Genomic DNA, 243,793 nt, shown 5'->3' with positions numbered 1-243,793 from the left:
GTTATCTTTTTCATCAATTTTGCTGCAGTCTGGCTGGGAACAATTCAAGAGCCACTTGTCAAAAGAAACGAACTTTATTTTTAGGACCACACACACCAAACAAAACAGCTCCTCAGGAAAACCTTCAGCGCCCAACTGCCACCACCAACTTCCCACAAGCCTCTCCACCTCCCCCACTCCTCCTGCTCTTGAGGCCGATTGGCTGGGTCGTGTGGGCGGAGCCAAAAAAGTCCCCCAATGAGCAGCTCCGTGGTCTGAAAGGGCAGGGAAACAGCCCAATGAGCATCACCTCAGAGGAGCCAATCAGTTGGCAGCTAGAAATTGCTGGGGCCGCTGTGAGCCAATCATCAGCTGGCAGCTGGAAGTTTGCTGGCAGCTGGAAGTTTGCTGGGGCCCCTTCGGCTGTGGCTCTCAACAAATTTGAAGGAGCTATTTGTAAAATATTGAAACTATTTGTCATATTGTGGAACAAATGTTTTCTGCCAGTCTCTATTTTTTTTTAATTTTAATATTTATTATTTTTTAGTTATCAGCCGACACAACATCTTTATATGTGATGCTGAGGATCGAACCCGGGCCACATGCATGCCAGGCGAGCTCACTACAGCTTGAGCCACATCCCCAGCCCCCTGCCAGTTTCTAATGTTTTAATTTGTTTTAGGGTATTGTTGGACATACATAAATTTGTAAATTTTCTATGTGATCAATCTTGTCATCCATGTTTCCCATTTTGCCAATAAGATACTTCTTTGCCCATATGGTTATCCAAATACACTAAAATTCTTTTTGCTTTAATATCCTTGATACATTTGAAATTTATTTTTCTATAATTAACATAGGAAAACCAGCTTTGTGTCCTTTAGGGGGAAAGCTAGTTAAATATCATTTCTTTTTCCACTGATTTGTAATGTAACCTTTATCTTATATTCAATATAATATTTATATTTGTATATATTTCTAGATTTCTCTTCCATATACTTATTGGACTCTGCCTTAGTACTTTTCTATTGCTTTAACAGAACATCTGATAATGGTTAATTTATAAAGGAAAGAAGTTTATTTAACTCATGGTTCTGAAGGCTGGAAGTCCAAGACCAGGCAGAAGCATCTGGTGAGGGCCTTGTGTGGTATCATAAACATCGCAGAAAAGCAGAAATGTTCAAAATGGCGATATTACCAAAAGTTCTCTATAGGTTTAATGCAATACCAATCAAAATCCCAACGGCATTTCTTGTAGAAATAGATAAAGCAATCATGAAATTCATATGGAAAAATAAAAGACCCGGAATAGCAAAAGCAATTCTAAACAGGAAGTGTGAATCAGGCGGTATAGCGATACCAGATTTCAAACTATATTACAGAGCAATAGTGACAAAAACAGCATGGTACTGGTACCAAAACAGGCGGGTGGACCAATGGTATAGAATAGAGGACACAGAGACTAATCCACAAAGTTACAACTATCTTATATTTGATAAAGGGGCTAAAAGCATGCAATGGAGGAAGGATAGCATCTTCAACAAATGGTGTTGGGAAAACTGGAAATCCATATGCAACAAAATGAAACTGAATCCCTTTCTCTCGCCATGCACAAAAGTTAACTCAAAATGGATCAAGGAGCTTGATATCAAATCAGAGACTCTGCGTCTGATAGAAGAAAAAGTTGGCTCCGATCTACATATTGTGGGGTCGGGCTCCAAATTCCTTAATAGGACACCCATAGCACAAGAGTTAATAACAAGAATCAACAAATGGGACTTACTTAAACTGAAAAGTTTTTTCTCAGCAAGAGAAACAATAAGAGAGGTAAATAGGGAGCCTACATCCTGGGAACAAATTTTTACTCCTCACACTTCAGATAGAGCCCTAATATCCAGAGTATACAAAGAACTCAAAAAATTAGACAATAAGATAACAAATAACCCAATCAACAAATGGGCCAAGGACCTGAACAGACACTTCTCAGAGAAGGATATATAATCAATCAACAAGTACATGAAAAAATGCTCACCATCTCTAGCAGTCAGAGAAATGCAAATCAAAACCACCCTAAGATACCATCTCACCCCAGTAAGATTGGCAGCCACTATGAAGTCAAACAACAACAAGTGCTGGCGAGGATGTGGAGAAAAGGGTACACTTGTACATTGCTGGTGGGACTGCAAATTGGTGCGGCCAATTTGGAAAGCAGTATGGAGATTCCTGGGAAAGATGGGAATGGAACCACCATTTGACCCTGCTATTGCCCTGAAGACCTTAAAAGAGCATGCTACAGGGATACTGCCACATCGATGTTCATAGCAGCACAATTCACAATAGCTAGACTGTGGAACCAACCCAGATGCCCTTCAATAGATGAATGGATAAAAAAAAATGTGGCATTTATACACAATGGAGTACTATGCAGCAATAAAAAATGACCAAATCATAGAATTTGCAGGGAAATGGATGGCTCTAGAGCAGATTATGCTTAGTGAAGCTAGCCAATCCCTAAAAAACAAATACCAAATGTCTTCTTTGATATAATGAGAGCAACTATGAACAGAGCAGGGAGGAAGAGCAGGAAGAAAAGATTAACATTAAACAGAGACATGAGATGGGAGGGAAAGGGAGAGAAAAGGGTAATTGCATGGAAATGGAGGGAGACCCTCATTGCTATACAAAATTACATATAAGAGGTTGTGAGGGGAATGGGAAAATAAACAAGGAGAGAAATGAATTACAGTAGATGGGGTAGAGAGGGAAGATGGGAGGGGAGGGGAGGGGGGATAGTAGGGGATAGGAAAGGTAGCAGAATACAACAACTACTAATAGGGCATTATGTAAAATTGTGGATGTGTAACCGACGTGATTCTGCAATCTGCATTTGGGGTAAAATTGGAGGTTCATAACCCACTTCAATCTAATGTATGAAATATGATATGTCAAGAGCTTTGCAATGTTGTGAACAACCAATAAAAAAAAATAAAAAAAGAAAAAGAAAAGCAGAAATGTTAATGGGTATGTGCAGAAGAGCAAAACATGAGGAGTGGCCTTGCTTTTAAACAACCTGCTCTGGAAGTGGTTAATCTAGTCTCTCATGACCCAAACACCTCTTAAAGGTTCTACCACCTCTCAACACTGTTATATTGGGGAACAAATTCCAACATGAACTTTTTTGGGAACAAATCACAGTCAAACTATAGCAATCTCCTACTTTTTGTCATTTGAAAAAAAAATGATGTTTGTTTTAATCAAGCAATGCTGTAATATAAGGAAATGCCAACATAAACTAACTTTTTAAAAATCATGATAATTATAATGGACTCCAAATACTAAAGGTAGTCTTAAGTTATGTGCCTCTTTTCTGGTAGAAAAAAATAAATTTCATTAATCTTTATTAATAGTGGTAGTATAATATATCAAGGGGAAAGGGACTAGTGTAGGTACCTAAAGAGTTTTCTACTAGAAATAAATTCTATCCTGCATTCATCATGAATTGACTCCTATGCTAGATTATGGGGACACTCAGGAAAAGGTATTGTTATTTATTCTTTCCAGAAAGAAAGTGATAAGTTGAAACGAGCTAGATAATAACAAATTACAGCAAAATGTTGGCAATAGAACTACACTGAATGTTTTCCCTTTGTGAAGTCACTATGTAAATAATAATTTTATTTAAAAAGCACGAATTTATGTAGGTAGATGTGCTTGAGTAAACTGTCCTGACAAAAAAGCAATCACTTGTGATTGGAGGCAAGAAGGACCTAAAACTTTATCATGAAGAAAAGCATTCTCTAAAATTCAGATCTCTTACAGACATGCAATATTCAAGTACAAAAAAAAAAAAAAAAAAAAAGAAAGAAAAAGAAAAAGAAAATCGGTGTCTTTTCATTTACTGCTCCATCTTCTTCCAGAAGAATTTTTTAGCATTAAGCTAGATTCCTGAAAGTCTACTCTAACCTTATGTAGTTTAAACTAACAATTAACTATGTACTTGGGACTGTAGCCACCTTTTGAATTTCTGGATCTTAATCAGCTAGGCCGAGCTCAATATGCAAAGATAAAATATTAGGCCCTGGCATCCGGGCCCAGGCCCAGAGTAGGCGCCCTTTGAGCAGCCTCGGGATGAGCCCCCCACGCCCAGCGCCCTGAGCCCACAGTCCAGTGCCTGGGACCCTAGCAGCTCGCAATGGTAGGTCCCCCAGGAGGCCTAGCGCCCCCTGGAGCAGGGTCTGAGCGTCTACTGGGAACTGCTTGACTTCTACAGGAGCCCGCAGTGTGAGGGCCACCACATCATGGTGCCACACTGCGACCCCGAGGTCCCGATCAGCTATTCCCCTTCTCCCCACCAGCCCCGCCCCCACCCCAACGGCTTGGGCTCCGGTTTCTATCCAAAGCTGGGGCCCTACAGCTTCTGAATCCCCGACCAACGTGCTACTGGAGCACATGACCCAACTCAAGGCAAGCCACTGTTGGTGTCTTGGTTCTCTTCTGCTATCCACCTGGCATGGCTGATGATATCACAGAACCCTCAGATGACCTTGTACCTGCTCTTCTGGACCTGTCCCATGGTATAACATCCAATATGGCTCTCGTAGTGCATTTTACAGGTATAAGAACATGGGCAAGAGCCTCCCACTTTTTCATATCTGGGACTCACACCTGAAGGCCCTGGAGGCCTGGACATATCTCCTCACACCTACCAGAAACACCTCCTAGATAGGTCTTCCCTCTCTCCTGGTGGAGGATGGCCACACCCAACACCTCCAGGCTGCAGAATTCAAGGGTATGTTGCATTTGCTTTCCCTCCAGCCCTTTCTCCTTTGGCTCCTCCCATCAGACTGTAAGCTGTGAGGAACTTTTGTGACAACAACCCTGCTGTCCATTCCTAGCATGGCATCTGGCTACATTGACAGGGCCCCTACATTCCATCAGGGTCCTGGAACACACAGTACTTGGAACAGACTAAATGGTAAGTATTATGAGACAGCCCTGAGGGAGCCCTGACTGTGGGGCCCTAGATCATCTCCATCACTTCTTTCAATGAGTGGCAACTTGATGGGGGCCATTCCCAAGAAAAGGCCAGCCAACTTTGTCTGCACCTGGATTATCTGCCTCATCAGCCCAGACTGTACCTAGAGATGACCCAAGACTGGGCAGAAAACTTCTTTAAGAAGGAGACTGGTTGATGTGAGGGACCTATGAAGAAGAGCATGAAGTGCGAGTGTCCAAACCTGGCTTGAAGGTGTAAACCATGTGGCTCAGCTGAGGTTATAGACACTCATTGGTCCCCAAGTCAGCAGTGGGGTGCTTCTGGGTCGGCCATTAAGCAAAGACGCCTTTCCTCAGGCAAGTAATGTTAAGGTGCTCAGTTGTGATGGGAAGCAAAGTAGTATTTCGGAGGACAGAGTAGAAGCTGGCAGGTGACTGCACTTAGTCTTGGCAGCTCTATGTTCTAAGCGTACACTCTCATATAACCTCTGGCTTTGAACTCTGCTGCATGTGGTGGTTGTATAGTGGACTTACCCAGTCACTGCTCTTGAAAGTGTTTTTGCCCTCAAGACCTCACAGTTTCTGATCTTAGATTCTGTGAAAAACTGACACATGGGCTGGGCTGGCAATAGGTTTAGCACAGTGAAGAGTGGGTTTTCTTAAGAACTTACTAGTATACCTAAGGTTTCTAGAGGGACTAGTGAACTGGTGCTTATTTACAAATAAAATAATATGCTAATTGTGTTAAAGCAGTACCCAGGAACATGAAAACAAAACAAAAAAAGTTGGTTCTTGAGTTTCTTGCTTTCTGGGTCACCTGCAAGGGCTCACAGTGAGGAGAGTTAGCTAGCTGGAGAGGGTGATCATACTATATTTCTAGTAAGAATAAAATGAAATGCTGAATCTTTACCTGTGCAGAATATGAGAAAGGAATCACTGTGTGAGAATGTTTTGAATATGTGAATCTCCACCTGAGGCTCAGGAAGGATTTTATAGAGAAGAATCACATGGAACTGGAAAACTGTTTGCCATGTCAAAGGCCTCCAATATAAACAGGAATGCAAAGCTATTCTACATACCTTGATATTATCTTTGTGAAAAAGAGAAAGGACAAGAAAAAAAAAAGGTCATTATTCAACTATTTCCCTGGAGCTGGTAGAATCTGGAGACAAATCTAGATTAGAACTTCGATACTATTTCATTGATAGTCTTTTTTGTTTGCTTGTTATTATTTTAACCAGGTCTATGTTGCCCAACTAGCCCCAAACTCCTAGGCTTAAGTGAAAAAGAAGCCAAAAACTTTCAATTTGCCTCCAGGATTACAGGCACATGCCACCTCATTTGGCTATTAAGAGTCTCTTTATCCTTTTTATTCCCTTTTCCAAGTGTATGACACATAAGCAGTAAAAGTTCTTGTTTTGAAACAATTCACAAATATATGAGGCAGATTTATGCCTTGCTTGTTTCTCTCGTTTTCTGTTGAAATTTTAAAAAATGTATTGTTATTAAAGGAAATAATCCCATCTCTTGTTTTTTCACTTGAAAAGTTCAGAGAAGTTTGACTGGGTCCTATAAGTAAGAATCTAGGAGACACTGAGATATGATTTCCAGTGCTCTTTTGGACTTTTTTTTTTTTTTTTTTTTTTTTGCCTGTTCTAAGAAATCCAACCCACCATTTCCAGAACAGAATTACTGACAAGAGGGTAAGGTTTAACCCACTTTCCCTCACTGGTCATGTCCACCATTCATTTTTCTCTTTATCTGCTAGGTTACCAGCAACACAACTAAACAAGTTATCCTAGATCTGGTTGAAATTGCTAAACTCTTACTACTATGAGTTAAATCTTTTTCTTCTTTTTCTCTTCCTTGAGGTCTTAAGGATTTGGTTGATTGGGGGGTTGCACATGGGGAGTAATCAGGGAGGAGTAAAGCTAATTTGAATACTGGTTGAGTTTTTCTTATTATTGCTTAAGGTCAGTCCTAACAACAACAACAACAACAAAAGCCCCTGTGACTTAAAGTAGAAGAAACTGACTTATTTGGATAATTTATTTTGCTATATCTTCAAATACTTCCTGTATACTGAGGGCTTATAAAAATATATATTAAAGTTGGGCACTGTGGTGCACACCTATAATTCCAGCAACTCAGGAGGCTAGGGCAGGAGAATCGTTAAGTTCAAGGCCAGTGGCAGCAATTTAGTGAGACTCTGTCTCCAAATAAAAAATAAAAATGGCAAAGGGCTGGAGATGTAGCTCAGTGCTAGAATTTCCTGGGTTCAATTCCCCAATACCCAAGCCAAATAAAACAGAATTTTTGGGAAGGGGGCTTAAGCAAAGATATTTTTTTGAAACTCCCTAAAGGGTTCTGATGCAAAGTGAAGATTGGAACTTCTAGTGTGATGATTCTGTACACCAGAAAGTATGCATTTTAAAACAAGTTCTTAGAGGTGAATAAAGTGTGCATACTATTAATAGTTTTACAGCAAACCAAGTATACAAGTAGACTTGTTTTTGTCCACATAAAAGTTACTTTGGGATAATCCACCAGTAGGAACTAACACTACTGTAAAAGAATTCTTTTTCATCTTTATAGAAAGCAGATGATTGACTGACTGACTACTGTCTATTGTAATCAAAATCTAGGTGATTCTTTCCAAAATTAGGCTACATATCTACAATGAGAAAAGAAAACATAAAACATCTGCAACTCTCTTGTGAAAAATTTCACTGTTTAGAAAAATTTTTGCTTGATTTCCCACATTTTCTAAAAAGAAGCTAAGAAATTTACCTAACACTGTTTAAAATGAAAGAAAATTATGCTTCTATAGTATGATGGTTTCACAATTCTACCTTAATATAAGTCATAAAAGCAATCATAAGCAGCTTGACTGCATTGTGAACACACCCACCACCACCGTGGGCACTATGCTAGCTTTGAAGCCCCGGCCATGTTTGAAAATACACAACATCCCCCATCTCCCCACCCCGGCAAAAAGGATGGAAAAAACTCACTTGTTAAAACAGACAAGTTGCTAACCTATGATAAAAATTTGATAGAGAATATGTATGTGAATATAGAAAATTTGTAAAGACTAAGACATACATAATATTAACAAGATACTTCTACAAAAAGCAGTTGGTATTAAGTATTATATATATATATTCATAACATTAATTATAGATAAGCCACTCAACATTCACAGATCTTAATTCTGCCACCCAGCGGTGGTACGTATACTGCTCAAGAAGTGCAAAGCCTGCACCAGCTCACCAAAGTGGCTACACTTTTGTAGCCTAGGCGTTCTTCCCCCTGTAGCTTTTTGCCCTGCATGGGAATATAGCTCCTTGAGCACGAGAAGCAGGCAAACTGAATTCTGTGACAGAATATAATTGTAAACAGAAATAATTCAGATTATATATTTCTCCACAATAATTTTCAAGCGTTAGTTTTGAAAGTGCGTATTGCTAAATTTAGGTTATCAGTTTTCCTCCCGTGCATGTTGGGTGCATAATCAGCGACGACGACATGTAAGGCGAGAGGACACTGGTGCATTACTCCGTCTGCGACCTAGAGGCACATATATTTGGTACAGGTCTAAATTCCAAGGCCCACATCTCTTGATCTGTTTGAGAACTAGAGCTCGTTGACGGCTGCTCTGGCTTTTCCCTGCTGCGCCCAGGGCTCTGTGGTGTCCCACGCGCTGCTCCCGGGCATTGTGGTCTCTCGCCGGAGTGGAATGCGAGTTTGCAATGACACCACAGTGAAGCGCATCGGCAGCCTTTTGAAAATGCCTCCCGCTGGAGGCCTCCTCCGGTCCTTTACCGAGGTCACCGTAGGGGCAAGCAAGAATGCGTGAGTGACGTGAGGTGATCGCTGAGCCAGGGCTTCGCAGCCAGCTCGCCCACTCCTCCTCCTCCCCGCGACCCAGCCCCAGCCCGCCCACTGTTCCCACACCGCCCAATAGGCGCCCACGAGGCTCCGCGAGTGGCCTGAGGAGGAGGTGTAGGGGCGGCTGGACGCTGAACGGCCGTCACGTCAACGCGGTGACGTCACGCGTCGACGCCGGGGACGTACCTGTCGGGCTCCGGACTCTTGCGGCTTCTCTTCCCCTTCCGTGGGTCAGGGGCGGTCCGGTCCGGAACCTGCAGCCCCTTTCTCACAGTCCTAGTTCGTCCGCGGCCTGGAATTGGGCTGGATGATGAGGAAGGAGGGTGTGGTGGCTTGAAAGCTATTCTATTTTACCCCTGGATTGGAGCATGGATTCAATTTTCGTCTTTTAAGAGGGGAGTGTGGTTGGAGGTTTTAATTTTAATCTTGGACAGAAGCAGGTTGACTCTAGGGCCTTGCAAAGCAAGAGGATTTAACTTAATGCTGCTCCCGTGTTTGAAGGAGGACAAAAAAAAGTCCCACCTGGCAAAATTTACGTAATCTCTTCAGTACAAAACACCAGGTACCTTTTAAATCGCGATAGCGATTTCGTTGTGTCAGGGTTTCTGCAGGTGAAGCTCCCTGGGTAGCTAGGTTTTAGGTTTGAAACAGATGCAGAATCCAAAGGCAGCCCAAAACACAGCCACCGATTTTGCTATGCCTCTGAGCTGCGAGGTGAGTTGAATTGTACCAACGAAGATTCGTTAGCTGTCATGTTCACGGATTTGGGGTCAACTGTGAGGCTAGGACTCTCATGATGGTTTATTTTACAACAGATATACCTAAGTGATGTTAAACTCATCCTGGTTACGGATGTACCCTCATTCATACTTGAAATTTCACCCTTTTTCTTCAGGACGTCGAAGAACTTGAATAGAATGGAAGTATGACCCAAGAAAATATTAATTTTGAACTTAGTGGATTTTACTTTCGCTAAATTTGCCCAAATTTAAGCATTATATTCAGTTTTTCTATTTTAGATTTATTTGTGTATATAAAAACTTATGTGTGTGTGTGTGTTTTGATGTTAAAACTTGTTGAACCACAGAAGCCAATGCCATGTGGTTCTGTGGTATTCTTTATTTGTATGCCATTTTAAAACTGTGGAGCACATAGAAAATAATTACATATACATGATGCATATCAAAGGCTGACATTTGTTTTCCTTTGAAAAGAAATTCCTGTTTATAAATAAAGCAGTAGTGACCATGTATAAACACATATATGAGATTCAGAAGTTCACTTCTACAAGCAAACTTTTTGAGCCATGCAGCTCAGTTCCTGCAGCATCATTGTGGCTTATATAATTGTTTGTTGACTCGAATGCTTTTCCTTTTATGCATAAAGAATTAATTTAGAAGTTTATTTTCTAGATGATGAAGTCAGTATGGAAATAATTTAACTGTCAGTTCTACATGCCTTTTTAAGTCACTACAACATAATAGTATTTGTTTAGTTCAAGAGTACTTATGGGAGTTTAAATGCTTGTGTGTGTCTTGTTGACTTTCATCTTAAAAGGTGCTACTGCTGCTACTATTATAGGAGTATGGCTTAAAAACCATGGGTGTGACCTATAGAGAGGTATTTTCTTAAATTGAATATACTTATATGACCTTTGGTTATTAGACACAGTTACTGTTGGCAGAATCTATTAAAGTTTGCATTCTTCTTCCACCTCTTCCTCCCTATTTCCTATCTAAAAGACTGATTGTTTACTTGAACTATGGGTCAAATTATTTGAAGAGGTCACTATGAATGTATTGTATTTATCTTTATGTGAAAATTGTGCTTTAATGTGTGTTGTCAATCATATGTAACTCATTAGGAATATAAATATTTAACTCATTTTGGATACATACAGTTCAAGGGAACAGATTTGTTGAGGTTTTGGGTTTATGTTAGAAAATTGGCAATTGTCCAGGTCATGTTGGTGATAGGCTTTCCATTTCCTGTTGTGACATGTTGGGAATAATTTTCAGACCACTAAGCCAGATTTGATCTCTGTGGTGGGTCATATATCAAAGCAGTATCCTGTGGGGTTTGGCAACTATCACTGCTTTGTAGAACCTCCAGCTTAGTTTGTAGTCAGACTTGTCAGCAGGCATCTCAAATATATAATATAATACAATATAATAAGTATTAATAATTGAGCACATTCTATGGTTCATGCTCTTTTCTAAGTGTTTTTGTGGGTTATCTCAATTTTTACACCAAAGCCAAGAATGATGTAGGTGCTTTTCACTATCCCCATTTTACAGATGTTGGAAACTAAGGCACCAAGGATTTAATTAACTTGCCCAAGGCCCCACAATAATAAATCAGGATTGAGACTGAAGCTCAGCAGTATGATTTCAGAACTCACTGTACTCTACAGCAGGAATGACTGCATTGTACTGCAGTTTCTGCTGGTCAAAATTTCAGAGAAGAAGAATGAGAGACATGACAGAATAGGGCCATTTATTTTTATTTATTAAGGAAAAGACATTGTAGTGGTTTTAAAAGAAAAACACTCTGCTTTCCTTTTGAGTTTGACCTACTACTTTAATAAACTCTTTTGTGAGCTGGGTATGGTGGTGCATGCCTATAATCCTAGCTATTCAGGAAACAAACAGTATGGTCTTAAGTTCCAGGTCAGCCTGGGCAACTTAATAAACCCTGTCTCAAAAATTAAAAAGGTCTGAAGATGTAGCTCAGTGGTAGAATGTTCCTAGATTCAGCTCCCAGTACCACAAAAAAGAAAAAAAAATGACCCCCCCATTTTTTGTATTTTTTAATGTGCACATTCACATCTGTACATAAACATTATACCTATGATTATTTTGATTCTTAAAAAAATATTCTATTAAATGTGAATATAGCATGACCATCACTGCTTCACTTGCATTGATGAAATATGGAGAGATTTGATCAGCAACTTTGAATGGAACCAAGTTAAGTAAATATATTTCTCATTATCCTCATAGTTGAACAATTTCTTCTTTTTTAAAAGTCATGAAAACTAGTTTTCAAAGTCTCAGTCTTCCCTAGCATCTTTTTATTGGAGTATTGTTTTACATTTCTTCCTTTTTCTAATCTGACCTTTATATTCGTGTTTCCTTTGCCCTTTTAAAATTATCAAGCATTTAACTGCCCCTCCTTGAATTTGTTTCTCTTTATGTATTTTTAATTGACAAATCATTATATGTATGTATTTATGGAATATAATGTGATGTTTTGATAAGTCTATACAGTTGTAGAAAGATCAAGCTAACATCACCTCACCTGCTTGTCATTTACGTGTGTGGGTGTGGCCCTGAGAACACTTAAAATAGCAATTTTGAGATACATAGATCACCAAAACTTATCCTCTTGTCTAACTGAAACTTTGTATCCTTTGAACAACCTCTCCCCCTTTGCTTATCTACACTTCTTCAGCTTCTGGTAACCACCTTTCTACAGTACTTTTGAGTTTAACTCTTAGAGTCCACATGTGAGATCAGGCAGTATTTGTTTTTCTGTGTCTGTTTTATTCATCTGTTGCTAGACACTCAGGTTGTTTCCATATCTTGGCTGTTGTGAATAATAGCATTTAATTTAAAAGTTTTTTTTTCTTTTTTTTGGTACTGGGGGCTTGAACTCAGGGACACTTTGTCAAGCTACATTCTCAGCCTTTTTTATTTTTATTTTGAAACAGGGTCTTGCTAAGTTGCTTAGGGTTTTGCTAAATTGCTGAGACTGACCTTGAACTTGCAATTCTCCTGTCTCAGCCTCCCAAGTTGCTGGGATTACAGGTATATGCCACCATGTCTGGTCAATTTAAAAGGTTTTATAAGTCTTAAGAGATTTTCTCTAGATAGCTAATTCATTTAACAAGTTGTTCATTTATGTTTGAAGAAAATATGTAAGATACAATTTGAAGTATACCTAACTAAAGGAACACAAAGGATAAAATATCAAATAATATTTTTGGGGGAAAATCAGTTTGATTATTTTATATCTTGTTAACATTTTATCAAAATGTATTTTTTGTTTTAATACCCTATGAATTTAATTAACAAACATTTCTACTCTTTCGTCAGTATCTTATTCTTTTACATCCCACCCTTTTTTTTTAAATGTCTTATTTTGTGTCTTTTATTGTGTTGCTTTACATGGTTCATGTATGTAGATGAATTTGATAATTTGCTTAAACATATTTCTACAAAGAACGCAGTTTTTCTATTTTTTGTTTTCTATTTCTAAAATGAGAGACTATTCATGGCTTTATCATGTTTCTGATAGAAATTAGTGACACTAATATATAATGAATTCTTTCAAGTATCTCTGTTGTCTACATAAATGCAGTGGAAGATCTATTATATCTCAAGAAAAAAATTATAAAAACAATTATCAGATCAGTGTAGCAAGGATTAGCTATGTTGACTTTACTTTTAGTACTTTGAAAGTTTGTTTTAAATTGAGTCTGGTCAATGATCATACTTAAATTCTGTGATATAGTAGTTGCCCTTATGACCTGTCTTTTCTGATGTTTTTAGATCTGAATTTTCTTCAAAAAATTGTATTATTAGACCATCACTGAGATATTTGAACTATTGCATTAAATTTCTTTAGATCTATATACATACTTAAAAAATGGTTTCTTTTACTATATAAATACTATCCTTAATGTCTCATCAGTCTTATACATCTCAAATTAATTATCTGGGATGTTCAAAATATGTGTATTTTATAATTAATTTTCATTTTACAGTGATTTTAAAATAAAGTTATGATTGTTCTGTGTATAATTAATTTGTATTAGTTAATAACTGTTTCTGCATGATTTTAATATACTACTTTCTTTCTCATTTTGTTTTGTAATTACTTGGTTAGGTAAAGGAGAAAAGAAAAGATCTCTTCCTCAGTATGAAATCAGATGGGAAAAAGAATATGGCACAAACTCCCAGTGGGAATTCAGTGGATTCACCTGCCCACTAAATAGATATTTCTATCCAGATATCCTGATCATCACATATGCAGTGTGTTCCCCAACTTTTCTCTCTGTTTTCTTCTCCAATTACTTTATACTTTTCACTTTTCAATTTCTAGAAAGACATAAGTCTTTTCATTAAAAATAGAGGAGCTGGTCATGGTGGAGCAGGCCTGTAATCCCAGCGGCTCTGGAGGCTTAGTCAGAAGGATCTGGAGTTCAAAGCCAGCCTCAGCAATGGTGAGATGCTTAGCAACTCAATGAGACCCTGTCTTTTAAAAAAATACAAACCAGGGCTGGATATGTGGCTCAGTGGTTGAGTGCCCTGAGTTTAATCCCCAGTATCCCCTCCCCCCCCCAAAAAAAAAAGAGGAAAAACATAAACTTGTGAGCCATTCTGCCTACCTCTCCCTAGTTCCCATTTGAGTCCAGATTTTCTGATTTTATTTATTTATTTATTTTTGTGACACTTGAATATAAGTTCTTTTCTGTTTTCATTGTGGCTTTAGATTCTTGATGATGATGATTTTTGTGGTTCTGGAGATCAAACCCAGGGGCTCCTGTATGTTGGGAAGGTATTCTACCTCTGAGTTCACTCCCACTTCATTTATTATTTTTTATTAGAATGGTTCTGAAACATCTTAAGTGTATACCTGCCTTCAGTCTCCACTTGCTGGTACATTACTTACACAAATGCCATTTAATTCTTCAGAGAAACCAGTTATGGATCATTCCTTTGTTTAGCTCTTCTACCTCCATTTAATCTGGCATTCTAATTCTATTATACTTAAGCTTTGATTTCTTTTTCTAGGATTTCCCCTTTTTCCATCCCTACATGAACTTTAGTACCTTGTGTATAAGACCACCATTCCATTCCCAAAGTACATATATTGTGAGGAATACCTTTTGTGGTGTGACTTTGAACCTGCAATCTTCCTGCCACAGCCTCTTGGGTAGCTGGGATTACAGGAGTGTGCTGGTACCTGGCTTTAAGAACTTTTCTTATGCTTTTAGCCATTACAATTTTAGATGGGAGTAAGGAAACCTTTTATAGGACTAGTACTCTGTAAACATACTCACTTATTTACAAGTGTTTTTGTTTCTTTCTCCGTAACTTGACTCATGTCACTCATTTTGTTTCAGATAATTTCTCTCATCTCTGCACCATAAAATTCCTGCTTACTTTTAAAGGTCTGATTCAGGTGTGTCTCTTCCAATAAAGGTTTCTTATTATTAATCACAATGAAATTTGGTTTTCTGGGTTTGATAACAATTCTGTGTCTTCTGTGACATCTACCATGTACTGCTTTTGATTATTGGAATGTATACTAATGTATAGGAAAATATAGCAACATCCCCCTCAAGGATAGTATATAGTGTAGTTTACACTGAAGTGTGCTGAAAGCTGTAAGGCCAATACAAAATACAGTTATTAAGAAGATAAAAATTGTGTTTTAGTTTGTTGTAATTTCTGCTACTTTGATAACTCTTCTATAAACATTAGCCAACGAGTGATTATTTTGAAATTCATAATAGTTGTCACACTTTAATGTGTGACCAGTGCCTCACACAGAGTTTTTAAAAATTTAAAATGAGAATATTTCTTATATACAAATGGCTTGATCAAGGTTTTTATAAAAGCTTCCTGCCCCATCGCTGATCTTGAGATTTTTGTTCCATCTTTCTAGTTGCTGACATTGAGGATTTTCACTAATTCTTTCACCCAGATTGTGACCTACTTTTCTGTTTAGTTGACAGACATACCTTTGGTACTTAGCCATGATCCTCAGCTCTGCCCATTCTACTTCATGGGAGAGACAGAACTTTGTGGGGAGCCACAAAACTGTGATTATCTTAGGTTTTGGGCCCCTTAAGACACCTGTTTCTAGGATCTTCCTATCGCTGCTTCCCCCACCACCCAAATTCAGGTGGTATGCTACTTAGTATTTGCCGTTTGGGAGCTAGATTGTTGTACTGAAGGTAACCATACTTCATTTAATCTGACCTTAAGCAGAAAATAAAGCTTGGATTGTATAATACTAAAGTTGGTTAGAACTCTGTAGACTTGAGTCCTGTGATTTAGAGAAGGCTGAAATTTATTTATGTCACCTGGTTTAAAATTAGTTACTCAAGTCAGAAACTTAGTCAATATCTTAGATTTCTTCTTCTTTACCATTCCATACTCTTTATTATTTAACAACTCCTCTTAAAATATTAAAACTTTTTCTGCTTCTCTATATTGCTGGCTTAGTTCAGTTATACCCTATCTCATGTTTAGAGCTATTTGAAGGTCTGTTCTCATCTGATTCCTGTCTGTATGCCATCAATCTTTTGCCCTTCTAATTTGTCTTCCACACTGCTGCTAGTATTGACTTGATAAAATTTATATCTGATCATGTGGTTTTTCCTTTTTTTTAAAAAAAAAGAGAGATAATTTTTTAATATTTAATTTTGAGTTTTCGGTGGACACAACATCTTTTTTTTTTTTAATTTGTATGTGGTGTTGAGGATTGAACCCAGCGCCCCACGCATGCCAGGCAAGCGCGCTACCTCTTGAGCCTCACCCCAGCCCAGTGGTTTTTCTTTTTAAAACTTGTAATGGTTTCCTATGTGTGTAGATGAGTACGAAGGTTTCTTAGCATAAATTATGAGCCCCTCCCTTCATGGTCTGGCATCTGTCTATCTCTCTAGTTACTCTCCAGTCTCTTACCTCTTAATTTAACCCAAACTGGCTTCATTATTATACTTCTGTGTTGTTGACCTGTGTTGAGTTTTCACCTTATAGTTAATCTATCCTAGTCTTTCAGTACTCTGCATAAAACATTTTCCTAGTTAAAGTATTCACACACTCTTTCCCAGCTAGCATGCTTACTTCTCAGTGTTATAAGATATCTTTTCCATGATGCTTGTTATACCATAGGGTAGTTATCTGACTTCCCAGTGACTTGGGAATAGGAACTGTATCTTATTGATTACCTCAGCACCTGATTTCGTTCCTGGATGTATTAGGTGCTCAGTAACTTGTTGGGAAAAATTAATAAATAATTCTGTAAGCTGGCTTTAGCTACTAAATAAATGTTATCCTGCAAACTAAGAGAGGGAAAGTAGGAGGACAAGCAAGTTTAGGGCAAATATTTATTCAGTTTAGGTCTTGTTGATTTTGAGTTATTGTACAACCATCAGAGATGTATTATTCATTATGTACTTGTTCATTAATGCTATATATATATATTAATTGAGCCAATGAAATTTTTTGTTTGATATATACAAGACTATTCTAAAATTTACATGGAAAGGCAAAAAAGTTAGAAATCTATTACCCAATTTTAGGATTTATATAGCTTCAGTTATTAAGACTGTGTGTTATGGGTATACCTATAGACACATAGATCAGTGAGATAGTAGAGAACTCTGAAACTCGCACAAATATGCTTAGCTAATTTTTTAAAATATATATATATTTTTATTTGTATACAATACCTTTATTTTTTTGTTTATTTATTTTTATGTGGTGCTGAACCCAGGGCCTCGAACGTGCTAGGCAAGCACTCTATTGCTGAGCCACAACTCCAGCCCTTAGCTAATTTTTTTTTTTATTTTATTGTTGGTTGTTCAAAACATTACATAGTTCTTAATATACCATTTTTCACAGATTGATTCAAGTGGGTTATGAACTCCCATTTTTACCCCGAATACAGATTGCTGTGTCACATCAGTTACATTTCCATTGATTTACAAATTGCCTTTCTAGTGACTGATGTATTCTGCTGTCTATCCCATTCTCCACTATCCCCCCTCCCCTCCCCTCCCCTCCCCTCCCCTTCTCTCTCTCCACCCCCTCTACTATAAATCGTTTCTCCCACTTATATAATTTTTCTCCTACCCCTCCTTTCCTCTTATATGTAATTGTGTATAACCCAGAGGCTCACCTTCCAATTCTATGCAATTTCCCTTCTCTCTCCCTTTCCCTCCCGCCTATCATCCCTGTTTAATGTTAATCTTCTTCTCAAGCTCTTCATCTCTACCCTGTCCTTGGTTACTCCCCTTATATCAAAGAAGACATTTGGCATTTGTTTTTTAAGGATTGGCTAGCTTCGCTTAGCATAATCTGCTCTAATGCCATCCATTTCCCTCCAAATTCTATGATTTTGTCATTTCTTATTGCAGAGTAATACTCCATTGTGTATAAATGCCACATTTTTTTAATCCATTCATCTATTGAAGGGCTTCTAGGTTGGTTCCACAATCTTGCTATCGTGAATTGTGCTGCTATGAACATTGATGTAGCAGTGTCCCTGTAGCATGCTCTTGTTAGGTCTTTAGGGAATAGACCGAGAAGGGGAATAGCTGGGTCAAATAGTGGTTCCATTCCCAGCTTTCCAAGAAATCTCCATACTGCTTTCCAAATTGGCTGCACCATTTTGCAGTCCCACCAACAATGAACAAGTGTACCCATTTCCCCGCATCCTCGCCAGCACTTGTTGTTGTTGGACTTCTTAATGGCTGCCAATCTTACTGGAGTGAGATGGTATCTTAGGGTGGTTTTGATTTGCATTTCTCTGACTGCTAGCGATGTTGAGCATTTTTTCATGTACTTGTTAATTGATTGTATGTCCTCCTCTGAGAAGTGTCTGTTCAGGTCCTTGGCCCATTTGTTGATTGGGTTATTTGTTATCTTATTATCTAATTTTTTGAGTTCTTTGTATACTCTGGATATTAGGGCTCTATCTGAAGTGTGTGGAGTAAAGATTTGTTCCCAGGATGTAGGCTCCCTGTTTATCTCTCTTATTGTTTCTTTTGTTGAGAAAAAAACTTTTTAGTTTGAGTAAGTCCCATTTGTTGATTCTAGTTGTTAACTCTTGTGCTATGGGTGTCCTATTGAGGAATTTGGAGCCCGACCCCACAGTATGTAGATCATAGCCGACTTTTTCTTCTATCAGACACCGTGTCTCTGATTTAATATCGAGCTCCTTGATCCATTTTGAGTTAACTTTTGTGCATGGTGAGAGAAAGGGATTCAGTTTCATTTTGATGCAAATGGATTTCCAGTTTTCCCAGCACCATTTGTTGAAGATGCTATCCTTCCTCCATTGCATGCTTTTAGTCCCTTTATCAAATATAAGATAGTTGTATTTTTGTGGATTGGTTACTGTGTCTTCTATTCTGTACCATTGGTCCACTCGCCTGTTTTGGTACCAGTACCATGCTGTTTTTGTTACTATTGCTCTGTAGTATAGTTTGAAGTCTGGTATCGCTATACCGCCTGATTCACACTTCCTGCTTAGCATTGTTTTTGCTATTCTGGGTCTTTTATTATTCCATATGAATTTCCTGATTGTTTTATCTATTTCTACAAGAAATGCTGTTGGGATTTTGATTGGGATAGCATTGAACTTATAGAGAACTTTTGGTAATATCGCCATTTTGATGATGTTAGTTCTGCCTATCCATGAACAGGGTATATTTTTCCAACTTCTGAGGTCTTCTTCTATATCTCTCTTTAGGGTTCTGTAGTTTTCATTGTATAGGTCTTTCACCTCTTTTTTTAGGTTGATTCCCAAGTATTTTATTTTTTGGGGGGATATTGTGAATGGAGTAGTTGTCCTCATTTCCGTTTCAGAGGATTTGTCGCTGATATACAGGAATGCATTTGATTTATGCGTGTTGATTTTATATCCCGCCACTTTGCTGAATTCATTTATTAACTCTAATAGTTTCTTTATAGACCCTTTTGGGTCTGTTAGGTATAGAATCATATCGTCTGCAAATAGTGATAATTTAAGTTCTTCTTTTCCTATTTTTATGCCTTTAATTTCTTTCGTCTAATTGCTCTGGCCAGTGTTTCGAGGACTATGTTGAACAGAAGTGGTGAGAGAGGGCATCCCTGTCTTGTACCAGATCTTAGAGGGAATGCCTTCAATTTTTCTCCATTCAGAATGATGCTGGCCTGTGGCTTATCATAGATTGCTTTTACAATGTTGAGGTATGATCCTGTTATCCCTAATTTTTCTAGAGTTTTGAACATAAAGGGATGCTGTACTTTGTCGAATGCTTTTTCTGCATCTATCGAGATGATCATATGGTTCTTATTTTTAAGTCTATTGATGTGGTGAATAACATTTATTGATTTCCGTATATTGAACCAGCCTTGCATCCCAGGGATGAATCTTACTTGATCATGGTGTATAATTTTTTTGATATGATTTTGAGTCCGATTCGCCAGAATTTTATTGAGGATTTTTGCATCTAGGTTCATTAGAGATATTGGTCTGTAGTTTTCTTTCTTTGAAGTGTCTCTGTCTGGTTTAGGTATCAGGGTGATGTTGGCCTCGTAGAATGTCTTTGGAAGTTCTCCCTCTTTTTCTATTTCCTGAAATAGCTTGAAAAGTATTGGTGTTAGTTCCTCTTTAAAGGCTTTGTAAAACTCAGCTGTATACCCATCCGGTCCTGGGCTTTTCTTAGTTGATAGTCTTTTGATGGTTTCTTCTATTTCCTCTATTGTTATTGGTCTGTTTAGGCTGTCTGTATCTTCCTGACTCAATCTGGGCAGATCATATGACTTAAGAAATTTATCGATATCTTCACTATCTTCTATTTTATTGGAGTATAAGGATTCAAAGTAATTTCTGATTATCTTCTGTATTTCTGAAGTGTCTGTTGTGATATTGCCTTTTTCATCCCGTATGCTAGTAATTTGCGTTTTCTCTCTTCTTCTCTTCGTTAGCATGGCTAAGGGTCTGTCAATTTTATTTATTTTTTCAAAGAACCAACTTTTGGTTTTGTCAATTTTTTCAATTGTTTCTTTTGTTTCGATTTCATTAATTTCAGCTCTGATTTTAATTATTTCTTGCCTTCTACTTCTTTTGCTGTTGTTTTGCTCTTCTTTTTCTAGGATTTTGAGATGATATATGAGATCGTTTATTTGTTGGTTTTTTCTTTTTTTAAGGAATGCGCTCCAAGCAATGAATTTTCCTCTTAAAACTGCTTTCAATGTGTCCCATAGATTCCGATATGTTGTGTCTGTGATTTCATTTAACTCTAAGAAGTTTTTAATTTCCTCCTTAATGTCTTCTATAACCCATTGATCATTCAGTAACCTATTGTTCATTCTCCAAGTGATGCATGATTTTTCCTTCCTTCTTTTATCGTTGATTTTCAGTTTCATTCCATTATGATCAGATAAGATGCACGGTATTATTTCTACTCCTTTATATTGTCTAAGAGTTGCCCTGTGACATAATATATGATCTATTTTTGTGAAGGATCCATGTGCTGCTGAGAAAAAAGTGTAACTACTTGATGTTGAGTGGTATATTCTATATATGTCAATTAAGTCTAGGTTGTTAATTGTGTTGTTGAGTTCTATAGCTTCCTTATTTAACTTTTGTTTGGAAGATCTGTCCAGTGGTGAGAGAGGTGTGTTGAAGTCTCCCATGATTGTTGTATGGTGGTCTATTAGACTCTTGTACTTGAGAAGAGTTTGCTTGATGAACGTAGCTGCACCATTGTTTGGGGCATATATATTTATGATTGTTATGTCTTGTTGGTGTATGGTTCCCTTGAGCAGTATGCAGTGTCCCTTTTTATCCTTTTTGATTAACTTTGGCTTGAAATCTATTTTGTTTGATATGAGTATGGACACTCCTGCTTGTTTCCGCAGTCCATATGAGTGGAATGATTTTTCCCAGCCTTTCACCTTCAGTCTATGTATATCTTTTCCTATCAAATGCGTCTCCTGTAAGCAACATATTGTTGGATCTTGTTTTGTGATCCATTCGACTAGCCTGTGTCTCTTAATTGGTGAGTTTAAGCCATTAACATTTAGGGTTATTATTGAGATTTGGTTTGTTCCTCCAGTCATATTTGTTTATTTATGTTACTAAATCTGATTAGTTTTCCTCTTTGATTACTTTCCCCCCTTTACTGTCCTACCTCCCACTGATGGTTTTCAATGTTATTTTCAGTTTCCTCTTCCTGTAATGTTTTGCCAAGGATTTTTTGAAGAGATGGTTTTCTAGCTGCGAATTCTTTTAACTTTTGTTTATCGTGAAAGGTTTTAATTTCATCTTCCATCCTGAAGCTTAATTTCGCCGGATACACGATTCTTGGTTGGAACCCATTTTCTTTCAGTGTTTGAAAAATGTTATTCCAGGATCTTTTAGCTTTCAGAGTCTGTGTTGAGAGATCAGCTGTTATCCTGATTGGTTTGCCCCTAAATGTAATCTGCTTTCTTTCTCTTGTAGCTTTTAAAATTCTCTCCTTATTCTGTATGTTGGGCATCTTCATTATAATGTGTCTAGGTGTGGATCTCTAATGATTTTGCACTTTCGGCCTCCTGTAGGCTTCTAGGATATGGGATTCTGTTTCATTCTTCAAGTCTGGGAAGTTTTCTCGTATTATTTCATTGAATAGATTGTTTATTCCTTTGGTTTGGAGCTCTGTGCCTTCCTGTATCCCAATGACTCTTAAGTTTGGTCTTTTAATGTTATCCCATAATTCTTGAATGTTCTGTTCATGGTTTCTTAGCAGTCTTGCTGAGCTGTCTATGTTCTTTTCAAGTTGAAATACTTTGTCTTCATTGTCTGATGTTCTATCTTCTAAGTGATCTATTCTGCTGGTAGTATTGTCAATTGAGGTTTTAAGTTGGTTTATTGCTTCCTGCATTTCTAGGATTTCTATTTGTTTGTTTTTTATTACTTCTAACTCCCTGTGAAATTGATCTTTTACTTCCTGGATTTGTTTCTGTAGTTCCTTGTCAATGTGATCTTTCATTGTCTGATTTTGCTGTCTCATGTCTTCCTTGAGACTCCAGATCATCTGAAGCATGTATATCCTGAATTCTTTATCTGACATTCCATCTGTTGCAGCTATTACCTCTTCTAGAGTTGAGTTGACCTGCATTGCTTGTGGTCCTTTCTTTCCTTGTCTTTTCATATTGCTTGCGTTTCTTTCTGCTTGGTGAAACTGTTGTGTTTTTGAAATTTTCCCCCTATTTATTTATATTGCTCTTGTATAGTTGGGATATCTCTCTTGTAGGGCGGGTAGTGGCTGTGCTCCTCCTCTAATTAGAGTGATCTATCTACCACGCTGGTTGGTCGTAGGTCTGCCCACCCTGCGGGCACGGGTGGCTGCTCTACTCTGCCCCCACTCCAATTGTGGTGACGTTCCTACCACGTCCTCGGATCGTTGGTCCTGATCCGGATGTGGGCGGCAGCTCTGCTCCACCCCTACTCCAATTGGTGTGTCGTGTCTACCACGCTGGTCGGCCTCTAAGCCTGTTCCGCCGGTGGGTCTCAGATCTGCCTACCTTGCGGGCTTGGGCGGCAGTTCTGCTCAACCCCCACTCCCAGTGGGGGTACCTAACTGCCTCTCCAACGGGTCGCTGGGCCTTTTCCGGACACTGGCGGCGGCTCTGTTCGACCCCCACTCCAACCAGTGTGACGTGACTGCCTCGATGCTACTTGTCCACCACACTGGCAGGCTGCCGAGCCTGTCCTGCCAGTGGGACGCAGGTCTGCCTACCTTGCAGGATCAGACGGCGGCTCTTCACAGCCTCCACTCCAAGTGGGGTGACTTGGCTACCCTGCCGTCGAGTCGCTGGTCCTGTTCCAGGCGTGGGCGGCTACTCTCCTCGGCCCTAGCTGCAGTTGGGGTGTCATGATACCACACCGGCGAGTCCCTTAGCCTGCTCTGGGCGCAGGTGGCAGCTCCACTCTGCCCCCCAGGCCCCCGCAGCCCCCGACGCACCCAGCAGGACCCGGACCAAGAAGCAGTCCCTGTAGGATCCCCAACCCTGAGCCAGAGCAGCTTCGGGAGCCAGGAGCCGGCCTCTCCGGTCCCTGCCACGTTCTGCTAGGAGCAGGCTCCACAGAGCAACCGCCGCGGGTTCTCCAACCCCAGGCCAAAGCAGCCCCGGGAGCCCAAGCCTGGCCGCACCAGACTCTCCCTGCTCGGTGCACTCTCCGCTGGGAGCAGAGTCAAAGACGCAGTTCCCGCGGGCTCCCCAGCCCCGGGCCAAAACTGTTCCGGGAGACAGAGTCCCGCTGCCCCTCGTTGCAAGTTTCACTTGTAGCTGGCCTCAGCTCGCGGTCCCCGCAGGTTCCCCGGCCCTGGGCTCAAGCAGCTACAGGAGCCAGAACCCAGCCTCTCCTATCCCTGCCACACTCTTCTAGGAGCAGGCTCCACAGAGGTACCCCAGCCTCAGGCCCCAGCAGCCCCGGGAGCCCGAGCCTGGCCGCTCCAACCTCTCCCAGCTCAGTGTACGCTCCGCCAGGGGCAGGGTCAAAGACGCAGTCCCCGCGGGCTCCCTAGCCCCGGGCCAAAACTGTTCCGGGAGTCCGAGCCACGCCACCCCTCAGCGCACAATCCACTTGTAACTGGCCTCAGCCCGGGGTCCCCGAAGGATCCCCCGCCCTGGGCCAAAGCAACCCGGGGAGCTAGAATCTGGCCGCTCAAAGTCCGGCGCCCGCCTTGCCAGGGGTGAGCCCCGAAGAGTATTCTCCTCAGGTTCTCCGGTCCCGAGCCTGAGCGATCTGTCTGCGAGACGCAGGCAAATACCAGCCTGGAATCACCTGTTCCGTAGTTGAATGAGCTGAGATCAGTAGAAAACAGGGATGATTGCATCAGCTCTCCATGATGGCGGCTGCTGTCCTCCTCCATGTTCCGACCGGTGTCGGCAATCGAACTGGACCGGTTCTCTCCGCTGTCTCAAAGCCGGAACTCAGCACTCAGTACGGCCAGTGCGCCGCTGGCAGGAGCCTCCAGCATCCGCTTCACTGTAATCCCACTCTGGTACCTCGCCGCTAACTAACTAGCGCGCGCCCCAGACTCCATCTGCGGGGCGGTCCGCCGACCAGGTACAGCTACCCTCCGTGCGGAGAAATCGCCCGCGACTAAGCCCCTGCAGCGGAATCCCACGCGCTGGAAATCTGTCCTCTAGATTCTGGAGCACCTCAATTTCACTGGAAATTCCCACCAAGGTAGCCTTCAGCCGTTTCACCTCGTCTTTCTCCCGCACAGTGACGCGGCGCACTGGGGTGCTGCTCTCCCATCGCCGCCATCTTCCCAAGCCTCTCCTTAGCTAATTTTTTTAAAAAATTTTTTTTAGTTGTAGATGGACACAATACCTTTATTTTGTTTATTTTTATATGGTACTAAGGATCGAACCCAGTGCCTCACATGTGCTAGGCAAGCATTCTACTACTAAGGCACAACCCTAGGGATTGAACCCAGGGCCTCACATTGCTAATAAGTGCTCTGCCACTGAGCTGCATTCTCAGCCGAAACCAACTAATTTTTGACAAAGGCAGAAAACAGTTCAGTGGAGGGAAGATACCTTTTTCAACAGATGGTGATGGAGCAATTGGATATCCTATGCAAACAACAACAAAAACCCCAAACCTTCGAACTATGTCTCACACCTTATACAAAAATTAAAATGGATACAATGAATTGCATACTGAAGTATAAAAAAAATCCAGATATTTGTTATTTGTCAGACGTTGTTTGCAAATATTTCCTCCTATTCTGTACACCGTCTTTCCATCCTTGAAAGAGCTCTAATACAGAACAAAGTATTTAACTCAATTTATCATTTTTCCCTCTGTAGACTTTGCTTTAGTTGCAAGTCAAATAAATCTTTGCCTATTCCTACCTCCAAAGACTGCCTTCTATATTTTGTTCTAAAATCTTATGGTTTTCCATTTTTTACTTCCTCCACTGAAGATTATTCCATTATATAAGAATAATACCAAATATGTTCCAGATATGTGCTAACCATTGAATATGCAGTGTTGAGCAAAAATTGACAGTGTGTCAGATCTCATGACACATGGGAAGGGAAAACAGACATATTAATAAGATAATCACATTAACAAGTAAAATAATACAATCATAGTTAAGTGCTATAAAGGAGAGCTGTAAGAACTAATTATGAGAAAATTTGTCGTGGTCAGGGAAGATCCAGGTAGTAAGTAGGTCAGAAAGGCTCTTTTGTACTAGCTTCATGACTTTGTTCAAGTGTTAAACTTTTTGTGTCTCTATTTCTTCGTTGCTTATGTGGGGATAATAATAGCACCTAAGCTTTAGAGTTGTGATTATATTCAATATAAAGATTAAATGTGAATATTTAAATATTTAATATAAATATTGAATTATTTATAAAGTGTACAGGACAGTGCTAGCATAGTAAGCTTGATAAAGGGATATTTGATCTGAGATCTGAAGATTGAGTAGGAGAGTTAATTAGATGAAGAGGAGAGGGTATTAATCAAAGTCAGGTAAAGGGGGTATCAAAGGCAGTTGGGCAGGTGGCAGAAAAGATCCTGGTAGGATGGAGATGGAAAGAGCAACGAGTCTATAGAGTACTGCAAGAAATATACTCTGCAAAATGAAGCTGGGAGTGGTGGTGCCAGTTTGTAATCTCAGCAGCTGAAGAGGCTGAGGCAGGTCAATAGCATGTTTGAGGCCAGCCTGGGCAACTTGAGAAATAGTGCAGAAATAGTGCAGCACTGGTGTAGCATGTGTGAGGCCCTGGATTCCATCCCCAGTACCAAACAAACAAACAAACAAACAAACAAACAAAAAACCTGGGGAACTGGGCATTGGCCAGGCAGCATAGGACTTTGCTGTTAAGGACTCGATTTCCTAAGAGTGCTGGGAAATGATGAAAAGATTTGAATCCATGGAGTAGGGACAGAATACTGATCAGACTTACTGTTTGAAAAAAAACTGCTGGCTTCAGTGTGGAAATTAAATTAGACAGGGGCAATGTATTGTATATAGATGATTAAGGGATTATTATAGTAAATTTAGCTTAATCCCTGGGGATTTTTCACAGGTTATCACTAATCTTCATATAATCAAAGAATATGTTTGCAAGTTACTGTGTATTTAATACAGTGTTGTCAAATTTATTTTAAATATATTTTTTACAAAAGAGAAAGTGACTTTGCATTATTTTTCATTTTTTAATATGCAAAAATTCAACTGGTTATCATTTATATAGCTTTTTGTGATTATATCTGGAAACTGAGTTAGAACCTAAAAAGATTTAATGCTGGTATCCAGACTTTCTTCTATTTCCTTTATGCTGTCATAGAAATTTAAATATTTTATAGAAGTATCCTTCAGTAAAAATATTTGTGCTGCTAGCGTGAACCACATGCATAACTTAAAATTTTTTGATAGCCATTTAAAAAGGTAGAAAGTTAATAATATTAAGTTTAATGTGTTTTATTAACCCAGTATGTCTAAGACATTATTTTAATCTGTAATCAAATATAAAAATTAGTAATAAGATTCATGGCTTTTTTCTATTGTCTTTGAAACCTGGTAGGTATTTTATACTTAGAGTTGATCTCTGTTTGAACTAGCCATGTTTCAAGGGCTCACTAATCAGGTGTGGCTTATCCTTGCTTCATCGGACAATACAGTTCTGGGTTAATAAGAGGAATGTTATTTTTTTTTTAAAGTTATCAAGTTTATAGAAATAGGTTTCTACTCAGGTCTGAGTTTAATTAGTTTATCTGGAATTGAATTGAATTCTCTTTTTATAAAGAAAAGTCTGGAGTCTTGAATGCCTCAAAGGTATTATGAAAATATATTTTTTTAAGTTTAAAATAATAAAGTTTCCGATTATTACTTAGCAGTTTTTAAGGGACTTTTAGGGGTGATATAGGAGGAGTATGTTGGAACTTTCTGATTGAAGCCCCACTACAAAGAAAAGTTTGTTTATTTTAAAAGATTTCCTGATGTTGTGGAGCCTCTAGTATTCACTGAAATATGTTATTACAAAAGCCCCTTTCCTCTGTCACGTAAAGAAGTGAAGAATAGAATTTCTGTATTATTTGAAAAATCTTAGCATACTTGCTTTGATACATCAAAACTAAAATGATTCTTGAGGTATTAATGTGTTTTTTTTAAAGCCTTTTGGTTATTTATGCAGAAGCCATAATGTTTAATTTGGTTGTCTTGCAGGAACTACAAAATTCTTAGCATGAGCAGTTATTTTCCTATTTTAATATTTAACTATAAAACTTGCCTTAATTAACACATTCTTATAATCTCAGTGTAATAGGCCATCTTTGGTAGAAGTAGCTAAAGACATTCATAAAGCTGCAAAGTAGCAAATATTTAAGTTTTTCTTTTAATTTATGTGCTAGTTTTTTATTATTCCTCCAAGACCAGTTTAATACAGTTGCAGAGATTTGTTTATTGAAAACTGAATACATTTCTCTTTTGGACTTCATTGACTGAGTGAATAAACAATTTGACATTAATTGCCCATATATTGTGCCAGTCATTAGTTTATTTGGAACTAAGTGGGATGCTCTTGTTACAAAGAAGGATCTAGAGTCTTTATGACTCAAAGGTGTTAGGAAATTCATTTTTTAATGCTGTGACTAGAGTCATACTCTCAAGATCTCAAGGAGCTCTCAATATGTTACTTTCTTTAAAGTGATCTATAAGGTAGGGGATTTATATCTCATATCTCATTAAAAGATGGATGTTGGGGCCGGGGTTTTGGCTCAGTAGTAGAGCACTTGCCTAGCATGTGTGAGGCACTGGGTTTGATTCCTGGCACCACATAAAAATAAAAAAAAAAAAAAAAGAAAGAAAGGTATTGTGTTCATCTACAACCAATATATATATTTTTGGTTATATATATGACTTTGGCTTAAAAAAGGGTGTTATTAGTGATATTTTCCTAAAGAGAGCTGTACTTTGTAATATAAATGCTTTATTATTAAAACTCTTTGAGGTTAATTATTTTTCCATGAACAGAAAGAAAACTTACTGAAAATGAGTTTGCCTTTTTTTTTTTTAAGAGAGAGAGAGAGAATTTTTTAATATTTATTTTTTAGTTTTCAGTGGACACAACATCTTTATTTTACTTTTATGTGGTGCTGAGGATCGAACCCAGTGCCCCATGCAGTGCCAGGCGAGTGTGCTTCCCCTTGAGCCACATCCCCAGCCCACTTGTCTGTTTTTTTAAAAAAATATTTTTAGTTGTAGATGGACACAAAATCTTTATTTTGTTTATTTAGTTTTTTTTAAGTGGTGTTGGAGATCGAACCCAGTGCCTCACGCATGCTAGGCAAGTTCTTTACCACTGAGCCACAACCCCAGACCAAACTTGGGTCTTTAGGATTAGAATTCAGTACTAGAATTTAGTGCTAGATATTTACTTTCATTTGTTATCTTTCATCTTTTGTACCCTTACTATGACCTTATCTAACCAATCATGTTTTACAAACCTTACTGGTTTGACTGCTTTTATGATTGTCTTTCGAGTGCCACATATGTACTTTTCAAGTTTATTACTAATGTCAGTACAATTGTGTTGAAGTCTTATTATGATGTTGAGCAAGAATACAAATATATTTTGGACTGGGGATGTGGCTCAAGCGGTAGCGCGCTCGCCTGCCATGCATGAGGCCCGGGTTGGATCCTCAGCCCCACATACAAACAAAGATGTTGTGTCTGCCGAAAACTAAAAAAAATAAATATTAAAAAATTCCCTCTCTCTCTCTTAAAAAAAAAAGAATACAAATATATTTAAAAAATTAATTATGTACCAGCAATGTTATTTCTGGAACATAACAATAAAAATATTGTTATAGTGAATAAACTTAATATTTAATATTTTTAATACAAGTATCATTTTTTTTGTGTGTGTGATGTTAAACTAGGTATTTGTATTATATGTTGGGAAAATGGAAAAACTATTTCATCCCCCTTTTTTTTTTTTCCTAGATAATCAGACAGCTAAATGGAGTCTGAGCAGCTGTTCCATAGAGGCTATTATAGAAACAGCTACAACAGTATAACAAGTGCAAGTAGTGATGAGGAGCTCTTAGATGGAGCAGGTGTTATTATGGACTTTCAAACTTCTGAAGATGACAATTTGTTAGATGGTGACACAGCAGTTGGTAAGTTCAGCATTAATACTCAGTATTTACGTTCATGAGTATCTACCAATAAATATATTCATTGTTTTATTGAGACTGACTTTTTGGATAACTTTTGAAAATTGAGGTGAATACAGGTAACGTAAACAACCATTTCAAAGTATACATTTAAGTGGCATTCAGCACATTCACTGTGTTGTACAACTACCAATACTATCTAGTCCCAAAATATTTTTCTTTACCCTAAAACAAAACCCTGTGTTTGGGTAAATTTTTAAATTTAAATATAATGTAAATGCAAAGAGAGGTATACAATCATTAAGTCATAGGTATATCTGTAAAGTGAATACAATTCATGTAACTATCCCTCAATCAAGAAAAAAAATTTTTACCAATACTCCCAGGATCCTCTTTTGGTCCCTTTTAAATTTCTAAGGTAACTATTATTTTGATTTCTGTTTAGATTAGCTTTGTAGGTATTTAAATTTGACATAAATGAAGGGGTTAAGAGGTGTAGCTCAGGGTTAGAGCACTGGCCAATCATGCATAAGGCACTGGGTTCAATCCCACTGAAAAGAAACAAAGAGTTGTTGGTGGGGTTGCAGAGTCCCTGACCCCAAGGGTCTCTTATAAGTCACCTTATCCATTTGTTCAATATATATTGTATGCTTGGTATAGCTAGGTGTTCTATATAATGCAGAAAACAAAAGGGATAATATTCAACTTTGTATAAACAGAATCATATGTATTCTTTTGTGTCTGATTTCTTTTACTTGTGTTTTGAGATCATCTATGTTGTTTGCATATAGTGGTAATTTATTTTCTTTTCCATGTGATATCCCATTGTGTAAATATACTGCAGATTTTTCATATTTTGTGATAGTTGTATATACATATGAAATGTTTTGGGCATGGGATCAAAGTTGACACATGAAATTAATTTATATACATAGCTAGGAGGTGGTATACAGTATTTTTAGTGTGTCTGGCACATGAAGCTAGGTATAGAATTTTCCACTTCTGGTGTCATGTCAGTGCTGAATGAGTTTCACATTTGGGAATATTTTAGATTTTGGATTTTTAGATTAGTGCTGCTCAAGCTGTGTAATACTTCCTGAGCTTCAGAACTCAGAAACCACAGAGTATAAAGACTCAGAGGTAGATTGTTCTGCCTAAGGTCTTGTGACTCTACCATTTATGCTAAAACTTATTTTCTGAGCTTCTAGCATTTGCATTCAAATATCTATTATCAGATTTAGTTTTATTCATGATGTTTATGATTTTATTTAAATCATATCCTTTCTGTGTGGGATATTCATAAGTACTGTCTCTCTGAGAAGTATTTCAGAAGAAAAGAACTGGCAAAGTAGATACAGAGTGACTATTCCAAAAGCTGGCTGGTCTTAACACGACACCTGTTAGGATGAAAACACATCACAGTCTGGGATCAAGCTTTTGGTCCTACAGACACAGAACGATGGTACCACTATCATGAAACTTGAGTTCTAAGAAGTGAATTTGTATTAACTTCTTAATATAAATTTAATATACTAATATTCTATTTTATTTTAAAAAGGATATAAACCTTTTTATAAAGATTTTACAAAATTCCATTTTTAATGTATTTGACAATGATGGAGTAAAAGGAAAACAACTTGAGATGACATAAAATATAGAGATGAGACTGATTTTTTTTTTTTAAAGATAGAGTGAGAGAGAGAGGGGGGGGAGAGAGAGAGAGAGAGAATTTTAATATTTATTTTTTAGTTCTCAGCGGACACAACATCTTTGTTGGTATGTGGTGCTGAGGATCGAACCTGGGCCGCACGCATGCCAGGCGAGCGCGCTACCGCTTGAGCCACATCCCCAGCCCGAGATGACACTGATTTAAAAATGTTATTAAGCCAGGCATGGTGGCAATGTCTGTAATACTAGTGACTTGGGAGGGTGATTCAGAAGGATCACAAGTTCAAGGTTAACCTCAACAATTTAGTGAGACCCTGACTCAAAATAAAAAATACAAAGGGCTGGGGATGTAGCTTAACAGTGGAATTCACTTGGGTTCAATCCCCATTATCACAAAAAATAAAAATATGTTACCAATATACTTTCTAAGAAGAGACTACAAATTTGTTTTATAGCAACAAATGAATAGGAGAATCTGTTTGGTTCAATGATTCATAATGTTTATAAGAAAAAACACTGGGGCTGGGGTTGTGGCTCAGCGGTAGAGCACTCGCCTCGCATGTGGGAGACCCTGGGTTTGATCCTCAGCACCACATAAAAATAAATAAGTGAAATAAAGGTATTGTGTCCAACTACAATTCAAAATAAATATTAAAAAAAGAAAAAAAATGCTAACCAGTAGCTCAGCAGACACCCTATTTATTACTGAGTGACCTTCTTTCTCTTTTTCTGGTGACATTTTAAAGTGGTTACTGCCTAATGCATTAAACAGTGATTTTTTTTTTAAAGGAATATGTTTGGAGTAAATAGTAGTGATTTTCACAGGGCTTTTGTAATAATATCCATCGATATCTCCTAATTCTATCTCAGGATCTAATTGTAAGGGCACCAGTTGAGCATTCCCTCATCCAAAAATCTGAAATTCAAATGCTCCAAAATCTGAAACTCTTGTGAGCTCAGAAATGATGCCACAAGTAAAAAATTCCACACACTAAAACTTTTTCATCCACAAAATTATTTCAAATGTTGATTAAAATCACTTCCAGGCTTTGTATGTTTAAAACATACTTGAACTTTTTGTTTAGAATTGGGTCTCACCCCCAAGATTTTTCATTATATATATGAAAATATTCCAAAATCTGAAATATTCCAAAATCTGAAATTTAAAGCACTCTGGTCCCAAGCATTTTGGATAATGGATATTTAGCCTATATAGCATTGATTAGTTGTCATGGTATGGCAGGATTTGTAAATATATTTTAGAGTATCTTGTAGTATCTTGTAATAGATGGACTATATAGAATTTTAGGAGGTTATCCATATGTATTTTGTTTTTTTTGCTGAGATTTGAAAGGGATTTTAGAATGATATCAAAGTATTTATCTTGCTAGATTTCCTTATGAAAGAGAATAGGCCAGGCACAGTGTGGTGCATGCTTCTAATCCCAGCTATTTAGGAGATTGAGATAGGAGGATTGCAAGTTCTAGGCTAACCTGTGCAATTTAGTGAGGCCCTGTCTCAAAATAAAATAAAGGGCTGGGGATTATAGCTCAGTGGTAGAGTACTTGTTTAACATGTGGAAAGTCCTGGATTCAATTTTATTAGAAGTCGTCTTAATGAAGTAAAAACTGTCCATGGGCCAGTTTTTACCCAAATCCTCACCAGCATTTATTTTTGTTTGTATTCTTGATCATTAACATTCTGCCTGGAGTGAGATAAAATCTTATTATAATTTTGATTTGCATTTCCCTGATTGTTAAAGATGTTGAACATTTTTTTCATATATTTGTTGGCCATTTGTATTTCTTCTTTTGAGAATTATCTGTTTAATTCATTTGCACACTTATTAGTTGGGTTTTTTTGCATGTGTGTATTGAGATCTTTACATATTGTGGATATTAATCCCCTATTAGAGGAGAAGCAGGCAAAGGTTTTCTCCCATTCTGTAGGCTCTCCTCTCACTCTTTTTTTGGTTTTTAATCTTTATTTTGTTTATTTATTTTTACATGGTGCTGAGGATCGAACCTAGTGCCTCACATGTGTGAGGTAAGCGCTGTGCCACTGAGCCACTGAGCCACAACCCCAGCCCTCTCCTCTCACTCTTAATCATTTGCTTTGCTGTATAGAGCTTTTTAATTTGATGGCAACTCATTTATTGATTCTTGGTTTTATTTCTTGAGTTTTAGGAGTCTTGTTGAGGAAGTTAGTGCCAACACCAAATGATGGAGTGTTGATCCTATGATTTCTTATAGCATTTGTAAGATTTCTGGTCTAATTCCTAAATCTTTGATCCATTTAGCTTTTTAAAAAAATTTTGGCTGTAGATGGACACAGTACCTTTATTTTTTTGTGATACTGAGGATTGAATCCAGTGCCTCATATGTGCTAGGTAAGCACTCTACCAGTGACTACAACCCCAGGCCTCTATTTTGAGTTTTGTACAGAGGGAGAGATAGGGATCTAATTTCATTCTTTTACATATGAATGTTCAATTTTCCTAGCATCATTTATTACAAAGGCTGTCTTTTCTCCCACATATATTTTTGGCGCCTTTGTCAAGTATCAGATGGCTGTTAGCCTGTATTACAAACATTTAAAAAAGTAAAACAAAGCTAAGTATTCTCCAGTGTTATTCACAAAATAAGAGGCTTTGAGGAACATTTCTTCTTTTAGGCAGCAGTTCCCTAGCTTTTTATTCCCAAACTCCCTTTCTACTATTGAGGTCCCCTAACAGCTTTTTAAAAGTGTAGGTTATAATGATCAGTGTTTACCATATTAGAAACTAAAACAGAAGAATTTAAAAACATTTAATTCAATTAAAAATAACAGTAGGGGGCTGGGGTTGTGGCTTAGTGGTAGAGCGCTTGCTTAGCACTTTCGAGGCCTTGGGTTCGAATCTCAGCACCACATAAAAATAAATAAAATAAAGATATTAAAAAAATAATAATAACAGCAGGGCTGGGGATATAACTCAGTGTAAGTTCTTGCCTAGCCTGCATGGGGCCCCAGGAAACCCTTCAACAAACAAACACAACAAGCAAATCCCCACAAAAAGCAATAATAAACTAATTGCATTTTAACATTAATAAGGTTTAAATAGAAAACATATTTTCCAAAATAAAAATAAACTTAGTGGAAAGAATGGCATTGTTTTACCTCTTGCAAAGTGTGCCCAGGACTGGGAAGGACTGGGGAGCAGCTCTGTGATTGAGTTCCTGTCTAGCCTATGTGAGGCCCTGGGTTCCATCACTAGTACCTGGTACTTATGGGGTTAATCTCTAATGTTTGGTTTAATAGAAGATAGCTAGATATGTTCTTTAATCTCTTTATAATGTTTTGGTTGAAATTACAAAAAAGGATAATAAAATCCAACCTTTTGTAAATATAAAGTTGGAAGAAATAATTTAATAGCTTTTTCAGACTGTTGTGAATATTCTTCTTTGAAATGATACCAGAACTTGACAAGTGAAAATTTCTTAAAGGTTAATTGCAATGTGGAAAACCCCATTAATGAACATTTTGTGTTCTGTTAAATTAAAATCCATTGGCTCATCTTGCACTTTTAAAGTATCTATTACCCATTCATGACTTTATAATATGCATTAGTCATTTGGAAAAGTGATTCATTGATATATTAGCTTCTCTAAGGCTTATATAACAAAGAACCACAGGCTGAGTAGCTTTAACTGCGTATTTATTTTCTTTTATTTAAATCACATATTTATTCTCTTTTCTGGAGTTGGCAGGGGTTGGTTTCTTCTGAGGCCTTTCCTTAGTTTGTAGATAACCATCTACTCTGTATGTCTTCACATGGTTTTTCATATGTGTGTATCTGTATCCTAATCTTTTTTTCTAAAGAAGCTAATCATATTGGATTTGTACCCACCATAATGATCTTATTTACCTTAATTATCTCTTTAAAGAGTTCATTTAGACCTTATCCCCAAGTACAGTCACTTCCTGAGACATGGGGGCTAGGACTTTAATATACGAATTTTGGGGGAACACAAGTCAAACTTCGATGACTGATCTATGTAGATCTTGCTAGTGTTCACTGTTTCATTTCACAAAATCAAGAAGTCCCTTCCTTCCTTCCTTCCTTCCTTCCTTCCTTCCTTCCTTCCTTCCTTCCTTCCTTCCTTCCTTCCTTTCTTTTTTATTATCACCACCAATCCCATCAGAAAAGTCTTTAACTATTGGGAAGATGTTTGACTTACAGTGGTGAATGTAAGTTTCTAAAATTAAATTTTTGCTTGAAAGCTTGAATTTTGTTATTGACAACAAATACTGTCAGATATTTTACTTGAAGAGACAGGCTCATTTTATATGTGCTGAGAAAATGTCTGCCAGATCTCTAGGTCTAAACAGCTATAGTTAGCATTCTTTCAATGAAAATGGTAAACTGGGACACACACCTATAATTCCAGCTGTTTGGGAGACTAAGGCAGGAGGATTTCAATTTTGAGGCCAGCCTGGACAACAGAGGAAGACACTGTCTCAAACAAAACAAAACAAGACACGGAACAAACAAAAACTGGTGTTCCCTGAAAAAAGTTTAGCTCACAACTCAAACATTCACACAAGTGCTTTTCGTTAACATGGAATCTTTATACAACAGTATGAACGAAAGTGCTATATGTATTCTTTCCATTTTGTCACATAGACTAATATTAAAAAGATAGTATCCTTAAGAGTTATGACTTAAAATAAAATGAATATTATTTATAATTTTACCCAGGTCATTTGGAAGATAAACTGACTTTTGCTTTTTTTTTTGGGGGGGCAAGTACATCATGGTGAAAAATATGACTTCTAGTACATTCTGATGCCTTTGCTTTGAGTTGTGCTAGATGACAGCTGTTTTAGCCACTATTGTTTTTGTACCATAATTGCAAAGGTCATGAAAAAGACAAAGAATATTGTAGTTGGCTGAATAATGACTCCTTCCACACCCTAATTCCTGGCACCTCTAAATATGTTACTGTACGAGATAAAAAGCACTTCCTTGTGATTAAATCAAAGTTTTGAGATGGGGAGATTATATGGATATATGGGTAGAACTAATGTAATCAAACAGGCCTTCAAAGAGAAAGGCAGGAGGATCAGTGTTAGTGGTAGACATGGTGAAGGAAGTGAGTGATTAAAGTGATTTCAGGAAGATACAGTGAGTCAAACCTCTGGTAGCTGGAAAAAGCAAGGAAACCATTTTTTCTTGAGGCTTCCAGAAAGAATGCAGCCTGTAAAAACATCAAAGACCAAGGAGTTTAGGAAGACATGATAGCTAAGTACATTGTGGCATCCTGGATAGAGCCTGGAAGACAAGGATCATTAAGAGAAATGCTGCTAGGGGTAGGAAAGACAGTGGAATGCAGTGGTCATCGTTACCCTAAATATATGTATGAAGACACGAAGGATGTGACTCTACTTTGTATACAACCAGAGATATGAAAAATTGTGCTCTATATGTGTAATATGAATTGTAATGCATTCTATTGTCATATATAACAAATTAAAATTAAAAAAAGAGAAAAGCTGCTGAAATCCAGGTAAAGTCTAGAGTTTACATAATAATAATATTCCACCATTAGTATTTTGCAATGTGCGATGGAAATATAAGATGTTAATCAATTGGGGAAAATCAGTGAGGTATTCAGGATCTTTCTGTACTACCTGTGCAACTTTTTGAAATCTAAAGTTCATTTTAAAAATGGAGTTCACTTTTATATAATAAGAGCAAAATGTGCTTATTATAGAAAATATTGGTGATAAAGAAAAATAAGGTAGAAGACAATCCTGCCCCAGGGGTTACCAGTTTTTTTTTTTAACTTTATTCTATGCATATTCCAGTCAACAGTAATTATTAGGTTACTTTGTGGGCCAGACAACAGGATAAATGCTTGGGAGAGAACAGTGAAGAAGAATGATATGGGTCTTTGTCTTAGGGAGCTTACACTGTAATGAGACAAAACCATTAAAATATATAAATAATCCCACCCCTCGCCCCCCAAAATTATAATATCACAATTATTGTGATATAGTAAGATATTTAATGTGAGAACAAGTAAGTGGGGGAACCTAAGATATGATTATTTAAGGTGAGGACTTAAAAATGAGTACAATTCAGACAGGTGAACGAGGGAGGCAGTGAATGGAGGCGCTGGGACCTGGATCTACAGAGTGCAGTTTGCAGGCACAGGGAGCAGCTTGAGAGAAGGCACTCAGGTACCAACAAGTTTGAAACTTGAGAGAAAAGTGGCTGGAGTGCAGAGAATGGGAATTAGAAAGGAAAGGATTGAGGCTGAAGAGGGAATTAAACAAGGTCCAGATCATGTAAATTAAAGTTTTGGACTTTTTTTTCTGAGAGTAATGAAGAATCGCTGAGACTATGGAGGTAAAAGTAATAATTATGAAGAGAGACAGTGATGTACAATGTTTTGAAAATTGGTGGTAGAATTATTGCTAAAGATAAAAGTTGAAATGTTCCTAAGACTACTGGAGTTGATTGCTTGCTATGAATAAGGAAGCTCTTTGATATCATTTCAGTTTAAAGCGCTAATAAAATAATCCAAGAGTAGCTTTTTAGTAAACATACTATCCTTGATATGGATTTATAAGCAAAAAAAAAAATATCTGATAGTATAAAGTTATGGTATCCAAGAAAGGGATTCTGAGTTAGAGTAATTTGATTTTGCCTCCAGTGTTTTAAAGATTATGTTTGTGTGGTTTTGTCTTCAGTAGATGACAAGATGATTTTAGTTGCATTGTTTTATCTGGCATCTATTGATGACATTGGTTGTATGTTCTAATGAATGAGATATTTGGCAACATGTCAGATTTTAAACTCGAATTTGACAACATAAACTCTTTTAGAAAGTATGAAATCAATACACTGTGAATCTTCAGTAAAGGGTGTTTTAGAAATTCATAAAATGAAGTTAACAAACACCACTGCTACCATTTAATGGCTGGCTGTTGGGAAAAGGTCAAAACTATTTCAAATGGTTTACCCAGGGTTATTTTTAGAAATAATTCCAAAGTTCATCTGATACTTGTTCTAAGCAAGGCTATGTTCTTAGTACATTTGATACCCTTCACATTCTATTGCCAACTACCTTATAAACATTTCCTGCACCTGCATCTCCAAACTGCTTCAGCGAGCAGCCTACTTAACCTGCTTAATATATGTGGAAGTAGGGGACTGCTCAAAGTTGTGTGCTTATATGAGTAAGGTAATGCATTTAGGGAAAATTAACCCATACTAAGCTTATGAAATGTTGTGATTCAGGATGTTTCAAAAGCACTAGAAAAAAGATAATGAGACTTAATATTGATAAACTGGTGCTTTCATAAAATCAGCCAAAGATTGCAGTGGTAAGCTAATCAAGTACTGTGTATCATTTGAAGTCATCGGAAAGAAGTGAGCTTAATTTTTATTAAGACCTGATGATTTGTACCTCACATATTATCTGCAGTTATTGCCATTACTCTGGAAACAAATTAAAAAGGTCCAAAGAAAGCTAACTAAAATTAAGTAAATGAAGATAGTGTGTGTGTGTGTGTGTGTCTGTCTGTCTGTTTGTGTGTTTTGTACACTCTGCCTGTCTCCCTTGAATGTCATGATATAATGAATTAACTTCTTTTTTTGGTGCGTGTACGCTATTACATAAGACAGTACAAGAACTGTCCTTGAAAAAGTTACCACTTAGAGGAAATTTCTTAGAAGCAGTGTTTAGAAGAAATTTGAAGTCAGCGTAGATACTCGATGAATCTTGTTACCTGCAACTGATTGAGACTTAGATTACATATGCTGTTTAAAAATAAGATTATTACTGGCTCCAAAATAAAAGATTAAGCTAAAGGAAAAATTAAAAGAGGACAGGGAGAAGTTTCTAACTCTAAGACTTGAATTGTGACATAGCACACATCAGAAAATCCATAAAACACAATTTTACAGTTTCATAAAACAAGCATCTCTGCAGCCCTCCCAGGTAATAAAGCATAGCCATATTCCAAAAGTTTCCTGCATGTGCCTCCTTGATCATGATACCTTCCTTTTCTTCTAGAGGTAGTTTTCTCTTTGTAAATCACTTTATTGCTTTACTTTATGATTTGATCATCTGTGCATCTTAAAGAATGTAATTTAATATTACCAGGTTTTGAAGCTTAAATAGATGGAATCATTTGATGTATATGCCTTTGTTTCTTGCTTTTATGCAATGTGGTTTTTAAGAATCATACTTGTTGCAAGTATTGCCATCTATGATTTTGTTCTAAATTGTATCATTTTTAAATGAATATGCTACATTTTTTCATTCATTTTATTTTTGATATATCTTCAAGTTCTTAACAGTTTTTGGTAGTTACAAACAATGCTACTTTGTAAATTATGCATGTATCCTGGAGTATAAGTACAAACATTAAAAAGGTCCAAAGAAAACTAACTAAAATTAAGTAAATGAAGATTGTGTGTGTGTGTGTGTGTGTGTGTGTGTGTGTGTGTGTGTGTGTTAGGGTTTCATTTGTCCTAGGTGAGATCTAATTGGGTCATAGATTGTTTTCCATAGTCTATTCTAGTTTACACTTAGAATGTATGAAAGTATTTATTGCTCTATATTCACCAACTACTCAATATTGTCAGATGCCTAATTTATCATGGATTCTAATTGTGGTTTTAATTTGCATGTTCTTGGTAGCCAAAGAAGTTGAACATCTTTGCTTACTAGCTATTTGGAAATCCTCTCTAAGAGGACATTTGCCCATTTTCTGTTGAAATGTGTATCTTTAAAGATTTGTACTTCTTTGTTTTATAGACCCAGACTTTTTATTGAGTAATGGTGCTGTAAATGATCTTCTGTGTTGTGGATTGCACTTTACCCTGATAATGAACAGATGTTCTTAATTGTAATGTGGTCTTATGTATTAATCACTTGCTTTGTGGTTTTTGTTTTTGTTGTTGGTTTTTGGTACCTGGGGTTGAACACAGGAATGATTTATTGCTGAGCTACCTCACAAGTCCTTTTTATTATTTTTTTCATTTTGATATGGGGTCTTGCTGAGGCTGTCCTTGAACTTGTGATCCTTCTGCCTCAGCCTCCCAAATCATGGGGATTACAAGCATGTGACCCTCTGCCCACCACTTGTGTTTTAATTAAGAAAAAGATATTCATATCCTAAAGTCATGAAGATGTTTTCCTGTATTATTTTGTAAGAGCTTTATTTGCATTGTACGTTTAGGTCAATAATCATCTGAATGTATTTGTGTGTGGGGTGTGTGTGTGTGTGTGTGAGGGTGTATTTAATTTTTTTTGGTATATATATATATGGACAGTTATCCTTTTATCAATTACTGAGAAAATAATTTTTTTCCAGTCTTGTACAGTGTTACCTCTGATCTATATGAAGGACCTGAATATAGGATGATCTATTTCTATACTCCATATTCTGTACTATTAGTTTATTTTTTTGTCCCAATAATTATTATTTATGTCTTCTTGTACTGCTGATTCTAATTCCTCCCTTCTCCCTTCTTCCTCCACCACCCCTCCTTTCTCTTTTCCCTCTTCCTTTTCCTTCCCATCTCTCTATTCTCTTCCTTCCCTTATTCATCTGTCACTGTAGATTTTTCATTAGTCTTTTCAATAAATCAGTTTGCCTTTATTTTTCTATTATATACCTGTTTGGTTCATTAATTTCTAATCTTATTTTGTTCTACTTTCTTTGGGTTTATTTTGATATTTTTTTTCTAACTTCTTGGCTAGCTTCTTAGTTTTAAGCATTCTTTTATTTTTTTTAAGAGAGAGTGAGAGAGAGAGAGGGAGAGAGAATTTTTTTTAATATTTATTTTTTAGTTTTCGGCGGATACAACATCTTTGTTTGTATATGGTGCTGAGGATCGAACCCAAGCCGCACGCATGCCAGGCGAACACGCTACCGCTTGAGCCACATCCCCAGCCCTAAGCATTATTTTCTGGTAAATTTATTAAAGCTATAAGTTGCCCTCTAGATACTGTTTTATTTTTTATGGCATAAACCTTTATTATCATTATCACTAATTAAAAAAACATTTCAAATTTGTATAACAATATATATTTTGACCTATCGATGACTTATAAGTGCAGTTCATAATTTCCAAACTTATGAAGAGTTTCTGGTTATTTGTATAGATTGAACCCAGGGCCTTGAGCATGCTAAGCAATCTTCCACCAACCTATTTCCCCAGCTCTTTTAAAAATTTAATTTTATTTTTAATACATGGTTTCACTAAGTTACCCAGGCTGTCCTTGAACTTGAAATCTTTCTTCCTTGACCTCCCACGTAGCTGGAATTACAAGGAGTGGGCCACTGCAGCTGGCTAGTTAAGTTTTTAATTGATTTATAATATTATTATGCTGTGGTGAGAGAATATACATTGTATAATTTCAATAAGTTGAATTTTTTTTTCAGCTTGCATGGTGGCTCAGGAAAAAGGCCAATTTTTATAAATGTTTCCTATCTGCTATGAGAAAGAGAATGAATGTGTATGGTTTTTTTTTGATTATGGTGTTCTCTAATGCCCACTGGGTAAAGTTTGTAACAGTCTTTTGAAATCATCTGTTTTTCCTTTCTGATTTTTCTCCTTGTTTCAAAATTTAGTATTTGCTAATGAGGTGTTGAGAATTTTCACTGTATTTGTAGATTTGCCTACTAATACTTGTCATTTTGTCTGTTTTTACTTTATATACTTTGAGCTCATGATAGTAAGTTATATCCTCTTGGTGAATGGGATGACTTTTTTTTTTTTAAATGATTTTTTAAATTTCCACTTACACTTTCCCCCTTAATGTTTACTTTGATATTACTCCCTGAGTTTCTTTGAATTAGTGTTTGCATGTTATACTTTTTTAGAAATCCTTTTACTTTTTTTTTTAAAGAGAGAGTGAGAGAGAGAGGGGGACAGAGAGAGAGAGAGAGAGAATTTTTTTTTAATATTTATTTTTTCTTAGTTCTCGGCGGACACAACATCTTCGTTTGTATGTGGTGCTGAGGATCGAACCCGGGCCGCACGCACGTTAGGCGAGCGCGCTACTGCTTGAGCCACATCCCCAGCCCAGAAATCCTTTTACTTTTAGCTTACATGTTTTAGTTGAGACATAATCACATAGTTGGATTTTAAAACTCCGGTTAAATGGTATTTATCATTTAATTGGAGCATTTATTTCATTTACACTTAATGTAAATATTGGTATGTGGGTTTAAATATTTCTAAAAATTAGAATTCTTCATTCTTCTTTTGCTTAGTCCTTAAACCAGCTTGAGTTTATGTGTGAGTATATTTGACAAATTCCTTGAAAATGAATTGTTTAGGTATAAAAAAATAACTATTTATTTTGGTTCTAATTTTGAAAAAGTGATTTTTATGTGATGTTTGTGAAAGAAAACTTTGTTTTTAATCCTCTGATACCAGAGAGCCATGTTAAGAATTAAAATCATTTATGTGTATGAGGTATGAATATTGCAAAACTTTTTTCTTTTTGATGCTGGAATTGAACCTCGGTCCTTGTGCATATGCTTTACCACCGAGCTATATCTCCAGTTCCTAAAACTATGTTTTATTTTTAAAAATTTATTTTTTGGTTTGTCTATTTTCCGGATTCTTAACTGTTCTTTCTTTCATGCTATAATAACTTTGTAGCTACATGTGTAGTTTGCATTGATTTTCTTCCTTAAAGGTTTTGCTTTGTCTCTCCCCCCAACCACCAACTTTTTTAGTTTTCAGATCTTTTTCTTAGGAAAGAGGACTTGACAACGCAGGTTAAAGTATAATGCCACATTATGTGTGCAGATGTAAGTCTGCAGCACCCACTTACCATTGTGATCTGTGGTTTTTCACCTGCTGCTTCCAGTGAAGATTTTAGTTTGAGAAGTGAAAGATATAATTTTTTAAAATTAACATTTATCTCATATAAGTGCTTTTAATTTATAAAACCATTTAAATATTTTTACTATAGAAAATCTTAAAGCATAGAGATGAGTAGTGTTGTACCTTCTTATCTTCATTACTTAGCTTAAATAATAATTCATGCCAATTTTGCTTCATCTCTCTTCTCCTTATTTTTAAATAAATCTGAAGTATTTCATATAAGTGGATATATGCACATATATATTTCATTATGTGCTTCTAAAAGATCAAGGTTCGGGGCTGGCGATGTGGCTCAAGCGGTAGCGCGCTCGTCTGGCATGCGTGCGGCCCGGGTTCGATCCTCAGCGCCACACACCAACAAAGATGTTGTGTCCGCCGAGAACTAAGAAAAAATAAATAAATGTTAAAATTCTCTATCTCTCTGTCCCCCTCTCTCTCACTCTGTCTTTAAAATAAATAAATAAATAAATAAATAAATAAATAAAAGATCAAGGTTCTTTTTAAAACTATTATCTAAAATAGAAATGGTTCCTTAAAATCAAATGTTTCACATTTCTCCAATTGTTGCACTAAAAATTATACATTAAAATTGATATATCTTTCAGTCTTTTTTTTTGTTTGTTTTATTTCTAAACTTTATAAGTTCCCTACCCGTTTCTCTCACTACTTATTTGTTACTACGTTCAATTTTCCTGATTGCATTTTTTGGGCTGTCATTTAATATGTTTCTCTGTCCCTGTATTTTCTGCAAATTGGTAGTTAAATCTAAAAGGAAAGAGAAGGGCTAGGGTTGTGGCTCCGTGGTAGAGCACTTGCCTAGCATGTGTGAGGCATTGGGTTCAATTGTCAGCACCGCATATAAATAAATGAATAAAATAAAGGTTCATCAACATCTAAAAAAAATTTAAAAAATAAAAGGAAAACATATTTTTAAATATAAATATCTCTTAAAACTAAGTGGTATATTTCTTGAATCTTTAGAATTATAAGGAACTTAAAGCATTATGATGCTCTTGTCATCTATCCTTACCCCCTGGTTTTCAGATAATGGTAACACATCCTGAAGAGGTTGTGGTTTATGCAGAATCCCATGTCTAGTTGAGGTTAGAATCTAGGGTCTTTTGAAGATAGAAATATCCTTTCTTAAAATCTTTTTAAATATTTTGTTTTAGTTGTACTTGGACACAATACCTTTATTTTATTTTTCTGGGGTGCTGAGGATGGAACCCAGTGACCCGCACGCACTAGGTGAGCACTCTACCACTGAGCCACAACCTCAGTCCCTTCTGAATTTTTAAGTCCTACATGTGCTACCACTTCAGTGTTTTGGATTTTTCAGTATTAATCCTGAGCATTTCCCCCAAGCTAGCACAAAACTTCATGAATTTGTCATCTGCTCTCCTGCTTTAACCTCACTTTATTGTAATTCTGTTATCCTGGTCATATCTACTCTGTATCAGAGTCCTGTTTGCCACACCTTCCAGTGTACCTTGTACTTTTCTAAAGTGTGACTGGAACACATTTTAACCTAAGTCATGATTCTTTTACTCTGAGAGAAAGTGGTATTATGGACCCCATAAGCATGGGAAATTTGCTAACTCATGGAATTTTAAAAAATTTCACACTTACTGTTACAAAGTAATATATTTTGTTTTACAAAATTAAAGTGATGTGAAATTATTTAAACACTGAATGCAACCCCACCTGCCTACTTCTTCCTCATTCCTCATGATAACAATTATGAGGTTTGCTTGACTCATTAAAAAATTAACTCTGGGGGCTGGGGTTGTGGCTCAGGGCTAGAGCCTAGCACGTGTAAGGTGCTGGATTTGATCCTCAGCACCACATAAAAATAAATAAAATAAAGGTATTGTGTCCAACTACAACTAAAAAAAAATTTTTAAATTAACCATACAAATACAGGTACAATTATCTATATCACACGTACACATGATTTTTTTATCTTTAAAAATAAATAGATTTGCAAAACTTGTACTTATATATCATTGTCAATAGTTTTTACAGGAAGAATATTCTCTTTTTAGTTAGTACTAGCTGTCATTTCCATTCTTTATGACCAAGTTGTAGATCAGGAAAAACAAGTTTGGATAGTACCTACCAATACCAGGAAAACTTGTAGGTAGGTTTTCCATTTTATGTAAAGTCATGTAAGAATGTAAATAATGTCATAAAAAAAGAAATCATTTACAGATGTCCATAGAATATCTTTTTAGAAATTTTTATGGTAAAAAAACACACACCAAAGAACCACAAATGACCAAATTTATATTGTGGTAATTTAGTAAAATTAACTCTGTCAAAGATTTCCCTGTCCAAACAAAACAAAAAACTGTTTCCAAGAAAATTTGAAAAACATAGGGGATTCTATCACTTTATTTCCTGTCATAAATGTGAATAGTTAGCATCAGGATTAAATGGAATGTTCCTGTGGCAATAATTCTAGTCTATATTCCTTTCCTGGAACCATGTCTCCCGATCTCTAGTGGGATTTTTCAAGAAGTTCTATTTATCTGAAGGTTCATATTTGGAATTCAGAAGCCTGTTTCATTTATAAAATTGAAAGAAAAATTTTAAAAAGACCCCAAATAACTAAAATGTACTAGAAAGGTCAGATAGAACTTTCCTCTTTTACTGCTTTCTAAAGTCTGTCTTTCCTTCTCTTACCTGCAATTTTCATATATTCATGTTGAGTTGGAATGGTTGTCTCATTCAATACTAAAGAAAACAAAATTTTTTAGAAATTTCCTGAGTTCTATGAAATTCTTTCTATGGACAATCCTTTTAATTTAGTGGCACTATATAAACATAGGCATTTCAGAAGGAGAATACTCCATTTTAAAGAAATCATCTTAGAGGTAGCTATAAATTTTTGAACTGCGATTGAAAATGAGCATCAGTTTTGTTTGGATTAGTTTTAAATAAAACTTTATTTCTTATTTTGTGATGTTATAAAATTTTCTAGCAGAGAGGCAATTGGAGTACTTTGAAACATTTTCTACTACAAGCCTTTTAAGAAGCACAAAGTCTTTGTGAGATAGGAACAAAATGGGTAAGTAGGAGAGAGAGGAAAATCTCCTGCTTAGTAAATCCTTTTTTTTTTTTTTTTTTTTTTTTTTGCATACTTTCCACACACAATAGTTAAGTTACTTAGTATGTTGATAAGAAGTTTCTCCTTTCTCCTCCAAAGATAGAATGTCTTACTGGTTAGTTCCTTGAAGGAAACCAGAAGCTGCTGGAGAGGATTAGTAAATGAGATAAATCCCTCAATTTACAGTTATTCAGTCTTTTAAATCTTAAGTTGAAGACTGTGGTACATTTTAGCCAATCAAGAATACAATTAAAACTAAGTTTTAAGTGAAAAACCTTTGGTATGTTTTAGTTTTTTCATTGTTTTATGACTCTTATGACATTACTGAACAAAATTAGTACATTTATATTATAAAAGTGTACAATATTATTGCAGTGTCGCTTTCATCTGCATTAGAAATAAAAAGGGTCATTGTCTTCATCTATAATCTCCTTTTTATGTCTATTAAATATTTTGTTCTCCTTATGTTTATCTTAAAAAGAAAGAATGTTTATATTGTCTTACTCCAGTTGCAACCGAAGCTATTGAAGTTATATTGTGAGTGCTTTCAAATTCTCGGACCAGTTTTGTCTGTTATAGTTGGCGCTTAGTCATCATCACACGTAGCAGGACCTGATTAAGAAGGCTGTTCTGCCTCTAAGCCTTGCTAGATTGTAGCCACTAGCAACCAGGCTGCAATAATTTCCCTTTGATGACATCATCCACTGTGGAAGAACCCAGTTGCTTCAGCCAGTCGAACTACAGTTCTAAACCCTCATCAAATATGGCATCTCCCTTCCCTGCTGCAACAGGGGTGGGAAAAATGCCACTGTCTTTTTAAGCTAGCAGCGTTTTTTTTCTTTTTCCTTTTTCTTTTCTTTTTAAAAATTCTAATCATGGATGCTTCTTCTGATCCCTATTTGCCTTATGACGGGGGAGGAGACAATATTCCCCTGAGGGAATTACATAAAAGAGGTAATACCATCCCCTTGCTATGAATCCTCTGTTGGTATGTTTTGCATGCTGCTGGGCGGTTCTCTAGCTTAAACAGGTTCTCTCGTTTGTCCTTTAAATGCTGCAGTATGTTGTTTAGTTGCCCAGGCTTGTTGGGGGGAAATGCAGTCTCCGAACGGTTCTGTTGTCGTCCGGATTGTTTTCTCTGTGCAGATTAGTACTGCTTCAGATCACATTGGGCTCCGACTCCATCTTCTGAGTGAAAATCCTCTTTCTGTTTAACTATGAAAATGAATTAAGCTGCTTTTACAGCTAAAGTCGTATTGGTTGCCACCTAAAAGTAATGTTTTTCTTCTTTCAGAAAACTTATGTTTCCTTTAATTTACACAGAGAAATAAAGTGTATGTGTACTACTAAATTTCAGCTGCTGCCAATTGCCATGTAGATTTACTGCAAAGTAAAATTATAGTAAAAGCTCTTAGTTACATTTTAGAACATTTAGAAATGGCAATAAAGATGAACAAATTTTTATATTAACATTTTTCATTTAATATGGATTTAGGTAACTTGCATGTACTACATTGTTTTCCACAGGTATCTTATAAAATTTGGTATGAATAAAACACATTTAGGGTGATTTTTGTACATCTGAAAAAAACACATCTGGGAGTTACTAAAGAGGTCCATGTTTACTTTACTGCTGTCCTTTGCAATTTTAACAGCATTTGTATAAAATAGAAAAGCACCCGGTGATTGTGTAAATCTTTTGGCAGGCACTGCCGCTGTCTCCTTAAAACTAATTGCATGTTAATTAAATTCTTCTTTTATTCATTTTTTTAAATTGATAATTTAAAAAATTGATTGACATTTGTTCTAGAAGAAAAATCTCTTACCTAGGTAACTTTGTTTATGAGACCTATTAGTTTGAATTACAGCATGACATTATAAACTTATTTCATGGTTTAACCCAAACTTTTATTTATGAAGAAATAAGGAAGTCATGATTTTCTTGTGTATATTAGCCTGCTTTATTTAAAATATACTTTGTATCTTTATAACAGTTTTAAATCCTACTAGAATTTATGATATTTTCCACAAATATTTATTGATTGCATTGTGTGTACTAGACACTATTTTAGGCTCTGAACAGTTGCAGCATTATTTATCCTGAGGAATTCTGTAGTTAATAAGAGATTGCTATTTTATATTTTGAGAAAAATTCTGTAGAGATCACTTTACATGTATTGTGCTTTCTCCTCTGAGTTGCCTTTATAAAATTTCAATATATATGTAAATATGTTAATACACTTGAGGAAATACCTTCAGGTATAAAGAAGAAAATAATTTCTGCTAATCTCACCACCAGGGATACTTTTTTCTGTTATAATTCATAATGAGGTGATGATATGTTTTTCTTTACCCTATATTTCCATGCTCTGTTCCCACTTGTGTTAAGAATTTCTTTGAACAGGAAGCAAGGTGAATGAATAATGATTGTTTAAATGTCACATTATTTGCTAATCAGTAATTCAACTGTAAAAGCAGACAGGCAAGTTTTCTCTGTGCTGTTACAACATCCGCTTGTTAATGTTGATAAACTAGAAGGCTTGAGCTTGAGAAATTTAAATTCCATGTGTGAACCCTGATGGGCATTAATAGAACTTACTAATAAACTCTGTAAAATATATAATTAACGAAAAACAAGTCAAAACATTAGTGAGAGAAAGCATGGTCATCGACATAATAAAAGTTTTTTATTTCTATTATATTTTCATAAATAATTCTCTTAAGAATCATGCTTAGGGCCTAATTTGACCCCACTCTAGGCAGCTCACATAGGTTCCTCATTCTTTGATGAGATGTGCTCTATCAATATAAAGTAAATTTTCTTCTTTGTTTTGGGAAAACAACATGTACTTGTGGATCAGTCAGTTATGAGTTTTGTTTGACTGTACTGTATTACCTAGAGCATACTATGGTGTCCTAGTTTCTATGGGTAAGAGGTGGTAGTCTACAATATATGATTCATTGAAGCCATGGGTCAACACAAAGGAACTGGTAATGTGTAGTTTGGCAGCTAACATGAATCAAGAAAATGAATCAATGACTGGGGTTGTGGCTCAGTAGTAGAGTGCTTGCCTAGCATGTATGAGGTACTGGGTTCAATCCCTAGCAACACACACACACACACACACCCAAAAAAAACCCCAAAGAAACAAAATAAAGCTATTATGTCAATCTACAACTAAAAATATTTAAAAAAATGAATCAACTTCCCTATGAGGACAAAACTGCAATGATTAAAAACAGATCTTCAGGCTGATGAAGAGTGAAGAGACAGATAATCAAAGTATAAATTTGCAAAGATTATCAATAAATTAAACATGGATTTGTTTTCTAAAAACCTGCATGCTAAAGCTGAGGCTTACCTTTATTGGGTAAACTAGTACTGTACCAGTTTTTTCTTTTCTTGTCTTTTTTCTTTTCTTGTCATCCCTGGGAATTGAGCCAGGATGCTTTGCCACTGAGCAAACTCTTTTTATTTTTTATTTTGAGACAGGGTCCCACTAAATTGCTTAGGGCCTCACCAAGTTGCTGAGGCTGGCCTTGAACTTGTGATCTTCCTGCCTCAGCCTCCCAAGTCACGGAGATTACAGGTTTGTGCCACTGTGCCCAGCCTATACCAGTTTTCAAGGTGAGATGGTAAATAATGAAACTTCTATCCAAGTGAATGATACATATATATATATATATATATATATATATATATATATATATATGCTAGATGTATAAGTAGTTTCAAACTATGATTGCTATTGATAGATTAGAAATTAACATTACATTTTAGAAATAGTCATCTTTGGGGGTAGTAGATTTCCTATACAGAACCAATCAAGCTACCTCATACACTTTCTCTTCCTTTTTTGTCAGGGGACTAACCAAACCAAAAAAAAAATTGATTGGTTTGGACTGTTGTTAGTTTTATTTAGTACTCTTGACTTTCTTCTTTTGTTCATTAAGTTTAAAGTAGTTTTGGGGATTGAATTCCTTTCTTTTACCAAATCCTTATAATGGATCTTTGGGCCTTGAGCCTCCATTTACTCCATGAAGAGTTGTTTTTTTGGTGGTCTTAAGAATTGAACTTGGCCTAACACATGCTAGACAATACTATAATACTGAGATAAACCCCCAGGCCCATACAAATCCTTTAAAACTTAATTTGAATCGTTTTTTTGTTTTTTTTTTTTTTTACTTTTTTTCTTATTTATTTACATAAATAGTTTTACAAATGAATGCCAGATTTGTTACTACACATTTGGTTGAAAAAACCTTTTCTCATTGACTTGCCTTTGCATTTTTGTTGAAAATTTATTGACTACATATATATGGACCTTTTTTCTTTTATTGATAACAGGGATTGTACTCAGGGACACTCAACCACATCCCCAGTCCTATTTTGCATTTAAAAAATTTTTTTTATTGATATTATTATTTTTTTAAATACATGACAACAGTGGAATGCATTATAATCCTTATTATACATATAGAGCACAATTTTTCATACCTGTATATAAAGCATGTTCACATCAATTTATGCCTTGAATATTTTTTATTCATAGTATTTATTAAACTCTTGTGTATATATAAAGCTTAACCAGTTGCTGTGGAGAATGATGGTGGTAATACTAGCAATATTAATGATAGCTAATGCTTATGGAATTACTGCTTGCCATATGCTGTTCTATGTGCTTTACATTTATCAAGTAATTTTAATCCTTATCACAACTTTTCGAAGTAGGTATTATTATAGTCTCTATTTTCCAGGTGATAAACTGAGGTAAAGAAATGTCAGGATTTGATGCAGATATTTGGCTCATCCTCTAATCCTAAGGATATATGCTGCTCACTGTATATATCTGTAATGACCTGCCTGGGAAGGCTGGTTAGGGGCATAAGAAGGCTTCCTAAATTGAAAACAAAAAAAACTTCCCCAAGGAAGTTAATAACATTTCTAGTGAATAGTATAGACAGCATTTTCTGTGGGACTTAGTGGGGGAAGAGATAAGTCTCCTTTTAACAAGTGTTATTTAAGTAGACGTCTTCCAAGTATGAAGGAAATTTGACAGGATATATCTTGGCAGAGAAAACAATAAGTAAATGCTACGACAAGAGTAAATGCCTAGTATGTTGGTACCTGATTGGTTTGTTGTATCAAAACTAATATACTTACTTTTTTTGTTGAGTCAGCAGAAGGAGTAATAAAGACAGGTAGATGTAAATATAGCCTTTTTTCCCCCTGTTACAGTAGATGATTTTGTTCTTTTTTCCCCCTCCTGAAAGTATTAGTAGTTAGCATTTTTTGCACATCATTTTTAAATCCCAAAAAGATATGCTTATTGCCAAAGGGACATTGTTTAGGCTCCTTGTAAAATGATTTTAGGATTCAAGTGCTTGTTGCCTTTTTATTACCCCTAAGTTTTTATTCAACCAGAAAATTAAACTTCTTAAAAATTAATTCATCTGCATGTCTGTAAATTGTTCTAAAAAAGAACAAAGAGTCTCTATTTGGTGTTCAAAACTCTTTGTTTTATACTATGGTTTTAGAATAGTCTTAAATTTTATTGTGTCTATAGTATTTGAATTTTAAATCTTCAATAAAATCTTGACTATTTTACTACCTATTTTACTGCTCTATTTTCTAAAAATAACTGACACTTTACTGTGATTAATTTTATATCATCCTATGGCTTGTCATACATCAGAAATAATTTTTTTATTAAGATTTCAAAATGTTGCTGAACATGGTGACTGGGGAAGCTAACGCTGGAGGATTGCAAGTTTCAAGCCAGTCTCAGTAACTTATCAAGACTCTGTCTCAAAAATAAAGACTGGGGATGTAGTTCATTGGTCGAGTGCCCCTGGGTTCAATCCCCAGTACTAAAACAAACAAAAAATGTAAGCAGATTTTTTTTGCCATTTTTGTTCTTTATAACATTTAATTTGTAGTTTTTGTAGTCCTTTACCACTTAAATTAGGTCAAAAATAAGTCTACTTTCGTTTCTTTTGTAAATTCATAAAATTTTTATCATGTAATATTCAGGTCACTCTAATATGTAGAGATATTTTATAAACATGGAATTTGCTTCCAAATGTGCATATGTCCTAATATCCACTCTACCTAAGGATATTGCTTTTTATTTTGAGCTGGTGGCAAAACAGAGAAGAAAGTAGTGAATTGAATTGTGAAATGAGCTCAACTTTGCTACTGACTGGTTGTATATATTTGGTCAGCTTTATTGATGTTGGCTATAGTCTTTGCAGTTTAGTTATATATGACTGTGGGTGACTGTACAGATTCTAAAGAGCATTCTCTTTATTTATACTGCTCATTTATCCATCCAACATTTAATTGACCACCTACTAAGTGCAGGACACTATACTATTACATTTTAGTCCTTGATTTGAGAGTCTATTATTCTATTACCAATAACTTTCTAAAGCTTCTATTATCAACTTAAAACACTACTTTTCCCTCCCTTACCAGGGTGCCCATTTCTTATCAGTAAGGTTACAGAGGGAGAGGGAAAAAGCACATTTCATGTATATCGAGAGGCAGGGTCAGTTGGGAGAGGAGACTAGACTTTCTGCTAATACAGAAGTAATTCCATTGTCAGGGAACATATGGAATGTTGGATTTCTGCTTCTTTCTTCAGTATTTTTTAAAGTGTATGTTTTCTGATACAATAATAATCTACATTATGAGTTTAAATGGCAAGTCTTATTATTCTTACATCTTTGGAGATGGACCTCAGAGGTAGTCTAAGATATTGGGATCTAGGTCACTTGGAACTCCCTTTTCAAGGAAGCCTGTTTGAGTGTTCCTCTTTAGGAAGAATCTTAGGCTGCTGTTGATGTAACTGTGAACTTTACTATTGAACTCAGTATAAGATGCAGCAGCTTGTGTGTGTGTGTGTGTGTGTGTGTGTCTGTGTGTGTGTGTGAGTGAGAGAGAGACAGAGAGAGACAGAGAGACAGAGCGCGAGCGAGCAAGCGCAGATAATTTCAATTAATGCTTGTTTCTCTCTAGTTTAGCATTCATTATAGTACAGGTTAACATGTTGGGCACAAAATTGATTGGATTGTACCTGGTATTTAAAAAAAGAATGAAAATAGAAAATGAAATATCACTATATGTAAGAGTAAACATTCATTACTAACCTTTGGTTTTACTTGAGTACATATCTGTTAAAGTTGGAGAATTAGTTTCTAAGTATTTACTTGAAGGATAGTTACCTCTGCCAGGAGTAAAGCCTTCTTGTGGTGTAAGATGAATCTAGAACAACCTGATGATAAAAAGGGGTGCCTTAGTGTCAAAGATTTCTGCTGAAGCATGGGAATATGAATACTGGGAACAAAGCATCCTCATGGCTATTATTGCAACATTTGAAGTGCTATAGGAAAAAGTGGGTTGGAACCTGGAACCAAAGGCCAAGGAGGAATAGTGGTGGTAAAAGGTAGGGTTATATCACTCATCCAGAGACTAAGTGCATTGGCACGTGTGTTTGGGGAGAGGGCAGTAGCTAACAGTTCTTAACCTACTGCAAGGGAAGAGAGTATACACATATCTTAAAATATACAAGTGAACCATTTTCTTAGGCACCATTGGATGGTGCTAATGACTTAGGAAACAAACTGAGTTTGAATCCCTGTTCACTACTTATTAGTAGTATGACCTTGAGCTTATTTTCTAATATTCTCTGTCTTGTTTTTCAAATAGAAAAATAGAGATAATAATACCTACCTTGCATGTTGTAGTAAATGAACTATTATATGTAAATACTAGTACTCAATGAATGCTAGTTGTTTTTTATTGTTATTTTAATACACAAGCTAGTTAACAATGTCAACCTCTGCATGGGAGAACTTATGTAATTCTGATTTACTCTCTTTTATCTGTCTTTTCCTTCATCATTTGTGGGGTTTATTGTTGTTGTTTGTTTTAGTGGTATGGAGAATTTCACTCAGGACCAAAAAATTAATTGTTTTGTTTTTGGTATTGGGGGGTGAACTCAGGGCCTTATGTATGCCAGGCAGGCACTGAGTTATACCCCCAGCCCTTTTCAAAATTTGAGACAGAATCTAAGTTGGCCAGGCTGGTTTCAATTTTATAATCCTCCCATCTTGCTTGTTGAGTAGCTGGGATTACAGGTATGCAACATTATGCCTGGCTGTCATTTGTACTTTGGTGATATATCTGAGGCCATTACCTAACCAAAATCATAAAAATCTGCTCTTGCATTTTCTTTTAAGGGTTTATAGTTTTGGCTCTTATTTTTAGATCTAGCATCCATTTTGAATTATTGTTTATGTATTTGTGTAAGGAAGGGTTCTACTTTCATTCTTTAGCATGGGTATAGTCTATTGTCCCAGCATCATTTGTTCTTTCCACATTAGCAAATTATTGTTACAAAGAATAATGAATATTTTTTTAATATTTATTTTTCAGTTTTTGGTAGACACAACATCTTTATTTTATTTTTATGTGGTGCTGAGGATCGAACCCAGCACCCCACGCATGCCAATAATGAATAATTTTAAACTTTTTAAAAATAATTTACATTCTTTTGTTTAAATTACAAATGGTTGTATATAATGGATTGTGAAGTCTTCTTGGTACAATTTTTTTTTTTTTTGCAGGTAAATTGCAAGCCTGTTATAGTTCATTCATTGGATAATTTTTCCTATTGCTAAAATATTTCGGTCTTTTTAATATTTAAACTATGAAAATGTCTACTATTAATGGAAAACTTGATCATTGATCATGCATTTTAAGAAATTATTTCTGTGTTCATATGACAAAAAATTAAATTATCAGAAATTATGGAACATAAAGAATTAAATTATCAGAAATTATGGAACTTTTGCTTAATGTAAAGCTGAAGAACTTATAGTCCAAATTCATGAGAATGTTTTCTGTCATATTGTCAAATTTTCAGTTAAGATTAGTATCATGAGTAATATAATGCAGCCTAGTGAAATTTTAAACATCGAAGTATTTGAGCAGAAATAATAGCTTGTGTTAATTGATCTCCTATTTTCTGTCAAATGTGATGTTAAATATTTTACCATATAGATCCATATACTAAAGATTTGTTTAGTAAATTATAGTGTGTCAAAACAATTGAATATGTTATACGTGTGTGTATACACACATGCACACACATATATGGATCTAGTCTGCACACTACAGAAATGGATGACAAAGTGAAAGTATGTCAAAGAAGTTAATAAGTAATTGGTACTGGTTTACAGAGATGGAATTTGACTCTTGATCTTTCCAACCTCAAAGTGCATTAAAGTCATGGAGTTTCTCTACTAGGCCACTCAGAAGGAAAAGTGATCTTTTTTTTATAGCCTTTTTTTGTCATGTTTTTCAGCCAGTAGGAAGTAAAATTAGATAGTATGATGGCAGTTACTGGCATCTGGAAGTCAGCTCTTGAGGAAATTTTTGGATTATTATATTTTTAATTTTTTTCTTAAGTTTAGAAGTGAATTTGCCCAAGAACAGACTTTCTTATAGTCTAAGATATTGGGATCTAGGTAACTTGAACTATCCTATATCCATTTTTTTCTCCCTCATGGAGTGATAATAGCTTTAGTCTTGATCATTTTTATTTTTGGACCTCTTTAGGAAGAAGTCAATGCTTAGAACAAAGTTATAAATCCTAGAAGAGACTTAGGCATCAGGTAGGAGGATGGGGACATAAATGGAAGGAGTGAGCAATATATATTTTGGTAGATGGTCCTTTCTAATAGGGCACTTAACTATTAGGACCTATATATTTTGGTTCTAGGTTTATTCTAGGAAAAAGCAAAATTATGTTGATCCCAGAGGCAAGATAAACAGCAGGATCATGTCTAATAACAGGAACTAACAAATGCCCAAGTTTTTGAGTGTGTATGAATCTAAAAGATGGTATTAGTATTAGCCCTATTTAACAGACTAGAAAATTGAGGCTCAGTTAACCAAGATTAAGTAACTTGACCAAAGTCACACACAAATAATGAGTTATAGAAAATAAACATAGAATAACTGCTTGTATCCTTTTGAAGGTTAAATTGTTAAAATTAATTGGCTCTAAATGCCTTATGTCACTCTATCTTAGGATTTATATATTCAGGAACTAGAGTTTTAATTGGTCTAACTTGAGTCATGTGTGTTTTCCTTAGATGTCTAGGGTATCTTGATTGATCCTTTCACCAAAACTGCTTTTAGTGAGGGGTAGAAATTTCTTTGAAATAATTGAGTTCTGTTATATAAAGAAGGGCTGTAGAGAAACCAGGTAGGCAAGAAAATAAGGGCCTATTAGACAAATAATAACTCTATGTGAAGATGATTACTTATTGGATACTGTGCTTGTTTGGAGATATACCTAATTATTAATATTGAATATCTGATAGTGGGGTTGGTAAAAACTATTAAGAACAATTGCAAAAAGACTTAATATGTTAAACATGAATTGGAAAAGAGGATGACTAGGGGCTGGGGTTGTGGCTCAGCAGTAGAGCGCTCGCTTAGCATGTGTGAGGCGCTAGAATTGATCCTCAGCACCACATATAAATAAATAAATAAAATAAAGGTATACCAAAAAAATTGTAGATGGCAAATGCATAAACATTTTTTAAAAAGAGGATGACTAAGCAGATACAAACATTTCAGGTATTGTTTGTAATGACATACTAATCCTAAAGATTTGTTTAGTAAATTATAGTGTGTCAAAACAATTGAATATAGTAATTTGAAATCACAAAAAAATGATGTGCATGTGCATTTAATGAAGCATGGCATAGTGGTGCACACCTGTAATCCCAGGGACTCAGGAGGATGAAGGGGGAGGATAACAAGTTCAAGGCTAGCCTCAGTGAGTTAAGGAGATCATCAACAACTTAAAATAGATAAAAGGATGTAGTTCAGTGATAAAACACCCTTCTGTTCAATCCCCAGTACCCCCCCCCCAAAAAAAAAAAAGTATGAGTGGAAAAAATAAAACAATTTATAAACAACTGCGGCTAATAATATATTGTGGTCTCATGTATTTTACTTATGGAAAATGTAGAAGACTGAAGCCAATTTCCAGTTAAATGATTGTATCTCTCTTGTTTACTCGATTTTCTCTTTTTCCCTCCCCAGCAGACCTTATGTAGTTGCATAAAATTGTTTCTTCATCTGATTTATTTTAGAAACTTTAAGCCTTTTACTTAAAGCCTTTTGAAAACCAGAAACCCATCTCCTACAACTCAAAAGTATATTTGCTTTGACGATTTTTGTCTTTTGTATGGGTTTCAGAGGCCTTAATTTGGAATGTGGAAATGATAATATTAAATCTTGTTCTCTATAGCCTGCATTGAACTTTACCTATGATAGTGGGTGTCTTGGACTGAATTGGTTGGGGGATGTGGACAGAATCAGGAAATACTGTGGGCTAAGGAACCTTTAATCTTTATTTCCAAAAGGTATTCTACTACATCCTCCATTAATGTCATCAGAGGTAAGTAAGTGTGAGCTATATATGTATCAAAAAATGGGCAATCCCCTGCAAATCCTGTCATTTATGTTAATAAAATTCAACTGTAAGAAGAGCTTTTACTGAGGACAAAGAAAGCCATCATCAGGGAAGCAGTGATCTCAAAACCTGTGTATTCTCTTGAAGACCTCTTGCCAGAGCTCCCTTCCATGTATCAGTTTTAGTAAAGCCATATCATTTCCTAATTAACCAAATCTTGGAATATTGTTTTAGGAAAGAAGGAAAGGTGCATGTTACATGAGAGAGAATTTCAATTTGTGCATATGGACTACCTAAAAGATATGCTTCATGCATATTGAAGTTGAGAAGTTAAGTTGGGTAATTTGTATCTTACACTGTTATTTATTTCCAGCACCTTAGGATGCTGAGTCAGGAGGGTTTGAGTTTAAAGCCAGCCTCAGCAAAAGTAAGGTGCTAAGTAACTCAGTGAGACCCTGTCTTTAAGTAAAATACAAAATAGGTCAGGGGATATGTCTCAGTGGTTGAGTGGCCCTGAATTCAATCCCTGGTACCACCCCCTTCCCCCCAAAATTGCTTATTTTAACATTTGTGTATAATTTGGCCATGTATTGTGGCTATGTATTGAGGAGTATAGAAGTTTTTAGTTTTTGCATGGAAAACTAAAAAGATCAGAAGTTTGAGAAATGTTGAAATTTGCAAAACATTTCATGAGAGTCCCTTTAAGAAAGTAATTTCAGGGTTTGGAATATAGTTCAATAGTAGAGCATTTGTTAAGCATGGACAATCCCCAACATTGAAAAAAGAAAGGCATTTTCAGACTTACAAGGACTGAAAAATAATAGTGTTTTCATGTGTCCTTCACCCCGATTCCAAAATGTTAACATTTTACCACATTTGTTTATTCTCTTTTGTTCTTTCTTTCAGTATTATATATGCTACCATATATAACATATAGCATTTTATATAGATAATAGTGCATCTACAGCTATGTATTTTTTCACTACATTATTTTTTTCAGAATAATGTAAAGAGTAAAATGAAAAGATAATACACATTTACCTTAAAATATTTAAGTGTATATTTCCTCAAGGAAGGAAAATCTCTTGTAGATAGCCATCAAACAGTTTTCAAAGTCAGAAAATTGAGTGTATTTGATCTAAGGAATTTTTCCAATATTTCCATTGTACTACCATGTCCTTTAGTTTGAAAGGAAAGACATGTTTTTTTTCCAGGATCTAATTCTGGAACACGTGTTACAGTTACTTGTCATGTCTCTTTTAGTCTTTAGTCAGTTATTCTTTATCTTTCTTAACTTTGACATTTTTGAAGACTACCAGCCACTTATTTTGTAGAATTTTCTTCAGTTTGGGCATACCCATTTTTTTCCTTATAAGATTGAGTTTATGCATATTTTGACCAGAGTACTGCAGAAAGAAATACTTTATATCCTAAAAGAAAACTGTAAAAGGCTCTTGACTCTTTCTTCCAAAAATATTTTTAAGTTCTATATTATCATATGGAAAACAGATTCTTAGATTTGTTGGTATATTACGAGTCTTCCTATTATATTTATTTTCCAATTGCTTTTGCTTAAGAAAATTTATAGCCTTTAAAGTGGCTTTTACAAAGTAAAAATTATTGAATGAAATCAGGATGGGATAGAGGTGGGGAAGAGTTTTAAGCTTTAAGTATAGGTTTGAATGTATGTTTTAGGTAATGAACATGGGCATTGCAGTGCAGGGATTGGGCCTTTAAACCTTTAGCCAAGATTGGTAAATTATTTATTCCTGGAGTACTTCTGCCAGAACACTGAAATCAATATACTCTTTTCCTTTTAGAAGTTTTACACCTTCCCAAGGCAAACATTCAAATGTGTTAAATAAGGAGATAAGAGAGAACACTGTTAGATAAAAGCAAATACACATTTAAGTTTACTAGTGCACTATTCACTTTCAGTGAAATGTTAAGTCTTTGTGCACTTGTTTAATCAATTCCTAGAAGTAGGAATCTTGTGTTTCGATAAGCACTTTCTAATTGCCCCTACAAATGATCATATCCATCTTTTTTTACAGTCAAATCCAATAATTTTCACTCTTATATTATAATATTTCTTACCCTGTTTTTATCTTCAAATTCTTTTTCTAACAGTAATATTTAACTATCTCTCATAGACCATATTCACATCATGTGTTTCTTTTCAGAAATAGGATTAAAAGTATCTAACTTAAAATGTATATTTATAATTCTCATTGTGAAACCAAAGCCTAATAACTTCATATTACCATTTAAAATTCATATTCTTTAGGACATTTTCTTAAATGAATCCCACTTAGTTTGAGATACTATAGTGTCCCCTATTTTTAATAACAAAATAAATATAAGTAATAAGATTAAAATTTGCTTTATAATTCTTCAATATTGGAACTTTATAAATTAGATTGTGCCTTAAAATAAGGACTTTTGCCCAGTATCTTTGTATCTGCCAAGCTAGATACAAAGAAGAGTGCCATTTATATAAATAATTAATAAATGTCTTCAGTTGAGTTTGGTTTGTGCTGTATAAATTTTAGATCAGGGGTTGACAAACTATAGCCCATATGTCCCATCTTACCCTTCAAAAACATTTTATTGGAACACATTCATACATACTCATTGACATATTTCTGATATCTTTTGTGTTTCCATTGTAGAGTTGAGTAGTTGCAACTGTGTGGACTTTAGAACCTAACATATTTATTCCCAGAGTCCTGGCTGACCTCTGTATCAGATTATAAGCAATTTAACATTAATGTATTTTTTTATTTTTATAGTGCATAGTACAATATTCTACCCATACCATGCATAATTTATGGATTTATTTAAGAATTTTGTGAGTATAACTGTGGGAAAATTTTATAGGAGTGAGTTTGCTATCTGTGTATATTAAATTTGGGTAGCTTTTCCCTTCTCAAAGGGGTTCTAACAGTCTATACTTAAATTACCAATTTTGTGACTAGTTATATTTAAATTACTAAAGGCCTCTTCATAACTTTGCTGATTCCGTGCATTCACACACTTTCTTTTTATTTTTTACCAGTCTCATGGTTAAAAAATGATATAGTGTATTTGATTTTCTTTTTATGTGTTAGACTGAACTTATTTTCATATTTAAAAGCCATCTGTTCCCCCCCAATCCCTCTCTCCCTTTTGTTAATTTATTTATTTATTGCAGTGCTGTGGATCCATCCCATGATCCTAACTAACACTGAATTACATCTCAATCTATATTTCTTTTTCTTGGAGTACCTTTTAATGTCTGTCCTAGAACCTTCTTTACATTCATCATACTCATATAAAATATATAGGGAACACATGTTCACTATAGTTTTATTTGCCTCTAGTAAAGGAACTAGCATTATAACGAAGCTGATTCAAAGGAGGGTGAGACTAAAAATGGTAGTCAGTGAATGAAAGAAATTTCTTACAAGGCATGCACAAGCACACACACACACAAAACACTACAACTCCAAGGAGTTTTTTCCCCTATTGGACAGAATCTATTTGCATTTTACCAGATGAAAATCATCACTTTCAATTCATTAGTCTTTTACAAGGCATTTTCTAACTATAGTCTATCCCTTAAGACATCTAGAATTCTCTTCTCCAGAACACCAGATGACTATTAGGCAGGCTGCTGATTGATAATTACAATATGGCTGTGAAAGGACATGAATCTTTTTGCCTTATTTCTAAGTTTTGAGCAATTTTTCTGAACATTTCCTCTTTTATTGAAATTATTTCAAGTGATATTATTTCTATATGATTTATCTATGAACTGATAAGAAAGTTACAAAACTCCCTGTTATCTTTTATAAAACATACTCATTTTTTCTTTCCTGCTCTGTAGGAACTCATTATACAATGACAAATGGAGGCAGCATTAATAGTTCTACACATTTACTGGATCTTTTGGATGAACCAATTCCGGGTGTTGGTACATATGATGATTTCCATACTATTGATTGGGTGCGAGAGAAATGTAAAGACAGAGAAAGGCACAGACGGGTAAGTGTTTACAGTAAGTTTTAAAAATATAACGCATAATTAATCATTTAATAATGCATTGCTGCCAGTGATCTTCAGCCACCAAATCTATGTTATACTTTAAAATAAATTTAATTGTATATCTGATAAATGCTGTTTTCTGTTTCTGTGTGTGTTTGCTTTTTTTCAGTTTGTTTATGTTTCATATCTTTCCAGACAGGATTTGAGGTAGCTCAAAAACAAAGAAATAGAATTGGAAGACAAAATAGGAAGGAAAGGGAAAAGCACAGCACAGGAGTTGGGGGGTAGATCAAGTCACACTTAAGATTAGGAAGTCAGCATGATTTTTGGCCTTAAGCAACTCAGCAAGCTGAAGAGTTGTGAAACTCTTATTATGAAAAAAATAAGATATGTACTGGGAAGTCATTTTGTGGGGTTTTGCAGTTTTCTTTTGTTCCTTTTGCCAGTACTGAATATTTCTCAAGTTAGATCCTAATTAAGGCTTTTTGTGTGTCATAACAAATTACTAATCAAAACCAATTTGACTTTATGGAACTGGGGTTATAGCTCAGCGGTAGAGTGCTTTCCTCGACCACGTGAGGCACTGGGTGTGTGAGGCACTGGGTTCGATCCCCAGCACCACATAAAAATAAATAAATATATTTTTAAAAAATTTGACTTTAAAGTATAGTACAATATATAGATCCTTTTTATTTGCAGTTGTGGCTTATTGGTATAATGTAACACAATATATATATTTTTAGAAAAGAGAAGACAATCTCTTTTGAAAAAAATTCCAAATCTCCAAAGCCTATTTCTAATTTTGGTATCTGAAATTTACTTGTAAATGAAAATAACTTTATACCAATTAGTTATAAGCTTTCATATAAATGTATACATGTGTACAAAATGTGAAATTGGTTTATATTTTGTTGTTTATAAAAAGTATAGCTTCTGAGATTCATTAGACAATATTTACCTTCAGGACATATGTGAGGAAATATATATTACATACATCAATATTCTAAGCCAGTGATTCTTAAATGTTTTGGTCTCAGATTTCTTTTATTTATTTTTATTTTTATTTATTTATTTTTTTTTTTTTAAAAGAGAGAATTTATTTGTTTATTTTTTATTTTAGTTCTCGGCGGACACAACATCTTTGTTTGTATGTGGTGCTGAGGATCGAACCCGGGCCGCACGCATGCCAGGCGAGCGCGCTACCGCTTGAGCCACATCCCCAGCCCCTCTCAGATTTCTTTTAAACTTTAACTAGTATTGAGAACCCTCAAAGAACTTTTAAAATATAAGTTATATTAATAGATATTTATCTTATTAGATACTAAAACTGAGAAATTTTTAAAATATTCACTAATTCATTAAAAATAATAGTAACAAGACCCATTACTTGTTAACATAAATGGAATTTCATAAAAATAACTATATTTTCCAAAATAAGAGATATTTACTGAGTTCTTATATTGCATTTTTGTAACTCCCAGTATTGACTGGCTTAATAAAAGACTGCCTGATTCTTATATCTGCTTTTGCATTCAAATTTTATTATATCATTATCATCATCATAATCATCATCTTTACTTGTAGTACTGGGTGTTGAACCTAGGAGCACTTTACCACTGAACTACAATCCCAGTCCTTTTTTTTTTTTGGAATGGGGTCTTGCTAAATTGCCAAGGCTGGCCTTGAACTTGAGAACCTCCTGCTTTAGCCTCCCAAGTAACTGGGGTTACAAATGTGTACCACCACACCTGGCTGCATTCAGACATTGTGGTATGTTCTTTTGATTGAAGTATATAAAGAAATTCAACCTCACACAGATAATGTAGTTGAAAAAGCTACAAGTATTTTAATAGGCTTTAAAAGATAATTGTGGGTATTCTTTGATACTATACAAAATGACAAGTACTAGTTTCTAAAAGGTTAGTTGTAATATGTACTCTGAAATTGTACTAGTGAACTTTGTCCTACATTGATTTACTTTAAACTTTGAATTTTGAATATACAATTTTGTAACATGTAGTGACCATTTGGAAAACAATGATACATTAACTTACGCAGCTCTTTCAAATGTTGACACTTAAACAATGAAAATACTGTATCAAAAAGTCACTGATTTTAATATTAAGTTTATAATATCACCATGGTTCTCTTAAGAAAAAAGTCTTTAATATTGGTACTGCTCACAGTACTAATTTTCACAATACTAATTTTTAAAATTCTAATGTTTGTGTGCACATTTTATCACTGGAAATGAAATGACAGGACTACTTGATTTTTGTTGTTTTTGTTGTTGTTACCTAGAATTGAACCCTCAGAGGCTCTTAACACTAAACCACATCACCAGTCCTTTTTATTTTTTTATTTTGAACAGGGTCTTGCTAAGTAGTTAGGGCCTCTCACTGAGTTGCTGAGGCTGGCTTGAACTTGTAATCTTCCTGCCTCAGCCTCCCCAGTTGTTGGTATTACAGGTGTACACCACCATGCCTATCCTATTTTGTTCTTTATTGAAAAAATACTGTAGATTAAGAAATCTGAAAAACCATATTTTGATGTGTTTCTTTTGAGTAAAAATAACATTTCATATAAGACCTAACTTATTTTGCAGCTCACATTACACAAGTGCTTCTCCTTGAAATGTAGCTTCATATTCAGTATGTGGCAGACATGCTTTATGCAGCTATTTGATCACACATGATATAATATATAACACATAGTAACTTCTTAATATTTTTTAAGCAAAATTGGCATTTATTTATTTTTTACTGGGATGCTTGACAATTGAAAGTGACAGGTGACACTTCCTGATTCATGCTAAGGAACCAGCAATTGTTTTTTACATTATCAATAAAAATGTCAGCATGGAAAAAAAATCAAAAAGGCACCTAAAATTTTGCTATTATTATAAAAATAGTTTTGATCTTGGGAGACCCCTTTAAAAAGGTCTCAGGGACTTTTGTTAGTTAGGATCACATTTTGAGAACCTCTGTTTTAATCCTTTGTGCCTAAGTCAGACGCACTATAAATACTGACATATGTAATTACGGGGTAAGTACAATTGTACTGAGAGTATACATTCAGAGTCAGTATTCAGGTTGGGGTTTAAATGTGTTCTAAAGTGTGGCAATCTGACAGTGTCAAATATAAGCCACTATATTCTTAAACTTTTAGGGAAAATGGGCACTGAAAGAAACCAAAACAAACTCTTTTCCTCTGATGTTTGAATAGTCTATAGTTCTTGAAAACATTTCAAATAACATAGCAATATATGAAGGAGCTGATATGTGTCCTAGCTAATCATCTTTTCCTAGTCAAATATTTTGCAATTTTTAAATCCACTCTTATATAATCAATTTTTAAAGCTGGGAAATTCAACACATTTATGTTCTTACAGTTATTCTTAAAACATTAAATTTTTAAAAATCTTACCATGTCAGTGTATACATGCACTTGATTCTTTGTCATTGACCTTTTTATTTTCCTCAAAGCCCTCCTATTCCAGATTATTTTGAAGCTATTGACATTATCTGATCAGATATTACTGTTTAAATATTTTACAAAAAGATGGTAATCAAATTGTCTTTTAAAAAAATGTATTAGTTTAAATACTTCTATAAAGAGAACCTTCCCCTCATCAACTATTCAGATTCTCTGATGAACAGATCGTACAGCAAAGAGAGAGTTTGAAAAATGTGGTTCCTTAGTATCTTGAAAATTGACCAGTGAGATTTTTGTTTGCTTGTTGGCTTTTGTTTCTGTATCTTCATGAACTCATGAATTTAAACATTTTATGTGTCATAATTATCACAGTTACTCTTTTCGTTGAGGTCCATGTTCCACTTAAAAAAAAAAAAATCCTGTTTTTGTTTATTTTTGGTACTGGGGATTGAACCCTGAGTTGCTTAATCACTGGACCACATCCTCAGGCCTTTTTTAATTTTTTATTTTGAAACAAGGTCTCAATAAGTTGCTCAGTGCCTCACTAAGTTGCTGAGGTTGGCCCTGAACTTGTGATACTCCTGCCTCAGCCTGCCTAGTTGCTGGAATTACCAGTCTATGATACCATGCTCAGCCATGTTGTTCTACTTTTGACTAGTGGGAGTGAATTGATATTGGTTGGTGTCTGTGTTCTCTGACTGAGTTCGGGCGTGATGTATTCTGGGAAAACATTATGTTATATTAGTTTATCTTACACATTTCAGCAGAAAACCTAGAGTCAGCCATTTCTCCAAGGAGTTCTGTCCCATTGAAGGAGAATGATACATAGAGACAATCTGGGCAAAAGTGGGTACTGTTTGCTTGTGGGTTGGTCATTATTTCTCCTAAGTTTATACTACTGTTCTAATTTAAAATCATTACCATAGGGCTTAATATCTAGTTCTTCAATGTGTGCCTCATTTAAAGCATGCCAAAAATCTCAACATCACAATCAGAATCATTTAATTTACCACACTACACACACCCACACACACCAGTTATATAGAATATTCTCATGATTCCAAGCTAAATGTATAAAACATATTATAGTCAAAGAAGTCTAGTTTCTTTATGTTCTAACTTAATTGTCGTCTTCGCCTTATAAATAATGTTTTACATTTTTAATTTTATGGTTTATCCTTTCATTTAAAAAATACCAGCATTTGTGCCTATATTATCTTTCTTAGACAAATAGCATAATTCTAGCTACCTTGTCTTTGTCCTTCATCTCACTGCTTCTATCTCCTTTTTAATTGCTGAAGTACTTTTCATATTTTACAGTTTATTCAACTGTATTACATATTACTAAACATTAAATGTTTTTGTTAGAAGTAGTGGTGAGTGTACACTCTTGCACATACAGTATCTTTTTGTGTTTGGTATACGATATCAAGCAAATGTTTGTTAAGTGACTATAGTAGTATGCAAGCAGTGGTACAAGAAGAATGTCTGACTCAGCCTGAAAATAATATTTTATTAGACATTATAGTTATTTTTATTGAGGAAAATCAACATAAAATTTAGTGATTATTTAAAAAAATGACCTGCCTCCAATTCTAAAAGTAGTTAATATCTGTGTTTGGATGTTTATAGTATAGGAGTAAAATTACCTCATTCAACTTAGAACTTATTCTGTGTGTGTGTCTGTGTGTGTCTGTGTGTATGTGTGTATACTGGGGATCAAACTCAAAGCCTCACATATGCTAAGCAAGCGCTCTAACACTGAGATAAACTCTCAGCCTTCTTGTGTCTTTTTAATGGGGCCTTTTGCCTTCAAGTAGACCATAGGCTTGAAATAAATCAGGTCATTGAAGCTCTCCTATGGGATGGTTGAGCACTATGTAATCTTAGGTGGAGAATATAAAACAACAACTCTAGTTGGACAGAAGAGTTTAGTACTCTTTAGAGATAGCTTTAAAAATGCATTCTTACAGGGAGAGATAAGACTTGCCTTCTTGTGTTTCAGCAGAATGAGATCAGAAAAATCTTTTACCTTCTTATTAATCTCCTACCTGCCTATACTATATTGCCTTAACATTGTGATGAAAGAGCCCCTGCGCCTTACCAGTGAGATTGGAGCTTGCCACATCTTTGTATATAGGTCTCTAAGTTTCGGGAGTCTATTTATCCATGTGCCTTTTCTACGTTTTATTTATGGGCATTTACTGTCACATACTTATCTTTTAGACAGTTATAATTCAGTTAACGTCTAGCACCAGGGAATGATAGACATTTCCAGTCACTTCCACTAATATAAAGTTTATAGCAAATATAAATCCAAAATTGAATTTGATTCATTTAAAAACAGTCTGTGTCAGATTTTTATGTAGCTTATGGTTCCATTGCACTTAAATCTGAGGTTCTTATAAAATGCTGGATAAATGCTTATCATCTGGCTTATAGGTATAATGACTATCTGACAGTGATTTTTCCCCAAACTCACCTTTCCCATTATTTAGTTTAGAAGGTACTGTTCTGATTATGGTAACTGAGAAAAATTGGTAGATATTAGAATTCTATCTTCTATTCAGAGTTTGAAAAATGAAGCATAAACATTTCTAATTTCAGATCAACAGCAAAAAGAAAGAATCAGCATGGGAAATGACAAAAAGTTTATATGATGCGTGGTCAGGATGGCTAGTAGTTACACTAACAGGATTGGCATCAGGTAAAGAAAATTTTTAAAGTAGTCCTTTTTAAAAAAATTAACAGAACTGTAAATAGTTCTCTCCTCCTTCCCTCAAAATTTTTTTTTCAGGTACTATTAGATTTTTAAAAGCATGTGTTTTTCTCCCTCAAAAATTTCTCATATTAAAAGAGTAGGAGGCAAGAGACTTTAGTCTTTTCTTGGTTCTGTCACTTAAAGGGTCTATCCAACTTGATTGATCTTTCTGGGTTCTTTCCATCCCTGTAACATAAGTGGCATGAACTAGATGATCAATAAGATCTTTTATTTTACCATCATAATTAATAATTATTTTTTTGAGTGTTATATGTGTCATGCAGTGTTCTAAAAATGGCATAATTACTGTGATTATAACTATGGTACAGATCAAGAAACTGAAGCACAAGAGAAATTAAGGAGTGTGGCTGAGATCATATGGTCAAAAAGTGGCTCAGCCATTTATGAATTCCAGCTGTTTAGCTCAAGAGACTGACCCTTTAATTACCATGCTCTATGCATGGCCACAAAGTCCTAGGTGAGAAATGTTAGGAAATAACAGTTAAGTAAAAAAAAATTAAGAACTTTTAATTATTTTCAGTTTCCATCATGGAAGATTGTGTCCCGAAAACATGAAAAATTTAAGTTTTTGTGGAAAACAGAGAGAAGTATTAACAATACTGATTGGCATGCACAAAAATTTTGTGACTTCTGTGTGTATGACCCATTGATCTTTTCATATGATAAGAATGACCCAGATTTGACCATGAATTTGTGTATTTTTATATTCTGTCAGTAAAATAATCTCGATACATATAGTTTTCTATTATTTAAGAAAAAAATTGTTAATCTGTCACAGTAATTCATGAATGAATTTCACTAATTATTTCTAATGGACATTAAGTTTTAATGAGATTGACATTATTTGTTAATGAAGTTTTGGATTGAAACTGGATAGTTAAAACATTTGCTTCAATAGCCAGATATATGAATCTCCTGCCAAGCAGCTTTCTTTTGAAGGTATTTGAATATTAGAACCTTTTTGTAATTATAATTAATTTGAATGATGCAGTTGAGTTTTATTCAAAGAGTAACAATGTTATTTTAAAGAATAGTATTATAGTTTTTTAAAGTAATAGTGCATTTAAAGTAAATGTGCATTTATAGATAAAATTTGAAAATCTTAAAATCATGATCCTTAGTGAAACTATTATTTATAGGAAATCTCCTGTTTTCTATTAATCTCTGAACTAGATAGATCTTAGCTCCCAAAAATATGGATATGTTTTTTTGACCATCTCCAACATGTTTTTACAGGGGCATTGGCTGGATTGATAGACATTGCTGCTGATTGGATGACTGATCTAAAAGAGGGCATATGCCTTAGTGCATTGTGGTATAACCATGAACAGTGTTGTTGGGGATCTAATGAAACAACATTTGAAGAGAGGGATAAATGTCCACAGTGGAAAACATGGGCAGAATTAATCATAGGTCAAGCAGAGGTAAGTTTTGCTTTGCTCAAGATGAGTTAATCATTGATACAGTGAAATTATAGAATTAATCACATATTGGATGATTGTAACCTGCATTCATCCAAAAGAAAAATTATGTAATAGAGTAGAATGGAAAATACAAGAGTATATTACAGCAGGAAAAAAACTAAGGATTGTTCTAAGCAGCTTTTGTATCATTTAACAAACCACCTGGAGTATGGTACAAATTTATTTATTGTGAGTTGTAGTAGAAGGGATAAATCATTGCAATACAATCTGTGTAAAGTTAATATGAAGTTATTAAAATGATTTGACACATTACATCACTAAGATTGGGAATTGGGAATTATGAAAGTGTAAATTATTTTTAAAAATCAGTAAGATAAGCCAAGTAGCTTTTTGTTAGAAATTCAGAGATTGAAGAAATTCAGAGATTGTGTGTGTGTGTGTGTGTGTGTATGTGTGTGTGTGTGACATTACAGTATTAAATTTTTATTTTACTACTTTTATGTTTTGTAATGAAGAACATTCTGGAACTTAGCATATCATATATTAAATACACTCACATACAGATAGAATTTAAAATTTTTGTTACAGTTGCACTTCAAAGCTAAAAAGAATATATTTGCTGGTAAGATATACATTGAATGCCGATTCTTGCCTGACTTGATTGAATTCAATTTAATAATGTTTTAAGAAAATTGGAACAGAATGTAATCTTGAGTGACAATTCAGTTTTGTCTCTACCAGCTATTTCCAAAAATTTGTTCATGGGTAGGCAGAATTTAAAGTATAACTTAGATGTCTTGGTAACAATACCTAGGGATCAAGACAAAGATTAATGGGATTAAGGCTACTTAATATATATAAGAACTAGTTTTTAGATTATGCCTAAATATTTTTTAATATAAAGTTTTGTATTACTGTGAAAATAAACCAGGAGATTTCTAAAAGATTTACCCATTTTCGCACAGTAGCATGTGCCTGCAGTCCCAGATGCTTAGGAAACTGAGGCAGGAGAATCATTGAGCTCAGAAGTTCAAGGCCAGCTTGGGTAACATAGTGTCTCAAAAATTAAAAAAAAATAAAAAAGTTTTACTCAGGTTCCTTATGTGGCAAGCATTAGAGGTTGCAGTGAAAGTTAATTTCATACTTTTGAACTATTTTTGCTTTTTAGGGTCCTGGTTCTTACATCATGAATTACATAATGTACATCTTCTGGGCCTTGAGTTTTGCCTTTCTTGCAGTTTCCCTGGTAAAGGTATTTGCTCCATATGCCTGTGGCTCTGGAATTCCGGAGGTAAGTCATGTAATACTATCATTAGGCAGTAATTGTTATGATTCTTTTGCACTTAATGAAAGCAGTTTGGGGGTGGGATTTTGTTATTGTTGTATTAGTATGAAGAAATTTTTGAAAAGTGTAAGTTAATTGTAGACATCATTCAAGAACTACTTCCCCATAATCATTTCCTCATTTACTGTAGAGGTTGATGGTTTTTCCTTCCTCTCACCACTAATTTAGCACATGATTAAGCAGATTATCAAGAAACTTGGTCAAACATCGAGAAACTGCAAAAATATTTTGTGGTCTAAGGTTCTTTGATAGATGATACTTTTCTGTTATGACCTTGACATTTATACATTAATTTACTTTTTTATAACTCTCTGTTCATTAAATAAGTTAGGGACTGGGGTTCATTAAATTAAATAAGTTAGGGCTCAGTGGAAGAGTGGATGCCTGGCATGTGTAAGGTACTGGGTTCAATCCTCAGCACCTCATATAAATAAAATAAAGATATTGTATCCATCTATAACTACAAACAACAACAATAACAACAAAAACCCATTTTTGAAGCTTTTAAAAATAAATAAGTTAACGATTCTTCAATCTGGCTTTTTTTATTTTTATTTTTTTTAGTACCAGGGATTGAACTCAGGGGCACTTGACCATTGAGCCAAATCTCCAGCCCTATATTGTATTTTATTTAGGAACAGGGTCTCAGAATGTTAAACAGGTTGTTTAGCACCTTGCTTTTGCTGAGGCTGGCTTTGAACTCATGATCCTCCTGTCTCAGCACCTGAGCTGCTGGGGCTACAGGCGTGTGCCACTGCGCATGGCAAAGTTTGGCTATTTTATGCTTTGAGAAAACATTTGATTAAAATAGGTCAATAGTATAAAATCGGGGGTTTTGTTTTATTTTTTTGCAGTATTGGATATTGAAGCCAGGGTCTGTACATGTAGACAAGGGCTCTCTCTACCATTGAGTTACAAAGTTACAGGGTTTAACTTTCATCAACAGTAATTAATTAATTAATTTATTTTAATCATCTTTTTTTAAAAAAATATATTTTTAGTTGTTGATAGACCTTTATTTTATTTAGTCATATATGGTGCTGAGAAACGAACCCAGTGCCTCACACATGCCAGGCAAGTGCACTACCGCTAAACCCCAGCCCCAGCCAACAGTAATTTAAAGGAGAATTAGATTTAGGCTTGAACTCATTTCTTTCCCTTTTTAATTTTTCCACATCCGCTTTTTCTAGTGTATTTTTTAAAGACTAAATTATGGTGATTTTAAAAGGATAATCAATTAAGAATATATTTAATAAGGAACTGCATCATGTGGTAGTTAGAAGTGTTCATTGCTCCTTCTTGTATATAATGAAATACATTTCACATAATTGAAGTACTCTGAAAAGGCATAATAACTTTATTTTTGGTGGAAAGTCCTAAGTATCTAAATATGTTGTTTATTTCTACAACAGAAATATTTAAATTTGCTATTTTTTGTTTTTGTCATTATACCTTTGTACTTAAGATCTGTATTTCCTTTAACATGGCTTATAATTTTTATTTTTTTCGTGAGGTAGGGTTATCTTTTAACTTTATTTGAGTAGAAAATAAGAATACAATATAGATTTATCATACACATAATATACTTTTGAAAAATTAATTGTGTATTGTTCCATAGTTGTTCAAACTTTCCTAGGTTTTGTGAGTAAAATGAGAATATTTTTGATTAGTTATATTCTCCTGTTTCTTAATGGAAATTAAACTGCTTTTACTTTTCTTTGTAGATTAAAACGATTTTGAGTGGATTCATCATTAGAGGTTACTTGGGAAAATGGACTTTAATGATTAAAACCATCACTTTAGTACTGGCTGTGGCATCAGGTTTGAGTTTAGGAAAAGAAGGTCCTCTGGTACATGTGGCCTGTTGCTGCGGAAATATCTTTTCCTACCTCTTTCCAAAGTATAGCACAAATGAAGCTAAAAAACGGGAGGTAAGTGTTTTCTGTAATTATTTGACAGAAAAATATCTATTTTGTAGACTTGATATCAGTTGGGAATTTCCTAATGTGAAGATCATATTTTACTGTGTTGGGATAAATTTTTTTTAGATTAAAAATTTTGAGATTAGTTTGTGCTTCTTTTCCTTTTTCTGACTATTTAACATCTTAATAGAATCCACTCTACTGCTACTTAGTCACTCCTGTGTTTTAGAATGCTTTATAGACAAGCTAGTATTCACTGGGTTTTGGTTAAATTACACAGAGATCTTTCTTAGTTGTTTTCACTGTGCCTTACGCCCAACCTCTTTGGAAGTTTTTCCAAACATAACATTGCTTTAACTCTTATTTCTCAACATTTCTTAACATCTCTAGGGTTGGGTAAACTCAATTGCTGTGTTTTCTTTTGGGGTCAGTCAGTGTCTAATGCCATTGGAAGTGGTGTGTGATATGTAGAAAACTTTCTAACCCAGTGGGGAAATTCTGAAGACCTTGAGGACTTCCCAAGGTTTAAATCAGAAATTCATTTTATTTTTTTATTTGTGTGTATGGGGGCTCAGATCATTTTTGTGAGGGGATTGGAGGTAAGGAATAAATACTGAAGAACCACTGAAAAGGACAATGAAACTGGATGTCCTTTGCAGGGCCAGATCTTACCCTTGCCAAAATCCCCTCCACTTAAAGGGGATGTGAGAAATTTTCTTTATTCAGCTGTTTTAAGGCAATTTCCTTTACCATTTCTTTGGAACAGCATAAGGTCTTCCAGCAGGCCTTCAAACTATAGACTTTCCCTCATGTCTCTTTTTTCTGGGTATTTTCTGGAAGAAAAGGGGGCTCCTGAGACTTTGGTTAGTGGCTTTAAAACCTAGTCCCCCCAAATGCAAATCTGTAGCTCTAGGTGGGACAGAGATTTTTTTTTTAATTTTATCTTTCAGAATCATCCTTTTTTATTGTGTACAGAGTTTGATTACTTTTAGTATTCCATTTTCCCCATTTCTTTAGATATTAAAATTAAATTCACCTGAGGCCAGTTATTCTAATGATTTTTTGTATACTCGTTTAGAAGTAATTATAAAGTATTCTACAAGACCTGAGTGAGACACTTGCATTGCTTCACCTTTCATCGTTATAGTATTGAGTTAAATATGGGAGCCCAGCAGCTATACAGGTAGCTAGCTCTAGAGCCCATTGCTATACTGCAGCTCCTCCATGATTGGTGAACATTAACCATTAGTGTAAGGGATCATGGGACAGAGATCTTAAGAGTTGTTTTGTTGTTGTTGTTCTTTCCTTAGCTTTTTTTTAATTAGCACATATTAATGTACAGATTCATGGATTTCACTATGATGTTTCCATGCATGTGTATATTGTGCATTGATCATGTCCACTCTCCTCCCTTACACCCTTTCCTGCCTCCCTCCCAGTCCCCTGTAATAATCCAATTAAAGTTCTTTTTTTAATTAATTAATTTTTATTTATATATATAAGTGGGATGCATTACAATTCTTATTACATATATAGAGCTCAATTTTTCAAATCTCTGGATGTATATACTTAGTATACTCACATCAATTCGTGTCATCATACATGTACTTTGGATAATAATGATCATCACATTCAACCATCATTAATTACCCCATGCCCCTTCCCTTCCCCTCCCACCCCTCTCTCTGCCCTATCTAGAGTTTGTCTATTCCTCCCATGCTCCCTCTCCCTATCCCATTATGAATCAGCTTCCTTATATCAAAGAAAACATTCAGCATTTGGTTTTTTGGGATTGGCTAACTTCAGTTAGTATTATATTCTCCAACTGCATCCATTTAACTGCAAATGCCATGATTTTATTCTCTTTTATTGCTGAGTAATAATCCATTGTGTATACATGACACATATTTTTTATCCATTTATCTATTGAAAGGCATCTAGGTTGGTTCCACAATTTAGCTATTGTGAATTGTGCTGCCATAAACATTGATGTGACTGTTTTCCTGTAGTTTGCTGTTTTTAAGTCCTTTGGTTATAGACCAAGGAGAGGGATAGCTGGGTCAAATGGTGGTTCCATTCCCAATTTTCTAATTTCTTAAGGCATGATTTTTTTTTTTAAACATGTCATCAAATACTGAAAACTCGGGTGCCTCTGGCTTTAGCACAGACCTTTTCATCCTGCTGGGTTTTTTTTTTTTTTTTTTTAATATTTTTTGGTGATGCTAGAGATTCTCAAACCCAGGGCATTAAGCATACAAGGGAAGAACTCTGCTACTGAACTATAGCACAAGCCTCATCCTGGTGTTTTTTGTAGTGTAACAAAAATAGTAGAATACTTTATCAGGCTATTTAGTTCTTTAATTGAAATAATTCTAGTACTTTCTAATATCAGCACTAAAATATCATTCTTGCATTAATAGTGGATATTCTAAAAATGGAACACTTATAAAAGCATCTCTAAATAATGATTGTGAATTATTAAATAATATATAGCAAAATATATAGTTTACTATATAACAAAAATTTCTAGCATTATTGATTACTTATTGTATATATGATGCTGTAGCAAATAATTTACTTGCATTTTAAAATTTAATTTCACACTAATTCTAGTAACATAGCACTGTTTTCCTTTTCTATAAATTAGGAAATGAAGGCCTAAAATAGCCAGCTGACTTATTCATGACCACATAGTTAGTGGTAGAATGTGGATTAAATTAATTTTTATCTGATTCTGAAGACTATGCTTTTAACTGCTATGCTACCACTATAATTGTGTGGGTATATATTTTAAAAACAAAACAAAACCCAACTATATTACAGTATATCAACTTAGAGGCTAAGATGCAACTGTAGCATTTGCCTCCCCAATTTTATTCCTTTACTTTCTGTTATATGTTGACAGGACACATTTTTTGGTAAGATTTTTAGTCATTATAAGTTCAAATATGTATTTATTGGAATATATTGTTTGAATTGAATTAATTCACCTATATTTTAATGTCAACACTGTGGTAATTAGGTAATGTATATGATGTCTTATACATAGTAAAAATTCTCTTATTAGTTGCAAGTATTAAGACTCCATATTTTGGCTTTCTTCCTATACCTACTTCCCTGATATTTTTCAATTAAATGCTCTTTGACACCTCCTACAGATTAAAATGTGTGTAAATTATAGATACATTGGGTATTAGCTGAATTGTAAAATTCTTAAATGTAGAATCAGAACAATTAATGTGTTGTCTATAGTCCTATTAAGTAGAAAAAAACATGGAAGCTAAATTTGCCTCTTTCTTCTCCTAAATAAGTAGATTCTACATTCTAAAGCCAGATACCCTTTAATTGAAGCAAATATTTGCTCATTTATAATTTATCAAAATTTTATTAATTACTTACAAGGTGCTACATACTATTCTACATACCTTACTCACTTAATCCTTATGTAATGTTAATGTATCCTCATTTTAGAGAAGAGAAAACTGAGGCTCATGGAGGTTAAGTTACTTACCCATCGTTATGTAGTCAGTATTTACAACAAAAGAATGTTTAGCCTAGCAGCTTGACTGTGCAGTTTGTGCTCTTGACCATTTACAACTTAATTTTCTCATTTCCCTTCCAAAAATGAAACAATTAATTATTTGAGGAAATATTTTAGGTTGCTTTTATTTCCTGTATTACAGTGGTAAAATAAATAAAGACTTCCTAGATATATTTGCAATTGTTTCCTTACTTGATCAGTTGGTGGACCAGGGAATAATCAACTGATGGACCAGTAAGTCAGTTGGACAGAGGTTCCAGAAGAATGTGTGTAGATTGTTCTCTTCCTTTAACTTTACTCTTTGGGTTCTGGCTAGAGAGACTCTTAACTAAGCTGTTTGTGCTTTCAGAATAAGACTCTCTACATTGAGGATAGCAGGATGTTCAGGGGACTTAGGGTAGTAAAAATATAGGGAAACTATTTAATAGGTTTTAAGTTCCCTTGATATCTTGCCAGGATTTAGAATAATTACTAATGGTGAAGCATCTAACTCTCAAATCTGGAGAAATTATATCCTATTTAAAAGTAAAGAAAGAACTGCCCCCCCAATTCCATTTACTGCTCTTTTCTCTTGTCCACACAGCCATATATATTAAAAATTGCCTGTATTTATTGCCTTCTCTTTCTTACAACATATTCACATTGGTATATCTGGTCTAAATGTTTTTAACTGAGTAGTGAATATGTGAATGAACTTTCAATTAAAGCAGAAGAGAAAAAAATCTTTTTAGAAGAAATGAATACTTGCCCTTTGCTTGGGGAGGAGGACATGTGAGTTAAATGCAGAAGCAGCATTTGGGAAATTCAGGTAATAGGAATTTTTATTTGGCAGTATTTGAATTTATAAGGGAATAAGCAATAAGCCACCTCCTCTTTCTAGGTGCTATCAGCTGCCTCAGCTGCAGGTGTTTCTGTAGCTTTTGGTGCACCGATTGGAGGAGTTCTTTTTAGTCTGGAAGAGGTAGGTACAAAAGTATAAGCATAAAAACTATATGTTATTATAATTATTATTATAATATAATAATAATATTATATTGTTATTACCATTACAAATATATCTTATCACACATTTTAAATCAAAACAATTTCTTATTGGTAAATTTTAATTGTATGTAATAGTGTGATTTATTGTTTAATAATTCCCTTTCACTCCTATCCTCCCTACCCCTGGTCCCCACATTTCAGTTTTATACCTGACATAATAGGTAAAGAGTTATTTTTTAAGTTTTCAGATTTATTTTTAGAAAGTTTTCACTAGTTCTTCCTAGGTGCAGAGGCACACACCTATAATCCCAGCAGCTTGGGAGGCTGAGACAGGAAGATCACAAATTCAAAACCAGCCTCAGCAAAAGCGAGGTGCCAAGCAATTCAGTGAGATCCTGTCTCTAAAATACAAAATAGGGCTGGGGATATGGCTCAGTAGTCAAGTGCCTCTGAATTTAATTCTGGACCACAATCCCCCACACCCTCCGCAAAAAAATTGAATGTTTTTACTAATTCTTGCATTAAAAGTAATATACTACATTACTTTTAGGCAAGTTCCATGTCTAGAGAAAAGCATCTTAAATCTATTATTCATTTATAAATATTAGTCATTTTTTAAAGTTGAACTTTACTTTGTTGAAATAGTTAAAATTAAGAAAATGTGAATTTGACTTAATAGAAGACATTTAGAACAACCTATTCTTAGCTAAAGTGTAATCCATATTCTTATTTTATAATTTAAAATCAGTTCCTAAATTAGCTTTTAAAGTTTTTCTGGTGATTATTTCTTAAACAGTTATTAATGTTTAAGGAAATAATTTTTGTTGCTTCAGTGGAATACATATATGTATTATTATTAATTTTAAAACTTTCCTTTTACAAAATGTGGCCAGGGGTGTTTTTGAATTTCATTTTTTCTTCTAGTTTTTATTCTTTTTTTTTTTTAATGTAGAAGAGGCAAATCAAATACATGTTTATGAGCTATTGATGGTACATTTAATTTTAACTATCATGATAAAATTGAATGTGACATTCAATTTAAAAATAAAACAATGCTAGGTATATGAAATAATTATTAGACATTTATCATCAGTTCTTGTAAATGATGTAATAAGGTAGCTAAAGATAAAACATTTTTTATTGGTGTAAAACATGTAAACTGTAGCTGCAACAAAGTTTAGAGTTAGCTGCATTAAAACTTACAAAGATACTTCCCATTCAAGTTATAAAATATCAGCTTATCTTTTAAGATGATAATATTAATTTTTCTTTCTTTTTTTTAGGTTAGCTATTATTTTCCTCTCAAAACTTTATGGAGATCATTTTTTGCTGCTTTAGTGGCTGCATTTGTTTTGAGATCCATCAATCCATTTGGTAACAGCCGTCTGGTCCTTTTTTATGTGGAATATCATACACCATGGTACCTTTTTGAACTGTTTCCTTTTATTCTGCTAGGGGTATTTGGAGGGCTTTGGGGAGCTTTTTTTATTAGGGCAAATATTGCCTGGTGTCGTCGACGCAAATCCACCAAATTTGGAAAGTACCCTGTTCTGGAAGTCATTCTTGTTGCAGCCATTACGGCTGTGATAGCCTTCCCCAATCCATACACAAGGCTCAACACCAGTGAGCTGATTAAGGAGCTTTTTACAGACTGTGGTCCCTTGGAATCCTCTTCTCTCTGTGACTACAGAAATGACATGAATGCCAGTAAAATTGTTGATGATATTCCTGATCGTCCAGCAGGCGTTGGAGTCTATTCAGCTATATGGCAGTTATGCTTAGCACTCATATTTAAAATCATAATGACAGTATTCACTTTTGGTATAAAGGTAAGTGCTAATATCAGGTGGTCTAATCTTGGTATGTTCAAAACTTATATATGGAATAAAAAATTAAATTTTTATATGAAGGTTATTGTTTCATAAATGAAGGCTGAAAAAGCACATCTTTGAGGTTTAGTTTTAAATAGGGAAAAAAAGTAGTTCCTTAAGCAGATTATTAAGTTTATTATTTGTTACTGTTTAGCAAATTACCCCAAACTTTGGCATCTTAAGATAACTACCTGTTTTGTTCTTGATTTGGGAAGAGCTCAGCTGGGCATTTTTTGCTTATGTTTTGTACAATTGTTATCAGACATATCATCTCAGACTTTATTCATATGTCTAGCCCCTGGGCTGAGAAGATTCAGACAACTGGTACTAGAACTTCTAGGCTTCTGGAATATACATGTCTTGCTTTCTCTCTGTGTTTTTTTCCAGCATGGTAGCCTCAGGATAGTTGGATTTCATATGTGGTAGCTCAGTATTCCAAAAGCAAGTGTCCCAGGAAAGCTAAAGAAGTCACACAGTATGACTTCTGTTTTGTTTTGTTTGTTTTTTTTCTATTCACTGAGGCAGTGACAGAAAGCCATTCAGGTTCAGGAGGAAAGACATGTACTTAGTAGAGGAAGTGTCATTACTCCTGGTCATGTTTTAAAACCAGTTGTATTAGTTTTTTATGGTTGCTCTAATAAATTTTCATAAGCATGGCTTAAAACTACACTAATTTATTATTTTACATTTGTGAGGTCAGATGACTTAAAAGGGTTTCACTGGGTAAAATTAAGGTGTTCACAGGGCATTCTAGAGGCTGTAGGAGTGAGTCTGGGATTTGCCTCTTCCAGCTTCTAGAGGCTGTGAACATTCCTTGGCTCATGTCCCCTTCTTTCATCTTCAAAGTAGAAACAACTGGTCAAGACTTTCTCTAGTCCCATTATTCTGACATTAACCTATAAATCTCTCTTCCACATTTAACAAAACCCTAGTGATTACTTTTGACCCAGCCAGACAATCCAGGATAATCTTCTGTTTTGGTATCAGCTGATTAGCAACCTTAATTGTCTGTAACATTAATGTCTCCTTGCCATGTAACAGTATTCACAGGTTCTAGGAATTAGGATATGGACATCTTCAGGGAATCATTATTCTGACTGCCATAGCACTATAGGGTATTATTTTGAAAAGATACTATAGAATTGAATTACTGGGTGTGTGAGTACTATGCCTTTTTATATCAAGGATTTAAGGCAGTTAAGCCTAAGTTTGTGGAATGTTGTTTCTCTTGTACTTAACAAAAGTGAGAATAACATTCATTGATTAGTGATCTGCCAGTAAATATAGTTTGAACCCAAGAGCACTTATCACTGAGCCATATCCCTTTTTAAAAAAAATATTTATTTTTTAGTGGTAGCTGGACACAATACCTTTATTTTTTTAAAAATTTTTTTATGTGGTACTGAAGATCGAACCCAGGACCTCACACATGCCAGCCGAGCGCTCTACCTCTGAGCCACAACCCTAGACCCCCTTTTTTACTTCTTGAGACAAAGTTTCACTAAGTTGTGAGACTGGCCTTAAATTTGGGATCTTCACCCTCAGCCTCCCAAGTCACTGGCATGTGCCACTGTCTTTTGATTGTTAGTGATGTATATGGGGAAGCAGATGTTGGCTTGTCCTTTATCTTTAAATAACATTCATTGATTAGCGATCTGCCAGTAAATATAGTTCAAACCCAAGAGCACTTGTCACTGAGCCATATCCCTTTTTTGTAATAGTTTACATAATAGTTAATATTTGCCAGTGGTAGTGTGCTTTCACATTTGTGGATTATGTGGAATAGCAGCTTTATTTCTAGAAATTGTAGTTGCAGTAATTTTTGAAGTAAGATCTTTATTTCCATTGTCCTTGTTTAGTCCATTGACTATAAAGAGTTATATAACAGAAAAGCTTTGAGGTTTTACTTTTTTTCTTAGCAAATCAAGTTAAAGGAGCTCTTAAAGCTCCTTTTACTATAATAATCTATTTTCTATAAATCCCAACTTTATCAGCTACTAGAGTTAACTGTCATGGACAGTTATATAAGGAAGCTGGAAATAGTTGGCAGTTAAGTTCCAGTTTATGTTTGTTCTAGGTGAAGGAGTGTAACTGTTAGGAGATCTTAAAAGGCACTTTGATCTGTTCTATTGTATATCATTTTAATGACCCTTGGGCTCTCTATCTTTTCATCATTTTGTGCTCAGCTTGTTTCATGACCAGAACAGGTTAGAGCAATTAACCTGTCAGTGGTCTTTAAATCATTTTGCTTAAGAGATTTACTATTTCTATTATCCTTTTTAAATTTAGTCAATAAGGGCTGGGGTTGTGGCTCAGCGATAAAGCGCTCGCCTAGCATGTGGGAGACCCTGGATTCGATCCTCAGCACCACATACAAAAATAAATAAGTGAAATAAAGGTGTTGTGTCCAATTACAACTAAAAAATAAATATTGTTTTAAAAAATTTAGTCAATAAATATTTTTGACTTTTGAGTCAAAATATTGGGGGACTCTAATAAGATTGTTCACTTTGCATTATACCTCTTAAGAGGAATAGCATCTATTTCTGTCATTTGTACATATGTAGGAAGGACATAATCTTGGAGTAAAGTATAGTGCTTCAAACTGAATTTTATGAAAAATACTCATTGTCCTTTTTTTTTTTTTTTTTCATTTCACATGAACTAATGAAATTTTGTTAGGGGATAGCATTAGGGAATCCCTGAGATAAAAGGATTTAATCCTTGAGTTATTTTCTCTTTAACCTAGAGAATGTGGTTTGTTACTTTGTAACTAAATTCATGGAATTGTTAAAGTACTGTTAAACAAGATTTTGCTATATTTGTACTAATATTTTGCTTTATCAGTAAAATGTGAAAAGAATCGAAAGTGTTAAAACCACAGAATGTAGGTATAAACATGTAATTTAATTAGAGGATCTCTGCCTCCCAAGAGTTCTGTTTTTGTTTTAGGTTCCCTCAGGCTTGTTCATCCCCAGCATGGCCATTGGAGCAATAGCCGGAAGGATTGTGGGGATTGCAGTGGAACAGCTTGCCTACTATCACCACGACTGGTTCATCTTTAAGGAGTGGTGCGAGGTTGGGGCTGATTGCATTACGCCTGGTCTTTATGCCATGGTTGGTGCTGCTGCATGCTTAGGTAAAATGTCTTTGTCTTTCCTCTGTTTGGATGTTTGCAAGTCTAAGAAAATAGCCAATGGTGTAGTACACTCACACTTAATTGGTAGGCGAGTTGGTGGGAGACAGAGGGTGTAGTATTGAGTGAGAGATTATTGTAACAAAGGAAACAGTAGTGCTTTTATGGTATCATACAGTACTGGTTTTCATTTTACCTGTGTGAGAACATTTGTAATTGCAAAAATGGAATAGTAGTTAGCATATTTGTAAAACCACATAATTCTTTATGACAGAAATCATCTCAGTACAACATAGGCTTAATTCAAATCCTGTCCAAGAAGATTTTTGTTTCCATTACTAAGGATCTTAGCTTATCTCTAACTATTATAGCATTGTTAAGATTAGCATTATAACAAAACTTCAGAATAGTTTGGGTTTAAGCTTTATAAATAATTTATTGTTAGCCTTAGTAAAACATTTCTTTATCAGCCTCCCACCGCTTAAGGTGCCTTTATAGTAAAAGGAGAAAACAACTAATTTTAACAAAAATAAAAGCAAACTATCTGTATTAAATACTCAAGAGACTATTATCTTCTTTGGCATGAGAAACAGGTCATTTCTTTTTATATTTAAAATATAGTTAAACTTTGGTTATAATATTTAATGTTTTTTTAAAATTTTGTTTAGCGAGTCAAAATTATGTAATTATTGATCTTCAAAAATGTAATATCAAATGGAAATGAAGGACAGAATATTTTCATTAAAGTAGCAAGTAATTATTAAGCTTCCATTTTCTTTTTTGATACAAAAAGTATAAAACATGGGCCCAGCCTCAACTACAGTCACGCTGGGGAAGAGAAGACTAACACTGAGAAAACAAGAATGAGCAATGACAATTATTATATACAGTGCTGAAAGAGTCTAAATATTATAGGAATCTAGAGGAACAAAGAGCTAAAGTAGTTCAGGAAGAATAGAACTTGAGCTTTATTTTATTATTTTAAAAATCAATTCATTTTTTTAAACAAGGCAATTTATGATTTTTATTACTATCACGTATTTTTTTCTTTTTTAAAATTAATTATTTATGTATTTATGACAGCAGAATGCATTATAATTCTTATTATATATATAGAGCACAATTTTTCATATCTCTGGTTGTATACAAAGTATTTTCACACCAATTCGTGTCTAAGTCCATCCATTTTTATTTAAGGAATTTCATGTATTGTGATTCCTTCCATTACCCATCTAGGTCACTTTCATTCTTCTTGAGTCAAGATTTATCTCCAAAATAGCCCTTAAAAATAAACAAACAAAAACCCCCTAAGCATTGATGCTCTATCCACAGTTGTAATATCAGGCCATGATCCTTTTATATGGGCTGCTTTTCTCTCCACTTTGAATTATGGACACACTGATAACAACTTCAAAATTCCCTTCCTGGAATCTTTGGGATTTAATTTCTTTTACTTTAGGGTCATTTTTAGAGTAGCCAGACCTGCCTGGTTTTCAATTACTGATACCATCTGTAACCATGAATGAGGTCAAATCATATTTGGTACAGATCTGTGGGATATACTAATACCCTATTATTACCTAATACCTAAGGTAGAAAGTTTATTATTATAACTATCCTTTAGTTCTTTCTCATAGATCTAACAAATAGTTCTGTGAGTAAAGTAAAACCATAGTTACTCTATCAGGTATTTACAGCAATGTGTGGCTATAGGAAAGGCCCTATCAGGATGGACCTCCACCTGAGCTTTATTTTAAAAGATTAGTAAAAATTTAAAAATAATTATTTTGAAGATGGTAATGTAAAGACAAAAAAATTGGGATGGGAATAATTTTAGTATATTCTTGGGGCTTTGAAGAAACTTATGATATTTGAGTACATTTTTGATACTTCTGGAAAACAAAGTGGGATTGGTGAGAAGGAACAGATTATACAAAAACAAGGGCCCAAGACTTGGATTGTAGCTCAGTGGCAGAGTGCTTGCCTTGCACATGTGAGGCACTATGTTCAATCCTCAACACCACATTTAAAAAAAAAAAAATTAGTAAATAAAATAAAGGTATTGTGTCTATCTACAATTAAAAAATTATTAAAAAAAAAAATAAAAAGACAAGGGCCCAGATTTCTGTCATGATGAATTTGTATCTGGAATAGGATTTGTGACAGAACCCTGGCTTTGCCATTTTCAACTTGAATAACTTTCAGTAACTTTCTTTTCTTCTTCGATTTTTAATGTTCTCACCTATAAAATGGAAAGAATAGCTGTTTATCTCCTATGGTTGTTTTGAGGATTATATGAGACTAAATGCATGTAAATGTGAGGCCCTGGATTTAATCCCCTGCACCAAAACAAAGAAAAACATGTAAAGCTATTAGAATGGTGCCTGATAAGTTAAATGCTTAGTTTTTTGTTTTTTTTAAAAGCCTTTGTGGGGCTGGGATTGTGGCTCAGCGGTAAAGCGCTCGCCTAGCACAGGCGAGACCTGGGTTCGATCCTTAGCACCACATAAAAATAAAGGCATAGTGTTGTGTCCGTCTACACCTAAAAAATAAATATTTTTTTAAAAAGCCTTTGTAAACTGAGTAGGACAGTCAGGTATAAAGCAGCAGATATATGATATATATCTCCCTTCTATTTGAAGGATATAATAAGAGGAGGAGTTTAAGTTTAGTACAGTGTGAATTGACTAGCCCCATGTAGGTTTTTGAACAAAGAAACAACATGGTATAAAGTAGTACTTAGGAAAGGCTCTCCTAGGAACATGGCTATAACGTGGATTGAAGGTAATGGGACCTGGAGTCAAGGCAGTAACATAAAGTGGTATTAAAATTAAGGAGCAAAGTCTTGAGTGTCTAGAGTAGGCTGGTAACAGTGACCATACTGAAGAAGAAACCCGTGTTTGGATACTTCGTCGAGGAAATTAGGACTACATGGCAGTCTAGATATTGGAATAAAGGGATAAACCAAGAATGATCACTTAGGTTGCTAAGAAGAATGTGGTGCCAGGAATTGGGGTTAGGGAAGTTTAAATGAGGATATATGAGGAAGAAAAGGAGTTTGGTATTATGTTTTCTGTGATGTTGGGTCTTCCAGAGTCTTCACAGTTGAAACAGTTAAGATATCTTGTGCAGAATTTGAAGTATGTGGAAGAAAGGCAATAGTAAATAAAAGGATGTGGATTGGAGGCATCGCCATCTGGATAATAGTGGAGAATGATGATTTGAGTAAAGGAATAGGTGATTTCTTACAGGGGGCATATTACTTACATTGTGAATATAGATCCCAAGGCATCAAAATATTTTACTCATTTTGAAAAGATTTAGAGGATAGAAATTTATTAAAGATTGATATTCTACCCATAAAGGAGCTTAATCTGTGATTGGTAGCAAACAAGACAACAGTGATGTGCTTCACCAAATTCTTTAAGAATTAATAATAACTGTTCGTAAGTGTGAACTTGGGTTTTTGCTACAGCAATAGACCAAAGTGGCAACATTGTTTTAGTTGGTTATCTGTGATTTTTTTTTTAATATATATTAGGTGAACAGATTTTGAAATGTAATTCGAATAGACTTCTGTGTTATAAACAAAGATCGTTTTTTTTCTCTACATTTTATTAAAAGTAGTAATTATAGCTGGAGTTGTAGCCAGTGGTAGAGCACTTGCCTAATGCATGTGAGGCACTGGGTTTGAACCTCAGAACCACATTAAAAAATAAATAAATAAAATAAAGATATTGTGTCCATCTACAACTAAAAAATTTTTTATAAAGGAAGTGATTATTGTCCTAAGAGGGGTAATTTTTGATGATGATGCCTTTCATTAAGTTGTAGCTACAATTTTGTATCTATTGTTTGTTTAGTACAAAATTCTAGTCACATGTGATGGTGAGGATCCTGTCTTTTCTGAACAGTGGTACTTATTTTTTTCAGGTGGTGTGACAAGGATGACAGTCTCCCTGGTGGTTATTGTTTTTGAGCTTACTGGAGGCTTGGAATATATTGTTCCCCTGATGGCTGCAGTAATGACAAGTAAATGGGTTGGAGATGCCTTTGGCAGAGAAGGCATTTATGAAGCTCACATCCGATTAAATGGATACCCTTTTCTGGATGCAAAAGAAGAATTCACTCATACCACCCTGGCTGCCGATGTCATGAGACCTCGAAGGAATGATCCTCCTCTAGCTGTCCTGACACAGGACAATATGACAGTGGATGATATAGAAAATATGATTAATGAAACTAGCTACAATGGTTTTCCTGTCATAATGTCAAAAGAATCTCAGAGATTAGTGGGATTTGCCCTCAGAAGAGACTTGACAATTGCAATAGGTACCCTTTTATAAAATATGTGTGTCTGTCTGTCTGTCTATACGTGTAATAGATTTGAAGAAAGGAAAGCAATAAAGTTTAATTAGGGGCTAGGGTTGTGGCTCAGTGGTAGAGTGCTTGCCTAACACACATGAGGCCTCCCTGGGTTGTATTCTTAACATGTCATATAAATAAATGAAATAAAGGTCTAGTTACACTAAAAAAATCTTAATTTTTGGGTTTGCAAGGGGTAAGGAGCATAAATTTATATTCCTTTAAGTCTCGTGTTCTACAGGAAAGGAATTTATGCCTTAATGAATTGTATTTCTGCTAAATATAGTTTTATCTTTCAATTTAAATCAAAGGAAGTAGTTTTGCAATATTGACAAGAAAGCCAGGTAAGAGTTTTAATCTTCTCAACACAATCTAAACCTTATTCCCCCTGACACCCAAAGGCGATAAAGGCTAGAAACATTACACCATTGCTTTGTTATGCCCCAGTTTCTTATATAGGACCCTGACCTGGTAATGTTGTGCATTTGGTCTTAGCCCAGAAGACATCTCTGTGAGGTGCATGTTACCTTCTGTCCAGTTTACCTCTGTGGCCCCTATACAAAAGGACTATAAAATAATTCTTGTGCCATTTGAAAGGGAAGACTGGACAGTATAGGTGGGGGGATTGTTTCTCAAATCAAATTGGAAATTGAGTTTGCAGAGCTATTGAAGAGAGGAGGGAGGAAAGAAAAAAAAACTACAGAGAACACACAGTTTAGGAAAAGCCTACATATTTGAAAGAATTTTTCAAAGATTTGCAGTCCCATAATTCTAAGTTTTGCTTTTGCTTGAGTAATAGAATAGTTATTGCCAGGGATGACAAAGTATGCTGTCAGACTTGATATATTCAAATGTTTTAGTTTCAAACCTTTACGTGGCAAAGTTCTTTCTAGTCAGAAAGAACTTTGTTGTTAGATACCCATTCTCTGGATTTTACTGTTAGCCAGCCAAAGAAAAGGAAAAGATGAGAATTAATATAGAAATTCAAAGGAAAAAAATCCTAAAAGAAGTGCTAAAATTAAGAATAATTGATATTCCTACTGACTGTGTAGAAATATTTTTTAAGTCTTCTCACTGTCTTGAGAAAAAAAAAATATTGGGATGGGAGAAAATGTTGGTTTTAGGGAGTAGGGGTACTTTAGAAGTACAAGATATCAATCAATACATGCCCTCAGAAATGTTAGGCGCATGAGGACTTTTAGAACACACCTTCAATATTTACAAGTATTATTTTTGTGAAGTTTTAAATATTTTGCTGGAAAAACAGATCCATACACTACGTTTTGTATATATGTCATTTTCTTTCCCATACCATAATGATGCTTTTAAGGTGGCCTCCTAAGTACTGCCTGTTAGAACCTCCTCACTTAGTGCCTTACTACTCGGACATATTACGGCACAGTTAAATAAAGGCCTTTAGTCATCAAAAGGAGTAAAAAGTATTTCAGTGTTTGTGAATGGTAATATCAGCTTCTCAATCTATAATTGATGGTATTTTGGCTTAAATATTTTTGCAGCAAAATTTATGTTCAAAATGTTTTCACTAAAACAAATACCATATTTATACACATATGGTTTTGAATACCTTAAAATAGAAACATGAAGCTGAATGAGTATTTTATTTGCGTATTCTGTACATTTTGGGTTTCCTTCTCCTTTCTGTAGTCTCTATAGTTTTCTCCATCTTTGCTACTTCTTGTATAGCACCTTCAAAGGTGGAAATGGAATTAACCAGCAGGGCAGAAGAACTGGAAGCAGAGCCCGCTAGATAGGTAGAGAAATCGACATAACTTTTACAAATAAGACCTCCCAAAAAGTCAGTCTGTACCCATTGCAAGCATAATTGTAGTTTCTTCCCATCTGTAATGCTTATGATTCATCTGGAAAATTACACTTTAACATCAGAAAAAAAGAGAGAGCCAGTTGATTAGAAAGAGAAGTTAGTACAACAGAGTCAAAGGAAGGAAGAAACTTGTTGGTCTCATCTCCAATACAGAATAAGAGGTAGACTTGATTCAATGATGGATTCCTATAATGAACAGCTCTCAGAATGTATACATGTTTTAAAATTCCATATTCCAAACATGTATCCTTATTTCCTAAGGTTAGAAAACAGCTTTGGCTTCAGTAAAGAAAAATTGTATCATGATATAATTATGCCAAAAATATTTTAGTTACATGAAGATTATTGGTCATTAATAGATTCTGATTAAAAAAGAAATTACTAGATCACTTTTCAATTGGTTCCTTTCTTGGTTAAAGAGAAGATACAAAAAAGTTATAGAATACATTTATTATTTACTTCCAAATAAACAAGTTACCTATAAAAAAACCAAAACTCATCAATTTAAAATTTTTGGTCTCTCTCTTTTTAGAAAGTGCCAGAAAAAAACAAGAAGGTATCGTTGGCAGTTCTCGGGTGTGTTTTGCGCAACACACCCCATCTCTTCCAGCAGAAAGTCCTCGGCCATTGAAACTTCGAAGTATCCTTGACATGAGCCCTTTTACAGTGACAGACCACACCCCAATGGAAATTGTGGTGGATATCTTCCGAAAGTTGGGTCTGAGGCAGTGCCTTGTAACTCACAATGGGTAAGTGTGACACCACAGACATCAGTTCACTTAACCATTATTTATGATCTGTATGAGTGGGATCCTCTTAGGGGAGAGTGTAAGGCAGCTCCCAAAGGGAAAGTCTGTGACAGTATACTGTTATAAAAACAGGATCAGTCAACTCCGTTTCATAAGTACCAAAAAGTAAGACTTGCAACTGCCTACAATTTGCCAAAACATAAAGTAGGATTTGTTGAGAATTCTGTACTTCATAATTGGAAAGAGATGCTGAAACATCTCTAACATGATTGTAGAACATTTCCTTTCTTGGAGGAATAGTGTGCCTAATCTGTATGGAGTACTGCAGAGACCTATTTCCTTTTTGTGAGTATTTCATTTTTAGTGTATAGATTTTTCATACAATTATAACTTTCTAGATATTTACTAATTACTTTTTCAGCCAGAATTTGATTTGTCATGTAATGAAAGAAAGAATATAAATGAAAATTGTAAATTAGCTAAAAATGTCCTTTAACAAATGCTCTGTTGCTTTTTGTCCACCTTTTCCATCCATAAATCTTGTGTATAAACAGCTTATGACACACACACACACACACATACACACTCTCAGGTATTTAAAATGTATTCATTGGTGATTTATTTTTCTGCCTTCTATGTATAAGCTGCCAGTGTTTGTCCATGACAAATCTCAAAGGGGATCTGCAAACTCTCCTGCTTCATTATCCTGCTCTCTTTTCCTGGGCCTGGGATCTGTGTCTCTACCTGTTCTTTCTTTATACCTCTGTATTTCCTTTATTTCTAATCCTTATTAGAAGTCTTAAAAACATTGTTTTATATGAAAGCAGGTAATAGACTAGAAAGGGGAAACAAAGAGTATTCCAGGACTGGGGTTGCAGCTCAGTGGTAGACCTCTTGCCTTGCATTTATGAAGCACTGGGTTCAATTCTCAGCACCACATACAAATAAATAAAGGTATTGTGTCTATGTACAACTAAAAAAAATTTTTTTTAAAAAGGGTATTCTAGGATTATGTATGAACCGGATGACTAACCCTGGCTAAGTGGCTGAAACTGTGCTAGACACTTAGAAAATCACAGCAAGTTTGTATTTTAACATTTTGTACAAAGCATGTGTACAACATCTGACCTCTATCTAGAGAAAGGAGGGAAGAAGAACAATTCAGGAAGTGAATTATTTACTGAACACCTTCAAGTTTTTGCATTTAACTTTGCAAAGTAAATCATGGTATCCTGCTTTACAGATGTAGTAATTAGAGTTCAGAGAGTTTTAACATAAAACCCAAGCTCTTGCTACTATCTTACACTATAATTTTTACTAATGGAATTTATCCTCTTTCTCTGTGATTTCTTAAACTACTAAAACATTGTCTTGGCCAATACACTAGACCATATTGGGTTAGAAATAGAAATATTATATTTATATAAATAGAAAGCTGGAGAACTAGATCTATATTTAGTGTTTTCATATGTTAATTAAAATAACTTCAATATGAAATAAATCATTAAAGGAATAAAGCTCTTAATTAAGGGCAGAAAGCTTAGAATAATTAAATATTGATACTGACAATAGAAGAGATGTGTGTAATAAAATATTACTGTTAACTATTTTTGTTTAAATTATTTAATTAAAAAATAATGGAACCAAAATTCATTATTTAAAACCTTAATAAATACTATTTAAATGGGTAACTTTTGATATAGCTTTGGGCCCCTTTTAATTATTAAATGGCTCAATTGGAATCTAAGCTGATTTGTTATAAGCAATTTTTTTGAGCTATTCTTTGTACTTGACATAGTTTCTCAATTAAATATAAATGTTATTCTCTGAGTTGATCAACTATGAGCAGAAAGCTGCTACATGGCTAATTTTTTATATTTCACCTTGTTGATTAATTCTGATTTTGGAAGCATAGAGTTAGAAAGAAAAAAAAATTTAAAGGAAAGTGTAAAACAGTAAAGTCAGTAGAGGTAGATAATTTAACATTTATCTGATGCTGCTTGTTTATATGAAAAATGGGGGAGCTTTTTTCTAAGGGAACATATTCAGTAAAATAGATTTATATACGTGGAAAGAAAAGAGATCATTTGGGGAGGTAGCTCTTGGGACTTCTTTTTTTTTAACTCTATGAGAATGTAGGGTGTTTTTTCCCTCAATTTTAAATGATTTAAACCTAGAAAAGGAATCCTGTCTTCTGGTTTTTAGAAGAGAACATGAAGTTTGGTTGTTATTGATGTTTGAAAGTTGATACTATAGAACCTTAGAAATGGAAAATAGTTATTTGGGGAAAGAGACACAACAAATCTGGGACCTTTGATGCAAGAAGGAAAGGAATACAAAAACTAGGGGAAATGTGTCTGTAAATTATCAACATATCAGTGAGATATTTATGACCCACGTTTTATATTTTAATTTAGCAGAATTTTTCAAAATTTTTTAGTCTTGATGGAGCTAGCAGGATGTTAATAGGAGTTACTAACAATAACAAAAAGTTTTGTGACCATAGGAGTTTAAAAAGTTAAGGTTTCTTTTTTGTGAAACTCCTCAGAAGTTTAAAAATATTGATAGTTTTTTTATCCTCAGAGGATAATAGGAAACATAGTTTTCCAAATGTATTTGAAAATGCAGTCATTATTTGATGGGGCAAAGTGAGTAGAAGAACATACTTTAAATGCTGGAAATGCTGGTTTATGCCACTAACTCTTACATTATTACTTTTAGCACAAAAAAGAAACAGCATTTTGCATTGATTTTCCTACTATTTCTTAAAATTAACAAAGCAGCACAGAAACTGGCTTTACTAGCCTCAAATCAATCTTTGTTAACTAAAGAGAGAAACTATGTGAATTTTTCCCTTTTTAGGGATATATTCCTTTGTAAATATAGGGATTTTTTTCTAAGTAGTTTGTCACTTGGTCTTTATAAATTTGTAATTTTCTTTATTGTGTGTCTTGAGGTTACTGAGAATTTACTAATGTAAATGATATTAACTGAAATTAACCAATTAACTACTTAATTGGGTAGAAAAGCATAAATGAGAATTAAACTGGTATTATTCTATTTAAATACCCAAGATTGTCACGTTTTCACATTTCTTTACTTCAACAATAAAAATCAAGTGAATTGACGACTTTTTTTTTCTTTTTTAAACCTCAAATAAATAAAGGTATTGTGTCTAACTAGGGTTATGTATGAACTGGATGACTCTGATCAATATAATTCTTTTAGTCAAAGAATATCTACTTATTGACTGAATGCTTATTTTATAGAGTGTAGTTTCTGGGCTTTGAGGAGCGGAAGTTGTTTGTATCCTCTGAGAATTTTTAAGGATCAGTACATAAGTTTTTAAAACAACGAGAAAACATGAGCAGAAAACCTATTTCTGCCCTTCAAATTCTCTACTCCCCTTGCTTCCCCAATACCAGCCATTATTTTAAGTTACTATTTTATAAGTTCATAAGATCAGATTGCTTTGAAGGCCCCTGGTGATGTTCTTCAAGAAGTCAGAATAAAATGTACAAAGATAGTTTAAGAGAACAGTTGATTTACCCAGATCACCAAGGAAATGTCTAATCACCCTGATGGGCATTTTGGATAGGCTTCCAGAATTTCGAGTCTTTTTCATTTTTTTTTTTTAAACTTGTGTTATTTGTGTTGCCACATATTGCAGTTGACTTCATTATTTTCCATTATAAAACCAGTACCAGACTTTTGTTTTAATAACTAAAAGCAGTCTAATTAGTTTTTTCAGGTATCCTCATTTTGAGAATTCATGTCTATTACTTTGATGTGATAATAATGACAGGTTAACTGGGAATCTATTTTTAGAAAAAAATTGCATAAAATAAATGTCATTTTGATCCCTACTTGTAAATGTGTTTTATTGGGCTAAGAAGTGGCATTCAGTTCCTGTAAATTAGGAAGACTTTTTGTTGGTCAGAATTAATTTTTTAGTAAACATTGCTTTAGTTTTAGCTCCTCCTCAAATCTCCTCAGAGGCATTAAAACTAAGTCTTCCTTCACTGCTGAGGTAGTTCCAAAGATGGCAGCCATGAATCTTAGAAGTTAGAAAATATGTTTCTTTAAGGAGAGAACACTGAAAATAAATCTTGAAAGAATTTATAGATATGTATCATTATTGTTTCTTTAGCAGTTTTCTTTTGTTGTCATTTTCATGCTAAGCTTTCATAATTTTGATTTTAATTTGGAAAGGAGAATAAGCCACCAATATTTTAAAACAGTATTGTGTCACTTTTGAAAGACAGTAGAATTTATGCAAAAGAAACCTGGGATTTTAAATCATTTTCATTTTTATTTTTCTAAAGTTCATGAGAAGCATTCTTATGGTTCATGTTTTTATTTTCTTCTCTCATTCTTTATCATTATGATTGGAACCTCTTTTAATTTAATTTCTCACACAGTTATTAGCATAATAATCTGTTTCAGGATTGTCTTGGGGATCATCACAAAGAAGAACATTTTAGAGCATCTCGAGCAACTAAAGCAGCACGTGGACCCCTTGGTGATTAGATGTGTCAGATCTCCTCACTAGACACCTTAGAAGTCAGGAGGCATGAAACTTGTGAACTGTTCAGTTCTCTCCCAGATACCTGCCGAACAAAAAAGTCCTACCATGCTGCCAATTACTTTTGTATCTATCAGATGTCTGTAAGATAAATTAGATATGTGTAAAATTCCATTCATAGAAAGTAAGCAAAAGTTAGTATTGTTCATCAAAATCATTAGTTACAATTTAAAGACTGAAAACAGTTTGATAGTTGAATGAGGAATATATCGGACATGCTTAAAGTAAACGTGACAAATCTGTCAATTGTAGGGGATTCACCGGTCTCAGAAGACTCCTGACTGGTTAAAGATGTCTGCCCTATCACCCCCAAACCCTTTTTCTTTTTTATGTTGCCTAGTCTGTGGTAGCCTTGTGGTAAATCTAAGCTCCTAAGTGATTTTAACCGAGCTTAGCAGTTAGAATTGCTGATGGTTAAATGGATTTTTAAAACGGGCACACTAACTATATCTCAATGTGTATATATTTGCAATCATAACATCAGTTCTTTTTCTGCTGTACCCTGAATACCAGAGTGTGTGTCCTGCCATTTCATTAGGGAATTGTATGTAGATATGTATGTGCCCCTTTTGTATGATGTCTCTAGAATGCTGTAAGCAGCTTTTGGGGGTCGAAAGTGTTTGTTTTAACAGGCTTTATGTCCTAGTGGTTTCATGACTACAGATAAACTTTGAATTATCTTACCATATAACAAAAATTGTCTGGCTTTAGCAATTAATGCCTGAAATTATTTTGCCCTGTAATTGTCATATGTATATGAAACCTGTCCCCGTTTGCTTTAGTACACAACTGATTATGTATTTCTGTTGTATGCTAATATTTCACAAGTGTTTCATGCATCCTTTTAAAAAAAAATCTACTAACCAAAATAATATAGTAGCTACTCATTCTGCTTTCTGCTTCACCTGTAATAATCTGTTAGGACTGCTTCTTGATTTCTCACCTTTTTTTTAATGTAAGCATTAACACCCAAGACTTTCATAAAAGCACTGTATCTTATTTATTGGGGCCAAAATTAAAAAAGGAAAACATTAATCAGTATACTAGAAACATGGGTTGCATTATAGATTTGTTCTTGGGGTTCTGAAGTTTGGGAGTGGAGTTTTGTGTTGATTATTTTATATGTATTTTATCTCAATTATATGTGCTTTCATGAAGCTTCTGCATACAACTGGGCAATCCTTGAATTATTTCTTTAAAATTGGTTCATTTTAGTTAAACAAAATTATGGAAGTACTGAGGGGGTTTGGGCTTTTTTTTATTGCTTTCTTGATGTGATGGGAATGAATTTGCCTTCTCAGATGGGATCAGTATCATTTCCCTTTCCTACACCTATTTTTTTATCACTTTTTTGTTGGCATACATTAATCAGGATAGCTGTGCTTCAAAGAGGCGTCCAGTCCTCAGTCTCAGTGGAAAGGACCTCACCATGAGTGGCCATAATACTTTTTATATCAAAGGATGGTTGCTGGATAATTTTATCATCTTTATCAGTAAAATACTTTTGAAAACACAAAATCAGGCTGCTTGCTTTGCTTTATTCCTGTCAACAAAAAGGATTTAAGTATAGATTTAGCTTCTATTTTTCTTTTTCCCTTTTATTTTAATAGCACTTTTCTGTTTATTCCTTTCAGGCGCCTCCTTGGCATTATAACAAAAAAAGATATCCTCCGTCATATGGCCCAGACGGCAAACCAAGACCCCGCTTCAATAATGTTCAACTGAATCCCATAGATGAGGAGAGAGAGGAAACAGAAGAGGAAGTTCATTTGTTGAATAGCACAACTCTTTAACCTGAGGGAGTCGTCCACTTTTTTTTCTCCTTTAAAAAAAGGAAATATAAAAGCCGGCTTGTGCAACATGGTTTGCAAATAATGCTGGTGGAAAGGAGGAATTGTCGGGGGAGGGAGAGGAGAGAGAGAAGGAAAGGAGTGAGGTTCCACTGTCTACCTGGAGGGCAGCATCCATCTCCTGTTGTTCTGCACTGGATGCATTCAGCTGAGGACGTGCTGTGATAGTGCAGGCTGGAGCCTCAAGGAGACACCACCAGAGCCCTGGAGCACCTGGCCTATTATTCCAGCGTTACAAAGACATGCTATTGGTCCCTGTTCCTCGAGGGATTACTTTGAATTGAGCCATCTGTAAGACTGCGAGGTCTTGCCCTTTTTTTATCAGAACTGTTCTGTTTCATTCATGAGTCCTATAGCTAAGCATTACCTTTCTACATTCCAGAAGACCTTTTATTTCTTCTTTCTCTCTCTCTCCCGAGCTGTAACAAAGCCTCTTTAAATTGGTGTACCTTTTGAAGCAGTCCTTTCTCATATTGAGATGTACTGTGATTTTACTGAGGTTTCATCACAAGAAGGGAGTGTTTCTTGTGCCATTACCATGTAGTTTGTACCATCACTAAAGGCTTGGAGCAGTGCCCACACACCACACCAAAGGCTGCCAGACAGGTAAATCTCAGATGAAGCATGAACGAAATCTCCTGGCTTGTGTGCTGTGTGGTTCAGAATCAAAAAGAGTGAAACTCGACTTTAAAGGATAAACAGTTTTATTTTTTTTCCTCTCAGACTTTATGGATAATGTGACCTGGTCTTATGCAAATTTTCTATTTCTAAAACTACTTCTAAAATATATAAGTGCTGTTCAGCATAATTAAACAAAATGCTGCTGCTTTGACAGTAAAGAGGAGGAAGAATTCTGTTTAGCTGTAACTGGAATTAATTGCATGTTAAAACACTGGATTTTTTTTTTCTTGAAATTAGTGATTCTTTTCTTTCCTTGAGATATTTCACTGCTGACACTGAAGATGAAATGTAATTCATAACTTGCACTAAATGTATATTTCTTTTCTTAAAAATTTACCATTCTTATTTATATTTTTATGGATTAAAATTTATAAAATACAGATCAGTTAATATCGCACTTAAATAATTTTACCTTTTTAATGTGATTTTTATAGACTAATTCAGACTTACAAATATGGATATATGAACAAAGTTTACAATGGGAACAAGGGTTAAAAAGAGGTGTGGTTACTTCTCTGTGATCCAGTGCATACATAAACCTTTTTCTGATCTTCCACTGCCATCTCTTGAATTATGTCTTCTGACCTGTCCATTTTGACCCAAAAACTAGAAAGTTAAAAACACTACAAATTACTTAGTAGATTAAAAACAAAAAAGTGTTAATTAGCCTTTTTGAGGTAATCAAACCCCAAGATGAAAACAATAAAATTTCAAAGGTAGCAGTGAAAATTTGAATCTGAGCATAACCTTTGAATCTTTGGGTTGGTCACATCCATATTTGAAGTATTCAATGATGGTTGGAATAGTCACAGTGTACAATTTTGCAGGCTGAGTTAAAATGTACTGGAGTATGCTTGGAATTTTTGGTTTTGGAAATGTCTGTTTTAATTATGGTCTTAATTTACTATTGGCAAAGGCAGTTTACTCAGAGGACTAGCCTAAATATCACGATTATGCATTTTTGATAGGCAAGTGAATTTTTGCAGACAGACATTTTCTGAAACAACCGGCAATGAGCCATTTTACATTTTGAAAGTGATTTCTTCACTTCCTAGTTCTTAGTAATAATATACCTGTAGGATCTGTAAGATCACTAAAATCTGTACGATCTTGAAGACTTAAAAGATCATGAAGCCATATTAGAATGATGATTGAAAGTTGAGCAAAATTTTAGGAATTCCATGAAACACTGTTAGCTGTGCTATCTGCCAAAAATTAGTATTTTGTCTTTATTATTTCCTTTCTTTGGCAGACTTCCAAATTTTATTCATAGCCCCTTCAGAGTTTTTTTAGCTCTCCAGAGTGAAGTCATTTCTGAATGATAGTTCTGTATGTCTTCAGCTGGTCTCAAGTGTATTTGCAGTGTGGACGGCACTGCTAGAGTATGGACTCCTCTGCATGGCTAATGGATGACTTAATTGCTTGTCATGAGTTACAAGCCTTCAAAGGAGAAGCCAGTTTTTTTGTTTTTGTTTTTTTAGATAGTCGTTGAACATTAAACTGCATATGGATTTTATTTTCCACATTTCCCTTTTTGATTTCAGGTCCTGCTTTCATTGCCCATCTTGCTTCAGAGACTGAGATTTCAGGGTGCACATTGAAGCATAAATTTTCTTTGGTATATTCTTTCTCTGGTGTGTGTTTCTGCTGAAATATAGGAAAAGTGCTGTGCTTTTAATGCATTCAGTGGTTTTCTTTGGTATTATCTGTTCCACTTTTATTTTTGATTCATTGAGGTTTGTCTGCTTTCCAACCAAACGATGAAATAGTGGAGACCATGAAATACATGTGCCTAGTTAATTGGCAAATTGACCAATATGAGCGTAGCGCCTTATTTGAGTACCCTTTTTGAGAAGGTATGATGAGAATGGGCAAGGGTGTCAGCATCTCTTCTTAATTAATAATTGTTTTCAGTTTTGGTTCATGAAGAATGCTTAGTTTGTTAATCTGTGATGTTGCCTAGAGCTGTATTTATCTGTTTTTATTTATACTAGTGTAGTAAAGCTGCATATCATTACAGTAGAAATGATTACTGTGATGAGTTAATCAGAAAATCTATTAAAATCTCTATGACAATGTGTGGTTTCGCCTTTGATTACACCTGTGACAGCCCTCCCTCTGTACTGCCGCCCCATGCCATGTAGGCCAGTATGACTGGCACAGGGAGCCTCAGCACTTCTCTGAGGTAGCAAAGCCATTTCTTGTGCGTTGTAAGTGAGGAGCTGGATAAGGGCAGATGCTGGCCTGAAGAGCAGGAGCACATGCTACTAGCAATAGGCTTGCAGCCCCAATTGTGAGCAAAAGTTGCAGTTCTGCAGAAAGGTTTCATTTCAGTTCACTTTCAAAAATGTCATTATTTAAGAAAAATTATGCTGTATGCATGAAGAGAAAACAAGTAAAATAATTTACATGCTCTAAAAACGTTACCTTGGAAATTTGCCAATAGGTTTTAAAAGGGAGTGGTAAGAAACAATTGAGTGAAATGTCAGTAGTCTTCTAATATATTAAATTTTTTAGTACAAAAGAAAACACCAAGAGTCCAGGATTGATCTTTTATTATTCACTTATGTGTTCATTCTTTGTGTATTGAATTTAATGTATTCTAGGCAGAATTCTGTACTCTTGAAATTTACATTCCAGTAGGAAAAGAAATATATAGTATGTCAGATGGTGATGAATACTATTAGTTCATCAACCTAAAACAAATGATTCCTACGTCAGACATTATTATAGGTGAACAAAATTAGGCAAAAATTCCCATCCTAACAGTTTTTCTAATGGAGAAAAGGTATGTGCATGTTTGAATGCAGGTAATCTGCTTTTATAAGGGTGATCAGGCAAGGGCCTCAAGGATAAGGTAACATTTGAGCATAAACCTAAAAGAAAGCAAGGGGATGGCATCTGAAAAAAGTGTTCCAAGAAGAGAAATATTACATACCAACATTGTGAGGCAAATATGCCTGCCAGTTTACAGAAACATCAACTTTTGGTAACTGTGGTTGGGGTAAGGAAGAAGGGAAAGGGGTGATAAGGAGAAGTAGGGGGCATAGGAACTTGACTTTCAATCTAAATAAAATGAGAAGCCATTGAGGCAGAAGTGATGTAATTTGACAAAATTCTCTGACTGTTCTTGGGAGTAGTCTATAGGAAGGAAGGGATGGAAGCAGGAAAACTAATTAGAAGGCTCCTGGAATAATCCAGGTGAAATATGAAATGCCTTTTAGACTTCCAAGTGGGGGGTCAATGTAGGCACTAGTATATAAATGATGAAATTCAGAAGAAAGTTCCAGTCTGAAAGCTAGACAGAGGACTCATCTTCCATAGACAGTAGAAGAGATTACAAGGATTTAAGTGTGGATAGAGGTCCCAGGACTGAACACTGATGTGTTCCTGTGTAGATATGGTGAAGTGAGGGCCAGCCAAGAGAGGAACCAGTGAGGGAGGGTGGGGAGTGCTGCCATGAAGGAATGGTAATCTAAACCAAGTGAACTGTCATTCCAAGGAGTCATCAACCCTCAGGAGTTACTGATAGAAGTAAATAAGGGCGGAAAGTTGATCACTGTGCATATACCTCATAACTTGGACCACAGCAGAGACCATGGGATGATGGCAAGCAATGTCCTCTCTGGATTGGGTTTGACAGAGTTTAAAAGAAGAATCAAAGACTGCTGTGAGGTTTTCAGAAAAGGTATATGTTATAAAGGGTTTTGTTATAACTTTTTTTTTTTAAAAAGAGAGAGGAGAGAGAATTTTTTTTTAATATTTATTTTTTAGTTCTTGGCGGACACAACATCTTTGTTGGTATGTGGTGCTGAGGATTGAACCCGGGCCGCACGCATGCCAGGCGAGCGCGCCACCGCTTGAGCCACATCCCCAGCCCCTTGTTATAACTTTTCGTTGCAGCTGCTGGTGGAAATGGAGAGAAAATTTATGACCTGAGAGAAATCAGATTTTAAGATGCAGGATAATTTAGTTTCTTTTGTTGCTAATTATGGGAATATTTGAGAGGAAAAACTAATGATCTGCAAGAGAGGTCCTTGAGCAAATGAGAGGCTAGGCTCTTGGACACATAGTAGAACATGAAGCAAGATTCACAGAAATGTAGGAAGGCAGCATAGAATGGGTCTTGAGATTTTATTAAAATTTCCTGATGGCTCCTACTTTCTCATTGAAATTAACTGAAGTATTGGAAGCCCAAGCAAAGTTGAGAAAGTAGCAGGATCAATGAGCATCCAGCATGGCCACCTTTGGTTAAAATAGGATCAGCTGGCATTTTTTTTTCCCCTCCAGCCCCTTGATATTGAGCAGATTCAGGTAAGGAGTGGGCAGTTCAGTTCCTCATTTAGCTTAGGCATCTAACAGATACACACAGACACGTGTATAACTCAAATGGAGTTGAGGCTGTAGGTGTGAATGATAGGATGACAGGGAATTGACCCTAAATGCTGTGTGAAGAAGGAAGCAGAATGGACTGGGTACAATGAAAAGATAGATTAGTAAATCTTGGGGTATGGTCAGGTTGAAAAATTGCTGGGGTAGTAGTAAAAAGATGGGAAATGATGTTTAGATAGAATGCTTAGAATTGATATTAGGGAGGTTTTCATTATTGGTACTGACAAGGTATTTGTCAAACCCTAGTCTACTAAGTCATTGAAAGAGTAAGTCAAGGAATGGAGTGGTCAGCATATTAAAGGAGTCATCTGGATCAGTACCAATTATGATAATAGTAATCTGGACGGAATCCCACTTAAGCCAGTAGGTAAATGTTTGAACTTGGTCTTGTGTCATTGCCAAGTAATATATATTATCTTCCAGATCATTTTATAAATTTCATTTTTCCTTGGTTATATTATTCCACATACATGTTTAAAAGTATACGTAGAAACCCCACTGTTGAACTCCTAAGAGTTCACATTAAGTAAACTTGAGTCCGGTAGTGATTTTTTATTAAATCCAGGTTGGATCAGTGTTTCATGAAAGCTTAGACAAAGAGTGAACAGAGAAGAGAGGTAGGGAAGTGCCCTTTATAAGCAACTAATAATAGCAGAGGAAGGGAAAGAAGGTCTTTTTTACTCCAACAGGCCCAGGCGTTCAGAAATTTTGTAGTAAGAAATCCTGGCCTTCAGGTTCCACTAAGGTGTTGCCCTACCCAGGAGCCTTTCAACTCTCAGAGGGAAAGACCTGGCCATCAAAAATAAGAGACTCATTTTCTTACCCCTAGGTGCCTAGGGTGTCTGGATTTTAACAGAGAACTTGCAGTCTCACAGTGAGATACCTGGATCACTGATTGGGAGAACAGGAGTCATGGAGATATTGTTAAAATGTAGTTTTAATAAGCCTGAGGCCAGGTACTCCAGAGGAGAGCTACCATGTCCCAAGTTGCCTGGTCAGTTTACTTGTGACCCTCCTGACCCACAAAAACCCAATCCTTGTAGCTGTTATTAACTCAAGGCCCAGAAGAAACAAATTCTTAGTTGCCCATGCAATAAAATACAGGTTGAGTATCTCTTCTATAAAATAATTAAAACCAGAAGTGCTTCAGGTTTCAAAGTCTCAGATTTTGTAATGTTTGCATAAAACTCTTTTTTTTGGCACTGGGGATTGAAACCAGAGGTGCTCAGCCACATCCCCATCCCTGTTTTATATTTTATTTTGAGACAGGGTCTTGCTGAGTTGCTTAGGGCCTCACTAAATTGCTGAGGCTGGCTTTGAATTTGCTATCCTCCTGCCTCAGCCTCCTAAGCAGCTGGGATTACAGGCACGCACCACCACTACACCCAAAACCAAAATGTTCCAAAATACAAAACCTTTTCAGCATCATGTTAGCATTCAAGAACTTTCAGATTTCAGAGTTTTGGATGAGGGATGGTCAACCTGTATTGAAACTGAATTTCCCGTAAGAGGAGGAGAGTCTAGGCATCCAGAGACATTAGACAGTGACTTCCTGTGACCTTCAGATGACTTTAGTTGTCTTCCAAAATAGAATTAGGGTGTCACCAATTAGTCAGTCTGACTGCCATTTATTTGCATGTGGAAAAAAAAAATAGGTCAGAAGAGCCTTATAAAAATTTTTGGTTAATTTTTTCCATCAATTTATTTCCGTATTCCTTAAAAACAAAGTTTGATACTGTTTTAAAATACTGTACACCAAACAAAGCAAACGGATTCATCCTGCAAGTTGGTCTACGTTCTCCTTACTTCTGTTTGCCAGATGATCTTCAATAATTTCTGCAAACAGACTCCTCTTCAACAGATTATATGCAAGAGGTAAAAGCTGGCCAGCTACTTTATGAAAATACTGAAAAATAAAAGAATATGACATTAAGCAGAGTAGCAGATAATACAATAAAAAAAAGCACTGTTTAACAAAGCCTACTTCCAAAAATGAACAACTAGCTGCTCAATCAGTGAACAGTGAATCTGGGGGCAGGCAACTGGCATTTTGTCCCACAAAGCAATTGTGTATCTCTAAAAGACTAATAGCACTTTTTGAAGGAAATTCAGAAGAAAAACAAGTTAAAATTAAAGCTTCCCTAGTCACTTAGGTTTTATCAAAATTTTTCATCCCCAGTTATGCCCTAAATCCTCTTTCATTCTCTTCAGGGTATTCCCACCAGTCAAGATAGATATTAAGCTTTATTTTCTTTTGTAGCTTCTATAAGAATAGGTATGCCAAATACAGGGTTACAAATCACTCTCCCCTTTATCCTCAAACTTCTCTCCCACCCCTACCAATTAACCACTTCATCCCTGTTAAGAATTATAGTCAGGTTTACTGAATTATTTTATCGTACTACTTTTACATATATACTAATAGAAAAACTAGCAATGCTATATTCTTTTGTTGATGAGTTGTAAACATTTAGCACTTCACAAGAAGTACTGTGCTAAACCTTTTCATTACTTGTATATTACACTCTTACAAGTGTGCTATTTAGCTGAGTCACATCTTACAGCTGCTCTACTTATTTATGACTAGGTCCTTTCTGGCAGATTAAGTACTATCCTGGTCAATGCCTGTATCATTCTGGTAGTTAAACATATTCATGAATTTTCCTGAAAACCACCATATGAGGTAGGCGGGAAAAGGCAGTATTATATGATTTTATCAGGGTGCCCAGGATACACTCTTTCTGACCAGTGACATCAATTTCACCTGGTAACTTATAAAACGCAAATTCTTGAGACCCACCCAAGAGCTCAGTCAAACTTGGGGAAGGATGGAGAGCACCAATCTGTGAACAGTCCTCCAGATGATTCTGATGTATGCTAAAGTTAGCCATTGGTTTAGTCTTACTCTTCAAATGTGGTCTGTAAAGCAGGAGCATTACCATCACCTATCAGAAATGTGTAGTCTCAGTCTCATCCCAGATTTACTGAATCAGTTTGCATTTTAACAGTGTCTCCAGGTGCTTCATAAGAACTTTACATTACAGTTCAGGAATTATGGACTTAGACGCCGATTTTGAAATCAGACTGCTTATGTGAACACAGGCAAGATGCTTTACCCCTCTGACTAGTTACAAAGTAGGTTAAATGAGAACTAAATGGCCTAAGTGTGGTGTATATGCACATGTTATATATAACTAGATACAAAGATGTTGGAAAAAAATTGCCCAATATTACACATCCTAGGAAGATATGATTTAAATCCAGTTTAGCCCTAGAAGCATGTAAGAGCTTCTACACCTTATTGTCTTTTTAAAACCTTGAGACAAATAACTGAGTAAGCACTGATTTAGCTGTGAAGTATTTTTTTATTTAATTAGCAAATATCTAATAATTAATGATACCCCCTATATCTTAACCTAAAATGTATGTTAAAATCATTTGTTGTTCAGCACAGTAGCAGCATGGTGCATGCCTATAATCCCAGAAACTCTGAAGGCTGAGGCATGAGGATTGCAATTTTTGAGGCCAATCTGGGAAACTCAGGAAGACCCTGTCTCAAAATACAAAGGCTGGGGATGTAGCTCAGTGGTGGAGTACCCTTATGTTCAATCCCCAGTACCACCAAGAAAAAAAAACAAACCCTAAGAATTCAAGCATGATAGCAGATACCCCACCACAACAGAAATGAAATGGAACCAAAGGAAAGGTGTATATGTATATATATGCTCTATCTGCACACTAACACACCAAACTAAATGGTGTACCCCTAAAATATGTCTAATAGGTAATGTTAACCTGAAAGAAATCATCCTGGTTATTTGCCTTCACCAGAATACAAAATAGATTTCAAAAAATTACTTTCAGAATGTATGCTTAAAAATCACTTCAAAAAGTTCACTTTGAAATACATGCTGAATCCATACCCTACCTCTGCTGAAACTTGGGGATATAAATGTGCACAGAGGAGCGTGTAGTACTGGGTGGGAGGTGGAGTTTTACTCACGTGTGAACCATAGCAAAAGAGGTCCATTCCCAGCTCTAGCCCCATGCCATAATCACACTCATCATTGGCAAACTGCACAAAAGTCATCATTTCCTGAATGGGAGCGAATGCTTTCAGTCTCTCCTCATCACTTGCAGCCTCAACAATTGTCTTGCAAATTCTCTTGAGGTCAGCTAAAATAAATCAATGATATAAAGAAATCATCTATACAATTATAAAGATCATAAACATTTTCATCTGTAAAAATGATGCGACTTTAGTAATTTGCCTTGCTTCAATTTAGAATGGAAATTTTATAGTTTTTCTACTTGGGGTTCAAGCATAAAAATGGATTAGCAGAAAAGACTTCTTGTCTTGGCAAGGTGTGACTTTCACAATGGAGTTAATTTTAATCCTGATTTTATATAATCTTTAGATGAGTTTTCAGGAGGGTAGTCTAGGAATCTACAAGCTTTGAACAACCCTGGCTCATCTTTATTTTTTAATTTTTTGGCAGCACTCAGGGATTCTATATCACTGAGCTACATCCCCAGCTTTTATTTTTTTATTTTGAGGGGCGATCCTCCTACCTCAGCCTCCCAGGTCTCTGGGATTATAGGCATGTACCAATATGCCCAGCTTCATCTCAGTTGTAATTGTCCTCAAACTAGGCAGTTAGTTTAAATTTACCTTTTTAAGTAGTTGGAAAATAAAACAAAAAAACAAAACAGGAATATGAAGTAGAGACTGTAGCTCACAAAATGCAAAATATTTGCTGTGGAGCCCTAGACAGAAAGATTACCAAGCTCCAGACCAGGCCATGCACTGTGTTAGGAGTTGGATTAAAAACAGAAAATACAAATAAAGTTACTCTTTTTTTTTCTGCCCTGTCCTATTTAAAAAATTAATATTTTTGAATAAAAAACAAAGTGACAGCTATATAGAAGACAAAACAATTGCAGAATTACATCTTTACCAAAGCCTTTACCAAAATGGGAAAAGTGTAGCCATGGTGAAAGTGTAATTTAAGGTAACAAAAGAAAAATTTTAATAAGAAGGAAAAACAGTGACCTCACATTTCTAATTTGGCTTTCAACATTTTCTTAATTTTCTGAATGCCAATCTATCTCAGATCTCAGGATGCAAATGAGACTGAATATCCTAAATATCTAATTAGACTTCCTTTTGTCAAACAGCAGTACTTTTGACAAATAATATGTCTTAACAGATTACTAAAAAAACCATTTGTAGACAAGGTGATACAAGAAATGGTTCAAATATTAATAAATGCACTTGAGAATGACATATAATTTAAAGTTATATGTATAAGTCACAATATTCTGATAATACTAGTTAAAAAATATGGTGATTATCAAAAGCAGTAAAGGTATACCAGGATTTTTAACCTGGTGTATATTATTTGATTGATTCAGTTGTGATGGCCATGCAGAATACATGCTGTTCTGAGGTGACATAATATGTTTTGTTCCCTTTCCCACATTTGATAGCCAGTATCACACTGGATAAATAAACTTTATCACCTATATTCCTCACTATCTGGCTAAAAATGATAGTGATGTTTATTGGTTTCAAATCTTTTTAAAGTTAAATAAGTTTCATGATCTGTTTTTCCCTCCTTTGGAAAAATCGGTGCCAATCATTTCAAGGAAAAGCATGAGCTTCCTTCAAAACCCTCCTTTCTTAAGAATAAAAAATAAGTGGTTCCTTCCTGTAATCATAAAATATAGCTAACTGATCAGGACCCTTAGAATCTATCTCACCACAGTGCTCCAGGCCATCAATCAGGGTTGCTATGGAAGTAAAGATCTTTAAGGTTTATCAGTTTCTGGTATCATATTTTCAGGTTTTGTCCCTGGCAAATCACATGGGCTAGAAAAGAGTAAGCAACTTACAAGAATTATTGAGCTAGAAAACTACTGAAGAACAGAGATGAGGACAGCTTACTATCAACATAAGGATAAAACATTCTACAGAAATTCATTTAACAGAAGCTCTATTGTAATTCTCTGTGAATACTTGACTCAAAAATGAAAGCTTAAATGTTACTACTCAAAACACTTGATTTAACAATTTTGGAGGTCTAATACTTAATTCCTATTGTAGCCTGTCACTAACACCAACTGGAATACTTAAGCTAGGCCACAGTAGTTTTGTCTAAGATTCAGGTAACTGTCTAAGCAACTATTTTCACTTTGTATAAACTCTACAGTCAGAAAGACCAAGTATGAGATCTAGTTCCCTCATTTACTACTACTAAACACTGTGAACCTATTTCCCTTTTGAAAATGGGAATAAAATCATGAGTTATATCACATAATATTATGTATATAGCATTTTATATACATTTGAGATTGTGCCATAAACTGGGCGTGGTGGTCCACACTAATAATCCCAGAGACTTGCAAGACTGAGGGAGGGGGATCAAAAGTTCAAGGTCCGCCTTGGCAATTTAGGGAGACACTGTCTCAAAATTTAAAAAATGTAGTTCTGTGGTAGAGTACCCCTGAATTGAATCCCCAGTGCTGAAAAAATTCAGGTTAAAATAATAATGTAGGAAGCTTCAAAGAGGATTTTGAATCGTTAATAACTAGCAAAAAGTTTAACTGACTTGCTGATCCCTGTCACACATTAAACTGCCAATCGATTATACCTCTTGGCAGGCAACACTTGGCAAGACAAGAAGATATTAGATTCTTAATTTTACATCTTTCTACTACTTTTCATTCAAAAATAAGCTATAAAAGAACTTAAAACCTATAATAGTAGGCTTAATATTGAACATAAAACTTCAAGACCACAACTAAGGTAAGATAACAGCCTTTATTCCAGGGTGCCATGATTCAAAATCCACTACCCCAAAGTTTCAGACTGCTATCGCTATAACAAACACTCTCAACTTTGCCTAAATGAGATAGTAATGATGCTTTTTAAAGCTGTGGGTGGACTAGTAAGCAGGAAGGCAGAAGAGAAGGTCACTTAGGGTACAAGAGAAAGACTGTACGACAGGAACTAAGTACTATACTCCTTCCCCAACAGAGATCAATTAAGAGATATGGGACAGATCAGCTTGTCTAATTAAAATATAAAACGGACTAATTATACAACTGATGTTTTTCTAGTATCCACATTAAAGAAAAATGTGAAATTAAGATATTTAACCTAGTATTTCTAAAATAGTATTTCAACATACATTCAATATAAAAACTAATAATGCTGATTCAACTTATAAATTTACATTAAAATTAAAATAAATTACAAATTCTTCTCTCAGTCATACCAGCCACATTTGACGTGCCGGTGGCCACAGGTGGCTAGTGGCCATGGTACTGGACAGCTTAGCCACCTTTATTTCCCCATGAATTCCTCTAATGTGATAGGAATACAGGAAAAAAATAAGTTATAAATGAATAGTTGTCTTATAAGACATCTCAATCTCAAAGTCTGAGAACAGGTCCTCCAGAGAACTGGTTAAAATGCAAACTCCCAGGACCAATACTAGAAACTGGAATGACCAATATTAATTAGTTCTGTTCTGAAAAATGGATGGTCAATGTGTGTGCTGGGCAAGAATACTTGTTTCCACCTTGAGGAGGTGCTAATTTTTACTTCCTATTAAGTTGTATGTTCTCTTCAACAGGATGATAGAAGAGCTGAGAAGTGATTTCAATTCTTTTTTTCCAACAGCAATAATTAGATCTTGTGTAGTAGTTCATTTTCAAAGTGTCTTTCTATATATATATATATATATATATATATATATATATATATATATATATATGAGTATTTCAGGATCTTGGGTTTATAAAAACGAAATAGTTTTACATGAAGACTATAATGTTTACAAAGAACTATAAAAATACTATTTCAAAAATCACTATTTTGTAAGTTGACTTAATGTCAAAGGTTATGAAAGAACTCAGAAAAAGTAATTTACATGACAGGTTAAAATTCTTTAAATTCTTAAGCATAATTAGCATACTCAGCACTATGAGGCAAGCACTGTATGCTAACACTTTATATAATCTTTTACTTCTCAAATACCTCTATAAACTAAGTGCCATTAATCTCACTTTGCACATAAAAAAGACAAGGTTTAGTGAGGCTACATAATTTGCTATGAACCCAGTTTTAATTCAGGCATGACTAAAACCTAAGTTTGCTCTTTATTACTACCTATTTCTAAATATAAGGAAAACCTTCTTCCATATATATTAACATATTTGCACACGTTTACGTATAAAATATATTACCATCTGTTTCAGGGAGCTCTCTGTACCCAACATCATTTTTATCTACTGGAACAACCAAACCTGCACTGTGAAAGGTCTTTGTCACGACCTAAATTAAAGAAAGAGATAAACATGAAATTAAATCACGGCAAACAGACCAAATCAAACAAAAAGGAATAAGAGAAAAACCTAAAATAAGCACACAAACTCTGAATATATCTGTTTAAACATAACATTCCATGATACTTTATTTCAGAAAATTTGGACTCTGGTGAAAATTCGATACTCCTTTAAAATTAGCTAGAAGTCAAATACTGGTTTTTATAATTGTAAATAATTATAAAAGAATGACATAAATGGCTTTTATTAATCGTGCTAGTCATTTCAAGTCTGTATTTGATCCATTAGGAAGGAATCTAAGTACTTCCTATTACAGGAGGCAGGTCAGAACATGGGTTTTTCCCTGAGGTCAATGTATCTTCCAGGTACAAAGCATAAAAACCAGGGTTTAAAAAGAAGACAGAAGGAACAGGGTTCTTTTAGTGAGAAGTAGAGGACAGCATTTCTCTCATTTATCCTGCCAAAATCACTCCCTATTTCTACCTGGAAAATTCATGCCTGTTGACAAACTTCCCCAAAGTAGGGCAGTTTTTAATTATGTGGTGCCCTTTGCAGGCAAATCATATAATCTTTGCTTTTATTAAGTGGTAATTATCATAGATAAAAAAGGCCTGACTAGGACTACCACCATCATAATTCTTCCAATCAACATCCTTCCTCTTATTCACACCAGTGGAGTTATTTTTAGGTTATTCTTTTAATAAAACATCTGCTTCAATAGTTTACTTCTTTGTGCAGTCCAGTGAGAGCTACCAAGACAGAAGAAGGGCACATTTCAAAAGTAAACTTTTTTTTTTTTGGGGGGGGGTGGGCAGTACTGGGATCAAACTCAGGGCCTCATGCATGCTAGGAAGCACTCTACCATGAACCTATATTCCCCATTCCTTTCTGCTTTGTTTTATTTTGAGACAGTCTTGGTGAGTTGTCCAGGCTAGCCTTGAACTTGCCATTATCCTGCCTCAGTTTCCTGGTAGCTGGGATTACAAATGTATACCATGATACCAGCAAACAAACTCATTTTAAAATTTTCTCACTTATGTCTCTGTACATTATATTATTTAATTCACATGTGTCCATTCTTGCTTCTTTATCTTTTATTGCTGGGCACAGCCTATAATCCAGCCACTCAGGAATCTGAGGCAAGAGGATTCCAAGTCCCAGGCCAGCCTGCACAACTTAGTAAGATCTTGTCTCTCAAAAAAAAAAAAAAAATCAACAATAAAAAACAATAACAGGAGACCCAACATGGCGGCCGGCGAGAAGGCAGCACTTTCAATGCTTCCATATTAACTGGATCAGAGAGACCCATTAATACACCTACATGCGACCTGCTGAGAAACTTCTAGCAAAATTCCGCTGAAAGGACACCCGCCGGGAATTACATCAAATAAATTTATAGGAGTAAACAGTAACTCAGCAGTCAAACAGAACAAGAAGCAACATGAGCAGTATGAAAAAATAAGGAAGAAAAGGAGTACAAACAATGCAGGACAGCCTAAATATTCAGCAGGATAGAGTCATCAGAAAAATGGTCATATAAAGAACTCAAGGAATACCTTAGACAGATGGAATGGAACCTTAAAGAGGATACGAGACAGCAAATTCAAGCAGCGAAAGAACACATTGAGAATGAATTACATAAACAGAAGAAGTTAAGCATCTTTATCAGGAGATAGAATCAAACAATAATCTTAGAAATGAAGGGAATTATAAACCAAATTAAAATCTCAAATGAGAGTATCACTAACAGAGTGGAGCAAGTAGAAGCCAGAACGTCAGATAATGAAGACAAAATATATCATCTTGAAAAGAGTCTAGCCAAATCAGATAGGCTGGTTAAAAATCACGAGAGAAACATCCAAGAGATATGTGATAACATAAAAAAAACAAATTTAAGAGTCATCGGGATAGAGGAAGGGATAGAGATTCAAACCAAGGGAATGAGTAACCTACTAAATGAAATAATTACAGAAAACTTTCCAGAAATAAAAAAGGAAACAGATATACAAATTGCTGATGCATACAGGACACCAAGCACACAAAATCACAGTAGACCAACGCCAAGACACATTGTTATGAAGATATCCAATATACAGAACAAAGAGAAAATATTAAAAGCTACAAGAGAAAGGAGACAGATTACATTCAGGGGTAAACCAGTAAGGTTAACAACGGATTTTTCATCACAGACGCTGAAAGCGAGAAGATCCTAGAACAACGTATTTCAAACACTGAAAGACAATGGATGCCAACCAAGAATTCTGTATCCAGCAAAATTAAGCTTCAGGTACGACAACGAAATAAAAATCTTTCACGATAAACAAAAGCTAAAAGAATTTGCAGCCAGAAAACCAGCATTGCAATGCATCTTGAGCAAAACACTACACGAGGAAGAAATGAAAAACAATAACCAAAGCCAACAGTGGGAAGTACCTCAGTAAAGACAGATGGAGGGGGGAAAGCTAACCATGGAGAAACAAACTAAATTAAAAAAAAGAGAGATAAATAATCAAACATGGCTGGAAGTACAAACCATATATCAATACTAACTCTAAACGTTAATGGTTTAAACACTCCAATAAAGCAACATAGGCTGGTAACATGGATTAAAAAAACAAATCCAACAATATTCTGCCTCCAGGAGACACATCTGACTGGAAAAGACATACACAGGCTGAAGGTGAAAGGTTGGGAAAAAATATACCACGCACAAGGTCCTCACAAGCAAGCAGGGGAAAATCCAATATCACATGGAAAATGAACAATATGTTACTGAATGATCAAGGGGTTACAGAAGACATAAAGGAGGAAATCAAAAAATTCTTGGAGATAAATGAAAATACAGACACAACTTATCGGAATCTATGGGACACAATGAAAGCAGTTTTAAGAGGGAAATTCATCACCTGGAGGTCATTCCTCAAAAAAAGGAAAAACCAACAAATAAATGAGCTCATACTTCATCTCAAAGCCCTAGAAAAGGAAGAGCAAAACAACAGCAAATGCAGCAGAAGGCAAGAAATAATTAAAATCAGAGTGGAAATCAACGAAATTGAAACAAAGAAACTATTGAAAAAATTAACAAAACTAAAAGTTGGTTCTTCGAAAAAATAAACAAGATTGACAGACCCTTAGCCATGCTAAGGAAGAGAAGGAGAGAGAGAACTCAAATTACTAACATACGGGATGAAAAAGGCAATATCACAACAGATGCTATAGAAATATAGAAGACAATTAGAAATTATTTTGAAAAACTATATTCCAATACAATAGAAGACAGTGAAGATATCGATAAATTTCTGAAGACATATGATTTGCCCAGAATGAGTCAGGAGGATACACACAATTTGAACAGACCAATATCAATGGATGAAATTGAAGAAGCCATCAAAAGACTACCAACCAAGAAAAGCCCAGGACCGGATGGGTATACAGCGGCGTTTTACAAAACCTTTAAAGATGAATTAATACCAATACTTTTCAAGTTATTTCAGGAAATAGAAAAAGAGGGAGTTCTTCCAAATTCATTCTATGAGGCCAACATCACATTGATTCCGAAAACAGACAAAGACAACTCAAAGAAAGAAAACTACAGACCAATCTCTCTGATGAACCTCGATGCAAAAATCCTCAATAAAATTCTGGTGAATCAGATACAAAGGCACATCAAAAAAATTGTGCACCATGATCAAGTAGGATTCATCCCTGGGATGCAAGGATGGTTCAATATACGGAAATCAATAAATGTTATTCACCACATCAATAGACTTAAAGATAAGAACCATATGATCATCTCGATAGACGCAGAAAAAGCATTCGACAAAGTACAGCATCCCTTTATGTTCAAAACATTAGAAAAACTAGGGATAACAGGAACTTACCTTGACATTGTAAAAGCTATCCATGCTAAGCCTCAGGCTAGCATCATTCTGAATGGAGAAAAATTGAAGGCATTCCCTCTAAAATCTGGAACAAGACAGGGATACCCTCTATCACCACTTCTATTCAATATAGTTTTCGAAACACTGGCCAGAGCAATTAGACAAACGAAAGAAATTAAAGGCATAAAAATTGGAAAAGAAGAACTTAAATTATCACTATTTGCGGAAGACATGATTCTATACCTAGAAGACCCAAAAGGGTCTACAAATAAACTACTAGAACTAATAAATGAATTCAGCAAAGTGGCAGGATATAAAATCAACACGCATAAATCAAAGGCATTCCTGTATATCAGCGACAAAACTTCTGAAACGGAAATGAGGAAAAACACTCCATTCACAATATCCTCAAAAAAAATAAAATACTTGGGAATCAACCTAACAAAAGAGGTGAAAGATTTATACAATGAAAACTACAGAACCATAAAGAAGAAGTAGAAGAAGATCTTAGAAGGTGGAAAAATATACCCTGTTCATGGATAGGCAGAACTAACATCATCAAAATGGTGATATTACCAAAAGTTCTCTATAGGTTTAATGCAATGCCAATCAAAATCCCAATGGCATTGCTTGTAGAAATAGATAAAGCAATCATGAATTTCATATGGAAAAATAAAAGCAAAAGCAATTCTAAGCAGGAAGTGTGAATCAGGCGGTACAGCGATACCAGATTTCAAACTATATTACAGAGCAATAATGACAAAAACAGCATGGTACTGGTACCAAAACAGGCGGGTGGACCAATGGTACAAAATAGAGGATACAGAGACTAATCCACAAAGTTACAACTATCTTATATTTGATAAAGGGGCTAAAAGCATGCAATGGAGGAAGGATAGCATCTTCAACAAATGGTGTTGGGAAAACTGGAAATCCATATTCAACAAAATGAAACTGAATCCCCTCCTCTCACCATGCACAAAAATTAACTCAAAATGGATCAAGGACCTTGATATCAAATCAGAGACTCTGCATCTGATAGAAGAAAAAGTTGGCTCCGATCTACGTATTGTGGGGTCGGGCTCCAAATTCCTTAATAGGACACCCATAGCACAAGAGTTAATAACAAGAATCAACAAATGGGATTTTCTTAAACTGAAAAGTTTTTTCTCAGCAAGAGAAACAATAAGAGAGGTAAATAGGGAGCCTACATCCTGGGAACAAATCTTTACTCCACACACTTCAGATAGAGCCCTAATATCCAGAGTATACAAAGAACTCAAAAAATTAGACAATAAGACAACAAATAACCCAATCAACAAATGGGCCAAGGACCTGAACAGACACTTCTCAGAGGAGGACATACAATCAATCAACAAGTACATGAAAAAATGCTCACCATCTCTAGCAGTCAGAGAAATGCAAATCAAAACCACCCTAAGATACCATCTCACTCCAGTAAGATTGGCAGCCATTAGGAAGTCAAACAACAACAAGTGCTGGCGAGGATGTGGGGAAAAGGGTACTCTTGTACACTGCTGGTGGGACTGCAAATTGGTGTGGCCAATTTGGAAAGCAGTTTGGAGATTCCTGGGAAAGCTGGGAATGGAACCACCATTTGACCCTGCTATTGCCCTTCTCGGACTATTCCCTGAAGACCTTAAAAGAGCGTACTACAGGGATACTGCCACATCAATGTTTACAGCAGCACAATTTCCAATAGCTAGACTGTGGAACCAACCCAGATGCCCTTCAATGGATGAATGGATTAAAAAAAATGTGGCATCTATACACCATGGAGCATTACGCAGCCCTAAAAAAATGACAAAATCATGGAATTCGCAGGGAAATGGATGGCACTAGAGCAGATTATGCTTAGTGAAGCTAGCCAATCCCTAAAAAACAAATGCCAAATGTCTTCTTTGATATAATGAGAGCAACTAAGAACAGAACAGGGAGGAAGAGCAGGAAGAAAAGATTAACATTAAACAGAGACATGAGGTGGGACGGAAAGGGAGAGAAAAGGGGAATTGCATGAAAATGGAGAGAGACCCTCATTGTTATACAAAATTACATATAAGAGGTTGTGAGGGGAATGGGAAAATAAACAAGGAGAGAAATGAATTACAGTAGATGGGATAGAAAGAGAAGATGGGAGGGGAGGGGGGATAGTAGAGGATAGGAGAGGTAGCAGAATACAACAGTTACTAGTATGGCATTATGTAAAAATGTGGATGTGTAACCGATGTGATTCTGCAATCTGTATTTGGGGTAAAAATGGGAGTTCATAACTCACTTGAAGCTAATGCATGAAATATGGTGTCAAGAGCTTTGTAAGTTTTTGAACAACCAATAAAAAAAAAAAAAGAACTACACTGACTAATTGCATTCTAGAAATTTCATACGTCAGTCAGCAATGGTAATGGACAACATTTTTAACCTTTCAAATACTACTTTGTATTAAAGAGATTTCATTCTTTAAATTTTAATTTAAAAATTAAATAGATTCAAAAGAGTAAGTTATCTTTTCTTTATTAATTTGTTTGATATTAGAAAGGCTGGGTGATTTTCATGTTGACTTGCTGTTTTGTTTGGTGTATGTTTTTGCTTACTTATTGAAAATTTTTATAATAACATCACATTTAGTACAAGTATTTTCCTCCATTTCATTATTTACTTGTTTTTAAATTTATTTTGTGGTGCCAGAAATTGAACCCCGGACCTCATGCTTGATGGCCAATATACTCTACCACTGAGGTATACCTCCAACCTTGCCTTTTACTTTTAATCTAGAAATTTAAATGTGTATGCTTTGAGTCTTTCAATTTTTTCCTTTATCATTTCTTTCACCATTAAAAAGCTTAAAAAAGAAAACAATAACAAACCAAGGATTATGGGATGTAGCTCAGTGATAAAGCACCGCTGAGTTCAATCCCCAGTAGCCCTCCCCCCCCCCCCAGCACCACACACACACACAAAAAAACATCCTAAAACACAATGTCCTCATTATCTTTTATTAAGCCACAAAAAGGATAGATTTTGCAAAGGAAGTTTAAAGACAACTACTCACTATTTGGGATAAAACAAAGTTATAGCCTTGTATCTTTATACCCCCCAAAAATTACAGATGGATTTTAGGATTAATATAAAAACAAACCTATAAGTAAACTACTGGAAGGCAAATATTTTTTTCTAATTCTGTGTTGGAGAAGGAAAAGAGCTAACAATATTTAAACAAATCAAGTAGGCAAAAAAAAAAAAATCAAGAAAACAATTTAGACAAATTAACTGATGGAAAATAACTGCAAAACATATAATGGTAAAATTAATAGTTGGGCACAGTGATGCATGCCAGTGACTCAGGAGGCCGGAGGCAGGAGGATCCCGAGTTCAAAGCCAGCTTCAGCCAGCCTCAGCAACTTAGCAAGGTTCTAAGCAACTTAGTTGAGACCCTGTCTCAAAACAAAATATAAAAAGGATGTGGTTCAATCCCCAATACCAAGAAAAAATAAATAAAATTACTGTCTCTAAAACTATAAAGCCTTTAAAGAAAAAGACTAATACTCAAAACACAAGAATAAGAATAATTCTAACCTTGATAGAAAAATGGGCCAAGTTAGGCAGAGTCACAAAATAAAGACAATTGCTTGACAGAAGTGAAAAGTACCATCTTTTATAATTTAAAAAATGCTAATTAAAACAATGAAGTATCATAACTATCAGCATGGGAAAAAAACTAAACCAATGGAAAAAAAAAACCCATAAAACTTGAAACAAACCAAGAAAAAACAGACACACAACTACCTTACACTACTAGTTTGGACTTGGCATTACTATGTGCAGGCAGTTCTAAGGAAATAAACAGGTAAATGTGCAAAGAAAGATAAAAGGATAGCTACTATGGGTTTGTAATCATGAAAAATTTTAAGCAACCTAAACACCATACTCTGCAGCCACTCAAAATTATGAGGTAGATCTTACAGTTAGCAATAGGAGTGATATTCATAATATATTTGTAAGTGTAAAAAGCAGGTCACAGAAGAGTGACAATGAAAGAAAAAGATAATGGTGGTACTCACTGACTTGTCTTTTCCACTCAGACTGAATGACATACAACCTAAAACTATTGTGTATACATACTTTCACAAATGATTATCTAATCTAATTGTCCCTAAAGAGGTATCAACTATTGGCAAATATCAGAATCCTAACATTATGAGAAATAATCTTGTACAGATACCCTGTATAGGGCAGGTGATATCCCTAGGCAAAAGATCAGAAGTGGATGAAATGAGATGCCTTCATTTTACAGCATTATTTAACAAATGTTCACTTTTTAAAATGAAGGAATTTAGGCATAAAAAAGGCAAAGTGGCATACAGTTAATCATTAAGAAGATAGAATGGAAATAATACCAAACATAGAAAGTGTAAACTTAGGTCTATACCTATCACTCAGTATTTTGGACAAAGCATAAGCCTCTATGTTGTAGAGGTCAAATGAGGTAACTCATATCAAGACTTTGCATTCCAAAATACCATAAGGTACTGTCAGTATAAAAGATTTATACAGTGCTCTATTATACTAAAATGGTTCTCTTATTACTCTAATACTTAAGGACAAAGTTATTAACATATGAGTAGAACTGAATTTTTCAGGAATAGAAAAATATGAATAAAAAAACTCATAATATTTAAAAAAACAAATGTACATATAATTTAAGAAAGAAGGGGCTGGGGTTGTGGCTCAGTAGTAGAGTGCTTGCCTAGTAAGTGCAAGGCCCTGGGTTCGATCTCAGCACCCACATAAAAATACAAGTATTGTGTCCAACTACAACTAAAAAATAAATATTAAAAAAAGGATACATTTACCAACAGGGGAAGATAAAATCATGGTTTTATTGTAAGTTCTTTTTTTTTGGGTATTTATATTTTTACTATCCATGTTTGTATAAAAAACAAATACTAAAAAGAAATCTCATGGGTGAGGGGGGCAGTACAAACATGAAATTTAGATCCCAATCATGTCTTAATAGTTACAGGGAAGAATTAAGGAAACCTGCTATGAAAAAAATTATAGTTGATGGCAGAAAAATAAAACAAGGCTCTAAGTAATCTAAGTAATTTCCTCACTATGTATCCTAAACAAATAAAGTTAGCATGCATACCCATGTTTATAGCAGCACAATTCACAATAGCCAAACTATGCAAATAACCATCAGTGGATGAATGGATAAAAAAAAAAGTGGCATTTAAACACAGTTTTATGTAGAATAAAATAACGGAAAAATGCCCAAGAAAATGCATGAACTTGAGTACATTAATTTAAGCAAAATAAGCCAAACTCAGAAAATCAAGGGTTTTATGTTTTCTCTCATATTCAAAAGCTAGAAAGGAAAAAGGCAAAGAAAGCTGGGTGGAGGGCATCTCATGAAAATCTAAGGGAGATCAGTGGTGTAGAGAATGGGGGACGAAGAAAGGAAGGGCATGGGGAAAAACTGGGAAGTGATACAGCCAAATCATATTATATTGTGTGCATGTACAAATATATAACAATGAATCCTACCTTTATGTGCAATTAAAATGCACCAATAAAAATATGGAAAAAAGAATTTTCTAACAACTATTTAATCCATACTGTCTTCAGTTCAGACAAAATAGGAACACAAAATAACAAGGCCAGAGTTGCTACCCTTCTTATAAGGTGGAAGAAGCAGGGCAATGTGATACATGCCTATAATCCCAACTATTTGGGAAGCTGAGGCAGGTGGATCGAAAGTTCAAGGCCAGCTTACTGAGACCGTCTCAGAATAAAAATAAAAAGGACTAGGATGTAGCTCAGTGGTAGAGCACCACTGGTTCAAGCCTCAGTACAAAAAATAAGTAAATAAATAAAAACAGGGATGAAAAGAAACTTCCTACAATAACCAGAAAGGTGGAAGAGCAAAAGTAATTAAAAATACCACATTGTAATGAGTTTCATTAAAATGCAAATTTTTACAAACTATTTTTGGTCTTTAGGACCAAAGATAGAATTGCTACTGCAATTTATTGTCTACAACTTAGAATATCACTAACCCTGCAAATGAACCAAGTTTAAAGAGGAAAGTGAAGTAGATTTCCAATAACTAAGTATACACTTGTCACCAGTACTAGTTTATTTACCAATAACAAGTATTTCATTTGGCTTAGAATAGAACATTCAAGTGAACAAGCTCCAATAGACAACAATGAGAAGCTGAAAGAGAATGAGAAGCCCTCATTCCAGTGACAAATATCCTTCCTCCTCAGAGGTTGTAAGAAGAAACTCCTACAGAATCTTTACAGCAAAGCAAAATTCTGTTAGCTTATCTGTAAACTTACCCTGAAATTTACGATTAAAAAACCAAAAGGATCCACAACTCAGAAGTGCTTGCTTCTTTACAAAGATTTTACTCAACACTGCAGGCATTAGGTGATGCAAAAAGAAATGTTGATGGGAAAGAAAAAGGACTTTAATAATACATGTTTAATACATGTTAACTGGAGAGAATGAACAAACCCCCCTGTACACACTGTCTTTCAAAACAGAACTATCTTCAAGGTCCTTACCCAAGTCACTCTAAAGCCTATCTTTGCAAAACTAGCCCCTTCCAAAAGTAAAACAAAACCTGGCACTAAGCAACACATCTTAGCCATTAGAAAAAGAAATTTAAATAAATATTAATACATACAAAGCTGCTTTCACTTAACTTTAAGAAAGGATCAACTGATATAACAAGATTAAAAGAGTAGTAAAGTTAACTGGCACAAGTTAAGTGACTTAGCCTGTGTAGCAACCTACAGGAGTCATGTGACTGCTGCCCCACTACTATCCTCCTGGAGGTATCTGGTGGCCACCCAGGGAGTCCCTGAAAAATGGCGTCCAACATTTTTAGGATAGGGCTAGAGAAGAGAAAGTGCAGGTAGGGAAATATCTGCTAAACAACATAGCAGTCAGGTCAACAGATTGAAATCATACTTTCTTATCTCTCTGTTTCATCTTCAGGGTTCTCTGTTCAAGTGAGTACCCCAGTTTTCTGGCTGCTTCTGTGAGTTTTTCATCTATGTTTTTCAACAGACTAGCTTTCTTTTTATCTGTTACTTCTTTAAGTTTTTTCATCAAAAATAATCTGGAAAAGAAGTAAAAACCCACATTATATTGCTGATCACTGTACTAAGTACAAAGAAGCTAAGATAAAAACACCAAATTCCATGCAAGAAAGTCTTCAGAATCATTACCAATGGTTCTCTCAAAATTCCTAATAGTTTTCCTCAAACAAGGGAAAAGTAATATTAATAAAAAGTTGCCAGTCACAGAAATAGCAAATACGATTCAAGTTTGTAGTATTTCTTAATTATAGAGAAGTAAGAGCTATTTAAAAAGCTGAGATTAAGTCAAGTCTTAAGCATTGTTTGAATATTAAGATACAGCATGCTGCTTTGGAGAAGTCTGGTATAAGAAGTCAAAGTAGTATGTAAATACCAAAAAGGATTTTTTATTTTTAAAGAGCCAGAGGACACTGTTATAATACTTAGGGTAAACAGATTTTTTTTTTTTTTTTTTTTTTTTTTTTTTACAAATGTTCACTTCAAATCTGTTAAGACAAATTTAGAAAATATAGAAGGAAAGCTTATACAAAAGCATAGTCCGAAGCAGTTTTTTAAAAGACTGTTAATGCCCAAAATAATTTTATATTTATCATAAGCAGGTTAAGATTTTTATCAGCAGTATAGAAGATCAAGAGTAAAAGGAAGAGCTGGAGTGGCAGCTGAACACACATGTTGATCCCCTTCCTTTGTAGCCAGTGCCAAGCCCCAGGAAGAAACACTTCTATTTGCTACCTACTTTTAAGAGTTTATAATGTCCACTGTAACACTGCCATGAGTTGAGAATTACAAAAGTCTTAGAAAATTTATAGTGGGTGCTATTCTTCACTCCTTTTTACATATCAGGAAACTGAAACATAAAGGATAATCAACTTACCCCAGTTTGGAGAGCTATTAATGGTGTTGATTAAAGTGCCATTGAAACCCCAAACAACCAAACCAGTGCCTCCTGATTGCAACACACATAGTTATACTAAACCTTACCTTCAATAATCATCAGCTGTATACCTAGAGAATATATTTATATTAACTATAAGTTAGTCAATCTTCAGTCCTTCCCAAGCTCTCTGGCATGGCACATAGAGCCTTCAAGTTTCTCTGGGCCACATATTTCCCACATTCATATGGAATTACTGTTCCCTTGCCTAAAACACTTTCCTTTCTAATCTTTATAGTAAGTTCTTATGCAGCCATCAAGGCTCTTTACCACATTATTATAAGTATCTTTATACTTATTAGTGAAACATTGTCTCAGCTTCAAATGTACTTTCCAACAGTCTGCTTCTATATATATATATGATATTGTTATTTATTTATTTTTTGTCAGTGTGGTGCTGGGGATTGAACCCAGGATCTTGATCATGTTAGGCAAATGTTCTAACACTGAGCTATACCCTCAGCCAAAGATTAAGCAATATTTTCATTAAATAAAATAACTAGATATATGACACACACGTTTTGTCGAGATAATCCAAGATTATCTACAAAAGTCATGAAAATGCTCTCTAGAAATCTAGAACTTTTGGATTACCACAATTCCCCTTTGCAATAGACTGTAAATGTGCTAACAGATATTTAATTGTAAATAGAAGAATTGAAATAGAACATTTTCTTACTTGACTGCAGCAAACACATTATCTCCATTTTGAACAATTGTACAATTTTTCTTTGCTTCATTTATACCAACATATACAGGCAGTTCATCAGGAGAATCCCTGTTTTAACAAAAGATCAAAAATTTAGCTGCCCATAATGTATATTATCAGTCAACTAGAATTTAAAAGTAACAATTTATGCCTGTAAAACTGAAACAAATTTGCTAGGTTTTAACTCTAAGTTTCTTAGGAATATCTATGATGAACCTTATTTATACAACAGAATCTAAAATTAAGATTTTTAGTACCTACTTTTATACCCAAACACAAAGAAAGGGGGAATAAGGCCTGTCAAAAGAAATAGGAAAAATTATACACAAAATATACATAATCATTGATTTTAAAAGCTGTTAAAAAATGGTGGAAAACTAAAAAACAGGATAGAATATTATAAGACAATAGAAATGACATGATCTTATTCAAGTATATAATCAAATTGTTTTATTTTAAAATTGAGGAAACCAACACAGAGAGGTTAGGTTACTTGTACTAGGGCCTAGCAAATTAATGTCAAAGTCAGAAACAGAATCTAAACAACCCAATTTCTAGCCCTATGAGCATTCTTCTGTACAATACTTCTTCCTGGGTTCATTTTATCTTTTCCTCTATCATATTATACTTAATCTCTAAAGAATCTCTACTGGTACAGGTGAACAAGGTATTTTCCACCTCAAACTAATTTTATTTCTTAACATTCTAAGCATCTGCATATATTCATTTAATCCTCCTAATATTCCTATAAAGTACACACAATTATTATCGCCATTATTTCCTCAGGGAGGAAACCGAGTCACAGAAAAACCATAGTCACTAATGACTCACATAGAAGGACCAGTCTTTTCAACTCTAGAGCCCACTCTAAACTACCAACTGCTACTGTGTCCCTTGGAAGCACCTGGCTTACCTAAATCAAAACAGCTGTTCTAAAATATCTATCTTTAGCTAAAGGAACGTTTCTGAACCCCCAAGGGAAAACAGGTTTATACCTACAAAGGAAAAAAATCAGTGAGTTTCAGCCTGAAGGGTCACTATCCTATAGTAGGTTAAAACATCAAGAATAACAGATGGTTCATGTCATCACCAACAAGGGGAAAATAGGTCTTTCACATTGGTAATGCCAGTGAATGTCTATTTACACTCACTGAACTACACCCTCAGCCCAAGATTAAGCAATATTTTCACTAAATAAAATAACAAATTATATGAGATTAGTAGCCACATTTTAGAGGAGAAAAAGAAAAGATCCTTTACCTGAAATACCCCATGTGGTACTGAGTTTTATTATCGCCAATAATAATGGTCTGGAACTCAGGAGGATCATAGTAAAACCTCCAGTGAAGATTAAAGTTCAAACCTAATGATTTTTTCTTCATTTTATGTTTTCCAGCCAGAATATCATACGGACCCACTAATCGAAGTCCAAGACTTGTGGAAAGTGAATCTACAGAGAAAATAAATTTATTTTCTAAGTAATTACTACTTTAAAGAGCTTCTAAAAATAAAATACAAACAAAAAACTTCATATGTGAAGATGTTACTTGTAAAAATTCCCATGGAAAATAAATCAAGTGTTAACATTTAGGATTTTAAGATTTCCTCTTAAATTCACTAACAATCAGATTGATACTTCAAGCATTCTTATTTCAACCAAAGTGAGACTTCTGAAATGCTATAGGCAAAATAGAGCCAGAAACACTCACCTTACTCCTTACTACACTGCTGTCAACCTTAAATACATCAATTAAGAGACAGACAGATAGCAAAAAAGCGTGGATTAAGAATGATAAAACAGAGGCTGGGGCTGCAGTTCAGTAGTGGAATGCTTGCCTCATGTGTCTGAGGCCCTGGGTTCGATACTCAGCACCACACAAAATGAATAAATAAAATAAAGGTATTATTTCCACATACAACTATTTTTTTGAAATGACAATACTTTTTTTTCCTCTTAATTTCAGTTAATTATCACTTCAGATTCCCTTGACTCTCTGATAGTCTATTTGGCCAATCCTAATCTTCCATGATTCCATTCTTTCTCCATTCACAGACCACTGAGGTACAGTGTTAAATAAAACCACAGTCATGAAATCTATGCAAAGATGCAACTTTTAACTCAGATGGGCCCTTGCTCTCTAAGAGGAGGTAAGCACTCCTCCAGGCAGGATCCAGTTACACAAGGACACAGGGATGCAAAAGAGGTAACAAAGTGACTAAAAGCCTGGAAACATTGAAGATGTTCTTTTTTTTTTTTTTTTTTTCCTATGAACTACTTGTATCCTTGGTCCAAGTTCCTATTATCTTTTTCATTTGGAGAAGCAGAATATTTCTGGAGCAACTCACCAGCTGGCTTTTCAGGATCAAGTTCTTCACAAAACTTCCAGAAATGATAGAAATCTTCAGGTAGGGAAAGCTTATAATGATTTTCTACTTCTTTGCGAAGGTCACTGGAGACATCAGCTTCACAGGATTTACTCTTCTTCACATCAACTGCCTTTTCACACTGAAAATTGGCATATACAACTTTGTTCTCCAAAAGCAATTTCAGCAATTTTCCTTGCATAACACCATTGCTTATTCTTATTCACCCATCTCTGTATTTGTGCTTTTAAACACTTTTTTTTTTTTTTTTTTTTGTACTGGGATTGAACCTAGGGATGCTCTACATAACTGAGCTACATCCCAGCTCTTTTTTTTTTTTTTTTTGGTTTATTTGACACAGAATCTTGCAAAGTTGCTCCGGCTAGCCTTAAACTTATGATCCTCCTGCCTTAGCCTCCTGAATCACAGGTGTGCACCTCTACTCATAGCTAAACACTCTTTTAAGTGTTAATTCTGAGTAAAGGCCTGGGAGTTCTTTTGGACCAAGAAAAATGAAACATTTATATGGTGGTCAAGAGGAATCCACATAGCAAGTCTTTAAGTACATTTCTCTAAGATAATGAAAACAGAAAACAAAAAAGTAAAAAAAAAAAATTAAAAAAATAAAAAGCAGAAAAAAAAGGAAATAAAAGCAAGACAGGTTTTGCCTTTATTTGGTTATCAAGATATGATCATGCATTTTCTTTAAAAAACCACTGGTCACTGCTGGGCATGATGGCACATGCCTGTAATCCCAGTGACTCGGGAGCTAAGCCAGGAGGACTGCAAGTTCAAGACTAGCCTCAACAACTTAGTGACGCCCTAGGCAACTTTGCATGACCCTATCTCAAAAAATAAAAAAGAAGAGCTGAGGATGTGGCTCAGTGGTTAAATACCCCAGTCCCTGGTTTCATTCTCTGGTACCAGAAAAAAAAATCATATCAAAAGCAAATTATCATAGATAACTGTAAATAACTGAATATAGGAAGTTAATCAGTTAAAAAGCTGTTTCTTTAGCAAAGTGCAACCAGAGTTTCTTCAGGGTTATTTACTACAAGCATTACCGAGCCTTCCATTTTAGAATGATTTTCTCCTTTCTGACATTCCAAATAAAGAGGTTAGAAACAAGGTTAAGCATCAATAGTCTCTAACAAAATTAGAATAGTGCTAAACTCTGGGCCCCAAATCCAATTATTTCAGAAAAGGCCTTTTAATGTCAGAAGTAGGTTATAAAACCTCTCTCTAGTGCCTCTGAAATGTGAATAGGCTAGATTTTACAAAGCCAGATGGATATCTGGTAAGTTTCTGCAGACAGTATAACTAGTTGAAAGATCTCTCTCTAGTTTTCTAAGTAGCAACTGTTTTTCTTTACAGGAACCTAAACCCTTTCTTTTTGAATTAAGTTCTTCCCATTTTATTCTTTTTTTCTACCTAATTAGTGGTTTCCAAATAGGAACCATCCTCCCCCTGACCCCACACCCTCCCAAAAGACATTTAACAACGTCTGGCAAAGTTTTGGTTGCCCTAAAATAGGGGGCAGGGTTCTAGTGGCATCTAATGAGATAAGAGGCCATAGATGATGCTCAAATTCTACAATGCACAGGATAGATCCCCTCAACAAATATTTTACCTGGCCACAAATGTAAATAGTGCTACAATTGAGAATTCTGACCTAGATGTTTCACATATTTATATTCTTTTACTTTCCCATAGACTCAAGTTTACTGATGTTATTTTATGTATCAGTCTATAACATGTTTATAAATTAAACGATACAATGCTCAGGATGGCACTGCTCCACCAAGAAACCAGAACAAATGAAATGCCTACTGACAGAATGGGCGGTTAATATTTTTCAAACAATGGAATGTTATACTTAGTGAAAAGGAAATACAGTTAAATGGCAATATAGACCTATCTTAATATAGAATTTAATGAAGAAAATGTCATCCAGATTATATGCAGTTTGACATTGGTATGTGGTACATGTCTATAATCCTAGCTACTGGAGACTGAGGCAGGAGGACTGCAAGTTTAGGGTCAGCTTGGCAACTTAGTGGGACACTGTCTCAAAAAATAAAAAGGACTGGGTCATTGCTCAGTGGTATGGCATTTGTTTAGCATTTTTAAGTCCCTAGGTTCAAACCCAGTACCAAAAATTTTATATGCAGCATGACAGCCTTTTTATGATGTTCATAAACTAAAAAAACATTGTTTATATATATGTTCACAGGTGATAAACTGTAGAACAAAGGCAAGGGGAAACAAAGTTCAGAATGCTACCTACACTGATTAGGGACTATAAAAAGTTAGGCAGGAAGGCTAGGGGAGGAACACATGTAGATGTGGAGCTACTGTCTGTGTTTGAGTTCTTGGGGTGGGCAGTGGGTTTACAGTTGTTGTATTAAATAGACGAGGTAAAAGAGGATCAGAAATCGACCAATAAGTTTATTACAGTCAGACTTATAATGCATCAATCCAAGGTCATTAAAATATTAAATTGAACAAAAGTATTGAAATAGGAATCAAACAATAAGAACCATTTATAGTAAGAATTATAAAAACAAGGAATATTTATTGTGTACTTGTGTCTCACCACCATTCTAAGCACTTTCTACGGATTATCTCATTTAATCTTCACTACTAGCTTATGAGCTAATACTAGCATCCACTTTGCAGACAAGGACATTGAGGTTATGTAACTTTCCCCATATCCCTAACTATAAGGTTGAAGAGCAGAGATTTAACCCCAGGTTTAAACCTGGCTCCAGAACAGATTCTTAACTACCTCAACATATTGCTTCTCCAACTACAAATAAAAAATAGTAGAGGGCTGGAGATGTGGCCCAAGCAGTAGCGCCCTCACCTGGCATGCGTGGGGCCCTGGGTTTGATCTTCAGCACCACATAAAAATTAAAAAATAAAGATGTTGTGTCCACCAACAACTAAAAATATTTAAAAATTCTCTTAAAACAAAACAACAACAAAAAAACACCACACAGAAATATATGAAGTCCTGACTGGTCATCTCTTGTTTTTTGTAACTGTCTTTGGCTCAAACTTAAGATGTTAGAAAAGCCTTAATGTGCATTGCAGAAAGGCAATTTTGCATAATGGTTAGTTTGTCTGGGTTGACTTGACTCCACTGGTTTCCAGCTGTCCCCCTGGGCAAGTTACTTAACTTCTCAGTGCCTTGTTCTCTCATCTATAATAAAGGACTATAAAGTACCTGTATCACAGGATTGTTATGAGGAATAAATTATATTTAAAAATAAGAACAATCTTAACTAGCTAATATTGTTAGCTATTGATAGTCTCTACAGGATCATCTTCACCTTTGGTATTTTATTTATTTATTTTTAAATGCATTTTTTAGTATTTATTTTTTAGTAGTAGTTGGACACAATAACTATTTTTTATGTGGTGCTGAAGATCGAACCCAGGGCCTGGCCCATGGTAAGCAAGCGCTCTACCCTACAACCCCAGCCCCTGGCATTTTATTTTTTGATTAAACCAAACCAGCTTTTCACTGCAGTTTCAAAGAGGGTTTTTCAGCTTTACCTTAACTCACACTAGTTCAGCATCTCCAAATCCTTAACGACTAAAAATTTGAGACAGCTGTTCTCTTCAGACTTCACTTTCACCCAGGTGTTCCTAGAACGCATGCCTCAACGAGAAGAATGCCTGTAACCATAGCCCTCTCAACAATTAAGCTTTCAAACAATGCCACACCCTATCCAGTTTAATACAGCCAGAGAAATTTTTGTAAAACTTTCAATATCACAATGACACTTAGAAAATTCCCTTATTACCAATGCAGTGCTTATGCGACTCCTTGAACTGTGTAAAAGTGTAAGAGAATCGTACACTTTCTGTCCGACCTCAATAGTGCCTTTATGATCAGTCCTCCTTACTTTCCCATCTCCCAGGATCCTGCCAGGTAGAATGCTCCTTTGGGCCCCCCAATCCCCTACACTTTTACGTCAAAGGAACTCTTTGCTTTTCTTCTCTGCCTTGAAGAACCTTTTTCAAACACCAGTTGTCTTAAGTCTTCTTGAGCAATCCCCTGGAACTCGTTAAATCCTCCTCCAGTGTTTCCAGAGCACTTTCTACTCTCCAGCATTATCATCTCAAACAAAAAAGGTTACCGTAAAGTGTTTATTCACTTGTGCCCGGTCTTCCCAGGCTGGGGGGCTCTACATGGGGCAGGGGTCGCCGGGCTCCTCCTGAATCCGCGGCGTCCTGTACAGGGTATGGGACGGCATCGGTTTCCAATCAATGTGGCTGCGTGAATGAGAATGAGCAGCGCAGCTGGGTGGTTCAATCTGCTTCCCGAGGAACTGAGCCCAGAAAAGTCGGGCAGCAGACGTAAAGGCTACTTCCCAGTCCAATCCCCCGCAGGGCGGGAAACAGCGGCCCTGGAAAAACCGCTGTTCCCGGGCACACAGCTGGCGCTCAATGGTTACCCGACGAATGCAATGTGCTGCCCCCAGGTGTCCCGACTACACCTAAAGCTCCCCGCAGAGCCCGCTTAGCCTTTCAGGAAGTACCTGCTGCCCCTCCCTGGCGGGCCTGCGCTTGCCGCCGCCGACCATTCTGCCTCTGCCGAGCCCGCGGCCGCGGTCTCGAGTTCCGGCTGCTACCGAAGGTATCCGACTGCTTCCGGGTTCAAAAGTCACCAATCCGAATCCCCACGCTGCCCCGGGCGCGCCAATTTAGAGCAAAGGCTCCGCCCATTCCCCGCCCCCGAGAGTCACAGCGGGCCGCGGCCCCGCCCACTCCCCCCGCCCACCGCCCCCTTCCCTGCGGTGGCAATTGGTGCTTGATCTCTGCAAGGGTTCACTGTGCCCTCGGAATTACCTTCCAGGGATGCTCCAGGATTCTCCACAGCTACCTAGTTTTGGTCTCCTTGAGGTGGACTTGAACCCGGGTGCGGTGGCCCAGGCCTGTAACCCCAGCCACTTGGGAGGATTGCAAGTTCAAGGCCAGCCTTGGCAATTTGACAAGACCTGTCTCAAAGTAAAAATAAGAAAATAAATGTTAGGGGTGGGAGGGGAAAGGAGGGGGTAGAAAAGGCATGGAGTAGAAAAGAAGGTGGAATAAGATGGACATCATTACCCTAAGTACATGTGTGAAGACACGAACGGCGTGAATATACCTTGTATACAACCAAATATGAAAAGTTGTGCTCTATACGTGTAATATGAATTGTAATGCATTCTGCTGTCATATATAACTTGGGAGGATTGCAAGTTCAAGGACAGCCCTAGATAGAATAAAAAAAAAAGAAAGAAAAGAAAACAATGTAAAGGTGGACCAGAGATGTTTACTGTTGAAGAGGTTGAATGTATGACCTTGTCCTCACTTCAGCTCCTTCATTGTTTTTTTCTTTATTTCTATTAAAAAATTAACCTGTTGCTCTCCTTTATCCTCTCCCTCCCGCACTATGCTATAATTGCCTGATAATAATTAATCCCCAATTATCTCCCAGAAGTAACTCAATCTCTACCCTAGTCTCTTGCCCCATCTCCCTCCAGGTGTTTTTAGTACAGTGGGTTTTCTTAATCCCGGCTACCCAAAGTGATATTTGAGAGTTCTTTTTAGTCTATTCTTTTTATATCATCACATGTTTTTGTCATGGATGTGGTTCCTTTTATGTATCAAGACATAAATTGCAGGGTTTTTAAAAATGCTTTCTACATAACTGCATTGGCTTTGATTCTTTTGAGTTGCTTTTGGTTGGCAGTTTGTTTATATTTGGTCTCTGTCCTTAATGCTAAAGGCTTCAACTTTTGTGATGAATCTGCTGTAAATTTACATGTAGAAGTATTGTTCTAAAACAGTGCTTTGTGGATTTAGGAAAGGCTTGTCAACTGCTAGGCAAGATGGATGAGGGGGAAAAGGGCCTGATTGTTTTCTTCCAGAGACTACTCTTCTAATTACTTGCTTTGAGAATATACGACTTCCTTGAAGCTCCATGGAAAGGAAGCTGGGAATCTAAATAAGTTTAGTGTATACACAGTATTAAGTTTCCCCAGAGAAACAGAACCAATAGGCTATTTATCTGTCATAAGTTCATACGACTGGTGTGGACAGGAGGAGCTGAAAAGTCCTACAAAATCTCAAAAACTTGTTTGCAGGCTGAAGATCCAGGAGGGCATGTGCTGTGATTTGAAGCTCTGAGAGCCAGGTTACTGGTGGGGAGCTGACAGTGGTGCAGATTCTAGTCCCAGTCAGGAGGACTGTGAGCTAGGGTTGAGGCAGGACAGAAGGAATAAGAAACAGGTAGAAAGAGACATAAAGAAAGCATGAGGAGAAAAGATTTTAATTCAGTTCCACATACTTTTCCAGGCCTGTCTCTCCTCAAGCCAGTCTTTCTCCCAGGTCTGTTACTCCTAAATTCCTAATGAATCTGTAAATCTCACTGTGTGCTATTAAAACCCCCTGTTTGATTATGAGGTGTCCCCCAAAAGCTCATGTGTTAACATAGGAATATTCAAAGGTGAAATGATTGGATTGTGAGAGCTGTAATCTAAATCAGTCCACCCTAGTTTGAATGGGGGTAGGCTGGTGCTGGTGGGATTTGGCTGGAGGAGGTGGGTCACTAGGGATGGGCTTTGGAAGTGTAGATCTTCCCTGTGGCCCCTTCCCCATACCCCTTTTCTTCCTGGCTGCCATGCCCTTTGCCATGATATTCCGCATTACCTTGGGCCTGTAGCTATGAAGTTGTTTATGAATTGAACCTCAGAAATTGTGTGGCAAAGTAAACTTTCCCTTCTCTTAAATTATTCTTAGCTGGTATTTTGGTTACAGTCGTGAAAAGCTAACAAACACCCCTCCCCCATCAATAGATTAAGTAAAGAGAGAGATTGCTGCAGTCTGGCTGCAGCAAACTAAGGGGCGTGGTGTGAAGAGCAACTTGTGAAGGTTGATACAGCAGGAGTGGGAGCCACTTTATTATGGGACAGAGAGGTATATATACTTAACCAATTACACACAGCTTATCTTAATTAACATAAACTAGATACAGCAGTCAGTCATTAAGGAATCTCCATCATCTTAACAGCTCTCTAGCATTATTTCACAAACCACTCCTTCTGGCAAAGTGCCAGGCGCCATCTTGACTTGTTTACGGACCCTAATAAGAGATGAATTTTTTTTTCAGTACTAGTGATTGAACCCAGGGGTGCTCAACCACTGAGGCATATCCCCAGCCTTTTAAAAAAGTATTTTATTTATAGCAATAGGGTTTCAGTAAGTTGCTTAGGCCCTTGCTAAGTTGCTGGCTTAGAACTAGTGATCTCTTGCTTCAGCCTCCTGAGCTGCTGGGATTGCAGGCATGAACTTTCACGTCCAGTTGAAATACAATATCTTGAGTCCATATGAGGAGTCCATAATTTGGGGACTTTCCATCACTATCTATTGTTCAGATAATGAAGATCACATCAATGTGAGGATCCTGAGATTGACCAGACCACCAGAAACTGTCTTGCATCACTGGACTGATATTGTTCCTACATGTGCTCCAAAAACCATTCTTCACCAAATTTCCTTTAAAAGAGGAGCCAGGAATCCCCAAATTGTATCTCTCACTCTTGATATTGAAAGGAAAGTGACCACAATAATCTAATTGGAGCGACCAAGAGATCTTTACTGCAGCAGTGCAAAAGAGGAGAAAAAGAGAGAGAAGAAAGAAAGAGCAAGGGAGAGTGAAAGCAAGAGAGGGAAACAGAGAGAGCAAGAGAGAGGGGCCTGGCAGGAGGGAGTTTTTATAGCCAAATTCTAATGGGGTCTCTGGGTCTGCAAGCTGCCTTGTTGGCGTACAATGATTGGATCATACAGTAGTTGCTAAAGGTGTCGTCTTCTGTCTTCAGGCAGATGGGGCAGAGGTCAGATGTGGGTTTCTATTGCACCAGACCGGTGAGGTGGGGGTCGAGTGTTCAGCCTTAAGTGGGGTTGAGTGTTCAGACTTGACGCAAACATGTGATAAAGGACCAGACAGAGGGGGGTTTGAGTGCCTGGGTTATCCTGCAGCTAACATTTGTTCAGCCTGCCCTGCAGACTTAGTTCAGCCTGCCCTGCACCTAACAGATATGACTTGCATTCTTGCTTCAATATGTATCTATTTTCCTTAATAAATCTCTGTCTATGCCTCTAACTGGTGTGTGGTGAGATTCTTCTCCATTAAGTAAATTAAGAACCCTACTATTCCTGAGTAGATTCCCCCTTCTCTCTTGAAACTTGTGGAATCCTTCTTTGGAGGCTTCTCTTCTCCTGGGGACAGAATCACTAAGGGCAGGAAACGATGATCCAGCTGAAGGAGTCTGGCAGAGAAAAATGAATCCTCCCTTCTTCCTTATTTTTGTTTTATTTGGATCTTGAATGGATTGATGACCCCACCTCCTGGATACCAACAGCCTACTTTATTTGGCAACTTCACAGACATGCTCAGAAGTAATATTTACCCAGCTATGGATATCTTGTGATTCAGTCAAGTTGACACATAAAATTAACCCTCACGTAGATTTTCACTTAGACCATTCTTCAATTATGGCATCTGTGCCTTCAGTTGTGTCTGCTATCTCTGAATCCATGTCTTCCTGATTTAATATTTCCAAAAAGAAATATTTTTGCAGGTTGCAGGATGGGAATAGAGGGTAGAAAATGTTTTTCTGACTTTGCCACTAGGGGAAATCTAGGAGTCAAACTGACTAAATGACATTTTTTTTCACCTCATACGTTTGTGAAGGTATGGTGCTAGAAATTCCTGAGTCTTTGTGATGTTTTGCTATGTTAATCTGCTTGCTTTCAGAGCTCTGAAAAAACTTGGGTTTCAGTTTACTTTGGCCTGCTGTACTAGTTTCCTCCTTTAAGATGATTATCTCAGGTATTTTGTCACTAACACAACAAAGATATGGCACTTTTTCATTGAATTCAGGGACAGTATGTCAGTATTGGTATTGCTATGGTTTGGATAACAGCTCCTGCTTATGTAGGAAAATTCCAAGGTAAATGATTAGAGTATGAGAGCTGTAACCTAAACAGTCCATCCTAGTTTGAATGGACTGACTGGGTGGCAACTGTAGGCTGGTGGGATGTGATTGGAGGAGGTGGGTCACTGGAGACCTGTGCATCTTCCCTGTAGCCTTTTCAATGTTCTCTCTCTCCTTCCCTCCTTCCCTCCCTCCCTCCCTGCCTCCTCCTCTCTCTTCTTCCTAATCCTTGTGAGCTGAGTGGCTTTTCTCTGTTGGGCCCTTCCCCCATGATGTGCTGCCTCATCTTGGGCCCAGAGCAATGGAGTAGGCTGTCTATGGACTGGGACCTCTGACCATGAGCCTCAAATAAACTTTCCCTCCTCTAAATTGTTCTTGTCAGGTATTTTGGTTATAGCAACCCAAAAGCTAACTAAAAGGTATATTGATAATACACTACTTAATAAGTAATAGTATTATATTTTAAAATGACAAATAATTTTATATACTTATGGGGTGCAGTCAGATGTTTTTTGATATGTAGCCATTCCTCAGTATTTGCAGGGATTGGTTCCAGTATCCCTCATATCAAAATCCTCAGATACTCAAGTTCATTGAATAAAACGCTTTCATATCTGCATTTAACCTATCTATATCTTTTAGTATAGTTTCAGTTTTCTGAGATTGCTTATGATACCTAATACACCATAAGTGCAACATAAATAGTTGTTTGTATTGTATTATGTAGGGGATAATGATGAGAAAAAACTCTGGACATGTTCAATACAGATGCACTGTTTCCCTGAAGGTTTTTTTTTTTTTTTTTAAATCAGGGATTGAACCCAGGGGTGCTTAACCACTGAGCAACATCCTCAGCCGTTTTTTTAATATTTTAATTAGAAACAGGGTCTTGCTAAATCGCTGAGATGGCTTTGAACTCATAATCCTCCTGCCTCAGCCTCCCCAGCCACTGGGATTACAGGTGTGTGCCAGTGTGCCTGGCTCCCTGAGGGTTTTTAATCTACAAACTGTTGACTTTGCAGATGTGGATCCTGTGAATACGGAGGGCTGACTGTATCATACATTGTGGAATGATTAGATCAAGTCAATGAACATCCATCACTTCATATACTTATTTTGTTGTTGTTGCTTTGAGAACATCTCAGATCTACTGTTAGCAATTCTGAAATATAAAAAATACATCATTCTTAACTATGGTCACCATTTTGTGCAACAGATCTTGAAAGAATTTTCCTCCAGTTTAACTGAAATTTTGTACCTTTTGACCAGTGTCTCCCACTTTCCTACCCTCAAACCCCAGACTCTGGCGACCCCTACTCTACTCTTCTATAAATTCAACTCTTTTAGATTCCATGTAAAAATGAGTTGATGCATTATGTGTCTCTCTATACCTGAGCTTTTTACTTAACATAATTTTTTCCAATTCCATTAAGGTTTTCACAAATAACAGACTTTCCTTCTTTTTAAAGGTTGAATCTGAAAATATACCATATTTTTGATCCATTTTTTTTGCTGATGGATACTTAGATACTTTTCTCCATATCTTAGTTATTGTGAATTATACTGCAGTGAGTATGGGAATACAGATATATATTTCATATACTGACATAAATTCCTTTGGATATATACCCAGAAGTGTCATTGTTAGAGCATATGGTAGTTCTATTTTTAATTTTTTGAGAGTCCCCCATACTATATTCCATATTGGCTGTACTAATTAACATTCTTATCAACAGCATACTGGGGTTTCTTTTTCTCCTTATCCTTGCCAAACTTGTTATCTTTTCTGTCTGATAATGACTATTCAAACAGGTGTGAGATGACACCTCATTATGGTTTTCATTTGTATTTCCCTCATGATTAATGATGTTGAACATTTTTCCATAAACCACAATAGTATTATTCTACTGCTTTACATATATTAACTCATTTAATCCTCATAATGAGTCTATGAGGTAATTCCTATTTTTATCCTATTTTTGTAGTTGGGGCAGCTAAAACTCACAGAGGTTAAATGAATTTTCCAAGGTCACACAGCAAGTACTAGGAGTAGGAATCAAGCCTGATAATCTGACAGTCCAGAGTACTCCCCAAACTATGGAATACTGTCAGGAAAGGAGAGTTCACAGAGCTATATTATTATACTAAATAAAGTCTGTATTTTACAGAATGATTTTTAAATCCTATTTTAATTAAGAAAATCGTTTCTAAGGGATACATCTCTTCTACCACATCCTCCAAACCTCCTTTTAACCAAGAGAGTAGACAAAATGATGGGTTCATCATTTTCAAGATGATCACTTAACGAGTAAAAGGGGATATGCAATAATTTATTATTTCCTGCTGTGCTCTTTAAGTTCATCTTGAACTTCTTTGTAATTACTTTGGGGAAAATAACTTACCTTTTCGTTTACCAGGGCTAATTGGTACTTTTCTCATGTCTGTATGATTGCTAGAATTCTCAAACAAAATTCAGAGGAAACCATTTGAAGTTAAAAAATTTTAACTTCTCAATTCTGTTTTCCCCTAGTGAGTGAGTCCTAAGTGATATTCCCTTTCAATATGAAAGACCTTTTTTAATGTTTTCAGTGATACAGATTAAAATTTTCCTAGAATTAAGTTACGGTATACCCGTAGCTTTGTATAAGACTATTGACTTTGGTAGGTTAAAAAAATAATATTTTGGGATTCTTTTTCTTTTTTTTTAATGAGGGAGAGAGAATTTTTTAGTATTTATTTTTCAGTTTTCGGTAGACACAGCATCTTTATTTTTATGTGGTGCTGAGGATCGAACCCAGCACCCTGCTCATGCCAGGCGAGCACGCTACCACTTGAGCCACATCCCTAGCCCGCTTGAGCCACATCCCCAGCCCCAGGATTATTTTTCTTTTTGGCCAAATATGGGGTGACACAATTATCACCAACATACTTTAAAATAGATGTCTTCTTAGGGATAATGCTGATGAATAATAGAATAATTTTCTGTATGAAAACAGGAGAATTCATTCTTGATTGCTAGGACTTCTGATTTTCCCTTAAAAAATTATAACATGACATTTATTGAAATGTATATCAAAGGGGCTGGGGATGTGGCTCAAGCAGTAGCGCGCTCGCCTGGCGTGTGTGTGGCCCGGGTTCGATCCTCAGCACCACATACCAACAAAGATGTTGTGTCCGCCGAGAACTAAAAAATAAATATTAAAAATTCTCCCTCTCTCTCTCTCTCCTCTCTCTCTTTAAAAAAAAAAAAAAAAGAAATGTATATCAAAGAAGATACACAGAACGTGATTCTGTAGAATTCTAGTAAGAACCCTGCCGATGGCTACCAAAACAAAGTAGTGACAAGAATAAGAAATCTTAAGATGACATGGTTCAAGGTTCTCCAACCAAATACAATGCTAGCAAAGAAAAGGATCCTAACCACAGTACAAATTTACAAAACACGGCAACAATGGAAGCTTTGAAATGTATCTCTTTTAGATATAAAAGCTACTGGATTTACTAAGCAGGTGGCAGGATGTTAATGAAACATGGATTAATAAAAGATAATGGAAGCAAGACTCCTACATATCTTTAGAAGAATGATTGATTCTAGTATTTGTTTAGCTTTAAGTTTTGATCAGAGATTTTTTTTTTTAAAGGAATACTTCTTTCTAATCTTTTGTATCCTTTCAAGACCATATATGTCACATGGAGTCTCTTAAACAAACACTTCTTTCTGCATTTGTTAGGAGAGCTATTGAAAAAGGCTAGACAGTATGCCACTTAGGATTTCAGATCTTGGAATGCAGCCAGACTCTCAGCATTGAAGTGTATTCAAGGCAAGATGGCCACATGCAGTGACACATGTGTAAGGAATTACAAGCTCAGACAATTCATCCAGCAATTAGGCATGAGATGAGTCCCTGTTACTGAGGCCATGGACCCTCCCTGGAGGATAACTTCAGCTTCTGGAAGACCCTGAAATCCTCAGGACATTCAGATAACTAACCTATCCTGTAAAATAGGACTCCCTTTATAGGCTATTGAGAAAGCGAGATCTAATTTGGGAGATACAAGTGTTAGGTCGGGAAGAAAGGGAGATTGTGAAGGGTAAACTTTTGTCAAAAGTTTTGCCATATTATAAGTCAAAAGAGCTTCAAGCATAGCTAATCCTGGTGGTTACTACACTGAGGGACTGTAAATGAGCTGCGGCATTAACCTTTGACACCATACTTTGAATTTATCTGTGACTGCTCAATTCTGAAAAATTATTCAACTAAACATAACCGAACTGTTTCACCCAAGCATGTGTAATTTGGATTAATGACCCTAGGATCATGTAACCTTTAGTTGGCACTATCTAGGTGATCTAAACACATCTTTATTTTTTAAATTTATTTTTAACCTTTTTAATTTTTAATTTGTTTTAATTAGTTATACATGACAGTAGAATGCATTTATGCACTTTGATATATCATACATAGATAGGATATAATTTCTCATTTTTCTGAGTGTACATATTGTAGAATTACATTGGTCATGCAGTCACATATATACATAAAGTAATAATGTCTGTTTAAAAGGCTCCAAATGTTTCCCAGTCTTCAGATTTACACTGGGTGGAAAGTATAGCTGATTTGCCAATTCATTTTTTTTTTCTATCACAATTTCTTGTAATCTAGCTCTAAGCACAAACCTACCCACTCTTCTATCCATTCAGTCATTTATTTAAAACATTCATAACATGCCAATTATGTATCAGAACTGTTAGGCACCAGAAAGACCCAGAGGATACTGTTGCTATATTCCAAGAAATTAGAGTGGACCAAAGGGACCTATAAATGTAGTGCAGTCTTTATTCCTGTTACTCACATAAAAGGTGAATAAGAATTGTGTCTTTATGATACTCCAATCTTTTAGACATGTTGCTCCAGATCAGTCTTCCTAAAAGAACTGCTCTAATCATGTTACTCCTTGTCCATCACTGAGTTGTCCAGACCTAGAATTCTGAGCAAATAACATTAATATCAGTAAATAAAAAGTGACACAACAGCAAAGGGTGAGGTGGTGCAGAGCAAGCTGGGCTAATAGAAAGGCTTTACTAGTTGATGATAGAGGGAGGATCAAAAGCATCAGCCAACTTCAAGAACTGTGAAAAGAGCCAAGGAAATAGAAGATGGGCTCACAGGGAGCAGTTTTTACTAGAAGGATCCAACAAGATACTGCTGCTGAGTAATAATAGCTGTGTTGTCAAGATTGCCCACCTTCTCCTCCAAGTTTTTTTCTTCTTATGAATATTATGTTATAATGTACATTGAATTTAAAATATTTAAATAGTATGGAAAAATAAAAATAAGGAAATTAATTACCATCTCCCATCACCTAGAAGCAACCTCAGCTATTATTTGGTATAATCAGCATTTTTCTACATGTTTCTTACATATTGTTTACATACTTGAGATAATACTACAAATAAAATTTTGTAGTTGGCTTTAAAAAAAATCAAGCTTTCACTTGATATGGTGGCACATGCCTGTAATCGCAGCAAGCTCAGGAGGCTGAGGCAGGAGGATTGCAAGTTCAAAGCCTTGGCAAAAATGAGGTGTTAGGCAATTCAGTGAGACCCTGACTCTAAATAAAATACAAAATAGAGCTGGGGATGTGACTCAGTGGTCGAATGCCCCTGAGTTCAATCCCTGGTACCCCTCCCCCCAAATTAAGCTTTCCAACAAATAAACATTGTTGAAATGCTTCATCAGTATTCCAGCAGCTCCAAAAATCCAATACTATTGGATAGGAGTTTTAATAATGTAATTAACTGTTGTTTTAGTGATAAGTTTTCATTTTTCTCTAATGGTTCATTGCTATAAATAACTGTGATCAACATCTTTATATATAAAGATTTCTAAAAAATATTTTGGAATATTACCTTAGCTTAGATTCTCAGAAAAATTACTGGATCCAAAAACAGGAAAAACAAAAAACAACAACTTAGTGTCCCTGATATGTATTGCCAAATTGTTTTGCAAATAAGGCAGTTGGAAGTTGGAATAAAATGATATACAGCAATGCGATTGTATTAACAATACTGTGTAGTACACTTAAAATTTGCTAAGAGAGAAGATCTTAATTTTTCTTACCACACGTACATAAAAGGTAACTGTGAGGCAATGATTATGGTGACTTTTTAACAAGGTATATGTATATGAAAACATCAAGTAGAACACCTAAATATATACAATTTTAATTTCTCAATAAAGCTGGTAAAAATAAGAGTAAAATAAAGACATTAAGATCAGTAAATAAATAAAAAAGAACACATTATTTTCATACTATCATGAGATAATATCACTACTATCTAGAAATAACCTATTGTCAAAAAGTGAAATCACCACAAATTTAATTAAAAGATTTAATTTTATTTTTGAAGCACCTTACTCTATGAAATAGAGCGTTCCAATGAGCTGAACAAAGGACAATGGCTTTATATATAAGACACAAAAGGGCCCAAGCAGAAATAGGAAACACAAAGCAGATTGGTTCTTTCAAAGTTACATCCTCATAGGATCAAAAGAGAAGGGACTTCCTTAGTATTCAGACAAAGATGGTCTGAATTTTCTTTGGAAAACTGGCCCACTTCAAAGTACAGTTTGATTACATGTGTGACTCCATTCTGGATAGAGGCCTGGAGTAAGAGGCTAGTCCCAAACAGTGTTCTCACATTAACACTCCACATGGTGGGATAATAAATTAGGGACTCTTCTGGCTTTTTCCATTCTGTTTGTCTTCACTCCCTTCAGAGTATAACTGAAAGGTCATGTTTTTAAAAATGTATTGAATAAGGGTTTGGCAAACCTCAGTTCTGTGCCTCAAATCTGTGCCACGTTTCTTCTTAGAAACCTTGATAAATCAGTCATTTTTTTGGAAAAATGTGGTTCCCTAAAATATAAAATAAAGATGTTATTGGTGGTGGAGAGAGGCAATAAATTAGAACAAAAATGTTTTATCAATTAAACTTTTCAAAACAACTTTGGGAATTTTCATTAAACATCTTTGCTAATTGCTTTGTTTTGTATTTCGATTGAGGTTGAACTTGCAAAAAAACAGCTAACTATTTACCAAAGACTTGTGTTTACCTTTCCTTAGCATTGCCTTATGTTAGGCAAGAGCAGTTGACCAGCTAGAACTTCCTTTCCAGCCCAACTTGCTCCTGGTTTGGCTATGTGATGAACTTTTGCTGATGGAAAACAAGTATGTCACAATAATCAGTAATGACTTAATGTATTGTTTAAAAAGTAAGAGTTAAATATATGTTTAAAACCAGTCAGCATATTTCAGCCAACCATCTACTCATCCAGCCACCACTTAATGTTTTTTTTTTTATTGGTTGTTCAAAACATTACAAAGCTCATGACATATCATCTTTCATACATTTGATTCAAGTGAGTTATGAACTCCCATTTTTACCCCAAATACAAATTGCAGAATCACATCAGTTACACATTCACGATTTTTACATAATGCCATATTAGTGACTGTTGTATTCTGCTGCCTTTCCTATCCCCTACTATCCCCCCTCCCCTCCCCTCCCATCTTCCCTCTCTACCTCCTCTGCTGTTGTTCAATTCTCTCCCTTGTTCCCCCCCCCCCCTTTCCCCTCACAACCTCTTATATGTAATTTTGTGTAACATTGAGGGTCTCGTACCATTTCCATATGCTTTCCCTTCTCTCTCCCTTTCTCTGCCCCCACTCATCTCTGTTTAATGTTAATCTTTTCCTCATGCTTTTCCTCCCTGTTCTGTTCTTAGTTGCTCTCTTTATATCAAAGAAGACATTTGGCATTTGTTTTTTAAGGATTGGCTAGCTTCGCTTAGCATAATCTGTTCTAATGCCATCCATTTCCCTGCAAATTCTATGATTTTGTCATTTTTTAGTGCTGTGTAATACTCCATTGTGTATAGATGCCACATTTTTTTTTATCATTCATCTATTGAAGGGCATCTAGTTGGTTCCACACTCTAGCTATTGTGAATTGTGCCCCTATGATCATTGATGTGGCAGTATCCCTATAGTGCGCTCTTTTAAGATCCTCAGGGAATAGTCCCAGGAGGGCCATAGCTGGGTCAAATGGTGGATCCATTCCCAGCTTTCCCAGGAATCTCCATACTGCTTTCCAAATTGGCCTCACTAATTTGCAGTCCCACCAGCAGTGTACAAGTGTACCCTTTTCCCCACATCCTCACCAACACTTATTGTTGTTTGACTTCATAATGGCTGCCAATCTTACTGGAGTGAGATGGTATCTTAGGGTGGTTTTGATTTGCATTTCTCTGACTGCTAGAGATGGTGAGCAATTTTTCATGTACTTGTTGATTGATTGTATGTCCTCCTCTGTGAAGTGTCTGTTCAGGTCCTTGGCCCATTTGTTGATTGGGTTATTTGTTATCTTATTGTTTAATTTTTTGAGTTCTTTGTATATTCTGGATATTAGGGATCTATCTGAAGTGTGAGGGGTAAAAATTTGTTCCCAGGATGTAGGCTCCCTATTTACCTCTCTTATTGTTTCTCTTGCTGGGAAAAAAACTTCTTAGTTTAAGTAAGTCCCATTTGTTTATTCTTGTTATTAACTCTTGGGCTATGGGCATCCTATTAAGGAATTTGGAGCCTGACCCCACAGTATGTAGATCGTAGCCAACTTTTTCTTCTATCAGACGCAGTGTCTCTGATTTGATATCTAGGTCCTTGATCCATTTTGAGTTAACTTTTGTGCATGGCGAGAGAAAGGGATTCAGTTTCATTTTGTTGCATATGGATTTCCAGTTTTCCCAGCACCATTTGTTGAAGATGCTATCCTTCCTCCATTGCATGCTTTTAGCCCCTTTATTAAATATAAGAAAGTTGTACTTTTGCAGCCACCACTTAATGTATGTTTGTTGAGGCTCACTCACATGCATGTCCCTGAGGATAGGTCACTGTGAGTTCCAAGTGGCCACCAAACGTAGCCACTGTGTAGCACCCTACCTAGAATCAGTGGCAGTCCATCCAAGACAATTTATCAGGAGTTCTTTCTCTAGAGAGGAGGTGAAAATTCAAGATTATTCAGTTCATGTGCTTTTATACAGGTTATATCAGGGTAGGAGAGAGGGTGGCCATTGCATCTGAGGGCAGTGTATGGGAAGGGAGGCCCACAGGCAGGAAAGAACTGGGACATTATCAGGGTGGTCCATGGAAATTTTGAGATAGTGGAGATAAGAAAACGTCATTAGGAAGTGGGCCAAGGTTGAGAGATGTGTGAAAAATTAGAAGAGAAGGGGTTACTGTTATTCCATTACAGATGTACATATAGAGCCTCAAATCCTCACCAGGTGAGATTAAGAAACCTTCACTGGATCTTAACAAGGAGCAACCATCCATTTATTTTTAATAATTTTTTTCTGTTCTGAATTTTTTTCTGTTCTTACTTTCTTGGTTTTGATCTATCTGTTGGTGAACTGAGACCTACCAGATAAATTATTTCTAGATAAATGGCAGGTTCATTTTTCATTTAACATTTTGGGAAATTAGAGTCATGGATAAGCCAGTTTTCCTTTTTTTTTTTTTTCCCAGATCTAGTTTCTCATTGATGACATAGCTCTGGGCCATTCCCTTTGGTAAACTATCACTGTGAAATTGATAAAAATGGCTTTAGATGCTATCTGTAAAATAAAGAAGCAAACTGTTCCTTCCATCCTTAAGCATTATTTATCTTTCTAAGGAAATATATATTTGTCATAGGACTGTTTATTCCCAGGACTCTTGGACACAAAGCACATTGTCATTGCTACAGCTGCAGTAAAACTGCTTCTTTATGTTTTTCTGCTTAGATCAGGGAAAATTTGCTGGATTAAATCATCCACAGGAGGGCTCCATTGCAGTGTCTGGGGAAAAAATAATTCTGCAGTTGTACTTTCCTGGCACACATTTCATCTTTGCAGTTTTCAATGGCGCATAGCTATTTATAATAGATAGATAGCCAGAACATGTACCTCAGGTACATTTAGAAGAGCCATTAAAAAATTCCAGAGAATTTCCTGAAAACTTTAAGTATATTTCTATGGGAAATAGCATGAAAATGAGACTTGAGCCCTGTGTTATGGCATATGCCTGTAATCCCAGCTACTTAGAAGGCTGAGGCAGGAGGATCACAAGTTCAAGGGCAGCCGCAGCAACCTAATGAGAATGTCCTGCAATAACAAATTAAAAGGGTTGGAGATGTAGCTCAGTAGAAGAGCACTTCTGGATTCAATCCCTCATACTTAAAGAGGAAAGACTGAAATGATAAACTCCGATTTATTCATTTTATTTTTATCTCAAACATTTAAAAGCAACAGCTTATATTCAGGATATGAAACTTATAGGTGTCTAGTATATTTATAGTTTTGTATTATCCATTATTTTTCTTCCAGTCAACCAGAAAGACTTTTATTACAATCAAGTCTGACAGTCCAGATGTTACACATCTTTCTTTTCATTTATACCAGTGCTTCCCAATGTGTCTACAGGATGATAATAACTACTACAGGAAGAAAAGTATGGAGCTTCCAGATGAAACAAAATTAATACAAGTTTTTACTGTAGAACTTATCACCAATTAGAGTTCTTGAAGCTTTGTTTTTGAGATTTCTTAATAAAGTGATAGGACAAACATTCAAATAGGAAGGAAATCCCCACTAATGAGGCTTTTAAAGAAAAGTTAGCTGATATTTCTTATTCTATACACTAGAAATTTGATTGTAATATTCAAATAGGGTCTATTTGAATCATTCATAAATACATAGCAGTGACTACAGGGTCCTTTTACCTAGGGACTTTATGCAAATTACAAATGTACTTGCTTGCAAGCTATTGAATACATTAAATAAGATATACATTCATATAGTGAGTTTATGTGTTTGAGTTACAAATACATAAACATAACTAACACTGCACAACAGGATTCTGATAACAGGTCCCAAATGCACTAAGGAATTGATAAGCATCTTCAATTCCCAGTGAGACCCAAACTGCATGCATCCCAGAGACCCTGCACATCTCCCTTCCATCGCACTCTGTTATGATACTCATAGTGGTGGCATCATTAAGCATCTCCTGATGGCACCAGCTCATATATATTACTTGTTAATCACTTCACAACCATTCCACATGGACACCATGAAGTTGTCATCACACAGAATTAGACTCCATCAATTACCTGCTGGGCTTTCAGGAATCAATGACAAGGCATGGGAACTCCCAAACTATTCACACAATGTGAGCAACTGTGAAAACTATAGAGACTGTTTACAGGCTCAGAAACCTCAATGATTAAATTAACTGTTGTTAAATTATGTGTAGTTAATTGAGGTGTATTGATAGGTAGCTGATTACAATGAGAAGCATATTTTTCGGTAATCAGATTAAATATAGACACTGTCAAATAGTGATGAGATAGATTACCTTTTATTTCTCAGAAGTGTCTTTGGATTCAGTTAATGCCTTATCAAGTGCTAATAAAAATCTTTCTTTGAATAAGGAAAAATAAAAAGAACTTATCAGCAATTCACTGTGATCTCCTAGAATGGCATTTCATTATTTCTTCTTCTTCTTCTCCTCCCCCTCTTCCTCCTCCTTCTCCTTTTTTGTACTGGGGATTGAAACCAGGGACATTTAACCAGTGAGCCACATCCCCACCCCATCTCCCGCCCCCACCTTTTTAATTTTGAGACAGAGTCTTGCTAAATTTCTTAGAGCCTTGCTAAATTGCTGAGGCTGGTTTCAAACCTGCAATCCTCCTGCTTCAGCCTCCTAAGCCACTGGGATCACAAGCTTCTGCCACTGCACCTGGCTGAACTGTTGAGTTTTGAAGAAAAATCATTAATTCTCATCATTTTAAAAGGACATCACTTTATAAGTCACTAAAGATAGCCAGTAGTACATAATTTTCTTTTAAATAGAAGGGCATCCTTGTGGCTAAAGGATAATTTAGATCACACTTCTTTGTTTTATTTTTTTAATTGTAGATGGACACAATATCTTTATTTTTATTTGTTTATTTTTATGTGGTACTGGGGACCGAACCCAGAGCCTCATGCATTCAAGGCAAGTGCTCTACCACTGAGCTACAACCCCAGCCCTAGATCACACACCCCCCAAATTAATTTTTCTTTTGTTTTAACAAATCTATCATCCAGGTCATCTTGGTATTTTATTACCTAGTATTGACTACTATTCCTCCTCTCTCCCATGGCTCATTCCTCCTTCCCTTCCCCCACCCAGCATACCACAGGTTGAACCAAAGCAGTCCTCCCTGCTGGGGACTGTTGATTGGCACCTTTTGTTATCTGAGCTATGATAAAGGAGACCTGCCTAGGTACCAGGCCACATGGCTGTGTAGATAGAGACTCTTCTCATAAGGAAGTTTTCAGGTCAAATTCTGCTGCCATAATAAAGAAATAAGGAGGTGAAATAAAGACAACTTGAGCTCATGAAAAGCACACTACTTGGTGAGCACCCAGGACAGGTGGGAGAAGACAAATGGGAGGAGACAAATGGGAGAAGGATCTATGAATGGTTGCTTTGTTTTGTTTTGTTTTTGCAGTCCTGGAGCTTGAGACTGGGAGCGCTCTACTACTACCCAATAGAAACATTTTTAAACTTTCAAATTCAAATCCCACTTCCTCATAAAGTGATCTCCAATCACCCCTGTGGAAAGGATAGTCTCCTTTGATGATTTCTGGCAGTGCTTACTGTTGTCATGATAATAGGCTCTTAGTATACATGGTATTGTGGCCTGGTGACTTGTGTTTCTGTTTTCTCAACTGAACTAGGAGGAAAGTTTTTAGATGGTAGGGAGTTTGTCTTATTGCAGTATCTAGCATAGTGTTCTGTATGGAGGAGGTAGCCCATAAATAATTATTAAATCAAAATTGGTTGCATGGACTAATGATTTAGGTGGTCAACGACCAGTTTTTCTGACTCCATTACATGAAAAGCTTACAAATGTCTGGCATAGAAGATTAGGATACCTAAAGAAGTTTTGGGAGAATTCAGCCTCTGGGGACCCAGAGGCACTTGAGTAGCAGGTGCCAGGTATGGGTAAGGGAGGCCAAAAAGGAACAGAAAATTCCAAACTGCACTTTCCCATGGTTGGTCTTGGTTGAGAGGGAAGGCTTTGCAAAGATTTAATTCCACCCTCCCCCCGCCCCGACCCTGGTGCTGGGGACAGAACTCAGAGCCTCTCACATGCTCAGTACACCCTTTACTCCTGAAATACATACCCTACCCCCAGTTTCTGAAGATTGAGTTTTTTATTATTGTACCAGACTGGACATATTCATCACTGAAACCAAATTAATTCCTAATGATCTAACATTGTCAGAAGACATTTTGTTATTTGAGAGTGACTAAGAGCTATGTGACCCATTCTAGTTTTTAGCCTAAACACAAGAGGAAAACCTACACCAGATGAGTGGATTTGATAGCCAAGAGGGAAAACAAACTTGTTTTCTAATTTCACCCCAGGAGTCCCACTGCTAAGCTAATGGTTTCATGAGATAGACTTAAGTGTCCATCCTGGCCTGCTGGAGAGCAGGGAGAGAGATTACAGCCATCAGAGGAAAGCAGGGGTCATGAGAGGCTGATGTGCCCCCACAGAAAGGGGAAGGGATACTGCTGTGTGGCCAACAATTCATGCCCCTGCAGCTGTTCTGATTGCCGTGCAGCTGTGGATGGCTCTGCCAGCCATCTTTACTTCCCTTCTTCCCCACCAAGAGGGAGATCCACCTCATTTCCCTCTGCAAAACTGTCACCCAGAGCCACTGCCCAGGTTTTGCTTCTTGGGCCCCACAGCATGAGTACACACCTCTATTTACCAGGCTTTCAGGACAGTTCTGATTCTTTCAAATCTCTGTTACATATATATTTTTTAATGTTTCTATTGGGATACAATTGTCAGTTGCCATGGTATTCTGTGCAAACAGAAGCCCTTTTATTCTACGGTATTCTTTCAGAGAAGTCATCACACAGTATGTATCCTGGAATGAATTGTTCTGATAACCAGTTTGTTCACAGGTTATACCTCTAGCTGGCAAGTCCTTGAGAACTTACCATTTATATTAGCTGCACCTGAGATCCTCCTGAAACTGGTGCTTGTGAATCATTACATGTGAAATCATGAGCTCTCACTTTGGTATTTATTGGTATTATCTTGGGGAGAGAGATATGCATTTTGAGGGCTGGTGAAGATAGGTAGACTTGTTTTCTGTTAATGCCCAAGAACTTGGGTAATACAGAATCAGGTTTGGTTGTTGTACCATAACAACAACTGGCCTGATGGTCAGTTTTAGAAAACATGTTGGAATGTTTGTTTTGTCATTTCTTTGCCTTCCTTCTTCTCTGTGCCTTATTATTTCCTCTGGTCCCCGCTGCCTCCCGTCAGCCCTTACTTTTGAGCCTCTTTTGGTGTGGATCTAGAATATTCATGTGACTTGGTCCCCAGCGGTTGACCCTATTTTGAGGTGGTGGGAACTTCTGGAGATGGGGCCTGTTTGGAAGAAGTAGGTCACTGAAGGGGTGAGTCATTGAAGGGGATATTTTGTCCCCAGCCCACTTCTCTGATCTTTCTCTCTTCTTCTCCCTTCTAGCTACCTCTATTCCATTATAACGTTATAACGTTCATTATAACGTTCCCATCTAAGAGAACAGCTAGGAAATATGACATACAAATCAAGTTGTTGGCATTAATGATGAAATGCATGCTATTTGGGGCTTGAGAGAACTATTTCTAAATTACACTGGGAAAAATAAACTTTGGAAGATCTTTGTTTAGTACAGTTCCCAACTTGAGCCAGAACTCCAAGAAATTTATCCTCTTTGGGTATTTGGCTAGAAGAGAATGGTTTCATTGTGGGTGCCTGAGGGAAAGCTAGCCTGCCAAGGAACAGGTTGCTGTTTGTCAAGCAGTAGCGGTTCAGCATGTAGATTCTACAACCCAAGGGTCTGGGGTCAGGCCCAGTTCTACCACTTAGTAGCTAGTCAAACTTGGAAAAGTTGCTTAATCACGTGTCTCCCAGTTTTATTTTTGAAACGAGGGTATTTGCTTTGAGTTATTTGTTTAATCGGTTCTCCTTCTTTTCTTGCTAGTTTTTCTTTACATTCTTTCCAAACCACATGACTGTTCCCTGAAGGTCTAGGTATTAAAAATATTATTGGTCTCCTCTAGGAGACCCAGAAACAAGACTGGGAAGCTATTACTAATTGACACTACTCAGGGTTTGGGGTTCTTTCTTGTGGATGCTGCCTCAGATCTACCTCTCTTTTCCTCCATAGTCTGTATTATTCATTAACAATAAAGTCATTGTGAATGCTGATGCAAATATTGCTAGGAAAGCTGAGATAATGCCAGAGCAATGATTGGCACCTTTGGGCTTGTTGATGATGTAATTTACTTTAATAAGACTCATCTCATTGCTAGGTAAGCATAAGGAGACCTGGGCATGCCTGCCTCCAGGGCTTCTTTTTGAATAAACCAGCCGGCCCTTGGCCTTTGATGATGGATCTGCTCAGTCAGGAGAGACCTATGGTCAGCATCTTAGAGTTTGGTTCTTACTTTCTCTCTAAACAACTGCTGTTTATGTGTCAGTATTGTCTTTAAAGAGAGATGATCGTTTCTTGGGGCAAGGGCTGTCTTGCCTTTCTTTGGTATTTCTGCAATGCTTAGCAGAACCTAGAATATACTAAAAATAAATATTTTATTAGCCGTGTAAAAAAATAGAGCAATGAAGTAAATGTTTTCTTCTTTCATCTCACACAGCTTCCACGTTCTTCTTGCTCCTATACTGTTTCAAATGTAAGGAGGGATAAATCCCCATACTATCCTCATTTCTCCATGCCTCTCATAGGAATGGGATTCGTATAGATTTTCTACATATCAGGGTAAACATTGCTGCCATGTCAATACTACTGAAATTAGGAGTGAAGATTTATGGAAAGCTGATTGCAAGAAAGGGAGTTTTTTTTTTTAAACATACATTGTAAATCGGCAATGATGGCAAAATATAGAGAATGGCAGTGATAATCTAGTGTGTCAAAGTAACATCAGACTAATGCATCACAATGAATGTGTGGTAGACCAGAATGCAGAAATCCAAACTAAGTCCTTATAGTTAGATTCTTATTAATTTACCGAGCAACGTACCTCATTTTATCCCAATTTATTGGGAGCAAATCTTTGCTAATCATGTGGATATTTTGTATAACTGCTCTTGTGTAGTTTTACATACACTATTTTGAGAATGCAGTTGAGAGTTGAATTTTTGTTCACAATTGCTCCCTTGTACTGCCTTGACACAGAAATTATAATGAACAGTGACTTCTCTTTGAGGATTGTGCCTTTCTTTTCCCAAGTGTTGAACTCAGTGCTAAATTAAATAAGCAGGCAGAGCTCCGGACCGGCTGCCCGCCGCCGCCGCCCGCCTGTTCGTCTCGTCCGCGTCGCCGCCACGCCCAACCCGGATGTCCCGGCACCATGCGGAGGGATCACTAGGCAATGCTGAGCTGACGTGGATCTGGGGCGAACAGTCTGGGCCTCTCAGAACACACACTGAGCCCGGATCGGCCGAATTCAAGCTCCCGTTCCCCTGCTTCCTGCAGACAAACAGCTGTGACTCAGCACTAATCCATCCAGCTGAAACAACTGATCAGCCCTTCTGATCCTACGGAGGTAAATGCCTACCGAGCCTTCATAGGTAGTGGCCACAGGTTTGAAACGGGGCTTGGGAGAGACAGTAAGGACCCACCCGTTGCATTGGTCACCCGGCAAAGGGAAACGAACTGTCACCATTTGCAAGAGATACCACCATGGCAGAGAACTGACGTCATCAGACTGCAGCGGAGGAGATAACTTCATTGAAACCTGCGGCTACAGTGACTTCTTCCCTTCCCTTCTAATACCTTTCCTCCCAAGCATCAAATAAATTTATAGGAGTAAACAGTAACTCAGCAGTCAAACAGAACAAGAAGTAACATGAGCAGCTTCAAAAAGCAAGGAAGAAAAGGAGTACAAACAATGCAGGACAGCCTAAATATTCAGGAGGACCTAGAGTCATCAGAAAAATGGTCATATAAAGAACTCAAGGAACACCTTAGACAGATGGAATGGAACCTTAAAGAGGATACAAGACAGCAAATTCAAGCAGCGAAAGAACACATTGAGAATGAATTACATAAAAAGATAAAAGAAGAAGTTAAGCATCTTTATCAGGAGATAGAGATTATAAAAAATAATCAAACAATAATTCTAGAAATGAAGGAAATGATAAACCAAATTAAAAACTCAATTGAGAGTATCACTAACAGAGTGGAGCAAGTAGAAGCCAGAACGTCAGATAATGAAGACAAAATATATCATCTTGAAAAGAGTCTAGCCAACTCAGAAAGGCTGGTAAAAAATCACGAGAAAAACATCCAAGAGTTATGGGATAACATAAAAAACCAAACTTACGAGTCATTGGGATAGAAGAAGGTACAGAGATTCAAACCAAGGGAATGAGTAACCTGCTGAATGAAATAATTACAGAAAACTTTCCAGAAATAAAAAAGGAAACAGATATACAAATTGAAGATGCATACAGGACACCGAGCACACAAAATCACAGTAGACCAACGCCAAGACACATTGTTATGAAGATATCCAATATAGAGAACAAAGAGAAAATATTAAAAGCTACAAGAGAAAGGAGACAGATTACATTCAGGGGTAAACCAATAAGGTTAACAACGGATTTTTCATCACAGACACTGAAAGCAAGAAGGTCATGGAACAATGTATTTCAAACACTGAAAGACAATGGATGCCAACCAAGAATTCTGTATCCAGCAAAATTAAGCTTCAGGTATGACAACGAAATAAAAATCTTTCATGATAAACAAAAGTTAAAAGAATTTGCAGCCAGAAAACCAGCATTGCAAAGCATTTTGAGCAAAACACTACACGAGGAAGAAATGAAAAACAATAACCAAAACCATCAGTGGGAAGTGCCTCGGTAAAGACAGAGGGCGAGGGGAAAGATAATCATGGAGAAACAAACTAAATTTTTTTAAAAAAAGGATAAATAATCAAACATGGATGGAAGTACAAACCATATATCAATAGTAACTCTGAATGTTAATGGCTTAAACTCTCCAATAAAGCGACATAGGCTGGTATCTTGGATTAAAAAAACAAATCCAACAATATGCTGCCTCCAGGAGATACAGCTGATTGGAAAAGACATACACAGGCTGAAGGTGAAAGGATGGGAAAAAATATACCACGCACACGGTCCTTGTAAGCAAGCAGGGGTGGCCATCCTCATATCGAATAAAATCGACTTCAAGACTAAGTTAATCAAAAGGGATAAAGAAGGACATTCTATACTGTTAAAAGGAACCATTCACCAACAAGACATAACAACTTTCAATATTTATGCACCAAATAATGGTGCTGTGACATTCATAAAACAAATTCTCCTCAAGTTCAAGAATCAAATAGACCACAACACAATAATTATGGGTGACTTCAACACACCTCTCTCACCATTGGACAGATCCTCCAAACAAAAGTTGAATAAAGAAACTATAGAACTCAATATCACAATCAGTAACCTAGACTTAACTGACATATATAGAATATATCAATCATCATCAAATGGATATACTTTTTTCTCAGCAGCACATGGATCCTTCTCAAAAATAGACCATATATTATGCCATAGGGCAACCCTCAGTAAATATAAAGGGGTGGAGATACTACCATGCATTTTATCTGATCATAATGGAATGAAACTGGAAATCAATGATAAAAGAAGGAAGGAAAAATCCTACATCACATGGAAAATGAACAATATGTTACTGAATGATCAATGGGTTACAGAAGACATAAAGGAGGAAATCAAAAAATTCTTAGAGATAAATGAAAATACAGACACAACATATCGGAATCTATGGGACACAATGAAAGCAGTTTTAAGAGGAAAATTCATCGTCTGGGGATCATTCCTCAAAAAAAGAAAAAACCAACAAATAAATGAGCACACACTTCATCTCAAAGCCCTAGAAAAGGAAGATCAAACAACAGCAAATGTAGCAGAAGGCAAGAAATAATTAAAATCAGAGCAGAAATCAATGAAATTGAAACAAAAGAAACTATTGAAAAAATTAACAAAACTAAAAGTTGGTTCTTCGAAAAAATAAATAAGATCGACAGACCTTTAGCCATGCTAACGAAGAGAAGAAGAGAGAGAACTCAAATTACTAACATACGGGATGAAAAAGGCAATATCACAACAGATGCTACAGAAATACAGAAGACAATTAGAAATTATTTTGAAAACCTATATTCCAATAAAATAGAAGATAGTGAAGACATCGATAAATTTCTTAAGTCATATGATTTGCCCAGACTGAGTCAGGAGGATACACACAATTTGAACAGACCAATACCAATGGATGAAATTGAAGAAGCCATCAAAAGACTACCAACCAAGAAAAGCCCAGGACCGGATGGGTATACAGCGGAGTTTTACAAAACCTATAAAGAAGAATTAATACCAATACTTTTCAAGTTATTTCAGGAAATAGAAAAAGAGGGAGCTCTTCCAAATTCATTCTATGAGGCCAACATCACATTGATTCCGAAACCAGACAAAGACAACTCAAAGAAAGAAAACTACAGACCAATATCTCTAATGAACCTAGATGCAAAAATCCTCAATAAAATTCTGGCGAATCCAATACAAAAACACATCAAAAAAATTGTGCACCATGATCAAGTAGGATTCATCCCTGGGATGCAAGGATGGTTCAATATACAGAAATCAATAAATGTTATTCACCACATCAATAGACTTAAAGATAAGAACCATATGATCATCTCGATAGATGCAGAGAAAGCATTCGACAAAGTACAGCATCCCTTTTTGTTCAAAACTCTCGAAAAAATAGGGATAACAGGAACTTACCTTGACATTGTAAAAGCTATCTATGCTAAGCCTCAGGCTAGCATCATTCTGAATGGACAAAAGTTAAAGGCATTCCCTCTAAAATCTGGAACAAGACAGGGATGCCCTCTATCACCACTTCTATTCAATATAGTTCTTGAAACACTGGCCTGAGCAATTAGACAGACGAAAGAAATTAAAGGCATAAAAATAGGAAAAGAAGAACTTAAATTATCACTATTTGCAGATGACATGATTCTATACCTAGAAGACCCAAAAGGGTCTACAAAGAAACTACTAGAATTAATAAATGAATTCAGCAAAGTGGCAGGATATAAAATCAACACGCATAAATCAAAGGCATTCCTGTATATCAGCGACAAAACTTCTGAAACGGAAATGAGGAAAAACACTCCATTCACAATATCCTCAAAAAAAATAAAATACTTGGGAATCAACCTAACAAAAGAGGTGAAAGACTTATACAATGAAAACTACAGAACCCTAAAGAGAGAAGTAGAAGAAGATCTTAGAAGATGGAAAAATATACCCTGTTCATGGATAGGTAGAACTAACATTATCAAAATGGTGATATTACCAAAAGTTCTCTATAGGTTTAATGCAATGCCAATCAAAATCCCAACGGCATTTCTTGTAGAAATAGATAAAGCAATCATGAAATTCATATGGAAAAATAAAAGACCCAGAATAGCAAAAGCAATTCTAAGCAGGAAGTGTGAATCAGGCGGTATAGCGATACCAGATTTCCAACTATATTACAGAGCAATAGTGACAAAAACAGCATGGTACTGGTACCAAAACAGGCGGGTGGACCAATGGTATAGAATAGAGGACACAGAGACTAATCCACAAAGTTACAACTATCTTATATTTGATAAAGGGGCTAAAAGCATGCAATGGAGAAAGGATAGCATCTTCAACAAATGGTGTTGGGAAAACTGGAAATCCATATGCAACAAAATGAAACTGAATCCCTTTCTCTCGCCATGCACAAAAGTTAACTCAAAATGGATCAAGGAGCTTGATATCATATCAGAGACTCTGCGTCTGATAGAAGAAAAAGTTGGCTCCGATCTACATATTGTGGGGTCGGGCTCCAAATTCCTTAATAGGACACCCATAGCACAAGAGTTAATAACAAGAATCAACAAATGGGAGTTACTTAAACTGAAAAGTTTTTTCTCAGCAAGAGAAACAATAAGAGAGGTAAATAGGGAGCCTACATCCTGGGAACAAATTTTTACTCCTCACACTTCAGATAGAGCCCTAATATCCAGAGTATACAAAGAACTCAAAAAATTAGACAATAAGATAACAAATAACCCAATCAACAAATGGGCCAAGGACCTCAACAGACACTTCTCAGAGGAGGATATACAATCAATCAACAAGTACATGAAAAAATGCTCACCATCGCTAGCAGTCAGAGAAATGCAAATCAAAACCACCCTAAGATACCATCTCACTCCAGTATGATTGGCAGCCACTATGAAGTCAAACAACAACAAGTGCTGGCGAGGATGTGGAGAAAAGGGTACATTTGTACATTGCTGGTGGGACTGCAAATTGGTGCGGCCAATTTGGAAAGCTGTTTGGAGATTCCTGGGAAAGCTGTCAATGGAACCACCATTTGACCCTGCTATTGCCCTTCTCGGACTATTCCCTGAAGACCTTAAAAGAGCATGCTACAGGGATACTGCCACATCGATGTTCATAGCAGCACAATTCACAATAGCTAGACTGTGGAACCAACCCAGATGCCCTTCAATAGATGAATGGATTAAAAAAATGTGGCATCTATACACAATGGAGTACTACACAGCAATAAAAAATGACAAAATCATAGAATTTGCAGGAAAATGGATGGCACTAGAGCAGATTATGCTTAGTGAAGCTAGCCAATCCCTAAAAAACAAATACCAAATGTCTTCTTTGATATAATGAGAGCAACTCTGAACAGAGCAGGGAGGAAGAGCAGGAAGAAAAGATTAACATTAAACAGAGACATGAGATGGGAGGGAAAGGGAGAGAAAAGGGAAATTGCATGGAAATGAAGGGAGACCCTCATTGCTATACAAAATTACATATAAGAGGTTGTGAGGGGAATGGGAAAATAAACAAGGAGAGAAATGAATTACAGTAGATGGGGTAGAGAGAGAAGATGGGAGGGGAGGGGAGGGGGGATAGTAGGGGATAGGAAAGGTAGCAGAATACAACAATTACTAATAGGGCATTATGTAAAGTTGTGGATGTGTAACCGACGTGATTCTGCAATCTGCATTTGGGGTAAAATTGGGGGTTTATAACCCACTTCAATCTAATGTATGAAATATGATATGTCAAGAGCTTGTAATGTTGTGAACAACCAATAAAAAAAATAAAAATAAAAATAAAATAAATAAATTAAATAAGCAGGCAATGCAATTAAACACAAATCCCAGCAGCTCCGGAGGCTGAGAGAGGAGGACTGAGAGTTCAAAGCGAGCCTCAACAATGGCGTGATGCTATTCAGTCCTGCTAGTCCTCTCTTTCCACTCAAGTGCTCCTTCTCAGTCTTTTTCCTTCTCACCGTAGATGGTCCTGAGCAGGAGATGTAGGGCCATTAGACCTGTCACTTTCCCCCTAGGGGTGCATATTGTTTTACCAGTGCTGCCAGAATAAAGCACCACAGACAGTGGCTTAAACAACAGAAATTTATCTTCCCGAAATTCTGGTGCTAGCAGTCCAAGATTAAGCTGTCAGTAGTTTGGTTTTGATGCTGAGTTTGGTCCTTGTCCTCACTGCCAATCCAATAATGAGAAAAGGGAAAAATAAGTTTTATAGATTTCCTAGCAAATGAGGAAAGCAGTGCACTCAGGCCTTAGAGGTCTTGATTCTATCTGCCACCAGGAATAGAAGGCTTTTCAAAAGGGGAATTCAAGGGCTGAGCTCCAGGTGTGACTCTCAGGAGATGTCAGGGTGGTAGCCTTGAGAGGCAGCCTAGTTTTTGGAAGGAGTACTGGGGATTGAACTTGGGGGCACTCAACCACTGAGCCACATCCCCAGCCCTATTTTTTATTTTTTATTTAGAGACAGGGATCTCACTGAGTTGCTTAGCACTTTTCCTTCACTGAGGCTGGCTTTGAACTCTCTCAATCCTCCTGTCTCAGCCTCCCTAGTTGCTAGGATCACAGGTTTGTGCCACTGGGTCTGCTGGAGGCAGCAGCCAGTTCTTAGATTGACACCTACCAACTCCCAAGTCTGCATTTCCTCACTCCTGTGACCAGTAGCTGAAGGACACAATAATTCCAGCCTAGGACAGGAATAATGTGAATATTGCTTCCCCCCTCAAAGAGGAGGAGAGGGAGAGGAGGAAAAAGAAACATGTGGGTTTTAAAATAAATCACCAGTGGTCAAATAGGAAGGTTTATGTTTAGGGCTTGAAGTGGATCCCCCTACATGAAAGAACCCTTGTTAGAGCATCTTCTGGGACCTTTCTCCTTGGCTTGAAGATAGTCGCCCTCTTGTTATGTCCTCCCATGGTCATCCTTTTGTTTGTTGTTGCTGTCTTCTAATCTCTTATTCGATGATGTCTTTCTTGTCTTGTTTTATTCAGAACAAAGGTTTAGTAAACGTTAAGCATATATCTTAAAATATTAGAAGTGGATGCCACTTTCAAACGTATAGAAAATAATTTCCTTCTCTTCTCTAAAATAATTAAATTGTTGGTTTTCAACAAAGGCAGAACAGCACTCTTTGGCAAAACAGCATTTTAGAAACCTGCTGGTTTTTGTTTGTCACAATGATTGGAGTGGGCACTATGTGAGGCATAAGCTTCTGGCTATTTCTGTAGCAGGCACATGTTGAAATACATCTTTCAAAATTACAACTTTGTTACATGCTGATATAATAAGAACCATATCTTTTTGGTCTTTATCTCTAGTTCCTAGCATGGAGCTCATTGAAACACTTGTAATTTCCTGAATGATGGGGGCATCTTTTGTTATAATGTTTGGCCTTAGTATCTGGTTGCTGACAGAGCTCCTAAGACCTTTGAAGTCTCAGAAATGATAAAAAATGTCCTTTGTATGCTAATGAGGTGGTTTGTATGCTAATTGGTGGTTTCATCCTCTAGGCAGCTTGAGGATGAAAACTGGGTGACAGAAAGACCCTGGCATGATTGGAGGACTGGACAAAGGAAGAGAGAATCTCAGGAAGGAGGGCAACATCATATGCCCTCAATTTCTTATTTTTCATAGAGATTAATTTTAGGATTGCCCTTGGTTTGTAATCCCATGAGCTTGGTTCTGAATGTTTTTCTAAGTAGGATGTCCAGTTGAGTGGCTCCTTTCTTATACCTTGCCTCCACCATCTTGGTTTCCCTGAACTTCTACTTCACAGAACTTCTTGTATCCCCACCCCTTCATATTCTCAAAGGAAAGAAGGATGAAAGGTGGGAGTCAGAATCTCCTATTCCTTACCTCTATGTTTAGGAAAATAAACAAAGCAAAAACAGTTGGTAACTCCAATGTGTCCCCTGGGAAGCAGACTGGGATGGAGGTCAACAGGCAGGAAGTTTAGCTGTGAACATTCTCAGGATATGCATCTTCAGAAGAGAAGGAATGGGAAAAAAATTGGGTAGAGGAAAAACATCAGGCTATAAGGAAGTCTTGACCAGCCTCAACTGATACCATGTGGAATGTGAAAACCAATGTCCTTCTGAATTTCCCATATTGCAGGGGTGGGGCTGGACATTTGTACCACACATTGGCCAGTCAGGCTGCCCGTTCTTACCTTCTCAGAGGGTGTGACCTTGAAGTATTTTTTTTTTCTTTTTTAACTGAGAATGATTTCCAGAGAGGGAGTCAAATGAGAGCTGTGAACTCTGAGCCCTCCCAGCTGCCAGGGTCGGGGGTCGGGAGCGAGGTCTATATTTCTGAGGGGAGATTCGGGTGCTTCCCACAGTGTCAGATCTGCTTTTCTGGGATTTTGCTTTAAAGACAGCAACTGCACAATAGAACCAAGCTTGTGATGTTAAATGTTCTAAATAAAATGGGGTCATGATTTTGTTAGTCTCTCTCTCTGACTCATGGGGGTCTTCTTATCTTTTCTTTGAGGATTTCCAGTCTTCCCTTTTCCTTTTGTCCTGGAGACCAATATGAAGAATGAGAGAAATGCACCAAAACCTAAAAATAGTCAACTCAATGCTGCATCTAAAGCAGATAGATGAACATTTATTTTATGTCCTAATGAAGAGAAGTATTCCTGTTTGTGGCTTTGCGGTCATAAAGACTTCTGTTTCCATGTGGAACTGACAGAACAAATAAAACAATTTAAACACTGTCCTCTCATCTTCCTTTAGAATGAATGAAGCCACCAAAGTGTCCTCTCCACTCCTTGTTCTCTTCCTTCTATTTGTTTCCTGTTGAAATGAAAATTAGGCATTCTCCCTCCTTCCTGTGAGATACTTCTATGGAAATTCTCCAATAATGTCCTCAGATGATCTCCCACATTCAGATATGTTTTCCTCAGCTGAAAGACTTAGGCTCCTTATTCAAACTAATTTTAACTCAGACAATTTAAAAGGCTGGTGTTTTACTGACTAGAAGATGGTTTCTGCTTTGGGGCCAGAAAAATCTATTTTGATTTCATACCACTGACTGAGAAATTTATGCTACACAGGGCATAAAATAAGCAGAAAACTCAAAGTAACATTTCTCCTGGTTTCACATGGCATACACGATCTTTCAATGTATTTTCACAGTAAGTAGTTATATCTTTACAGAAAATACACGGATTCTGTTTTTTACTTCTTTTAATCTGTTGACTAGAATGCTCAGATTGTTACGTTGAATACATTGCTTAAAAATATATGCTTCATTTAAGTCCTGCCCAGAGCCTAAGCAGTTCCTTAAATGTTCAAGGAGCTCAACGTAACTTTCTTCATTGGCTGTTTGTCTCCTGTTATACCTTAGACTTTGATTTTTCCGTGATGGTTCTGCTTGGTGGGACTGTGGAAGGTAGACTGGTACAAAACCAGCCCCTACCTGGGCACCCAGCAGCTTCAGAGAGGGGAGGCCTTGGATGCTACCAGGATTCATTTTTCTGGAGTTGACTCTCCTCTTCCCACTGGCTTTTCAGATTTAACATTATTTGTGAGACAGAGTTGAAAATTGTTCATTGTCTTTGTTGGGCTGGGGGTCATCTTTAAACCTCGTTCCTCTCACCCTTTCTTATATTTCACCATCAAATCCTACTGATGTAATTCTTAAATATATCTTAAGTCTTACTCCCCCTGCCATTTTCCTCAGGTGCGGCCTAGGTCCTGCCAGTGTGACTTCTTGCTAGACTGCTGCTGTCTTTTGATGACTACCTCACCTCCACTCCCGTTTCCCTTCAATCTTGTCTACACATGCAGTGTAACCTTTAAAAACAAACAAACAGGTCATATCATGTCAGTCAAGTACTTGACATATATCTTAGTCTCCAGTTGGGATATGGTCCAAAGCCCACGCATGGCCTACAAAGCCCTGCATGACCTGGCTTGTGCCTACTGTTGGGAAAAGTATAAACGGCAGCCGCACCCCAGAGAAAAAACCCCAACATGGTGCCTAAGGACCTCTTCTTCCTACCTTCTTCTTTTCTGCAGTGGCGCGAACAGTTCCCGCCCTTGTGAACTCTCCCGCCGGCGCCAATTTCACATCTCCCTGGCGGGGAACCTTAGCCCCAATAAGAACTAATTCCTGGGCTCCAGAGCTGATATCTGGAAGAACTTGCCAATAAACGGGTGGCCTGCCATTTATCTAAGCCCTACCATCTCCCCTTTAGTTCTACATAAGCACACAGCTTTTTGCAATAAAATTGGAATTCTCCCGGCGAAGTGTCTTTGCGTGGGGAATTCTTTCACCTACCAGAATCTGTCTCCCTCTTGGGACACATTCTGTAGCTCCAGTATGTACCTTCAGTTGCTCAAAATGATCAAGTTCTTCCTATTCTCAACTTCGGTATATTTTATTTTTCCTACTTGAAATAATTTCCCACCCTTCCTTAACTGGGCAAATTCCTTCTCAGTCACTTCTCAGAGAGGCTACCTCCCTGATACAGTTGTCTCTCTATTGATGTCCCTGTCATTTTCATTGATGGTGATTGCCACATCCAACATCAACATCTCTACATTTGCCAACACCACAGTTCCTGTGTGTTTCATGCTTCTCTTTCCACTACACTGTGAAACTGTAGTGTCTAGTACAAACCCTGGTACCTAATGACTGCTCAAAAAATATTTCTGGAGCAAAAAATATGAAAGTAAACTTTAAGGACTTTGTCAAGAGTTTACCAGAAAGTGTAAATGAAATGTAAATAAAAGGAACTTTTATGCCTTTTGGATCTGAAAGTTTTCAGCTGAAAATAGGTAGATGGGCATCAGGATTTCTTAGCACCTTGCAGATCAATCAATCCATAGGCAGCACACATTCACTTAATGAGCTGCTCTGGCCAAAGCCCTTTCTTCAATTGTGCAGAAATAAAACCCCTGAATTAGAAGGAGCATAAACCTCACACCAGGTACACTTTTACACTTTATAGTTGGCTACATTCACACATAACCCATGGGCAACGATATTAATTCCATCCCTTATTTACTGTCCTTCCCCTCCACCACCGTATCAAATGCATAACAATGTAAAAAGTAAATGAGCACCAAAAAAAGTGACAGATTAAGTTGACCAAACTCTGGATTGTTTAACGACCCTTAGGCCACAAGAGGGAGCTGTTTAAATTCTTGTTAAATAAAGAAACAATTGAAAGAGAAGATTTGGCAATCATCAGATTGGCCAGATGGACACCTATTTATATTATATTGACTGAGGAATTCCATTTATTTTTAAGCTGCAAAAATTTCCACTCTTATTATCTGCAGTGTGATTTACATTTTGAACAGTGTTATTAAAGGCAGAGAATTGGTTTTGCTCTAAAATCTGATTTTAAGTTTATTTAATTAGTATGGAATATGTAACTATACAATTAAGTGACAAAGAAATGCTAATCCCTTTCAAACAAAGTCTATTTCCTTAATATGTATTAATGAATAGATTTTAAATGTTTAAATATCTGCAATCATCATATTTTTAAAAGAATGCCCAATAATGACTTGAAAACTCTTCTTAGGAATATTGAAGTATAATTATAGGTGCATTTACATACCGCGAATCCAATTATACAGTAGCCAAACCTGCCAACCTTCCTGGTCACCCTGAGTTGCAGTTAATCTGTCTGAAGGGACGTGACCCAAGGACAGTAGTGTGTTTTTCTACAGAGAGGCTAGTGATGGGGCAGGTTGTTTGGACTCAAATGACCAAACCACAGTAGTAATATCCACTGTGTATTTATATAGGCCAAGCTCTGTGCTTGAAGCACTTTACATGAATTAGCTCATTAATTCCTTCCAACCCTGTGGGGTAGCTACTATTATTGTTTTCATTTTAGAGATGAGAAAACAGAAAGGTTAAGTGACTTGCACAAGATTAAAAGCTATTAAGTGATGTAGCCAGGATTTGGATCCCCTCCAGGGGAAGGCTGCTAAATGTAATTCTCTTCAATTGGCAAATCTGACCGTGAGTCAAATCCTGGGGCCTCTGGGCCCAGTGTTTGTCTCCTTGTGATGTGCCAAACCTGTACATGATTATCCTTATTTTGAACAAGGATATTCTGCCAAGATTCTCTTCTTCCCATAAAATATTTTGTTCTAAGAAGGGGGAGAAAAGCTTTTGTAGTTGTATAATGGGCACCTCTATTGAGGATGATTGTCTGTAAATAGGAAATGTGGGAAAGATGATGGTTTTCTGCTGACTCACTGTGTGATGTCAAACCTTATGGGAACGCAGACAAACTTATCTGAATCATAAAGAACAGACGTCATTTAGTGTTAAAAGAGAAGCCACCAAAATGTTCTAAGACACAGGACTTTTTAAAAATTCCTACATTTTACTATAGTGGTCCTGGAACGGGAGTGTGTTTTGAGTAAGTATTCAAATATGTTCTTGAGCAGAATTCTAAATATCATCTTCCTGGCTCAGAGTGATGCTGTGGCCCATATGTTATGGGGAGACAGAGGTTTCAGAATCCTTTTGCTGACGATTGTCTATAGTCTTCCGACATCTTCTCCTTAACCCTACCCTCAACCTATTCTCAATTGGGATCTTCACTTAGAAAACTTTGCTGATATTTCTTATTAAGAGTATTTTTGAGAAAATGTCAATCCCAAATATAAAAATAAACAACCCAATCATCATCCTTTCATCTTTTGTAATGTCTCCTCAGGCCTCTACTGGAGTTTTTCTTGTGAAGCAGGCACAGAACTTAAAAGAATTTTTAAGAAGAACTGAAAATCATAGTGCCTTGGGATTCCTGCATTTTCCTTTTGCTGTGGTTTCAATATGATTCGTGCCCCCTTAAAGGGTCATGTATTGGGAACTTAGTCCCAGGGTGGTATTGGGATGTGGTACAGACCTTTATAAGGTGTATCCTTAGGTCCATTAGAGGTGTGCTTGTGAATGGGACTGTGGGACCTTGGTTGCTTTTTCTGCTTCCTGCCTCATCTGTGATCTTTCCTTCTCCATTGACCGTAGCTCTTCCCCAAAGCCATGCCATTTGGACTTTGAACCTTCAAAACTGTGAGCTAAATAAACCTCCTTTTCTTTATAAGTAGCCTGTGTTAGGCATTTCATTCTAACGACTAAAAGCTGATTAACTCATGGTTGCTTGCACTTTAAAAAATATATTTTTAAAATTTTTAACTGACGCATAATAACTGTATATATTTTATAGGGTATGATGTGATAATTCAATACATGTATATAAGTGTCCTAATCAGATCAGGGTAATTGGCATATCCATTACTACCAATATTGACTATTACCTTTTGTTGTTCAAAATCCTCTCCACTAGCTATTGTGAAATAAACAATTAATCGTTGTCAACCACAGTTATCCTGCTATTCAGGCTACCCTTTAAATTTCAGTGATTAACGAAGTTCAGCACCAGTACTAAAACTATAGCATAATTTTGACCTTAGAGACATGTGTTAAAATATGGCAGCAAGAGTAAGAAGGGTCTGTGAAATAGGCTTTGCTTCTGATTTCAGAGATCCCTCCCCACAGGGTTGTCAGTTTAAATATAGGCTGTTCAATTAAATTTGAATTTTGGATAAACAAGAAATATTTTTACAGTATGATTCAAATATTACATGGTAGATATTTGCATTAAAAATTATTCACTGTTAGCTGGGCACAGTGTCTCACGCTGGTAATCCTAGTGGCTCAGGAGGCTGAGGCAAGAGGATTCAAGGCCAGAGTCAAGAACTTAGTGAAGCACTAAGCAACTTAGCAAAAGCCTGTCTCAAAAAATAAAAGGGGCGATATAGCTTAGTGGCAAAGGGCAACAGAGTTCAATACCCAGTAGAAATAAAAAAAAAATTATTCACTTTATCTGAGGGTCAAATATAAGGGATTGTCTTGTGTCTGTATTTGCTAAGTCCACCTGCCATACTTATTTCCCCCTTTATGCATTGGTTGGAACTTTTTTTTTGAAGACAGTAATTATTTTAATAGATTTGTTTGTACAGATTAATTTTGGCATTGACTCCCAGTCCATTGGTTGGAACTTAATGGTTAAGAGTAAAGGCCATGAAACCAGACCATTGGCAAGACTGGTTAGAAGAATTTCTAATTCCGTGAGAATTTCAGCATGTTTCTCTGTGTCTTAGTTTCTAATCTGTAATAGAATCTACCTTTCTCACAGGTCCATTGACAGGGTTAAATGAATGAATACATTAAAGCACTTCGTAATTATCTTAGTTCAGGCCACTATAACAATATATATGGACCGTGTAGTTCATAAACAATAGAAATTAATTCTCACAATTCTGGAACCTGGGAAGTCCAAGATTCCAGTTCCAGTAGATCCAGTGTTTGGTGAGGGTCTGCCCTATCACTGGTGTCTACGGGTAGCATCCTCACATGACCCAAAAGGCCGAAGGACAGAAGGGACTGGGGTGCTTCCTTCAACCTCTTTTATAAAAGCAACTAAGCTCATTCATGAGGGCAGAGCACTTTGGCCTAATCACTTCCCTTAATCAGTTCTTAATATAGGTTGAATATCCCTTGTGGGAAGTGTTTGGGGCCAAAAGAGTTTAAGACTTGGTTATTTTTAAAAGTTTGTAATATTTGCATATACATTATGATATAGCTATGTCTAAACATGAAATTCATTTGTGTTTCACAGACACCTTATACACGTAGCCTGAAGGCAATTGTATGCAGTAATTTCGGTGCACCTGTATTTGGTCTGTGATTGGTTACACGAGATCAGATGTGAAATTTCCACTTGTGATATCATGTTGGCATTCAAAAGTTTCAGATTTTGGAGTGTATTGGATTTAGGATTGGGAATGTTCAACCTGTACTATCATATTGGGAATTAGGTTTCAAGCCTTCAAAGCACAGAAGTAATTGAGTAAATATTTAACAGTGTTAGTTATTAATAGTATTGTTGCTTTTGAGATGTTCTTCGTACCTAAAATTAGGGATAATTGTAGTTTGTATGTCATCAGAACTTTGACTTTCATCAATTTTCAAATATTGTAGAGGTGAAGATATGGTACCTTGTCTTACGACTACTGAAGAAAGGTTTTTGAAAGGTCCTTGTGTATGGGGCAAGAGAGAGGGTTTAGCATATATATTTCTTCTCAACACTGATTTTGGACACTTGTGATTGAGCTTATAAATTTATTCTTATACAAGATTCTAAGTCCTGAGAGAGCTTATACATTTATTTTTTTATACACGAATCTAAGTCCTGGGAGAGCAAATGATTTGGCCAAGGGCAAGTCACTCCTTGTTATGTCTAAGACCTATTGGTAGTTGGGCTTGTGAGGCAATGAGGGGGGTGCCCTGAAGAGTCTCTCCTGGCCTGGGGCATTTGACTGGGTTATGTGTCTGTGCCCACACTGCTCTCTAAAGTGCTGGATGCTCTCACTACTCACAGGAGATGGTGGGAGAGGGAGTGGCACTCCCTCACTGGGGTGTGAGGATGACCACCAGCTGAACAGCTCCCAGAGGCCCCTTTCAGAGCCAATGAATCTTCCCAAGAGGCTCATTCATCCCCAGGGAAGGACTTGAGTGTAGGAGAGAGTAGTTATTCATGCGTAGCCTCAGCTATGTCAGGGGGCAGTTGAGTATAAATTCAAGGTCTAATAATTTATATTATCTATTAATGGCTGAGCTACTGAAGGCCTGTGAAAACTGAAAATCTGCAGCTACCAAGAGCTATATGCCTGCAATATTGATGAGGCTCTTATCCTATCGTCAATTTTCTCACTTGAAAATCTCTAAAAACAGGATAAAAAGAAGTAAAACTTTTCTTTTCATGTTATCATTTACTCCAAAGATTGCTCTATGGGGCCATGAGGCTAGAGAACTAGAGTTCTATTTCAGCAAAGGCCAGAGAAGAGAAAAGAAAACTGCAAGCTTTGGACTTGGCTTTTGTCTACATAGAAAACCCAATGGAGATGAAGAGCAAACCTAAATAGGAGCATCCATCTACCCCTTAAGGATGTAAGAGTGCCTCAAATTTGGAACCAGAAGCTATCAGAACTGGAATGAGGCATAGATATCTAATATATCTAATGCATCCTGCCAGTTTACAGATACAAAAGCCAAAGCTCAGAACATTCTGGAGAATTCCACAAGGCTACCTGTCCGATTAGTGGTAAACTGGATTTATAACCTTGTCTTCTTGTCTTCTTAATTACCACTGGGCTTGTGAAACGATTGTTGCCGTTCTTACACAAGGGCCAAGCTGAAAAGAGCTGTCCACTGAAGCCTGTGGGAGATGAAGAGCTACAGTAAGGATGTGTCCCCATTGTAGGGATAAAGATACCTTTCAGGGAAATGGGAAATAACTGGGGAGGTTTCCAGTGCTGACCTGTCTTAAGAATCAGGGTAATTTGGATATTCAGTTTATCCCTTCTATGAAGTGGGTATGTGTGGATGAGGGACAAGTTCCCAAGAGTTTGGGACAGGAAGGGTTTCAATGAACATGGTACAGGGTGAAGGAGAAGCCTCGGATTGGTTCCTGTCTAAACCTGGTGGAGAGGCAGAGCAATCCCACATGGAATCAAGAGAGGTGCTGATTTCTATTTCTTCTATTCTATTTCTCAGGTAACCTAGCTTCTGTGAGTCACTCCAACAAGAAAAACTGCTCTGTGTCTTTAAGGTGGCATGTGTTATTTCTGAGGAAACTAGGAGTCCTAAGTCTATAGGGTTCCTATTTACTAGAAGACAAAACGCCAGTCATCTACAGACAGCTTTGCACAATTTTAGAATTTTTGTCCAGAAATTGCTACCATGTGGTTGTCGTACCAGGAATATGCTGTGAAATATTTTTTTGGTGACACTGTAGTTATGATTGTCATTTTTTCTTTGTTGAGTCAATTTTTTATACGTCTGTTCTCCTCTCTCTCATCTTCCAGGGCCAGATATTTATTTGTAATGTAACCCTTTAGCGTCTTCTTAAAAATAGCTCAAGATGCTTGTTATGTGCTCTGGGCTTTACAAAGATGAGACAGGCGTCTTTTTCCTGGAGGAGTACAGAGTGCCCTGGAGATGGGAATGGAGAGAAGCAGAGAGGATGGGGGGAGGAGGGGTCACACAGGCACACAGATTCCTTTACCTCAAGGTGGATATAAAAATGTGTAACCGATGTGATTCTGCAATCTGTATACGGGGTATGATATATCAAGAACTATGTAATGTTTTGAACAACCAACAATAAAAAAAAAAGGAAAAAAAAAGACATAAGGATAAGAAGTACATTCACAGCTGAACTTGCAAGGGGAAAAAAAAAATAGTGCCACAAGATAGGTATCCAACCATGCTAAGTCTGTGCCTTGGAGATTTAATCTGCTTTCAGGGCAGCCTTCCAGAAAGAAAGGGAGATATTAGAAAAAAGGACATGGAGAAGGTGGCATTTGAGTTGATCCTTGAGGACCTAGCAGGCAGGTGTTACAAAGCTGCCAAGTGTTTATTGGGAGTGAATGAATAGCCCAGTTTGGCTGGGAGGGAGGTTACTTGAGAAAGCTGGTAGAGATAAGATTTAAAAACAATACGGGGTTCAGGAGGAGTTTGAACTGCAGTTGATAAGCAATGGGGAAGCCCTGAAAATTGTTGAGCAGAGGAATGACACACAGTCTTACAACTCACTGTTTTTCCATATGGTACTTTTTTTTAATATTTATTTTTTAGTTGTAGTTGGACACAATATCTTTATTTTATTTATTTATACGTGGTGCTGAGGATCCAACCCAGGGCCTCGCATGTGCTAGGCGAGCACTCTACCACTGAGCCACAACTCCAGCCCCCTTGTAATACTTTTTAAAGAAAGAGACAAATGGCAGAGAAGGTAGCTGATACGGAGATCACGTAAAGAACAACTGTGTGGTGCCACAGAACTGACTTTACCATGTCTCCCATACTTTGTACATGTTTTTCACTTTATGTATAAATGTTGTTCATATCAGCGGCATGAGGAGCTGTAAACACTGTTTAAGGAAGCATCAAAAGACATCAAAAACACTGCTTAGGGATTCAACATGGATGAATCCCAAAGGCTTTGTGCCATGTGAAATAAACAGATTCAAAAGATTCAATGCTGTATGAATCAAGTCATATGGCATTCTGAAAAAGGCAAAACTGTAGAGACGGGATACACCAGGGATTTCCAGGGGTTAGGAACTGGGAAGTCTGATTGCAAAAGGATCAAAATGAAGGAATTCTTTGGGATTTTGTAGATTTTTGTATCCTGTTTATGATGGTAGTTATGAGAATCTATGTATATATTATGGTTTATAGAATTGAGAATCAAAAATTTTTACTATTTAAAACATCAACAAAGAAAAGGAGGTCTGAGCATAGGGTGGTGCACACCTATTCCCAGCTACCTGGGAGACTGAGGCAGGAGGATCTCAAGTTTGAGGCCAGCCTTGGCCACTTAAACCCTGGCTCAAGAAAAAACAAAAAGTTTGGGAATGTAGCTCAGTGGTACAGTACCCATCTCTTCCCCAGTACTGATAGAAGGAAAAAGGAAAAATAGAAGAAGAATTCATTATATTTAAGTAATTTACTGGAAATTTTTTTATTAAAAAACTGGTGATTTCTTTGTATTATACATGACAAATATGTGTGTGTACAAACAAAAATATGTACACATACATGTATGTATGTATGTATGCAGTCATTCTTCTTTATCCTTTGGGGACTGGTTCTAGGACCCCCACACACGCCAGGTACCAAGATCCATGAATTGTCAATTCCTTTATATAAAGTGACATAGTATTTGCATATATTATATGCATATTTTTCTGCATACTTAAGCATTTTTAAAAAAAAATTTCTTTCTTTCTTTGAGATGGATTATCACTGTTTTGCCCAGGCTGGCTTCTAACTCAGGGTCCTCCTGCTTTAGCCTCCCAAATTGCAGCCATTATAAGTCCTGTATACTTTAAATCATGTCTAGATTATTTATAATACCTAATGCAATCTAAATGTCATGTAAAAAGTTTTATACTATATTGTTTAGGGAATAATGACAAGAAAAAAATTGAGAACATGTTTAGTACAAATGCAGTTTCCCTCACCAAAATTTTCAATCTGCAGTTGAATTCTTGGATGTGGAACCTATGGATATGGAGGGTTGATTGTGTGTGTGTGTGTGTATGTGGTTTTATGTGTGTGTATATATATATATATATATATATATATATATATATATATATATATATATAAAACCACAATAACAAAGTATATATTGTGGCAATAAGAGAAAGTGTATTTTCTTAAAAAATCCAGGGGCTTCATTGGAGACCCCATGGCTCTGGTGTATTAAATAAGGCACTTGTGAATAGTATATGAATTATTTTTATAGTGACTACTCTTTCACTATTTCATCATGATTTTTTTAACATTTATTTTCCATCTAGTTTGTGTTAGATATTTGCTTAATAAAAGTTTTTTTTTTTTTTTTGCTATAATAACATTACATGTAAATCTGAGGTCCAATTTGATCTCACAAATAGTGAAGTTGGCTTTTGAAGTCTGGTTCTTAGAAATACTCTCCTCTCAGAAAAGCATCTCAGTGATTGTTGACGATGTTTTTAAAAAGTGCAGCTATTGCAGCACATAATCCAAGTCAAAGTTTCAAACCACATTATCAAAGCACTGAGGATGGAAAGTAAAGGGCTCTGTTATTTATTACAGCCCAGAATAAAAATAGGGACTGACCTATTGTAGATCAGAAGTTCCAAATGATTTCATTCCATGTTTTCTTTGAAGTTTTTTTCTAGTAACTCTCTTGTGTGCTTTTGTCTAAAACGATGGTTGATGATTCTTTTAGAATAACTCATTGCCTTTTCACTTAAGCCTGTGTTTAACTCTGTAGAATAATAGGTTCCCTGATCTGAGAGTTCTGTTCCTCAATGCCACTGTGATTACGGTGACTCCTCTCTAAGAAGTAGAGCTGCAGGTATTACCTATATAAAGTCCTTTTGTGGTATGGGATGCAACGAACAATTTGGATGTGCATTGGTGGTTTTAGTTTCATTCTCTTGTATTTTGTCACTGATTATACAGGGTAATATATATTGTTTTTTTTTTTTTTTTTTTTAAAGAGAGAGTGAGAGAGGAGGGAGAGAGAGAGAGAGAGAGAGAGAGAGAGAGAATGAGAGAATTTTTAATATTTATTTTTTTTAGTTCTCGGCGGACACAACATCTTTGTTTGTATGTGGTGCTGAGGATCGAACCCGGGCCGCACGCACGCCAGGCGAGTGTGCTACCGCTTGAGCCACATCCCCAGCCCCGGGTAATATATATTGTTAGAGTTATTTTTAAATTAGTAAAATTAGGTTGTTGATATTTTAAGGTCCTTAAGATGTTTCAGGACACTGTCTTCAGCAGATATAATTTGAACATTTTCACTGGTACACTGTATTTCTATTGCATATTTCATTATTTCTGCCCCATCACCATTGGGCAAAACCCATCCTGAACCATCACTTGTCCTGACTGTTCCTGTCTGTCTTTCATTTACACACTTGCAGGACTGACTGAAAAAGCAGAGGTATTTAAAACTCTTTAGTGGATCCTCATTATTCTCAGAATAAAACCCCAAATTCTCAGCAGAACTCAAAAGGCTTAAATTATCTGGCCCTTGCTGACTCTACAAGACGCAATTCTTCTTGCTTGACTTCTTAAACGTAGTTTTCCTTCCTGAGAGCCCTAGCACATGACCCCTCCACCTGGAGAACTCTTCTTTCTTCCCCATTTTTCAGATCTGTGTTTGAACCTCCCTTCTCAGAGCCAATACAGCTAAGTCTCCAGCTTGAGTCAGTGCTCCTTGATGTTAATTTCTTTTATTTCTCCCTAGCAGCACCTGTCAAAATTGTGACTGGTAGTCAGTTATCAAATTGTTCATTGGTTGTTTTCCCTGTTAGAATTAGCTCCATGCTTCTAGTGAATATTTCTATTTTATTCACTGGTATTTCTCCAGAACTTAGCCAAGTGCCTTGTTTATAATGCTTGTGCAATGAATATTTGTTGAATAAATGAAAAACCAAGGTGAATATAACTTAAAGTATAGTTTACAAATATTTTTAGTTAATGCTATTAAATGAGTAAAGTAGTAAATCACCCAGGGAGGCTTCTAAACATATGGCTTCTCAGGTTCCAGTCTTGGAAACACTAATTTCATACCATTTGGGACAACGGCCAGGAATCTGCATGTATAATGAGTGTTGTGGTTGATTTTGATGCAAGTGTTTGGGGGATACTCATTGAGAAATGCTTCTGTGAAATAATGATTTTCACATAAAACCTGCCTGAGATTGTATTAACAACTGCATTCATGAACACTGTTTGGTATGGTGATCAAATTCAATACAGCCACATTGAAAACAGGTTTACAACATTGAAAAGAATAAAAAATAAACTATTACACCTGAGTTGTAATTAAGGTGTCAAGGCTGGGTTTGGTGGTGCATGCCTATAATCCCAGCAGCTTGAGCGGCTGAGGCAGGAGGAACAGGAGTTCAAAGCCAGCTTCAGCAACTGAGCAAGGCCCTAAACAACTCAGTGAGAACCTGTCTCCAAATAAAATATTAAAAAGGGGGGCTGGAGATGTTGCTCAGTCAATTCCTGGTACCAAAAAAAAGTGTCAAAATATTCAAAAAAGTTATTAAATTTAGATTAATAAAATTAGGTTGGAATTCTTATTGACATAGTAAATAAATCCAATGAATGTTGGTAAGTATAAACCAGTTATGATACAAAAGATTAGTTTTTTCCCCAACTAATCTTTTATAGGAAACACAGTCTATCTCTAGCTCCCTTAACAACATGAGCAGCAGAGATACATATAGTTCTACTTGGGAATTACAATTCAATGTCTCTATGATCATTTTTGGCACACATACTGGTGTGTGATTCAGGCAGGGCCAGAGTGGTTTCTTCTGATATGATAACCTGATCTCAAAGTGGATAATGCTGATTCAGAAGGAATGTAAAAAGAAATAAGTCCAAGGGCAAAAGATTACAGTTTTCACTGTTTATTTAAGTTTTTTTCCACTTGAGCCAAAACCGGAGGCTGGTTGGATCCCCTGGGCTTTTGCTTTAATGGGATAATGGAAGAAAAAGAATGTGACTGAGGGAATGTGCTGCTTCTGACTGGTCTGTTTTTTTCATTGTAAGTTTTAAAAGACATGTTATAAATGCATTTTCTTGATTCTCAGGTCTTTTTGAGAACATTTTATATTGTAACTATCTGGGCAAATTACCACCTTATTTAAATTAAGCATCCTTAAAGAAATCAATTCACTGCCTTCAAGCTAAATTCCATGTAGTAATTATTGCATCAGAGATTTCGTGAAAACTACCAGGATTGTCAGACCTTAGTACTAATAATTCTATTCCAAGACTTAGCATCCAATTTTTCTAATGTAGCTGGGTCGTTGTAGGTTGTGTTACAACCTATTAAAAGAACCTAGATGACATAAAAGGCCATATTTGAATTGTCATTGTGAATATCTTTGCTCAATGATACATTTGTGGGTGAAGCCTGAGATTCTAAGATAATACTTCTGTTTATAAAACCTTTGCCTTTTCTTGAGCTTCCATGTCAATGCCCTTCTAAAACTGGACTTTTCCTTTTTCTTTTGAGGGAATCATGAAAATAGCCTTAATGTTTATTGAGTCAATTCAATATCATGATCTCTTTCATTTAGTTGGAGCCCTGATGATCCATGATTTTCCTCAAAGTATCCAGTTATCAATTTATCCATATTGGTCCTTCAGTTAACAACTGTTTTCAATATTTCAAATTGTGTTAAAAATCCCTAGAGGCATGATCTGGCAGGGATTGGCATTCACCTAGGAAGAATACAGTTTAGAGAAGATAAATTTCCTATGTCCATTCCCACACGATCCTGTTTTAATTTCCAGGGGCACCATCACCTAATGGCATCCTGTGACTCCTTTCCATTTGATAAATTAAAAACTTTTAGTGGTGTGGAGTAAGCATAATTTTCTCATACAACAGAAAATAAGTCTGCCATATGCATGAAGTTCTTTTTACCAAGCAAGGTCTCTGGGAGATGGGACTTATCATTTAAACCCAGGTTTCTGACAGTAAAAGACCTCAGGCTTGCTTGAATCAATTTTGCCAACAGGGAGCTATCCAGGGTACTGGACTCCTCTGTCACCACATGCTGGCTGTGGAGGTCTGACTCCATTATACTTGTTGCTCACCTTGTCCTGACACTTGCCATTTTGTTAGAAAGAGGCCCATTCTTACTACTTGAACCAAGTTCTGCCTGCTTGACATGATCTGACCTTTGCCTGGCCTGGCCTTGCCTAACCTCTATGCCTCACGTAACCTGTTGTGGTTGAAACATTGTCTACTGTGACAGTTGTCCAAGTTATCCCCTAGACTAATGATTCACAAACTGGTCCTGCTTCAGGGTCATTGGGGAAACTTTTAATGTGAATCAGAATCTCTGGATGTGGAGTCTAGGAATTTAGGAACCATTATCTTAAATGAATGTCTTGGTTCTCTTACCATGTTTCCTTCCAGAATTGGACCTAATCTTTCTTGTTTTTCTCTTTCATTTGATGGAAAGTAAATGTATAATACCTAAAGTTTTCATAATGGGTAAACAAACTATATATATATTCAATGGAATGCTGCTCAGTCATGAAAAGGAGTAAACCATTGAACATGCTACAATGTGAATTAATCCAAAAATAATTATACTGAAATAAGTAAAAAAAAGCATATGTGCCACATAGTTCAATTTGTATAGCATTATAGGAAATGAAATCCATGATGATATAAAACCTAGGGATGGGGTGGCAGGCAGGGGCACCAGAGGGCTTGGTGTATCCTGGGTACTTTGTTTTTTAAATTTTTTTTAGTTACAGATGGATATAATAATTCTATTTATTTATTTATGCGGTGCTGAGGTTCTTCAGATGTGGTAGGCAAGCACTCACCACTGAATCACAACCCCAGCCCTACCCTGGGTACTTTCATTTCCTTTACTGTGGTCATTATTTTGTGGGTGTACACATGAAATTGGACTCTCTAACCATTTTCTATTTGTTGTATGTCAAGTATAATGCAATAAAACTGTTACAACTAAAAATTAAAATAAATATATTTTTAGAGGGGTAATTGGATAAGTGTATTTTAAAATCCATATTCTGTTGAAAGCATTATGAAGTTTCTTAAAAAAAAATTAAAACTAGAACCAGTGTACAACCTAGCAATCCCATTTCTGGATATACATCTAAAATAAATCGATTTGTCCAAGAGATATTTTTCTGTACTCCCATGTTCATCACAGCATTATTCGCAACAACCAAGATATAGAATCTTCCTACATGTTCATCCACTGACGAGTGGGTAAGGAAAATATGGCATATACAGACAATCAAATACTACTCGGCCTTAAAAAGAAGGGAATTCTGTCATTCATTTGCGACAAGATAGATGAACCTAGAAGACATTATGCTAAGTTAAATAGTCAAAGACAAAAATATTTATTCTATGATTTCACTTATATGCTATATTTAAATACTCAAACTCAGAAATAAATAGTCAAATAGTTGTTACCAGAGACTTGGAGGAGAGAAAATGAGGAGATGTGAGTTAATAGGTATAGAGTTTCAGCTTTGTTAAATGACAAAGTTTAAGAGAACTGTTATACAAAAATCTGAATATAGTTAACAATACTTGAACTGTACACGTAATGTGGTTTAGATGGCAAGTTTTGTATTCTGTTTTTTTATTACAATCAAAATGTTTATGTTAAATGCTTAATTGAAAAATATTCTATGTTTGGGATGTTCAATTCAAGGTATAAATGAATAAATTGCTTGATAAGATCTATATATTTTCTAGGGTCTAGTTACCTTGAATTTCACACTTTATTTTGCTTTGTTAGCAAAATTTTATTTAATGTTTCTATTAGCAGGATCTTCAAGTGTCCTTATAGGAAAGGACAGTCTCTAGAGATGTTATCCATATCTTGTAGCAGACCTTAGGGAATTCTTAAGCACTTATTTCTCTGGGTCAGATGTTGAATTAATTATTTTAAATTTTGTAGATAGTATTTGATTTTATTGAAGTGTATGTGTGTGTGTGTGTGGTGCTTGCTCAAATGCATGTTTGGTACTGAAGATTGAACCCAGAACCTTGTGCAGGCTACACAAGCACTTTGTTGCTTAACACTGAGCTAAATTCCACTACATTTCCTACATTCCCTTTATATTTGGGCAGGGTCTTCTAAGTTGCCCAGTCTGACCTCCAATTTGCAATCCTCCTGCCTCAATCTCCTAAGTAGCTGGGATTACAATGTGTGCCACTGTCTCAGCTCACTGAAATATATTTAATTCCAGTCTAAGTGATGACAGTGTACAGAGTTGGGAGAATTTTTAGCAGCATAATGTAAATCTCAGTGGGTCACTATTAATCACTAGTGTTCAATACATAAGAAAATGTAATGGGAAAATTATTTTAATAAGAAATGATCTAACTTTCTCCTTGGAGCATTTCAGGGAGTCTACATATTCTTGATTAGATTTGACCCTTTTTCGATAAGCCTGCTTTAGAGCTCCCATGAACCTTTGTTTTGGGTTAGCAACTCTTCAGAGTTTGCTATAAATAGTTCCTGGGTACATGAACTGAATGAGCCCATCTCTAAGATGAATAGGACACCTATTCCAAAGTTCTTGGGACAATTTGGAGAATGCTGGTTGCAGAAGATCTACCTATAACTATACTAGATCCTCCACCCCTCCTCAGATGCATGTTTGAAAGGTGAAAGTGATTATTTTCTAGTCATATCAAGCTGTTTAAATTTCTGCCTTAGATTGATGAAATTATGAAAGAAAGAGATTCAGTGAGAAACTTAGAACTTGTTTTCTTTTTTTCTTCCCAAATATTTCTTCTAAGTCTTTCATGGGTTTATTGAAGACAATGTTTTTTTTTTTTTTTAAAGAGAGAGAGAGAGAGAAAGAGAGAATTTGTAAATATTTATTTTTAGTTTTCGGTGGACACAACATCTTTATTTTATTTTTATGTGGTGCTAGGATTGAACCCAGCACCCCGTGCATGCCAGGCGAGCGTGCTACCGCTTGAGTCACATCCACAGCCAAAGTTTTTTTTTTTTAATTTTCTTTTAGTTGTTGATAGACCTTTATTTATTTATATGTGGTACTGAGAATCGAACCTAGAGCCTTACACACATGCCAGGCAAATGTGCTACTGCTGAGCCGTAGCCCCAGCCCAACAATAAGGTTTTTAACCTCTTCTACCTAAATATTTTTGATGATACAAAATTGTCTTTATACTAGAGCAAACCTTCCTAGATCATTATTTGACAAAAAAAACATTACATAACTGAAATTCATGAAAATCAAATCAAAAGAGGTCCACAGAGACTTAGCAAAATTTCTATTATCTTATAAACATGAGACCAGCATTAAACACGTGGGAGGTGGTGACCATGAATTGAACCCAGGGGCACTAAATTACTGAGCCATACCCCAGCCCTTTTTCAGATAGTTGATGTGATTGAAAAGTAAACATCTATTGTTTGGCCTACTCTAACAGAGATAGAAACTACAGGCAAGATGATTAGCTAGAAGTGTGCTAAGATATAGTCATTTATTTTTCCTTGAAATAGCCCACAAAGATATCAAGGGGGTAGTAAGATAAAATCCTTTTAAATAAGTAAAAAAAAAATTAGAGAAAATAAATCAAGGTAGGAAGGGAAGATGAAGAAGAGACAGTATCCAGAGGATTAGGCAACCGAGGCAGAACACAGATGGAATGGAGAAGAGAGAGATGGAGTGAATTCATGGGTGTCCATAGAAAAGGGGAGAATGGGTAATAGCTGAATATAAGAGCAAGCCAAAGATGATTCCAAGGTTCTAGATTAGATTTAGTTCTAGATTAGAAAGAGTAGTGGTACCAACAGTTTAAGTGGTATATATACAGTGAAATAGATGTTTATAGCATGTATAACATTAGAACCACTTTAGCAGAGCTAATCAAGCTTACATTCTGGTTATACTGCCTCTATCTTTGTACTCTCTTGATATCACTCATCTCTGTTTTGTTTTTTTCTTCCTCCCCTTCTTAGCATCCTTCCAAGATTCTTCTTTCCCTGACTCCTATTTAACTGTGGGTGTCTTTCCAAATTTGGATTTCACTCTGCTTTTTTATTATTCTACATAAAGGATTGGCAACTTTTTTTTTTCTGTAAAGGACCAGATGGTAAACATTTTAGGCTTTGTTTTCCATATGGTCTCGGTTGGAACAACTCAACTTTATAGGTAAGGCCATGTTCCTATAAATCTTTATATCATAAGAAACAGGCAGTTGGCCAAATTTAATCCAAGGTTCCAAGTTTGATGACCCCAGACTTTCACTGTCCTTTTGGCAAGATATATCCTCCTGTGACTCCATATACCATCCATGTGATGATGGCTCCCACATTTTGTCTCCTCTCACAAGAATCCCCTAAACTCCAAAAGCCTGAGTATTACGTCTTACTAGACAGCTGAATATGGAAACCACCACTTACATCTGTCTCCCTCACACCCTTCAACATCCTTTTCCTAAATTCAGAATCACAGTGAATCACTCCCTCATCAGTTAGGCCCAAACAGAAACCTGTGAGTTAGCTATCATTTATTCTCTATCTAATTATACAACATCCTCTTTGACCTCCCTACCACTCTCCATTCTTGCTCTCTTTCAACCTGTTTTCTGAAAAGAGAGATCTTTCTAAATTCTTCCCCTGTTTAAGGGGAAGAACCTTTGGTGAAACTTCGGAATGAAATCTAAACTCCTTAGCTTAGCAAGTAAGGCCCTTCACCATCCAGCCCCTGCTTATTTTTGTAGCCTCACTTCAAGTTGTCATCCTGCAGCTGGTGCTCCGGCTCAGTAGAACACCAGCAGATGTCAAATTTCCTGTGTGTTCCATGGGCCCTCATCTTCAAGCCTTTGTAAGTGCTGCCTTCTATGCTGGGATCAGTATCCTTTATATACCAACAATCCTCTGTTTTAGTCAGTTTTTTTTTCTGCTGTGACTAAAAGACCTAACCAGGAGGAAAAGTTTATTTAGGGGCTCATGGTTTCAGAGGTCTCAATCCATAGACAGCTGGCTCCATTTCTTGGGGCTCAAGGTGAGGCTGAACATTATGGCAGAAAATTATGGAAGAGAGAGGTGGTTCACATTATGATCAGGAAGAGAGAGAGACTCCACTCTCCAGATGCAAAATATATGCCCCACAGCCACACTCTCAATGACCCACCTTCTCCAGCCACACCGTACCCACCTTCAGTTACTGCTCAGTTAATCCCATCAAGGGATTAATTCACTGATTGGAGTAAGGGTTTCATAACCCAATCATTTTTCCTCTAAACCTTGCATTGTCTCACACATGAGCTTTCAGGAACACCTCACATCTGAACCTTAACATCTTCCTTAGTTTGCCTCTATCCAATCCCATCCGTCCTCTCATCAGGACCCAGCCTGTCATCATATTCCTCTAGAAGATTTCCACAAGCTCTTATTAGAAGCAGATTCAGGTTTTTGTAGAGCATGAAGCCTACAAAATCAGCAACCCTCATTAAGACAAATAATACAAAAATATGCTTTTTAAATTTATCAAATTTATAACCATGTTTCCTGGTTCAGTACCTAACATTCTCCATTAAATTATAAGCTCCAGATAATAAGTTCATTCCCTGTTATTCACCTGTTTATACCCATTTTCTGGAATAATTCCTGGATCATGGTTGGATTTAATCAAAACTCTCTGTTCAATAAATGAATAAATGATCTGCCCATTCTATGCATGCTTTGTGCACCAGGGCATAGATCTTATGAAATGAAAGGTCTCATTATGCCATCTCTATGTAATAAGAGCAGTTTGATCAAGTGGAGAAGGCAGAAGTTTTGGAGCTAGACAGTCTTGGTTTTTGAGACATGGTTCCATAGATGTTTGGCTTTGAACCTCCTGTTGTTTCTGACCTATTTTCTAATCTATAAAATGATAATAATTATACCTACTGCTAGAGTTTGTTTATGGAGTTCAAATAAAACTGATTTTAGTAGAATCTGTATCCATAACTTACAAATAGCATATCATCACAGCAAGGAATATATGCCTATCTTTATATCTATATGTGATATATAGAAAGATATGTACACATGTACTATACATATAGAAAGATATATGTGTACATACATGTTATTGCTCAGAAGAATGATTGATTTTTTAAATTCATTAAGAGGTAGCCTTCTAGCATAAATCAGAGTTCTTAACCACCTTATTTAATTGACATTAATTGGTGTTAAGAGGGTAAATTTACAGAATCTTCAATTTAAAAGGGCATTTCCTCTTAGAGTTGATTTTTTTTCCCTCCTCCTTATGGTGCTGGGGATCAAATCCAGGGCCTCACTCATGTTAAGCAAGTGCTTCACTGAGCCACGTCTGTAGCCCCCTCTTAGAGTTTTGAAGCTGGGAGGGAAGAACCACCATGCTTGCCATTCAGGAAGTCCTTGAAGTGCATGGTTAACAAATAGGTCAAGGAGAAGGGTGTTGAGGGACCCCTTTGAAGTACTTTCAAATCTTTCAAATGTCAGTCAATAAATGGTATCTTCCAAATAAAGGTTATTTCCATGAGGGGCCTATTGTATGTGACAACATCTTTCTCTTTTCTCCCAGAAGGACTAATGAAAAATATATTTCCAGCAGCTGCTTTCAGGAAATAAGTGTATACTTTCTTCATAGCTCTTGTTTCCCACACTACCTTACTAACTGAATGTCTCTGTTGGTGACTCATGGCTTAATTGTTCGGTAGGAACAGAAAGTGCTGAATTTCCTCAGATAATCCACAGAGCGGAAAATTGATTTTATGACAAACAAGGATTAGCAGTGAAAAAAAGAAATCAGAGTGTAAATGGTTATTGCCATAACCATTCTTCTAAAAAACTCAGTTGGGAAAGTGTTGTTATATCTCCATGTTCTTTACCCCCACCATCCCATTATATAGCTCCATATTATGTAGAAGATGGCTCTATGCCACCATATTAATAATATTGAAACTAGTGATAGAGAGAGGTTTAATAATTCGCACAAAACTACACAGCTCACTGACAGCTAAAGTCAGGACTCAAAGCTAAATTACTTTACTATAATTAACCGGTTATGCCAAGTTAAAGGACTAAAAAGGATTTAAAATGACTGGCTGGCATGACTTCATGTTACTGCTGAGAACATTGGGGACAGAAGAGACAGTGACTCATCTGAAAGCCCACTGCTGGTGAGTGGCAGAGTTGGAGCCACAGAACAGCATTCTCTTGACCATGAAGCATTAATGCCTCATTTAGATATTTTGGCATTTTTTTTTTCTTTTCTTCTCTGCTCTTAAAATTTCCTTTTCAACTGGAAATGGTCAATAAGTACATAAAAACATGCTCAGTCAATATCATTAGCTATCAGAAAAATGCAAATCAAAGCTCTAATGAGATGCCATCTCACCCCAATTAGAATAAGCTATTATCAATAAAAACAAAAAAATAACAAATGCTGGCAAGGATGTTGAGAAAAAGGAAATCATATATGCTATTGGTGAGAATGAAATTAGTACAGACATTATGGAGAATGCTATAGATGTTCTTCAAGATATTAAAAATAGGTCTTTCATATGATCATTAATCAATTCCACTGCTGAGTACATACCCAGAGGAAATCATTATACAACATACTGAAGGGATAACTCCATGCCCTTGTTTATTGTGGCACTATTCACAATGGTTAATATATATAATCAGTTTAGGTGCTCAAAAGCAAAAGAATGGATAAAGAAAATGTGATACACACATACACATATATATGTATGTATATATATGTGTGTGTGTATGTGTATGTATATATATATATATATATATATATATATATATATATGTAATTCAGTCATAAAGAAGAATGATATCATGCATGCCATCTGCAGCAATATGGATGGAAATGGAGGACATTGTGAAGCCAGACACAGAAATACAAGTACAGTCTTTTCTTTCTCATGTGTGGAAGCTAAAAATAAAGTCAACCTGAATGTTAAATAGTGATTAATAGAGGTTGGGAAGTGTGTGGGGAGTTGGGGTAGAGTGTGGCTAAAGGGAGGTTGGATTTGATCAGGGCACAGACTGTATGCATGTATGAAAATATCACAATGAATCCTATTAATATGTACGACTAATAGACTAATAAATATAAATTAAAATAATAAGTTAAAAATTTACCATGTCAGATTGATCTTGAACAAATGTAATTCTTATCTTTTAAGTTTCATTTGAATAATCAGTCTTCTAGATGTGAAACAAGATTCCAGGAACTGTAAAATTATAGTTCTCTTCAATGTATTTAGGTGACATTATGATACAGAGTATCAATTTGTTAAAATAATGCTTTCTTCCAAAAGATATTTTGATTAGGCATAGCCATTTTATTTCTGGCCCATAATAATTGGTGATGAAATCACCTTAACACGAGACAACAGTTGGTCATCAAAAGCTGTAGGTAGTAAGTTGGGTTCTTTGAACTTCCCTGTGACAAAGCTTCTACATCTTATTCTGCAGTAGTTACTTATAAAGAAAAGTCATGCTTTTAAAGTGGATCCAGAAAATGAATACAGTTAATTTCAAATACAAATGCCATAATTGCAAGCTATTTTGTCCTTCTGCCATCTAATGACACTTGTGAAAATTATAAACTTAAACATTTCATATCTCCATAGTTAGCAAAGGTTCAGCTAGCTAATAACATTTGGCTAACATTTACTCCATGTTATCGGTGTGGTTTAACATTTAACATTATTAACAATTAGTATTAACTAAGTTTGTCGATAGTTTACATTTCTGTTGAAAGAATACTTTTTCCCCCTGATATTTCCTTCTTATAAGGAGGAAGCTCATAAGAGAGGCCTTTTCTACACCTTCTCGGAAAGAGAAGTTTGAGTTTGGAAGGAGAGACTGAGCGTGTGCCACGGGGTCCTTCTTCTCCCCCTCCCTCACAGGAGAAAGCTGCCTGCAGGGAGCACACATTTCCCCAGCTTCTCCATGCTATCAGGAGAACCCTCTGGCAAAGCGGCTCTGTCTGGGACTGGCTGGGTGAGTGTCTCATTCTAGGCCTCCATAAGGAAGTCTGTTTATCTGCACAAAGAATCTACTTTCAACCTGGACCTTATCAATGCAGCATGTGATACCTCAGCTCTCCATCAGCTGCCTAAGGTCTTATTTCTTAACTGCTTCAGGACTCAGTGGGAAGGACAGGCCTCAGTTGTCGGATGTCTCCCAGACCCAAACCTCTCTGAATCAATAGGCTGTGAGTCATAGGTCATTGGGAAGAAGTTTTCAAGAGCAAAGTATCATGGGAAGATTGAGGTTTCTGGCTTGGCAGGTGCCTTCAGGTTTGGCAGCTCCGTACCTGGTGCTAAATGTGTTCGATTTTTACCATGGCGTGTTGCAGCTTCTGCCAGCTTTGTCCACAGGCAAGGGGCTGTTCTTATAAAGGTGGTCAAGTTTTTCTAGAGGTAGAGATGTGTAGGTGCCACGTTGTAAGCTAAGGCCCAGGCCTCATCAGATCTGCAGAGAGAACAGACTGCTCAGGGTGTTTTTCACTCTAAGCAGGCAAGGCTGAGGCAAGCAATTGATTTTAGGGAGGAGTCTTGCCCCACAGCCTTTAGCTCTTGGGTGCAGGACAGCATTTCTTATGTTAAAACTGTCACAGCAGCTGATTTCTGCACGGGTTAGAAAGAACCCGTTACATTCTATGTTAAATCAGCAGTGCCAGATTTGAGCAGGCAGTGTAGATTGTCTGCCCAATTTCTGCTTTTTTCTTCTGAAAAAATTTTTTTTTTTTTTTGCTATCTGCATAGCCAAGAGAAAGATGGACTAATCTTTTTTTTTTTTAGAGAATTTTAATATTTTATTTTTTAGTTATCGGCGGACACAACATCTTTGTTGGTATGTGGTGCTGAGGATCGAACCCGGGCCGCACGCATGCCAGGCGAGCGCGCTACCGCTGAGCCACATCCCCAGCCCAGACTAATCTTGAATTTATGTGGCTTGTCCGCAGCAAAAGAAGCCAGACACAAAACATCTCAATTGTCTGATTCCATTTATATGATGTTTAAAACTCAGACGTGCCAGGAGTGGTGGCTCTTGCCTGCATTCCCAGTGGCTCAGGAGGCTGAGGTAGGAGGATCACAAGTTCAAAGCCAGCCTCAACAACTTAGTGACACCCTAATCAATTTAGCAAGACCCTGTTTCTAAATAAAACAATAAAAAGGGCCAGGGATGTGACTCAGTGGTTAAGTGCCCCTGGTTTCATTTCCTGGCACCAAAACCAAACAGTAAAAACCTCAGGCATGACTAATTTATGGTGATAAGTATCAGAATATTTGGTGAGTCATTTGAAGGCTGTCAACTGAATAAAGGCTCAGAGGAACCTTCTTTGGGGTGTTGGAAATATTGTATACCTTGATCTAGGTATGGGTTACTCAGGTATATACATGCACAAAGATTCGTTGAAGTGTGCACTTTTAAGTGCACTTTATTAATTCTCAATTTTAAAAGACAGTATTTCTCTGGTCATAGATGCACACAGATGACTTCTTCAAGTAATTAACTTAGCAACAAATTCCCAGTTTGAATATTTGCCCTGGTAGTCCCTGATGCCCACACAGGATATGCACCCTGGTAGGTGAAAGGTCCTGCCATATTCTACAAAGCACTCATGCACTACAGTTTTCAAATTCAGTTTAAAATATTTATTTATTTATTTATACTGGATACCTTTCTGGTCCTTTTTGATGCCCCGAGTGCTCACCAGAATAGTGTGAAAGAATTGCCAGGTCTAGAGCGATGGCTTTAATGTATTCTTGAGTGTTTACCACGCAACCAGGTGAATCAAAGGTTTGTGTTCTAGGCATCCCAAACTGCAGTATGGCTCAGCTTGACATCTATTCCTATACAAGATATAAAGTTCATGTGCCATGTTATACAACAGTCATATACAACAGTCATCTAAGCCAAGAGTTGGCAAGCGTTTTCTATAAAAAATCAGATAGTCGGGCTGGGGATGTGGCTCAAGCGGTAGCGTGCTCGCCTGGCATGCATGCGGCCCGGGTTCGATCCTCAGCCCCACATACAAACAAGATGTTGTGTCTGCCGATAAACTAAAAAATAAATATTAAAATTTCTCTCTCTCTCAAAAAATAGATCTGAATTAAAAAAAAAATCAGATAGTCAATATTGTGTGCTTTGGGGCCCTAAGATGTCTGGCAAATACTCAATTCTGTCTGAGAGCAGCCACAGACAATTTATAAACAAATGGAAGTGGCTATGTTCCAACAACATTTTATTTACAAAAACAGGTGGTGGCCCAGATTGAGACCGTGGGCTGCAATTTGCCTGGTCTGAACCATGTAATCATCCTGAAAAGTTGACAAGGTTGAGTTTATTCCATCTTTTTTTTTTTTTTTTTTGTTTTACTTTTGCAAATGAGGAGACAGAGGCTTGGCCACTGAAAGAGCTCCTCAGGTTCTCACTGGAGAAGTGAGCGATTTCTGACTACAGCTCAGGTGAAGAATTATATTCATGCTGTTGGCATTTTGTAGTTGTGTTTAAAGGTCTGTGAGAGTAACAGCCCCGTCTAATAGTGCTTGGTATTCAATGGAGCACTCTAATATTTTCTCATTTGAACGATTTTGTATGACTTTGAGTCTTGAAAAATCTTCCTGTCCTGGCTTTCTTCTGAGGTTATAGTCAGGCAAAAGGCAATGTGTGGATGAATGACAAATCAGAAATCAAGACTAGATTCTAGCTTTTTCCAAGCTGGCTGTGTTAAACTACTTAATCCCTCTGGATGAGGCTTCACATAGGACTCCTTCTAAGGCATTTAAATTTTAAAAGACAATATATGAGGAAAGCAAGACTCTATCATCAGTGGAGCTTAAAGACACACAGATGCAGGAGATGGTTCAGAATAGCAAACATCTCAAGTCTAACCATATCAGTTTATTACTTCATTTATTAATTGTGCGTGTCATGACAGGCACGCTACATGACATGGAATGCTGTCTCAATCATGCCTCATCCTTTGTAGCCAGTAACAGGCTAGAGAGAGTTTTTAGGCTAAAGGAATACGTAAAATCATTGCTAAACACGGTTCTATCAAAAGATGCATTATATACATTTCCTTCCCTTGAGTACTTCTGAGCTCTACCCAAAAGTAGCAGTCATTTGACTATGTGTGTCAAGACATCATAGGGCACACCTTAGGTGTACGCGATCTTAAAAAGACTTCAGAAACACAACATTTCCTCCACGTTTTAAATAAAGGAATTGAATTGCTATCCTGTTGCCTTTACTTAGATTTTATTAATTCAGTCAGCATCCTCAGGAACTGTCTGCCACATCATGCTGCCTCCAGGGGCTATATGCGAACAATCCATGGTTACTACTTTGTCTCTTGAGATGCTCCTTACCTTTTAGATTGCATGAACCGTAACACAGTGACTCAGGAAAAAGCAAAAAGAAAAGAAGTTTTTTGTTGTGTAGGTTATCTACTCTTCTCTCTTTGCAAAAATACATTTGAGGGGTAAATTATTTACTACTACATTACCCTCTTGTTTAAAGGAAAGGAAAAGTAAGGCCTTTTTTTTTTTTCTTTCTCAGTGAAGCTTGATCAGCTTGGGCCTCCCACTACCACCCTTAAACCTCTGTGAGCCAGTGAGGCACAGGGAGTAGGGTGGCGGGAGGTTGGGGGAACTCATTTTTGCTTTCTTCCTGCTTTCACTTGGGTCTAGTCCTGCAAGACACAGATTCCTTACTTATGTATTCTAAGCGCAACTTTCTGGAAACAGAACATCAATTTCTTCTTTGTCCTCCTTCCAACCTATTCCATATCCAAGGGACCCACCTCATGTGAAAATCTGATTCTGTCAATTGACTGCTTTAAAATTCTTAAGGTGTTCCTCACTTTCTAGAAGGAAACTATATGATCCTTAGCTTGGAATGTAGTTCTTTTATAGTCTGGCCCTCCTCCACTTTTTAAAATGCTCAATTTCCATGTGCATCCTGGACTCCAGCCACTCCAAATGGAAGCTACTCTTTGTGCCAAGCTATTTCTAGTCTCAGTACCTTTGCACATGCCAGGCCTTCTCTTTAGAATATACTTTCTCTGGTTGGCTCCCCACATGAGCACCCACTCTAGCTCAGAGACTACTACCTGTGGGAAACCATTTGACTTGCTCAACCCGAAATGGGCATTTGCTCACCACTATGCCAGAGTGGCCGCGAAAGGGAAAGTTTTCCTTGAGTATTAGCCTCCCACACCAGAACATGCACCCTAACAAGATCTGTTCATTTTTGTTTTCCTTAGTGCCTGGCCCAGAGTAGAATTTAGTAAATCTGTATTAGAAAGATTAGAGGCTGGACTGTTCCAGGGTCTGCTAATTAGATTTGTACTGTACCTGAAAGTAGAAAGAGTGAGTGACTATTTTATAAAGGAAAAAATTTTGGATTTCTAATATTCCATTTCATAATAATCCTATTACAAATAGGAGGTTTTTAGAGGTCCGAGGCTAAGTCTCATTCATCTTTGTACTTCTTGTGCTAACGTAGTGCCCTGTAGTAACATTTAATAAATGCTTAGCGAATAAATGGAGGAGTGAGTGAATAAATAGATGATGTGTGGTAACGGCCCAGAGCTTGGCTCCATTCATCACTCTACAGACAAGAAACCCCGTAGCTCTAGGCAATGCCAGACTCAGAGCTCCTCTCTTTAGTTGAACGGGTCAATGAGATGACAAAGGGCCATGGCCACTGCTCAGAAGACTGTAAAGTCACAGGTTAACATAGTAAAACATGCCTTTCTTAAGTTTTTAGTTCATGTGTATATTTATTCAATTAACATTTTTTGAACCACAATTCCTAATCACAAACCCTTGAGGCCAGAAATGTTTTAGAATTCAGATTATTATTATTTTTTTTCTTTCAGATTTTAGAAGGGTTATATTCCACGGGAGCATGTAAAATGGCGTCTAGGGCAACATCATGTAATACAACTTGTTAATGTTTCTGCAGAAAACGCCTATTTACATTTGTGTTATGTTGTGGGATACACAAAAATTGTAAATAGGCTTATGAGAGTTCAGCTTAGGTTTTACCTTTATATGAGCTCAGATCCATCAGGTTTTTCTGCTAATTATATTGTAATGAATCTTTTTGCAGAGATTTTTTGGGTTTTGGAATTGTGGATCAAGGATTGTCTAACTGTAAGAATTTTGCTCTGAAAGTAATTTCCTTTGGAAGAAGAAATTTAGAAATGTATCTAGCAAATAGACACTCTGTCAGTGATTCCCAGGATGGTTTTGTGAGCAAAAGTTATCTCAAAGGATATTAGTAAGATCTAAAGACAAATGAATTTAAATGTATTTTTTATTAAAAAATGAAGCTTGATATTGCATTATTACTCTTAACCAGTGCAAAGTAAATCTAATAAGCAGGATAGAGGGCTTCTAATGTTAAAACAGCTGTTACTTGTAATCTTTACTACAGGGAAATTGGTGAAGGGCAGGGCAGGAGGGCAGCAATAAAAGAACCAGAGGAAGTAACTACAATTAGAGGCTGGACTGTTCCCGGGTCTGCTAATTAAATTTGTACTGTACCTGCAAATGCTCTGGAATTGTTACTTCTTCCTGTTATTTAACACTGGACATTCTTTTTATCTATGCAGAATGTATTCTTTCATAGCAAAAAAAAAAATATTCACAGGAACAACTGCCCTACATAAAGGGTGGAGAATAATATTCTCTCAATGAAATTTTAAGCCTCATTGCCTCTGTCCAGATGGTGTCTGGAATTTTACCAGTAGGTGAAATCCTCGTTAAAAAGCTGTTAAGAGCTGGGTGCAGTGGCACAGGCCTGTAATCCCAGCTGTTAGGGAGCCTGAGGCAGGAGGATTGTGAGTTCAAAGCCAGCTTCAGCAACAGTGAGGCACTAAGCAACTCAATGAGATCCTGTCTCTAAATAAGATACAAAATAGGGCTGGGGATGTGGCTCAGTGGTTAAAAACCCCTGCATTCAATCCCTGGTACCATAAAAAAAAAAAAGCTGTTAAGAATCACACATGAAATATGATAAGAAGTACACATTTCCCTCAGTTGTTCTGATTCCTGAACCACTTTCAAGTGTTCCTCTCTGGCTATTCTCTTGGCTTTTGTGGATAATTAGGACTCTGCAGGTGACCTACTTTTTGAGGGGCTTCATCAGAATTTATCAGGATGTCCTGGTGAAAACTTGTCAAAGAAGAGTTTGGGATGCAGGCAAATCTGTGGACTCTTTAGAGATTGGGATTATGCAGTGATCTGAAGAGTGCAAAGTGGCAGAGTCCCTACGGTCTGTCCCTTCAGTTTCCCACTTGCCCGGTTTTCTTCCTCCTGGGCTGCCCCACCCTGCCGCACCTGCCCAGGCCTGCTCCTCCATTTTGGCCACAGGCTCTTTCTCCTTTTAATCTCCACTCCAGTCGATACTAGATCACTGACACCAGAACTTTTGGTGTTGGCTTGGAGAATTGCCGCAGTCTGGCTGGGCACAAATCACGAGCCGCTCTCAGCAGAGAATATCTTGGATCTTTTACTGAGACAACATTTTCCGCTTTGCCCCACCCTTCTTGAATTTAGTCTTTCTTCTTATTTTTGTTCTAATGAGGCTAACCATGACAGAAAAGATGAGGACAGTCTTCTAACACGCTTAGGAGGGATGACAAGGAAGAGAGATGATGCCATTATCGTAGTGGGACTGAGATTAATTTTAGGAGGAAAGGAAAACATCACCAGTGTTTGTTCAGATTGCTGGGAAAGAAAGAAGGTTTTTACAACGTAAGTCCTCTCTCCAATTAATTAGAAGATTAAGGACTCTGCCATCCTATAAAGTATGTTCAGAGGTCAAAGCAGGTGGAAGATTGAATTTCATAGGACTGGGAGAACTTTTTGTTGGCTTTTTTTTTTTTTTTTTTTTTTTTTTGGTATCAGAGATTGAACTCAGGGGCACTCAACTACTGAGCCACATCCCAAGCCCTTTTTTGTATTTTATTTAGAGACAGGGTCTCACTGAGTTGCTTAGTACCTCACTTTTTCTGAGGCTGGTTTTGAACTCACAATCCTCCTGCCTCAGCCTCCTGAGCCATTGGTAGGCATATTTTTTTTTAATTGGTGCATTACAAGTGGATATAATGGGATTCATTGTGACTGGGAGATCTTGATGAAGTTAGACATTCATCTATGTGAGGCTAGAAAGAGATTGTCTTGGAAGGCCACAGCAGAAAGCATCGTTTCATTGAAATCCAGCTCATGCTCACGGTTGAACATTTCTTAAAATCTGAGCATCACGACTCTGAGGCTTCTCATAAGCAGACTTTAGAAAAAAAGCCATGTGGGAGTCATGACAGCTACAGCCATTTCTTGAACACATAGAGATGCCGCATACTGAGCTATGCATTGTCCTCACAAGGACTCTATGAGATGGGGAAGATTAATGTTCTCCTTTGATGGATGTGGCCACTGAGGTTGGGAGTTCGGTTGTTTGGTCAAGGTCACATGGCTGCTATGTGGTGGCAGGCAGGCTGGCTGCAGCCTCTTGCTCAGCCCTGCTGTGTGTATGTGTCCACATCACACGTTCAGCATCCCTCATCTGAAAAGCTTGGGCCCAAAGTGTTTCAGATTTTGAATCTTTGAACATTTTTGAATATATTCACATATTCAAAAATGTTAATATATCTAACATGACTTTTTATATAATGAGATATATAAAATAGGATATATATAAAATGAAATAATAAATATATATGCATATATGTAAATAAATATAAATGAGATATATTGGGGATGGGGCTCAAGTCTAAATCTAAACATGAACTTCATGTTTATTTCCTATAAACACAATCTGAAGTTTATTTTATCTCACATTCCGATGCACCTGCATTTGAATTGTGACCTGTTTTCACATGAGATCAAGTTTGGAATTTTCCACTTGTGGTGTCGTGTCTACACTCAGAAAGTTTTGGATTTTGGAGCATTTTGGGTTTAGATTTTGGATTGGTGATGCTTCACCTGTATCATGTATAAGCTGAAGTCAGAACAGGAGTGGGCAGGGATGGTGGTAGCTACAGTGGTAATAAAGATTTAAGATAAGGCTAAAGGGGAACAAATAAAATAGATGACTCTTTCTCTAGATTCAGGATGAGCCGCCTGTTTTTGAGAAAAGCCAGGGTGGGGCCGATTCTTGCCAGATATACTCTGACCTCATTTTTCTCAAGGCTGGGACTGTAGGTAGTTGAACAAGAAAAACAAGTCAGGATACAGCAAGTGAAGGAAGGGGAGCAGAAGTGAGAGTTGGGGTCCTCCCAGGAAGGAGACCTGGGGGGTCTTAGCCCTTCTTTGTGGTATAAACAATGGTGCTTTACCCATCTTGTAAAGTGCTGTAAACTGGTGATTCAATGCCCACTCTCAGATGAGGTTGCTGCTTTAGCCTAAGCTCTTTTGTTTCAGAATGGAAACTCTGCCCTAGACCGGTGTTGAGGAAATTCTAGGGAAACTGAAGAGACTCTGGAATTGATCCTCTGGAGGCAGCTGATCTACCTGAGTTGGAGGGTCTTCTGTAGCCAGAGGGTAAAAGGTGGCTCTGGGGAGAGGAATTAGGGAAGACGACAAGAAAGGAAATCCGGTTGTTGTCCTGATTTTCCTAAAGCAAATATAGTACAAAAACACTAGCTCCTTGGTTTCCATTTTTTAATGCATTTTTATGCATTTCACAAATACAAACTATTTGAGCATTTCTCATATAATATTTATAATTTGAGACTAAAATCTTCTTTTGGATCCAGTATATATCTGTAGGTATTTACCTGTTGCATATTTCTTTTCAAGAAGTCCAAATCACTCTGTAACAAAAACTAGGGCTGGGGATGTGGCTCAAGCGGTAGCGCGCTCGCCTGGCATGCGTGCGGCCCGGGTTCGATCCTCAGCACCACATACCAACAAAGATGTTGTGTCCGCCGAGAACTAAAAAAATAAATATTAAAAATTCTCTCTCTCTCTCTCTCCTCTCTCACTCTCTCTAAAAAAAATAAAGTGTTTTTAAAAAAAAAAAAAACAAACAAAAAAAAAAAACAAAAACTAGCCCACATTATGGTGGTTTGGGACAGAGTTGAAAGTGCATAAACTCTGGGTCAGTAGCCTGAGGCTTGAATCCTGCTGTCATGGTTTGATACTTCTGTGTCTTTGGTCAAATTTTCAAATCTCTCAGAGGCTTACTTTCTTAATTTACTAAGTGAACATAGAATCTACCTTGTGCTACTGTGATTAAGATGAAATGAGGTAAATAGAAGTGCCAATGTGTTGAATAAATAGTAGACATTATTATATATGAATAGATCTCTGACATAGGCAATATTTATTTATATAAGGATTGGAAGCTCTCAATCTAGAGTTGGCAAATGAAAACAGTGGCATATATGTTATAAGAATGAATTATATTTTATGTAGAATTCATTGTACATCATTCCTCAAGCCAATTTACCTTGCTAATGACCTGTCACTCTGGCTACTATTATTGTCTTTCCCAGCAATCCCTGATGTCCTGATTGATAAGGATGGCAGCCCTGAATCATTCTGAATAGTTCATGAATAATTGTGTTCAGGGAATTCAGCCACAGTGAGAGTGACATCCTCTCCCCTCCAAATTGATTATCTATAAAGAAGAAATCCTTTGGAAACTTTTTTTTCCCTGTGTTTATTGCTCAATTTTAGTCTTTCTGTCCTCATGTGCTCTATCATCTCAGCATGACTGAAATAAGGTTTCTCCCCTGATTGCTTACAAATTGCAACGACATGAATGAATCTCTTTAAAGTTATATAGCATATTGTATCTCTTCCATAGGCACCAGGAGATTCAGTTTTCTCAGATTTCACTTTATCTCTTCTGTAACATCCAGGACAAAAATGAAACCATGGCATAGTGCTCTCATCGATCAAGCATCCTTTTAATGACTTCCCTTTTGCTTCTTGGATGTATGACCTCTGATCTCTCTTATGTGACCAAATGTTTGGATCATCATTGTTGTAACCAAACTAACACCCCTCTAATGCTTTAGATATTAAAGGGTACCTTGTTTGTTTTATTTTAATTGGAAGAAATACTAGCTACATATTGCCCTTTAATCTTATTAGTCAGCAAGCACACAAATAAAACCTGGAATATTGCCTTGATAAACCATTGCTTGCTTCCTACCTTATAAAACTGGGGTCATAAACTCTATAAAACACCCTGTAAAGCACAGTAATCACCATTAGACAAATTCCCCTCACCTCTGGATTGCTAAACAGGTGCATCCCAGACTAGTTTGGTTTTAAGTTTTTACCTACCCTTGGAGCCCATGTTGAACAAGTGATTTACCCAAAAGTGACAGGTTGTATCTGTCATGTCATCTTAGTAATCAAACAAATGCCTCGTGTGGAAGTGAATGGAAATAAAAACTTGTACTGCCATCCTCTGTAACCAGGGGCTGTAGCATTTCTTTTCTTTTTCTTTTTAATATTTATTTTTTAGAAGTAGTTGGACACAGTACCTTTTTTTTTAATGCGGTGCCAAGGATTGAACCCAGGGCCTTGCACGTGCTAGACAATTGCTCTACTGTTGAGCCACTATCCCAGCCCCTGTAGCATTTCTTACACATCATCCTTAGCAGAGCTGGGTAGAAAAACTTAAGGCCTGTAATTGGCTGAGTCACTTATTTAGTGATTTTTGATATTTTGAAATTTTATAAAAATACTTAATCTATATTACATTAAATAATTTTGTTATATGAAACAATATTCATTAACTTAAAAACATTATTTTAAATAAGGATGTTATTTAAAATAAAAATATTCAAGATTTATTTAGAATATTATTTAAGTAAGTATTAATAAAATTATAAAATTAATATTATTTGAGCTTAAAATGGTGAATATTGGGTTGTGAGAGGGCTTAAAAAATGTATCCCTCTTTTCAATAGAGAAATATAAAAGAATAAGGCGGATGGGAGTTCCAGATATCTACGGGTAGCAGAGAATATAGCTTATATCTGTGGACTTAGTAGTAGTTAGCTCCACTGAGGGTATAACCGTGGTAGAGCTCTTGCCTAGCATGTGTGAGGCCCTGGGTTCAATTTCAGCATCAAAAGCAAATAAGTAAATAATAGTGAATTTTGATGTTGATAATGCTCTTAAGGTGAGAATCATCATCATTCTTTCCAGCAGGTAGAGAAGAAAACTGATGAGGTCAGGTGAGAACTTGAAAAAGCCTGAGAATAAATATCAATGGGCCCCATGGCTTGGGAAGCAGTACATTTAGCCCTAAATGTTGTCACTGGACAATCACTTAGCAACACAAATGGGACTGTGAACACACATCTACGCCTGAAAAATCTCATGGAGTATTTGACTATAATATGCTCATCCACATGATCCAGAATATGCTTATATAAAAATTTAAGGTTTTAAATCAAATCAAAATGGAAATACAAAGTAAAAAAAAAAATTTTTTTTGTGGTACCTGGGTGTTATGGTTTAGATATGTGTCCCTCCAAAAATCACGTGTAAGACAACACAAGAAGATTTAGATGTAAAATGACTGGGTTTTGAGAGGCTTAACCCAATCAGTGAATTAATTTCCTGATAACTTGGCGGTAACTGAAGGCAGGTAGGGTGTGGCTGGAGGAGGTGGGCCTATGGCGGGTGTGCCTTTGGGATATATATTTACTCCTTGTGGAGCAGAGCTCTGTCTTTGCCTCATGGTGCCATGTTCCCAACAGCTTTCCTCTGCCACACATTTCTGCCATGGTGTTCTGCCTCATCTCAGGCCCTGAGGAATGAAGTTGATCTTTTATGGATTGAGATCTCTAAAACTTAGAGCCTCAAATAAACTTTTCCTTCTCTAAAATTGTTCTCGTAAGGTCTTTTGGTCGCAGATATAAAAAAGCTGAGTGAAACACTGGGATTGAGCCCAAGGGCACTACTACAGAGCTACTTCCTCCAACTCTCTCTCTCTTTTTTTCATTTTGAGATAGGGCCTTGCTAAGTCACCCAGGATGTCCTCAAACTTGTGATTCTTCTTCTCTTTGGTCTCCTTGTCATGGGTATCACCCTCCTGAGTCCCTGGGATCACAACCTGTGCCACCACATCCGAGTCAAAGAAAAAAAATTTCTTAGAGCTTTCAGAACCCTGAAAATATTAATGCAGAAACTCAGGTTGAGAAGCACGAAGGTAACACAAATAAAATTAGGAGGTGAAGCCATCAGAATATGTCTCCTTGGTTCTATGGCCCAACAGCCACTCTCAAGGCCAAAGTACAAACAAAGGTGCTCTGATCTTCACCAAATACCTGACCACCTACCAAGTGCAACCTTTGTTCCGGATTCTCCTCCCCCCTTGCTTTCTCATAATTTGCCTGTCCATAATGTTTCAGCTATTCTCCTACCATCCTAGAATTGGAGATTCTGGAGAAGGAAGTTAACCATTTCCCTAGGACCTGAGGAGACTGGGAGGATTGATAAAGAGGTATGGAGACAGACTAATGCAACGATCAAAGTTTGGAGTTAGGCTGGGTTTGAATTTGAGCTCTCACTTCTAATTGTGGTACTTGTACAAATTATTTAGCCTTTCTGTAAGCCTTTTTCTTTTCTTAAAAATTAGAAATAAAACTCAAAAGTATCTGAAGCATAGGAGGCAACAAATTATTCAATTTAGAAAAACTTTGATGTTCTGAAATTATAGCAATTGGAATTTTCAATGACATCCTTCAGTCATTGAATACACTCATTTGAAAAAAATATGAATTTCATATAACTTTCAGATATTATAAAAGGGTCACATGTGACAAATTGTCATTAGCACAGAAAATATAAGATATTTTAAATTCAGCATATAATGCTATCGTATACATTGTGATTTTCACTCTCTTAAAGCAATATCTAGAACAAGATACTAATGTCAAGAATCAGTATCATGCTTCATGTATATTACATTTTCATCTATATATATAGAAAAAGTACAGAATAGTATGAATTCTGTAACATGGAAAATACCCCTCAGCCTCTGGGTACAACTGATACACATCTCATGTTAATTCATGTAGACCTATAAACCTGTAAATGAGAACATAAAAAGAAGGAAGAAAATAGACACATGATATTTGAAGTAGATTTATGTTCATGTAAAAATAAAAATTGAAGTTCAAGGTTACAGGTCCCACTGTGCCAACACTGAGTCCCAGGTCCTGAGCGACAGAGGTGTCAAACACTCTTTAATACATCCTTAATACATGCTGTGGGCAGGAACTATTGTACCTCCCCACATTTTTTTTTTTTTGTATGTGGGTGGCACACAGGGTCTACTTCCCGAGCTCAAAGAGTGATACCACTGGGAATTTTTGTTTTCAGATACTGTTGACCTGTCAGGTGTCAAGGCCACCAAAGAAAATAATAAGCCAAACTGGAAGGTTTGACATTTGAAGGTTTATGCACTTAGTACAGAGGAATGAGCAAGAAGCAAAAAGAAGGTGCTGGCTCCCCAGTGTTCCCCATAGAACAGCAAAGGAGGGTCAGGTGGCACAACACACAGATGGTGGGGGATTGTATTAGTATGCATGGATCTGGAATAGGAAGCCTTTTGTGGGCCCAGGAGGGTCTGGAGAAGGGAGAGAGAAAGGAGTTAGGAGTGAAGAATCACTGACTCAAAATGGGGAGAAACTCTTCAATCCAGGCTTCCTGATAGGAAGGAAGGGGGAAGAAATAAAGGGATTTCTCAAAAGAGAAACCTGGAAAGTAGGTGGGCACCCTTCATGGCTGGCCTGGTGGTGGGAGCAAGTCCTCCACTGTGACTCCTTTGGGGCAGTTGCAGAGCCCACTATAAGAGTCTGGTGCGGAGAGGGTGGCTTTCCCCCAAGGGGCCTACCAGGTGGTCAAAGGTAACATATGATTTTGGCCTGGAGTGGACTCCTCACTTGCTATGTGGTTTCCATTCAGGATCTCATGTCATCCTCCCCATGATCCCACGAAGTGGATATTATTTCCGTTTTCACAGATGAGGAAATAGAGATTCTGTGTCAACAACACATCCAGTAACACATGTGTCAACAACACATCCAGTAACAACCCACAACTAGTAAATAGCAAGACCAGGATTTGAATTCCAATTTCTTTCACACTTAAGCTTCTGCTCTTTCCTTAGGGACATGCTGTCTGCTGAAAAGTTCTGAAAGAGCATTAAATTAAAAACTATTGTCCCCAGCATAAAAAGAGCCGATACTCTCCTCAGTGACATAAGGCATACAAATAAGATATAAAGAAAATAGATTAAATTTAATTGTATACAGAAGTTTCAAGCAACTGGTCTGGACTATGTGCTTCATTTGGCCAGTGATTCCATGCTCCATACAACATGGCTTCTACCGCACAGCAGAGATGTGGCGAACTGCAGCCCAGGGCCAAATCTGGATAAGCTCATTTGTTTTCAACTGTCCGTGTCTGCTCTCTTTCCACAGTGGCAGAGCTGAGTAATTGTGACAGAGAGTGTATGGCTCATAAAGTTGAAAATATTTACTCTCTGGCCCTTTATAGAGAAAGTCTGACAATCTCTGCTGTAGACCATAAAAAGAACAAATAGCAGAAATGGACGTATGATAAATGAACATATAGCAGAACAAACCATCTGCTGTAATGAATATATCTAATTTGGTTCTTTAAAATAAGAAATGAATGCCTTGGTTCTTACAGAAAAAAAATATTATTATCTGTTATATATTATTAAATTACAAATAAGCATTTATTTTAGGGTTCTGACAAAAATGCGAAGTTCTTTCATTTCTGGACACTTTAAGCAGTGACTTTTTTTGAGAGTTAAAAATGTTTAAAAATTTTTCAGAAAGCTTTGCTCAAAATATGTGTAATTTTGTTGAATTTCTCATTCGAATGCAAGATGAAGCAGGATATTAATCCTAAGAGCTGGAGTTCCCATCGACTTATCTTACATATGGGGAAATACTCTTGGCTCTTTATAAACATCCACCTTAATTACCTGAAGGCTTTACATTCTTTGGCTGGGCGACTTGTTTTCAAATTTTGTGTAGTGAATAGCTAGAGAAGAAAAACAGGAAAAGCTTGCAGTGTGGTACGGAGGAAGTGGCTTTGGGAGCCTGGACTTCCAATCCTGGCTCAGCAGCTCACAGGGTCATCCAAACATCAAACCTCTCTCTATCCTCATTTCCTGTAACAAGTTTAGAGACACAGCTTTGTCTGTGTGGGAGTAAGGCCTTCAACCTAAATTCCTACCTTCCCTTTATCGGAACATCTATCCCACCTCCCATATCCTTTAATTTCAGCGTGTGTCGTGATGGTTCTAGAAGTATTAGCGGCCTCTTCTTGAATGTAAAATGAGGTGTTGTGGGCGTATATTAGTTAGCTTTCTGAAACTAGGAGAAAATGCCTGAGAGAATCAACTTATTATAAAATGTTTATTTTGAATACATCTAAGTTGAATTTTGGCTCATAATTTTAGAGGTTTTAATCTCTGGTCACTTGGCCCTGTTGCTTTGGACTTGTGGCAGTGCAGTAAATCATGACAACAGTGCAGGTCAGAGGAGGCCTGTTTACCTCATAGCAGCTGGGAAACAAAGGGAGGGGGGAAGGGCCAAGGCCCCAATATTGTTTCAAGGGCACGCCCTCCCCCAACCTAACTTCATTCCACTAGGCTACACTTCTTTAATATTCTGTCACTTCCCAACAGCACTGCAGCCTGGAGATGAGGCTTTAATAGAGAGCTTTTGGGAATATTTTAGATACAAAACATAGCAAGGGCTGAACCAGGAAAGAGGGAGGCCTTCGTGTGTTAAGTAATAAAATCTCTACAATGTGAGAGCCTGTTGCTCCCTGCAAGTCTGGTTAGGGAAAAGAAATTGAAAAGGGACACTTCAGTCTGATCTGCAGAAGTTCTAAACTCTCCTTTGCCAGAAGAATCCACTCTACTCAGATGACCCACCAGTGTACTGTTTGATTGTCCAAAATGCCCCAAATGGCCTTTCTGTTCAGACTTCTACGGGGCAGGACTAGTCAGCCTGAGGCCTGTGGCCTTCGCCTGTAGATGTTCTGCTCTGTGGAGAGTCTGGAAGCTTGGTTCTCTGGAGTCTGTGGGCATGTGGCTCAAGACCTCCCTTTGTAAGTGCTGAGGTCACTGTTATTTCTTGGTAGGGTTGAGCTGGGCTCTGGACTTCTCCTTTTAGGTTGTATCTTAAACCCTGAACGGATGTCTAGTCTGGCTTCTTCTCAGGTGTGAAGGAAATCTGACCTCATTTGATTGATCCCTGTGGAGTCCAGCGGTTTCTCAGTTCCCTTTCAGGAAATTTCTTCATAAGGTGAGAAGAGAAATTAGGCTATTCTCCTTAGGGGGTTAGTTCAGTGTTTTTCAATTTTAGATATCATTTACTTTGCTTGGTTTATTTGTTGCTGGGAGAGGTGTGTTAAATTTCTATGAGACTATGGACCAGCCAATTCCTTTTTGCAATTTGGCCAATTTTTGTTTTAAAAAATTTGAGGGAATGTCTTAGGTGCACTCAGGCTTAGGACTGTTATATCTTCCTGATTAAAAAACAAATAGCATTATGTTTTTAATCTTTATTTTCCCACTAATTTTTTTTTGTCTGAACCTAATATAGCTAGTTTTTACCTGCTTAGGTTTAATTGATTTTATTTTGTTGGTAGCCACATCAGTATCCTGAATTCTCTGCATTGACCCCCTGGTCATCTCCAGATTCTTAAGATGATTAAGGATTTCCTGATCAGGAGATTGGGTCACTTCTCAGAAGTCAGCGTGAGACAGCTATGCCTTGAAGATGGCATTCAAGGTGGCATAACTCAGTGTTTTAGTCAACTTTTTCACTGCTGTATCCAAAAACACAGGACAAGAATAACTAAGTTTACTTGGGGCTCAGTTTCAGAGGTCTCAGTCTGAAGACGGCTGACTCCGTTGCTCTCGGCCTAAGATGAGGCAGCAGCACATCATGGAGAAAAGGCCCAGTGAAGGAAAGCTGCTCAGCTCATGGTAGGATCAGGAAGCTGAGAGAGAATGGGAAGAAATGACTTAGAGAGGATGGATCCTTCCAGGGCATGCTCCCAGTGACCCGCCTCCTGCAGCTACTCCCCACCTGCCTACAGTGTACCACTCGGTCCATTCAAACGAGGATGGACTGATTAGATGACAGCTCACCCCAATCTTTTCACCTCTAAATACTCCTGTATTAACACAAGAGCTTTTATATACAAACGGTCACAGCCAAGTTACCCAGAGTGGCAGCAATTCAGACTATCCATTACTGGCAGCCTGTTTGGCAGAGGGACAGTGAAAATATCCATAAGGAGAGGAAGGCTCAGATGCACAAGCTCAGAGCCACGGCACCATGGCAGACACTTTGCAGAGAGAGAGTGGGGGTGGCTTATTTATTTCCCTAAGAGTTTTGCCTCAAAGGGATAACAGATGTCTTGCCTAGATGATGGCACCACCAATACCAGGTGCCACTTCCTTGGAGCATTCAATATCTTGACACTGGTTTGCTGATCACCCTTTTTATGTCTCTGAAGGGATTCCATCTTTAGGACCTCATTCTCAAGAGATGGACCCAGGATGAAGTCAAGGAAGAAAACAAAAGAGACTTCCTCCAGGAACTTGACCACTATGTTCTTCCATCAGATGGCCTTTCAACAGAATACAAACAAACAAAAAGTCCCCAATAAAATTTAAAAAAAAAATTTTTAGTTGTATATGGACACAATACTTTTATTTATTTATTTATTTTTATGTGGTGCTGAAGATTGAACCCAGTGCCTCACACATGCGAGGCAAGCACTCTGCTACTGAGTCAGAATCCCAGTCCCCCAACTAACTCTTAAAAGGTGGAACTCCTTGTTGTATTTATTTTTAGGATAGTAATCAACTGGCCACAGAGCCATTGCTAAAGAATAAAACCAACAAGCTGACTGCTATAGCTTGAATGTAATAAGAAGGAGGCTTTCTTTCAGAAGAACTTAGCTAAGATTTACATTCATAACCAGTGTAAATAGAGTCACATTTTTTAAATTTTTTATACAGTTAGAAGTTTGAGAATAATCTAAAAGTGCAGGTTCACAGACAATGTCTGACACTGTAACTCATGTAAGTTTCATATTTTCCCCTAAAAATAATTAGATGAATTTTTTTTTCTCAAGTTACATGTATGTTTCGTGGTACTGGGAATTGAACCCAGGGGTTTCAATCACCAGCCCTTTTATAAAATTTTGAGACAGGCTCTAGCTAAGTTGCCTAGGCTGGCTTGAATTTGAGATCCCCCTAATTCAGCCTCCTGAGTAGCTGGAATTACAGGTGTGCACCACCACACCTGGTTTAGATGGGTATTATCAAATCTTTCTTAGGGGAAAAAAAGTGCACTTATATGCAAATATTTCAATACATTTCCAGAACACTCATGGGGTTTCTTGGAGCCCACTTAAAAGACTTCAAGTTAAGATCTTTTGAATTTTTTGGTATTTGAGCTAGAGTTAAAATAAATTCATATGTGAGCACCCTTGCTAGGTATCTGATGCGGATCACAATGAGTAACATTTGTCCTTTCAGTCTCTCAACAATTTGATTAGTTTTTTAAAAAAATCATGTAGTATCTAAGAGCAATCCTGCTGATGACAAAGTAGAGGCCAGGTTGTAATATGGGTTAGTGGGAGCCAAATGGTTGTCCTAACCAAACTGCAGGATTAGCCTGACCTACCAAGCCAGATCTTGGCCATCTGGACCAGGCTGGCATGGCATCTCTAGCTGTGAGTTCTGCTGCGATAAGTAATACTGGAGGGAAGAGATGAGGGGGAAGTCACGTTCTTGAAGGATAAGCTCCTCTGAGAGAAGGGAGGGGGTGGAATTAAGATATAGTTAAAAATTTATCAATCAGTTAAATCCCTTCAGCTCCCAAGGGCAGAGGGAGTAAGTGGTAGAGAGAGGCTGAGGAAAATCCCTCCCCATGCAAATCCCGAGATCTAAGAGATTTCCCCTCAGCAGGGCTGACCACAGACGACAGGTGCTTAAGTGGGAATAAGAGGAGCTACATTGCTTGAAAACACGTTGTGAAAAATCCTCCACCTGAGTAATTTATATCCAGACAGCCTTGCTGGAATTGCTGGTGCTGGCAGCGCAGCCACCTCATCACAAGAGGCATTTAGAGGCTGATGAGGAGGGCTCTTCTGATGCCACTCTGTCTCCCTGGCAACGCGACTCTACCTCTGCAGCTCCAAGAGGCAAGTCTCCCAAGCCTATTGTCCTTGCAAGGATTAACCATATGCGCCTATGTTGACGGGAGACTTAATGTTACCCCAGGGTTACATTTTTAGGGAGTTTGCAGTAGGGTGGAAGGGGCTGATACAAGTCACAAAAAGGTCAAATCTGTCCATTGTGACACAACCCTTTTGCTTGACACTAACTGAGGACTATCCATTGCTTCTGATAACTTAGCACTTAAAACTTTGCATTCTTATTCACTTTCCTGAAAGCTTGATTTTTTTTTTCCTTGTGATATTTGGCTCATGCTCCTGACATTAGGAACCCTTGACTATTTTGCTTTGTGTTGCATTGCTCCTGTGCCTTATCTCAGTCTCAAACTTGCCTTTTCTCCCCTTAGATTATTTCTCATTCTTCTGGTTTAATGACTAAATTCATTACTTTCCTAAAAGCCTGGGAAAGATAGTGTGTCTTCTAAGAATCCTTTAAGGCACGATGTTCTTACTGATGCACCGTCGTTAGTTGCTGTGGATGTGAAATCTTTGGTTCTTATTTTACATGAACTGGGATTAGTATTTCTGAGCCCCAAAGCTCAGCTACTTCTGTCAGAATTCAGTGGCATCAATCAAGGACCACAGAGCAGTTGCGAATCACCCTGTAAGGACCTCTCTCTCTTAGGATGCAATAACAAACCCTAGCTGCTAGTATTAATAAACTGTGTGGGAAATATTTTCCACCAAATGTTTCAAATCTGTTCAACTTGTCTTATAAAGCCTGTTTACTTTCAGAATCTAGGGAGGAAGCAAAACTTTTTATTTTGTAGATAGTCCATGTTTATTTGATTCCTATTACCATATTTGGGTAGATACTAAATAAAAATGTTATATAAAACCACTGACTAAACTATTGGCCCATTTCATCCAAATTCTTTTAACTGAAAAAATTATAAACAACGTATCATACATTCTCAATGTAAAGAGTTCAGACAATATGAGAGTAAAATACAAAAATCGTCTTTCCTCACCATTCCATTAGGTCTTCTACCTCTCTCAAGATGCAACTATGGAATGCATGAAGATATTTATCATTCTGGCCTTTCTATACACAAACTTAGGTTATATATATATATGTATGCCCACATACACTACATGTATTTACTTATTCATTTATTTAAGAATGCAGTGCCTTAGTCTGTTTTGTGTTGCTATAATGATACCTGAGGCTGCGTACTTTATAAAGAAAAGAGGTTTATTTAGTCCACAGTTCTGAAGGTCCAAGAGCATGGCAATGGCATTAGTTTTAGTGAGAGCCTCACAGTGGATAGAATCAGAGGCCATGAGGGTGTGTGTGTGAGAGGCGAGTGTGGAAATAGCTCACACAGATTGAGCAAGGAAGCAAGAGAGAAGAAAGGGGCCAGGATCCCTATTTTATAATAGCCTGCTCTTGTGAGAACGAATTCCTAGAAGACCTAAGCCATTCCTGGGGGAGCAGCACTGATTCCTTCATAAGGGTGGTGATCAATAGAATCATCTCCTCTTAACTCCCCCTCTTAAAGATTTCACCAGCTTTCAAGAGCACCACCATGGGACTATAGCTTCCATAACAGGAGGTTTTTGGGGACCCAAATAATATTCAAACCATACCATGCAGTTAGACTGCTTGTTTTGAACTTGCTTTTACTCACTTAATTGTTCATTTTTCCCCCATTTTAGAGTGATAAACATAGTAATTGGGTTCATTTTACAAAGTCACACATGCATGGACTTTGATTTACTTCATTCCAAACCCTGATCCCTCTTTACCCTTCCTCCCCCTCCCTCTAATCTCCTTTCTCTATCTACTGATCTTTCTTTCACTTGTTGATTTACTTGTTTATTTGTGATTGACGCCTTCTACATATACATAAAGGTGGAATTCCCTGTGGTATATTTATAGATGCACATAGTGTGATTTTTTAAAAAATTAATTCCACATTTCCTCCCCTTTCTTTTTTTTTTCTTTTTTTTTATTGGTTGTTCAAAACATTACAAAGCTCTTGACATATCATATTTCATACATAAGCTTCAAGTGAGTTATGAACTCCCATTTTTACCCCAAACACAGATTGCAAAATCATATCAGTTACACATCCACATTTTTACATAATGCCATACTAGTAACTGTTGTATTCTGCTACCTTTCCTATCCTGTACTATCCCCCCTCCCCTCCTCTCCCCTCCCATCTTCTCTATCTACCCCATCTACTGTAATTCATTTCTCTCCTTATTTCCTCCCCTTTCCGGTCCTGCCTGCCCTCCTCTCGATCTTATTCTACTCCACTGATCTTTCCTATATCTTTATGATATCCCACCTACACCCCCTGTTTTTCCCCCTTATTTTGCTCTAGCTTTTGCATGTGAGAGAAAACTTTCAACTCTTGATTTTCTGATTCTGGCTTCTTTCACTTAACATGATGTTCTTTCTCATTTCCATCCATTTATCAGCCAATGCCATAATTCCATTCCTTATGGCTGAGTGAAACTCCATATGTAGATATAACTGCATTTTCTTGATGTATTCATTCTTGTATTGACAGGCACCTAGACTGAATCCATAATTTGACTATTGTGAATTGTGCTGCTGTAAACACTGATGCCTCACTTAATAGTTCTAGAAGACATTTACATGTCAGTTTAAACAGGTATACCTCATTTTTTAAAATTGCAACCTAGTATTCCATCTCTATTAATGCCAACATTTCCTCAGGTGCCTTATATGTTTGAAAGAAATTGGTAAATATAAGGCTAAACACATTTAGCTAGGTTTTCTTTATTATAGATTATCTGAGCCTTCAGAATGGTTATATGTATTGTAAATCTCTAAGATAGCTGTCCAGGATGGAGTGTTGTGTAACTGAGTTTACCACTTGCTTTGAATTGATTTTAAAGTTGCTTCAGGACAGATGCTGCTTCTCACTGGATGATATTACAAACCTGGGAGAGAAGACTAATCTTAGGATGCCTGATCTCAACTGGATAAACCCAGAAAGGGCAGTTACAGGATATGATTTAAGAGGACTAAAAAGGTTGCACATTGGTTTTAAATACCTGTAGCATAATTATAGAATGAGAATTAGTTATTTTTAGAAAAAGGAAAGCCTTTAGATGAATGCAATATAAGCTATTAAGCTGATTTGTCTATTTAAAAAGCTAATGAAAATTTCAGATGAGTAATTGGAATTATGGTGCTCAGATCAATGGAGATTATTGCTTCTTTTTGATCCAGCTTCAGTCCTTTACTTTCTTATAGGAAAGCCCCCCTCTTAGCACCAAGAGCCAATCAAGTGCTGTACCCTTAATCTTTAGCCATTCTTAGAGGAGGGAGGGAGGGATAGGAGGGGCAGTTGGGAGCCTGAAGATGCTTTAAATAGATATTTTAGAGTTTATAGAGGATTTCTTGAAGGGTCTATGTCCCATTTCAATTCAGTTCTGCAGACATGATTTCCCTCATTTTACAGAAGGAAAAAAAATGAGCCTCAGAGGTAAGATCAGAGCAAGATCTTAGGCCTAATTCTTTTGATACAAAATCTAGGTAATTTCAGTGAGATCATTGTGTTTGTAATATCTTTTTAAATATAATTTTTTAGTTTTTTTTTGGGTGGACACAATATCTTTATTTTATTTTTTATGTGGTGCTGAGGATTGAACCCAGTGTCTCAGGCATGCTATGTGAGCACTCTACTCTGACACTCTCCAGAATATTCCATCCAGAGTTAATCTGATTTTTCTTTCTCTCTTTGCCTCTCTATTCCTTTCTCCCTACCCACCATCACACTTCTTTCCTTCCTTCCCTCCCTCTTTCCTTCTTTCAGTAGGCAGTCTTTCTATGCTGCCCAGGCTGGTCTCAAACCCCTGGGTTCAAGTGATCCTCCTGCCGTAGGCCTCCCAAGTAGCTGGGACCACAGGTGCTCAACACAACTGGCTCTGTGAATCTTTTGTTTTGCCTTTTTCATTAAGTTAATGGAAAACAAAGATTTTTGGATAATAAACAAAATTTGTGGACAAATTATAATTTGTGAAAATAAATTTTAAAAAATTTTCATTGTCCTGTATCAATCATTTTTTTAATATTTATTTTTTAGTTAAAGTGGACACAATATTTTTTATTTTATGTGGTGCTGAGAATTAAACCCAGTGCCTCATGCATGCTAGGCAACTGCTCTACCTCTGAGCCACAACCCCAGCCCTGTATCAATCATTTTTAAGTTAACGTTTTCAAAAACAGATATTTCAATTACATTAAAAAATACTCAACACATCACTTGAAAAAAATACTATTAGGGCATTGAGCTTTTGAGTAAACTTCATGGAATTGGATTTCAAATCTCAGAAACATGTTGAAAAATTTTTGAGAGACATTAAATTGTATTGAAAAAAAAGCTTTGGAAGATAATGATAAATATCATGAGAACAGATTGAAAACGGGCTTCTTCCTTCTTTCATGAGCTGTGGTGCTTGTGATTGACAAGGGCATTATGGATGGACTAAATCACCTTTAAAATATTTACCCAAATGTTTTAGCTGCCTTGTGTAAGTAAGATCCTTCAGTCAATCAAGTAAAGTTAACCCATAACTAATTAGTAAATGTCACTCAATTCTAGGTGCTTTTGGGGGAATCAAAAAAGTTAAGGCAAAGCTCAAGAGCATGAGGAAATGCTGATCAAGTGGAAGAGAGAAAGCCATGCCTGACAACAGAGTAAGAAGAGCTCATTCCCTGTTTAGTGAACCAAAGAGTTTCCCCACCCTCCACTCATAGGAGTAACTCATGTGGTGCAGATATTACATGAGAAGGCAAAGCAGCTTCATGTAGGAGGTGAGATAGAGTGATGGGGAAGAATAGGCAGGATGTGAAGTGCAAGAGAAGAATCCGGAAATCATCAGGAGAAAGTAGGAATGGCCAGAGGAAGAGAAAAGAAAGAAAAACAGTCATGAAATATTTATAACATCCCATATTCTATGTGTATATTGTCTCATTTATGTATTTATTTTTTCAGTACTTGGGATTGAATCCAGTTGCCTTCAAAAAAGGGAATTGATCCTTATCCCTTTTTATTTTTTGAAACAGGATCTCACTAAGTTGCTGAGGCTGACCTTGAACTAATCCTCTGGCCTCAGCCTCTGAATGCAGGTGTGTGCCCTGAGCCCAGCTATGCATTGTTTCATTTAGTCCTAAGAGCACCCTGTGAAGTGAATCATACTTTGTCCATTTTTCAGAAAACAAGTGTTGTGACCTGGATTCCAAAATCTTACCTCTTTCTGGGGCATATTTCCTCTGTGACAGTGATAAGGGTGAGATAACTTTCCCTAAATTTGTTGTGGAGATTGAAAATGAACAAAATCCTCATTTGACATAGACATACAAGGAATTATATGCCTATTAAAATTGAAATAGCCATTTGGGGCCACTATCAATTCATCCAGATGACCAAGCAATTCACCTTTCTTATATACAAAATCACATTTGTGTTCGGAAATGTCTTTGAATTCCGTCTTTTGTTAACTTGACCTCTAAGGTATTTGTTTCCTCATGGCTGTTATTTCCAAATTTATGAAAAAATAATCTGTTCAATCTGGGTCTGTGCCTAAGCAATATTAAAAATTTGGTCTCTGCTGGGCATGGTGGCACATGCCTGTAATCCCTGCGGCTTGGGAGGCTCAGGCAGGAGGATCTCAAGTTCAAAGCCAGCCTCAGCAAAAGTGAAATGCTAAACAGCTCAGTGAGACTCTGTCTCTAAATAAGATATAAAATAGGCTGGGGATGTGGCTTAGTGGTTGAGTGCCCCTGAGTTCACCCCCTGGTACTAAAGTAAATAAATAAGTAGGTAGGTAGGTAGATAAATAAATAAATAAATAAATGAAATAGCTAGAACTCTGTTGTATGTATCCTCGTGAACATTTTCTCAGAAGAATTAAAAAAAAATGCGGTCTCTGGTGAAAACCCTCACTTTCCTGTGACATGGCTCTTTCTCTCTTCCTGAACAGAGAAAGAAGACCCATCTCACCTGGGTTCTTATTGACTCTGTCATTAATGGAAATGCTGAATTATTTTAAGTAATTATCTGGGACTATAAATTTTTGTTAAGCTCCTATATGTAACTCTTAACTGACAATACTATTTAGAGATTGATGGAAACTGGGAATCTAAAGTTGCCACTGAGGTTTAAAGAATATAGACAAACTTCACAGAAAGACTGGATTCTAAGATGGATTCTTCTTTACTCTCTTCATGGTAGCCACCTTTGTTTCACTCATTAATGACAAGTTGACTCATGTTCTGGGAACCAAAGGCCTCTCGTGGGACATCTGTTTATGCCTACTATAAATTCCTTTCCTTTGAATGAAGTCACTCTCTGAGAGCTTCAGAAATGCACCTTCTCTGATGTTACCAGAAGCAGCATTTTGCATTAATCCAGGGTTGTATTTTCTATCTGTAGAATTCATAAAGTTTGTAACTACTTGTTTAAAATTACCAGAATGCAAAAAAATAAAAATAAAAAAAAGTTACCAGAATGCAGCTTGGGGGTGTGACTCAGTGATAGAGCACTTTCATAGCATGTGGGGGAATCCCTGGGTTTCATCCCCAATGCTGATAAAAAAAGACCAAAACTTGCCAGAATTCTATGCCTGGCCTAAAAATTTTAGTTGCTAAAGAATTCTTTGAGGTAATGAAAAAATAATAAATTTTAAATTTAATTATTAATTTAATCACAACATAAAAATTTCTTTTCACATATTATTGTTGAAAAAAAAGAGAAAAAAAATGTGACAAACAGAACCAACACAAAGTCTCATAATCCTTTCTAAACTTTGGTAAATATTCTCCCTAAATACATTTTTGAAGATGACAAAATTTTGTATATAAATGAGACCTTGATTTTTTTTTTAAACTTACATATGTCTATATTTTTTATGGACTTTTTTTAGCAATACATGAAAATGGGTTTTATACACGTGAAAGCTGAATAATATTCCATCATGTGTATACATAATAAGTCTATTGATGAGAAATTGGTTGCTTCTCTCTCTCTCTCTCTCTCTCTCTCTTTTTTTTTTTTTTTTGATACCAGGTATTGAACTCAGGGGCGCTTAACCACTAAGCCACGTGCCCAGCCCTTTTTATGTTTTATTTAGAGACAGGGTTTTGCTAAGTTGCTTAGGGCCTTGCTAAGTTGCTGAGGATGGCTTTGAACTTGTGATCCTCCTGCCTCAGCTTCCTAAACTGCTGGGATTACAGGCCTGCACTACTGTGCCTGACTCATTCTTAACTTTTTATAAAACAGGCTCTCATAAATAATATTTTACATGCAGATATTTCATTCATATCATTTTACACTTATCTTTTAGATAAATTTCCATTAATTGAATTGATGGGTCAAAGGGTATATTTATTAATATTTTCATATATAGAGTTAACTTGCCTTCTGGAAATTTTATGCTAGTTTATATTATGAGGGTACCTATTTTATATTCTCTCTCTCTCTCTCTCTCTCTCGCTAGGAATTGAACTCAGGACCTAGTGCATGCTAGGAGAGTGATCTGTGACTGAGCTACATCCTCAGCCCTTTCCCACTCATTGTATGGCACCTGATATTAATACATTTTATCAAACAAATTGGCAAAAAATGATAACTCAGTTTTGTTTTTATTAGCGTTTCTTTGATCATTGCTGCTGCTGAGCATATTTTCCTTTGTATAAAGTCTATACTTCCATAAATCATCTTTTTTTTTAAAGAGAGAGTGAGAGAGGAGAGAGAGAGAGAGAGAGAGAGAGAGAGAGAGAGAGAGAGAGAGAGAGAGAGAGAATTTTTAACATTTATTTCTTAGTTCTCGGCAGACACAACATCTTTGTTGGTATGTGGTGCTGAGGATCGAACCCGGGCCGCACGCATGCCAGAGGAGCGCACTACCGCCTGAGCCACATTCCCAGCCCCCTTCCATAAATCATCTTTGAATTCTTTTCCTACTGCTCTTTTTCTTATTTATTCCAAATATCTCTTTAAATATTACAGCCTTTAATCCATTGCTATATGTGTTGCAAGTATATTCTCCATATTGTTGTTTGTTCACTTTGTTATTCAAATATGGTCATGTTTACATTTAATTTTTAATACATCTGGAATTTGTTTTGGTGTAATGAAGGAGTCTAACCTACTTCGCCCCCAAGTGGTTCAATTTTCCCAGCATGATTTATTGAATAATTCATGGTGTTGGATTGATTGTAGTAATGGCCAGTTGGCTTGCTCCTCCTTGTATTGTATCCTTTGGTAGCACCCTTCCCCCACTGCCTGAGTCAATTTTCTGTTGCTCGTAACACAGACTGGGTTAAGTTAGAGACAAAAGAAACCTATTAGTGCTAGCCTAGAGTATACGAGGCCCTGGGTTCAATCCTCTGCACCACATTAAAGTAAATAAATAAAATAAAGGTATTGCGTCCATCTACAACTAAAAAATAAATTTTAAAAAAATTTTTAAAAAAAGTAACTTATTTTGCCTCATGGTTCTGGAGGTACAGGGTCAAGAGGTCACATCTGTTGATGACCTTGCTGAGAGAGTCCCAAGATGGCCTGGAGGGGCATCACATGGCAATAGTCAGGGAGTGGATATATGTAAGTGTGCCTGTCTTCTGTCTGTCCCTTCTCTTATAAAAATCACCTGTTAGGGTTTAGAGATGAGGTGTCCCCCAAAAGCTCATGTGTTAGACAATGCAAGAATTTTCAGAGGTGAAATGATTCGATTATGAGAGGTATAACCTAATCAGTGAATTAATCCCCTTATATGGATTAACTGGGTGGTAACTGTAGGCAGGTAGGATGTGACTGGAGGAGGCAAGTCACTAGGGGCATGCCTTTGGGGTTAATATTTTGTCTCTGCTCAGCAGAGTTCTCTCTTTTTGCTTCCTGATTACTATGTCCTGAGCTGTTTTCTTCGTCCATGCCTTTCCACCATGATGTTCTGCCCCAACTTGGGCCCAGAGCAGTAGGCTCTACTACCTGTGGACTGAGTCATTTGAATTCATGACCCTCAAATAAACCTTTCCTCCTCCACATTGTGCTTCTCAGATCTTTCGGTCACAGCAACAAGAAAGCTGACTAAAACACACCAGTATTCAATCACAGGAGTGTCTACCCTGATGACCTTAGGTAATCCTAATTATCTCCCAAAGACTCACTTTTAAACACCAAACACCATAGTTAGATTGAGTTTTCACCCTCATTTTTTTAAAGATGCAGTCCTGCTCTGTTACCCAGGCTGGTCTCAAACTCCGGTGTTCAAGTGGTCCTCATGCCTCAGCCTCTTCATTGCTGGGAGTGTAAGCACATGGCCCTGTGCCCAGCTAGTATTCACCCTCTTAATATCTCACAATGAGTATTAAATTTCAACACATGAAGCCTTGGGTGACACAATTCAACCATATCCAAGCCAGAGTGACCTCTGACCCTGGGTTTGGGCATATGATTTGTGTGGGACAATGGAATAGTGGCAAACATAGTGCCAAGTAGACCCTGAAAAGTGCTTACGCTTTGGGGCTTGCCTGCTTGCTGTGCTTGGAACTTGGGTGCTCTATAAATAGTCTCAGGTTGGCTTGCTGGATGATAAGAGACAGGTGGCTTCATCTCCAGTGTTTCTCCCAGAAATCTTGACACACAATGAAGATCATTCAAAATAAGTCAGCTTCAGCTGACTAACTAGCTGGCTATAGACACACAGGAGCTCAGCTAAGATCACCCAGGCCTGGCCTAGACCAGTTTACCCTAGCCCAATCGCCATATCACAAAATCGTGAACCAAATAAATAGCTCTTATTTCAGTCCTCTGAATTAAAATAACTGATCCATCATATTACCTGCATTGATTTGAATGCTATATTTATCATACTCCAAATTCCTATAATTCCCATTTACATGCATTTTTGAGTTTCTTATTCTGTTTTTTTTTTTCTTTTTGATATATCTCTTCCTCTTCTAATGTCATACTTTGAACATTATGGCATGTTTTACTATCAGTAGGTCAATCCTTACCTCACCCCACTGCACCCCGGTACTATGACTATTTTCTTCTTTTCAAATCCCCCTAAAAGCCTTCTTGGGTTTTCATTCTGAAATGCAGTATGCTTTGGAATATTCTGCATTTGTAGTATAGAAGTTTGACAAGTCTCTTCATCTACTCTTCAGTTTTTCAGCAGTATTTGACATTTTTTTCTTATAAAGGTTTCACACAAATTCTGAAGTTTATTATCTATTTTGTCTGTCAGAATTCTACTAGAGAAGGACAGCCATTAAGAGGTAAATATCAACATCTGTGTTTCCAAAAATTATGTAACAGTTATGCAATCATAGGGGCCAGCTAGGCCAGTCTAAGTCTTTAAGGCCACCAAGAAGAATAGACTTGAACACGGTCTAAGTCTTTTGATGTATTGAATGAGGTTCATTCAAATCATTAATTCCATACTTAAGGTCAACTGATTAAGGATTTTAATCACATCTACAAGACAACTTCACAGAAACACCTGGTTCTTTATTCTATGTTAATCATTATATTTTATTATGATTGATTTTCAGTAGAAAAACAAGTGAATTAAAAAAATAAATTTTCTAACCAGTTGGGTGGTGCGTATCTGTAATCCCAGTGACAAGGGAAGCTGAGGCAGGAGGATCACAGGTTTGAAGCCGGCCAGGGTAACTTGGTGATACCCTGTCTCAAAGAATTTTTTCAAAAAAGAGCTGGGAGTATACTCAGTGGTAGAGTGCCTCTCAATTCCATACCACAAAAATATTGTTTTCTCTTATGTCTTATAACTACTTATGCATTTTTATTGTGATTAATAGTTGGGGAGGGGTTTGCCTGTTTTCAAACAATAATATTTTCATATCATTCATATATATATATATATATATATATATATATATATATATATGTTCTGGGGCTCTTAACCATTGAACAACACCACCCAATCCTTTTTGTATTTTATTTAGAGACAGGGTCTCACTGATTTGCTTAGGGCCTTGCTAAATTGCTAAGGCTGGCTTTGAATTTGTGATCCTCCTGCCTTAGCCTCCTGAAATTACACATGTGCACCACCATGCTCAGCCCATATACTTCTTCTATATAATCTTTATGGGAAAAATATGCCAAATCAAAACTGTTTGTGTATATATATGCATATATATGCATATATGTATATATATGAAAAATCAACACAAAAGATACTCTTTTCTTATTTTTTTTGGTCAGAATTTCCAGGAAAATGTTGTAGGATGGAATAGGACTTTTGCTTTCAGGAATTTCAGATGAGGTCATTCAGACCAATTCTCTTTTTGAAGACAAATAGAATAATCTGCACACAACATAGAAAACCTCTTCCCGTAATCTTTGAACATCAATGAAGATGGTGAGGAATTAGAGGAAGAGAATCCAGAATTTAAACCCAGAATTTAAATTTCCTTTTGCCTCAGGGTATTCTCTGATCAGGAGGAGATTGCAGTCTCATATTTCTATATCGTTTTTTGTGTCTACATTTTTTTTCTGAATGCTCATTCAAATTTTGAGAGAGGCATGTTAAAATCTCCAAATATGATGTTGGAATATCACAGTCTGAATTTTGCCAGTTTTTCAATTAAATGCAGTGTCATTTGGTGAAAAAAAAAGTTTGATTCTTTTGCTAGTTTGGTGTAATTCTTATCAATAACTTTCATTTTAAAACCAAGTTTTTCCCATGAAGTGTGCTTTGATATTAATATAATCACTTCTGCTTCCTTTCTCTTTGCATCTGTTTGGTATATATTAATATGTAACTCATTTATGTAACTCTTATAAACCTAATTGGGTTGTATTGCGTCTTTTAATACTGATTCAGCTGATGTGATTGGTCTTATTTCTTCCATTTTATTTTATACTTTTGGTTTTTTTATACTTTTGCTTTGATATTAATATAATCACTTCTGCTTCCTTTCTCTTTGCATCTGTTTGGTATATATTAATATGTAACTCATTTATGTACCTCTTATAAACCTAATTGGGTTGTATTGCGTCTTTTAATACTGATTCAGCTGATGTGATTGGTCTTATTTCTTCCATTTTATTTTATACTTTTGGTTTTGTGTTTGATGATTTTTTTTTTTGCCCACTTGGCTCTTTGTGGGATTATTACAATTTCTTTCTTTCTTGCTTGCTTGATTTTTATTAGCAGACTTTTTAGAGCAGTTCAGATTTACAGAAATGATGAACAAAGGACAGAGAACTCCTATTTATCTGCTTTCCTCCACTTTCCTTCTCTACATGAAGTTTAACCATTTTTAACATCTGGTGCTAATGTATTATGTTTATTAAAATTGATCAGTGAATATTGTTACATTATTATTAACGAAAGTCTAAAATTTTCTTTAGGGTTCACATAAAGGTATAGTTCTATAGGTTTTGACAAGCATATAATGTCCCATATTTTCGCTACACTCTCTTACACTGTAGTTTCACTGCCTTAAAAATCCCCCGTGTACTACATACTCATCCATCCCTTCTCCCACATACAGACACTGGCAACCACTATTTTTTTTTTTTTTGGCCATCTCTATAGTTTTTCTTTTTCCAGAATGTCATACACTTTGTATCATATATTATGCTTTCTTTATTTCTTTTCTCCTTTTCTGAATGTTTGGAAATGATGCATTCTAAAATTATTCTACTAGTGGATATACACTTAAATAATAATTTTGGAACACATTTTTTTTGAGCAAAATAAAAATTTAAGCTCTATCTGAAACCTCCTCCAGTGTTATAAAGAGAAGAGGTTTAATTTTAATTACTTATGTCTTCCTCTGCCTGTCTTAGTGTCTGGGTTTAGTTGAAACGATCTGAATTTCTACATCCAGTTTGAAAATAAATTATTTAAGCATGGTCTCTGCTGGTTGAGAATGCTCCTGAGTTTTCGCTGGTTCTACAGCTCACTGGTTTTTCTTCTATCCTCATCTTTTTACTTCTTGAGGTCTTTATTCTGCTGCATTTGCTACTTCACCAGACACCTCCTTGAGCAATTTTGTTAATAAAGGTGTGTAGGTGAGAGGCTTTCTGAGTCCTCAGAAAAGGTATTTTCTTTCACTGATGCAAAGCTCATTCCTGCCTCAGAGTCTTTAGAGAAGCTCTTCTTTTCTCTATCCCTTCTCCCCAGGCTGCCTCCTTCCCGTCATTAGGCCTCAATTCCAATCCATCAGATTCTTCTCCTCTGGTCATCATATCTTAAAACATCCCCAGTTGTTTTCATTATCTGTCACATTTATTATCCTGTTTTATTTTTTGCTCAGCACTTATCATGGTCTGCTATTATTGTATTCAATTATATGGTGATTGTCTTCTCTCTCCCACCAGAATATAAACTCCATGAGGGCAGAGACCTTTCCTGTTTTGCTGCCACATTTTTGGCTCCTATAAAATAATTCCTAGTAGAGAGGAGGGGATGAATAAAAATGAAGGAGAAAAATAGGAAATATCAAAAGCTGCTTTTCCACTTTCTAGAATTTTCTAAAAGATTTTCCATGTGGTCAATCCTCTTTTTCTATTTGATGGTCCAATTTCCTGACACTGCCATGGATACTTTTGGTCTACCTTAAGACTTTTTTTTTTTTTTTTTTTTTTGCTCACACTTGCAAGAGGGAATGCATACACCTAGAATGAAGTGAAAGGAACTCTACCATAGAGAGGAGCTGAATTATTCAGTTGATTTAATAAAGTTCACAAAAATCTCTGTGGAGTGTTTGTTAGAACTCTCTTTCTCTGTTTTCACATTATTTAAATTATCTGAAGCATTATCTCATACTTATTTCTGTTTATTGCCTACTCACGCAGCCAGAAAATATTGAAAGTGGCTTTTGTTGTGTCTTGCAAATATGATTCTATAGATAACGAGATTAGAATTGTAAATGGATCTGTTTTTGTGAGAGGTTTAGCGCAATATGATTTGGTGTGCCAACATATCCAGGTTTTGGCAATGGAAGTTACCCCTAGAAATCTGATACTAATACTAAGCCCGTTTTCTTCAGCTATTGTATCTGGAACATATGGGTAAGACTAGAAACCTGATTCCACAAATTGGGTTTTTGCTTTACTACACCATTACCTTGTTTAAAGAAACTGTTGAAATTATAAGCTGTTGTGCCAAAGTTATTGTAATCAGAAAATTTTATTCTGTTGGGACATAGTAAGTGTTCTATAAATTTACTAAATACATGAGTTATTATGAATAACTAATAAGGTGAGTTCAAACAAATGACTGACCATGCTTTGCTTTTTTTGTTATTAAATCTTTATTTCTGGGATGAGTAGGAATCTCACTGAAGAAACAGAATGAGAAGCAAAAGATTGGGAAGAGAAGAAAATATTTGTGGTTGGATAAAGATAAGCAATGACTTCATGTTGAACTTCTGTAATAGTCTCATTTGTCACAGTCTGGCTGGGCACAAATAACCTTGTAGGTTCAAACAGCAACTCTTTATTCCCGAACTCTCACCGGCACTCTACACACACACTTCCAGAGAACACAGTCCCTCCACTGGGCTCGGTGCGCCAATTCTCTCGGAACCCTGGGAGAACTCAATGGGAACTCCAAAGTAGTGGGCGCCCAAGGCAGCAGGACCCACCCTAATCCCAGCAGGATCCGCCCTAATCCTGGAGTCGCCCTAATCCCAGAGCAGGGTCACCTTTCAACCATTCTCTCTAGCAAAATGCCAGGCGTCATTCCGACTAAACTGTGGCTCTCAACACTCATTGTTTATGATTTGTCCACTCTATAAAAAATAATTTGTAGTAGAGATTGCTAAGCAGGAAGTGTAATAGCTGCATCAAAGTCATTAGTCATTTGTTGCTGTCCACCAATATTATCAGTTCCGTGTCATTTGGACATTTGATAGAATCATAATTCCTGGTACCCTTGTGGTTGTGTGGGGCTATGCGACTACTTGTGGCTAATGAATTGAAGGCAGAAATGACAAATGTCATGATCTGGGTAAGTCAGAGAATCTCATTAGTGATGTCAGATCTCCCAAAGTTCCCTTTTCTTTTGGTCTAGTGACTGTCAGGTGTCTCCATTGTGTCTCCTCTATGAGCCTGGGTCTTGGAGTAAGGTGGATATAGAGTTCCCAGATGAACTCCACATATCATGTTGTTAGTTGTGCATTGTGACTTAAAAACAAATCTTTCTTTTTTAAAGACGCTGAGACATGGGATAGATTGTCACTGCAACATACCTTAGCTCATCCTGTCTGATATATAAACTTTAAGTAGACTATGTCAAGAAAAACTTTATTTTAATTCCTTGTTTTGAATGTTATTTCTGGGTCCTATTCTCTGGCATGCAACTCTCTGTCCTGAATCTTACAACCTTCCATCAATATTTGTATTTCACTTCAGCATTCTACATTAAATCTTATTGCCTTGCACAGCCAATAGACACGAATAAATCATATATTATTTTTATAACTTTAAGTTTATTCTAGAAGGATAATAAAAGGATGAAAAGGTCTTGCAGAAAAATATCAGAGAAAACAGAAAAGAAGAACAATATTGTGTAAGAGTTAAGGCATGTTCTTTTTATTTCCTATTACTTTTATTTCTTTATTTCTTCATTCAGGAAACAAAACATTGAACATTTGTTATCAGCCAGTTTTAACTGCCAGGATATAATAGCAACCCAAGAGTTATGGAAATTATATTCTAGCTGGAAAGACAAAATTAATTCAAATAATTATATAAATAAATATAAAATTAAAGTTGTGATAAGTGCTAAGAGGATATACACATTATGTCTAACATCCATTCATAGGAGAATGTTGGTATACATATGATAGTATATAGAAATTTTTTGTATCTATTATAATAATTTTTCTGAAGATATGAAATTACATCAAAATAAATTAAAAATATATCAAAATTACATTTTATTTATTTATTTTGAAAATCCACTTTAAATTGCACTTTGTTTTAAAACAAAAGGCAAAATATCCCCCCTTTTTCTATTTTAAAAGAGTGATATATTATAGTAAAAAATACAAATATCTCATAATTCTTCAGTCACCATTAACATCTGGCAAATTTCCCATCATGCATTTCTGTTTTTAATTTAGCAGCTATGTGTCGCAAATTAACCTGACATTTTGCTGCTTAAAACAATAAACATAGCCAGGTACAATGGTGTATTCCTATAATCCACTACTTGGAAGGCTGAGGTAGGAAGATCCCAAATACAAGGCCAGCCTTGGCAACTTAGCAAGACCCTGACTCAAAACAAAACAAAACAAAATTTAAAAAAGCTGGAGATATAGCTCAGTGGTAGAGCACTCCTAGTTCAATTCCCATTACTACAAAACCAACCAAGCAAACAAACCAAACACTTATGCAGGATCAAGAGTCTGGGAGTGGCTTACCTGGTTCTGGATCTGTTTCTCATGAGGTTGTAGTCACATTGTTGCCTGTGGTTGAAGTCATATGACAGCGCTGAAGAACTGGCTTCCAACTTTGTTCACATAGCTATTAGCAAAGAGGTTCAGTTCCTCCCCAGGCTTACCTCTCCTTAGAGCTGATCATATGACATGGAATCTGGCCTCCCCTAAAGTGAGGAAAGAGAGAGATATAGGGTTGAGGGAGGGTTGGGGGTGGGGAGAGGGAAAGAACAAACCAAGACAGAAGCTGCAGTTTTAGAATTTGATTTCGAAAGTGGTCATAACTATCTCTACTATACATTCTACTAGTCATACTGCTGGTCATTGTGGGAGATGACACATGGGTGTGAATACCAGGAAGCATTGGGGACTACCTTGGAGGTTGGCTATCATATAACACTCTATCACGTGTATTTTACCACACTGTAAAAAATTTCCTATAATGTTATTTTAATGATTGCATTGTACTGCTGTAAGCTTTCAAACTCATCACATATGTACAAGAGTATTAAAAAATTATGAGGCTAGAGATATTGTACCAGAGTATTTTGTGTTTCTGTAGTCCTCAGACAATCATGGACCGTGGAAGCCCTCTTATTTAATCTCATTTCCCATGGTGCCTGATGTACAGTAGGTACCTAGTACCTGTTTGTTGAATTAAGGATGTGTTGAAATTCTGGTGTCAGGAAAAAAAAGTCACTTAAGCTAATGGATCTTGACTGGTAGTCCAAATCTTAAAAGCAATTATGCTGATGCTTGGTACCAAAATTTTCCTTTATAGTCCTATGTTGTGATGACCTCATAGAATTTCTTCATTTTTCTTAAGAGTCCTCTGTCAACATCAGCTGGGCTAAAATAGAGAGCATGTTAAAAGATATGTATATTTCCCTATCCTGAAAGTCCCCAGCCAAAAACTGATCGCCACCAAAATAAAACAAACATCCCCATTCATATCAGAATTTTTCTACAACTGGATTCATATTCTAACGTTCCTCAAAATTGTAATAGGGTTAGTTGTGCCTTCCCTGTGCTAAAAACCATTGCAGATATTGGTTTCTCCAAGACTTTCAGAAAGATGTATGTCTGCACCAAATGTGTAATCATAGTCTTTTCAAACTACTGCACAGGGGACAGGATGAGGCAGTGGGGAAATAAGCAAATTGCTACTGTTCCCCCAGAAAGCTAGTGTTATATTAGCAGTTCTGTTTTGGAGAAGGAAAACAATCGAATTTCAAGGCTGGTGTAAGTATTATGCTCATCGCTCACTCCCTTCCTTACATAAGTGGCAGAAAATTCTGTAATTTCATGCCAAGCCCTCCAAAAAAGACATGGCAAGGCTTTTTGATTTATCTGATTTCTTCCTATTGTAAAAGTGATAAATTTTACTTCTGAAAAGAATTCGAGGCAGCTTCCAATGTCAAAACATTGAGATCAGACCCTTAAAAATAAAAACAGAACAAATCCTAATGAAAGGAATTGAATTCCCTATAGGAGTTCTATAATGAGAGAAGTCGCTGGGTGCTCAGAAGGGTCTGAGTAGCAGGCATTTAATGAGATTCTGGTGAAACTGTGGGGAACTAGCCACTCTCTCGATATATATGAACAGTCTCTGTCAGCAGCATCTCATTTTTCGTTAGCTCTGCTTCTGTCCCTTAAAATGTAACTTCCCGTAGTCCTATTCTGTTGAAAACAGTTCTGTACTGTTGTTGGAAGATTAGAATGTGAACTCCTGAATAGTATTTTTACACTTTTTCTGCATTTGTTTGCTTGAACATTCTCTCCATCCTTCTCCCCCTGCCCCACTTTAAAATATATATATATATTGTGTCTTTTTTACTGTGAAATACTTCCAAGTGGATGTCCTTCCAACAAGAAAAGGACATTCTCTCACATAATCACAACACAATTACCAGTCAGGGAGATTAACAATGACACTGCACTTTTCTAATCTGTAGCTCCTATTCAGATTTGTCAATTGTCTGACTCGTGTCCTTTATGGAAATAAAAACAATTTCTGATCCAGCATCCAGTCTAGGATAGCATGTTGCAGTTAGTTTTCAGTTCTGTTCTGTTGAGTCTCCTTGAAGATGGACCGTTCTTCTGTCACTCTTTCCTTCTCATGACCCTGACGATTTTGAATAATACTTTGTAGAATGTATTTCGTTTAGGGTTTGTCTGATAGGATTTAGGTTGTGATCCTAATCTTGGTAGGAATATCATAGAAGTGGTACTGTATCCTCTTTCATGCAGTGTATCAGGAGGCATGTGATATTGGTTTGTTCCGACATTGGTGATGTTAACTTGGAGTAGGTTTTTGAAATCCTAACTTCTATTTTGTGGTGTGAAGGAACACTATACTTTCGGTGACTATTGGAGCACATAAATTGAAGGTGGTTCTGTACTGATTATTCTTCATCTGCCTGTCACCCTAGATCTAGTTTTATTCTCTCCCCTTCTTCACTCTTTTTGCTGAGAGACAGATCCCTGGAAATTGAATCACCTGGGCTTCTGAATAGATTCAGCAAACAGGAAATACCAGCAGGAGACCAAAGTATAGGAGGAGAGGCAATTTATTTCCCTGAGACCCTTCCTGTTTTGCAGGTGTTTGGTTGTGGCTGTGCTTTTTCATGGCCATACTTCTTTCTTTCAGTGTGACTTGTCTTCTCAGCCCCTGGGGTGTAGTTGCTGCCTGTGTTGCTAGTATCTAGGTATCTCAACATGCTTTATTGGTTCCCTTAGCTCTGCTCACACATCTAAAAGTAGTCTTTTGTAAAAGATTCTTAGTTGTCTCTGCTTCCTGGTCACCGTGTCCTTCCTGAGCTGCTTCCCTCCTCCATACCCTTCCACCACGATATTTTGCTTTACCTTGGGTCCAGAGTAATGGAGTTAGTCATCTATGGACTGACACCTCTGATTACCAATGGAATTCTGGTGTTTGGGTCTTCAAGCATGGAGGGGACAAAAGAGAGACAAATAAATGTCCTGTAATTGCTTGGTAATGGCTACTGGAGGAGTCCTAGCAGAGTAAAATCCCAGGGAAGTGTCACCCACCCTGCGTGGGACCCAATATCCCATCCTTTGTGTGCCAGTGGCTTGTCCCTGTGGTTTAGTGTGCTAGGCAGGAGAGATGTTGCAGGAGGAGTCAGACCTGTCTCTTACTATTGCCCAGATAGTCCAAACCCTCAGCTGGAACAGCAGACCTGGGCCAGTCTTCAGATACCTCAGATTAAACTTGAGTCTCTAAATAAGCTATTAAGGAATTCTTTAAAATATCAGGATGGAGAAGAAACTTTGGAATGCTGTTTATAGTGAACAGAGTGTCTATCCCTTATCTGATCATCCTGCTGCACCTTCAGAACATCTTAAAGGGTCTTTGGATACACGAGAAAAGCACAGGTATTTACCCAAGGTAAAGCAAAACATGTGTCCACAAAAAACAAATCAAAACAAAACACAACAACAACAACAACAAAAAAACAACTTGCTAAACAACATTCAGAGAAGCTTTATTCATATGAGCTCCAAGCTAGAAATAGCTCAGCTGTCCATCAGTTGGGAGAATAAATAACAAATTGTATCCTTCACACAATGGACTATTATTCAAAAATAAATAGAAACAAACTGTTGATAGACACAATGTACATGAATCCCTAAACATTATTTTGGGTGAAAAAAACTTAAAGAGTATATGCTGTATTATTCCATTGATATGAGGTGCTAGAATAGGGAAAAATAATCATGGTAAAACAGGACAATTATTGCTTCTGGGAGCTTGAGGGTAGAGATTTATTGAAAGAGATATGAGGGAATTTTCTGTGGGCTGTGACCATGTTCAATGTCTTGGTAATGGTTTGAGTTGTACATATGTATGTATTTGCTAGACCTCACGGAATGATATACTTATATTTGTGCATTTGTATTATATAACTTTTCCCTCAAAAGAAACAAAAATGAACCAAAAATATAAAACTCTAGTTAGTGATGCATATTAAAGTATTTATGGATAATATATATATATATAAAATGTTTGCAACTTATTTTGAAATGCCTGCAAAAATAAGTTGGATTGTTAGGTGCAAAGAGAGGTGAATGGATGGTTAGATACATGATAAAGTAAGGATTTTACAATGTTAATAGTAGAATTAAGGTTGTGTGTCTATGAATGTTCACTAAAATATTATTTTCACCTTTTATATATGTTTGGAAATTTTTATACTAAATTATAGGGGGAAAATAATAAGCAAATGAATTAACAACAAAAAGAATAGCTAGTGACACAGGAAAATTCTAGGAATAAATAAAATAAAATCTATTTTATTGGGGGAAAAAGATTCTTAGTTGACTTGAGTTAAATTCTGCTTCCTGCTCTGGCTGACTGGTCCATCTGTCTCCATTTGTGGTGTTTTGTGGGAAAATTCATGGAGAAGAGACAACCTTTAGAGAGTACTGACGGAAAGACCAGTGATATAACTTATTTCATTAAGAACAAAAATCAGCTGTTGAACATTACCATGTGTAAGCTGCCAACCAAAGTCCTGAAGAACTGTAAGACATATTTCTTTTACCTCAAAGTGCTTGGAATGGAGTTGAGGAGACAGATGGTTTATGATAGAGGAGCTTAGGAGGGAGAGAAAGTAAGTAGAGCAATAGGCAGTATTTCTTTGCCTGCTACAGAGAAAACCAAGGGAATTAAAGTGTTTCGACTCTTCTCTGTTCAGGTATATTACCAAGTACTTTTCATTATTCTCTCTTATTTCTATCTCACCTCCCTTATCTCATAGTAGCAGCATTTTGCAGGTAAGGACACAAAGGCTTAGCATCTGAGCATGAGATCATAGATACAACTTTTAAACATGCTGGCATTCAAACCCAGTTTTATCTAAAATCTAAAGCTCATGCTCTTTTAATTATCAGAGCAATAGGAGTGAAAAAGAGAGTTCCATTTAGAATAGATGATGGAGCAATGTCAGGGAAGCAGAAATGTTTGGAGTCATTAATTTCTGGAAAACAAAACAAAACAAAATGCACAAGAAGAATCAGAATATAGTGGAGGCTGTGTGGATTGAACAGGTCAGTTTCCTGTTAGAAATCAGGTGAGTGCTGTTGCCTAAGGTGAGAAGCCAATGATCAACTGAGATGGAACAGATGAAAGATTATGCAGGATGAAAGTTGACCATCACCAGAATGGGATTATCTAGATATCTTATTCATCATTAGCAAAAATACTAAATAGAATGAGTTGCCATTTTTGCAACCATCTAGTTAAAAATTTTTTTATTAATTAGGCAAGAAATAGTTACTTATTTCATCATCACATATCCCGAGTTAGTAACTATTAGATTGAAATTTAGTTGAAAGGATTATGTACTAAAATATTTCAATATGTAAATCATAAGTGCTTGGATTTGTACACCATCTTTTCTCCAAAAAGTTAAAGACTGGAAAACAAAGAGAGAGAAAATGGCAAAGGGCAGTCTCAGCATTAACATAATCATTCCAATACAGATATAGCATGTCACAATTCAAGGTGCTTAGAATGTTTTCTTCCATCCCTACTTCATAACAATTTTGCGAGTGCTATAAATATTATCAACATTCTACAGTTGCCTGCAAGGTTCCGAGTTTACTTCTTTTTTCTTCTGTCAGGGCCCGTTGCCTTCCTCCAGGTTCCAAAACTGCCCCACAAGTCACTTTCTTCACTTTCCAACACCTTCCTCTGTGTCACACTTCGTTACTTTCATCTGACTCTTTCCCTGCTAATATTTAAGAGAATCACTGATGATAATTTAAAATATCTTTCCTAGAGAGTTCTGAGTTTTAACAGACATATCTAGAATGAAGAGGTCCCTAACATTCAAAGAAACGGGCTTTGACTGGTATAATCACAGGTGGTTTGGTTATCATATTCTGTAAGGAAACTCCATGTGCCTCCTACTTATAAGGAGAATTGGGACATGGCCTTCAGAGATACAGAGGATGTCATAGCAACCTTCTAAGAGGCAGAGGAGGTGGAGAGGAGTTACTTTGGGTTTGCTTCTTTCTTTTTTTTTCCTGCAGATCTATTTGCTTTTCTTTTAAAGGGCCAAGGATTTGGAGGGTGGTGTGTTGAAGCATCTGAGCTTTGCTGTGCTAATGGGCTTAGCTTTCATTCCCTACCAGAATGGTGACAGATAGCTCCAATCAGCAGCACGCTAAAAAGGAGAACCGTCACCCTACTTGCTACTCCCAAAATGTAATATATAAATGAACATTGGAAAAGCTGTCTCCAAAATTCCAATTACATCTCTCCTTCCCCTCTACAAAGAAGTCAAAAGAAAGAAGAAACTAATTGTTTTGTAAAACCAGCCCTCTGTAAATGTACAACTGTCCTCTTGATTATGGCATTGGATTTCCTAGGTTAGGAGCACAATGTTGATTTGTTGGTGTTTTTGTCATCTTTCTCACTGCTGTGACCAAAAGACCTGGAAAGAATAATGTAGAAGAAGGAAAGTTTATTTTGACTCACAGTTTCAGAGGTTCAATCCATAGATGTCTGACTCCATAACTCAGGGCCTGAGGTGGGGCAGAACATCATGGCAGAAGGGCTTGGTGGAGGAAAGCAGCTCAGGACATGTTAACCAGGAAGGAGAGAGCTCTGCTCACCAGGGACAAAATATAAACCCCAAAGACACTCCCCCAGTGACCTATTTCTTCCAACTCTACCCTACCTGTTTATAGTCACTGCTCAGTTAATCCATATCAGCAGATTAATATACTAATTAGGTTTACACTCTCATAATCCAATCATTTCCCCTCTAAACTTTCTTGCATTGTCTCGCACAGGATGTTTTAGGGGATACCTCAGATCTACGCTAATACAGTGGGTTTAGCATAAAATTCTTGGAATGGACTAGAGGAAAAAGAATAGGTGGCTATGTTTCCTTGCTTTGTTTGCAAGGGAATAGCACCCAAAGTTCCTAGAAATAGTGATATGAATTCTCCCCTCTCCCCTTTGCTGACCCAAGTAAAGGGAAGGCATTTCAGGGCTTATGTCTGTCGTCTGCTCTCAATAGTCTCAAAACACGAGACTCTCCTGAACCTTGCAGAGAACCAAAGGCATTTCTATGAAGGCAGGATTTAACAATAGACAGCTCTAGGTTGTGTGTGGGAGTGTGGGGAGACTGGTTATCAGTAATCCTAATTACCAGACAACTCTTTCTCCTTCTAGACTGGACTCAATCTGAATATTTGAAATTTACACCCTTCTGGAAGATCTAAACCATGTAATTCCCATACTTATACAGAGATCAAACTTTTGAGAAGTAACTCCTATACTGTATTAATCCATTTTCTATTGCCAATGACAAAATACAACATATTAAATTAGTTTTAATGAAAAGAGATTTATTTTGGCTCATGGTTCTGGAGGAACAAGGTTGGGAGGTTTTATCTGTTCTTGTGGTTGTGCAAGAGATCTCATTGCAAGAGACAGGGAGTGTGAGTGTGTGTGTGTGTGTGTGTGTGTGTGTGTGTGTGTGTGTTCTGGTCTCTCCCTCTTGTAAAGACACCAGTGTTCAGTCATGGGACCTCTAGCCTTATCTAACATGTGCCACCTCCTAAGGCCCCACCTCTAGACTCCATAGTTGAGTTTTTACCCTTCACACCTCATCATGGGGATGAAATTTCAACCCGTGAAGCCTTGGGGGACCATCAAGCCACATCCAGACCACAATACTTCCACAGGAGCATGAGATTCTTTCTTTGAGCCTAACAGGTTAAAGCACGAAATCATTCCCCACAGAGGTTTGCAGATGGAGTCTGTAGTTTGCTTTCTTTCTCTGTGGCTGGAGACTGAGGATAAATTCATAAGTCAGATTTCATTTCTTCTGAAACCTTAGTGCATGTGCTTTGAAGCAACCTCAATCTTCAGCATCATAAGTGAATCCTCATTAAAAAAAAAACAACTAAAAATTTGTAGATGTACACAATACCTTTATTTTATTTATTTATTTTTAGTGCTGCTGAGGATTTAACCCAGTGCCTCACACATGCTAGGCAAGGGTTCCACCACAGAGCTACAACCCCAGCTTCAAATGCTCTTTTTTTTTTTTTTTTTTTTTTTGACATTGGTCAATCCAGTCTGAAATAGCCCCAGCCACGTGCATTCCCAATCAGCGTTTCTTCATCTTATATTCAGTGGTGACCCAGAAATTGCTGTGTTCCAAATTCAGGCTCTACAGAATTTTAGTCCTTCCCTCTTTATGTTAAAGTTAAAATTTGAAGAACAGTAAAATGTAAAGAAAGATTAATTCAATACAAGCCTCTTGCGTTGACAATGCTATTCCCAGCTTTGCCATCTGGAGTTTTGGTAAATTAGATTTAGATTATCTTTTACAAACCGTGGTTCACCTTCAAGGAGGCCACGTGCTATTTTCTGTCAGTTTTCTTAATTACCTGTGGAGCTCGATTTGTCCTCTCTCAGCCTAGAACTGAATGCAGTGAGGGAGGTGTAAGCCACAGCTGATCTAGCCATCATTTACTAGCAAAGCAAGGTGGCTGCAATCCATGTGGTGCTGCCAACAGCTGAATTTCAGGGAGAAAAAAAAAATAAAGTAAAAGCAGCTGTTCTTTGCTTCAGAAAATTGTATAGCTTTAGCAATTCCTTATTGCCTGGGTTTTCCGGACCCTCCACCCCTAAAAATCCCTTATAAATGAACCAACTCCATCTATCTGCATGATGTGCAGACTGATGAGTCATGGAGCCCAGAAAAGCACAATAGTCCTTTATGGGTTGAGAAGATGTAGGTGTTAAATGGAATCACAAAAGAAACTCCGTTCTTGCTTTCAGCTCAGCCTACACATCCTGGCTGTGAATTTCCGTGGTACATTTGGGTTCTTGGAATGGCACTCATTTTAGTCTTATGAGTCAAGGTTTATGTGCATTCATTGAAATGCTCCAGGAACAGGTGGCATACAAAAACAGAAAACAAGAGCAGGTGCACAGAGCAGTCAAACATTTTTTTCCCCTCCCAGGGAATGTGGGAGAAAGGAGAGAGGAAGAAATATGAACATCTTGGGAATTTCCTCTGGTTGTTTTGTGGACAGAGTGACATCCACAAATACAGGGCCAAATGGGAGTAATAAACCAGCGGTGCTATAAATCAATGTAGTCCCATTTGTCTTTTACTTTAAGGAGTTCCTGTGTTTTTCTATGGGAAAGTGATAATATTGGTTTGGGGTCTCTCTCCAGTGTTAAATTACTCCACTCCCTCCCTGAGAAAACGTGAATCATTCTGCACCTCATTCTTCCATTCATCTACTCTTGAGAGAGGAGTATAAGAATCATATTTAGGAATTATGTATGAATGCACACATGATCATCAATGCATCAGGAGTCTGTTTACTGACCTTTCCACTCACCTTGCACATGCTTGACTCTTGCCTTGTTGGAAATGGGCTTGTGAGTCACCTGGTACACCAACATAAACATCCCAAATTCAGCTTAAGTCCTTGCCTTCCAGAAAGTCTTCTGACCCACACCTTTTAGACTCCTTTCTGTCTCTATGCATACCATATATATATATGGTATGTGTATATGTGTGTGTGTGTGTGTGTATATATATATATATATATATATATATATATATATAAAATCTGTTTTTATTTTTTACCTAGAACAAAAGCAATTCCAAGTTAGGACGATATCTTTGGTAAATGCCTTATAGTCACATGACAGCCAGCATAGTGTACACAGTGGGCTCCCCAGTAAACACTGATGAAGTGTGAGTCACAGAGAACAATTAGGGTTAAAAACATTGCTAGAGAGGAGGAGGGAGAAGCAGGAACATAGAAAAGTTGGGAAAAATTTCGCCTAAGGTTGTCCAGTGACCATTTGCTCATGAAATGTCTCCACCTGTTTTGGAAGTGAGTGGAATGTGGATTTCTTTCTATGGCCAACAGCTGAAAGATAAAAATATCCCAGCGGAAACCTCTCTGTCAGGTGTCAGTCGAGTCTTTGACCATTTGGGCTGCCTCCTTTGGGGCTGAATTCTCTCAGGAGTAGGCTGAGGACACTTGTGTCCTGCACTCAAGGAGCCCTGGTGGGGGAGGTGTGAAGAAGGGAATCCAAGTTAGTATGGGACAGTTGTTCTCCACGATCATCCCTCTAAAGGCAAGTGTCAGAGGCTCCTGGACTCCTCATAGGAATTTGGGGGATTGAGATGTCTTCCTTGACAGTGTGATGTTTCTGAAAGGAAACAAGGAAGAAAAGTTCAGAGTCAATATTCAAGAGATATTTTGTCACCCAGGAGAAACAGTTCCTGAGACACAGTGGTCTGAACATTGCCCTTCATCCTGGAAGCTTTGGCTTTGACAGTGAATAAATCTTGCTCCATGATGAGAAGAGTCTGGGCACAAAATTGGTGGCAATAATGACCATGAACAGTATCAGAAGATAAAAATCATATGTCCATCAAAAACAGAGCAGTTATTGGTTGTAAGAGATGTAGATGAATGTATATGTGTACATATATATATATATGTGTGTGTGTGTGTGTGTGTATGTGTGTGTATAGTTGAAATATACCATATGTGTATATTATATGGTGTATATCTCTTACACGCCTACAGGAAATTAAGTAGGAGAGTAGGAAATGAATCAATCTGTAATATTGACATCCCTCCTGGATGACCTGCCTTGGCTTATGTGCCCTGAAGAATAAATACAAAGGGGCAGGTGTCCAGATTGCCCTGCTCCTCACATTAGATTTTGATAGAGGCCCAGTAGATCTTCATGGGCACATGTTGTGGTTCTGATCATGGAAGTTCATCCCGCCAGCCATGTTTCAGGACACGTTGTCCTCTCTTGTTTTGTCATTTGAATTCCCCCTTTTAGAGTACTACAAGCCTTGATTAAAGGAAAAAAAGTAAGCATATTACTATAGCCCTCTATGTTATTGTTTTTCAGGTTTTTAGAGCCTATTTTCTCCTAACATAATTCTCAGATATTATCTAATATTTCAAAATAAAGAAAATGTTGTGTAAAAGCAAAACAATTATTTTACTTCAATCTCTTCATCCCCACACTGTTTTCTCATTGAGAACCACCACATAGATGCACATGGAATGCTCTATGTGGGGAGGGACTTTATCGAGTTGGCCACTGTTTCCCCATCTTCTGGAAGTATCTGGAGCCTAGGAGGGGCTCCCTTTTGTTCTTTGTCCTGGATGACATGGCTGTGACTGTGACTCTGAATTAACATGCAGCATGATGAAAAAATATTAAGGGGCAAAATCTTTGGGGATATTTTAAATACAGAGAAGCAGAAGCAGTGGTGCAGGGCAGTGTCTTAAAAAGATTTTCTAGTCTTTGCCAGTTGGTATTTTCCAGGTAGGGCTCAGAAAGCTGCTCTTGGCAAAGGAGGTATGAAGTCCACACGTTTGCAGAGAGCAGGAGGGAGGGTAACATTAATGTGCCATCAATGGCCACATAGCTGTACGACTATGGTCAAGGAATAGGTAAGGGGTCAAGATCAGGTCATGGGCAAGCAAGAGGGGAAATATCTACTATGGGATGGAAGTGAATCAGAGGACATGACTTTGGGTGAAATACAGCATCTGTCCCCCTCCTCAAAACATCTCCAGTTGTTTCTCATCTCCTTACATTGGAATCCAAAGCTTCTTCCAGCTGGCTCTGCCTCCAGCCTCACGGTCCATTCTTCTCTCTCTGCTTGGGTTCCAGCCATGCTCTGTGCTGTTGATTAAAAACACTGAATCCCTCCCACCTCATGGCCTTTGCTTCTGTACCTCCCTCTGCTCAGAAAGCTCTTTCCCCAAACACCTGCTGGGCCTCTCATTCACTCTGGGCCTTGATCAGACAGATGTCACCTTCCCAGAAAGATCTTCCCTTGGCACCACATCTAAACTACTCCTCTTCTCCTATTACTCCTCTCAGTCTGCTATTTTTCTTTGTGCTAATTCTCACTCCCTGACTATGAATCATCTATCTATCTATCTATCATCTATCTATCTATCTATCTATCTATCTACCTATCTATAAATAAATAACACACAAGCACACAGTCACACATTCCTGACAGGGACACAGCCTGAGAATTGCATCGTTAGGAGATTGAGTCATCTTGTGGACATCACAGAGTGTGCTTACCTGAGCCTGGATGCGGCAGTCCCTGGCATACATATGTGGTCCTCTCCTAGCTACAAAACTGTACTGCAAGTGACTGTACTGAATACAGTAGGCAATTAAACTGCATGGTGAGTATGTGTGTATCTAACATAGAAAATGTGTATGTCAACATAGAAAAGGTCCAGTGAAATGCTAGATGATAGTAATTTTTCAGCCCCATTATAATCTTCTGGGACTCTTCAGGTATACTGCCCATTGTTGACCAAAACATGTCTTTGTATGTTTGTTGTTTCTCCCCTGCTTCAATGTGAGCTCCTTGCTATATTGCCAGGTCCTAGAAAAGTGCCAGACTCATAGCAGGCTTGTATTAAATGTTTGTGGGACAAATGACCAAAGCAGATACAGTTTAGAATGCAGGCCTGGCTGTTTATGGGTTGTGTTTTCCCAGGGAGATTACTTACTCTTCCTAACCTGATATTTGTTGTCTGTAAATTGAGTTGATTCCACCTATCTCAATAGAGTATAACAAGGATGGTGTACATACAAGCCACTGGAACAGTGCCTGGCACACAGGAGATGTCCTATAAATGATGGCTATGTTTTTGGCTTGCTTTAGGATATTAAAACGCCTGCTCTTTGCTTTTTATAGTTTTGAAGGGTTTTGCAGCCTGAAGCCTATTCTGTGACTTTTTCCTGAGCCAGGAGTGCAAGACATAGTGATCTCCTATTCACAAGAATGATGGAAATGCCAGTTTTGGTGAGATACTCAGAGAACAAAACAACAATAGTAAAACCAAGTCTTTGGTTTTCTTTAATAATAGCACACCATTTTTTTTCTTAGTAAGGAGACCTTACTATCCTTATGGAAAGAACACGTGAGTGTGTGTTTCATCTCTAATCATTCTCTGGAAGACCTTGTTCTTTTTGAGAGCAAACTCTTCCCAAGGTAAATGCAATTGGACATGTATTTATTTCTGTCTTACTTGATTCTTGGTTGGGTTGGAGGATGGTAACAATTGGGAAGTATGAAGGAAAAACATCTAAGAATAAAAATAACTAAATCAATCAATAGTGCATTTTTTCCCTAAAGAAACAGTGCTTGAAATTATGACTGTAAAGACCTAGTCTATGTAAACCACCATTTCTATATTTTAAAAAAAGACTCATGAAGAAAGTCTAATAGATAAGTAAAGCAAAATTTATGTCCCTAAATGTACCAGTATGTGCCAGAGAAGATTAGTTGTTTTTCCTGCAAAGATCATGTAGCATTGCATAGTTTGTGTTTGTTTATATGAGAGTGTAGATCTTGGGACACTAGCACATCAGTCATAAGAGTTACTGCTTTCTTTTAGCATAAATGATAAAAAGAAAATCTTTAGTGAAGTAGTTTTGGGAAAAACAAAGACAAAATAAATAACAAGGACAAGCTTGCTGTAGGAAACAACATTATAAATAATTGATCTACAAAACCCTTTTTTTTTCTTGCTTTTGTTAACCCAGGGTCTCTCTACCTTTGAGCTATATTCGCAGTCCTTTTTATTTTATTTTCAGACAGGTTTTCAGTAAGATGCCCAGACTGGCTTTGAACTTGGGATCTTTCTGCCCTGGCCCCCTAAGTTGCTAAGACTATATGTGTGCACTGCTGTGTCAGGCTTAAAAAACTTGCAACTAGAGAAATCACTGTGCATGAGATTCATGCTTTATTTAAAAAGTGAGTACATTATTTGCTAAAAGTATTTTCACGTGAATGAATGTTGGTTTTCTGATCTTGATGATTAACCTTTTCACTTATTTCATTTTTCTTTCTCATGTTGTCCAATTTTAACGTTGATTTTATTTTGTTTTTCTTCTGCTTCTTGTATCCCAAAAGTAGGATTCATTTATCTTTTGCTTATGAAAATGATATCTGGGTTGAGTCCTGGATTGAAATTCAATTATTCACTAAGCATCTGCTAAGTGAATGAGGTGTGATGTTGGCTGGACTGGGTTGGATGCAGTGTGTGACTTTAGGTAAGCCACTGCTTCTGTAAACCACCATTTCTCTATTTTTTTTAAAGGCTCCTAAAGAAAGTCATGCTTCTCTGTGCTTCCATGATTTGCTTTACAGGAATAAGATTATTGCTGATGAAATTATACATTAAAAAGCATCTGTGTAGCCAAAAATGATATGATACTAATGTAGCAAATTACAGAAGAGATGATTCTTGATTTAGTATATGCTATAGAGAAAGAGGTTAAAGGAAAGAATTGCAAATTGGATTCTGTTCTACAATAAAAGGGCAGCTGTCAGGCTAATCCCTGGAGCCCTCAGAAAATGAAAAATGGGTGTCATGGACCCGGCACAGTGGTGCTTTCTCACAGAGGCCTTGTTCCTCCAAGCCCCTCACCCTACTGGCCTTCAGAGAATGTGTGTCTGATTATCAAGCAGGACCTCTTGCCCTTTTGGTTCCCTGCCCAGGTCCTGAGAGCTTTCAGTATGGAAGGTGCCTTGACTTAAGTATAATAATTTTCAATGTTAAGTGCTAAATTTTTATTTGGGGTGATGTCATTGTGAAAAGTCAAAGCTATTCACGAAAGGTGAACTAATAGATGACACTTGCTTATGGCACAGTTGAGACTTGAATCCCAGCAACTCTAGAGCCCTACCCTCAAGCAGCACATTACACATTACACATCTTCTGCCATGTCAGCAGGGCTTATGTCCCTGTGGTGAGACCTCTGCCCCACCTACCCAGTCTGGCTGTCTGATGGACTATGCCTGAGTTCTGGGAATGTGGAACCTGAAGCCAAGGCATGACTGGGGAACTATACTGCCTTAGTCCCCTCAAGTCACTTTGGAGGAAGCACTGGAAAAATACAGTGCAGCAGGGATCAGTCACACACCAGTGTTACTTAAGCATGGATAACTCAAATATGGAGAAATTTCCCAAGGACACTTGTGCCCATCTTATTTGATCCATCTGATTTTACATTTTTGAGGGTAGATGGCAGGAATTTGTTTGTAGGTGTTGATTATTTCCACTATCAATCAATTTTTTTTGTGTGTGTGGAAGATAAACCCAAAATGTGCATTTGAATAGGTAAGGAAATTTTTTATTTGGGAGGGATACTGGAAGAGTTGAACCTAGACACATATACATGGAGATTTGGGGGCATCCGTTTGGTGGAAGCTGAATTAGCTGACCTCTGAGACCTTGGTAGATATTGAAGGAGTGTGTTGGGCTACTGGACTCCAAGATCAAACCTTTCTGTTAGCAACCATAAGTAAGTCTACTGATTGCATTTTTTTCTTCCTTAATCTTTAAACCTTCAGCAAATATTTATTAAGGGTCATGGTTAGGTATGATAGCTCTTCTCAAGGACAGAGAAACTATGGCAAATGCCCCAACTGTCTTCATTTGTTCCTGCTGCTCTGTATACAGAACAATTGGATTTCCACCCAACACAACACCTTTATTCAGGGACTTGGAGACCCTGTCATTGAGATCCTAAGCCAGTTCTCTTTCAATTATACCTCACAGTCTACAGTCAGAGCTTACATACTAACAAAGGTTTTCTTCATAGCAATGCTTGTTACATTGAAAACTAACAACCCAAAGAGATTTTGTTTTTAAATAGTCTTTCAACATAAATAATACTTGAAAGTGCATATCTAACAAATGATTTCAGAAAAAATATGTAGATTATCCTGCTGGCAGCCTCTTCCCAGAGGTTTTGGCGATGTAACTCTTTTGTTCTTTGAACATTTGGGCTCAACACCTGCTGATCAAGTACATATTATATGCTGGGTATGGCTTAGATGCTGGGGCTACAACAGTGAGTAAGACACTGAAATCTCTGCCTTCACAAAGGGGGAGATGCAAAGAGTAAATAAATAAAAAGATAGTATGCTAAGAAGAAAGGCATTTTTGTATAGTTATCTAGGTTGTACACTGCACAGGGTGTCACGGGCTAAGGGAAGGCATGACATTATAAACATCAGCTTTGTGCATGCATTCCTATAGTGTTCTTGCAGCTGTTCTTGGGAAAGGGTGTCTTTTTAAATTTGTACAAAGACACTTTATGAGTTCATGGTAGGTCTGTTAGTCATAAGTGAGCCTGTGAGGAATCTAGTGTAGACACTCAGGTAAAAGATGATGGTAGCTTGAACTGGGAAAGTAGAGTGGGAATGAGGCAAAATCTGGTTTAAATTCTGTATATATATTTTGAGAAGAGTTGGAAGAATTTGCTATGGATTGGATGCAAGTTGAAAGAGAAAAAGTACAGTTACAATTGCTACCAGCTACAACTGCCTAAGCAACCAGAAGAATTGGGCTGTCCTGTACTGAGGCAGGAAAGCCTTGGCAGGAGCTGGTGTAGGAGCAGCACTCTGGACAAGTGAAGGACGAGATGTCAGCTGGGGATCCATGTGGAGGTGTTGCAAAGGCAGCTGGATAAATGGGTCTGCAGTGCAGAAAGTGGTCCAGGCCAAAGATAACAAATTATATAATTTTATGAAAGCTATTTTGAGCTCTAGTTTGTCTTTTAGTGGATGACAGTGTTGGTAAAAACAGAGCAGTTATTGGTTGTAAGAGATGTAGATGAATGTATATGTGTATATATATATATGTGTGTGTGTGTGTGTGTGTATGTATGTGTGTGTATAGTTGAATGCTATATATGTGTGTATAGTTGAAATATACCATATGTGTATATTATATTTTTCTTTGCAATGATGGGCATGGAACCCAAGATTGCTCTACCACTGAACTACATCCCCAGCTCATATTATTTTTTTATTTTGAGACAGGGTCTTGCTAAGTTGCCCACACTGGCCTTGAACTTGTGATCCTTCTGCCTCACCTTAATGGATGGGATTATAGGCATGCATCACTGTTTCTGGCCAAATTGAACTTTTGTAAAAGAAAAAAATAATCCTATTTTCTTTTTTTTAAATTAAATTTTATTTTGGTACTGGGATTTGAATCCAGAAGTGCTTTACCACTGAGCTACATTCCCCAACCATTTTATTTTTTTATTTTGAGACAGGGTCTGAGTTGCTTAGGGCCTCACTCAGTTGAAGGGCCTGGCTTTGAACTTGCTATCCTCCTGCCTCAGCCTCCTGAGACACTGGGCTTATAGACATGCACCATTATGCCTGTCTGGTTTTCATTTTTATAAATCCAAGTGTCTATATATTGGTTAACATCATTATTCTCTTATTTTCAGTGACAATTCACCTATAACTCAAATTATAATGTGATATATAAGTAGTCCTTAGTCAACCTTAAAAAAAATAGGAAAAATAAAAAAGCTTTAGCTGGACATGGTGGTACACATTTGTAATCCCAGAGACTCAGGAGGCTGAGGCAGGAGTATCTTAAGTTCAAGGTCAGTCTAGGGAATTTAGAAAACTCTGTTTTAATATAAAAATAAGAAGGGCTGGGGATATAACTCAGTGGTAGAGAACACCCATAAGTTCAATCCCCAGTCCTACAAATAAATAGTTGAAAACCAGTTTTATTGAGATATAATTCACATATCATACAATCTACCCATTTAAAATCCAGTGGTTTTTAGTATATTCACAGAACATTTTCATCTCCCCCTAAAAGAAACCCTATATCCACTAGTGGTCATTTCCTAGCTTCCCTTCCCTCCATCAGCCCTAGACCACTAGTCATCTACTTTCTGTTCCTAGAAATGTACCTGTATATATTCTGGATTATTTCAATAAGTGGAATCATACAGCATGTGGTCTTTTGCCACTAGCTTTTTCCATTCAGTATAATGTTTTCAAGGTTCATCGGTATCATGGCACTGGGGGCTGGGGATGTGGCTTCCTCGTGGTAGAGCACTTGATTAGTGTGTAGGAGGCCCTGGGTTCCATCCACAATCACTGCAAAAACACAAACATATTTTGGCGTCTATCAGTTCTTTGTCTTATATTATTGCTGAATAATATTCCATTGCAGGGTATACCACCCGTCCTTAATCCATTTATCAGCTGATGGACAATTGTGTGATTTCCTATTATGAGGAATGCTACTAGAAATATTTGTATGCACCTTTTTATGGATACATGTATTTTCATTTCTTGTGGGACTATACCTAGGAGCAGAATTTCTAGGTCATATGGTCACTAATTTTTAAAGGAATTGTTAAATTGCTTTCCAAAATACAAGTTGATTTTTTAAAAAATCTTATCTATCCTGCCAGGTGTGTTAGTACATGCCTGTAGTCCTAGCTACTAAGGAGACTGAGGCAGGAGGATCACATGTTAGAGGCCAACCTGGACAACTTAGGGAGACCCTGTTTCAAAACAAAAAGAGGCACAGAGGTGTAGCTCAGTGATAAAGTGCTTGCGTAGCATGTGTGAGGCCCTGGATTAGATCCCCAGATCTTACACCCCGCCAAAAAGCTACCTGCAATGCTTCCATTCTCTCTTATAGTTTGTCAATAATTTATACATTTCTCACTAACATAATTTTGTTATATGCACACACATACTCTTTGCAAAATTCTCACCTTAATCATGTTTCAAAAATATTAGAATGGCAAAGTTGTCTATTTTTCCCAGTCAAAAGAATCTTTAGAGAACTATCTCATTTTTTTAAGATTACACAAAATTAATGTAGTTTAAAATGTTTAATTTAATTTTCATTTTATTTGCTTTTTGATTAGATAAGAGTCCTGTGGTTCAAAATTCTAGAGGTACTACAGATACATGGTGTATTGTCTCCCTCCCACCTCTGCTAGAAGTTTCTCTCTGGAGGCAAACAGCGTTACCTATGTCTCCCATAGAAGCTTCCATGAAATATGTTTCAAATGCAATTTTAATTTGAAGAGAGTAACTTTAAAAAACGAGTACAGCAGAACACAAGGGCTTTGGTTAATGAAAATCAGCATAGCATAAGCCTCAGTGATGGCTTTATTTCAAGGCTGAATGGCAGTGAAGGACTTAGAGGTTTAATGATTGTCTTAAGTAGCTTTGAGACATATTCAAAACAGTCTATTTCTCTTTAACTTTTATTTTTGCTTGAGGAATCAATCCTTGACCCACCCCTTTCTGCTTATTTCACTTTGTCCACGTTCCAGACACACAGAATCTGCTGATTTTTATCTTCTCTAACTTTTCTGCTTCAAATGTCTTACTTTATGGAAATCATCTTCAAAACTCTCAAAGGCTGGCACCTGTCCTAAATCTCATCTCACACCTTGTTTTTGCTTGTGTGTGTATGTGGGGGAGCATACTGGGGATTGAACCCAGGGGCACTTACCACTGAGCCACATCCCCAGGCTTTTAATTTTTTATTTATATTAATATTTTTTTATAGTTGTAGTTGGACACAATACCTTTACTTTATTTGTTTTTATGTGGTGCTGAGGATAGAGCCCAGGGCCTCACACGTGCTAGGTGAATGCTTTACCGTTGAGCCACAACCCAGCCCCTAATTTTTTATTTTGAGATAAGGTCTCACTAAATTGTTGAGGGACTTACTAAGTTGCTGAGACTAGCCTCGAACTTGTGATCCTCCTGCCTCAGCCTCCTGAGTCACTTACCACTGTGCCCAGCTTCTTGTTGCTCTCTTCTCCTTCCATTGCATTAAGCACTTACTTCTTTCAGGACTTGCTGTAGTATGTGTGTATTTACTAGTTCATTGTTTGGAATAATTTGTTCTAGAATAGTGTACCATCTAAAACAAGCTTGAGCAAACTAGAGCTCCAGTCTTATTTTTGAATGGCCTTGTTTTGAGCTAAGTATCACTTTAAGATTTTTAAAGGGTTGTTTGAATTTTTTGAAGCAAAGAAAAACATGCTGCAGAGACTCTGTGATGTGTGAAACCTTAAATACTATTGTATGGCTCTTTACAGAACATTTGACTGATTCCTGATTGTAACAGTCTCCAAAGCGTGGTGTGTGTATATTCCAAATAATGTTCAAGACTATCTGCTAGGATCTTAATTATTTATTCCTTCTCAGTTATTTATTGTGTATGTTTATAAAGTATATAAATTTCAGTACAGCAGTGTTTGTGTATGATTTATAAGTTAGTATATACATCCATTAGGAATGAAGCTCAGACTTTTTAAATAATGAGCTTTGTGATAAAAACTGTGGAAGCAACTGGGGTTAAACTATAATATTTATGAGGGTAAGCACCATTTTTTTATCCTATATTCCCATCACACAACACATAATAATTATAGTGTTTTTTTTAAATGATGATGGCAGCAGACTTATAACATTTATTAAGTGTCACCAGCTGCCCGGGCTGGAAAGATGAGCTGGGTTCAAAGAAGCTGGCTGCAGCAATAACTAAGAAAACGGTGAAGAAACCATGCAACACACAGGTCAAGGACGGGACTACTCAGTGACCCCTTTACAGCTGTTCTGGTTGGGTCCTTTAGTTACAACGACAGAAAAGCTGACTAAAACAGTAAGTTTCCTTGAAGGGTTTCTTGTGAACTCTTGGAGTCAGAATTGGTATACATGAATTTACATATCTTACTAAGTAAATCATTTAAATTCAATGAGCTCAATTTCTCATCTATAAAATGAGAAACAATAGTATCCTAGGAGGTGGTTTCCAATATTACATGCATGTAAAAATGATTCACACTCTAAGGTCTATAAAAGACTAGTCTTTCTTCTTTGGTCACATGTAACTATGTAGGGACGTGCTTCTTCTGTTCTCATGGTTTTGACTATGACTTTATCATGGTTTGCTTGGCTATTTAAAGGATGTACCCTCACTTGGGCATGGAAAGGAATCAAAAACCAGATCTAAATTTGACATTTTGTTTCTAGGTTCTATAAATCTTAATTTATTTGGTCCTCATCAAAAGTACACCCGACTGTTACCTGCAATACAGATTTAAAACAGAAAAAAACTGTAGTATTTTTCAGTCTCTCCTGCACACATATGACTGGAATGTTGAAGAACACATTGTATAAATTGTCATCCATCAACAGTAGAATTAGAATGGATGTTACTGTTCAGATTTTTTTTTTTTTTTTTGTATCAGGGATTGAATCCAAGGATGCTTAACCACTGAGCCACATCTCTACCCCTTTTTGTTTTTAATTTTTTTAATTTTTAAATTTGTTCTAATTAGTTATACATGACAGCAGAATACATTTTGATTCATTGCACACAAATAGAGCACAACTTTTCATTTCTCTGGTTGTGCGTTTTTCATTTTGACACAGTGTCTCTCTAAGTTGCTTGGAGACTCACTAAGTTGCTGAGGCTGGCTTCTAACCTACGATCCTCCTGCCTCAGTCTCCTGAGCCGCTGAAATTACAGGCATTGAACCATTGTGCATGGCTACTGTTCAGATTTTGCCAGTATAACTCCTATGTAACACTCTTAAAACTAAATCCTTCAAGATTCCTTTTAAAAACTATAGCTCTTTAAGCTTATTTTATATTAAATTATAAAATAAAACCTAAAGCATATACCACATTTTCATTTTAAATAGTATCATTCATATAAAAATACCAGGACCTTAAACTAAATTTGAGGTCAAACATTTTTGAAGAAAACAAACCACATCAAATCATTCTTACAGAGTTCTGAAATTTTTGCCATGGACTCTTGGTCTTCCTCCCTCCCTACAAGTGACTTCTAGTGTTTTTCCCACTATTGCTTTTTGCAGGAGAAGCAAGGTCATATTGTTCTTTTAATGTCTGTCTTTATGCTACCTCCAGTTTTAGGGACTTGTTTAGAAATTCCCAATGTATGGACTGCATTTACTGAAGCTTGTAAATATTTATAGCTCTCCCTTTCCTCTTTGCCGATAATCCATTTAGCAATGAATCATGCTTGCCTTGTGACAAACGTTCTCTTTTGACTTGAACCATTATTTCAATATTTCATTGCTATTTAATTTTACATGAATCTGACTTGTTTTTTTCCAACCACATTTTAGGGACTTTAAAGGCCAGGTGACTTGCTCATTTTTGAGTCCCACCACAGGGAGCAGAATTCTTGACCATAAGCAGCCTTGAGTTTTAAATCCAGCTCTGTTCTTTGCTCCTTGTACGATATTGGCTAGTTTAGTTATTCTGATGAACCTTTTTCCACATCTGCACATGAAGATGATAATATTACCTTATGTATTTTTTTAAAGTATTTTTTTAAGTTGTAAATGGACCTTTATTTTCTTTATTTATGTGTAGTGCTGAGAACTGGCTCAAGGCTTCAAGGATCCACCCAGGTCCTAACCCTTCCAAGGAACAAGTCAACTATATTATGAAGCTATGGCATTTGTTGTCTCAGTAAATTTCCTTTAAGTAACCAGTTATTATAATAAAGAGATTGGGAGGTGAAGGTGAAATGGGATCCTGTGTCATCCTGATTCTTTGACTCTAGGGATTCTCTTTAGCCTGAGGGTTTTGTGATTTCAGCCAGTGCTACTGAGCAGAGGGGGATATGGGCTTGCAATGTGTTTGGGGCACTTTCAGGCATTTTGGAATGGGATGACACCCATATTCTTAGTGCAGTAATAGATTTAGTTCACAACAAAAAATTATGTAATTTGAATGGGATTAAGGAAAGAAACAGATGAATTTAAGACCTGGTGAATGAAATATCTGAAACTCCAAGTAGATTTTTAGTGAGTACTGAGCATATGATAAGAATTGTTTTTAAAACCTTAAGGATGGTCTTTGGTTGTACAAATGGTAGGAATGTAAGGTTTTTTTTTTTTTTTTTTAAGTAGGTTGCACTGGCAAAATCTGAACAGTAGCTAGACATGATGGCAACTCAGGAGGCTGAGATAGGAGGATCACAAGTTTGAGGCCAGCTTTAGCAATTTAGAGAGGCTTTAAGCAACTTAGTGAAACCCTGTGTCAAAATAAAAAATAAAAAGGGCTGGGAATATAGCTTGGTGGTAAAGCACCACTGGGTTCAATTCCCAGTGGAGGAGGGGGGTAGGTAAGAATGTGTATTTGAATAAATGGTCAGTGTCTCAGTAGTGATGTTGGTGGAACAGACAGAGTGGAGATGTGGTATTAGATCAATGTCAGTCACATCATTGCATCGTATAGGAGAAGTTATAACATTATTAGACAGTTGCTAAGAGCACATTACAGGAAAAATATTAACTGGTTAATAGAATCAAAAGAGCTGAAGGCACTTTCAGAGATGATCTGGCCCAACTATCCGTCTTCAGGCAAGGCAATGTCTAAATCATCCTGGACAGGTGTCATTTACCTTTCAAAGTACTCACAAAGGACAGAGTCCTCCACCTTTTTGGTAGCCTATCTGATTGTTTAATCATCCCAAGAGTCAAAAAGAAAAGAAAAGGAATGAGGAAAGAAATAAAGAAACTCACTGGGAAAGCCTCAGATAAAACTCAGAGGATGAACTTTAGATGCTTATTTTCTTTTCCTTAACCAACTGGAAATTGGTGCTTGAGGCCGTGGCGTCATGTTGATGAATATCAAAGAGTGAGGACAATTTTCCCCTCTTCCTGCACGTCTACTCTGTCTAAGAGGACCATGGGGGTCCACATTCTCTACAAATACTGAGCACCAAGCACTGTGACAGGAGCTGAGGATGACGTGATGGATAAAATGAATCCCTGCCTCCTTTAGTCCATTGATAAAGTCCAGCAGGGGGAACAACTAGAGAAAAAGATGGTATTTACTAGGTAGGATGGCAAGTGCAGTAATGTTTAGTATAAACACGAGAGTGTGCATCACATGCTGGAATTGTGTCAAATGTTTCAGGCATGTTATCTCATTGATTCTCACAATTCCCCCCACAAGAAACTCCCCCTTAATCATTAATTTCCATTAATTTTTTTTTGTACAGGGGATTGAACCCAAGGGAGCTTAACCTGTGATTCATGTCCTCAGCCCTTTTAATTTTTTATTTTATTAAAAAAATATTTTTAGTTGTAGATGGACATGATACTTTTATTTTATTTTTAAGTGGTGCTGAGGATAGAACCTAGTGCCTCATACATGCTAGGCAAGTGTTCTACCACTGAACTATAACCCCAGGCCTTATTTTTTTTTTATTTTGACACAGGGTCTTGCTAAATTGCTTAGGCCCTTGCCAAATTGCTGAGGGTGGCTTTGAACTTGCAATCCTCCTGCCTCAGCCTCTGAGGCTGCTGGGATTACAGGTGTGGACCACTGCACCCAGCCAAATTTTCAATCCTACACATAGTAAAATTAAATTGCCACAGGTACATTAAAATTAATTTTTTTTATAATTGGAAATCATAATCCAGAGCTTATATTTATTTTTCAAATAAATTCAAATGCTCCTATAATTCACTTATTACTTTTCTCTAAAGAATAGAACTCTAAGAACAAGTGATTTATTTCAAAAGTTACTGTAAGTGCTGTATTTCTTGTTCAATATAAGATTTTACGTGTGTCCTACATCTAGGACCATGGGACTTAATAGGTTTAAGTGCAAACTTTTTTTTCTGGTTGGAACTTTCTTTGGCTTCAAAAAAGCACCTTTCTTTTTGCCAATGATTTGGAGCAAATTTCTGATCAGTCTTACTAGTCTTGTTTTTGAGATGTATTAAATAAAAGGAAATCACAAAGAAAGCAACATTAAATAAGCTTCTAAAATGGAGTTAGGATCTGGGCGTGGTGGTACACACCTGCAATCCCAGTGACTTAGGAGGCCAAGGAAAGAGGATCATACATTTGAGGCCAGTCTCAGCCATTTAGCAAGACCCTGTCTTAAAATAAAAAAATAAAAAAGAGATGGGATTTCAGCTCAGTGGTAGAGTACCCAATGGAACAATCCCAGTAGCACAAAGTCAATCAATCAATTAAAAATAAAGCTGTCTGCTTTGATTCTTCTGGAGCGTCAGAGTATCTTGTAGCTCCAGCCTCTACCTATCAACAGTTTAGTCAAGTAACTCTTTTAGTCAAACTAAGAAAGAAAAAAGAAAGGAGGTGGTTAGGAGGTATTTGAGAAAACAGGACTTATACATGCCTCAGGCTGCTTCCTGGAATGTGAACTTCCGTCATGTCCACCCTTTTACTTGTAGGTGTCTGAAGCAGCCGGATGATGGGATGATGACTTTGTGCCCAGAGACTGAAGATGCAGATCAAGAGGTTTTAAGACTCTTGTGAACATCTTTACTAAGTACATCCTTTTCCTTTTTTTTTATCTTATATCTTCAAGTAGCCCTATTTTTTCCTCAATATTTAATAGTGCAAATAACCTCCCACTTTCCATACCTTCCTCAGAACACTGATCCAGAGCTATCTGAACCTATGTCTCCTGAATTGCAATTCCTAAGACCGCCCCCCCCAATAAAAGTTGTTTTGTTTTTTTCACCTTTACAATTTTGGAGTTTGAATTAATTGATAAATATTAAGGAAGTACTTAAAGCTTTAGAAATCCCTTTCTCTCTTGCAGGCTTTTTAAGACCATTAAGTTTGTGTAGGTTTCAAATTCTATTCTGAAAGTCAAAAACTTTCTTCCTCTTTCATGCTAAGTAATTTTAATTCTTTCTAAAGCAAATGGGGTCCTTGGGTTGATGAGGGGAAATGTCATATGGAGAGTAAAGAAAAAAAATTAGCACTGGTCTCAACATGTCATCTTTCTTTTACAAAATAAATGGATAGACATAGATACTTACATAATTATTGACTTTGGGTCAATGCACATCCTCATCCAAAGATTATATTTTACCTAGAGTATATTCTGCCCATCCTCCTTCCTTCTCCTCCTCCTCTTTTTGTTATTTTTTTCTTTTTTGTAAATATTTATTTAAAGTTGTAGATGGACACAATACCTTGATTTTATTTATTTATCTTTATGTAGTGCTGAGGATGGAACCCAGGGCCTCATTTGAGCAAGGCAAGCACTCTGCCACTGCGACACAATCCCAGCCCCTTGTTCTTCTCTTATTCTTGTTCTTGTGCTTCCCCTTTCCCCTCCCCCTCCCCTCCCCCTTCCCCTCCTCCCCCTCTCCTGAGGTTG

General features: G+C 36.7%; 2 protein-coding genes across 7 annotated transcripts; one reads left to right on the top strand and one right to left on the bottom strand.

Annotated features, from left to right (window-relative positions):
• Positions 1–9,040: 9,040 nt before the first annotated feature.
• Positions 9,041–98,572, top strand: CLCN3 (chloride voltage-gated channel 3). Of its 6 annotated transcripts, XM_081269799.1 has the most exons (15): positions 9,041–9,579; positions 13,972–14,092; positions 29,609–29,784; positions 61,824–61,981; positions 68,024–68,123; positions 69,435–69,622; positions 70,791–70,913; positions 72,692–72,898; positions 77,311–77,391; positions 78,698–79,243; positions 82,238–82,424; positions 86,355–86,753; positions 89,162–89,378; positions 93,825–93,900; positions 95,598–98,572. In XM_081269799.1, the coding sequence occupies exons 3-15, from the start codon at positions 29,625–29,627 to the stop codon at positions 95,754–95,756; spliced, it is 2,601 nt and encodes an 866-aa protein (XP_081125925.1). In that variant the 5' UTR covers positions 9,041–9,579; positions 13,972–14,092; positions 29,609–29,624; the 3' UTR covers positions 95,757–98,572. The 6 variants fall into 6 exon arrangements, with proteins under 6 accessions (XP_081125925.1, XP_081125924.1, XP_081125927.1 ...); XM_081269798.1 differs by lacking the exon at positions 13,972–14,092; XM_081269801.1 differs by lacking the exons at positions 13,972–14,092; positions 93,825–93,900.
• Positions 98,573–100,399: 1,827 nt separating this feature from the next.
• On the bottom strand, positions 100,400–128,935 carry HPF1 (histone PARylation factor 1). The gene is made up of 8 exons (XM_081269022.1): positions 128,807–128,935; positions 124,239–124,398; positions 123,153–123,342; positions 121,863–121,961; positions 120,119–120,269; positions 109,140–109,227; positions 104,890–105,062; positions 100,400–102,792 (listed from the first exon to the last, which is right to left on the bottom strand). The coding sequence occupies exons 1-8, from the start codon at positions 128,849–128,851 to the stop codon at positions 102,661–102,663; spliced, it is 1,038 nt and encodes a 345-aa protein (XP_081125148.1). The 5' UTR covers positions 128,852–128,935; the 3' UTR covers positions 100,400–102,660.
• Between the last annotated feature and the right edge of the window lie 114,858 nt (positions 128,936–243,793).

Source organism: Spermophilus citellus (assembly GCF_964194105.1).
Source record: "Spermophilus citellus genome assembly, chromosome: 16".
Classification (NCBI taxonomy): Eukaryota; Metazoa; Chordata; class Mammalia; order Rodentia; family Sciuridae; genus Spermophilus; species Spermophilus citellus.
The sequence above is the reverse complement of the archived record's forward strand: the minus strand, read 5'-3'. Positions and strand labels throughout refer to the sequence as shown.

Bases quoted from the DNA above. Each gene is read 5' to 3' on its own strand.
- CLCN3 (XM_081269798.1), top strand. From the start codon at position 29,625: ATGGAGTCTGAGCAGCTGTTCCATAGAGGCTATTATAGAAACAGCTAC. The intron at 68,124-69,434 runs GTAAAGAAAATT...ATGTTTTTACAG, and splicing joins ACTAACAGGATTGGCATCAG to GGGCATTGGCTGGATTGATA. The intron at 72,899-77,310 runs GTAAGTGTTTTC...TCCTCTTTCTAG, and splicing joins ATGAAGCTAAAAAACGGGAG to GTGCTATCAGCTGCCTCAGC.
- HPF1 (XM_081269022.1), bottom strand. From the start codon at position 128,851: ATGGTCGGCGGCGGCAAGCGCAGGCCCGCCAGGGAGGGGCAGCAG. The intron at 123,343-124,238 runs GTGAGTTGCTCC...TTTTCTCTGTAG, and splicing joins TGATCCTGAAAAGCCAGCTG to ATTCACTTTCCACAAGTCTT. The intron at 109,228-120,118 runs GTATGATTTCAA...TCTTTAATTTAG, and splicing joins TGAAACAGAGAGATAAGAAA to GTCGTGACAAAGACCTTTCA.